This window comes from Lytechinus variegatus, chromosome 13 (genome assembly GCF_018143015.1).
Source record: "Lytechinus variegatus isolate NC3 chromosome 13, Lvar_3.0, whole genome shotgun sequence".
NCBI classification, from domain to species: domain Eukaryota; kingdom Metazoa; phylum Echinodermata; class Echinoidea; order Temnopleuroida; family Toxopneustidae; genus Lytechinus; species Lytechinus variegatus.
This window is the reverse complement of record NC_054752.1, coordinates 23,913,614-24,124,595: the sequence shown is the minus strand read 5'-3', so window position 1 is coordinate 24,124,595 and position 210,982 is coordinate 23,913,614. Positions and strand designations below refer to the sequence as shown.

The 210,982-nt window shown below is 36.1% G+C and overlaps 6 protein-coding genes and 1 non-coding gene across 13 annotated transcripts; 4 read left to right on the top strand and 3 right to left on the bottom strand.

Annotated features, from left to right (window-relative positions):
- Positions 1-4,413: 4,413 nt before the first annotated feature.
- On the bottom strand, positions 4,414-31,433 carry LOC121425975 (adhesion G-protein coupled receptor G6-like). The gene is made up of 17 exons (XM_041622105.1): positions 31,357-31,433; positions 30,967-31,044; positions 28,729-28,794; positions 27,432-27,564; positions 26,030-26,148; positions 25,009-25,191; positions 23,167-23,349; positions 21,724-21,840; positions 20,900-21,000; positions 19,821-19,946; positions 10,861-11,206; positions 9,584-9,774; positions 8,822-8,998; positions 7,822-7,931; positions 7,021-7,283; positions 6,314-6,380; positions 4,414-5,090 (listed from the first exon to the last, which is right to left on the bottom strand). The coding sequence occupies exons 2-17, from the start codon at positions 31,028-31,030 to the stop codon at positions 4,526-4,528; spliced, it is 2,811 nt and encodes a 936-aa protein (XP_041478039.1). The 5' UTR covers positions 31,031-31,044; positions 31,357-31,433; the 3' UTR covers positions 4,414-4,525.
- Positions 15,133-19,062, top strand: LOC121426953 (echinoidin-like). Its single transcript, XM_041623370.1, has 3 exons — positions 15,133-15,767; positions 17,278-17,452; positions 18,308-19,062. Exons 1-3 carry the CDS (start codon positions 15,622-15,624, stop codon positions 18,545-18,547), a joined length of 561 nt encoding a protein of 186 aa, XP_041479304.1. The 5' UTR covers positions 15,133-15,621; the 3' UTR covers positions 18,548-19,062.
- A 7,390-nt stretch (positions 31,434-38,823) lies between the features above and the next one.
- Positions 38,824-75,990, bottom strand: LOC121425974 (probable C-mannosyltransferase DPY19L1). Its single transcript, XM_041622104.1, has 22 exons — positions 75,983-75,990; positions 71,190-71,392; positions 69,742-69,766; positions 66,530-66,617; positions 65,244-65,381; positions 63,805-63,925; positions 62,655-62,806; positions 61,602-61,693; positions 60,852-60,951; positions 54,525-54,602; positions 53,861-53,947; positions 52,144-52,200; positions 51,512-51,592; positions 50,419-50,520; positions 49,356-49,427; positions 48,450-48,562; positions 45,396-45,423; positions 44,600-44,719; positions 43,701-43,875; positions 41,841-41,940; positions 40,858-40,983; positions 38,824-39,493 (listed from the first exon to the last, which is right to left on the bottom strand). Exons 1-22 carry the CDS (start codon positions 75,988-75,990, stop codon positions 39,346-39,348), a joined length of 2,214 nt encoding a protein of 737 aa, XP_041478038.1. The 3' UTR covers positions 38,824-39,345.
- Positions 54,145-54,216, top strand: TRNAL-UAA. Its single transcript has one exon. It is a non-coding gene; the product is annotated as a tRNA-Leu (tRNA).
- Positions 75,991-81,039: 5,049 nt separating the features above from the next.
- On the top strand, positions 81,040-152,395 carry LOC121425947 (ATP-citrate synthase-like). Of its 5 annotated transcripts, none has more exons than XM_041622070.1 (29): positions 81,040-81,119; positions 94,665-94,881; positions 101,974-102,096; positions 102,792-102,953; positions 107,178-107,269; positions 109,306-109,385; positions 110,422-110,549; positions 111,021-111,139; positions 111,659-111,857; positions 112,399-112,516; positions 113,009-113,154; positions 116,233-116,262; positions 118,870-118,920; positions 121,932-122,066; positions 122,867-122,973; positions 124,153-124,321; positions 125,083-125,187; positions 126,095-126,291; positions 126,754-126,835; positions 127,525-127,635; positions 128,482-128,609; positions 130,467-130,560; positions 131,256-131,410; positions 132,212-132,362; positions 136,381-136,524; positions 138,191-138,304; positions 147,190-147,272; positions 149,198-149,274; positions 151,264-152,395. In XM_041622070.1, the coding sequence occupies exons 2-29, from the start codon at positions 94,729-94,731 to the stop codon at positions 151,350-151,352; spliced, it is 3,342 nt and encodes a 1,113-aa protein (XP_041478004.1). In that variant the 5' UTR covers positions 81,040-81,119; positions 94,665-94,728; the 3' UTR covers positions 151,353-152,395. The 5 variants fall into 5 exon arrangements, with proteins under 5 accessions (XP_041478004.1, XP_041478003.1, XP_041478005.1 ...); XM_041622069.1 differs by having other exon boundaries at positions 81,044-81,123; XM_041622071.1 differs by lacking the exon at positions 116,233-116,262 and having other exon boundaries at positions 81,044-81,123.
- Positions 152,396-177,686: 25,291 nt separating this feature from the next.
- Positions 177,687-181,446, bottom strand: LOC121426877. Its single transcript, XM_041623280.1, has 2 exons — positions 181,016-181,446; positions 177,687-180,071 (listed from the first exon to the last, which is right to left on the bottom strand). The coding sequence occupies exon 2, from the start codon at positions 179,945-179,947 to the stop codon at positions 178,067-178,069; it is 1,881 nt and encodes a 626-aa protein (XP_041479214.1). The 5' UTR covers positions 179,948-180,071; positions 181,016-181,446; the 3' UTR covers positions 177,687-178,066.
- A 6,176-nt stretch (positions 181,447-187,622) lies between these two features.
- LOC121426325 (oxidoreductase NAD-binding domain-containing protein 1-like) lies at positions 187,623-206,380 on the top strand. Of its 3 annotated transcripts, none has more exons than XM_041622586.1 (7): positions 187,623-187,802; positions 192,204-192,262; positions 193,345-193,451; positions 201,326-201,467; positions 201,870-202,115; positions 204,577-204,670; positions 206,185-206,380. In XM_041622586.1, exons 2-7 carry the CDS (start codon positions 192,218-192,220, stop codon positions 206,349-206,351), a joined length of 801 nt encoding a protein of 266 aa, XP_041478520.1. In that variant the 5' UTR covers positions 187,623-187,802; positions 192,204-192,217; the 3' UTR covers positions 206,352-206,380. The 3 variants fall into 3 exon arrangements, with proteins under 3 accessions (XP_041478520.1, XP_041478518.1, XP_041478519.1); XM_041622584.1 differs by lacking the exon at positions 201,326-201,467 and adding an exon at positions 197,593-197,734 and having other exon boundaries at positions 192,199-192,262; XM_041622585.1 differs by having other exon boundaries at positions 187,624-187,802; positions 192,199-192,262.
- The last annotated feature ends 4,602 nt before the right edge of the window (positions 206,381-210,982 follow it).

The following is a 210,982-nucleotide window of genomic DNA, read 5'->3' as shown; positions in this document are numbered from 1 at the left end:
CGCCTGCATGTATGCTCACTCTCCACTACCTTTGGAGTATTCCAACAAGAGTTTCTGAATTCATCTAGGCATAAAACTTCCAAGTTGACGGGTAGAAAGTAACAAAATGTGGATTTACTATGATCATTATGGCACGAGGCCTACATGTTTAATAGTCGCTGTGTGTTTCAAGAGTTTAAAAGCGTGTGCTTTTCATGATTTAGCCATTTCCAGTTTTCATGCAAGTATTTTTTCTTGAACTCTTCGAAAATGAAGAAGTGCTCATACAAGCTGACACTTTTGTTGCCTGTAATATTGTCATTCACTTAAAAAGACTTGTACCAATATATAATTTTGCAAAAAAGCCTCAGGATAATACAGAAATGTAATTTTACAGGATTTATAAATTTATACCTTTCTGAAAAACTGTATATAATTTTTTTAATATTGATTGTAATTGTATATTTTCAAAATGAATTCATTTGTAGTAATCACAATATCAAGATTTGTATAAAATAATGATACGAGTCCTGATGAGATGATTGGCTGAAATCTACTATGTGACCAGTAATTTATAGCTTAGCATGAGTATTTTCTAAAGACAGCTACTTATGACTAGTTCTGTTGTCTGGACACGGTTTGAGTTAAGGATGTTTTATCAAATAATAATGATCCTCATCACTATCTTATAAAACTTATAATACAAATCATTTTCATCAGGCAGTATAAAATTACTTGATGATGTATATTATACAAATATACTAGGCTTTGAGTAAGTGTTGCAGGAATTATTCATCCGAGGTTGGACTGGCATTACTATTTTTTCCTGACGGGAAAAATAGTGATTTTGCCAGTACAACTGAGGATGAATAATTCCCTCTATACTTTCGAAATAAAGGCCTGGTATATTTGTTCTATATCCTACTTTCATAAGTTAGACCAATAGATCTTGATAAACTAGTTCTTGTACTCTTAGTTCATCCTTTTTTTAATTTGAACCAAACCAGCCACGCTGACTGACCTACTTTTCCTCAAATGCTAAGCTACACGCTCAGTGCGCGGAACGCGTATTAGTGCTTGCGTCGTCATGATCACGGGAATAGCACATTTTCTTCGGTGGGCATTTCATTTTTGACATCATTGCAAAGTAGTGAGAATGTTTGGTCACATGATGCTATTTAAACCAATCAGCATACAGGAATTAATTTATGTAGGATATAATATGAGTTACACCCTACACCCTGCTTGTTCACTTAATAGGGAAATACCTACGTTCTGGGTCTATATTCCAATGGGCCCGAGGATGGTGGGGTTAAAGGTCATCTAGGTGTCAAAAGGTCAAGTTTTGTTCAAATTGCTCTCATTTTTTTAATTTCTGCATCAATTATGGTCACACTTGATGCAAATGATCCTTGAGTAATACCACATGTGTGTTAATGAGAATGGTGGGGTCAAAGGTCATCTAGGGGTCAATTGATATGAGGTCATGTCCATTTTTTAAGTTTTTGTTCAACTTGCTCTCATTTCTTTATATCTGCATCAGTTGTGTTTATATATATTCAGTACAAGTGATTTTGGGGTATTACCACACGTGTGTTCTTGAGGATGATAAGGTCAAAGGTCATCTAGAGGTCAAAAGATCATATTCCATATTTCATTGATCACAAAATCAGGCGAGACTCATGGTTGGCAAACCACCTTGTTGAAAGGTAATCATTTTACGTCACAATCATCACAGTAAAAATGTGATTTTGTCACTGAAATTGATGGGCAAATAGTAGTGTGGAGTATTATGCATGAATACGCACGTCATACGGCCTCATACATGTATTACATGGTTGAAATCAGCACTGGGCATGCACATAAGAATAAAAAAAACAACAACAGCTGAACACATCAAACAGGTGATACAGGCTCATATTACCTGTTTGATCTTTGTGAATAAGTTCAATCGGTAGAATTTGTCCAACAAATTGATCAATCAGATTACAAAATCCATGAAAAAAAAAGGCCCACTAAGAGAAACTGTTACATGTATATCACATTCTCAAATTTAGGTGGCACAGTAAAATTATCTCTCTGCGTTGTGGTAAATTTACATTAAGCTCTTAATTTGTGCAAACAACTTCAACACATGGAATCATATCATTTATAATTTGAAGAAGTGTCTTTCCAAATCATTTATTGTAAAGAACCAAACATTCAGCTGACGATTTTGATGTGTTTTGTCGCTGTGAAATTCTGTATTTGCAACATTTTTTACTGATTACATCTGCATGAAGTACTATTCTTATAAATAAACATGAACTTTTGTATTAAATGTTATTGATTCAATCTCATGAATTTTATTAAAGGGGTTTTCATATATTGTGAAGAGAAGAAAAAGAATTAACAAAATAGAGAGGAAATGAGTTTTATTAAGTTATATAAATACCCTAAAATCTTACAAAAAGCTGATTGTGCATTCATTCATTAATTGAAGCTTAACCCTAAAAAGACTGGGGGGGCTGATTCAGCCCCCCCCTCGACATTTTTCGTGATAAATCCGCCGCGCGAAATTTTTTGACCGCGTCGCTCGCTGACTTTTTACTTTCAAGTCTCGTGCAACTTTTGAGACCAAAATTGTGACCCCCGGGTACGCGGTTCCAAAATTACGCAACATTTCGTAAGTGCATGCAGACCCCAAATTACTCAAAAACGTGAATTTGTGTACAAATCCAATGCAAATAGTGTTCTTAACCAAAATTCATAAATGTATCATTATTTTTCCTTTTACTGCTTAAAATCAATTAATTTTATCTTTTTTATGGTCAAAATAAAGTCCCCGACAATTTCCATTGAAAAAACAATAAAAAACAAAAAGTCGAAAAACAATGAAATACATAAGAAATTTAGAAAACAATAGAATACATAAGAAAATAAAAGTGATTTTGAATTTTTTTTAAAATCAATTTGATCAGATGCCTATCTAGAGTGTGTGAAACAAAAATTAGCATTTCAGGGGCATTATTTTATTAATTAGAGCAAACTTATGATTTTACACATAAATTAGCATAATTAATGAGACATGAGATTTTTTGCAGAATTTGATGTTATAGTTTTGTAGATAATGCCATGGGTAACGCGTGTGCCAATTTTCGTCGCGATCGCGCGATCGACGGCCGAGATCATAGGGGGGGGGCTGAATCAGCCCCCCCCCCCCCCAGTCTTCTTAGGCGTCGAAATAGCCCAGTCTATTTAGGGTTAATATATCACAAAAAGATGAGTTTCCTAATATGGCCCTTATAACAACATCAAACATCTAGCATAATAAGAAAACATTAATAATACAAAAAATAAGAAAATTAAAAAGCTCAATTTAATATTAATATTTGACAGTTTGCACTTATTTGAAAGTGTTACTTTAATTTAACAAATAAAGACTTTTTTAATGTTTCTCTACAAATCGTATATAATCTATTACAAAATGCGCATGTGATACATAACATACAATGTTTTGCATGTATAGGAAAACAAAGTTTAAACAGATTTGATTTGCCTCAATCCATCAAAGCCTACCATAAATGTAATCTTTGCATACTCATAGTGCCTTTTAACTGGTGCTGATATTTAAAAAATTGAAATGATGAAATCGAAAAATGGCCTCTTAAACATCTACTTGAAAATAGATAAAATATTCAGCATACAAAATTTCAAAATAAAAAGAATAATTTTTATCCGGTATGCCCAATACAAAATTGTTAAGTTGATATGACTATCAGGACTACGCTTTTTTGCTTCTGTTTCAACTAGGTTCATATCTACTGCAGATAGCTTCTGTAAGAGGATTTTTTTCAGAAACGGGTCCTGTTTGCTATTTCCTAGCTGAAGATGCAATTATTCTTAGGGACATGGGCCTTGGGAATTTGAAGCGGGGGTTCTGAAGCACCCCTAAGATTTTCCTTGGGAATGCTGCATATATTATTTCCCATAGGCATCACCCCCTAGAATTCTGGAAGGTGTGGAAAATCGATTAAATATAGCCAAAATGACCTTCATCTTGTATTGAAACCCTTTTTTAATTGGTTTTCAAAGTTCTCGGAACCTAAATTACCTCCATTTTGTAGTAAATAAACCCCATTTTTTCTTATCAATTTACATCAGCACCCCATCTAGAAAAAAGTTCGCAGGGCCCTAGACTAGGGGCTCTGCTCCCCTCCCAGGAAGGTTAAAAAATACGGAGGCCCGAGACATGTATTATATATATAAATATTATATATATATATAAATATTTATATATATAAATATATATATATATATATATATATATATATATATATATATATATATATATATAGGCATATCCCTAATATTCAAATGGAAAAATGACGTCAGCTTCAGTCAGATCGCCTTGTATCTGCTTTGTTCAGATTTAATCATATTTTGCTGTAGGTAAAGTTACTCTTTAAGGCTAGTCAAATTCTCTTGTTTTTAAGTAATCAATGACTAATTATTTGTCCTTTTGCAATTTTTTCTTGTACTTTATTGTGGACTCTGTGCTGATCGGTCACTTTTTAGTATGGAAAGATGTGTAAGCATTTGGGATCGCAGCACTCTTGGCATCAAAGACGGTATCTTGCGTTCCAGTAGAGTACGAAATGGTGGCATTTGATGGTCGTGAAGACGTGGAGCTTGTGCTCTTTCCACGTGATCCACCCAATCTTCTGCCCGTCAGTAGCCGGATGACACGGGATGATATACGGATCAACTGTTGCCGAACCTCCGGAAGACGAATGCAGAAAAGAATGAAGATGAAAACGCCTTGCAGAGAGGTGAAAATGACGAAGAGAACGGCGAAGAAGAACCGAGCGCCACCGATCGCCATGAATCCACACACCCAGCTTAGACCGACCAACGTCCCGATGGCAACCGCGTTCTGCAATCGGCGAAGTAGCTCAGCACGCCGACCCGCGGCATTCGAGTCTTCCATCGTGTTGGTAAGCGACGTCATTTTCCTTCCACATGTCACTTTGTAGATGACGATGGTGAAGATGATTGTGTTGATGGTGAGGATAAGGGCGATGGGAAGCAACTGGGCAAAATAGAATGACTCCAATGGAATCATGAAGCAGCTGAAAAGACACAACAGAAATTATGACTATATACAATCGCACGGTTTTAATTCGTTTATCGGTGTGACTAATCATCCTATTAATACTAAAATGCTGGTTTTATGCAGATGTTTATTTTCATTTTTTTAAATGTCTCAGATCACTAGTCTCTGATTTCTTTAAGGCCAAAAATCTATCAACGAGGGAACAATACTGCCCTAATCACATATGATGGGGTGTCCAAACTTCGCGCACTTTTCAAAAATATTCAACAGGCTTAATTTTGTCCACAAATTATTCATAATTTATACAAAACCAATTCAAGAAATAGTTACCACATTGACGGCAAGATCGTAAACTATAAAATCATGGACGAAAATGTAAAGTAGGTCACGCGGTTTCGCCGGTATTGCGATCTCAAAATTCTATTCCGATCGGCGAATGCGGGCTGTGCTGGAAAACCGTTCAGAAAAAGTGTGACCTAACTTCGCGCACCAAAGCTTTTGTGGAGATTTAAACAAAGACTCAAGCTCAAAAAGTGAAATATTTATATCAGATTGATGGCAAAATGCTATGGAATCGGTTAGTACCACATTTAACTCACATTTTTTATGATTTCTGCTTGTAAAATGGTGATATCGTGATGCTTGTTGCTTTCTTCAAAACGGGCGCTAACGGTGACAAATTTGCCGATCTTTTGCCAATATTTTCATGAATACTGGACTAATCCTAAAGAAACTTTCAGCGAAGGGTAATTTTAGGTCGCTTTTCACATTGATGATGTCAGATTTTAAGGATATTGGCTAGTTTTGGAGATAATGACCGTCCGCGAAGTTTGGACACGCGCGAAGTTTGGACTCACTGCCATACATGGAACGCAAACATTTTTTTGGCGGCAATCGATCGCTAATTCCAATGGACATGATGGAGGTGCCGTATCTGTGTTCGATACCCGGCACGGTACAGTATTATGCCCATTTTTATAATATTGCATAAAAAAATGCTGTGTGTTATTAGTGACGTAAAAAGCTCTTCTTATACCGGGGGGGGGACATAAAATGGGCCAACTGTATGAGGTATACTTTTACGGTGCGTGGGTGTGCATGTGTGTGTGTTTTTTGTGTAGTGACGTAATAAGCCAAACATGTTTTACGGGTGCATAACATGATAAGCCTATATTGGGAGCAATATCTGACTTGAAAATGGTCGAGCATCGGAGTCAAATTGTTATCTTGTTAACTTACTAGTCTGGATTTCTGTAAGCGTTCAGGTCTACGGCAACGGTAATACAAACATTAACCAGTGGACAACCTGCAAGAACAAATAAAAATGATGTAGTCGCTTAAACGAAGCATAGGAGAACTGGAAAAGGGAGCACGAGATGTAAGGCTAAAAAAAACCTAACATGTTAGAGCTGTAAAGAGGTGACCTGTACCCATGCATATTCTATAATCATGATAAAGCGGCTTTCCTCTTTTCACGTCATGTCCTCATAGTCGACCAGGTAGACAGGTCTCACCCTTTACTTGATGAATATTTAAGTGACCCTTTTCAGCTACCAATGTATATTCATTCTTTATACATGTTACTAGAGTTCCCTTAACTTTCACTTTATTGCACAATCATCAATACCAGTCTCGCCTTGGATTTCCTCCATTTGATTCTATTGCATGCGATTCAGAGTTCCATGGGAAGATATATATTTGAGATATTTTATATTTTCTTTAGTAAAGTTAGTTTGCTTTGAACGTTCATGAGGAGGAAAATAGTTATTCACTCATCAAAAAATGTAATGCTTACAAGTGATATCTCGAGAATGTTCACGTGCTGAAACGTAAATAATTCCTTATTGTCTGAAATCACTAAAATGCCCATCTTTCTTTTTCTTTTATTTTGAATTCAATGATTACATTTTTACTTGAATTGAATGGTACAAGGTGTTCATTCTTACCCCATGCAAAGAAACATGATTTCAAAAGCATCTTGGGCATGTACGTGTTCACCACTCTAACGAACATTAGATACATGCTAAATGCCTCGACACCCATCCACGCTACTGCTGCTAGGCTGAAATAATGCAGCATGATTGCGATCACTGTGCAACCTAGTCCCCAGGACGGTTTGTCCACGCCAACGACAAAGACCAAGTAAAGACCGAGTAATGCGGAGCTGAGGTTGATCATTATCTGTTGGGGAAGCCTCCGACGTAAACTCCTGAGAATTTGAAAGCAATCGCATTAGAATTATTGAGAACGAGAATCAATGGACATAAGTTTCATCAAGCTTCTGCCCCCCCCCCCCCCCCCCCCCGCGATGTCCAAGTAGTACCAAATAAGACAGAAGAAAAATGATTTTTTTTTGAGAGAGAAAGAGAATTATGCGCAGTGTAGATATAATTTTCACCACTGACATTTTTTAGGTAGTTTTTTTTCTAAAGTATCAATATTAAGTGTATGATCAAGATGATTTATATTGCTTGAACCATTGTACCGACGATGAGTTAATAGGCTTTTCGGTTTGCACGTCAACTATTGGACTAGTACTTCTTACGCCACGTAAGCAGACGATAATATGTATTTACTTGCGCATGCGCTATGTATCGCTGAACTTAGTTCATTCTACCGAGTTCTTATCCATGCAAACAATGTAGACTATTAAGGCTTAACTACGTATTAGTGAAGAGAAGAAGTAAACGTCTAAGTCGAGAAACTAGACATAGATGCTGGAAAGATTTTAATTTTTTCAATCTCACCTTATGCCAGCAAGGACTCCGATCGTAATGATCAAACAGATAATGGAAACGCTGCATCCTAGTATACTAATGATATCAAGGGTCGTCGAACTGAACCCTCCTTTGGTATCCTTCAATAACAAATTAACAATAATAAATTCCGTTAATTGTCACCATTCACATATTTCAATGTACTGCAGTGGCGTACAGATGGGGGGGGGCTTGGATGCGCTTGCCCTCCCCTAATACTTTCATGACCAAGAAAAAAAGAGAAAAATTGAAAGAGAAGGGTGAGTTAAATTATTTTCTATATATGAAGTCAAAATCTATTACAAAATTGCATTTTTATAATTTAATGTCGATATTTTTTTATCTATCGCCTCGCTTTCTCTCATTTTTTATAAACTTTACCCGATACGTCACATCTGGTCCCCTGAAGATTTTTTGGCTCATTACACCATTTATGTACTTTGAAACAAAGGTAATTGCCACTTGGTTTACAAAAGCTTCAGAGACTGCACGCGGAACGATTTTGAAAGTGGAGTGGTGGGTTGAGCCAAGAGTGTTGAGGGCTGAATATGCTAAAAATCGCAATTCGATGCAATTTCACATTTTTTGTGCATGGTTGCTGAAAACGATGGGGGTACCTCCCTCCCCCACCTGGTTCCGCGGCCTCTGAGGTCGTCTTGTTTTCTCTAGGTCACATCCTATATGTTGTTATCTTATTCATTTACAACCAATTCGTCAGAAATTTGGTCTAATTCGCCATTTTGCCAATTTACGAAATCGTCTAGTTTCCTTTTAGGCTTTATCCAATCCGTCTAATATCAACTTGGTCAAACGCCAATTAGTAGATAAGATTACATGGGTTATTTAATGGCATGAAACAAAATTTCATTTATAATGGTCCAATTTGACAAGAAAATTAAAACAAGACAAAAAGGGGGTAATACACCAATTATTGTAGTGTAGACAATCATTCATCAATAGTTCTTGGTAATACTGAACAATAGACACAAACCAATAATACAGCAAAACTTGTTAGATGGGTACACTGGCATGATAACGATCCTCTATGAGAAAGTTGGCCAGTTTGGCACCCCTCTTGAGACCACACTCCTCCTGGCACACCCCTATAGCTTTTCCAGAAGACACATCGGGGGACAATCTCATCTTTTGTTCTGTCCGGTATAAGATCCTAATTTTTTAAAAGAAATGAAAAAGGCTTTGTGAGAGGGGGGTATGTGTATAGATATGTTTGTGCAAATACTAAACAAAATTGAGCTAGTTGAGCGGAATTATATATATAATCTGGAATTGACACGTCTTTTGATTTGAAGGCTGTGTCAAGAAAAAGGCGACAATTGCATGCAAGATTCCTGTTTCCATAGTGAAAGGGTTCGTGAAAATAGCAAAAATATTTCAGTTGCACAAATTGTTTGAAATCATCCCATTTGCTGAAACTCTTTAGTTAATGGGGGTTGTTTACTTAGTATTGTTATTTTATATAATAAATGATAGCAATATGCACAACTGTTGACAACATATACAGCAAAGGTAGCGACAAGTTTAAAGATGTATTTAAATAGGTAAACATTTTGAACTTTCTTACAATTTTCCATCGTTTGTCTGATGATTTTATACTTTTAATCGAAAATAGAATACAGCCGTGCACTGCTTGATTTGTCTCGAATTGTAAATTCTGATCAGTACAAAGATATTCTGCTTCTTAAAGCTCTAACAAATTTACTGCCTTAAAAAGTAGAAAAGCTGAAATTATTACCCTTTTGAGTTTGAAATTCAAAACCACTGCATCAGAGAGATTTTTAATATCAACTCCCTCTACGGTAATAGATAAGACGGATGAGGCTAAAATGGCGTCCTCCTTCAATCCCTCGTTGGTTGACGAGTTCGAATCAAATAATTTGAGAGAATCTAATACAAATACACTGACTGCTACGTGATTATTCCCATCTGAAGTTGAAGAAGAAAACAAATTCATGCACACTACAGCACGAAAAAAAATCTCTGGGGGTTTTACGACATATATCATTTAAAATTTGAATATTTCTTCATGGTTTACCATCTAATACACCTACAATTACTTTTCTTTCGATTAATCAATTGATGCAGATCTTAATCAAATATTCTTTCTTAATCGACATTTAATTTTATCTCTAAAACACCGAGTACATATATATCAAACGTTAAGGAGAAAAACATTGCCTCACAGGCCATTTATCCCCAAGGTTGATCTTATTTCGCATTTATATTAAAACTAATCAGCAAATATTGAAACGTAAGGAAAAACGCTCACAATATTACCTGGTGGGTGTTTCATAAAGCTGTTCGTAAAGTTACGTACAACTATACGCACGACTTCAACAAGTTCTTAGGTCATAGGTCACTTAGCACGGGAAAGGAGCACCCGTCGTGCGTAAAGTCATTCGTATCAGGCCCTATCTCACCAACGGAGACGTCGCCGCGACAGTCTCCAACTTATCAGTCGCTGCAGTCGCGGAGACGTCGGAGACAAAAATGGCTAGCGCTCTCACCAAGGAGACGTCTCGATGGAACGTTTGAAAGATCATACACCCGACTTGGAGCAGGAGGAGGGATATCAGCACGCGTTCAGTCACGTGGTTTCTGAAGTGGGTCAAACAGTGTGAAGAATTGTCGCGGAGACGTCTCCGCAATGTATTATAATTTTTTTTTGGTCTCCAGCAGGTCTTCGCGATGTCTCTGAGACGTCTCTGAGACATCGCTGAGACATCGCGGCGACGTCTCAGCAGTCGCGGATATCATTAAGTCTCCGAGACGTCGCAGCAACTGAGGGAGACTTCTCGGAGACGTCGCGGAGACTAGAAACAGTCTCCAAAAATATTAAACATGTTTAATCTTCTTGCGACTCCTCGGAGACTCTGTAATTTTCATCAGACGTCTCAGAGATGTCGCGGAGACGTCTCTGCAACTAGCAAAATTTGTAGTCGCGAACTAGTCGCGAACTAGTTTCAAGCCCAGTGAGATACCCCCTTACGAACGGCTTTATGAAACACACACCTGGTAAGAAATCCAGGATCTCTTCTGGCAAGAATACCGATGATAATCCCTCTTCTTTTCCGGTCTCCTCGCTCTCCTCATTGGATGAAAATGTGATGACGTCATCGTCCTCATTGCGACTAGGAGCACTAATACTTGCCGTAAGGGGGAACGCTGTTCTCTGTACCTTTACCGCCGCTACAACGACGTTCTCGCCGCGGAAAGTTAAGTTGCTGCTGACATTTGTTGCCTGCAATCGACCAATGAAAGCATTGACGGACGACAAGATCGAGTCCGTCGCTCCTTGGCTGTCTTCAAAGGTATTACTGTCTTTGTCAAGTATCGTATCTACCAGGGCCAAAACTTTCTGGAGGTCAATAAACAAGTTTTAAAAAATGATAATAATGACTCTTTAAAAAATTCAAGCATCGAAACACTGCTAATTACTGTCTATCAATGGCGTAAGGAGTCTAAGATTAAGAGGGAGTAGAACGTTAGTATACGGGGGTACTATCAGTAGGCGTAAGGAGTTCAGCAGTGGGCGTAATGAGTACACCTTTTTGATGGGCAGAACATTCGCATACGATGGTCGATTAGAAATACTACTTAAAACCAATTAAAAATGTAAAATATCGCAAATATTAGTTTTCAGTAGTGTAATGAGTCAAACATGTGAGGAGGGCAGAATTGAATACGTGGGCAGGGGATTTTCTAAATAGTCACTCGCAAAGCGCAAACAAGCGAGAAATAAATTATAATCTTTACATTTTTGTTTCACCTGCATAGCAGAGTGAGACTATAGGCGCCGCTTTTCCGACGGCGGCGTCAACATCAAATCTTAACAGAAGGTTAAGTCTTTGCAATGATAGCATAACTTAGAAAGTATATGGACCTAGTTCATGAAACTTAATCAAGAATCATTAAACATCCTGACTGAGTTTCAGGTCACATTACTGAGGTCAAAGGTCATTTAGGGTCAATGAACTTAGACCATGTTCGGAGAATCAGCATCAAAATCTTAGCCTAAGTTTAAGTTTTTGAGATTTTATCATAACTTCAAAAGTATGTAGACCTAGTTCATGAAACGTGGCCATAAGGGTAATCAGGAAGTACTTAACATCCTGCCTGACTTTCAAGTCACATTATCAAGGTTAAAGGTATTTAGGGTCAATGAACTTTGACCAAGTTGGGGGTATTTGTTGAATTACCATCATATCCTCCAAAGTTTATGGATCTGATTCATAAAACTTAGACATAAGAGTAATCATTTAAGTATCACTGAACATCTCGTGCGAGTTTCAGGTCACATGACAAAAGTCAAAGGTCATTTAAGGTCAATGAACTTTGGCCATGTTGGAGGTAATAATTAAATTGCTGTCATAACTTTCAAAGTTTTTGGATATAGTTTATGAAATGTGGACGTAAGGGTAATCAAGTATCACTGACAAGTCTTAGGTCACATGATCAAGGTCAAATATCATTACGGGTCAACGAACGTAGTATTGTATCATTATGCGAATGGTGTTTTCTATGAATAATTACTTTATAGTAGTTTTCAAAGGCAGCACTGCTGCTATATTGAATCGAGTAATGCAGATGAGACTGCTAGAGGTGTTCCACTTTTCTTTATAACCGGATCTTGAAAAACAAATTTGTAACCGGATCTTGAAAAACAAAATACTTGAACATGAAAATTAATTGGATCCACTGAAGAAAATCTAATCTCTTAGGAAATGTAAAACTTTATAAACAGAAAGAGTAGCTACTACCCTCGCCTTGAATTAAAATTTGTGGGCCCCCCCCAAAAAAAAAAAAAATGTTATTTTGGATATGATATTCATCGCGTCAGCTTAGTTTTCCCTCGGCTCAAACTAATCTAAGCCAATTAGGGATGGTGTTAAATTTCGTTGGTAAAGTGTATTCCTCCCTGGTGTCACAGAGATATTGCGGATGCAATGGATGATAATTTCCATGATATCAAGTATAAATAACACAATCATAACGCTGCGACAATTTTAGATAAGTTTCGCCAACGGCCTTCATCGAGTTATTCCCTCCAATAATCAGATAGTTATCGTCTGCGGTATCATCATGGAAGGACGCGGTAAGTTCGTCTCGGTTTGGGCGTTGATTCTCTTCGTCGGTCCGTCCGTCGTCAGGTTTTCTGGAGTGGATGCAACGATGTGTGGATGCCCACCGCTATGGACTGGCTTTGATAGCAATTGTTACCGGTTAGTTATTTTTCATTTTTCTCGACAGCGTATTTTCGCAATCTCTGCGTAGACGCTTAATTCAATTAACGCACTAAATAATGGACGGCCGAGAGGTTTTTGTCGAAAGTTGGTGGACCGGGACCAGGGGCGTCGATCCATTTTGCAGATTGGGGGGGGGGGCAAAATCATGAATCAACGTTGCAAAGGCGCTCGAACACACAACACATCCACGCACACACACACACAGGCCTTATATATATATATATATATATATATATATATATGACTCATGAGAAAGAGACACATATCTCGCCAACAAATTATAATGCGAGCGCGAAGCGCGAGTTTAAATTTGATATTGACCTGAAAACATGAAAAAGGTATATACCTGTTTAGGACTGTTTGTCGTAACTCATGAGGAGGATACATATCGCACTACCGTACCCAAATAGTCCGAGTGCGAGCTGAAATTTCTTTATATTCTGACATTAAAGCTTGATATTCTAAGCATTTTTCGTAACAATGATTAAGATGGGCAACTAAGACAACAATAGACGCAAGCGCGCGAGCTGAAAAATTTGCTATTTCGATCTGAAGAAAATTGAGTTTGATAAAAAAAAAACAAGATGTATATCCAACCAAATATCATTGCAAGTCGAAGCGTGAGTTCTTTTGAGGTATACCTGAAAACGAGACATTCTATTCACCAGGGGCGTCGATCCATTTTTCAGATGGGGGGGGGCAAAATCACGAACCAACTTTCCAAAGGCACTCGATCACACACACACATATCCTATATATATATATATACATATGCCTATATATATATATATATATATATATATATATATATATATATATATATATATGCATATATATTTATGTGTGTGTGTATACATATATATGACTCACGAAATAGAGACGCATATCTCAACAAATTAATGCGAGCGCGAAAAGCGAGCTGAAAATTTTTTGTATTCCAATCTGAAAAGCGGACCTTTGGAGCACGATTTTAGATAAAGAACGAGTTGTGTATCTCAATCTCACTTGCTGATTTCTGTGTAACATTACAATCTTATTTTATTTTTTGCACATGCAGAATTATTGGGGGGCAAAACGATGTGTTTGCCCCCAAATATTTTCATTGGTGGGGCGATCGCTGCCCCCCCCCCCCAGGATCGACGCCTCTGCTATTCACCTATTTAATCATGAAAAGTATGGGTTTATTGCTAAAGAAGTGATGCGAAGCGCGAGCTGAAAATTTTTATATTCTACTCTGAAAAACGGACATTTTGAGCACGATTTTAAATAAAGAACGAGTTGTGCATATCAATTTCGCTTGCGGATTTGTGTAACATTACAATCTTATTTAATTTTACACATCCGGAATTATTGGTGGGGCAAAACGATATGTTTGCCCCACTAAAATTTTCATTGGTGGGGCGATCTCCCCCCCCCCCTCCCCCCTGGATCGACGCCTCTGACCGGGACAGCAGATCGTCCGGTAATTTGGAGCGGACGAAAAATTGCAGATGATTATGTTGCGTGTCCACAGTCCAGGACGATACTTGTCTGTTTGTTCGTTTTTTTATTTCCGTCATAAAAATACATAACAATACATATATATATATATACATGTAAAGAGATACAAAGGAGTAACATATGCATTCATAATGAAATAAATTCTAAACATTGGTTTAAAACAAGATTAATGATTGAAATATGTTAAGGAAGTTAAAAGATGAAAAAATAAAAGATCAAACTTAAGACAAAAGACGGTTGGATAACCCATCGTCAGCTTCACCAATAATAATTATGTTCAGCTGGCCTTCCATGCGGACCAAATAAAAGAGAGAGAGTCGGAGAGGGACATGAGAACATAAAAGAAAAGACAAAAGAGGGAGAGGAAGGAAGAAAGAAAAGAAAGATGTTGTTGAAGGTTTGCATGGTGGCATGTACAATTGCTGATGTGGTTTACAGTACAGTTTAACTAAACTTAAGTGACAACTATATAGGTTATCTTCCTGGAAATGTTTTCTAAGTGTTCGATTTCAAATAATATTTATGTTTCAAAAAGTGCATTGTCAGAGACTGAAACCGGATCTTGACAAACAAAATACACGAACATGGAAACTAGAATCGGATCCACTGAAGGAAATCTAAAATTTACTTAATAAACAGAAAGGGTAGCTACTGCCCTCGACTTAAATGACAATTTTAGGCAGAAAACTGGTTGGTATTTGGGATATGATTTTCATCACGTCAGCTTAGTTTTCTTTCTTCAATTGAGGACTGTGAACTCGCACAGCCACATTGCAACCCAAATATAGCAACAAGATAAAAAAAAATGACGCAAATTATTCCGAGCCAATTTAAGGCGTTGTTAAATTCCGTTTGGGAAAGTACATTCCTCCCTGGTGTGGCAAAGATCCCGCAGATGCAACGGATGATAATTCCATGATATCAGTTATAAATAACACAATCACAATAACGCAGTGGCAGTTTACGTTTCACCGACGGTCTTCATTGAGTTATTCCCGCAAACAGTCAGATAACTATCGTCTGAGGTATGATCATGGAAGGACGCGGTAAGTTCGTCTCGGTTTGGGCGTTGATTCTCTTCGTCGGTCCGTCCGTCGTCAGGTTTTCTGGAGTGGATGCAGCGATGTGTGGATGCCCACCGCTATGGACTGGCTTTAATGACAATTGTTACAGGTTAGTGCTTCTGTCTTCGTAATTAGACCTTTCTCCATGTTGAATTACTTCTAAATTAGTATTTTATAAGGCGACGTTTACTACGTGTGTTTCTATACAGTGCGTATAAAAAAAAGTTTACACTTTGAAAAAGCCCTGTGAATTAAAAAATATACAACATGTGGTTAAGTTTCCCACATAATATTCTTGGATTCCTTGCGAAACATTTCTCATACATTTCCCTTGCACTTTGAATAATAAAATAAAACAGGTACATGAAAGCATTTTGTAACAATTAAAATTAAAATTTTAACACTTAGTAAGCACAACCTTTACCCTTTTTGTGCCGGCTGGATCTAAGGACATAACTAAATCTAAACAAAAGCTTATATCAGACATCTTCAACATTCTTTCACTATTTTTATATCACTAAAAGTGGATTTTTATTTCATTTTTCATTTAATACTTGTTTCTCCACACTTTTCCCAAGCATGACAATGATTAACAAAATGAAAATCAAGCCTAAGCCATTTCATGAAAATCACAGCTCAGTATAAAGCAAATATCGTCACGGTGGCCTAGGTGTGTGGGGGAGTGGGGTGGGGCACAATGGCATTCTTCGTAGTGTTTTGGGCAAGGAAACGAGTTTAGAAAGGTAAAACAATATCTTCAAATCAATTTAACTTGCTAAATTTCATTTGTTCTTCATGATTGATGTCTACTTTTATTTGCATAACTATAAGTTCTGCGCAAATCGTTGTTCACCAACTTTTTAAAAGTAGGTGGTGCTCCCCCTAGTGGAAATATTTTTCGACAGTTATATCGTCATTTGCTTTAATGGATCTGTAACAATGTTAAAATGCGGAAAATCTTCGGATATTACAAATGTACGATGATTTTACAGGACTTTTTCTAAGTGTAATTTTTTTATACGCATTGTATAAGCGCACTGTGTTCTGTTTATGGATTAAAGGCCTACTTGGCATGCTGGGAGGGGGGGAATTGTATATAGATTTTTGTCAGCTTGTGCACTAAACACCGCTGTAGTTCATTGGGGGTACCCCCTTGCCCTTTATACACAATTCATGGCATATGTAAGTGAGGTTTTATTTACTTGATTTGAGTACACCCTCCCTTTTACACCGAATCAGGTTCAGGCCGCTTTGCAATGATTCGGAACAAAACGTCGCTACAGAGAAAGTTAATTTACAAGAAATACAGTGAATGGGGTTATGCGTGGGTATGATTGCACGAGAGGGTGGGTGTCTGTGTCGGAGGTGTCGCTTCAGGGGAGGGGGGCAGAGCGACTGCCCCCCTTCCCCATGTTTTGGCAAGTAGTGGAAAAATCTGAGGGGTAAGTGTAAAAAAAGAAAGAATAAAGAAGAACATTTGCCGACCAAATTAAGTTTATTATTGAAATCGGACAAATTACACTTTTATAGACATTGTGATCTGTAAAAATGTATATACTTGTTGTATATTACACTGGGCTTCTATATATTCGTTATATGCCACCGTATCTTATGTTTAGATACTTTTCTTCAGAGAACATGACCCATTTTGATGCCGAGCTAGCCTGCCAAACTTTCACTACACCATGTGGCGAGGAAACCTCTTCAAGTTCTGTGGGTCACCTTGTTTCTATCCATTCCCAAGACGAGATGGACTTCATCTCTGTCATGTACGAGACACTAAGATCCAAAAGGGTATGTATCGCTAGCGTACCGTGATTTTGTTTTGGTCTATTTTTTTTTAGTTGGGTGAACGGTAAACATGATAAATAGGCAATTGCTTTCGGAGATAGAGATGAGCTTTACCAGTGTCATAATAAGACAACAAATTAGGGGTCAGACACATTGGCAGCGGAAGCCAAAAATTTTAGGCGGGAACACCAAAAATGTGTTGACAAGCAAAAAAAGGGAGGCTATCAAGCAAAAAATTTAGGGGGACGCAGGAAACAAAACTGAAACGAAAAAAAAAGGTTTTCAACTAGATATTTAGGGGGGACACGTCCTCCCCGCTTCCGCCGCCTATGGTCAGACATGGCGTATAAGGCAAAAATATCTTAAAGCTGCGAGCGAGCAAAAATTTAAGCCTTTAAATAGCTTTATACATAATATTGATAAAATAATTATATATTTCACCCCATTTCTTTCATTTTCTAATTTTTTTCTTAGTCACGAAACTTTTCGACGTTTACGATCCAAACCCCTCCCTCTTTTAGTTGTCAAAAAGTAATGGGAAAGTGCTTCCGGAAATGAAGGTCACCCTTTTTTCGTTTTAGTTAGAAGGCATTCTTCGTTTATAAAAACATTTTGCAAGAGTTTGGGCACAACAATGTAATTTACATAAAATGTACAATTAATTTACTTATGATAATAGAAAGATAAATGGATAAGTGGAGGTTTGCAAGGTGGGGGTGTCAGGCGAACCTTGGGCCCCTACACGCCAGTGTGACTAATCGTAGAAAATAGCCCCAATCTTTATGTTACGGGGGCACACATCCACATCTGACAGCAAGATCGAACAATTTTATTTTCTCTTTATTTGCTTTTGCGAAGCCGGGGCTAGGCACACGGGTGTGGATCGGCCTACACGATCGCGCTCTGGAAGATTCTCCGGATTGGACGGATGGAACGCAATACGATTATTCAAACTGGGCACCTGGCCAGCCTAACGATCAAAATGGAGCAAGTGATTGCGTCTTCTTTTCTAAACATCAACTTTACAAGTGGAATGACATTGCATGCGGCGTTTCTAGCCGTGTCGAAGCTTATATCTGTAAGATTCGACAGTGGTAATTTGTGTACCACAATGGCAGTAGACAGCGGGGGGGGGGTGGTCATACACGGTGACAACTACACTTTGAAAACTCTAATTTTTTACAGAATATTTGACAAGATTCACCGAGAGAGTTCACGGAATCCTTCAATTTCTCTTTACAATATTCGAAAGTGCCCCAATAAAAAACGCAGTCGCCTTGCTCCCTCGCTCTTGAGTTTCGTCAATACCATGATACGGGTACGTTCTGCCCCCCCCCCGCGGACAAAAAATGTGTGTACGGCCATATGTAGCAGTTTGGTTTATAGGCTATACTGAGGATTATACCCTGACTGTTGGTTAAAAGTGAGAAGGCCTACATGGAGATGAATTCATCACCTAGGTGTAATTGATATTCTAGTCATATTTTAATGTTTTCTTATATCGCATTTCTCAAAGAATACAATACATTAAAAAATTTGACTGATCTGGTCAATTTGACACATTTGTGTTTTAGAGTGTTTTGATGATGGTGACTGTCATAGGACGTGCTAAATGTGGATTAAAAGTAGGCGTAATATTATTCTGGAATCAGGAATCCGAATGTACAGAAACCCAGTAGGACTATATGATGTCTTATAACCTTTCCAATGGGCTCAGAATTCTTAGAAATGTCATATATTAATACATTTCATTCCTCATGAAACATTTTTTTATATCATGTTTGTTTCTTGATATTTTTGTAAGAAAAGAAATGTTTGATTTTGAATAAAATATTTCTATGGAAGAAAAAATAACATTTTAAAAGGCATTTTCTTGTTTTAAATGTTTTCAACTCTCAATACAAAACACCCACTTTGACTTTTACAAGATATAGTAAGAACGTCCCCCAACAAAAAAAACCCATACAAACAACATCTAAAAATATAATTGCTATGTATTATCTTTTAAAAGGCTCTTATAGTATCATCGGGGGAACGCCTGACGAAAGCATGAACATATGAGAGGAGAGCATCATACCTCTTAAATCTGATTTTTGCTCCAAGAAATTTTTTTAATAGAAATGCTTAAATCTCACTTAACCAATTTGTGCTAATTTATGAAAGAAATCGTTCTTTTTGTTTAAATCCGTAAGTAATGATCAAGGACATCAAAACAATTTCATCCAAGCATCATATCATCAATGATTATATTATATTTTTCTCTATCCTCTTTTTCAAGTAAAACGATAATAGAAAAGAACAATTAAAATATTTTTTAAAAATATTTATGCCTTTTTCGTGGAAAGGAATTATTCCGTTATTTTTGTTTTACCTTTGGCGTGAGACTGGTATCTTCAAGGAGTGAGGGAACGAAGTCGAGTTGGATGTTGTCGGGGTTCGAAATGAGAGCATCGATGGTAGAAGGCCGAGTTTTGTTGGAGTTGGCGTTAGATCCATTCTGGAATGTGTAAAATAGCAATAACATTTCTTACGGAACTACCCTTGTGAAAGAGTTCATGATCGTATGAAACTTAATAGGCAAAATCACTCTGTGTGAATAGACCAGTTCGTAGTTACTTCATGGGCAATTGTGGTCAAATGACCTTTCATTTCTTTCATCATGATAGGCAGATTTCAAAGCACGATATTACATAAGCTTGCCTTACATAGCAGGATGAAGAAATTGAATAGACCATGGTGACTAGAATAGCACACCAATGAACACTTAATGAAGGTATTTGTTGCATTCCTACTTTGAAACAATGTACTTGACAAACTGTGAAATACCAGTCGTTCGTGGAAGCATTGTTTTTTGTGGATGTAAATGAAAACGACAATCCAAAAGAATAATCAAGACATCAAAGTTGGTGCTTATCTAATTAGATTTTAAACCACCATGTCACTTTAGTACAAATGAGCTTCTTCTGATCATGTGTAGAATCTTTTGATCATGCGCAGAAAGGAACTACGAACTGGCTTATTCACACTAAGAACAAAATCGTTCAAGTTCGCCCCCTGAATGCCACACTACATGGCCGCACATGCAATCTTGGATTGCGATTCTTCCTGCGATGATCGCGTTACAACATCTACGATGAATGATTCTACGGGATTACAACTTCTTGTTTTTTTTCCAAATTCCACACTAATCAAAATCGTAGGGACTGCGATGCACGTAAAGGGGCTTTCACAATTGCTCGTGCGATCGTTTGCGATCATTTGGTCACAATATATGTTGCACACAATCGCAACGGTTGTAAGCAGTCGCGCCACCAATTGTGAAAGGGGCTTAAGAGAGCCCGTAAAATCGTACGATCATCGCACGGCAAAAGCTTGACCCTGGGAGCTTACGGGAGTCGAAGGTCATCGGGATCACCGAAAGGCAAATAAGACCGAATCTAAACTACTTACAGTTGGATTGTTGGTCAAGCATTGCTGATATAAAGGATCCCGCCATGAAGCCCCTGCTGTCTCGTTGTAATAACACAGACGGCTTACAGTGTGAAAGTGATCTGTTTGGAGAGTTTGAAAAGATCTATTGATTAAAAACCATTCACATCACGTTTTTAATGTAGACAAAAAAATAAGGCTGGAAAAATTCAAGACCCCTAACCTTTCGATTGATAATGGACGGCAGGTGTATCTTTACATTACTGTGATCGTACAGGGTCTTGTTTCATACTTGCCCCTCCCACTGAAATATTATGGGATGTATCATGAAGAGTACGTGGAGTTAATATCAGTTACGTGGCCTGCCTGCCCCTAAATTAAATAGGCTTTCCTATCTCATTCTTCATGAGGTTTATTGTCATCTTTCATGTGTTTGGACACGGAAGAAAAATACTCCATGATTTATTTTTATTCATTTGGATTATATATGTTATGGCTTTCCTCACAAAATATTTAGACCTACAGCTAAAAGTGTTGAAGGATGTTGTATCGTGCTAGGCGCCTTTATTCAAGGCATCTTTGGGAAGTTGATGCATGTAATTATAGATTCGAGGTTCGAGCACCGGTTAATTCTTTCCCGCCATGGTGACGTATTGATAAGGTCGGCCAAGATGCATATCTGACTAATTACACGTCATTCGGTAAAAACCCGACCATACACACACACACCCTCACGCACCCAGAACTCACCCACGTACACGTGATCACACACCCTTCGACCCATCCTCTCAAACGAACGCACACGCATGCACCCTCGCACAAATGTCTTTCATCATCTCACCAACCTGCGTTGCTTGTTGCGCAGATGATCGGGGCATTGGCGTGCTTTCCTACTTCCGTTTGGTTGAATATCAGCGTTTGACCGTTCGGGAGAAGCACTTCATCTTTTTCGCATTGTAAACCTAAAGCATCATTATATAAAATTTTAAAAATGATAATGGCAGGAAAAAATACTGATTGCTTGCCTGAAAAAATATTGAAATATGCGTGTATCCCTTTGATCATCTCTCGATCCAAATCTCGAAAAAGGCATAAAAAGTTTTGTCAAGGGTATAGAAGTTTATTGCGAAATACTAAATCTTGCCAAATCATCTTGATTCCTTATTATTATGTAGACTATTTAAGTCGACATGGCAAACCAAATATCTCGTCACGTAGATAGTCGGGTCCGCTGGATGCAACTGTTAGTCTAGTCATATTTGACTAACCTTTAGTCGTATTTTACGAGAAAAAAACTTATTTCTGACGAGAATATACGTCAGAAAAAAGACTAGATTTATCAGTTGCACCAAGCTGACTACAGATCTAATCAATTTGACTGATTGTTTTAAGAGTTTAGATGGCACTTTAAACTTCCTTACATGTCGACTAAAAACATGTAATTATGTAGTTATATGGCCAGTGTCGTTTTTACTACGTAGGCCTATTTCGAAAAGAAAATAAGATCTAATATCTCGTCACGTAAATGGCACTTTAGAGCTTCCGTACATAGAGGATATAAAACACTGTTTAATTTGTTTAAATAAATTTCTGTTTAATGTATGAATCTTATTGTAGTTGTGTGAAGGTTTAAATGGTTTGAAATCTGAAACAAAAAGTTTAAATATGTATTTCTGAATAAAGCATATTTATAACTGTTGAATAACTACTGTTGGGTTCATGTATACTAAACGGTGTTAGTATAGAATTTCAAACAGTGTTTTTACTGCTTACACAATCTTTATTTCTCTAAAGTTGTGTGCAAAGTAACCCGGCTGTATTCCTGTATATACTCTTTTAATTTTGTCCACTTTCTCCCCGTTTTCATCACACCAAATGTCAATGACTAGTAATTGCCCCACCCTGAGGCGAGTTCAGGGTATTTTGATAGGATCAGGGCAAGAATGCCAAATTTATTTGAAATTATTTTATATTTTGTTTGTAATCATTATCATGATCATTGTGTTCTGATTTTTTTATGTACGCTGGATTTCTTCAGTCTTGGGAATGTTTTTCTGGGCGGTTATTTCTCTCGATTCAATAAATACCAAATACTACTAGTACTACGAAACAAAACTACAGCAATGTCAATTTCCAGACCACTCTTTTTTATAATCTTCTATATTTTTCCTTTCTTTATTTCTTCCCCTTTTCTTTTCTCTCTCTTCTCTTCGGAAAAAATGGTCTTTCCCTGCCACCATGAGTTGCCGCCCCATCAAGGCTATAAAATTAATACTAATTATCAGTACCTATACATGAAGGAACAGGTCCATCCCATGATGCATCTGAATTCATGACAATGCAGAGTGGAGCATTGTGGGTAAGATTGAAACCTTGATCGCACTCAAAATCACATCTAGAATCATTGAGTCTCGAGCAAGTCCCTTTAATTCTACCGTTGTTAGGAGGAGTTAGAGGTGGGCATCGCAGAACTAGATTAAAAGAAAATAAAAAAAAAACTTATATATATATATATATATATATATATATATATATATATATATAAGAATAAATGCTTGTTAATATGGCTCTTAAATATGACGGGCCCAGTCAAATCTAATAAATTCAGATGAGTAATCCATGATACGTATGGACAATTGGTTAATGGGTCGTATCTCCTTCTGATTCAGCCACTACATCACCAAATTGATTGTTTCACAAATTTCAATGAAACATAATAAAATCTCAACCAAAGTCTTGTAGCCTATAATCCTAGATAATTTTGGTTTTCATCCAAGACGTGAATTCGAAATTGATAAAAGAGAATTACCACTTTCTAGTATCAAATATTACAGATGACGTTTTGAACTTAAAATTTACTATCTCGTAAATTGATTATTCTTTCGATTTCGAAAGGCAGGCAATCAATCGAAACGAAAAAACAACGAGGGTGCCTCACTGGTGGACCAGAAGGTGGGGGGGGTGGTGAAAAACCCAGGATATGCCTTCAAACATTTACCGGATGACCCTTGACCTCGGGTTACCAATTTACTCACCGCTTACCCACCGCAACTGTTATTCTAGTCATATATTTGACTAATTTTTAGTCGTATTTTACCAGAACAAACTTATTTCTGACGAGAATATACGTCAGAAATGTGACTAGATTTATCAGTTACACCCAGCTGACTACAGATCTAATCAATTTGACTGATTGTTTTAAGAGTTTAGATGGCACTTTAAACTTCCTTACATGTCGACTAAAAACATGTAATTATGTAGTTATATGGCCAGTGTCGTTTATACTACGTAGTCGTAGGCCTATTTCGAAAAGAAAATAGCAAGATCAAATATCTCGTCACGTAAATGGCCCTTTAAAGCCTCCGTACAAAGAGGATGTAAAACACTGTCTATTTTTTTTCAATAAATTTATGTTTAATATATGAATCTTATTGTAGTTGTGTGAAGGTTGAAAGGGTTCGAAATCTTAAACAAAAAGTTTTAATATGTATTTCTGAATAAATCAAGCATATTTTATTGTTTATAACTGTTAAACAAATACTGTTGGGTTCATGTATATTAAACGGTGTTGTATAGAATTTCAAACAGTGTTTTTGCTGCTTACAAATATCTTTATTTCTCGAGAGTTGTGTTCAAAGTAACCCAGCTGTATCCCTTTATACACTCTTTTAATTTTGTCCCCGTTTTCATCACACTAAATGTCAATGAGTATAGTGATCGCCCCACCCTGAGGTGATGTCAGGGTATTTTGATAGGGTGAGGGCAAGAATACAAATTTATTTGAATTTATTTTATATTTTGTTTGTAATTATTATAATGATCATTGTGTTCTGATTTTTTTTTATGTACACTGGATTTCTTCAGTCTTGGGACTGTTTTTCTGGGCGGTTATTTCTCTCGATTCAATAAATACCAAATACTACTGGTACTACGAAACAAAACTACAGGAATGTCAATTTCCAGACCACTCTTTTTTATACTCTTCTATATTTTCCTCTCTATATTTCTTCCCCTTTTCTTTTCTTTTCTCCTATTTCTCTCTCTCTTCTCTTCGAAAAAAAATGGTCTTTCCCTGCCACCATGAGTTGCCGCCCCATCAAGGCTATCAAATTAATACTAATTATCAGTACCTATACATGAAGGAACAGGTCCATCCCATGATGCATCTGAATTCATGACAATACAAAGTGGGGCATTGTGGGTAAGATTGAAACCTTGATCGCACTCAAAATCACATCTAGAATCCTTGAGTCTCGAGCAAGTCCCTTTAATTCTACCGTTGTTAGGAGGAGTTAGAAGTGGGCATCGCAGAACTAGATTAAAAGAAAATAAACAAAAAAAAAACTTATATATATATATATATATATAATAAGAATAAATGCTTGTTAATATGGCTCTTAAATATGACGGGCCCAGTCAAATCTAATAAATTCAGATGAGTAATCCATGATACGTATGTGCAATTGGTTAATGGGTCGTATCTCCTTCTGATTCAGCCACTACATCACCAAATTGATGGTTTCACAAATTCCAATGAAACATAATAAAATCTCAAACAAAGTCTTGTAGCCTATAATCCTAGATAATTTTGGTTTTCATCCAAGATGTGAATTCGAAATTAATAAAAGAGTATTACCACTTCTAGTATCAAATATTACAGATGACATTTTTAACTTTCGCTCTGAAATTAGGAAAATTTACTATCTCGTAAATTGATTAGTCTTCTTTCGATTTCCAAAGGCAGGCAATCAATCGAAACGAAAAAAAAAAACTTAAACTTAAGCACTAGGAGATTAGAAATAATAAAAATAATATAGGATATCTATATTGCGCACATATCCACCTTGTTAGGTGCTCAAGGCGCTCCTATATCCCGGCTAAGCTAGGCGTTCATAGCGCACACAGCTTCTTAAGGAATTACTTCCTACCGGTACCCATTTACCTCACCTGGGTTGCGTGCAGCACATTGTGGATCAGTTTCTTGCTGAAGGAAATTACGCCATGGCTGGGATTCGAACCCACGACCCTCTGTTTCAAAGTCCGAAGACTAATCCACTGGGCCACAACGCTCCACGAGGGGGTTGAAAACCCAGGAAATGTTTGCAAACATTTACCCGATGACCCTTGACCTCAGATTTCTAATTTACTCACCGCTTATAGTAAAGGTAACGATACATTCTGCCGTATTTCCCGATTCATCAGTGGCTGTATATACGATAGTGTGATTTCCTTCTGAAAATAGTGATCCGGACGAACCGCCCGATACTCCGCTAATAAAAATTAAATAAAACATATTGTATTCGTTGTAGCAACAGGATAACCGCAATAAAATAGGCCTACAAACAGTTCCTTACCAATATTATGCATGATCAGACTCGAGAATCCCCCCCCCCCCTTCTTCTCTCCCTCCCCCCCCCCCCCCCCTCTCTCACACCCCTCTTTATTTCCTCCCTTCTCTATCCATAAAGAGTAAAAATATGGTAGGGACACATCATGGCGTATGTGAGAAAATTTCTGAATAGTCGCGAGCTAGCGAAAAATTTTGTAATAGAATATTACATAAATGTACCACAAACCAGAAGCGAGGTAACAAAAGGTTCGCCCCTGTGATTTTGAATAATTGAAATATATATTATAGAGGAAGAAAAACATAGTTTTGAAATAAGAAAAGAGGAATAACAGGAAGAAAGAAGAATAGGTGTATAAAAAGAGATGCAGGGCTTGGTTGCATAAAAGTAAATATTATGGTAACTTTGCCATCCAATGGTAACTACGATGGTAACGCTAATCAACAGCCAATCAAAATCAAGGATTACATTCAAGTTACCATTGTGTCGCAAATTTACCATATTGGTAACTTTTACGCAACGGGGCCCAGATCTGGTTATCATGTATATATGACCCTTAAGTTTTATTCAATTTAGAAAAAATGTATTGCCACCCATCTACTGCATACACTGCCGTCTCCTAATTCACGTATAAAATATTTGTTAATGTTCCTATTTCCTATTGCCCTATAACGACTTCAGTTTTCTGTAATTTCATTTTTTTAATGTTTCCTTTTGAACTTTTTTCAAGTTGTAGTCTACATAGACCTCAGTTATTACTTGTTGACTCGTTTCTCACACGAATCACGGTAATGCCCCGTTTACATTGGGTTTACGATCATACAGGATGTCTGCCCTTACGATGACCGTATCTTGCTAATTAAAATGGCCCACGATGTTAGTATGATTTTCATGTTTCATCATCATCGTAGGATGATTAACCCGGAGATATATATTTTTTTCAAAATCTTAAAATCGTAGCACTTCAATAAATGTGAGGGACATCGTACGATCTCCATACAGTCTCTGTATGGCTTTGTCTTACAGTCATCTACGGTGCCCAGCACAAAAATCGCACAGTAGCCGTAAAATAAGGTTAAAAGAAAAATCGTAGCCAACTACGATGTCACAAAAATCTTAAACTAATCCATCGTACGATGATCGTAGCAAATGTAAGCGAGGCATTAGGCCTATTATACTGTGCACTAAAACACTTTACTGCTTACACGGTAACCGAAGTATCGAGGTCATCTGTTACCGTCGGAATCTCCCAAGATACAAATCTCGATGTGGTCGAGGTCGGAAAATCACCGATGTCATTCGGACAATAGGTAAAGGTCGGCGCCGTTGTATCTTGAACTAAATAGATGTTCACAATAACATGTCATTATATCATAGCAAAAATGAAATGCCATTGTATCACAAAAACCAAGACAAGATTCTTATTTTGGAAATTGCAATTAAGAATTATTTTCTTTTGACAGCGTAATTCTTTTATTTATGGATGCCCAGCACGTTCTGGCGAAAAATTTTGTTTAATGAAGCACGATTGTCTTCTTGTGAAATTACGTAGCATTATGTTGCTGTCTATGGGAATGTTATACTAAATGGTAAAATGAATAAAAACAAATTAACAAAGTCATACCCTTAAAAATGAAGTGTGGGCTAATATGACTTCAAGAATTAAGATTGAGATAAAATATTAATTACACCTGTGCAAATATCATGGTGTGTTTGTTCTGACTTTCGCATTGAAATCAGAGGTTCGAATCGCACCGGGACACTGCAACTTCCTTGAAGAGCATCCATCTAGACTTGGCCACTCTTTACCCGGTATAGGGTGTGATACAAAAGCCAATACAGTAGTTGGTCTATAGCAATTGCAATGTCCCAGGGAGTTGAGAATGTACATAACCTTTTGCGGGCAAGTTGGTGTCTGTAACACGACCTGCCGAAGTTAACAACGTTTGAAAATGTAAACAACGCTGATTATTGTATGAAATTTACACCAAATTGTTCAACGGTGTAAACACCTATGCTTGAATTATTGAAGATTATGTCCCTTATTCGGAAGTCAGGTTGACTAAATGCTAAAATTATTATTAGCCAAAAATCTCAAGATTTTGTGTGTATTATTTTCACATCACCATGTTGTGTTTTAGGAGTTTTTTTCCTCCATGCTTTAATGACAAAGAAAAATATTTTATTAATTTGATTGCCGTGAATATATAGTTGAAGTGCCAAATTCTGTCATAAACCAAACCTGTATCGTTAGAGTTTTGTGTCACAATTGGCTCTCCATAGTTTTACCACAACTTTAGACCAGAGTTTAATCCTGGGTTCAGAACCTGGGTTAAATTTAAACTTTAATTGTGTTTTAAAGATTTTAAACATTTGTTTAAACTGTTAAACAACTACTGTAAAATGCATTTAGTGAACAGCACTAGCTATATAACCATTTTAAACTGACCTTATACGGTGGCGAAATATTAGTATTACTATCATTATTAATTATTCACGAACCTGGTTCGTAATGTGGTAGCGGGTGACTTGGGACTGGTGCCCGGCGTCTTCTTCTCCTCCAAGCATCTGGAATTATTTAAGAATATGAAAAATACATGAATTTATCTGTTGAGGTTGCATGCAGCCCCAGTATGTAAATAAAAAAAAATATGATTTCTATGAAATGAAAATCACATATTCAGAAATTAATGTGATCTTAATAATACTTTTGATTTATTTTATATGAAATAAATCTTATTTTCCCTGACGACCCTCGCAACCATCCTATTTATTGTGTAATAGAGAATACCACTTATATATTTTTTTTTCATTTATGTAAGATATATTTGATGATTTATATACAAAACTATTGTCCATTATGTTGATGTCAAATTTCAGATATATATTTTCTTGTCCAGAATTTTGTTGTGAAAAATGTTGCAAAAACCAAGAAATGAAATGAAAATGAAAAATTTCAACGATGGGTGTTGAATATCTATTTCACATGGTTAATTAAAAAGAATGAAAAATGTAAAAACTTATACATAGTTATGTTAGGTCATTTCTAATTCAAATAAATGTATGGTCATGTGGTCGAGTAACCTAAGGTATAGGCCGACCTGATCAGGGTCAGATGTTCGATACCAAGCACGGCGCTTATGCCATCGAGCGTGATGTGGTTTTCGGTTTTGTTTATCAACTATAGTGAAATGCTGAAGATGCATAATAAAACTTGTGCATTCGTTATGTTAACCAGTCTTAATGAAAAGAAACCCTGGTATATTACAGCTGATCAAAGATAAATCAAAAGCCCTCTCTCATCAGGGGGTGTTTCGTCACGATTATTTTTCGCCGACAAATTTTGTGTTATGTTGTTTTTTGCTCTGAACTATCATTACCGGGCACTCACTTCCGAAATATGATGAGTTTCTTGTGACTCAGTTTCGTTCAAAGTTTTTATAACCCAATAAGCATTTCCTCATGATATAAAACTAACTCGTATAAAGGATTATGATATATTGTTACAACAGAATATAATACACCATTATAATTTATCATGCTCATCAATCTCAATGTGTAAACAATCAATTAAAGTGAGAGTAATGACAAGATTAAAGAAAAATGTCCCAGGGAGTTGAGAATGTACATAACCTTTTGCGGGCAAGTTGGTGTCTGTAACACGACCTGCCGAAGTTAACAACGTTTGAAAATGTAAACAACGCTGATTATTGATTAAAGAATGTGAAGATGAAGAGGAGGACTGAGAAAGAAGAAGAAAAACATGAAGTAGAAGAACATATTTCCGAGGTTTACTATATATTTAATTATAAAGATAAAATGATATTTTGCAAGCTGGAACCTCGTACTGTTTTATTGAATTTCCCCATATCAGCCGTAACTCGCCTTGTTTCTCATTCAATACGTGTCTGTCTGTACGAGAATGATTCAGAATTCATGATGATATGTCACCTTTAAACCACGGGACTCTTCATTACAAAACGAAAAGGACATAACCAACTTTCATTTTGATTCTGGAAAACAGGAAAGTAATCGCATATAATAGTTATTTAGTTACGGATGCCCTAAATGAAAAACAAGCCCGCCCAATGTTTTGTCTCGCCTGCTTTGCATAGCATAGCGAGACTTTAAGCGCCGCTTTTCTGAGGGTGACGGCGGCGTCGTCGAAATTGAAATCTTTACCGAAGTTAAGTTTTTTTTTTAAATGCCGTCATAAGTATATAGATTTAGTTAATGAAAATTTGACATAAGGATAGTCATTTATCACTGATCATTCTGCTTGGGTTTTTAGGTTACATGATTAAGGTCAAAGGTCATTAAGGGTCAATGAAGTTTGACCATGTTGGGGGTATCTCTGAAAATGTCATCATAACTTTGAAAGTTTATGGATCTAATTCATGGCACTTGGACATTAAGGGTAAGCAAGTATGATTGATCATTTTGCATGAGTTTCAGGACATAATCAAGGTCAAAGATCATAAGGGGTCAATGAACGTTGACGGTGTTGTGGTATCAACACTGAAATCTGAACCATTTTAAAAAAAGGGTTTTCACAGGGGTAATCAAGTTTAAAAGGGTAACTTCAATCTTACCCATTTAATTGGCTATAATGTATCTCAGAAATAGGTTCGAATAGGCATCTTTCTATATAAAATAAAGTAAGTAAATAGAATATATGGATGATTGCTTCATATAGTTGTGAAATGATTTTCTTAAAGGATTATTAATTATTTTTCTTACCAGTATCTCCGCAGAAGAGAAAGAAACACACAGTGAGCAAAACAAAGTTATCAAAGATCAACATCTCCAGGGTTATCGCTGAAGGAAAAAAAAGAAGAAGTTTGTGAATTTTAATCTAAATGGGGTTAAGGTCGTCTAAATTTATTGAAAATTAAAGGAAACAAACGTTTATACATTACTGCATTTCCAGTCATCTCCGACGAGAACTTGAATATTATAACTAATAGGCCTATAATGCAAATAGGTAGATCCCAAATAATAGGGGACACTCATCAGCACAGCCTATCGAACATTAAAACGATTATAACTGGTATACTTCTCATTAAATTTAAAATATTGAATAACATAATAATGTAGAAATTGATGTTCCTTTAACCTTAATCTATTTACCTTCTTATATATTCCGGATGAGCTCTGTACCGCATAATTTGATGGTCGATAGTGATTACTCCAGCACAGCACTCTTAAAGCCTGAAAGCTATAGCTAAGGAACAAGTCTGGTCATGCTATATAGTAGCAAAAATTCAAGCGACCATTAAGCTAGACAACCCCACCCCGACTAAGTTCAGGAAGTTATGCGAAATAAAAACTGGTGAAAGTGCGAACTCAATAGCGGAAACGATACATTTATTTTGGTTAACATAACGAGTTTGTTTTGTATATTAATACAAGAAATGACTTGCCAAATTTACCGCAAGTATCATAAGTTTTTGTTTTTGCTTATTTGAACGATAACTTGCTAACATACCGTGGTTGTTGTTTGATTTTTTAAACTGACTTCTCTTTCAAGCAAATGTCATGAACACTTGAAAATAATAGTGATACTGTTCACTCCTGCACCCAATCTTGAATTCTATTTTCTGAGTTCTGCTTCTCTTTGGGGTATAGCAAACAGCGAGTAACCATTATCTTCTTTGACCACCCCCCCCCCAAAAAAAAAATGAGTAGAGGGCGGGGTGTGTGGATACTGAAAGTTCTGAATTATGATGAATTTTAAACGTAAAATAATCTAGATCATTATAATGTGTAATTGAAAAACAAATCTTAATCAATTTTAAAACTTATATTTCTTTTTATATAGATGGCATTGTCAAATTAATTTTTTTTTACAAGTGGACTCATCACTGGCGTAACAGGCAGGGGCATAGGGCGGAATTCCCCCCCCCCCCTGGAAGATTTCGCAGGGACTGAATTAAAAATGAAAAGCAAAAGAAAAAAGAAAGAGAGAGAGAGGGGGGAAGAAAGAAAGACGAAAAAGGAAAGGGGGAATGAAAAGAAAGGGAAAGAAATAATACATAAAGAAGAAATCCCAAAGAATATGAAGATTTCAAATTGGCAAATCTTTAAAGGGATGCTCCAGGCTGAAAATTCTAAATTGATAAATTCACAGAGCAAAATGCTGAAAATTTCATCAAATAGTGAAGTTATTGAATTTTAAAGTTTAGCAATATATTGTGAAAACAGTTGTATGCACGTTGTCATGAATATTCATGAGATGGGCTAATGTCACATCCCCACTTTCCCTTTTTTGTTATTACATAAAATCATAATTGTTTCATTTTTTTCATACATGTGTGAATAATGTTTCCCTTGTAATGAAATAAGTTGCAGCAATCAATATCTGATGCACTTAATCAGTCTTTATTCCCATATTTGTTTTTCTTGAAGGAATAACTTGAATAAACCTAATTTCATATCCGGAAATAAAATACAAAAAGAACATCATCTGCTTGCTCACTGAATATTCATGAACACATTCCTAGAACTGTACCACCGGAATAATGCAAATCTTCAAATATGCTATAACTTTGTTATTCCTTGTCCGATTTTGATCAAATTTTCAGTGTTTTGTCTTATTTTTCTGAATCTGTGCAAATCATATATGTTTAGCCTGGAGTACCCCTGTAAGTAAATTATAACTAGGGTCAAGGACAACTTTCCCATAGGCCATATGTACATGTACTTAATTATCAGGGTTCTATGGTTTTCTCCTAAGTACCAATTCCCCTGGGGCAGTTAAGTAAATATGAGGTAGTATATTGTTTGAAATCCTCATGAAAAAATTATAATTTGAAGGAAAGCTCTTGAAAAAAAAGACATTTTATCCACTTTATGTATCGGAATACATGGAAGAGGAGTCCTTGCCTTTAATACATCACTATAGCATCACATATGCGCCCAATTTGAAGTCTCCAAAGGTACAGTGATTACCAATATTTACAACTTTTTAAAATTCATATCTTTTTTTTTGTTTTGTCCGATATTGTTTGAACTTTCACCAATCAACTTGTCTGATTTTTCTTTTTCTTCTGAAAACATTTTTTATTTGGGTTGGATTCACCTTAAACGTCATATGACAAGACATTTACTCTGTTCTTAAATAATCAATACATCACTAAATGAAGGAGTCCCTCATGGCAAATGCGAATGGGGTACTAAAATCATTAGAAAAAAAGTCAAAATAAAAAACAAGTATAGAATGACTTTTTTGCATAGTTAATCCATGGAGCTACTGTATTGATAGCTCCATGGTTAATCTATCACCGTCAATATTTTATTGAGTAATGAATATAACAAAAATACAACCAACCTCTTTCCTTCAGGCTATGGTTTTAAAAGAAAGATTCAGCCAGAGGGTTATTTAAACCTGGGTTAACTTAAACAACACTTTTATGGAGTGCCAGTTGACAAACTCATTCACAAATTAAAAGTTATTCTCATGGTGCAAAAAGTTTTTAACAAAATTAACTGAGTCGTAAAATTGGAATAGGAATACACAATAAATATAATTGATACATTGAAATTGCCATGGAAATGGAAGAAATATTATGAAGCCCAGCATTCCACAGAACTATGGTTTAAAAATTCTTGTTTAGATAAGGATTAAACGCAGGTTTCATTTACAAAATACCGAGCAAAGGGTTTCGAGCAGGACGGGTAGGCAATAATAAATGTTTGTGAGTGCAATGGACAGAATACTTCATGAGGTGAAAGATGAAATGATCCATTCAACGAGGCGTATGGATCGTACATTTCATCTTTCAACGAATGAAGCATTGTGTCCATTGCACGAATGATAAGAATATTCATTATTTGGTTTATATGACACCTAAAATGAATTTCGATGCAAAATGCTCATGCAGTGTGAGCTCGGTCTGTTCATTGTCGTGTACAGTATACAACAGTCTATCCCTGCTGCAGTCTAGATGCACGTGTGCAATGGACAAAATCGTATGGATCCAAAATTGCACAATGAATGTCATTGTCATTGTAAAATGGGCTGAATGATCAATATCAAACAACCAATCAAATGACAAGGATCTACCTAGGTGTCATATAATGGCATATCTTTTTATGAATATGCATGCGTACTCTATATAGAGTAGCATGGACGAAACTTGTCTATGGAGTCAACACACATCAATATAAGAAAAAAATAGCAAATAGTAAAACTATACATTTTATATGATACTTTTACCGTTTGCCCACTTGCCTGAACAGATAAAGAAATTTGCAGCTTGTTATGTTCCCTAACAAAACAAATAGCAATCGAGAATGACATAAATTATTACATAATTGCATGGATGAGATTAATCATAAGGTTAAAGGTCAAGTCCACCCCCAACAAAAAGTTGGTCTGAATAAATAGAAAAAAATCTGCTTTAAGTTATCGTGAGAACGAAAATATGACTGACGGACAATGGGATAGGGGCCCATAAATTGGATGCCTTTTGCAACAAGCTTTGGTAGGCTGAGGCAATCAAGCTCAAGGTGAATTATGCAAAGTAAAAGTAAATACATTAGTCAATCTGATAGTATACACATCATCATCAAGGACATAAGTAAGAAAACAACACACCAGGGAGCCATTTCATAATGCTGTTCGTAAGTTAAGAGCAACTTTACGAACGACTGGTGATCCTTTCTTGTGCGTTAAATCATTGCCAATAAATATACTATTTACCATGAGAAAGGATCACCAGTCGTTCTTAACTTAACAAACAGCTTTATGAAACTCCCACCAGGGCCAGGTAACAAATGCATGTAATTCTTCTAATGCCTGATCAAAATGATGTGCATCACACGTATTATAAGACACTGATGTGGATCCTTGGTATTTGGTATACCATCCTCACTAAAAAACTTGACTGGTCAAGAGAACCAGTCAGTCACACCTGTTGTTGCTAAATTTTGTGTAAGCCCTAAATCACAGACGCCGGACCAACCCGGATTAGATCCCGGGATGATCTGGGGAAAGGTTGTTGTAGATGCCTTGGGCATTAGGGGAAAAACTATCCTGGACCTCCCCGGATCATGCCGGCATGATCCGTTGATTGGCGTGTAAGTAGATCCTTGAGGATCCATGTGACTATGACAGGGGCGTCGGCTAAATTGAATGACTGTTTACAGGATACCTTTCAGCCAATCATTGATGAGGATATATATCACCATTTAATAATTGAAATTGTAATAACAATTTCTAATATTAACCCAAGGAAACCACTTCTCCAGCAAGCCCTTCATACATATTCACATAATGTAATCATATTTTTACAATATTTCATTACACAGTGCTATCACAATATGTACATAACGTTTCATGAAAGTGAATGCGAATTAAATACTTTCAGCCTCTTTTTAAGTAGCACAATTTTGTCAAAGATGTTAACTATTCATAGCAATGAACTACCCTGTGTCATACAATAGTTATAAAAGGAACCTTTAAGATTAACACATTAAACATAATTAGCTCCTACTTGAAAATATACGGCCCGAATTCATAAAGGTGGTTTTGAAAACCAACGGTTGATTCCATGGTTTATGTAGATTTCCTGTGTAAATTACGCTTATTTTAGCGCATATATTAAAATATGTCCAATGATGATGGGCGCTTTGTCACAGTGCGCCAACTTGACACCTGTTGCCGGTTTTGAATTAATGAGTCCACTCTCCAAACAGTGGACTCATGAAAAGAATATTGTATCTAACCATGGTAACGGTTCAATTTGGCGCACTTTGACAAAAGCATGCATCAGCATTGGACATTTTTTATACACACACCTGATACGCACAAAATTCATTGTTATTTATAAAGGAAATCTGCATAAACCATGGATTCAACTGTGGGTTTTCAAAACCACCTATGTGAATTCAGGCCATTGTGTCTGCATCGTGTGAATAATAATAACAGTTTCATTTAACTAGCGCTTTAAAAAACTTTGCATTTTAAGCGCTTTACATGTGAATGTTATTACCCCGGTCATCGGATCCAGGCATGCCTGCACACAAAGTATGCACTTTCACCACTCCCTGTGGAGCATACCAACAACTCAATTCCTATGCATACGACAAAGGCTTTCGCATACTACCGGGTTAACACCTGGGCCCTGTCTTACAAATAGTTATGATTGATTCGATCTGTCTCGAGTATATGGAAATCCATAAATGTCATAACATTTTCTTCCGGAATTTTGCTCAATATCCTTTAAAGACAGAGAGAAGCATACTGAACTTCTTTATTTTTATTTTTATATAATTTCTATGGGTCATATTTTTCATACATGTAATACAGCATAAATGGGGGGGGCCACACAAAATGTCCCAAGTTCTATGGAAGGGGCATTGAAACCACAGCATTGGATACCTTTACATGTAGGTAAGATTTAACCCTAATATCAAGAGAACCATCAAAAAGATTACTACATGTACTGCTAGATGTTGAAGAGATTTTTACTGAATAAGGTAATACCCTGTAGTAGACGTTAGCACACCTAAATATGATTCTTCATCTTAGGCCAAAATGTGAATTGCTTTATCAAATAAAACATTGAAACAATAGAACATTGATTGAATGGTGAATATTCACTTGGTCTACTGGTGGTACTTTTCAGATAGCCAAGTATCACATGGGCTAAACCCATTGGCCCGTATTCTGAAGTCAGGTTTAACTTAATAGACCACGGTATAACTGTATTAAAATTATGGGAAGCCAAGAAATCAAAAATTAAGTTTATATTTTGTATGTGTAGTATTTTGTTTCCTTTTGCTTTCAAAATAAAGAAAATACTTCAGTTATCATTCCCAGACAATCATGAACAATTTGGGTATCGTATGGGTTAATAAACTGAATGTTTACTGTTAGGGATTTATGCTCCAAATGGCTTTCCATACTTAAACCACAACTTCAAACCCGACTTCAGAATACGGGCCATTTGCTCTAACTGCTGTTTGGTCTTTGTCTAATGTTTTTTTGCTTCACAACCTGTCCATTTAGTTTATTTTCAATTGGTCTAATGCCAATTCGTCCAATTGCCAACTCGTCTAATATCGTTTGGTCTACCTTCAATTCGTCCACTATCCACATGGTCTAATTGCCATTTCGTCCACTCACCATTTTGAGTAATAAGCAGTTGGTCTAATAGCAATTTAGTCCATATACCGTTTGGTCTAATTAGAATAAGTGTTAGTTGGGCAAAATGAATGAAAATAAAATAGGTATTAGACCAAATGATTATGAGAAATGGTCATAGACGAACTGGTAAGTAGACGAAGTGATGATTGGACCAAATGGTTGATAGATAAAATGCTGATGGGCGGAATGGCATTAGACTAAATGAAGCTTGACCATATGATTAGTGGACGAGTTGGAAATAGATGAACTGGCAATTTACCGTCCATTCAACCATATAGACTAAGTGGTGTTAGTCCAAGTGAAAATTGGAAATTAAAAAAAATTGAAATGGCAGCAATAAGACCAACTGGTTGGAGACAAGGTAGGAATAGACCATGTGAAATAAGACAATATGGAAAGCAGAAGCTGGTGGGCGTTTCATTAAGCTATTCGTAGGTTAAGAGTGACTTTAAGAACGACTGGTGATCCTTTCTTCTGGACAATGGTATATTCATTGGCGATTCGGTTAAGCGCGTAAGAAAGGTTCACCAGTCGTTCTTAACCCTAAATAGACTGGGCTATTTCGACGCCTAAGAAGACTGGGGGGGGGGGCTGATTCTCTCGGCCGTCGATCGCACAATCGCGACGAAAATTGGCACACGCGTTACCCATGGCATTATCTACAAAACTATAACATCAAATTCTGCAAAAAATCTCATGTCTCATTAATTATGCTAATTTATGCGTAAAATCATAAGTTTGCTCTAATTAATAAAATAATGCCCCTGAAATGCTAATTTTTGTTTCACATACTCTAGATAGGCATCTGATCAAATTGATTTGAAAAAAAAATCAAAATCACATTCATTTTCTTATGTATTCTATTGTTTTTTAAATTTCTTATGTATTTCTTTGTTTTTCGACTTTTTGTTTTTTTATTGTTTTTTCAATGGTAATTGTCAGGGACTTTATTTTGACCATAAACAAGACAAAATTAATTGATTATAAGCTCTAAAAGGAAAAATAATGATACATTTATGAATTTTGGCCAAGAACACTATTTGCATTGGATTTGTACACAAATTCACATTTTTGAGTAATTTTGGGTCTGCATGCACTTACGAAATGTTGCGTAATTTGGGAACCGCGTACCTGGGGGTCATAATTGTGGTCTCAAAAGTTGCGCGAGACTTGAAAGTAAAAAGTCAGCGAGCGACGCAGTCAAAAAATTTTGCGCGGCAGATTTATCGCGAAAAATGTCGAGGGGGGCTGAATCAGCCCCCCCCAGTCTTTTTAGGGTTAAAGTTGCTCTTAACTTACGAACAGCTTTATGAAACACCCACCTGGTAGGTGTTTCATACAGCTGTTCGTAAGTTAAGAGCGACTTTAAGAACGACTGGTGATCCCATCTTGTGGTAAGTTGCAAATACATTGGCGATGGTTTAGCGCGTAAGAAAGGATCACCAGTCGTTCTTAAAGTCGCTCTTAACTTACGAACAGCTTTATGAAACGGGCCCCTGGTGTTAGTAGACCAAATCCATTCGCTGTTTGAATGAATGGTCAAGAAACACTGTAATGCCATTACTTGGTTGAACAGAACATGATAATTACGGCAAAAACCTAATACAGGTAGTTGGTAGCACTGGAAGCAGCATCAAGAATGTTGGTCGAAAACTTTGGTGTGAATGCCATTTGAATTATTGAGCAAAATGGTCTCGCATCTCATCACTTCCTTAAACCAGGCAAAGGGGGGGTGGGGTTTTACTTAAACATCAGTAGCGTGCAGTATACATTATAACGCGTCACCGCATTTGTCAGATCATGCGCACTACTGCATTATCCTTCCATCAGATTATGAGTTAAATAACATGTGAGCATCGGTGATTAAGCACGACTAAGTCTCTCTTAACTTCTTGTGAAATACCCCCCCCAGGTTCTTCAGGTTTATCGGTACAAACTATCCAACAGTCCATAGGAGTACCCCTTCATCAGACTCTAAGAACTGTATACACTCCATTGTTAAATACTGGTGAGAAATATGGTGTGGATCTTTCTGATATCTTCAAGCACAAAGGTTTCTTGTTAGCGTTGGCTGGATCCTCTACGTCCCATATCTCTGGCATACTGCATCCCAACCTGCAAATTGGACGATAGTAAATGTTATTTCACATTATTAATACAGGCAATATTCAATGTTATTCAACCTTGATAAAGGCAATAGTCAATATTATCCCATCTTAATACAGGATTCTATCTGAAGAAATAAATCAGTTTTTATTCTTCAAATTAGAAATATTAGTACAATAGATAAGATTTTATTTACTCAATTGACCCCCTCTAGTGGTTTGAGAGCACGTGTTTTATTTTCAATTTCTATTAAATCCATAACTTTTTTTTGGAGTACACAAGGGATCAATGGCTAATTGCTGATACCCCCCCCCCCCATTTCAAAACATTTGAGGAAATAGATACTGGCCCAAAATCACTAATTTTGAGGATAACGGAGACACGGAGTGAGATACGGGTGAAGAGTAAGAAATTAAGCTATTTTTCTTTCTCGTTAAATGTTTTTCTACAATTTTTACAATAAATAACATTTCCATCCCACTTTTGTCACTCGGAATATCTGATCGAGTTCACCATCCCGAAGTTCGGGTAGGTGGAGCGTAGTGTAGCGGTAGTGAAGTGGAGCCTGCACGAACTTCGCCCGAGGTAATGGGAACCATTCAATTCATGGTTTAATTGGAATCCTGAAGACTTGTTTTCAAATAGCAAAGCAGGATTGTATTGGGGGGCAGCGTACTCACAAAATAAGGTGGAATGGGCTGCTTTTTGGGAAGAAATCCCTAAACATGGGGTATGGTTTTATGCAGGAAAATCCCTAAACATGCCCCCAAATTTTAGATACTGGCCTTTATAAACATGAGTCCATATTCTCCTACATAATTTGGGGTGATAACCGTTTTTTTTTTTGCTTGTCAAATTTTAATAGATCCTTAATAATGGGTACCTTTTTAGCCAAAATGACCCCTAAATATGGGTATGGGTTTGAACCTTCCGCAACATACCCTTGTCCAAACCAAATCTAACTACCCCCCCCCCCCCATTGTAATCAAGTCATGATTCAAATCACCAACCAGTTACTCAAGCAGTATTCAATGACTCGTTCCCATTGATATTTGTACAGTGACACAACTGACTCGACTAGATTTAAACCATAAAATGATTCAACCCTAAATTTTGTGACTTGTTACGACCCTGTCAGGATTTGAAGCTAAATCCATAATGCATATCTATTCATTTTTTATACTCATGTTTTTTTCTTTAAAGTGCCCCTCCCCCCTCCTCCTTGGTAAATCTTGGATCCACCCCTGCCTATAGGTGTAATCAATGAAAAGCTGACACTAGATTGCAGGCCAAAAAAAAATTACCCCTAGCCTCTCCCCCCCCCCCCCGGTAATTTTTTGTTTTTGTTTGAGGACGACGTATAAAGAACTCACTTGGATCTGCGTGTGCACCAGGATAGTTCCAAGACAGCATACTGAACTCCTAGAGACTTGTAACCCTGATAAACCTCCTTGGCTGGTTTACGACTGTACATGGCATATACTAACTTGGTCCTTGCTCTGGATATGAAAGACAGAGAGGGAGAGATAGTAAGAGAGAGAGAGGGAGAGATAGTAAGAGAGAGAGAGGGGGAGGAGAAATAAGAAGTAGAGAGGAAGAGCAAGGGTGAGAGTAGGGTCCTGTCTAACAAAGAGTTGCGATTAATTCGATCAACCACAATTACAGAAAGCCAGCAACATCAACATCTAAAATACATGTTTGTTCAAAAATATTTTCTAGATATGATGTATATTCAATGTTTTCTTGAATACTATTATATTCAAGGATTTCCATACAGTTGATGTTGATCGGCTCAATCTTAATTCTTTGTAAGACGGGACCCTCGGCCCCATATTGCCAAGTCTTACGATTGATCCAATCAAACGTAACTCTATGGAAATCCGTCCTTGTCATAATTTTTTCCACAGAAAATTGGCAAAATGTTCTTTGCTATCAAAGGAGAACACATGACATTATTTAGCCAATCAAAATCAAGGATTCAATGCAAGTTACCAATGTATGACAAAGTTACCATAATGGTAACTGTTATGCAACAGGGTCCAGGTATATTAAATGTGAACTGTTAGAAATCAAGAAATCTTACCTAAAAACCAACACTGATGATCATAAACACAGAAAAGCAAATATGGGACAAAGTATTAATATTGTTAGGAAAAATATCTGACATTTTAATGGAGTTCTGTGCTTATTTTGCTCATTTCTCAGCAATTACGCATTTTACATGTATTCCAGAGTCATTTGGCATATATTTTTCAAATACATACATACAATTGGGTGGCAATTTTATTGGATTCTGTTCGAACTCATTTTTCGATCGTTACCACAACTGGCATTTATCTTTAACCCTGCTAAATACCTCAATCCAGCATCTTCATAATGTGGATGATTAACGATTCTCCTTTCTGTGGATAATTTGATAGATGCCATGGTTGGCATCGGTCCAGCAAATACAGCATCTGAAAAAGAACAGTAAGTAAAACAAACTAGTATCATACACACCAAATTATATGAGCCTAGGTTAAGTTAAAGAGAAATGCCAGTAGTTGCAGTAAACACTGATTTCATGAGAAAGTCTGTAAAACCAGGCTTAATTGTCAGTATATCATCGAGGATCTAGATCTGATACAGTTTATGCATAAACTGAACTTTGTGAAATCTTGAAATCTACGCTGAAAAATGTTCACACTGAAGATTACCAACACAGATAGGCACACATGGGACAGTGTATTATTATTGCTGGAATAAAGACCCAACTGAAGTGACCGAATCCGCGCTTATTTTGCTAATTTCTCAGCAATTACACAATTTCTTCCAGAATCCTTTTGCACATATTTTTTATTCATACAAACAGACACTTGGGTGGTCATTGTATTAGATTCTTTAAAAAGTCATTTGGAGATCGTTACCAGAACTGGAATTTATCTTTAAACTGAAGTTATCGCGTTTACAAGGACTGCAGAAGGATAAGATTAAAAACATGTCACTGTGACTTTGACCTTTTGACCTAAAAATCAATGGGCTTCCTGGGATTCATGCTAGTATCCTACACACCAAGTTATATGAGCCGAGGTTAAGTTAAACTGAAGTTATCGCATTTACAAGGAAAGGTTAACAGACGTACAGACAGACAGATGGGCGGACACCGAGCGTGATACCATAATATGTCCGTCTAGACGGGCAAATAAAAAATCTTATTCTGTGCTCCAATGATTTATTTGTACATTAAAAAAAAAAAAAAATTAATGATCCCAACCCAAATTAATTGAGTTGTCATATAAGTAGTAGCCTTCTTTCATGCAGCCTGAGTTATCCACAGGAACTTGGAGACCTTTTTTTTTCAGAAGACAAGACCTACGAAGTTGCTGCCATGGCCATGTTTCTGAAATGTTTTTTTTTTAGCTCCCCTTAAAATGTTCAGATATATTTAATTTTTTTATCCAAAATCGAAGATACGAAATTACCATGTATATTTTCAGCCCTTATTTGTACATTAAAAAAAAAAAAAATTTAATGATCCCAACCCAAATTAATTGAGTTGTGATATAAGTAGTAGCCTTCTTTCATGCAGAATGAGTTATCCACAGGAACTAGGAGACTTTTTTCAGAAGACAAGACCTGTGAAGTTGCCGCAATTGCCATGTTTCTGAAATGTTTTTTTGAGCTCCCCTTAAAATGTTCAGATATATTTATTTTTTTTATCTAAAATCCAAGTTACGAAATTACCATGTATATTTTCAGCCCTTTCCGTGAACATTGAAGAATAACTCATAAGAATAACTTAGATTCATTCATTTAGGCAGAAAGGAAATATACATATAATTGCAACCACTGCATAAAAGTCATTTACACACCTCCTATTGGTCATTCTTAAAGGTAAAACTAGACATAAGTTGCAGCAAACAATTATTTCATGAGAAAGTCTTTTAAATCAAAGTTAATTGTCAAAATATTATCATACATCTAGATCTGGTACATTATGAAATGTAAACTTATTTTCGTGAAATCATGAAATCTAAGCTCAAAATCGTTAATTCTGATAATCACTAACACAGAAAAGCATCTGTGAAACAGTGTGTTAATATTTCTTCAAAAAATATCTGACATTTAATGGAAATCTGTGCTTATTTTGCTCATTTCTCAGCAATTACGCATTTTCTTATCAAAATATCGAACAACCAATCAAATGACGAGGATCTATGAAGGTGTCATATAATACCTTTTGGTGTGTTTTGCATGATCCATTCCAGCATTTCTTCCTGAGGTTGATTTGAGAAGTCACCCTGTATACTCCATTGATGCTGTAGGTTCATGAAGCCCTGGATGGACATCATTGCTAGTAATACGAACACGGCTGCCTGGTGATGCATCTCAGAATTCACAAATTTAAATACCTGATCAGAAAAGGATAGCAGAACAAGGTTCATAAATGTTCTATAACTGACTAAAGACTACCTAACACTATGCAGTTGACTTTGACTGGGTACTTATCAAGAACTGTCATAAGACTGGACATGGATGGCAAGTTTATCTGACCGAGGTCCCCAATGGACATGAATATAAGAATTGCTTCCAATTAAAGACTTCAAGCCAGAGAGGCTCGAAATGGTGTCCAGCTGCAATCATGAAGGCCTCATTGCAATTCTGTCATTGTCTAAAATAAGATGGACTTTGCATTCTGCAATATTCCTGTTCATAAAGCAAACCCTAATATGAATTTTAATACTCTCACGTGTGCTGCATCGCTAGGAATTACCAGTGCATTGTTTTGTTTTTTTTTCTTGTGTCTTATCTGTCTTGAAGTCAGCACACATGAGAGGTGAATAGAAAAGAAGACCGAGTCTCATAACCAGGAGTGTAAATTACGAGAAAAGCCATTATCTGCAATAAATGGTGGGTGACAAACCTGTGCATTATTTGTTTTATACTGACTTGCCTGTCTCGAAGCCAGCATACATAAGAAAAGGCAAAATAAAAGTGAAAAGAATAACTGGAGTCTCATGACCAGAACTGCCATTACTAAGAAAACCACCAGATGCAATAGCTGGTGCACCAACTAAAATTTCCAAGGGCGCTACTCTGCCATAACACACCTGTACATTACTTGTTTTATATTACCTGTCTTGAAGCCAGCATACATGAGAAGAGACAAAGGTGAGGTGAAAAGAAGACTTTGAGTCTCATGACAAGGACTGCCATTACTAGGAAAGCCATGAGCTGCAATACATGGTACACCAACTATACAAATACAGAAGAAAGAGATAAAGCACATGAGAGTAAGGTAACTCAAACAAGTACAAAGTACGTCCGTCCTAAGAGGAATCTATCTACATGTAACTTTTCAAGTTCATATGAAATTCATTATACTCCACCAATTATGGATTGGGAAGTTTAAGAATGAAGTAAAATGGGGTTCAGACAAAAAAGGTTGATTATTTTGATATGGAATTGTCCATATGACAATTATGCTTTGACTGTGGGGTATGTAAATCAAAAGTTCTCCTCCATTGCTCCTAGGTTAAAGTCATGTAAGTTTAAATGTGCAGTTTAAGCATTGTGAGCATGTCTTTACTCAGCACCTTTTTTATATTTTTGAGGTCCCACAACAGCTTTTCATTATTTTACATGATTTTCCTACATACGTGTACATACTAATATTGTTGTATTTCAGATAAACATCAAACAGTCAATCAAAGAGAACATATTAGTTTGTCTTGCTGAAAACCTTTTCTTTTATTTGTAATGAATTTTAAAGAAATCTATACATCATACAAAAATCATTAGAAGCAGATACAAGTAATACACGTAGCCCACAAATAGATCTACAACCATAGGATGATCATTGAATAGAAAGCAGAATATATTACAGCATTATTATATTTATAAATTGTTGAAAATTCATTTATTATCTCACCTCTGCATTAGGAAGCTGTCTGGAATCTCTGAAAAACAAGAGGGAAAATCATTATTATCATCACTTTTTTTTAAATTCAAAACGTTATACCAGAAAAAGCTGCATAGAAGCAGAGGTCCCGATAAAAAATCTAAAAAATATTAAATAGTAAAATGAAATGAAGCACGATGGAGATGAAATTAAAATGATTTATCATAAAACTATCATGCGCCTTTGAATGTCTTTGACAGACATATGGTGCTATACAAATGCTGTGCATCATCATCATCAACTAGTAGTTAATAGAGAAGCACCATATTTGACAGAGCTACATTTTTAATCACGTTTTATTGATACAAAAGAAGAGGCATCGCTTTCGCATGGGTTAAATCTGGAGCAGATACATAATTAATATACAAATATACCAGGCTTTGAGCAAGTGTCGCAGGAATTATTTGTCCGAGGTTGGACTGGCATTACTATTTTTGTTGAGGGGTGAAGCCCCAAGGGAAAAATAGTAATTTTGCCAGTACAACTGAGGGTGAATAATTAATAATAATAATAATGTTTTATTTACCCAGGATAGCCACTTCAGTTAATTAAATGCTCTACCAGTGGGTCCTGCATAACATAATAATATTATTATTTCCGTTCTCTAATCTAAATGCTGAGCGCCTAGCAAGAAGGCAGAGGGTCCCATTTTTATAAAATCTTCGGTATGACTCGGCCGAGATTCGAACCCACGACCTCCCGTTCATTAGGCGGAGGCTCTACCAGTGAGCCACCATGCCCATTCCCTCTATACTTTTGAAATAAAGGCCTGGTATATTTGTTTCAAATCCTACATTTAATAAGTTAAAACAACAGATCTTGATAATCAAGGTTCTGGTACAGGTACTTCATCTTTTTAATCTGAACGAAAATATAGATAATGCTCTGCGCTGACTGACCTACTTTTCCTGAAGCTACATCTAGGTGCTAAGCAGATCACGCATTTGAGCCTGTGCCCAAATGTATCTGTGTAAATTATCTGTGACGTCAATGATGGTATAGTTCACTATTCCATCATTGTCATCACAGAATAGTAATTTTTCTTCAGTGGGCGTTTCATTTTCAACATCATCGCAAAATAGTGAGATTATGTTTGGTCACATGATGCTATTTAAACCAATCAGTATGATTTAATTCATGCAGGATATAAAAGGTACGATGATGGTAACTTTGCCATTCAACAGTAACTACCATGGTACAATGCTCATCAGCCAATCAAAATCAAGGATTCCATGAAAGATACCATTGGATTGCATGCAACGTGCACCCTTTTTTTATATACTTCTACTTTAATCATGTAGGATTTTGAAGGAGCAGCTAAAGGCCATGTTGCTGTGCTCCATCACTCACTGTTTTGCAGCTCACAATTGTTGTGTTTCTGCATCAGACCCTATTCTAGACAAAATCTTAAACACAAATTAAACAGCAGATGGCCTTGACAAAAGGCAAAGATTTACATACCAAGTGAAAAGTATGTGCCATCTTTTTTGCAAGAATTCCACTATAAAGGCACTTCGCATCTTTTCACATTGACTTTCCTGCATGCTCCATTATTTTTGTCCATGATGAATTTTGAGAATCTGAAATGAAAGGCCGCTAGCAGGATTCCAGTGGAATAGACGTGGCTCTGACTTCTAAGTATCTTAAAGGGGAATCCAACCCAAATAAAACTTGTTTTTACAAGGAAAAGAAAAATCAGACAAGATGATAGGCGAAAGTTTGAACAATATTGGACAAACGAAAAGAAAGATATGAATTTTTAAAAGTTGTAAATACTGGTAATCACTATACCCATGAAGATTTCAAATTGGCCGCATATGGGATGTCATAGTGATGTAAGGCAAGGACTACTCTTCCATGTACTCCAATACATATTATGGCTAAAATGTCATTTATCCCCAAAGTTTTATTTCAAATTATATTTTTCTTTCATGAGGATATAAAACAATATACTACATGGGTTATATTTAGATTACTGCCCCAGGGGAATGGGTACTTAGAAGAAAACCACAAATCCCTGATAATAAAGTACATGGCCTATGGGAAAGTTGTCCTTGCCTCTTGTCATAATTTACTTACCCAGTTGCCAATTTGAAATCTACATAGTATTACTGATCTCAATTTTAAAGCAGCTATAACTTTCTTATTGCTTGTCCAATTTCTTTCAAACTTTCACCATTCTGTTTAATCTATTTTTCTCCTTCCCAACACAACATTTTATGGCCAAGGCTGGATTCCCCTTTAACCCTAAATAGACTGGGCTATTTCAACGCCTAAGAAGACTGGGGGGGGCTGATTCAGTCCCCCACCTCCTTATGATCTCGGCCGTCGATCGCGCGATCACGACGAAAATTGGCACACGCGTTACCCATGGCATTATCTACAAAACTATAACATCAAATTCTGCAAAAATCTCATGTCTCATTAATTATGCTAATTTATGCGTAAAATCATAAGTTTGCTCTAATTAATAAAATAATGCCCCTGAAATGCTAATTTTTGTTTCACATACTCTAGATAGGCATGTGATCAAATTGATTTTAAAAAATTCAAAATCACATTTATTTTCTTATGTATTCTATTGTTTTCTAAATATCTTATGTATTTCTCTATTTTTCGACTTTTTTTTTTTTTTTCAATGGAAATTGTCGGGGACTTTATTTTGACCATACACAAGATAAAATTAATTGATTTTAAGCAGTAAAAGGAAAAATAATGATACATTTATGAATTTTGGCTAAGAATACTAATTGCATTGGATTTGTACAAAAATTCACGTTTTTGAGTAATTTTGGGTCTGCATGCACTTACGAAATGTTGCCTAATTTTGGAACCGTGTACACTGGGGGTCACAATTGTGGTCTCAAAAGTTGCGCGAGACTTGAAAGTAAAAAGTCAGAGAGCGGCGCGGTCAAAAAATTTTGAGCGGCAGATTTATCGCGAAAAATAACGAGGGGGGGCTGAATCAGCCCCCCAGTCTTTTTAGGGTTAAGCCACATGGAAATCAAGCGAAGTGTAACTTACAAGGTATCTTTGGAATGACTAACATCCTTCCCTTCCGAGGGCCTTTGGTTACTGCTCCCATTTTGATGTTTATGGTCCTCTTCTTTCTTTGGCTCTACGATTACCCTGAATAACTATAAAAAAATAGACAAAGATAATTTAAGATTCTAAGCCAAGTAATGGCACTGGTTGATGCTGATTTGACAGCTAAAATCTGAGCTGGTAGGTCAATAACATTACCTGGGTCTCTGATATACATCCATTACAAAAAATAAAACCCTGAAAAATTACACCTGAAAATCACTTAGTACGTCAAAAAGGAGCAAATGTCTCAATGATTGGAAATACCAATCCACATTTATTTTATGATGGTGGGCCCCAAGTTTGCGCACCTAACAATTTGAGTTAAGATTTAACATGAATTTCTTCTTATTTCACAAAATCATTTGGTTAATAGTGTTCCTTACATTATTAAGAGTAAGTGTACCAAATTTCTCATTAAATAATGAAAGAAAATATAAGATTTTCTTGAAAAAACCTCGGGCAGTCATTTTCAGATTGAAAAAAAAAATGGTACCCCATGTCTGCGCACTCATTCACTTTGCACACGATTCGGGGATTTTGATGACAAAGGCTGCGTTCTGAGGCCGTCACATGAAATGCCCTGAATTCATTATTTTTCCACCATTTTGAGTCGGATTTTTAATGAATACCTGCCTATGTATTGCATGTGTAAAGTTCGTGCCCGTTGCGTATCTTCTTTTACTAGAATCGCGCAGATACGCGGGTGCGCAGACTTTGGAGACCGCGCAGACATGGGGGAACTGACCATATACAGCACTTGTGTTCTAATTAATTAACTGACAAAAAAAAAAACATATTTACAGCAAATCATGATGGTTTGCAGCTCAGACAGAAGATACTCACATGAACTACTGTAAAAAGTATTGCAATTGCTGAACTAGGCAGGAGTAAAGTCTTCAGGAATTTTATGACTGTCTGCAAAACAAAGAACACAAAGAGAGGCACGATAACATTGAGAGTGTTTACAAAGTTTGGACCAAAACTACTATAACTTGTTGATCACTCCCTTTAATCATCTCTCAGAATTGATTTCCTTGAACATACAACCTCAAAATAATCCTAGGAAGTTCAAGAAGTAGATTCCATCTGAGATATCATATAATAATAAACATCAATTGTAAGACACGCCCCATGACCTATGGGAATAGTGAATCATTTGTCAAACGTGAGTCGGAATTTTATATACCATGATGCACCTTTGTGTCTCAACTAAGACAGACTTTTACTTACAATGACTGTGCCTCGACAAAAATATGTGATGCCCCAGTTCACAGTTACGATTGATCCAATCAATTGTAACTCTATGGAAATCCATCAGTGTCATAATTTTTTCTGCAGGAAATTTGCAAAATGTGCTTTGTAAACAAAGGAGAACACACAAAATTGTCAAGAAATCAATGAATTTATGGATATACATTCATATCTAGAAAATTTTTGGAACAAACATGCATTTTATATGTTGACTTTGCTGGCTTTCCATAGTTGCAATTGATCTGATCAATCGCAACTCTTTGTAAGACGGGGCCCTGGATTTTGAGGAACTGTGACTGTGTCCCTGATGCACCTTCGTCATTGTTGGATACAATTGAATAGCAGTGTTTTTAATAAAGAACAACAATACATATTTTGACTTTTTAAACTTTGACATTCCATGATCATTACAAACTCTAAATAGGCAGTGCAATGAGGAAATAAAAGAGCACTGTCTGAAATTTGCAAATTGGCAACCTATGTTAAAATTTTGCCATTCACACGATTTAACTCATGTCTATCAATGTTCACTTTCTGTCAAGGTACATAAATGAATACAAAAATTCAAAAATGTTGCCAATTTGAGGAGCCAAAAATAGCTTAATCTTTGACTTTTTGAAAGTTTTTTACTCGTAAGGGTTGATAGATGAATTACCTCTGTTGGCATAAAGTCAAACTCTGCTGCACACGTGTAGAGCATAGTGTGGAAGTCTTTGTAGCCTGAAAACTTGGATCTAAATAAGTTAGCAATATGAGCCTGAACAGGAGAAAGAGAAATAAAAAAATAATGTAAATAAAATTATACAAGAAAAATACAAAACATTTTTGAGGAGACTACTACAGGTGTTTTTTAAAAGGATGTTGCTTTATGTGGACAAACTATCACAAATTATAAAATATCGGCCAAGCAATGAAAAAATGTAGATTTGAACCTAAGTAATGAAAACCATGAATACTGGAAAGCAATTCTGGCATGCACCTCTGCACCAACCCATCTCTGGGTCATTCCCGAGTCATACATTGAAAAGCTACCGTACCGTACAGTGTAACCGAATGCATAATAAACCATATAATTATGTTAGAACCATAAAAACAAAAGTTCAGCATTTAATAAAAGATAATATATTCTTCCTTCCAAAAATGGCAGAATACAAACGAAGAAATAAACAGACCAACAAGTTGGTAATATAAATCCATGGGTTGTGGTGGTGATTTCTTAATCCCTGATTGCATGAAAGCATATCAATAGTATTGTCATGATGTGGTTTTGTGTGAAACTCTCTATTCTGAATTTAAAATTATGGGAAGCCAAACATGTCATTTTTTTATGAAGTTGTACATTTCTTATGTTTACTGTGCTCTTTCCTGATTCATCGATGGTGAAGACAATTATCTATTTATACTTCCTAGTAAATTATGAATGATTAGAGAGCCATATGAGATGAAATATGATATCTCTACTGTTAGTGAATTATGTAACAAATGGCAATCCATACTTAAATCACAACTTTAAACCCGAGTTCAGTATACGGGCCTCATTCAGGTAGCAATTACACTAGACATACTTCCTAGTAAATTATGAATGATTAGAGAGCCATATGAGATGAAATATGATATCTCTACTGTTAGTGAATTATGTAACAAATGGCAATCCATACTTAAATCACAACTTTAAACCCGAGTTCAGTATACGGGCCTAATTCAGGTAGCAATTTCACTAGCCATTAAAAAACGGTGATAACACTTACATCATCTTCCACTTGTAGAAGAGTTGAAATGACGAGTTTAACAACTAATGTCCCGCCACACAAAAGGTTTAGCTGACATATCTGAAAGAAAGAAATAATTATGTTGTGGTTTTATGGGTTGTAGGTTCATATCCTACTTCATTCAAGCAATTTTTTCAGGGAACAAAAGCTTGAAATATGAACATTCATAGAAATCAAAGCAAAATCCAATAACAGACAATACATGTATGAACAATATGATGATTATGGTAGCATACAATGTATCAATTATTTATATAGCGCTCTTCACAATGATTGTATCACAGCGCTTAGATCTGCAAAGTTACTACTCATAACTCATCTTTACATTTATTATATATATATATATCATTTATATTATGACTGTGACTGATAAAGCAACACACTAAAAATTGCCTATAAATTTTCTCTGTATATCTGCTATCACGCCTTAAACTTACCGGTAAATATCTTTAGAGCAAGGCCTCTTATTTATAGGGCACATTCATATACAAAAATACATTCATATCATGCATAATATAGGAAAGGTTAGACAGAGCATAAAGCCCTAGGCCACAACACCAGAAAAATATCTTTTATACTGTAAATATGCATCTACAAAACTTAATACTCACCCAAATAATTATCCTAAAAGGTAGTTTCTCCAATAACGGTTCCATAAAAAGAATGATCTATTTTCCAAAAAAAGACAAAGGAATAATCAACTACTTCGTTGTCATGAAACATTTTCAAACATATTTGTATACATGATGCTTTTGTACTGACTTAATTTGTGTAAGAAATGACACTATATGACTGTTGGGAACTCTTTGTAAGACAGGCCCCTGGAAATAAAATTTCAGGCAATGTTACACTGGTAATTCAAGTGATGTAAAAAAAAGTCTGATGCACTTGGTATAATCATGATTGCTTCATCTTTTTAACTTTCAATTTATTGGTAGGTACACTAGCCCAATAATTCAGATTTCACTTGTTGGCCCTTCAACTGTGGTTTAAGTTTAATTAAGCAATATTCATTGGTCTAAGTACCAAATGTGCTGATTAATTGAAACTAAAACCATTAAATATTATTCTCAGACTTGGCTACCGATATTAAAGATGGAATACTGATTTTCAACCATGTTGTGGGTAAATCCGGAGTACAGAATAGGGACCTGAGTTTTCTAATATGAAGGGGATTCATAAGTCGATGGTGACCACCCACGAGAAACACAAAATGTGGCCTATACAGAAAGGTAGTTGCTATAGACAGGTTCTTATAAACATAATTTACCTTCTTCAGAGCTGCCAAGTTGTACTTTGCATTTTCAGTATTCTTATCCCCCCAAATCAGTATTTTGACAATAAAATCTGTATTTTTACCGTGTGAGATAAATTTGCATGCATAATGGCAAAGTTCGATCACTCCTTACATTTGCGCCCCACACCCGACCGGGCCCACACGGTCGCACACGAGACCAAAATCGAAAATTCTAAATGGAAAGCCTTGATGAAAGCACAACTCACTGAACGTAGAGGGCAGCAACACACGGCTGCAATTTTTTTCATCTCCGCCCGTAAGCTCCTGGATGCTTAGCGGGGCGAGCAATACCTTTTCTTCTCTAATTTGTTTTTTCCTGTATTTTATCATGAAAAAGCGTACTGCCGAATTTTAAACTGATTTCCGTATGAAATACGGAAAAATCGTACTACTTGGCAGCTCTGCTTCTTGTTTTAGTGGTCACTATAAGCAGGTGGTTGTTGTAGAGAGGTTGCCACATAGGGGGTTTTGCAAGATATATTTGCAATCAAATGCAAACTTTAGTTGCACATTCATGAGTAATAGATTGATATCAAAAGCAAATAGATAGAATGATTTTAAAAGCAAATAAATTTCTAATTGGTGTAAGAAGCACACCAGGGATCAATTAAAAGTTGGAATTTGAGTATCTGAATATAAAAATGGCCCAAGTCCAATTTTTGGCAAAATTTAGTTAAATATATGGGAATTTTTCCACATACAATGACTTATCTTAAGTCCATATTGACCCAAGTCCACCACACAAAAGGCTCCACCCACAAGTAACATGAATATTAATGCTCATAAAAATGTACACTTAAATTTTTTTTATGATGTTCTCTGTTTTGGGGCTAAATATACTTTAATTGCCCAAATTAAAAAAAAATATCCAGTTTCATTCAATTTTCTCAAAATGACCTCCGATGGACTTGTGCCTTTTTTATATTCATATATACTCAATTGTGATTGATTTCCAGACTTAAAATTGACTTGAAATCGATTGCAAATTTCTTGCAACACCCAATAATAAGACTGGTTTTGACTGTACTTACCCAGACAGTTAGAAGACACGCAGCAAAGAATGAAGTCAGCAGCATCTCATTTCCAAAGAGCATGATGTAACTCACAAACAGACCAATCTATAGCAAAAATCATTAGAAATGGGTCATGATCACTTTTATGTGACCCTCCATACAATGGATGATTGGTTATTTGTCATGGCTTGTCATTGTTCTAAACGCACCTTCACCCGACAAAGGAAATTATAATTGGTATAGTGTCGAAAATCTGTCTATCTGACGGTCAATCGGATTGGGTTTGCCCTAGCCATTAACCCGTCTCTGTAGTCTAGTGGTTAAGGCACTGGCATTAAAAGCAGGGGGCCCGGGTTCGATTCCCGGCAGAGACATTTTTTTTCGGCATCACCAATTTTTCCAAAGGATAGATAGCTCAGGGGAACTTTGATTTAAGCTATGCCTACCATTGTTCTCTTCAACCATTTCTTTACAATATATATATACATATTTACTAGCATTAATTACAATACCTTATTAAAACAAGGTGGTCTGAGGTTACAGAATTTGGTAGTCAACAGGTTAACCCATTGTCAACTGGAAACAGGTGGTCCTGTACAAAAGCTTATGTGAATTACAGAATTCAGTAATCAACAGGTTAATATTTTTCAATCACACAACATACTGCTCAGATTAGACTTACACTTTGCCCCTGGAGAATGCACCTGACCTTTGAAGAACCAGTGAAACCCAGCATGTAGGTAGCAAACACAGCCAGGGTCTGGGCAGGAGAAAACAAAGCAAAGGTTATAAACAAAACATAGAAAGGCATGAGGTGGGACTACAAATTAGATTAGCCTCACAGTGGGGGTTGCCATTAAGGTGCCAACTCCAGCTAAAGTCATGCTTGATCATTGCAAATCAATAGGCCTGTACTCTGAGCTCGGGTTTGAATCAAACCCTGGTCTAAAATTGGTGACACAGCATTTGCTCTGGCGACAATTGCTCCGGGCTTTAAACAATTATTTTGTCTAAGATATGGGGATTGGGTAAGGGTTACGATAGGATTTTATGTTAGCTTTAGGGTTAGGTTTAGGATAGGGTGTGTAGACAGTGTATAATTATTTGTCAAACAATGAATCAAAAGATGACTATCGGCTATCATTATTATATTCAATTTTTTTTTTTTCAATTCAATTCATTTATTTTCTCTTTCAATCTTTTTACATTTACAATGATAGTTCAATATACATATTTACAAAATATAATATATAAATCATTTCTATAATACAATAATACTATGAAATCGAAAGAGAAGGAGACCAACTAAAAAGCAGAGCTTGTAGGGTGAAGGCCCCCTTTCATAAATACATTTATGAATAAAAATAAGATAAAATAAAGAAATAAACAATACATATATACAATGAATAAAAAATAAACAAGAATAGAAATAAATAAAAATAAAAATGAATGAATCAGTATACACTGTATACAGAAATCATAAAACGATTAAACATATATACAAAGAGAAATTAACAAACACATTTACATATTAAGTTCTGAGTTACATAACTTTGTGAAAAAAAACGATAATTTAATATGAATCCAGAAGATATTTTTTAAGTTTTCCTTTGAAATTTTGTATTGAATTACATTGTATAATTTCCTTTGAAAAAGAATTCCATAATTTTGGACCAGTAAAAACAAATGTCTTCTGTGCAAACGATGTTCTATTCAGAGGTAAATGAAAGGAACTCGCCTGGCGAGTGAAGTGCTTATGAATTGTATCATTTTTTACAAACATATTATCAAACGGTAACGGTAATTGTTTATTAATAAACTTGTACATTAACTGTCCGAGTTGAAAAGAATATAAATCTTTAACCTTCAAGACTTTATTTTTCAAAAACAGAATATTTGTATGTGCCCTGAAATCTGCATGACTAATAATACGAATCGCTCTTTTTTGTAATATATAGAGTCTATTAATTTGAGAATTCGCTGCGTTACCCCATGCAACAACTCCGTAATTCAGATTTATAAGGTAAAATTAACGTTGAATATAATGATAACAAAATATAATGGGGTAATGAAATACCTTTTGAAACTCATATCATTTTCCATTTCATACAGCTCTTTCCAATAAAAAAAATCAAGGGAAAATCAAAATCTTTAAAAAACAAGAGATCACGAAAAGACAAAGAGGGCATGGGGGACAGGAAAGGTACATGTGCACAAATTTTTTTTAAATGCAATACTTATATATGTATTGGCCTACATGTAAGAATGAGGAACATTTGAAATCCTGTTCTGAAAGAGCAAATAAAAATATTTAAAAAAAACTTGTCTGCTAGCATGAGAATAGGGGATTGGGTAAAAGAAAGGACATAAAGAGAAAGAAAGGACATAAAGAGCAAGAAAGAACAAGGCCAATTTGATAACTCTTGTTTAATATAAAAAAAAAAAATGCACTAACAGTTACTGAAATCATTCAATTTGATTGGCTGATAGAAAACTTGTAATAAATGTAGATATTGTTCACTTGTAATTATAACAAGTGTTTTATTTTTTTGAAACAGGAACCAGTAGAGATGGAAAAAAAAGGGAGAGAGGTTAAGAGAGATATGGGAGGGACAGATAGAGGAAATGAAACATAAGAGAGGGGTTAAAGATAGTCAAAAGAAACAGAAAAAGAGAGAGACCAAGGACCTTTTCACACGTGAATCTCTAATCATTATTGTATTTGTAATGATGACTGCTATTGTAATCGTGATTCTAATCATGTTCTAGTATGGTTTCACACGTGCTAAATATTTGTCAATAGCCTTTAATATTTTCACTGGAATCATCATTAAAACACTTTTCTTTTACCGTGTGAAAGGGCGGTATATATATATATATATATATATATATATATATATATATATATATATATATATATATATATATATATATAGCGCTAGAGCTAGAGTGTGAGTTTGTGTGTGAGAGGGAGATTTTACTGTAAGAGGAAGTGGGACCTAGGTACATAGACATAATTAACAGCCAAACAAAACAAAACAAAGAGAAGATCCAGTACAGTTACAATTGCATTTACAGTTACATTCCTAATACACAGTCTAGACATTCAACTAATGTTGTCAGCTGTGGCAATCCATTGAATACAGATGCCTATCACATACTGCTACACCACCTAATTCCAAGGTCATCTTCAGTCCAATTCAATGAACATTAGAGAAAACAGGTGCTTCTATTAGCACAGTAATCTGAGCGATACTGGCATGACAACTTTAAAGGCCAAGTCCACCCCAACAAAAATTTGTTATAAACAGAGACAAATCTAACAAGCACAACAATCGGGTACATCATCAACTTTCTAATTGGCATGTCACTGAGGTGTGTATTTACATGTAACTTGAAAATATCGCTGAACTTGGAAATGTCACAATTTTCTGAATAATTTACACCCGATTTTAATGAAATTTTCAGTGTTACGCTTGTTTGATTAGTCCCAATCGATTAAAATCAACATTTTCCTGGGGTGGACTTGACCTTTGAGGCAATTGCCATTCACTTTTTAATAGTCTGCATACACAGACCCTGATTTAAACTTTGATCAACACGTGGGACTTGACATAAACTAGCACAAACATAACTTCATGTTTTAAATGAGATGCACCAAGGAATTACTGCACCATCTGTGCCCAAGTCACAGCCAGGGATGTGCGCTTCATATTCAGACCACTTTCTGCAAGTGTAGGGTTTGCACAGCAAACTATACAAGAAGCAGGTGCTTCTATTAGCTCAGTAAACTGAGCGATACTGGCATGACAGCCTTGAGGCAATCATTACCATCCACTGACATGAACAAAAAGACTCACAGGGGGTGAAAGGTCAAATGTCATTCAGAGAGCAATCCAGAGAACACTCAATATACAGGGATGACAGTGAGTTTCATCATGGAGGTAGACGTTTTTTATTTCTGCTGTTTTATTCACTGGGCCTGAATAGATACACATACAATTCTTTTCTGGGGATTTTTTATGAATGGATTTCTGACATCAGAGATTGAAAGTTTCTATTGCGAGTGCCATTGACATGAGCAAAATGGTCAAATGAACACTGTCTATATGAACTTTTTTTTTGACAAAGTACTAAAAAATAACTACCGGTATATGAAGTGGACATGACCAACTAAGCATTAGACTAAATGCAAATTAAACTAAATATGTATTAGACCAAGTGTAGTGTACAGTCGGGGTTTAACTTAAAGGTAAATGCCAGTTTTGGTAAACGATATCAAAATGAGTTCGTACAGAATCCAATGAAATGACCACCAAAGTGTCTGTATAAATAAAGAATATGTGCCAAAGGATTCTGGAAGAAATTGCGTAATTGCTGAGAAATAAGCAAATAAGCACAGGATTCGGGTCAAGCGTCGGGCACGACATTCAAAGCAATAATAATACACTGTCCCACGTGCACTTTTCTCTGTTGGTGATCTTCAGTGTGAATATTTTTCAGCGTAGATTTCAAGATTTCACAAAGTTCAGTTTATGTGACTGTACCAGATCTAGATCCTCGATGATATACTGACAATTAAGCCTGGTTTTACAGACTTTCTCATGAAATCAGTGTTTACTGCAACTACTGGCATTTCTCTTTAAACTCAGGTTTAAAGTTGTGGTTTAAGTATGGATAGCCAATTTTTACATAAATCACTAATGGTAGAGATATCATATTTCAGCTCATTTGGCTGTCAAATCATTCATACATGTAATTGTTTAAGAAGTATAAATAGATGATTGTCTTCCCCATCGATGAATCAGGAAAGAGCACAGTAAACATAAGAAACATACAACTTAAAGGAGAAATGTATTGATTATGAATGTGGTCTTATTATATATCAATGGAAAGGTAATGATGTGGGGATTATCAGTGGGTCATTCAAAAATACCGAAAATAATACAAAAGGTGAAAATCGCCGATTAAAAAACGCTAAAATGCCTCTCCGAAATATGCCTCGCATCGGTCTCTGAATTGACTGGAATTTGATGACGTCACTGTCTGTACGAGAGGCGTGATTGGCTCTCCCACGTGAAGCTCCACTTGCATGCAAAACCTGTTGCGTGGGTACGTTTTCTCCACACTGTCACTGAATACTTCGATCACGAAATGAAAGAAAACCCAGAATTTTATCTAGATTTGGATTTTCAAATTGATGATTTTAAAGATGAAGAGAATGATGATGAAGTGAACAACAAAGTGACGTAGTTGGAGGTAAATTGGGGGAACTACGCCGATGATGATGAAAATTCAACTTGCATGACGATCACAAGTCATGTACATGCGGATTCGCTACCAACTCATGCAGCTGCTGCTACAAGTGCTAGCTACACCGCGCGGGCCAAATTAAATCCATGAAAATGAATAACCACATCCAGACAGAGTCTATCATAAGAAGAAAAATAATGATATAACTGTACTTACAAACAAGTGAATAATCCGAACCTGAAGGCAAATCAACTCAACGAATAGCAGCAGACGATATGCACCGACAATAAACTTCATGTGGCTGGGATAGATTGTCACTCGTTCTGTTAGATGTAATTTTTATCTCATTAATTTGACAAAATTACGAAACTCAGGGAATTATTTATATGTAGAAAATGTAGTAACATCTCTTATTATTTTTTGAATTACGAAAAAAACTTTTTTGAAGTAAAACGTTGAGGTAAACTAAAATTACATGTAAAAGATCATCGCCCAACATGCGTAGCTTGTATGTCATTGCAAACAAACCATCTCAAACATGCACCGTACCGGTATTCCTTCCTTGCTCGCCTTGAGCTTGCTGATTGAGAGCTGTGCAACACGTGCATAGATCTATTCTCTCAGTCAAGGTGAGCAAACAATGACCGCATGTCTTGTTGTGATGGTTTGTTTACGATATGATGGGGATGATCTTTTACATATAATTTTAGTTTACCTCAACGTTTTACTTCAAAAAAGGTTTTATTGTAATTTAAAAAAAGACACGAGATGTTACTATATTTTTATATAGATAAATAATTCCTGAGTTTCGTAATTTTGTCAAATTAATGAGATAAAAGTTACATCTAACAGAACGAGTGACAATCTATCCCAGCCACATGAAGTTTATCGTCGGTGCATATGCCATATCGTCTGCTGCTATTCGTTGAGTTGATTTGCCTTCAGGTTCGGATTATTCACTTGTTTGTAAGTACAGTTATATCATTATTTTCCTTCTTATGATAGACTCTGTCTGGATGTGGTTATTCATTTTCATGAATTCAATTTGGCCCGCGCTGTGTAGCTAGCACTTCCAGCTGCATGAATTGGTAGCGAATCGGCATGTACATGACTTGTGATCGTGTTGCAAGTTGAATTTTCATCATCATCGGCGTAATTCCCCCAATTTACCTCCAACTACGTCACTGACTGTGTTGTTCACTTCATCATCATTCTCTTCATCTCAAAATCATCAATTTGAAAATCCAAATCTAGATACTATGGGTTTTCTTTTATTTCGGGATCGAAGTATTCAGTGACAATGAGGAGAAAACGTACCCTCACAGGTTTTGCATGCAAGTGGAGCTTCACGTGGGAGAGCCAATCACGCCTCTCGTACAGACAGTGACGTCATAAAAAATCCCCAATTTCGCGGACGTAATTCTGCGTGTTTGAAGCATTCAGGGAGAGAACTTTAAACTATCAATTAACTGAGTTTCATCGGTCTCCATGATGAATGATGTACACCATCGTGTTCTCCTTATTTTCTCCTTTATTTTGATATATGATTCTCCATTTTTACGATTTTCAATATATTTCTACTTTAATAAAAATTTTGACACTTTTGGCTTCCCATTACTTTAGCACAGAGTTAGACCATGGTCTAAGTTAAACCTGACTTCAGAATACAAGCCAATAAGACCAAATGGGTTTAGCCCATGTGGTATACATGTAGTTGACTGAAGACCAAATGAATATACAAGTCATGTAAACCTACCTGAGTTAGTAATGCAAACTGAGCAAACTGCCAAGGTAACATGAAGGCTACCACCCCTGCACCAATGGCTAAACTGTGATACCACATCGGTCTTGAAATCCTGCAAGGTGAAATAAGATTAAGTCTGAGTTAAATCTAAGTGCCTGTATTTGCTGGGATTAAGCTGAATTGAATTGTTTTAGATTGGATATCAAACATTTACAAACAAAACAAAAAATATTATTGAGGAATTTGAGCACACAAACCAAAACAGATACAACCATGGGTAACAAGAACATATGTGAGAAACACAAAATTGCAAGTCACTGTCATCATTATCATCACCATCATCAGCCATTATTACTATCACCATCATCCATAATTATCATTATCATCACCATCATCTTCATCATCATCATTATCATCATCAGCATCATCACCATCATCATCACCATCATCATCATTGTCATCAACATCACCATCATCATCAGCCATTATAACTATCACCATCATCCATAATTATCATCATCACCATCACCACCATCATTATCATCATCACCACCATCACCACCATCACCATCATCATCATCAACATCATCATCACCATAATCATCAGTCATAAACATACATATTTCAGTTTGTTCAGTTCCCTCTTACCAAGAATCGCTGACTCACATGCCACAATCACATTACAACGTTAATATACGAAAAAAGTGAAAATGTTGAAAACAGGGTTGTTTATCAAATGATTTTGATCTTTAAGTGACTGACCTGAGAACATGTGTAACAAGGAACATTTGAAGTACAAAGATAGGGTAGGCAAAGCTCTCACGAAGTGGAGGTGTCCATTGCACTCTTGTACACTATTGTAATAAAATATTAAAGTATGATTATCAAAGGGTTAGACTATCACTGTCTTCAGACTATCTCCTGGATTGTTGGAAGAATAGGCAAAATTCCATCAAACTACATTCTGAAGGGGCACAGCTGTTTTGTCATATGTGCACACGCGCGAAATGCAGGGACAATAAAGAGACAATTATGACATCAAAATTAACATGGAATCAAACACACCTCTGCACAAGCAAACACCTAACAAACAAATATGCATGGTTATTTCAAACCATGACTCAACCATGATCTCACAGATCCATCTCAATGTTGATGTTAAGGTACATGAAAACAAAAGAAACCGCTGAGAAACTCACTCATCACCACAGAAAAAGTGAACAGTGACTTTCAATATTGTGTCATTTTTCAACTTTTGAATTTTAACCTTGCCCCACATATCAAGGCACCGCACCTCCATGAGAAACATAATCGTATCATGTAGGGTATAATTTTAAAGAGAATTAGATGATCTATTCATTGGTATCAATCACACATTAATATTCACTAAATCCGAGGAGGGATTATTGATCAAAGTCAGATTTCCAAACTTTTTTTGAGGAGTTTATAATAATTTACATGTTTTTTATGGTAAATCGTCTGAGGTATTAGAACTAAATATATAGAAAAAAACATACTACATGACATCTGATAGAATTTTTCTTATAAGATAATTTTTTAATTCTAAAATTATTGATTTTTCTACATTGTTTCTCATTCAGTACATCGTTAAGTATAGGTTCATTATTATCGATCAAAGTCAGATTTCCAAACTTTTTTGAGGGGTTTACACAGTCCTACGATACAGCTAACCTTATGGCAGTCACACCAGCGAAACTGACTCCAAACTGACCAGATCAAGAAACTTATTCCAATGGCATACCATCGGTCAGTTAGAAATTGGTTTTATTGGTGTGACTGTATCACTACCCATACCTCTCCATGGTTAAAGAAGAAAGTAGCGACGGTAATCAGACCACCGAGGATGCTTTCGCTGAGGTACGTCGCAAAGACAAACAGGAGCGACATCAAGAAACCGTTCTCTATGAAGATCCAATTCACATAGAAATAGGCTGGATCTCCCATTCCTAAGGGGATGAAAAAATGAGGGGGAAAAACATTTGAAAAATGGGGAGGGGGCGGTCACAAAGAGTATATGTCTGACTGAAAGTCATGCACAAATGTTAAAGTGCAAGTGATATATTACAACAGCAACAATAATACTAATATTAATTTCTTTTACAGCGCATGTTATGTCCAAAAGGAATTTAGAAATTCCTGCCAGGTACCCATTTACTTAACCTGGGTTGAGTGCAGCACAATGTGGATTAATTTTTAATGTGAGATTTGATTGTAGATTACACTGCAGCGGGAATCCTCTGAACACCAGGGAAGTGGGAATTCCCATTTCCCTGCTCTGACCAATACATTGATGTACATAATTATATATATCAATGTATTGGTCAGAGCAGGGAAATGGGAATTCCCACTTCCCTGCTCTGACCAATACATTGATGTACATATTATATATATCACATGCATCTTGGAATTCAAATGCAAATTGGTTCAGACTTAAATTTTTAGTGAATCATTCCCCAGATATGTTTAGCACACCGGCATTTGCAGATCCTGGTTCCTGAATACATGCTTAGAATTTCACAAATATAAATATTTGTAATAATGAAGTATTTTTCATGACAAAAACAAGTTGAAAGCTTAAAATGAGACTGAAATTAGAGCTTGAGTCATTAGCCCTTCATGCACGGACTGCATCACAGTATTTCAATGGGGGAAGTGGGGGGGGGGCAAAAGACCTACATTTTTTTCTCAATTAAATTACAGGGGTAACATCTTTTTCGCTTCCCTTCTTTCTTTTCTTTTCCATTTGCTTTCAGTTTCTTTTTTTTTCTCCTCTTTGTTTCTTCACTACTCGAAAAATCTAGGGAGGCAGTCAGCTCCTGCCCCCCCCGTTCCTGCCTTCATATATACCCAAGATAAATATACATGTAATTCTAGCTAGAGTCTAAGAAAATATAGTGCTATTCTGATATCAAATTGTATTCACAAGGATTTAAAGACCTCTTACCTTCACAATTAAGTACAGGACTGAGACCTCTTCCCCTGTTCACAGTGAAACACTCCTTAGTCTTGATATCCAGGAGTTTTGTCACCCCATCATAAAATCTAAAACCTGCAGCCAAAACAACCTGCCAAAAAAAGGAAACCAAGGTTCTGTAATACATGTACGAAGCTTTACTATAGCGATGATTTGTTATTGTACAACTTGTGTTACTCTTTCCCTGAATTTGGTAATTCGTAAGAACTTTATTTATTTTACATATTCTTAATTACTTGTAAACTTTGTGTCAATATCTAGACTGTTCATAATGATGTCTTTCATATACATGTAATAAACTGAATTGGATAGCAATTGCCGACAGGCTGATTTTCTATGATCAATTTCATTGACTAATATTGTGTATGGTCAATAACATCACTCCCATGATCAATTATTGCACTTTGTGTTAATATATGTAGGAGACTCAATCAAGCAACTGGATGCCACAGGCATATACAGTTGAGGCCAACAGTTTACACACATGTACACCCATGGAATTCAGTGATATTTGTAAACTTGCCAAAAATCATAAAATTTACTACATCTTCAGAAACATAAATACTACCATGACAAATTTGGTGCCAAATGAAAGAATGTATCAAGCTCTTTCGCATGATTGGGATGCTGTTGGGATTTACGCATATTTCAGGTGGAATTTTCTTTCAAGAAAAAAATATTTGTGCCAAATGTACAATATTCTATTGTTTATTATTATATTTTCAAACATCGTTTCATATACATGTAACAGTCAAATCTATGATTTATTATCATATTTTCTATCATTCATGATATGTCACCACTGAATAAAAAAGTGTGATCTGAAATGTTTGTGTTGAGATTTTTGTCAAGTCCAAATTTTTGATTTGTCTAAAATATGAAGATTTTTTTGAAAAATGACAGCTGAAATTTTTTTCAGCACCTGCTGACGAAGCAATGTGATGAAGAGCATGACATACTACTCACTTGTTTGACATCAAATTTCTCATGATAGCACAGATATTTTATAAGATACAGTAAATTTTACAATATTTGGCAAGTGTCAACTTTTCCTTGAATTTCTTGGATGGACACGTATGTACATGTAAACTTCTGTCCTCAACTGCATATTGGAAGCAAGATTATGAAAGATATTTGTAAATGACATCTTTGGGTTGTCTTTTATATGCCCCCCCCCCAAAAAAAATGTATAAATATTGAAATAAATAATTTGATAAATAATATAAATACATGAATGAATAAACAAATTTCATAAATAGATAAATAAATGAATAATTTAGTAAGCTAAACAAATAAAAAAATAATGAAAAATAAAATCAAACAACTGAAAAACAATAATAATAATAAAATAACATAAAAAAAAATAAAAACCTGACACTGACCCTAATCTATCATAATTTATCACAAACCTCTGGGTACAGATTGAATCTCTTCAAAGTGTTGATGGTACTGGGATACTCTGTTACATTATCATGCATGATAGAGTGAAGACCATCTCCAATGCTCGGGGCCTTTACCATCGTCTTGTAGTATGAATAATACAATCCCTAATACAAATGATGAAATTATGATTTATCATATTCATTTGGCACTTCAAAGCACATTCATAATGTATACTCTTGTATACTCTAAGTTTAAAAAAATCAATCTCAATAGAAATAACTGAGATCATATTACATACAAATGCACTTTTCGTAGTGCTCATCCATGTACATGTAGCATGAGAAGAATACAAATAGCAATTATAAATAATGACAAAGATATAAAAGGCAAATATATACATAATTATACACTGTATAATCATGTGTGAAATATAACTTCATAGAAAATATATATATTCTATATAGAAAATTTGAAAAATCATAAATCTGAAGATCAATGTCAAAGAAAAAATGTGATATTGTCTAGGAAACAGAAATACTACAGTACTTTAATAGTTTCAGGGTTCCTGATTATACAGAAGAAATTATAGGCCTAGATACATATCGATGGATTACTCATCATTCCATCTACCTGTAAAGTTTGTGCTTGAAATCTTTTTGAAGAATTGAAGAATTTTTTTTCTAAAGAAATTGTCAGAATTTTGTTTTTACAGGAAATGTTGTCTTTTCACTGTATACCTAAACCTACATGGATAGAGAGAGGTTGATGGTAACTTCCTTGTACATGTTTTGAAGGATGTGGAGACATTTTCTACTTCCCCCACATTCCCGAAAGACCTCCTGCACTAATTCAAAGTTATGCTCAAGTTATGCAACTCAAATTAGGCTTCTGACGTTGTCATCTTCTTAAATAATTGAGATAATGGCAAAATGGAATCAGCAGGCTTCCTGGTTATTTTTTTTTACCATTGTCTCTTCCTCTGTGCCTTTCTTTCTTTCTGTCTGCCTGTCTGTTTTTTCTCTCTCTATTCCCTTCTATTTTACTGTCCACAAAATCTCTCTCGTTCTCTTGTCCTTTTCTTCTGCCTCATTCCTTCTTTCTGTCTTAATTTATTTTAGTTCCAACATGTGTTTGAATGAAAGTCATCTCTCCCTCTCTTTATCACTTATCACCCCCCCCCCCTTATACATGTCTTTTGCATATTGCCCTTATTATTATGATATTGTTCTATTCATCAAAATTTTTAGTTCTCTTGTATTTTGACATTCAAATCAATTTGGGTGGACTTGGCCTTTAAATATTAAAATCTCACCATTTCTGTTCTGAATGTCATCTCTCTTTCCAGGTCTGATAAATGTGAGAAGAATCGATCATTCTCAAACATACTAGAGATGTGCCACCTGTTACAACAACAACAACAAAATCTTGATTAAAGGGGAAGTTCACCCTGAAGAAAAGTTTGTTGTAAAAATAGCAGAGAAAATAATAAAAAATATTAGTGAAGGTTTGAGGAAAATCCGTCAATGATTAAAGTTATTAGAATTCATAATTTTGAATTTGTGACGTCATATGTGAGCAGCATTCCTACAAAGCGAATGGTAAAAAATCTATGAAATGTCATATTCTCAGAAAATGAAAATTTTTCTGTGCCTTTTGTATATCAATAGACAAATCATTTCACATCCGATCATAAATAGAAAACAAAATAAAGTCATCAGGAACCATACAAAATTTGAAATTCATTGATTTTTTACCATTTGCTATGTAGGAATGCTGCTCGCATATGACGTCACAAATCCAAAACTTTGAATTCTAATAACTTTCTTAATCTTTAACGGAATTTCCTCAAACCTTCACCAATATTTTTTATTATTTTTTCTGCTATTTTTACAACAAACTTTTCTTCAGGGTGAACTTCCCCTTTAAATCTACATTGGGTGTTTCTAAAAAAAAAAAAGGGTAACTGAAGTTTAAAGGCCAGCTATATCAAGAATACATGATTTATTCTTGTGATATCTATTCTACATACATATAATATCTGAGTTAACTCGTCAACTTTAAGTCGACACCTTGTTTGCATCACAATTGTCACTGGTCACAGTGTAATATGGTCCTTCGAAGGCGAAGGACCATTATCAAAACCTACTTTTTTCAAGAACTTTTTTTTAACAAACATGCAAGAAACCCCCTTTGTTGTAAGGTTTCGATTTCATCAGAATTTTTTCCATGCACATTTCAGTTATCCCTTTTGCTATTTTCTTTTGGCAAGTGAATGTTACATAGCTGGTGTCTAGCTTCAATTTGGTTGAGCACATCATTGGTGACTTGCAAGTTTCCCACACATATCCACTGCTATTTCATTTTGATAGGGCTATCGCTATGGTTTAACCCACAGATAGCAATCAATTTGAATAATTTCAATTTCCATGGATTAGCTCCTTTTTGGAATTATGAAAGCTCTTTGTGGTGGAAGATGATATGGTGACATAAAAATGATGAATATTTAAAACAGTCTTTGAACTGGAATTTTCAATTTGTTTTCAAAATACATATATGTGTAAATTGATTATTAAACATAGATATTAAAATCAAAACTTGTGTACAGAATGTCACACTACAGTGCGAATCAAAACAAAGTTTAGAAAAAAATCCTGTAAAATGATATATTTGCAGTATCCTGAAGATTTTTCCACATTTTAACATTGGTACAGATCCATTTAAGCAAATGACGATATAATTGTCGAAAAATATTTCCGCTTGAGTGAGCAACACTTACGGTACTTTTGAAAAGTTAGTGAAAATTGATTTGCGCAGAACTTTGAAATAGTTATGCGAATAAAAGTAAACCTTAATCATGAAGAACACATGGAATTTAGCTAGTAAAATTGCTTTGATGATATCTTTTACCTTTTTTTAATTTGTTTCCTTGCCCAAAAAACTTTGAAGAGTGCATTGCGCCCCACCCCACTCCCCAACACACCGAGGCCATTGAGACGATATTTGCTTTACAATGAGCTGTGATTTACATGAAATGGCTTAGACTTCATTTTCATTTTGTTAATCATTGTCAAGCTTGGGAAAAGTGTGGAGAAACAAGTATTGAATTAAAAATGAAATGTAAACCCACTTTAAATGACACATTCTTAGTGAAAAAATGCCGGAGATGTCTGATATAAAGTTTTGTTCAGATTCAGTTATGTCCTCAGATCCAACTGGCACAAAAAAGGGTAAAGCTTGTGCTTACATGTACTAAGTGTTGAAATTTTAATTTGGGTGGCAAATTTGTTACAAAATGCTCAAATTTATCCGTTTTATTTCAATTGACTAAAAATGCAAGAGAAATGTATGAAAAATGTTTCACAAGGTAAGTTTAATTTCGTTCTTTCCCCTTGACACAGCGTGAAAACAAGCATTTCTGAGCAAACAGATTTCTGCGAGATTTACAAAAATGGAAAGTGCTCACTCAAGTATAACATTCTGTCAAAACTTTTGCTTTCATTAGATAAGATGAGACCCAAACCCTAAATTATATGTAAAAAAAATTACCCACATGTTGTATATTTATCAATTTCCACGGCTTTTTCAAAATGTAAACTTTTTTTGTTACGCACTGTATAATGGATTAATATGGTTAGCAATAGCATGCCGTTTGAACAATTTTGTCAGATCACATTTAAACTTTGCACCAAATCCAATATTTATTTACATAAGATAGCAACACATTGAGCCATTGTGTACTGAATGCTGCAATCAAGTGAGCTGTGGTTAATTGCTCAATATTTTGCCAACATCTGTTGCAAGTCCTTGAGAATTACAATAACTACTATGAGCATTAATCAAACTTTCAAATTCAAGGGCTACATTAATATCAATGTTTGTAATAACTTCACCATGCCATAGTAACTTTCATTGAATTCTTGATTTTGATTGAGTGTTGTTGAGCAATTGTTACCATGGTAGTTATACTGGATGGTAAAGTTACTGTAAATTTAATATACATTTATACATCAGGGCACAGATGGGTCCAAAATAAGAAATGGAACTATATTTATCTGCATGTACTTTAGTGAAAATCACTAAAACCAACAAATAATATTTAAAAAAGAAATGCATGAGCACTTTTCTTTTACCAGATGAAAAATGAAATATGGAATAGTTACACTAGTTAACACATAACACAACTTTCAACAGAATTTTAAATGACCATATAAAGAGAGAGAGAAAATGTGGATCAGAAAATGTGGATCAGACAATCTATAGCAGGGAAAAAAATCACACAGGGGCCAGGGGCGTTGCAACCCCTGAAATGCTCAAAAGAGCCCTGGAAACTAAAAAAAAAAGGAGCCCTGGACACCCCCATTCATCACAGTGTTAAAGCTTATCCAAACAGTAAGTTGTATAAAGTAGCCCCTAAAATAGAAAAATAATATTTTGCCTGATAGTATGACTGCATTTATGTTGCACTTCATGTAAAAGCATGAATACCAATAAACATAATGTTACAAAAATAATGGCAGAGCTTACCCATGTAACACCCCGAACATCAGAGCTGGAGATAACACAAAAAGGGAAGAAAAGGGGGAAAATTAAATTGTATAAAATGAATCGATGGAAATTCACTAACAAGTAACTGTGATGTTCGTCTGAACAACACTACTCTACTTTCATTTCGCCTAGTATGATCGCCACCATGAAAAGTTAGACTAGCAGTTCATGAAAAGAAAATGTGCAGAAGTAAATCAATTAAACTTTAAACGTTAGTTAAATTCTGGAAAATCAATGTGTAAATCTTGTTTAGCCTACCTTTGACTTTGTTCATCTTTTTCCATGTGTTAAACTTTTATTTCCGAAAATATAGACCAGGCAGGGGAGCATTTCATGAAAGGACTTGTCGGATAAAACATCTGTTTTAACTTTTATCTGACAGTTACTATTTAGGATTCTTAAGGCGACCATACACCTTACGATTGTTCTGCGACTCAATTTTGGAATAAAACGTAGTAGAATTTGATGCTAATATTGAGACTAGGAATCTCTTACTGTGTAATGTTTGAAATCATCGTACAAATACCTATGTTCAAATCTTTGACTATACTATCATCCTTCTTAAAATAAAAGCTAATTTAATATCAATTCGTAATGACATCATAGCAGTCGTGCGATTTGAAACTGATTTGGCCTTTACTCCAAAATAAAGGCTTACGATCTTACAAAATGGTTATTCTTTCAATTTTAGGTTAAATAAAATGATATGTTCCATTCACATTTTCAGAAAAAATGAGCAAAATGCGATTTGTTCCAAAATCGGATCGCGAACCGTTGTAAGGTGTGCAGCAGTGGCCTTAGCTTTAGACCTAACATCATAACAATGCTCCTCAGCCAATCAAAATCAATAAAAGTTATCAGATCTGACAACTTGTCGGATGAAAATTTTGATGAAATGCTCCTCTGGCTATGCACATTTAGAGATAAAGCCATTGTAATAGCCTAGCCCTACTAAATGTTGGGCTAGCCTGCCCTAAGTTACGCCATTTAAATCCCATTATTCAGTATTTTGGAGAGCCTCCATTTTTTCAAAGTTTTTCCCTGGACCCTGATCAATATCTAGACCGAGGCTAGGTCAGGCCTACCGCCTAGAATCTAGATAGATGATAGATCAAGACTTCAAGTAGGCGTAATATTCTGGATATTAATGGCATACCGTAACATTGCGAGGTTATCAGTAATATTACTAGTCTCTAGGCCTATATCATGTAGAGATCGTGTATCTCTCAATGTTATGAAGTCCTTATGATATTGATGTTGATACTCAGACAGTATTCGCCACTGGATATGAAGTGTAACCGTATTTGTGCCAATTCGCGCTGCAGCAACCGTTTAGTTAGACGGTTGGATCTGGACTGGACCTTCAGCCCGACAGCTTCGGCACAGCCGTCCATTGGAAACCCCTTGCTTTTATTGCGGCTACTTACCTAATAAAACCATGGCCATATTCCATGATGAAAACATCCATTTCATGCTTGATGGTTCCTTAGTACCTCCATTTTCCTTCCTTGGTCGATATTTTTTATTTGTCGTCGTTTTCTTCGTATCAAATCGTCCATTTTTCGTACCCATGCTTGTCGTCTGCTCAGGGAGTCTCCTCCGCCATTTGCTTGAATATCTTCCGATCGCGCTTTATGTATCGATTTCAAAGACGGGGGGGGGGGGCATAGGCGGCGGAAGCAGGGGGGACGTGTCCCCCCTAAATTTGAGGAGGGGGGGACAGTCCCCCCTAAATTTGAAGTTGATGACCTTTTTTTTTGGGGGGGGGGCTTGTCAAATATTTTTTGGGTTGTCCCCTCCTAAAATTTTTGGCTTCCGCCGCCAATGTAATGGGGGTGGGGTGGGGCGGGGCGCCGGGCCGGGCCGGGCCGGCCGGATCGGGGCTGACGGGAGATTAATTTGAATTGATTTTATCGCCGAATCTCACTGCTGCCTGTATAGTGAAATAGTTAAAATGATATTCGAGAAATAATGTCACCATATGAAGAATATTCCATGAGTAGGTCTAATAATATCCCCAGAAATATTTGGCTACTGAGTACTGTACATGGGTCAGGGGTGATTCCCAGTGATTCTAACATCATTTGCACATCCATTTAGGCCCTATTTATTTTTTTAAATGAATAAATTGAACTTTGGGCGCATGCATGACGTTTCACAACCCGGGCTAATATTACTTTCCTGCTATCTTGAAGTGCTGGGAACTGGGACTTGCACGTATACGTCCCCAATATTGTAGGCCTATGGTGGCACACACACAAAAAAGGAGCGGGGTCGAGAAGGGGGGGGAGAAAGGTGACTGAAATAAGAAGCGGGAAATTAAATTATTGGAAAAGGATAAATTCAGGTCATTCCAAATAGAAACTTTTTCTTCCCTGATTTCTCGATCCTCACAATATTCGTGAGTTGCTCCAGAGGAAATTTTTCAAGTCGCGCTATGCGCTCGAAAGTTTAACTATATCAGTATTCTCTTCATGACGTTCTAATACAAATTTCTACTTTTGTGATAAATTTTTACAATCATATCCAGATAATATGCATATTTTTAACTTTTCATTACCTTTCTTTTCTCCTTTCTTTCTTGGTCGTTAACTGTTTTTAATCAGTGGTGGGGGGTCGGGAGAACACTTGGCTCCCTGAACCCTCCCCTCTGCACGCCAGTGCCTTTATTAGTTCTTAATTTATAATTTTAAGAATGTCTTAATCCAACATCTCTAATTTTGCTTTGTTTAGCTCATTAATTTATCCTACTTATACTTTGTCTTCCATTCTCACTCTTTTTCTCTTCCTTTTTTCACTATTAAAAAAAAAATCATTGGTGGATTCTTGTCCCCCCCCCCCGTGATAATTATGAGGACCTGACCAGGCGCGTAGCCGGGGGGGGGGGGCTGTAGGGGCAGTCGCCCCCCCCCCCCAAAAAAAAAAGTCCCCAAAAAGAACAAAAAAAAGAAGGGAAGAGGAGAGCCTGGGGAAAAGGAAAAGGGAGGGGAAGAAAGGTAGCTTTGTTTTTTTTTTCTTATTATTCTTTTTTTTCTCAGAAGGGAATCTCCTTCACTCTTGCTCTATATGAATTTTGCTTCCGCGCTGCGCGCGGTTAAATGACAATAATGAAGTTCTCCATAATTGTTTTCCCCACCCTTTCTCTAACCCTGTTTTTCCACCTCAGCTGCATGTGTTTCTTGCCAGTTAATATTCAAATGTATACATACCGGATATACATAGGGGATTGAATTATTAGGCCGAAGTATATCAAATTATCTTTCTTTTTTTTTAATTGATCGCGCAACTTAATTCTGGTCGGGTCGGCTCCGGACGGGTCAAATCTTTATATCAATTTCTGTCGTCACCTCCACAAAGTCAACTTCTCCGGGAACTTCTCCCACTTTTCAGCTCATTATTAAACAACCATAATGTTGGAGCAAACTGCAAACAGGTTCCTAAGTTAAGAGGAAGGTATAAAATTCATGTCGTATTAAATAAAAAAAGTACAATATGTTTTATCAAATTTTATTAAACTTCATGTCATTTCCCTGCACATTCATCTCCTGCCCTGTTTTGCGCCCTCAGTTTGAAATTTTGAATGACACTTAAGTTTCTTCATAATTCAAAATGAAGCGCTTCAGGATAAGTCAAAGAAATAAGGCATTTCTTTGTTTTATATATAGTTTCAATAAATCACAGAAGTTTAAACTTTGTGGGCTCTATTTACCTTGTAATGAAGTTCAATATTCTTAGAAAATCAATTGAATGAGAGCCAATGGGGTATTAGAGATATCTGCATTTGATGAAACGTCCGCCCTTTGAACATTTGAAATTTCAGAGTTTCATTGCTCTGCGCGGTGATGAGTATTTTCCTCCCCGGCATTTACAGTTCTTCTCCTTTGTTTTGTGAGTTAAAGATATGCACTGTCGCTAAATTGTTTGTAATCAAATCTGATCTTTCCAAGGGAAGTATTTTGAGAATACGCCTTTCTCTGGACGCTTTTCATGGCAAGAAATGACAAAACGCTTTAGCTTCCGCGCTTCTTCCGGTGTTACCGGTGTTATTATTTTATTTTCCTCCATTCAATTCCTTTTTTTGTGCGTACTTGACAATCACTTTTGAAAACAAGGTTCAAAATCACAATATAGTCAACTGAACTGGAGCTGATATAGGTACTCGAGACAAGAGAGGCGGCTCCTTTTCGTTTTAATTTAAGAAACACCAAAAGCGGAGGGGAACCCCCCCCCCCTCCCTGCAGCCACCAGGCCCACAGGGAGGGCGCTTCGCGCTCTCTGTAAGTGTTGGCACGCTTCGCGTGTATTTATGCCACCTCCAATATGAAATCCTGTGTACGCGGTTGGACCTGACTGAAATTAATCATCACCAACTAATTCATTTTAGGTGAATGAGCCTTCTGAGGCAGATTTAAAAACCAGCCATGCAATGGAGGTGATGATTAGTGGATCATTGATGAAGAGCGCCATCACACATCTTGGTAATTATAATGTGTGCAATTTGTTTTTCAAAGCTCCTTGTAAATTTGATTGATTGAGTTTATTCGGCAAGTCTCCAGGGCTAGGGGTTGCGGACCGAAGTTGAAAGTGGGGGGGGGGGGGGGCACAGAGAAAAAGGAAGCATTTTCTTTCAATAAGGGCACTACCTTAAAACAAAGAAAAAATACTTAATTAACAAAAAAAAATCTACAGTCACAGTGGCGTAATCATGGGTCAAAATTTTGAGAGGGTTATAAGGACACAAAAACTGCGAGCAAGCGAAGCGCACGAGCAAAAATTTTGACATGTTTATGGAGAAATCAAATTTTGTGATAAATTTTGACAACTAATAAATGATATCTTTTTTTATCCTTCTCTCTTTCCTATTCTCTTTGGTATTCATTTTTTTGGGGGAGGGGGCAAATCTTTACGCCTCTGCTATACCCCACTCACATGACTCGCGAATCTTATGGATCCTAGGATCATCCTTACAAGTTTAGTAACATTAACCAATGGGAATATTGAAGGGGCACTCTCGATCGTTAACTCGTAAAATGAGTCCTTCTCAGGTCAAAGAAGCGCAGAACACGTTCGTGTGGGGGCACTTTTCTTGGGTAAAAAGGGGGACTGATATACCAGATAGGGCACTTATACAAGAAGGGAAGGAGGCACTTGCTTGCACCTTAAAACGGATCCTCCTCAGGTGATAGGGGCACGGTACAGTGAGGGGGCATTTTCCTTGCTTGACTAAAAACACTTTTTCAATGCTCAAAAAGTGGGGCCAAATGTGCCCCACGGCTCACAGGATCGCCGCCCCTGCAAGTCACCATAAAAACAACTTGCGTTAAAGAAATTATGCAACAGGCTTGCACAAGATTGAACCACAAAAAACTTTAATTCCAGATCATGTAGTCGCTAAGAATTTGTATGTTGATAATTTATTAATAAAAACATGAATTAAAAAGATTCATTATTTGGCCGTTCAGTTTTATCCTACCAATTTTAGCAATTTATATTGTCACTTTAGATGCTCAACTTGTCCAAAATATGAATTTCATTAAGCCCGTTTCACACAAAATTAATGTTTAGTAAAGGGAAATGGGTAATAGGCCCTATGGTTAATAATACTAGTCGAGTATCATAATCGCGATAGTGGCCATAAAAACAAAGATTTGTGTTTTTCAATCGTTATTCTTTGTGAATATTTGAATTGTGATTTTTTTACAGATATGTTCATTATATACTTTTATAATTTTCTCTCTTTCGTCACGCACTATAATGGCGGCACTAAGGGTGGAGCTGTCGGTGCATTGAATTTGTTGGACATATACCAAGTCTCGACTTGGTATATGTCGGTGCATTGAATTTGTTGGACATAATTATACCAAGTCGAGACTTGGAAAACTGTAGAAACTTATTGGTTTTGCGGTACTTACATTTTCTCTACGGTCCTCCTTTGCCCTATGATGACAGTTAAATTTTTCCCTCTAATTAAAAAAAAAACAAAAAACAAAACAAAAAAAAACGGTGTCGCCACTCTGCCAATTCAATGTTTGGGATGAGGATTGATGAACAGAAAAAATATTCCTTTATTTTGATTGGACAAACGATCAAAGTAAGGGAAGCGGCAGGGATGTGGTAAAAAAAATATTGCCAGTCCGGTGCCATATAATAAAGTCTGTCCCCGACAAAAAAAAATGATTTCAGATTGAGTGCATAACCGTTTCAGCCGATGCCATCTTACCTTTTCATCTTCAATAATTAAATATCTATAAAAAAACCCACACAATTCCCTTTCCTGAATATTGTTACTTCAATTTTATAAATATTTATCATTATTGTAATTGTTTTTAATTTTTATATTCTATTTATTTATTTATTTATTTATTTATTCATTTATCAATTTATTTGTTCATTCATTTATTTATATATCTATTTATTTATTTTCATTTTATTTACTTATCTATTTATCATTATTATTATTATTTATTATTTTTTTTTTGGGGGGGGGAGTGGGTGAGTTAAATTCGCCCAGTCATCTTCGTGATGGTGATTCAACTGTGGAAATTACCTATTCATGACATGTGGCCGGGCGGGGACGTACATGTGGGCTTTTACTGCTCCTTTCCGAGGGACAAATGTCACACCCCTGGTTGAGCTGATATGGTCACCTTGATTTTATAGTCTACATAAACATACATCTTTGAATGTTGTGAAGAAATTGAGATCATAATGTGATAGCATTGTAAGTAAAACTTTTTACATATCATAACATGAAATTTTATAAAGGTGATAAAAATCTAATTAGGTCCCTTTTTCCCATTTCATGCAAGTTTGCTCAACTTTGCTAGAGGATCTCCCCTTTGAGGACCATTTGAGGTCTGTATTACAGACTACATGAGGTCACCGATCATATCATTCGATGAATTGAGAATTCAACTCAGCTCACCGTACCGTACCGTACGCTGCCCAATCGTCGCTCAGTTTACGTATTTTCCTTTTCGTTTCATTCAGTTAGCTACGATACCCTTACTTATATATGTCATCTGAAAGAAAAAATACTGGAAAATCGTTTCATATGATAATAATTATATGTCTTCCAAGCACCGCTGTGTAATTCGCCGTTCTTGTCACCCCTTGCGCCTGCCCCATTGCCGCTCACCACTGCCCTAACCCCGCTCACTTAGCGCGCGCATTCATACATGTATATAAGGCCTGACTTATTCTTTTTTCTACCTTTTTTACTTGCACTTCTGAGTGAAAAAGTGTGTAAATTTGTTGTGATTGAATGTATTGTTGACAAGTTTTATAGTACAATACACTATAAAAAATGTTCCTTTCATCAAGTGCAATTATTTTTAGGGTTTTTGTTGCTTTTGTTACTGATCTACGCCTATATCATTTTTTTTATCCTTCAAACTATATTCCGTATTTTTTTATAAAATATATTTTTAAAAAACCTTTCCCGACAATATTTTCACCGATTACAAATTGTCTAATTATATGAATATGATTCTAACCGTCATGAATTTTATGAATGTATAATTATTATCTATCTATTTATTTCGGAAATGAAAAGTATATGAAATTCAGTGGAACATAATTGTAGGCTATATCAGAGTATAGATTGAGCACCCACTGGACTGACAGGATCAAATAAATTATTGTAGTGAATAAAGACCATTTGACCCTGTCCAGTTCTTACATGAAATCGGAAGCGGATAAAAAGAGTCAGCATAAACAAAAAGCTTTAAAGAACAATATATATAATAGAATATAGTCAAGTTAACTTAAATATCATTATTGATAATTTACATCTTATAAATAAAACGCTATAAAGCTCTTTTAGCACATTCACCATTCAAAGAAATCAACTTGAGTCCCCCCCTCCCCATTTCGTCCCTTCCGTTCATTGCCCCCTGATGCTATTTACCATTGATTTCCATTATTATATTTTACTATTAGAAATAATTATTATTTGCATTCTCCTTCAGGTTCTAATTCCACTTTGTTGCTTTTACACTGTCTATTGACTCATTATTTACAAGTATGTATTCGTGTATCCCCCTTTTTTGTTTACTTTTCGTTTACTCTTTTTTTATAATTATTTCCCTACTTTTTCTTGTGGTATTGATATTTTATGGGACTCTCACTGCATATTCTCAATTTAGAGCCTTCAACCAATAAGCTTTGCTTTTACGTTTATCTCCCTCATATCCACAACTCTCATTTTCTTTCTTTGTCATTATTTTAGAACCAATTACAAGAATACATTTAGTACTTTTTTATATTGTTGTATTATATATTTTTACGATATTTTGCTTATCTATGAAAACTTTTATTGTACAATATTATTGTTTGTATTGAATTGTTGATTTTTTTGAAAATGTGAAATGTTTATGTGAATAAACCTTGAACACTTAAGTCCGATAATAAATAAATATATATATTTTTTTTGGGGGGGGGATTTCCCTAATACTGACTTACATTAAAAAAAGCTCATCTGGAAAAACAACAATAAATATTTAATCAACTCGCTGGTTTAAGTTCACATTCGAACTCCCGTCAATGTAGATAATCGGAGAGAGAAAAAGACACTCTCGAAAATTCGATTTGTTCAAAATATATTGGTCAATTTAAATTTAAATAAAAGGAAATATCCAGAAATATGACAAAGTTTCATCTATTCAAATTAATCAGGAAACTACTGACCGAGTTGGCTTCTATAGGCCTATTAGCGGGAAACTTTTTCTTACATTCATTTAAATTCTTTATTTTATTTATATGAATCAAATAGGCCTACAGATAATGGGCATATAACATGATATATACGTATCATTAGGCTCATAAGCTATCACAAAGGCCTATTGCACATCTATTTGATGTCACCTGTATATCAAATCCTTGTTTAATTCCAATTAAATTATCCCTAAATTTCATACTCAGAGTAAGTAATCATAATCATCAAAATATGAATAGGCCACATAAAAACAGCATAACGATCGATCTATATATAGCCTTTTAGACTTGCAGGGGCCGCGGAACCAGGGAGGGGCTTCAGCCCGAACAAAACAAAACTATCCCTATCTGTTGTTTGTACGTCGGTATGCAGTCTTTAATAAGAGTTGAAATTGATATACATCGAAGTCTCATTTTTAGCATTGATGACCCTACGAATCGTTATAGAGCAAGATAATTTTTGTAAAACCTTTTCCAAAAAACTTTGGGCCCGGGCAATGATTACAATTAATATACCTCTGGTGAACAGTTGAAATAATTGACAAATTCTTTTGATTATCATTCAACATTTCTGTAAACGTCAGCTTATCTGCCTGCTCCTTGATAAATCGTTGACGACCGAGGGGCTTTTATTTGCCGTCACCCTCAGCTAAAGGAAAAGCGGAAGAGAGAGGGGGAGAAAAAAATTGAAGGAGAAGTGAGAGAGGAAAATGTAAGAGTATAAAGAAGACAAAATGGCCGCGTGGCAAAAAGACAACAACGGAAGGGATATCAATCGAGGCCGGAATAGGAAAATAATAAAATGAAAAAAAAAATAATAGGAAGGAAAATAAAAGGAAGAAGACAAGACGAAAATGAAAGTTGGGGGACCGACAAATACATTTCATTTAGAACTTAACTATTCAGCTCGCGCTTCGCGCCCGCATTGCCCGTTTGTTTCATTATTCATGTCTTGTTTTCAAGTCATTCTCGGTTTGGAAGTTAAAACATCATTACAAAAGTGCTTAAAATGTCTCGTTTTTTCTCTGAATATAATGCTCTCGTTGTGAATTTTGTTCATGACTGAATTTATATGAAACTCGATCTCTTTTTTTTTAAGACTTACTTTATTATTCACGTATATGCAGTTATAATCTGCCCTAGCTAGGCCTATACTGAATTATGACCTGAAATAAATTCAGACATTCCTACATTCATCTCATAATAGATTCACGAGTTGAATTAGTAGAGTAATCAGGTGTTACCATGGCAACTTACCATTACCATGCATTCAAATGAACTTATACATGCAGAACTCTCTGTTGTGTTCGAAATTTAATTTAAATGAGTTGGTCGATCGAATGTAGATTTTGGCATTTTCCACCATTCATCTTTTCCCACTATAATGTTGATTTATGATGACAATTCAATAAATGCCCCCAACGTATACAGGGCCAAAGTTCATTGACCTTAAATTACCTTTGACCGTGGCCGCATGACCGGAACTCGATCACTATAGGATTTTCACTGACTCCTTTCTAAGTTTCATGATAGCTATAGAAATCAATAGGCCTACTACAAACTCATGAATTTGAAAACCTTATCCTGTTTTGAGATTTCAATGTTTACGACGCCGCCCTCGCGTCGACGTCGGAAAAAGCGGCGCCCTGTCTCTGCAGACATTAAGACAATTGTATTTTTCTGCGAGAAAGATAAGCCGTTACCATGGCAATGGATCTTTTGCAACTAATACTTTGATGACTTGATAGGCATGTATCTAGAAATTTATTTTGGAAGGCTAAGAATGATGATTGGACCATTTAAATATTGACAGGGAATATACCATATAGGCTCAATATGTTATTTTTTAAACATATTAATCCGTTGCCATGGCAACGGCGGAAGGAGGCATGTATAAAACTGGCAACAAGCGGATTGGTTCAGCACCCTCAAAATAAAGGAAATGACACAAAAATATCAGATTCTAAAGAAATTTCTACTTGAAAAATATGACGATTCCGTTTATATAGGCCCTATACTCTAATAATGATTATCATATGCAATCAGGGTGAGCGGAGTTAGGGCAGGCTTCTATCTCAAGGTATGCCCTCGCTAATTCATTCACACAGCAAATATTCATTCCTTAGAATCTGTCATGTTGACATATCAGGACCTCCTTCACCTGCGACTCACACATTTTCATTCATCATATAAAAATATAACAATTTCACGTGTTTTTAGGAGTTTTTAAAGTGATTTAAAAAAACCTTAATCTGGTGCAGTTTCGGTGCAATTGATCGAAGTTCAAACAGTTATCGGGTTACTTTACACTTTAACGCAGTATTTCACGATGATTTATGACGGGATTAATTTTATTTTTCCACACCTTGTTTTTTCATGTATTTGGTCTCCTCTTGGGTGCTTAATTATGCGAGTATACAAAACAATAAGGAATTTGGGACGAATTTAAAATGATAATCAAAATAAGCAGCGTGCGCATCGCGCTTGTGAGGGTGAGCGAGAATTGGGCAGCGTACGGTACCGTAAGTATATATACATGTACACGTCGCGTGATACACACGCTACATGTCTTCTGCTAGTTCACTGAATGCCACTGGGCCTGGGATACTACCTTGTTTTCTGCAAATCTGCGAGTTTTGTCGATAGGTAAATAGATGAAATGTGTTATATGATATTTAGCAATGTGTGTGCATGAGCATGTATTTCAATGTGAAGTTTGAGATGATATTTCATAGTTATTTTGTCTTTTCTTTTGTTGAATGAATTTGTTCGTAACTTCAACAGATCGTCAACCCAGAGCTCAAGCGTGATCGGAGACTCGAGTCTCGGTGTACTAGCTGCCCCCTGCTAGCTGCTCGCGCTCAACCGGCCTCCTCCCCCTCCCCCCCCGTCCTCATTCACAGTTTGCGAAATTAAAGTGAACTTTATTAAACGAGATTTTATTAGCCGGAAAGTTTATTAATTTCATATTGTTCCATATGTTATGAAGATGGTAATATGTGCCAAAAAATCTTGTCAAAATTTATCACTAGCAAATACTCCTAGTAGGCTTAACGTTAAACGAAAAATCAGATTAAAAAAAAAAATTGAGTGAGGTCAATCAATTTGTCACATTTGACAAAAAGCCGTGGCTTGACGTTGTCATCAACAGACTAGTACTAACTTAGTAGTTAGTCCGGAAGATCGTGGTCGACTGGATAACGCATCTGCCTGGTAACGCTAGGGTCGGTGGTTCAAACCTCGCTTGACTCTCTTTTGGCAGACGACGAGCTAGCGCGCGGAAGAGGAAGGGTTCTCGCCGAGCTCTTCCTTTCCTTCCTTTTGGTTTTGGTTTTCTTTATCAGAATTGCTATTTTTCATCAAGCTGCATATTTTACGGATAATTTCGGACCAATATTTGGATTTCTTCTGCAAAGAGAAAGCAAAGGTAAGCAGGATTTGTTGGCCTTTAACTGTTTTCCATTCCGCACACACTAACGCATAGGCTAACACGTAATTTCAAAAAACCCCGCCCTGTAGCGGCGGATCAATCATGGCAGAGGGTCACGCTAAAACGGGACCGCCATTGCAAGATACCACTGACGATGAATTCCGGACTGTCACGTACGCACGATCACCTAAAATCAAATTTCGCGGCAAACGAAGACGTGAAGGAAGCTTGGACGTGGAAAATATCACGCCCAGGGCGGAATCTTCGTCAGATAGTACAAGCAACACAACTTTTACGATACATAGCACCCCATCCACAAACAGAAGGGCCAATTTTACTCTGTATATTAGCCCAATAGAAAAAAACAAGAATTTCAATAACGTAAATCCCATAGAAATAGCAAGAGCAATTAAAAGCACTTGTCCCAATCCAATTGACAATATTATCTCTCTCCCTCACAGCATTATTGTCAAGTGCAAAAACCAAAAGCAAATGACCGCTATTCAACAAATAACCCAAATTGGCAACATCCCAGTAAAAATAGAAGAAAAGCGAGCCGGTGTGAAGGGTGTTATTTATGGGGTTTCTACAGCTATCTCAGAAGAGGAAATCAAGCAGGAGCTAAAGACCCAAGGAGTTTCTTTTGCAAAGAGAATTACTAAGAAAGCAAAACAAAATGAAAATGGTCCCATCGAAGAGATACCCCTCAAAAGTGTAATTTTGACATTCAATAAAACAAATCTCCCCCAACAAGTAAACTTATGTTTTCAAATTTTCCCAGTTAAGGTCTTTGTACCCCGTGCTTCAAGATGCTTCAAATGTCAACGTTTTGGCCACGGCATAGCCCAATGCAGAGCAAAGATACGTTGTGTTAGGTGCGGAGAAGCACATACCTTTGAGGAATGTCAAAAGAAAGAAGATAGGAAGTGTATCAATTGCGGGGGTAGACATTCTGCAGCATACAACGGCTGTGCCGTGGCAAAAAAGGCACAGAAAATACAGCACATAAAAGTAACTAAGAACACAACTTATGCTAACGCCGCAAAAATGCTCGCTAATGAAGAAAAAACAACAGAAAATAACTTGACCACGCCTCATAATGTAGACTCAACCAACAAGCACCAAATTGATCCCCGTGTAGCTCAAACTAAATCCGCCCCTTCAGTGGTCCGTCCAAAAGAACCCCCTCCCCAAAAGACGGCACAACAAACAGAAGTACCAATGGATTTTAATTATGAACAAACAAGAAAAGAAGAACATAGATACGAGCCTCAAACGAAAAGTAATTTTTTAACAACAGCAGACAATGAACAGATTATAAATTTTATTACTTATCTTATATTCATTTTTGCGGAAGGAAAAACAAAGAATGAAATTTTAGCTCTGGTCGAATCGGTAACTGGACGATTGCTTAAAAGTGGATCCACCCCTACCCCACAGGCAGAAGGAGGTAGCTAGTTTTTTTCTTATTATGGCGTCCCTAGCAATATTGCAGTGGAACGCACAGGGCCTACACTGCCATGGCAGTGAACTTATAAGATACCTAAGTAACCCTCACAATTTATTCTATCACATTATTTGCATACAAGAAACTTGGTTTGGGGAAGATCATATTTTTAACATTCCCAATTATACATGTATACCCAGGAACCGTATAAATCAAAATAGAGGAGGGTGTGCATTTTACATCCACAACACAGTCCACTATTTAACCCCTCATTTTGATGAAGAACATGAAATCCAACATATTAAAGTGTATTTTGGCGAGTCCCATATTGGAATAGTCAACTTTTACAATCCATGTCAAAAATTAAATGAAAATATTTTAAATAAATTACTGAGTATAGCCTGTGATACTGATAGGTTTCTCATACTAGGAGACTTTAATTCCCACAACAGCCTTTGGGGCAGTGCAAAAAATGATCATAACGGTCTTATCATAGAAGATTTCATTAATAAACACAATTTAGTTATATTAAACGATCTTTCAGGAACAAGACTTGATCCTCTCTCTGGAAAATTGTCCAATTTGGATCTTACTTTAACTTCCCCAGCCTTATCAAACCGATGCTCCTGGGAGGTCCTCAATTATTCCTTTGGCAGTGATCATTTTCCTATATCGATAGAGCTTTTTATGGATATCTCTAAAGACACCGCTCCTCAAAAAGATGATTCTAGTCGTATGAAATTGTGGTCTTTCAAAAATACAAAATGGGCTGATTTCGCTAAGAAGTGTGAAGAATTGATGGATGAATTCATAAATTTTGAAAGTCCTCAAGAATTTTATACTTTTTTCATAAAAAGTCTTACAGATATTATTCTTAAGACAGTTCCTTCTAACACAAAAAGTCAGCATAACCCTATACCTTGGTGGACTCCCGAATGTACCAAAAGCATCAAAGCGAGGAATAGAGCTAAAAATAAATTAACAAGACATATATCTGTAGAAAATCTTGCCTCTTTTAAGGAAAAAAAGGCAGAAGCACAAAAAATTCTACGCAAAACGAAAAAGGAATATTGGGATTTATTCTGTAAGAAACTCAACCGTTTCGTCCCCGAAGGCAAAATATGGGCAACAATCAAACGGATGAACGGCTTAACTAGCAAGAAATCTAACAGAATGTCGGCACTTATTGAAAAGGATAAGGTAATAACAAAAGATCCAGACAAATCAGAATTATTAGGTACCCATTTTCAGGAAATAGGATCATCTACCTTTCCAACAAAAGACCTACTACCCAACCTTGAATTGGAGATACTTCAGGCACAATCTGAAGGTTTAGATCATGTAATAAATGAATCTTTTACAATTTTGGAACTAGAAAAGGTTCTCAAAACCTGCAAAAATTCAGCCCCAGGTAAAGACAACATACCTTATATTGTTTATCAAAATCTTCCTCTTAAATCTAAAAAAGTAATGTTGAAAATAATGAACAAAATTTGGGACTCGGGAAATATACCCCATGAAATGAAACATTCTACTCTCGTTCCGATTCTTAAGGAAAAGAAAGATCCTAAACTTGTCTCTTCATATAGACCAATAGCTCTTTCTTCGTGCTTTTCCAAAATATTTGAACGCATGGTTAAAGGAAGACTTGAATGGTACATTGAAAAACATAATGTTTTGCCTCCCATAATCAGCGGCTTCCGAAAAAACCATAACACCACTGATAGTATTGTTGATTTGGAAAACACTATTCAAAAAACTATTAATAATGGTGAACATACTTTGGCTCTATTTTTAGACGTCGAAAAGGCGTACGATAGATTGTGGATAAAAGGTCTAATTTACAAATTACTGCAGTGTGGTATAAAGGGTAAAATGCTAACTTTTCTCTACAACTACCTTTCAAATAGAACATTCCAAGTTACAATTGGAAAGAGTGAATCAAAAATTTATGTAATGCAAAACGGACTCCCACAAGGAAGTACTCTTAGTCCAATATTGTATAATATCATGATGAGGGACATCCCTATCATCAATCCAGTCACCACATCTATATATGCAGATGATATAGCAGTCTGGATGTCTGGTAATCAATTAGATGTAACCTCAAAAAATATTCAAGAATATCTTAATAATTTACACGAATGGTTTAATAAATGGGGCTTTCGTCTTTCCTCTCATAAAACCGCTCTGGTATTATTTACAAAAGCCTCCAAAAATAATTGCCCTGATATAAAACTAGGAGAAAATAGTTTAACTTTCAACTCTGTTAAAAAGTTTTTAGGTGTCACTTTTGATCACCGACTTACATGGCATACCCATATCGAGGATATAGTGACAAGGTGTAAAAGGAAACTTAACATTCTCAGAAGCCTTACTGGAACTTCATTTGGAAGCTCCTCCAAATCCCTCCTCATTGTTTATAGGGCAATAATAAGATCGCTAATGGATTATGGGTGCGAGGCCTATGATAGTGCATCCCAAACAATGAAAGCAAAATTAGATGCAATTCAATATCAAGCATTAAGGATATGTGTTGGAGGGCTCCCTCTTACCTCACTAGAAGCCCTGCAGGCTGAACTCGGGGAAATGCCCCTCGACCTGAGAAGAAGAGTACTCACAGATAAGTTCAGAACAAAGATTGAAACACATGAAGACCATCCAATTTTGCTTAATATAAAACCGTGCTGGCAATTCGATTTATCCAAAACTCAAAAAAATAATAAACCTTTTGGAATCAGAGCGGAAAAAATAAACTACTCTGTAGAATCATATAAATACGCTTTTCCTCCTTGGCTTTTTCAACGCCCGAAGGTTTCAGTAGAACTGAACAAGGAATTAAATAAACATGACCATCCTTTATACCAAAAACAAAAGAGCCTCGATCTTATTAACTCAAAATGGTCAAATCAACTCCATATTTACACAGATGGATCCAAAGAACCCGTCACTGGAGCCTGTGCTTCCTCCTTTTACGTTCCAGCTTTCCATTACTCCCAGTCTAAACGCCTCACTGATTATACTTCATCATATAGAGCTGAATTAGCAGCAATTATCTTAGCCCTCAACTGGTTAGAAAATATTGATGTATATGTAGGAGTAGTAATATTTAGTGACTCATTAAGCTCCCTCGTAGCAATATCAGAACAAAAAGAAGTACCTTTTGTCTCGGAAATTCTTACCCTATTAACAAATTTAACATATTTAGGCATAGATATAAACTTTGAATGGATCCCCAGCCACTGCGGTATTAGTGGAAATGAGATGGCGGACATGAAAGCAAAAAATGCATTGCAGAAAAAAATTGAAATCAACAACAAATTATCTTTAACAGAAATAAAACATCTCATTTTCAAAAGATACAATCTAGAATGGCAAAAAAGATGGAATGAATCCCACAGCCTCCTCAAATTATACCATCCCACTGTTAATTCTCCCTTTTTCTGTTCCCTAATTAGATTCCACGAAACCATTATCCACAGACTCCGTTTTGGTGTAATAGGATTGAACTACGATTTAAAAAGACTTAATATACACCCCACGGGACTTTGTGATACATGTAGGCCTAACAAATTTGAAACAGTTGAGCATTTCTTAATCGAATGTCCCAAATATATAATAGAGAGGGCCATGCTACTTACAGAAACAAATCTTTCAACCTCCCAAAAAATAATGGATCTCTTAAAGAGTACTAAAGTAGAAACCCAATCTGCACTAGTCCGTTTCGTTCTCAGAACGAAACGACTATATAAAGTCTGAATAAGGAGGAAGAAAGGAGACTTTTCTCCTTCTTTCTTACCCTTATTGGCTGATTATCCGAGTTTTTTTTTTTTTTTTTTTTTTTTTTTTTTTGGTGATTCGCCAGGGGGACAGAAAGGAGATAAGGATGAAGAGAAAATTTTCGTTGTTAATTTGTTGGTTTGTTTAGTTCTATTTTCATTTTTTTTTTGTTTGTTTTGTTTGTTTTTTGCACTTTGCACTTTCATCCAATACTTTAGTTTCGGTTTCCCGAAACCTGGAGTTTTATCAGGCCACAAATCCAGTTTACTTTTGCTTTTTCTGTTGCAGCTTACTGTAGCAGAAGAAAGAATCAGAACGTAATCAAAAGAAAAATAAATTAATCTTTTTAAAAAAGGAAGGGAAACAAAAAAGAAATAAAAGAAAAAAAGAGAAAAGAAAAGAAAAGAAAAGAGAAAAAGAATTCATGAAAAGAAAAAAAAGAAGAAATATAAGAAGAAAAGCAAAGAAAACAGAAGAAAGAAAAAAAGAAAAGAAAAGAAAAAAAAGAAGAAAAAAAAAAAAAAGAGGAGACAAAAAGAAAAGAAAAAAAAAATAAAATGAAAAAGAAAAGAAAAAAGAGAAAAAAGACAAAGAAAATAACAGAAAAGAAAAGGAAAAAAAAAAAAATTAGAGAGAGAAGGAAAAAAGGAATGGAAAAAAATATAATAAGCTACTGAAAATGAACAAAAGCTGTGGCAAAAATAGTCAATCCTGACTGGTTGCCAACCAAGGAAAGAAGAAGAAGAAGATAGAGGTCTAGCGGTTTACTGACGGTAGGCTTAGGCAGGGTCATGAGGGTGTTAGGCCTATTTTGATATCTAAAATCAAAAAATTTTATCGCCCAAGTTAAACCAAGCTGTTTCTACATACCGGTATACAGAGCGAATAATCAAACTCACGTTGTCAACAGGGCAATATATTATAACCACCTCCCAGAGCCAGAGGTAGCCTGGAGGCGTCTGGGGAGTAAAACTAATATTTATGATGGGGTGTCCAAACTTTGCGCACTTTTCAAAAATATTCATCAGGCAAATTTTTTTTTCACAAAATATTCATAATTTATACAAAACCAATTCAAGAAATAGTTACCACATTGACGGCAAGATCGTAAACTATAAAATCATGGATGAAAATGTAAGTAGGTCAAGGGGTTTCGCCGGTATCGCGATCTGAAAATTCTATTCTGATCAGTGAATGCTGGCTGTGCTGGAAAACCTTTCAGAAAAAGTGTGACCTAACTTTGCGCACCAAAGCTTTTGTGGAGATTTAAACAAAAACTCAATCTCAAAAAGAGAAATATTTACATCAGATTGATGGCAAAATGCTATAGAATCTGTTAGTACTACATTTAGTTCACATTTTTGATGATTTCTGCTTGCAAAAGGGTGATATTGTGGTGCATGTTGATTTCTTCAAAACGGGCGCTAGCGGTGACAAATTTGCTGATCTTTTGCCAATATTTTTATAAATACTGAACTCATCCTAAAGAAACTTTCACCAAAGGGTAATGTTAGGTCGCTTTTCACGTTGATGATAACAGATTTTAAGGATATTGGCTAGTTTTTGAGATAATGACCGTCCGCAAAGTATGGACACGCGCGAAGTTTGGACTCACTGCCATACTACGTAGGCTTACTCCCCAATGACGCCTGGTAGTGGATCCCATCATCCCATTTATTTTCTGTGTAGGGACGAGATTCCCATGGTCAAAGTAAGGCTAAATCAACAGTTGTCCGTTACGTTTGGAGCCCAAACTAATAACGTAAATAGGCCCAAACCATATTAACCCCCCCCGTTTATAATAAAGGTCCTTACAGTATATTTAGTAAATAAATAGTACTAAATTTGAAAAAAACATAAGAGCACGAGCGTTGACTTACCCAATCTGTTTACGTCGCCATTTGAATCTTTTGTTATCGATACCAAGATACCACACGCGTGTAGAGCTGCCAACTTAGATTTTAAAAAATACTTGAATCGGCCGATAATTATCATGAATCGTAACATACTATACTTGTTTCGGTCAATAAATATCATAACAAGTGCTAAATTATATTTTTTGATTGAAACAAATATTTTACAATTCGTAATATTTATAAGCCGATGCAAGTATTTTTAAAATCTTAGACTGCAGCTCTACACACGTGCACTGTGGTATCTTGGTATCGATAACAAAAGATTAAAAGATGGCGACGTAAACAGACTGGGTAAGTTAACGCTCATGCTCTTATGTTTTTTCAAATTTAGTACTATTTATTTAATGAATAAGGACCTTTATTATAAACGGAGGGGGGGGGGGGTTAATATGGTTTGGGCCCATTTACGTTAGTTTGGGCTCCCAACCTAACGGACAACTATTGATTTAGCCTTACTTTGACCGTGGGAATCTCATCCCTACACAGAAATAAATGGGATCCACCACCAGGCGTCATTGGGGAGTAAGCCTACGTAGTAAATATTTTTTACTCCCCAGACGCTTCCAGGCTACTCAGAGGTGAGTGTTAATGTAATACCTGAGGTGGTTATGAGAAACGATATTTTGTCTGTTTCTACAGGAAGTTCTGGATACGTTGTGGGTACATGTTACATGTATACAGCAGTACAGTGTAACGAATATTAGAAACCTGGGGGGGGGGGACTCATATTATGCATGGCAGGTATGTGCCACGGAGGGGACCCCCATTTTTACACGCAAATTTCTGTTCCCAGGCATAGCATTTTCATGGTATTGAGAAAAAGAACCAAGAAACCTGCTCCAAAGCTTAGCATTTTCTTCTTTAGTTATAAATCGATAAAAAGAAAAAAGAAATCCCCTCCAAAGCTTTGCATATTTTTCATTACGCCGCACAGTGGGCCAGAATGGGTTGAAAGTGCGCCAAAATTATATTCCGTGTTAGATTTTTACTTTAACATGTTGATTATGGGTAATTTTGGGCGTAGAATCGACTGAACATAATTTAAAGTCGATATGACGTCACCTTGACACCAAATTTTGATTGGCTACTTGAAATATCTGTGAAAACATAAATGACATAGTGTAGTATATAAACTTTGTGTTATGTGCTACTTTAAAGTTGGCCAGAGTGAATGTTAGTTTATGCCTAAAAAGTGTTTTAAGAGATGCCGAAAATAATTTTTACTGCATCAAAATGATTATTAATTACATTTATAAACAAAAAAACTTTAAAATCTGAAAAATATTAACCGTGCTTTATCAGGCTGTGTTGACTTGTGTAAAACGCAGAGTATATAACACCACGAATGTATCACTATTACCGTGGGTTTTGGGATGAAATTATTCTACAAATAAGTTTTTTCCCTGGAAGAGTTGTGGGTATAGCCCTTATTTGCTTTGGCAACATTTATTTTGTTTAAATTAAGCCAAGAATTCATGTCACTTTCATGGAATGGAAGGGGAATTGTCCTCGCCGTGCAAAAGTGAACGGCAATGTACCCCCATGCGGTGCGCTAAAGATGACTGCGCGGTATAAAAATGACCGTTTTTGAACAGGTTTTGGGGGTGTAATGTAATAAATCGGCTCTAATATAAAAACGGGCAAATACGGGCAGCTAACTTTGGTATCGACTTAAAGGTAAATGCTAGTTTTGGTAACGATATCAAAATGAGTTCGTACAGAATCCAATGAAATGACCACCAAAGTGTCTGTATAAATAAAACGCATGTACCAAAGGATTCTGGAAGAAATTGTGTAATTGCTGAGAAATCATCAAATAAGCACAGGATTCGGGTAGGGCGTTGGGCCCGACGCTCTAAGCAATAATTATACATTGTCCCACGTGCGCGTATCTGTGTTGGGGATCTTCGGTGTGAACATTTTTCAGCGTAGATTTCAAGATTTCACAAAGTTCAGTTAATGTAAATGTACTAGAACTAGATCCTCGATGATATACTGACAATTAAGCCTTGTTTTACAGACTTTCTCATGAAATCAGTGTTTACTGCAACTACTGGAATTTCTCTTTAAAGCTTAGACATCGGGAAAAATGATATTTATAGAATTTAGACGGAAATCCACGGAAGTCTAAACTATTCTATTGTAAATGCAAAAAACATGGATTTTTCAGCCTATTTCGAGGAAAAATCATCCCATAAACCTCTTAAAATGTGTCTTTTATCTACTTTGAACACTTTCGCACAAAAAAAGAATATATCAGGATTATGTGGGAGCCATTTCAGATTCCTACATGAAAAACCTCCTGTAAAATGGCCTGTTTTTCAACTAGGATGTCATATACGCGACATTTCGCAAAATGTCACATTTTACGATTTGAGGTAGGAAATTAACAACCTTTATGCAAATTCCGGAATGAAATATTTTGCTGAAATATTATTCAAAGTATTGTCTTTTAGCTGGGCATGACAAAAATTAAAAATCTGAAATTGCCCAAAATGACTTTTGGCGCACTTTTGTTTCGCCCCGGCCCACTGTGCGCCGTTCTGTCCGCATTGATCTGCTACAATAAGCTGCAATTTTGGTGAAAAGCGATCACAAAGGGCTGTTCGAAGATCGCCTCTGCGCGAGCGCACCCCCCGCCCTTGCCGCCACGCTAGCTGCATACATGTATGTATGCACGTTCCATAGGGATGCATACTCACTCACACGCAGGCGACCCGTTCCAAGGACCCCCGTTTTCACAAACATTTGTAGCACCGAAGCCCGTTCCGCGGACCCTCCTTTTTACAATAAGCCCGCTCCAGAGCCCCCCTTTTTTCTCTTGCCCGTGGCACATACCTACTGGCTACATGTACTCCCCCTCCCCTCCCCCCCCGGATAGAAACATGCCGTATGGCAATTTCTCATGAGCCATTCATGACTCATGTCAAGAATGTTGAGATTCAGCCTGGCCAGCCCATGTTAAACCGAGACTGAGTGATAGACTTGTCTTTATTTTCATCACAATTAGCATCTGTCATGTGGGGGCACCAGTGGTCGCGTAAAGGATCACAGCCACAGGATTGAAAAGGGGGCAAGTGCAAAACTGGCTCTCGAGAAGCCATCCAACCCCATATATGTTTTGTGTAGTGTCACTCAAAATTCAGGGGTTTTTTTTATATAAAGCCAAATTTATTTAAAAATTATGTTTTTGATACCTTGAATCTATAGAGCAGTATCATGATTGCACAGTAAACTTATGAACTGAAAGAGAATGCTCAAATTAGCTTTTTTTTAGAACTGAACTTGAGCAGTTTTTGTAGGAAAAGCGAGAATCTCTCGTCATCTTCAGTCGACCCCCAGCACTATGAAAAGGACATGTCGGCAAGGAAAACCTTACTTTCCCAATAAAGCCTTTTGATACGTAGAAAGTCATGGGGATACCATGATACATTGTTCGTAGCTAATGAATTAGTGACAGAAGTTATGTTATTTGGGGTGAGAAACAAAGAGAATGAAATACATGTACATAGTGTGCTGATATACCCAATAGAGAAGGAAAGTGAAATTGAAATAAATTTGACAAGATGTTTACAAGATGTATAAAAGGAAAAAGTTGAGTTCATGCAAGGATTGTTTTTCAAAATACTGTATTAATCGTACACGATATCATAGCGTTTGCATGGTCACATCCGGACAATAGCAGCGATATTCCCCCCTTTTCAATTCCATAATCCTTTGTGTGAAGCTAATTGTGATATATACATCATACTGTCCATGTAAAGGTCTGTCAAAGTTAGGCCCCCAATATTATTGTTTGTCGCAATGGGAAAAACATGGTCACGTGGTTTGATGACCAGTAGTCCAGTACCAGCTGCCTTAAAAGGACAAGTCCACCCCAACGAAAACTTGATTTGAATAAAAAGAGAAAAATTCAACAAGCATAACACTGAAAATTTCATCAAAATCGGATGTAAAATAAGAAAGTTATGGCATTTTCAAGTTTCGCTTCATTTCACAAAACAGTTATATGCACATCTCGGTCGGTATGCAAATGAGGAACTGATGACATCACTCACTCACTATTTCTTTTGTATTTTATTATATAAAATATGAAATATTTTTAGTTTCTCGTCATTGTCATACGAAATGAAGTTTCATTCCTCCCTGAACAAGTAGAATTCCATTATTGTAACATTTTGTGCTTCAGACAAGGAGGTCCTAATCGTCAAATTCGTAAAAATTGAAATATTGTATAATTCAAACAATAAAAACAAAAGAAATAGTGAGTGACATCATCAGGTCTCTCATTTGGATGTAACTGGCTCGTTCATATAACTATTTTGTTAAGAATAAGCAAAACTTTGAAATATCATAACTTTAATACTTTACATCAGATTTTAGTGAAATTTTCAGCATTGCGCTTGTCTGATTTTGCTCTATTGATTCCATTCAACATTTTTCTGAGGTGGACTTGACCTTTAAAGTTTAAATCTGCCTGGCTAGGTCCATGACCAAGTGAATATAGTCCATTTTCTTGTTTTCTTAGTTGGCACAATAATAAACAATGTTTTTCTTTTTTTTAAATATTAGTGTCATTTAATAGGCTTTGTCACTTTTTAGTGCCATTGGCAATGAGGGAGGAAGAGAAAAAAACCCTTTTTATATTTGTAGTGTGGAAAACCTGTAGACAATGTCTTCTAGACTCACATTGAGATGATTTTTGGTTATTCTTATTACCAAAAAGAAAACAAAGGCTCAAGTTTGTCACCAAAGTTTCCTCAACTGGATGGAAACAAAACAAACTCAATTATTGCTGGTATTTTTGGCAGTATATACAGGTACATGTACATGTAGCCAGTGGTATTCACGTACCTGTAGGCCTATACCACTATGCATTTTTTATACAAAAAACAGGAAATACCTTGAAATGCTTCACTATAAAGTTATTTCTTGAATAGAAATTATTATTAAGTGTGATTGAATGAAAGCACAGTACATGTAGGTATAATCTTTTATACAATTTTTTTCACCTGATAAAAAGAAATAGAAAATTATTGCTCACAGATGGGTATAAAGTGTTTTTTTTATACAGTCATTAGTAGGAATAAATTTCAATTCAATATCAAGCTGTTCTGAATTCCAGACTAATAATGCATACCCCTCAAACTCAAATGGAAAGCAGACAAAGTGGATGTAAATGTAAAACTGTAGTTTGTAGACCATGTGGCAATTTAACCCATGAAGGTACACTGTAGCCAGAGGCTTGTTGAACTGTAATTTGTTGATTTCTTTGCCCCCAATGACCAGATACATGTTCATGTTCTGCACTGAAAGCATAAACTTTGCTTTGCCTTGTGAATAGAGATCATGAATTGCAATTTCAGTTTCTTTTCATTTCTCTTATTTTGAGTATTCTCTTCATGTAATATGCAATATGCAGGTACCCACTATTACAGTGTCATCTCAAGAAGGATAAAAATACCTGTAACTTCTATTTGATGTGCCTGTAATCTTTTAAATGCATGCACACTGTGAGCGTGTTGTAGTTATCTCCTCATTCAAACTGTATACAGAGTCTTTACATGAAACTGCATGTGAGCTTCTTTCTCCATTTCATCTTTTTATTTTCCAGATACAGTCATATCTCTTTCCCCTCCTTTTGAAATCCACTTGTGAGAAACTTGATCCAACTCAGGATGTCAGCGAAAGCAATCCGCGAGGCCGGAGGCAAAGCCCTTCTTGGAAGGCATCTCAAATCAGCATCGGTAGCACCATTCCGTGGCGCCACGGTAACGGAGGATGTCAACTGGGATCAACTCACTGCTGAAAACCCTTGGCTTCTAACTGAGGTAAATCTACATTTAACACTGTTTTGCCTGATGTGTTGAAGTTTAATCAGAGTATGGCTTTTAACGTGATGGTTTTGATGAGTTTTGTGTTTTTACTGGTGTTGTCGAATGCAAACAAAGTTTGGATTATTAGTATGAGTCTTAAAATTGTTACCATTTCTGGCTAAACTTTTTTGACTGATCTTGTGAGAGAGCTGTTGTGTTTGAGAGATTAAAGGTAAATGCTAGTTTTGGTAACGATATCAAAATGAGTTCGTACAGAATCCAATGAAATGACCACTAAAGTGTCTGTTTGTATAAATAAAATGCATGTGCCAAAGGATTCTGGAAGAAATTTTGTAATTGCTGAGAAATCAGCAAATAAGCACGGGATTCGGGTAGGGCGTCGGGCCCGATGCCCTAAGCAATAATTATACATTGTCCCACGTGTGCTTATCTGTGTAGGGTATTTTCGGTGTGAACATTTTTCAGCGTAGATTTCAAGATTTCACAAAGTCCAGTTAATGTAACTGTACCAGATCTAGATCCTCGATGATACACTGACAATTAAGCTTTACAGACTTTCTCATGAAATCAGTGTTAACTGCAACTACTGGGATTTCCCTTTAAACAAGGGCATTTGGCTGTATGGAAAATTTCTTTTGAAACAAACATAATAGGGGAGAATAACAGCATAAACTTTATTGAAGTTGAAATGTAGAAAAAGAAATATATACTTTACATGTACATTGATGCACATGAAATCCATATGTATGTTGTGAGTGTGTGTGTGGAGGGGGGGGGGGGCTCTGTTAGGAAAGGACCAATTTCTCCTGGCCATTTTGACAGAAAATAGTACCCATCATTGAAGCTTTATTAGGATAAAATTGACTACATGTACTTTTTGCCCCCCCCCCCATAGAAAATGGTAAAATTTCAAATTTCATAGATCTCCTATCTATTTTGTTGTTAAGTCACCCAAATGTTAAGGGGGCAATGGAACAATCCCCCCCACACTGTCTATCCGCTGATCTTACAATGTACTACATTTTTGCGCAAGAAAAAAGTGTGAACATGTCAATCCCACATTTTGATTTTGCTCACCGGGCTCCCTTTCCTCACAGCAAATGGCTTAATTTCTATTTCAAAAGAATATCCAGTGTTTAGAGTAAGATACAATGGAAGGAACTTCACTTTATTTATAAGGATTAGTTATTCATTTCCCCAAGGTACATGTTTGTAGGCCTGTGTGTCTGTTAGCATAGTGGAATTGAGAGATGAAGTGTTACAGCCAATTAAGGATATTACCTGCTTGAAAGGATTTAATTTATGATAGTAGAGTCATCTTGGGTATGTCTCAAGACAACGTGTCATTTCTAAAAATAAGATTCATCAGCTCATCCTGCGTTCTCTTGATCAGCATGTTAGATTTTGTAATTTAATATCAATATTTAGGAATATAGTTTGAATGGTCCTTAGCAAGGTAGATTATAAATTATAGCAAGAGTAATTTGAGAGTGTGTGTTTTCTACCTTTTTCTTTGCATACATGCACAGGTATATAAAATTTGTACTTTTAAAAACCTATTATAGCTCTCTAACATACATGCAGTAAGTTCATTATTCAAAATGATTAAACAGAAAAACAAATGTTTTCACAAAATTTTCAAGAAAGAAATAACAAGATTCGGAGTGTCAGAGCCTGCTCTCAACGTTGAGTTTATATCATGATAGAAAATGAAGTGTACATGTATATAAAAGCAGCCATGTACTTCTCTGAAAAACCTCCCTGAGTGCACCCATCTCATGGTGCTTGGGTATGCGCATACAACCCTCCCAAATTGTATTGATGAATTCAATTCCCCAGCAAGTCACGTTAGTATCAGAGCCGCAGTGGCAATCTCGTTAGAAAACCTAATTGATTTTGCCAAGTACTGGTTGACATTTTGGATGTTTATATTGGGAATGCGATGAGAGGAGAGCCGGTGCAGCGAGGATAAGGTATCTCACTTTATCTGAAAGTCTGAGTGCTTTGAGTTTCTGAATCCCGAGCTAAACAGGTTGTTTGCTTGACGGTGATTATGAAAATGCTTTTTAGAGTTCACAAAGACATGCTTTCTTCGTGATGATAATGAAGAATGCATTAATAGGACAAGTGCACTTTACAATCAGGTACTCTTACGCTGCTAGTGCATCTACATATAGATATGTTGGTGAAATTATTTTAAAAAGGCATAAAAAATTATCTCAATGTAATTGAAATTTCATCTATTCCATCTTCACAATGAAAAAATTTTAGAGGTTTTGTTTTATTATTGCTTTCTGTTATTTGCTATCGGGAGAGCAAACAAAAATCATATGATTAAATCTATCATTGATATTTTTAAATCACACCAAATTACTGTCCATATCATTATACCCTTCAAATAATTTGTAGACTTTGTAATTACTGGACCAAACTACAAAATGTGCTCAATTTGTTTGTCATGAATGATATATCATTCAATGTACATGTAGAAAACTGTAAAATAACTGAAGAAAGATGGACTTGTCTGAATGAAAGATTTCCTGGAGAATAAAATGGAAAGTGTGCTGTACATGTACATGTGCAGTATACATGCAAGTTTCAGAACACTCAAAAAGGCGAATATGATGTAACGATATCCATGGAATCGCTGTGGGGTTATTCAGATTTTGAGGATTTTGAGGGGGACCTGCAAATATGGCAGGCCCTTTCGAGACAGGATGTGTGAATGCCACCAGTCATAGAAGTGCTGGTATCATAGGCTGCAATGGAATACATTTCTTTCTTCCTGCCTGATAAAAGTCTGGATATTATCTGCTGGTATTTGACCAAGTCAAGAAAAAACCTCTAGACATTGTATTGCATATACATGTAGTCATATCCATACAGTAGGAATGCCGATAAAGGTATTTCTCCATACCTGTACATATCTTTGATTGATAAAAAGCTTTTATAGTTTTGTTACAGTAAACCCCACCCCTCTCTGAAGTTAATGTCACTGTTCCAAAAAATAGAGTATCATACATGTACATGTATATTACTGTATACCGGTAGTATTGTATGAATGTATGCCCCGAAATAGTTTTGAATATTCTTCAAATTGATAAATTTTGTGTTCAGTCTTTACGTGTATTTAGAAGTATTTAGAATTACATGTATGTTGGATTAGTTGCCAGATCAAAATAACATGTTTATTTATAGTGTTTGCTTTCTGATATAAACCCAATTCTCAAGCATGGAAGGGTTAATAATATTTCAGGATATAATATTTAAACTGTGATTCAACCTATTGTAAAGCCTCAAACAGGCTTACATATTTTTGACCATTTACTATCATATTGAAAATAATGTGAACTAAAAAGAGTGTGAAAAGTTGGCGATTTGCAATGTGATAATTCCCCTGAATACTATTAAATGCTCATATAGATGGGAGAGAGTTTGAGATACATGTACATATTGTTCAAAGCACTTTTCATGTCTCCAAATATAACCTTGCCAGCTTATCCTTGATTGTCATCATTAAATAAAAAAATACATCAAAACTCCAAATTTAGTTTTTATTTACAGTGTAATTGAAATATCAATTGACATACATGTATTGACTACTGAATTAGCACTTTGTATTACCGGTAATCTGCATTGTACATTACTGTATCAGATGAAATATTTGAATTTTGTATTTTTATTGTATGTATAGGGACAGTGATTTTCCGCGATCGCGGAAAACGGACGGAATTCACGGAATCGGCTGTTTGAAACGGAAAGTGACTTTTCAAACGGAAAATCACGGAAAACACATTTTTTCTCAAAATGCACAAAAAAGTAACAGAAATTAATCCCAAATCCTCAACAAAATACTAATATCAACTGAAAAAACACGATCTCACTTTGCAACAACAATCATGACAATCAACACATCGTAACTACACTCGAGCCTCTCCATCACTCGATCGTATCCAAATTAGTTTACACTAACGTCCGCATAGAAGGCAGAATCCAGCCGTGTGTTGCTGCCCTCTACGTTCGGTCATAATGTAATGATCACGGTGATTCATCAAATCCAAAATGGCGGATATTCGGAAGTCGTCGACTGCTCAAAACGATGTCCGAAAAGTCCCCAAATCAGCGATAAAATCCCATTTAACAATAAAATAATGCTAATAATATGAAAGGTGAGAATATATTAATGTTGATTATGTTTCCCTAATTTCTTTTTTAGCTCGATTCTCTTCGATTAAAATGGATTTTAAAGCGATGTTAGTACATTGGTAGATGCAAATTTTGAGCAGCGCTAGCATTTTGACATCGCTACTCGTTGCGCATTGGTTTTCTACGTAAACGGAATTGTCAATTTTTCTTGTACACAAAGTCTATGGGGAAACGGAATTTCCGTTTCCAGACATGCTGAAACGGAATTTGAGATTTTCTGAAACGGAAAAGGCAATTTTTAGAAACGGAAAATCACTGTCCCTATATGTACATGTATGTAGACCACTGCTTGGGCAGCATAGATTTGTTTAGAATTAAAAAACAAACAAACATGGCAGCCACAACACAATCCCAAATTCTGCTCTCTTTAAATGGTAGTGGTTTTTGTCTCACCTGCGAAGCAAAGTGAGACTATAGGCGCCGCTTTTCCGACGGCGACGGCGGCGGCGTCAACATCAAATCTTAACCTGAGGTTAAGTTTTTGAAATGACATCATAACTTAGAAAGTATATGGACCTAGTTAATAAAACTTGGCCATAAGGTTAATCAAGTATTACTGAACATCCTTTTTAGAGTTTCATGTCACATGACCAAGGTCAAAGGTCATTTAGGGTCAATGAACTTAGACCATGTTGGAGGAATCAACATCGAAATCTTAACCTGAGGTTAAGTTTTTGAAATGTCATCATAACTTAGAAAATATATGGACCTAGTTCATGAAACTTGGACATAAGGTTAATCAAGTATCACTGAACATCCTGCATGAGTTTCACGTCACATGACCAAGGTCAAAGGTCATTTAGGGTCAATGAACTTTGGCCGAATTGGGGATATCTGTTGAATTCCCATCATAACTTTGAAAGTTTATGGATCTGATTTATGAAACTTAGACATGATAGTAATCAAGCATCACTGAAAATTTTGTGCAAGTTTCATGTCTCATGATTAAGGTCAAAGGTCATTTAGGGTCAATGAACTTTGGCCGAATCGGGGGTATCTGTTGAATTACCATCATAACTTTGAAAGTTTATTGGTCTAGTTCATTAAACTTGGACATTAGAGTACCTTAATCAAGTATCACTGAACATCCTGTGCACGTTTCAGGTCACATGACCAAGGTCAAAGGTCAATGAACTTTGGCCGAATTGGGTGTATCTGTTGAATTACCATCATAACTTTGAAAGTTTATGGATCTGATTCATGAAACTTGTACATAAGAGTAATCAAGTATCACTGAACATCCTGTTCGAGTTTCAGGTCACATGATCAAGGTCAAAGGTCATGTAAGGTCAATGAACTTTGGCCATGTTGGGGTTTTTTGTTGAATAACCATCATATCTCTGTAAGTTTATTGGTCTAGTTCATAAAAAGTGGACATAAGAGTAACCATGTACAGTATCACTGAACATCTTGTGCGAGTTAGAGTAGTATTCAAAGTCAGCACTGCTGCTATATTGAACCGCGTGATGCAGGTGAGACGGTCAGAGGCATTCCACTTGTATTCTTTTTCAAGCTACATGTACATGTAGAGAGACGGAATTCAGACAGCATCACATTGATTTGGTAGTCATTGAAATAAAATAAAATGTCCCTGACGGTCCGAGCCCATTAATTTGAGAATGTGAACAAGGTCTTGATAATACACAAAATAATCACTGTCTCCAATGAATCATATGCAGATCTGCTGTCTAGGGTAGATGTGAAATAATTGAAAAGTTTCATTATTAAAATGTTTTTCTTAGTACTTTTGTTGGATAAAAATGCTAGTTTTGATTTCAGTATATTAATTACCGGTGTTTATTTCTATGCATTCCTTTCTTCCCTACTTTCATTTTCTTTTTATTAATTTGGTATTTCTACTCATAAAAAATGCACATGAGCATGTAACCATACCAAGTAGGAAAAAATGGTGCAAATCTTGTTACTTCATGTACATGTAGGTGTTTGAACTCATTCAAAACTTTACGATCCAGATGCTTTATGTATGAAAAAACTAGGACTTGTACCAACTGATGCAAAATACATGATAGAAAAATGTATTCAGAAGTCCAGACATATACATGAACATGTATATCTATTCATGTCTGATAATACTGTACATGGGTACAGTCTGCAACCTGTATGCACAGAGCAAGGTCCCACTGATAAAGGTATTGATTGGTGATGATTGATTTATCATTGATAATCTAATTTAGAAGCTGTCACTCCCCGTAGGAATGGCAATTTACAGCCAGGGTGGAAGGATGCAGTCCCTTGGAACATGAGAGGATGAATTGAAATGAGGGAGGGAGGGAGAGTGAAGGAATAGGAGAGAAAGTCAGATGCAAAGAGAAAGTGGGAAGAGAGTAATATTGAAAGAGCTAGCTAACGGCCACAAAGTTTGTCTTTAAATTGTAACTTTTATTTTTTGATATTTTTTTTATGTTCTGTTTTGTCCTTCCCTTCTTTTGTGTTGTTTCAAGTTGCTTTAACTCGTACAGTACTCAAATCAAATACTTGTATATACATGTATATTTTTTTCTGATTATCTTTGCGAGGTTGGATGGAGTTTGCCTTTGACAGTACATGTACATGTATACTGATTAATCATATATTTTTGTATACTGTTCCGTCAAATTTATGATGTGAATCTTTTGACCTTGTACAAACGTTTGTAATTTAGCCTATGGCTGTCGAGAATATTTGATACTCTATAAAAAGACGATTATTTTTACTATGACCTATTTAGAAAATTTGAATAGCAGATACGCGTGTGCGCAAACAAGGGCTCTGCACCGACTTGGGGGACCTTTATACCATACCATTATTTCTTTTCCATCTGATGTACATTACTGAATGTACTGTACATGTTCATGTCTCTATCTGAATTAATTATTACAGCGTCTGGTTGTGAAACCTGATCAGCTTATCAAGCGTCGTGGTAAACTTGGTCTCATCAAAGTCAACGCCGACCTGCAAGGTGTCAAAGACTGGCTTTCTACAAGACTGGGACACAATATTGAGGTAGCATTCCATTTGAATTATTATATAAACAAGATTTGTTCCCAACTTCCTTCATGTATGTATGGAGATAATAAAATACAATGTAGTTTTGATAATTATGATACTGTAGTGATATTGATTATGATTACAGTTGTATGTTGACGGTTATAATGATGATGATATTAATTCGAATAATAATAGGAATATTAAGGATGATGATGATATTGATGGTATTTAAAGGATGATGATAATAACAATGATAATGATAATGACACTAATAATAGATATAATAATGATATTAATGATTGTAATAATGACACTAATGAAAATGATAATAGTTATATTGCTATTAATATTAGCAATGATAATGAAATTAAAACAGTAATAATACATGTAATGATAATAGTTATGAAGATGATCATAACAACATATCTTTTTTCAATTGAAACTTCTCCTCGGAAGTGTAAAAGTAGTTTTGTGCATGCAAGAGCATGAGAAAATACAAAATGTGTGATATTTTCAGAGAGAATAAACAGGAGAGTGCTTCATGAAGCATCTTGTACAGTGATTTTCACTGACAAATTTGCTCTCAGCCAATCAGATGCAAGGATTTCAGTAGCTTATAACAAAAACTCATCAAACATCACTGACCATTCTTTCCATGAAATGCTTCCTATACTACGACCTACTTTTCTTTCCATCGATATTACACGTAGGTTGGAGCTGCAACGGGTAAACTGAAGAACTTCTTGATCGAGCCCTTCGTTGCTCATAAACCAGAGGATGAGTTTTACGTGTGTATCTACTGCCAACGAGCTAGTGATGTCATCCTCTTTCATCATGAGGGCGGGGTCGATGTTGGTGACGTTGATGCTAAGGTAGCGTAAATGTACATTTTATACAAATAGTGAACATTGAAAAAATATCCATGTTTTATAGACATTAATGAAGTACTCCAAAAATTTGTTCTGCCTGATTGATTTTTGCTCAGCAGCATCTGTGCAGCGCCAGATCGACGAGGCTCTCTCCCTTTTAATAATCATTGAACACCAAACAGGGTAGCAGCACCTTCCATCTTTTAACGTCTTTTGGTCTGACGCGGCTTGGGTTTGAACTCCCAAACTCCTAGTTGTGAGGCGAACATTCTACCAACTGAGCAACACACTGGCCATTTTCTATGCCCGAGAAAAATAGTGTGTTTTTATGTTCTATAAATTAGGTTCCTTAATAGCTGATCTCTGAAAACCATGATCGGTCAATAGATCTAGTCATTGGTACCACTCTTATTAGGCATTTTGCATGTAATAAATGACTGGCAACTCACAGATTTTACCGAATCATCTGATTAGGGTCCATGTCACCATTTCATGATACTTTCAAGAAAGTAGTGAGATATAGTAGTCAAAACTTATCTTTTGTTGAGCTTCATAGCTGTTTGCAATATCCTCCCAAGGGAATTTGAAAAGAAAGATAAACAAAAGGGCAATTTACACTCTTTCTATAAAAGGCTCCATACTAGCTTTTTTTTCTTGGTAGCCCTAATGGTTCACAAAAATTATGAATTTCTCATTCTTTAATTTTTGTGGCCCTAATCTCATTTTTGGTTGCCCCAGGCCACAGCTAAAGTCGATTCCTGCTTTTTCTAATGGGATTATGTTAGAAATGGGTGAAAATGGTATTACTCAGGGCTCGACACTAGCGGCGGTCCGACGGTCCCAGACCGGTAAAAATCGCTGTCGGGCCAGTAGATTTTCAGAAATAGGAAGATTTACTGGTCCGACATGACCAGTAAAAAATATAATTGTCGGGCCAGTAATTTTTCCAAAAATAGCAAGATTTTAAGGGTCCGACATGACCAGTAATAAAAACCATTGTTGGGCTGATAACTTTTCCAGAAATGGTCAAATTCACTGCAAACCATTCCCCCTATAAATTCTGTCATTCACACACAGAATACACACAATGAATCGCACGTAATTGCTACTAGAGCAGATACAGTGTACATATGTAGCTAGCCAGCCACACAACTCACATGGTAAATTCTTTACTGGCTGCGCGAACGAAGCTTTACTGGCTGCGCGAACGAAGCTTGGCTAAACTCTGGCAGAAATCTCTCACAGAACTGTCAAAATTTGCATTTCATACTCATGGAAGGCCCTTGTAATGTCCATATTTCCTAAAAATTGGAGTAACTCTGTCATTTGTAAGCAGTAAAAGGATAAATTTTCACTTCTGTTTGGTTCAAACAGATAGGGTTTCGGATGATATCATCTGAATACAAGTTAGCCCCACATATGCATTTATGTGTGTGTTGATACACTTGGTTTCTAACTTTCTTTCGTAGCTATTTTAATTGAGCCAAAAAGAAATTGATAAATTATTTATGATGATAGTTTTAGCTTTCTTCCTCTGTTTTCTTCCTATCTTTCTTTCCTCCTTTCTTTTCAATCTTTGTTTCTTCCCTAATTTTTTTTGTTACTGTCTTTCTTTTTTATTTTCCCTTTTTTTTCTTTAATTCGTTCTTTCATTCTTTCTATCCTTTAAAAAAATATTTTTCTCTATTTCTTTTTTTCTCTCTCTCTCTTCCTTTCTTTCTTTCTTTCTTTCTTTCTTTCTTTCTTTCTTTCTTTCTTTCTTTCTTTCTTTCTTTCTTTCTTTCTTTCTTTCTTTCTTTCTTTCTTTCTTTCTTTCTTTCTTTCTTTCTTTCTTTCTTTCTTTCTTTCTTTCTTTCTTTCTTTCTTTCTTTCTTCCTCCCTCCCTCCCTCCCTTCCTTCTTCCCTTCCCTTTCTTTCTTTCTTATTTTCTTTCTTTGTGATATTTTTCTTTGTTTAATTCTTGAGTCCATCCATCCTATATTCTCATCTTCCTATTTTTTCCTTCCTTTTACCCTTTTCTTTCCTTCATTCTTTGTTACTTTCTTTGTTTCTTTCTTCCTTCCGCCCATCTTTTATTCACCCTTTTTTATTTCTCCTTTTCTTTGTCTCTCAGTCTTTCTTCTTTTCTTCCTTTCATCTATTCTTTTACCTTTTCTTTCTTTTATATTGCTTGCGTCTTTCCTTCCTTCCCTTCCTTCCTTTATTTCTTTCCTTCTATCTATCATTTTACCTTTCCTTTATTTCTTCCTTTCTTCCTTCTTTCAATCCTTCCTTCCTCTCTTCTTTCTTTTGTCCTTTCCATCTCTCCTTTAACCCTTTCTTTTTTATTGCTTCTTTCTTTCCTTTACTGCTTTCTGGATTTGTTCTTTCTTTCTGTATTGCTTGCTTCATTTCTTCCTTTCTTTCTTTCTTTCTTTCTTTCTTTCTTTCTTTCTTATTTTCATTCCTTCTTTATTCCTTCATTCCTTTCCTTCTTTAGTTCTTTTTTTTCCTTCCTTCACATCTATCCTTTCTTTACCTTTTCTTTTTTTTACTTCCTTCATTCCTTCCTTTTTTATTCTTTCTTTCTTTCTTTCTTTCTTTTCCTCCCTTTCCTTCCTTCCTTCCTTCCTTCCTTCCTTTCTTTCTTTCTTTCTTTTCCTCCCTTTCCTTCCTTCCTTCCTTCCTTCCTTCCTTTCCTTCCTTCCTTCCTTCCTTCCTTCCTTCCTTTCTTTCTTTCTTTCTTTCCTTCTTCGTTTCTGTCTTGCTTTCTTTTTTCCTTCGTTCCTTCATTTCATGGGGGGGGGATAACGAAAGTCTAGACAACTAAACTTGCGTCTTTTTTTAATGTTTTCTTTATTTTGGGGGACCAGTAGATTTCAGGTTGGGACCAGTAAAAATTTGAAAAACTGGGTATCTACTGGTCCGACATGAATAGGTTGGACCAGTAGAAAAAATGGGTTAGTGTGGAGTTCTGTATTACTACATGTAGATGATTATCGATTTAGTAGCTTTTTCAATTTTTCTCATTCCTGATCTTAAACAAATATGGAAACTGCTAACATACACTGTACTTCAGGGGGAATTTTTTAATTATTTCACAAATCTAAATAGAAAGATTGATTATCTTTAATGCCTCAAAATAGAAGAATATGATCCATTTATAGGTACATGTACACAATTAACTCTATTTTTATGTGTACATGTATACATGTGCTTTTGTATGATAAAATTTTTTGGTTGATTTTGTTTGCCAAACGATATTAATACTCACTTTATCAGTGTACAATGTTTATTTAACTATCTTTGTACAGAATTAAGTAAACTTTTGTTGAGCTTAATAGCTGTTTGCAATATCCTCCCAAGGGAATTTGGAAAGGAAGATATTTAAAACAAAAAGGGCAATTTACACTTTTTCTAATGGCATGGAATAGAAAGGGTGAAAATGGTATTACTAGATGATTATTGATTTAGCACAATAGCTCTTTCAATTTTTCTTGTTTCTAATCTTCTAACAAATGTGAAACTGCAAACATACATGTACATGTATTTCAGGGCTATTGTTTGGACTGTTTCACAAATCTAATCTTTAAATGATTATCTTTTATGCCTCAAAATAGAATAATATGATCCCTTTATAGGTACATTTCTATTTTTATGTGTAAGTGCTTTAAAGTGTTTGATAATTTTTTTTAGTACATTTTGTTTGCCAAACGATATTAATACTCAATTATCAGCGTACAATGTTTATTTAACTACATGTATGTTTGTACAGAATGAACAGCAAGTAAATTTTATGTACTAGCCTTTGAGGTTTTTACGATACTTAATGTACATGTATTCACAGATAATTTTATTTTCAAAATTATTTTGATTTTACTTTGATACATGTATTTACCTTTTATCATTTGTTCATATTTTGCTAGTGAGCATTAGATTTCTAATTCTAAATCCTATTTATAGAGTTAGATAATTGATAAATATTAAATTTAGGAATCATGATCAGTGTCATTTCCAAAGATCAAGAATGAATGTCTTTAAATGCTTTACATGTACAAAAGGAAATAAATATTAAAGATGATCTTTCACATTTCATTAGTTGCATTCCATATTTAAGTTTTTAAAAACAAACACTGAAATATTTTTGAATTTCATTCATTTAAAATGCAAAATCAATGAAATCAAGAATATGCCAATTTTTGCCAAGCAAAATTTTGATACAAAGATTGTGAATGTTTTTTTTTGCAGGCTGTCAAGATGGAGGTTGGACTCCAAGAAGAGGTTACAACTGAGGGTATCAGGGTTGCACTCCTCTCCAATGTAGCCGATGGGAAAAAGGAGTAAGTATTTCTTTATCCAACATATTATCAAGATGCTGCCTTTATTTTCATGGGTTGATATTATACCTGGAGGGGGGGGGGGTTCACAAACATTTAAGTATGACCTAATGTGATGCTTAGTGCTGACGTGCACATGATATGTAATGCACAATCTTATTGATTGATACTGAGTAGCGTGTCATTAGCATGATTTGACCCATGAAGGGATCCCTTTATCCACACGCAAGTTCTGCAAATTTAAGTGTGACTCTATTAAAGTCATACTTAACTACTTGTGATAGACCCCCCCCCCCCCCCGATATCTGATTGAAACACTTGTGTAAAAACTCATTCAGACTCATGCACCTCATCAAATACAGTTAATCTGATGAACATTATCATATACTAATAATAATAATATAGGGTATTTACATGTATATTGCACTCATATCCACCTTGTTAGGTGCTCAAGGCGCTCCTATATTACCCATCTAAGCTAGGCGTTCATAGCGCACACAGCTTCTTGAGGAATAACTTCCTACCAGTACCCATTTACCTCACCTGGGTTGAGTGCAGCACATTGTGGATCAGTTTCTTGCTGAAGGAAATTACGCCATTGCTGGGATTTGAACCCTTGACCCTCTGTTTCAAAGTCCGAAGACTAATCAACTGGGACACAATGCTCCACATGTCCATATACGTTAAGTCTGTAAATTGTATAAACTTGAGAGAGATTAGGTGGAAATGTATGAGATATTGTCCTGAAATAGCCCTTAAAATGACCTTTGTCCTCTTGCTGCAGTAGGAGAATATTAGCAATAGGTGTGATCCGATGATCAAGCCACGTCCAATGTGCCATTGCCTCAGACATCAAACATCCACTACCACTGTGTAAATTTACTCTTCCAGATATGTATTTTTGCTTAGGAGTGCAGATGGAATTTGGTTAGGAACACGTGTAGTGCTGAGCAAATACACCCTGCTCCCACAGGAATGCTGATAGTGCATTCGAGCTGGAATTATCAGAAATGCATTTATAGAACCACAGGACTCTATTATACATATATATTAACCTGTATATGTACACTATATAACAGATAAAATGAGCATTTATTTCCATGTATTCTCATACCACAGTATATAAATATGTTATTTTGTGAACTCATTGTTTGGAGGAGTATTTCATGAGAAAACCTGTCACTGGTTTTCACTGTCTATTTGTTATAAATTGCTAAAATCCTTCTGATTTATGGAGAACAAAAAATTGTCAATGAAAGTCACTGACTATTTTATTCCATACAATGTTCCCTTGTTCTGAATCATTACTTTAAAAATCCCAAAAAACTTTTGTTTCCTATATTTGCCTATATTTGTTTTATACTCAAGGGTGCATGTTTAATTATTTGCCCACGACATCATGACCAATTAACAGGGGACAGGTGTACATGTATGCTTTACATGGATAGGGACTAGGAGAGACAGTCTGACTTACAGTCTGATAGACAAACAGAAGGACAGATGGACTGACAATCAGACAGACAGAATTACAGACTGACAGACAGATAGAAATACTGACAGACAAATAGACCTACATGTCAATGTCAAAATGACTTCTGAGAACTGGCCATATCCTGAGATATTGACCACATGTACATAATTTATTTGTGAATTACAAATGAGAACATGATGGAAAGTTACATGCCAATATTAGTCATGCAAAGGCATCTGTAACTTATATTAAAATTTGTATTAAATTTCATTCCTTCCTGAAAAGACGCATGATCTTGTGTATGTAGATCTGTCAATATTGGAATTCCATGTGAAGCTGTTTAATATGGACCCAGCTGTGCACATATTTTGATTCCTAAAAAAATAAAATTGAAAAGTGTGTGATTTCTGTTCTTGGTAGTAAATTTTTAAAAAATCTTTTCATGAAATTGCTTGGTGTGCTTTTTCATACCGTGAAAAACCCCTTGAAAAAATTATTATACCATACGTGAAAATTTGAAAAAAAGAAAGTTATATTTTAAATGTATGCTTTGATTTCTCTTTTTCAGGATGGTTGCTGGATTCATCAAGGATCTTTATCAACAATTCCGTGATCTCTACTTCACCTACCTTGAGATAAACCCACTTGGTGAGTCGATTATAATAACAAGAATTATTAATTTCCCTATACATTGGATGGTTTAAAGTTCAGTGTTCATGGGTGGTGTTGGTGTAGGGCTATTTTGTACACCAGCCTTAGCACCAAACTTGAAATTAGGCTGGTGTTTGGACTGACAGCACTGGGTGTTCATATTGACATTGGGTGATTTCAAGTCCGGTGTTGGCCTTGGTGCTGGTGTTGGAATTTGGATTGCTTCCCCTAGCTCCAAATCTTATTCTGAGTTTGTATTAACTGATCCAGATCACATTATTGACATCTCATCAACTAGTGAGTGACTTTTCACGACCATCTTCATTTTATGTTTAGTGTTATAATCGTGTAGAAATTGACCTAACACTAACACCAAAAGGTCAACACTGAACTTGAAATCACCCATTGATAGTATTATCATATTGGTAAACCTGCATTCACTGTTGGAGCAAGGAAAGACAACCTGAGGGATGCTCTCAACATCAACATGAACACATACACCAGCACTTAAATTGGTGCTGAGACTGGTGCAATGAGGTGTTGAGCTACATGTATCATGTATCAATAATACGACAAGCATGGTTCTAGTGTAAACCTACATTAGGCGCCTGATTTACACTTGCAGTGCACCTAACACCAGCACTGAACTTGAAAACCCTCAGTGTATGCTTTTCTCCCAAAGTAACCATCTGAACCTGTTCGTAAAAAATGAATCCCGGTCATACTTAATTACTTTGTTTAGGACTAGGTGTCAAAGTAAAGTATATGCACTTCCTTTTAAAATCATTTGGCATATATATACCATGTACATGTATTTTTTGTCCATTTTAATTTCATTGGTTTCTATTTGAACTAATTTTGAGATCGTTATTGCAACTGGCATTTACATGTATGTTACTAGATACAATGAGAAGGCTCTTGCAAGTGCTTCTTGACTTTCTAAATATTCTTTCTCTCATTTGTTCTGACTGATAAAGTCTATGTGAGAGATCTTGCTGCTAATGTTTTATATTTCCTATATTCTCTCATCCAGTTGTAACTGATAAAGTCTATGTATTGGATCTTGCTGCTAAGATCGATGCCACTGCGGAGTACCTGTGTAAGCTACAGTGGGGAGATCTGGAGTTCCCTCCTACATTCGGAAGGGAAGCATTCCCTGAGGTAAAAAATTCTACTTAAAGAGCAAGTTCACCCTGATGATAGATTGGTTTGAGTAAAAGCAGAAAAAATATAAAAACTTTTTTGATGAAAATTTGGAGAAGAATCATTAAGCTATGTAATGAGGTTATGTATTTTCAAAATTTTGATTTGCAATGTCATAATTCCCCACCTCTCCTACATGTAGCTAGACCACAATTCTTTGAAGAAAAGTCTTCCAAAGAGAAGGGGAGTTTTTTTTCTGGGAAACTGATTGCTACTGACCAATCAAGATCATAGTTGCATGTTTACTTAATTTAAAACACTGACCAGGAACCAATCATAAGGGTTCTTTCATATTTGCAATTCATTGCAAACTTTTAGTGTACTTCTCCCTAAGTCGAACAGTTTTTTGTCATCCTAATAGTTTCAACTTTGACTTTGGCAAAGTTATATTTCATATTTGTAATGTTTTTTTGTGTTTACTCTCTGTAGGAAGCATATATTGCAGACCTGGACGCTAAGAGTGGTGCTTCGTTGAAACTGACGATCTTGAATCCAGCCGGGCGTATCTGGACCATGGTAGCAGGAGGCGGTGCTTCAGTCATCTACAGGTTGGTTTGGTTTGATGTGGTTTATACCGGATTAATTTACCTTTGACCAGTGTGAATTACGGTACAAGGACCTCAAATTCACAAAGGTGGTTTTGAAGCTGTAATTTGAAATCATGGTCTATGGAGATTTCAGCCTTAATTGTGGTAATTTCAGTGCTTGATTCATGTATTTACAAAATGTTCAGTGATGAATGCATGTTTTTTATCAGAGTGTGCTAAATTGAGGCTTGTTAGTACTTAGTAATTGTATAATGAGCCCATTGTTTTTGTAAATTAATCAAGACAAACAATGGACTCGGTAATTGACTTCATATTCTTTGTATACATCCTTTGTTTCAGATTTTGGCTGTAACGTATCTTTCCTCCCAACTTCTTTTGAATTGAAATTGGAATTGGAATTGAAATTAGAATTGGAATTCAAGTTTAAATTTTAACTAAAATCGAGTAAATTAAATTGAATTTAAAAGAAAGATTGAATATAAACACATTTGAAAGCAATTAATCTCTGTCTACCTCTAGTGACACCATCTGTGACCTCGGTGGTGCATCAGAGTTGGCCAACTACGGTGAGTACTCCGGAGCCCCCAGCGAGGGCCAGACCTACGAGTACGCCAAGACCATCCTTGGTCTGATGACAAGGGAACAGCATCCTAATGGCAAGGTTCTCATCATTGGAGGAGGAATCGCTAACTTCACCAATGTTGCATCTACATTCAAGGTGAGCGAAATGGTTCATTGACAGGATATCAGAGCAAATCTGACCATTTCAACCCAAACCAAAAATAAGTTGCCCAAACTGTCTTTTGAGTTTTTGCAATGCCATTACTGCATATACATTCAAGGTCAGTGTAGTGGATTAGCTGAAGGTCATTAAAGCAAATGTGCTCCTCCACCCTAAACCTGAAGTTAGCTGCCCCAACTTAATTTTGAGATTTCTTCTACATTCATTAATTTACTTGAAAAAGCAGATTCTAATATTAAAGGTTTAAATGATTTACAGCATCATTATCTTCACCATTACATCATCATCGTCGGCACCATAATCATCACCATCATCATCATCACCATCATTACCATCATCATCACCATCATCATCACCATCATCATCACCATCATCATCATCACCACCATCACCACCATCATCATTATCATCATCATCATCATAATCATCATCACCATCATCATCATCATCAACTTCATATTCCTTTAATATGATTGCATCATTCTCAATTATATGTTTTATAAATTGAATTTTTTAGGGTATTGTGAGAGCTTTGAAGCAGTTTCGTGAGAAGCTGATTGAGTTCAAGGTATCTATCTACGTCAGACGAGGAGGTCCTAACTACCAGGAAGGTTTGCGTGTCATGAGAGAACTTGGTAAGACTTGCGTGAAATTAAATAGTCTTCCAACTGATTGATATTCTTTTGATCTATAAAAGGCAGTCAGTATCCTCGTCAGAAGGTCTAATCTACATGGACTATACCCATTGGTCTATTGTCATTTTAAATTATTTAACTGGAAATAAGACAAAATACTTTGGCTAAATGGCAGTTGGACGAAATGGTTAGTAGAGGAACTAGGTTAGACCAATAAGAATGAGACCTAATGGAAATTACACAAAGAGGTAGTAGACCAAATGGCAATAAATATTGTAGTGTGTTTGAACTTTTGTTACAGGTTGAAACCTTGGTGTTCCTATGTATGGTGTAATGTGTTTTATGATGTTGTATTCTTTCATTACAGGTGGAAACCTTGGTGTCCCTATGTAAAGTGTTTGGTGTTTTATGATGATGTATTCTTTCATTACTGGTTGAAACCTTGACATTCCTATGTATGGTGTTTTATGATGTTGTATTCTCTCATTACAGGTGGAAACCTTGGTGTCCCTATGTATGTGTTTGGTACTGAGACTCACATGACTGCCATTGTAGGTATGGCCCTCGGTAAAAGAGAAGTACCGGAAACCCCTCCCACCGATTCTACCACAGCCAGTTTCTTGCTTTCGGGAAGTGCGGTAAGAAAAATCATCAAGATTTTAGAATACACTAAATCTACATTTAGAGTAGAGTCACATTCAAATACATTAAAACAAACAAGAAGTTGAGTCAAAATCACTATATGTTATATCTAAGAGTAATTTCCTTGGTATGGAAAAAGTTTAGTTTAGTGGTCCACAGATGATTATTAGGAATGAGGATTAGTTCTGACATTCACATTAGAGGCTGGTTATCTCCTAAAAAGAGTCCCTTTGGGGGCTGAAAATTCCATCTTAATAATCCTCACAATTTTTCCAAGATGGTGATGAATAGTAATTTCTGGGTGTATTACAAAGAGTTGCAACATATTTCATATCAAACTCAAACTGTGATGGATCTAAAATTTATGTCTCTCAACTACACAATATTTCAATTGATCAATCGCAACTCTTTGAGTTTGATTTGAATGTATCACAAATCTTTGAAAGACGGGGCCCTGTTATGCTCTAGCAGTAGGCTTTATTTATTTGCATGACAGTTGATCAATTTATTTTTCATGATTTTTTTCTTAATTTTTAATCAAATATTATTTGCAGGTGTAGTATTGTTCGATATCAAGATTAAATTAGATAATAGCATATTTTTTAGGGTAGATGCTCTAGTCTTAATAGAAGCTGGCTGGCAGCAAGCTAGTAAATAGCTTGTGGGTTGCTGGTGATAAGCTAGTGGACAGCTTAATAAGTTTGTAATAGGCATGTAAAGATTTACTCAAGCAATCTTAATAGCAAACATGTACTGTTTGCTAGCTTGCAATTGCTTTAATATTTTAATAAGTGGGCCACGGCGAGTCGCTCGCTAGTTTACTATCTTGCAGCACACTTAAATTTCTGCATGGGATAAAAATTAATGACTCACGGGGGCTCTTCATAACAATTTCCAGTCTGCTTGGTGTTCATGCTTGTTACATTATACACATCAGGCTCTACATAATGAATGCACATTAATGTTTGTTAGTTAGCAGCCAGAGGATCAAAGGCTGAAGGTCCTATCTGAGGGACCTAGTAATGAGGATTAATGCCTAATACCATGGGGCACAAGTGCTCCTACTGTAGATGGAATCAAACCTGGGTCACTGAATCATGAAACCACTGCTCTTCAGATTGAGTCATCATGACTTATACTAGGTGGGTGTTTCATGAATCTGTTCGTGAGTTAGGAGTGACTGGTGAAACTTTTTTATGCGCTAAACCTTCGCCAATTAACAATTTGGTGTATACCATTTACCACAAGAAAGGATCACCAGTTGTTCTTAAGAACAGTTTTATAAAAGACCCACCTGTTTGGCAAGTGTCATCAGAAGTGTTTGCCCAGAACAAATTTTTATTCAATTTTTTTTTCTTGAAAAAATGAATGAACTTGCTCATTTTCTAGCAATATACATTTTGAATCAATTTAGTAGCAATGATGTTTATACCTAAGTATGACCCAGTGCTGAAGATTCAAAAGGGCATCTTGTTCTTTCATTGCCCCTGTCAAGCAGTTGAGTAAAATGTTTGGCGATTAAAATATACTGTATATGTCATGAATATATGCATGATGAGTTCATTCTCTTTTTAATAAAGTCACACAAAAAATGTTTTTATCATTGTGACGAACAAAGTATAGATTAATTTAGAAACCATTCTCCATACCTTTTTGTTCAGAAAAATTTGCCGTTCATGACACAGCATCTTCATTGTAGCAAATTATTTGCATTTTCATTTGGAATGAAACTTGATCATCATTAATATCTGCTGTGACTCATTACATGATAAATTTTGTGAAAATTTCAAAACATTGCCCTTCATTAATGTGCAATTGTAAATTAATAAATTGTATATTCATATTTCCTTAACATTAATTAAAACATAAGAATTTTCTTTCTAATGCAAATGTTTAACTAATTAATTAAAGGTCAAAATAAAGGCCAGTTGAAAAAACTACCACAAAAAAAGAATGTGTAGACGTAATTAATAATATCCCCAATATTTTCTTATGCAGGTGTTTCCAAAGGTGAGCTTTATGAGTGCTAATGTTAAGTTGCCTATCATTGGTGAATATATTGCACAAGCTGATGATGCTCATTGCACGAAACAAAGATGAGTGTAATGTTTCATAGCAAGTGCAATGTATTCCCGTACCACACCATAATGTTTCAATACATCTACCATATTCATTATTTATAATCAGTCCCCTCATTCTCTCAAATATACAAACATTGTGACCACCAATCACACATGTATGCAATTCACATACAATACCTTCCACAATGGAAACAAAAATTCACTTAAAGGACATGTCAGTCCTTGCTTTTGTACTGTTAATACTCTTGATTTATTACATCACTAGTAAATTTGAACATTATGTACATGTATTGTACAGATTGTACGTGAGTGAGTATTAAAGAAAACAAGCATACTGTATTCAATACATGTTTGGTCACACTGTATCATAGCCATGGTGGTGGTATCAAGCGAAAATGGGGGGATGGGGAAAAAATAGGCTTTAAATTTGGATACTTTTAGGGGCAGGAGTCGTTCCTTGAAACGCTGAGCATGTGCTCTTTAATGTCCAACAGCTCTGCTATAGGCAGGGTAATTATCCAGCATTTACAGGCCTGCCGATATTTGAAAATGAAAAAAAGGAGTTGAATAGTGTGACGCAAACTTTTCTGCTCAATGTCAGATGCATTTCCCTCACTATTTTTTTATTAAGATGTGTTTAGCATTCTAAATCAACATTGAGAAATAAGTGTTGAAAAACTATAATTACTCTTACACCCATACCCCACCACACAAATATATATTGTATATGGGCTGTTTTATTTTTACTTTAAATACATGGAAAAACTGAGTGCTCCTTTTTTGGTGGATAAAAAATCCTTAAAATGGGGTAACTCCTGGAAAAAAAAGTAGTAGTTGGCAGTGCCTGCATTTATTGGACAGTAAAGAGCTAAAAAGGAATTTTGATACATGTAGGTAGTGCTATACAGATACAAGTACACAAATGATATTTTTCACAAATATGTCTTGCCTTGTTTTGATTTAATGTTCGTAAGTCCGCATTTTTTCCTACAGTTTTTACCCAAACCTGCCGATGCTCGAGGTGTAAGTAGATAGAATGCACAAATATAGCTAGCTTGCATTTTGGTGTACTGATTTCTAAGCAATTTACATGTATATTCCTTTTTCTCAAAATCTCAGTTAACTTCTTGAATTAACATACATTTAGAGGCTATCGTGTCACTATTTTCTTGCCAAAATTATGTATATTTTTACTCTAATCTTACTCTCTTACTAGAACCCTTCTATAAAATCAATGCATTAATAAACAGTGTGGTAAAACTTCTGATATTGACTGATAATAGCTAGAATTTACAATTGAAGTGTTTACAATGCAATTAATCCATATTTGATCGCACTTCATGACTGTTTAAAAACATTTTTAAATGTCTGTTTTGTCCTTACACCATGAGGTCCATTGTAAAAACCCGCATACATTCGTAATTCCGGAGCTTCGTTATTCGGATATTCCGAAGGTTCGTTCTTCCGAAGGTTCGTTATTCCGAAGGTTCTTATTTCCGAAGGTTCGTAATTCCGAAGGTTCGTTAGTCCGAAAACGAAATGAGGTTCATAATTCCAAAGGTTCGTTAGCCTGAAAACTAAGTGATTAACTAACGTTATTTCATTTTCAAACTATTAACGAACCTTCGGAACAATGAACCTTATTTCGTTTTCGGATTAACGAACCTTTGGAACATCGAACCTTATTTCATTTTTCGGATTATCGAACCTTCGGAATAAAAAACCTTCAGAATAACGCCACAAATGTTCGGATTAACAAACCCTTTTACGTTTTTGGATTAACGAACATCGAGGTATAGGCAATATACGTGTTTCGTAATTACGAACCTTCGGATTCAAGAACTTTCGGAATTACGAATTGTAATCGTAGAAAGCATGCCTTCTTGTGAAATACATGTACAGTCGCATTGACATGTATCACCAAATACATGTATACTGACATACATGTACAGTACATATTTTTTTTCTAATATTCAAAGTTAAAGTTATTTTGCAAGTGTAAAAAGTTAATGCAAATGAATCTGCTTTATATATGTGTTGGCTGTAGACTGAAATTAAATATTGCAGCATGAAATATTTACTGATGTACAGTAGATGAAACAAGCTATTTTGTCATTAGTTATATTGTAGCCCCTGAGAAAGGGTTAGTTGCCAGTCATATGTAAAATTTGTTTGTAATAATAATACATAACATTTAAAGGTGCTTACTACTGGTGTTTCTATTGCGCACTGTGTTCTGTTTATAGTTTGTACTTGGGTAAAAAAAAAGTGGCAGGGGATAATGAAACGGGTAATTTGTAACTTTAATACTTGAACAGATTTGTGAAACACTCCCTGGACCGGAGTCCTAGTGCTTTCAATGTATAATTTGATTTCAATTCATCGTTACTCTTTGTCCAAAACACCCACTGATTAGATCTGCTGTTGGATCATCCCATGCTTGTTATGTACGTGTAGTTATCGTACTGGAATCTGTACACCATTTTCATCTTGAAAACACATTCTATATTACATGTACATGCACCTGTACAATCACTAGTTCTGTACAATTTTCTACTTTTTGATACCATTAGCCTTTTGTTTTTTTATGTACATGTACATCCATTTCTTTACAGAATCACCAAGATTTCCATGCATTCTTTTATTTAAAACATTATACATGTACTGTACATGTAGGCATGGCGTTGTAGCTGGGCTACTTTTTTGTATTTCCTTATTTCACAAAATCTTTAGATTTTTGTTCACTTTTCTCAAAATATATCGGCAGCAATTTACTTTTTAACTAAATAGTTAAATGGTCATGATAAGAAATATATTCATACATTTGTCATTCACAATATATATGCAGTGAAACCTTTCTTTATGTACACATGGGAAAACTTGTTTTGATTCAGAATACAAACTGCACATTCCAGGTAAAATTTGTTTAATATGGGGTTTGCACTGTGTAGAGTACATGTTCTCATATTTATCACTATTTTTACAAATCACTGTATAATGCTTTGTATGTACAAAGTGTATTTGAAAATTAATGTAGCTAATCACTTTAATCAAGCTGGGGAAGACTATATGTATATTATAAGTCTTTTTAAAATGGTTATTGAATATGGGTCAGCTTCCTGTATCTATAAATTGGATGTCTGTGTGACAGTGAGCTAGGGTCCGTTAAAGATACATGTAGAGCTAAACCGTATGTGACATGCATGACTGGTGAACTTTTCTTGTTGTAAATTATGTACACCACATTTTCATTCAACTCTCAAGAAAGGATCACCAGTCATATTTTAAAGTTGTGTTACAATTTATATGTACATGTACTTACATGTACATGTGTAATGTAGCTGTATGAAATGGACAAATCTGTACCATGCTTGTGAATGGCCAGTGTGGGATTTTGTTGCCCCAAACTTTATCAGCAAGCATACCCTTTTGTGATTGTTATAATATTGTAACCACAAAATTGAGCCTAATTCATAATTTGCTATCAGTTAGAGCCTTTTACAATATGACTACCTTCATTTCTTGTGATAATTTTGATACTGGCTCATTATTCGTAATGTTTTTTTTTATTATTATTATTTTGTTTTGCCATACAATGAGTACATAGGATGGTTTATTATTTCCTGACAGGTCCCCGCAGGTGCCAGCAAGAGTGCGCCAGAGCTCGGAGCTACTGCCAAAGTCAGTATTCTACTCTAGAGCCTACAGTAAATGTAGTTCAAATATGACATGTAAAGCATTTTGATAGAGCTGCCTGCACAATCACCTTCCCCCTTGGCTTACTGGTAGAATGAGCCCAACCCTTCCTGCTCCCTTCCCTTACCTTATTTTCTTCTTAATGAATTTTGCAGTCTCATCTTTCCCCCTACTTCCCTAATGGCCAATACAATTTATTGATGTATCATATTTGTGGAAAATAAATATATCCCATACAAATGTGGGAGCTGTCACGACTGGACGTTCTCAGCCAGTGTGTGACCAGCCGCTTCCTCCTTTTAATCCCTTTTGTTGCAATGGATTCAAATTCGCAATCAGCTCCCTGTTGGATCTGTGCTTTTAAAATAACTATAAATCCATCTGTCAGATGAAATAAGAAATACCCTAGCGCTATTCAGATGATATGTTTTCTAGATTTTTTTTGAAAATGCCCATGGGAAAGGAGGTATCTTGAGGGGGATGGAAAGCAGGGAAGGGGAGGTTCTCATTCTACCCTCAGCACTCCTGTTGAAACGTTTGAATGGCATTTAGTTTCTTTTGTGTTAATAGTTGCATTGTTTTTCTCCTCGTATAGAAAATGTGTTACTCATTTTTTTATTTTACATGTACATGTAGCTTATTAGATCTTTATTTCATGTTCTTGTTACCTACCTCAAAGTGAAAGCACACATTCAAACTGCAATATGCGATTCAATTTGAAATATTCTAATACATGTATTAGACAGTGCTGTTGTGTCATTAAAAATGGAATAGAAAAATATGTAAAATATATACATAAAAGAAAACCCCTTCTCTTCAGTTGCATTGTAAGAATTTGTATATATTGCAATGTACTTTTTCCCCTGGGATCCTGCACTAAATTTGCCTACAGGTATATTGATTTCTAAAACTCCTTGAATATTATTTAAAAAAGAATATTGATGATTTCTGGTCACTTTAGTTTCATAGACTTTTATGCCTACAGTACTATGATTTCCAAGGCAAGAACAAATTAACTAATTCTTCCCCTTGAAAGAAACAAAAAGTCTGATTGAAAGTTTTTTATCATTGTACATTGTACATGTACATGTACAAACAAACACAAAAATATATCACATTCTGATTTATATTGAAACTGAATTTACAATGCATAATTTTTTTTTCCTGCAATTTAATCAAAGGAAAATGCATGTATTTTTATCTGTCTTTCGGCCCCAAAGTGCTTCATTAGAGCATGTAGAGATGCGTATGTTAACGTGAGTATTTGAAAAATTTCATAATTAGACTTTTTGTCCATACATAATAGGTGTATGTGATCTCAAAATTAAAATTGTTCCTAAAATTTTTCTAGATTTATAGTTATCAATAAAATTTTAAAATTTTCTTTTCATTAAAGAAACAGGCATATTGCCAATTGGACAAAGAAAAACTATAAAAAGTTCACAAAATATATTGTTTTAGATGTCAAACATATACATAGGTTTTTTATTGATTCTAATTTGATTCAATTAATTTTGAATTAGTTTGAAATTCTTGAATACAGTTTCCATGATTTTTTCTTTATAGATTTTCAATATTACTGCATCTTCCTTTATATTTTAGTTGTACATTTATTTTTCAAGAAATGTATTTTCATAAATAGTCAATATAGAAATTAGATCTCTTTTCACAAACCATGACAGACAGAAAGAGCATGATATCTGTCATGGTTTGTAAAAAGAAATCTAATTTCTGTATTGATTATCTATGAAAATACATGTTTAAAAATGTTTTTTTAATATTAATTTTATATTGTGTTGTTCTACACATACCTGCAGATATGAACAAAATTCTAAGACTTTAGTAGATGATTTTCTTTTGTGTTGTATGTTTCTAATATACATTTTTAAATAAATTAATTTTTTTTACTTCTTTTGCCTAAAAATGAGTGTTTCTGCATACATGTGATGTCCCTGCATATTTTTTCAAACAATTGTTTATATTTTATCTATGAATTTCTATTTTGTTGATTTCTGGTAATATTACTTTAATCCACATTTTGTGTGTAATTTTGCATTTTGCTCTTACATGTACCTTGCTTCTATAAACAATTATTTATATTTTGTAGATGTACATTTATATTGTTAAAACTTTGTATATAGTTTTCTTCTTTGCGTATATCTGGCAACATTTAATCCACCTTTTGTGTGTATTTTGCATTTAACACTATATTCCTTGCTTCACTCTTATTAACATTTGCCTCTGCATTATTTACTCTAGACTTGATTTCATTAACCCTAACATTTATTAAACAATTTCTCTCCTTATTACTATTTGCATGAAATCAATTTGTTTCTATTTAATTCATATTAGCCTGATTTCTATTGTGTGTAATATGTTAACATTTTCTTGATATTTCATTACTCATGTTATTTGAAAATAACAAAATTTTCTGCATTTAGTTTATTAGCCTTTATGATGTGCATGTATAAAATATCATTCAAGATTTAATTTGTCATACATGCATACGGTTCTTACCCTCGACTTCACGTAGGATTAAGAAACACATGTACGTGGAATCTTGTCAAGTGTATGTTTCTGTCCATATCAGAAAAAATTTAGACACAAATTGATAAACTTCCCTTTGAAAATTCAAAAGGTCCATTTAAAGTAACCAAATACATGTACATGTACTTTCTCACTTTGAAGAAATAATAGTGATTTTTAGAAATCTTGTTAAATTTCAAAGACACTGTTAATTCTATAGTATGATTGTAAATATAAGTGGAATAGCTAAGTTCAGATGCTTTTCTTAAGAGTGATACATGTAATGGAGCCGAATAGATTTAGCTGAAAGGGATCAAAATAAAGAAATAGAATTGAATTGACTTTCAATATAATTACTTAAATCATTCATGATATAGGGCACAGTACTGATTGTTTGCTGATCAAGCTATTTTTTTTTATTGAGTTAGATCTGAAATTGAATCTGAAACTGTATTTCTTCCATCTTGCAGGTATCACCAGTGGCCAACCGGAAGGAGAAGTCTGCCTCTGATGCAGATACTGTCAAGATCAGCCAGGCAGTCACAGGAGTAGATGGTTCCGGAGCTGCCTCAGGTTCCAGGACACTGTTCACCAAAACAACCAAGGTAAAAGCCCTGTCACACCTTTCCAAACAATTACCCTGCTTAATGCCCTACAGAGGCCTGAAAGTTCCCATAGGGTCCAATGTAAACTAATACAATGCAGCTAAATAGGGCTGTTGATCTGAAAAAATATCCCTTGGAAAAAAACATCATATTTCCCCTGCTTTCCATGAAGCCTTGCCAGGTACTACATGTAGCAGGTATTTTGTACCTAGTTTGCTTCCAGGGGCTCACACAAGACCAATTTTCTTGCAGCCAAATTTTGACCATTCTCAAAACTTGTTGAGGATGGGTTGTGGCTGATTTTCTTGGGAGGTCTGTGCAGAACACCATGCAGAACGCCTGTTGAATTGTTCAAGAACATTATCTTCAGCTCTAAAGGGGAGAGGATTGTAATTCACTGACTGATAAAAAAAAGTGAAAAGAAGTATATATCAATGGAGTATTAAAGCTGAACTTGCTGTCCCAGCAAATGCACTCTTCACTTCAGCTTCAGGCCATGGGCATTTTTATGAAAATATGTGTGATACGGTTCGTTATATGTTTGTTTGTTGCTGTCACACATAGAAATGATGAGGATCAGAATAATATCAAATTTCTATGAATGCTGATGAAAACATTTCTTTGAATTGACAGGGTAGTACAATGAGAACGCTGAAAGGCAACTCAAGCTAAAGCCGGTGTAATGATAGTAATAACAATGCGCCTTGGAATAGATTATTTCTAGATAAATGCCTATAATTATTGTAGAACTTCGTTATTGTTATTATTATTTTTGTTGCTTCTTTTGTATATTTCTTTAGTCATTCATCTTTGGAATGCAGCCCAGAGCTGTCCAGGGTATGTTGGACTTTGATCACTCCTGCAGACGGGATGAACCATCGGTCGTTGGCATGATCTACCCATTCAGGTGAGATATTGAACTTAAACTGCACTGACCCATGGTTAGGAGTCAAGTGTGAGGTGTAAGTGTCAATCAATGAACTCGACACTAGGCAAGCAGGAGCTGTCCAGTGTATGTTGGACTTTGAACACTCTTGCAGAAGGTATCAATTTCCAGTTGCATGATCTACCCATTCAGATGAGATATTGAACTTAAACTACACTACAACTAAGGTGTCAGGTGAGAGGTGTAAGTCTGTTAACTAATTGTTGATCAGTGATCTTTACTCTGGGTAAGCAAGACCTGTCCAGGCTTTGTTGGACTTTGATCACTCCAAGTAGGAGGGATGAACCATCGGTGGTTGGTATGATCTACTTGTTCAGGTGAGATATTGAACTTAAACTGCACTGACCCATGGTTAGGTGTCAAGTGTGAGGTGTAAGTGTAGAACAATAAACTCGACACTGGGCAAGCAGGAGCTGTCCAGTGTATGTTGGACTTTGATCACTCTTGCAGAAGATATTAACTTCCAGTTGCATGATCTACCCATTCAGGTGGGATATTAAACTTAAACTACACTAAAACTTACAAGGTGTCAAGTGTGAGGTGTAATTCAGTTAACTAATTGTAGATCTATGATCTCTACTCTTGGAAAGCAAGAGTGTATGGGGTATGTTGGACCCTGATCACTCCTGCAGAAGAGATGAACCGTCTTTTGTTAGCATGATCTACCCATCAGGTGAGAAACCATTTACAGGTTTGTGAGAGTTCAGATTTTTATCTGATTTTAGATGTTTTGGTTTGATTTTCAGCCTAATTTCATCTTATTTTAGGCTTTCCTTTGTACAAAAAGTATGGCAGCTCTTTCTATGTCAGACTTTTTCAACGCTCTTCAGCTTTTTTCAGATCTTTTTATTTGTGACCACTCACACCCCTGCATCTATCAAAGTTAAACTACTTTGAACTAATGTTAGGTGTCAAGTGTGTGGTGTAAGTGTGTTACATGTAGGTGTCAAGGTGTAAATGAGTGATTTTCATACAACTTGAATGCCACAATGAGCTGTCCATGTTACATGTACATGTATGTTGGAAACAATTGAAGCTATTCATGTACGTGTAATCATTCATAACTTATAAACAGCTTTATTACACAACAATCTGATAGATATCATTTTTTTGTTCTGTGCATTCTATTTCACTTTTCAGTGGCGACCACAAGCAGAAGTTTTACTGGGGTCATAAGGAGATCTTGATCCCTGTCTATAAATCCATGGCCAAAGCCATGAAGGCACATCCTGAAGTAGATGTCGTCATCAACTTCGCTTCTCTCCGATCTGCTTATGATAGCACGGTTGAAGTCATGACATATCCCCAGGTTCGTTTATTATTACTTCCTAAATTTATCTTTGATGATGGTGGTGATGATGATCATCACTGATGATGGTGATGATGATGATGATGATGGTGATGATGGTGGTGATGATAAAATTCTACAACATCTCAATAGTACATGTAAATTATCATTTGGAACTTCTCTATCCGCTTTTATACATACAGCTCTCCAATATTACCACACTTCACCAAAAATAAATGTATTAGGTATTTCCAATTTAACTGGTGTTCAAGACCGTAGATTTTCTGGCCTGTTTTTTGATTTCAGGCAGGAAATTCCACAATTTGGCAAAAGCCATCCAAATGAGCAAGCATCACATTGGGACTATTAAAGTCCCAATATTTTGAGTGACCTGGAGTGATGTCTCTCCATCTTACTCCTGTGTGGGGGTATCAGTCAGGGGTGTGAGAGTTCACATTTTTTTTGTTTTGATTTTCAGCTGAATTTCAGCTTATATTTGGCTTTCCTCTGTACAAAAAGTATGGGAGCTCTTTCTATTTCAGACTTTTTCAATACTCTTCAGCTTTTTTCAGATCTTTTTATTTGTGACCACTCACACCCCTGGGGTATACATGTACTATTCTATGCATTGCTGTAGATAGAAAGACCTGAATCCAGTATACATCGGTACGGCAGCAATTAGATCTGAAAGCAAGTTATAATCCAGTGTAATTCATGAATTATTGGATTTACAGGTGTTCAGTGATTAACACATTATGTAATGATGTTTGTCTTGTCAACAGATCCGTACCATTGCCATCATTGCTGAAGGCATTCCAGAGAACAAGACAAGGATCCTGATTGACATGGCCAACAAGAAGAATGTTACAATCATCGGTCCCGCTACGGTAAGATTATCATACCTCGGATGGACGTTATCTACATGATAGTATGGTGATATGGATCGTAATCAAATGATTGGCTGAAAACTATCATGTGACTAGACTTCTATTGTTGCTAACAGGCAAAAGTGCTAATGACTGCTACTAATGACTGGTTTTATTGACCGGTCAATTGATGAGGATGGTTTAGCACACAATAAAGATCCACATCACTATCATATACATGTACATGTTCAACATTATTTTGTTTGGGCATTAGAATAAATACACACACTTGTTACCGCTGAAACAGTCCAATCGCCCTTGGCATGTTAAAACTATTATAAACGTACCTCATGCGTATTGATGCCTTTTGTGTTGTACTGATGTAAAAATTGGCTTAACGACATTACCGGAAGGTAAATAACGAACTTGAAATCATCCATTGTTTATAGTGTGTATGTGATATATCTTCAGTGTCATAATTCAATTACACGTGGAATGTTAGCTAATATCCTCTTATACAAACTCTGTATTATGTCATTATTTTACATCCCTGAAATATTCCTCTCCTCCAAGCTCTGTAGTGTGTAATATACATGCTTGAAATATTACTGACAGTGCAATAAAATGTTCATTCCACCTCTATGCTGGCAATATCTGCATAATATGCCATTTATATCAAACATTCTTCCTATCAAATCCCAGCTGGGAGGTATCAAACAAGGATGTTTTAAGACCGATAACACCAATGGAATGTTATATGATATTCTTTTCTCCAAGCTCTGTAGTCTGAATTATGTCTTAGTGATACATGCATGAAATATAACTCAGGTGAGGAATTGAACATCATATTTCACCTCCAGATAGGCAATATCTGTGTGATAGCCCATCTCTAGTGTTTTATATTTCAAAACATTCCTATCTATCCCAGGTTGGAGGTATCAAACCAGGATGCTTTAAGATTGGTAACACCGGTGGAATGTTGGATAACATCCTCTCCTCCAGGCTGTACCGTCCAGGCAGCGTGTCTTACGTCTCAAGATCAGGAGGTATGTCCAACGAGCTCAACAACATCATCTCCAGGAATGCCGATGGTGTTTACGAAGGCGTAGCTATCGGAGGAGACAGGTAAGGAGACAAACTCTTTCATGTCATAATGATAAAATAACTATTGATTTGTGAAAGGCATGTAGTAGACAAGAATTGGAAACTTAATTCGTTATATTACTGTACAAACAGGGCTCTATATTAGCAGTGGCCCGGGGCAACCAAAAATGAGAGTAGGGCCACCAAAATTCTCCAAAAGCCCACACATGTTGGTCCTCTTGGGCTACCAAATTTTTGATAAATTATGTTTTTTATTGTTTTAGGACCACCAAATGTGCCTTGCGGGCCACCAAGAAGGTGAAATTGATAATTTTGGTGGATCATTCGGGCCATCAAGAAAAAAATTAGTGTGGAGCCTTGGTGTAAATGTATTAAATATATTTTGTTGGTTTTCTTGCCTTGACATAATTGGAGCCTTAAGACATGAAGTAGCAATCATCATTGGATAAATCTGATAGATCTTGATTACTTATTTTACTCCAGGTACCCAGGGACAACCTTCCTTGATCACATCCTCCGTTACCATGACGACCCAGAGGTTAAGATGCTGGTCATGCTTGGAGAGGTCAGTATTCTCATTAGGCGAAAGAGTCCAACATCTTTTAGTTTCTTTTTATCTTTTTTTATTTTGTCCTTTGTAGTGATGCAAACTGTTCGAAGTTTCCTTGCAATATTAAAAATGGTCAATGATCAAAGTAACAGGTTTATGGAAGACATTCTTTTTCATAAGATTATTTAAATTTGCATGTTTATTTGAAAAAGCTGGAAATGCTGTTTTCTCACCTACACGTATAGTGCTCCTGACATCCTACTCCACATCACCAAACTAACAAGAACCATTTCATACATGTAGTTATCTTCATAAGGTTACCATTTGACTCAAAATTTGTTTGTTTAATTGTCAGCTCTGGAGGGGGGGGTGTTTCACAAATATTTAAGTATGACTTAGAGTCGCACTTAAATGCTTCCTCGCATGCATTATAAAAGGCATGACCGCATTTGTCAGATCATGCCAAGAGGGGGTGCACTACTGCGTATTAATCGTAAGATTGCGCGTTGCATATCTTGTACGCATCGGCATTTAAGTGCAACTTAAGTCATACTTAAATCTTTGTGAAACATCCCCCTGCATACGCCATTGAAATGGGGTCCTGTTCCTCTTGTATTAATCCATTAGCAGCTATAGATATCTTCCATGTACAGCCATAGGCTTGAATTCCTATTTGATTTCATTTGTACTGTTTTTCTCCACAGGTTGGCGGTACAGAGGAGTATGAAGTATGCTCGGCCATCGAGTCAGGACGCATTGCAAAGCCCATGGTAGCATGGTGTATAGGTACATGCTCAACAATGTTCTCGTCGGAGGTAAGCAATCCCTTGATATAAATTCTTGTAAATTCTAAATTCTTCACAAACACTCAAGTTGAATCAGGATGCATTGTAAAGCATATGGGGGAGGGCGTCATGGTCTAGTGGTTAAGACTCTCGTCTTTCAATCTGAAGGGCGCGGGTTCGATTCCAAGCCATGGGGTGTTTTCCTTCAGCAAAAAATGTTCCCAAATTGTGCCGCACTCAACCCAGGTGAGGTAAATGGGTTCCGGCAGGAAGTAATTCCTCAAAAAGCTGTGCGCACCGGAATCGGTAGACTAGCTTATTCGGGGTAATATAGGAGTGCCTTGAGCACCTAGCATGGTGGATACGTGTGCTAAACAAATCCTATATTATTGTTATTTGTTAAAGCGTACGTTACCATTGTGTATCAGTACATGTTCTATAATGTTTTCATCAGGAGTAAGCAATCCCTTGACAGAAGCCCTTTGATTAACCAAATCTCAAGTTGAGTCTCAACACATTGATGAGCATATGGTACCATTGGTTTATAATGCTCTTCAATGTTTTCATAAGGAGTAAGCAATCCCTTAACAGAAGCCCTTTGGTTTATAAAAACTCAAGCTGTGACAATCAAGAAAAAAATTACCATCTGATATGAATGGAATATCAATGATAATGTGCATGGAGAATTTTATGGAATTTAGACAGTATGAAATCATTTTTTAATACTTTTATACACATTATTTTTGTAGCTACCAGTACTCAAAATTTTCTTTGATATGGGCTCATCAATTCATGAAAAAAGTAGAAGGACATGCCACTTTTTTGAGATAATTACTAAAGTATATTTTCTTGACTTTGTATTTTCATCTTGTCCAGGTTCAGTTTGGTCATGCTGGGGCATGTGCGAATGGTGAGAGGGAGACATCTAGTGCTAAGAACCAAGCCCTCAGGGTAGCGGGAGCCTATGTACCCAACAGCTTCGATGATCTTGGAGATAAGATTGCGTAAGTAGAGTATATTTAAAGCACAAGTCCACCCCAACAAAAAGTTGATTTTATTAAAAAGAGAAATATCCAACGAGCATAACACTGAAAATTTCATCAAAATCGGATGTAAAAAAAGAAAGTTATGATATTTTAAAGTTTCGCTTAATTTCACATAATAGTTATATGCACATCCTGGTCGGTATGCAAATGAGGGAACTGATGACATCACTCACTCACTTTTTCTTTTGTATTTTATTATTTGAAATATGAAATATTCTAATTTTCTCCTCATTGTCCTGTGAAATAGTTTTATTTCTCACTGAACATGTGGAGTTACCATGGCTTAACATTGTATGGTTCAGTCAAGTTGGTCCTTATTGTCAAATCTGTAAAAATTGAAATATTGTATAATTCAAACAATAAAAAACAGAAGAAATAGTGAGTGTGGGACATCATCGATTTTCTCATATGCATGTGGGTAAATTGTGCATATAACTATTTTGTGAAAAATAAGCGAAATTTCAAAATGTCAGAACTTTCTTATTTTACATCCGATTTTGATGAAATTTTCAGCATTATGCTTGTCTGATTTTTCTCTTTGAATTCCACACAACTTTTTCCTTTGGTGGACTTGACCTTTAAGAAATCACAGAGAAAAGGATGTACAGTACATGTCTAGTGAAAGACCGTGATTTATTATGCCGTTTGTAGAGTTGTGGTGCTATTAATCACCCAGCTCTTAGGGTAATTGGAGTTTATTTATGTAACAGCTCGGATAATCTGGGAGACAAGATTGTGTAAGAACAGTATTTCTAAGAAATCACAGAGAAAAGGTCATAGGGTGCACTAGGTAAAGAAAATGGATAGGTTTGTAGTGCTGAGAACAAAGCTCTTGGGGTAACTGGATCCTATGTTCCTACCAGCTCTGATGATCTAGGATGTAAGATTGCAGAAGCATGGAGAAAGAATGGGTACCCAGTAGAAAAAATAAGATTCTAATGCTTTTAGCGCTTCAATAAGCAGCCCAGCCAAAGCCGGGTTAATGTTAGTCCAGATTGGACCATGGTATATGGAAGTTCCCTTTCCCAAGGCTAACATAGAGGGCACATCTCTCCCGATCTCTAATCCAGTACCAATCCACTCATCTTCCTGTTGACTTTGGGAAAGGGAACTTCCATATACCAAGGTCCAATCTGGTCTAAGGTAATGTTAATGAGGGCCTACTGGGAGAAGTTTTCGGAACTGGAGTGGCTACCCTGGAAAGCCAGCCACACCAACATCTGAAATTCATATTTGTTCAAAATGGTTTCTAGCTATGATGATACATTCATCATTGTCTTGACAATTCAGTGTGTTCCTTTTTTGTTTACAAGGACCATTGCACAAATTCTCTATAGGAAATATGACAATGATGGAATTCTCAGGCATGACATTCTCTTAACTAAAATCGAAATTTCGATTTTAGTCGAGAGAATTATTTTTATCATTTTTTTTTACGTACATGTAAAATCCTTTGCCCAAGAACATTCACATGCTGTTTTTTACTGCTTTTTAGAGTCAAATGATAAAACTATCATGCAGACTCACCTTGAAAAATCACTTTCAAGTTCTTTACTATGCAAGAGCTTGTAACCTCTACCGGAATGCCTCAGACTTCGTTGGTGACTTAGTGACCCTTGGCTATTTTTCAGATTTTTTATCAGAGAGGAATATCATGCCTGATTTCTATACAGTTGTGATTAATCACATTGAACTCAAATCTTTGTGAGACCTGGCCCAGGTGTGGTAGCCTGTATAGAGACTATGTCAGTGTCAGAGGACAATGCTTGGGTACTTTCATCCCCTTATGCTTGGATGTTTTTATATCCTTTGCAGGGAGGTGTATCAACGTCTAGTATCTCAGGGTGTCATCACACCTAAAGAAGAACAACCACCACCGACCGTTCCTATGGATTATAACTGGGCAAGGGTAAGTGGATAAGAAATGTTAGTAACTCTTTGACCACCATAGGCATAATCCCTCTTTCACCACTTTTATTTTAGGATGCTACCTAAAGAGGGGTTTGCATGGACTATGCCAATACGACTCAACTTTTGATTGGTGGGTTGTAAAGAAAAGTGTTGTGTTTACACTGTAAAATGCGACGCACATATCACTATTGTGCATGTGTGTTCATACAATAGACTAAATGTACTAAATGTTCTGTGTGTGTATTGAGAATGAAACGTGACTCGAGTCAAAGTTAGCAGTTGGCTGTATAAACAAAAAAGGCAAAGGGTCAATAGCAGAAGAAAAATATGAGAAATGTGATTAACATGAATTGCAATTTGATAAAACCATGACCACTGCTATTTAGTGCGTTCCAAATGGAAAAAAAGAGAGAGATTAAAAGTAAAGGTAATGAAGGTTAGAGAATTTTATTTGAAAAATCAATTTTTCAATCATCAGTCATTTGAATTTGTTTGTTTTTGTTATATGTAGTTTCTATATTTTTTAGGTTACATTGTTTAGTTTTCTATATTTCTGTTATGAATTGTATTTTTAATCTTTTCAATCTAATTAAATAAATTTGAATCTTGAATCTTGAAAAGTGAAAGTAAAGAAACATAGCGAGTAAAACAAGAAGCAGTAGTAATAATGGAGAGTTTAATTTTGTTCCTTAGGAGCTGGGTTTGATCCGTAAGCCTGCATCATTCATGACCAGCATCGTCGACGAGAGAGGACAGGAGCTCATCTATGCTGGTATGCCCATCTCAGAGATCTTCGAGCAGAACATCGGCATCGGTGGAGTCCTATCACTTCTATGGTTCCAAAGAAGGTTTGTCCACAACGCTGAATATTTTCCTACAAACTTTCTTTTGAAAAAAAGGAAGAATGGGCAAACTGAAGCTATTCGACATGCAATCATTGGAGTAAAACCGCATGAATGAAGAAATTGCTAGAACGAAACATATAAAGAACTGAAAAGATTCAGTTTGTCTGTTTTTTAATGCTTTTTTTCTGATTTCACACGCGATCTTTCTTCTTGGGTGTCGTGATAAGATTTATTCCATCAAACTGCACATGTCATGAATATTCATAAACATGAACGGTAAAACTGTAGAGTAATTTGCAATGTTGAGCGTTTTGTGGCCCAGTGGATAAGTCTTCTGACTTTGAAACAGAGGGTCGTGGGTTTGAATCCCAGCCATGGCGTAATTTCCTTCAGCAAGAAATTTATCCACATTGTGCTTCACTCGACCCAGGTGAGGTGAATGGGTACCCGGCAGGATTAATTCCTTGAATGCATGAGCGCTGAGAGGCAGCTCGAGCTAAAGCCGGGGTAATAATAATAATAACAACGTGCCTCGGAATAGAATATTTCTAGATAGATGGCGCTATATGAATGCCTATTATTATTATTATTAATGGTTCATTTAACTTGGTCTTGTGGTGCAGTGGGATAATTCTTGTGCTTTTATTGACAAGCTTGCAGGTCCCTGTTTGCACAAAAATTCAATTTCTAGTTTTACTCTATTTTTTCTGTTTGAAATTGAAGCTAGACTTTTTAAATTAACATGTTCAAGACTTGTATCCTTGTAAGAAATGAGTGAATTTTTGTGTAAATGTTTTTGTGCAGATTACCACCATACGCAACCAAGTTCATTGAGATGTGCTTGATTGTAACTGCCGATCACGGTCCTGCGGTATCAGGAGCTCATAATACCATCGTCACTGCTAGGGCAGGCAAGGATCTCATCTCATCTCTGACATCAGGACTTCTTACAATTGTAAGTGATCCCCATTTCTTATCAAGTTTCTTCATTAACTGGTCAATTTAACGGTTCTATGACATTTGTTCTGGTGAAAATTGCTCTGCTATAAATTTCACACACTGATTGAATAACTAACTTTAATCCTGGATTAAACACTGTACCCTTCCCTTAAAGGGGAATGAAACCTTTGGAACAAATAGGCTTGTGTAGAAACAGAAAAATCAAAGAATAAGAATAAAGGAAGTTTGAGAAAAATCGGACAAATAATGAGAAAGTTATGAGCATTTGAATATTGCAATCACTAATGCTATGGAGATCCTCCCATTGGCAATGCGACAAGGATGTGTGATGTCACTGATGAACAACTTTCCCTTTGGTGGACTATAAAATACCCTCAAAATGTCTCTTTTTGCTTTTTCTTACGATGATACAAACTCTTGATCCATTATGTATTCTTAAAAAATATGTATTACATGCCCTCATGTAGAAAGAACACACGATCTATGGATAGATGTGATAAAAGAGGCAATTCAAGTGAAATATATACTAAAGTAATGGGGAGAGTTGTTCATCAGTGACATCACACATCTTTGTCGCATTGCCAATTTGCTATCTCCATAGCAATAGTGATCGCAATATTCAAATGCTCATAACTTTCTCATTATTTGTCCGATTTTTCTCAAACTTTTGTTGATCTGTTTCTTTGATTTTTCTGTTTTCACACAAGCTATCTTGTTCCAATGGTTTCATTCTCCTTTAAGGCCCGGTCACATATAGCCCGGCGTAAGACCCGTGCACTGAAAATTAGAAAATAGGAAGAGTGCGTCGTTGTGCGCTTAACTCCTGTCAGCATTTGTGAAAGGCTAGCGAACTTGCATCGAATACATAACATATTGCTAACGCGCTGCGCTTATACTGGGCGCATATTGACCGTACACACAGCGCATACACAAAACCTCCCAACGAATGCATCACGTATTGCGAGCGTGTTGAACGAATGGGTAGTGCATGCACTGCGCGTTCAACGCGCAGCCCGCGACAGAAAACTTCCAGTCACGTGACTGTGACTGCGTGTAGTGATAAGAGTCGGCCTACAACCCAATTTTTCATCTTTGCATCTTGGCAACAAAGACAATGATTACATATTAAAGAGAGGACATGAATAATGAGAAAAAGATAAAGAATAGGAATTGAAAGGAATATCAGGAAAATGGTAGCATAAATTAGAACACATTTGGTAAAAAAAATGAGGTGATATCCATTCAAAAAAACAAAAAAACCTAAAAACCAATATATATACATTTGTAGGAATAATAGTACATGTATGTTATTAAGAAAATATATTTTTTTACTTACACTACCAAATAAATAGTTTGAAAATATTTCATATTTGAATCAGTGTCAATTTATCAGGCAGGGAAAACACAAGTTATTTTTTGAAAAAAAAAGTTGCCGGCAGATTTCAATATTATCACTACACATAATATTTTTAATACTTTACAAAGAAGAGCCAAAAAGTAAAGAGAGGGGAAATATGAAAAAAAAGCTAAGAATAGACACATGTAGTAAAAAAGTTATGTGTGGATTTGTGTTCAAATCAAATGTATTTGCGTTGTTAGCGGATGTGTGTGTGCGTGTGTATAATTATGTATGTTTGCAAGTGCATGCTTGCCAAATAAACAGTATATAAAGAATGGAATGAAATAGTACAAAGCATTAATCAACCATAATCAAATCACATCTCTGTATAATCATAACTGTTCACATAAATGTTGTCTCTATCATTCTGTCCTGCCATCGAACGGTACTAGCTTCGGAGTTGACCAAGTGCTTGATTCCTATGCTGTTTTCCTTCCCTGCTGGAGGTTTGTTGCCAGTGACAGAGATTGTGTCTTGCGTGTTAAGGCCTGGGGAGTGTTTCATCAACATTTTTGTCCGACAAGTTGTCAGACCTGACAACTTTCCTTGCTGTTGATTGGCTGAGAAGCACAGTTACTATGGTAACTGTCGGATAAAATGGGACTTGTCGGATAAAACGTCTGACAAGTCCTTTCATGCAAGGCTCCCCTGATCTCCATGCTCCTGGGACGTAGTCATGACCAAGGTTCTCGGCACGGTCAAGCTGCTGGTTCTGCATGCCTGGGTACCTTGTCTTTATCAAGTTGTGGAGGATGATGCATGCCGTGACAATGAGCTTGACGGTAGCTGGCTGCTGCTGCATCGTGTCAGGAGAACTTGAAACCTGTTGGACAGAATGCCGAAGGGATTTTCGACAACCCTTCTGGCTTGGGAAAGCCGATAATTGAAGATGTGCTCCGACTTTCATGTTAGGGCGTAGAGCGAATGCATCGTTGCCGACGAAAAAGTATGGTACGTCGTTGGGAAGAGGATCTGGATCCGGGAGGCCTAAACTGCCATCTTCAACACATTCTCTCAGCTCAGAAGCATTGTAGATCGGAGCGTCTGATGCCGATCCCATGCCACTAATGTCTACCCAGATGAAGCAATAATCAGCATCCATGAGCGCCATGAGGACAACGGAGTAGAATCCTTTGTAGTTATAGTAAAGAGAACCATTTTTTGGAGGACATTTGCAGCTGACATGCTTTCCATTGAGTGCACCGCAGGTATGGGGGAAGTTCCACTTCTCCATGAACTGGTCAGATATGGCACGCCACTCATCGGGAGTGGTGGGGCACTTCATCATCTCACCCTTGTACTCTTCGATGATGGCCTGGCACACTTCTGGGATAAGCAGGGTTATGGTATTGTGCGGGATTCTCCATCCATAGGATATTGAGCGATACTTGGTCCCAGACCAAAGATGTCGAAGGGTGAGAGCAAGATTCAGGCCAGGATCGAGGGCATCTCTGAAGGTTGTATTCTGTTTGGTGACACTCGGGCCCTCTCTTGTTAGCAGTTCGTCGAACATCTCTGGTGGCATTGGCATGAAATTTCGAAGGCTGTCTGGTCTTCGTTACGGAGTTCTACTAGAAGTTGATCATACAAGCCAAACTGTCTTCTCCTTCCAATCCAGGGCTCGGACCCAGTATCTTCGTTGACTTTTTTCCTTGAGACTTGTAGTTGGTGAATATTCAGTGCCATTAAGTTATGCTGATGTTGGAGAACTGCAATTTTATATTTCAGTCGATTGTCAGGATCATCCATCTTCCGAGGTGGTTCTTTCGAGGTGTGGAAGGAGAAGTGATGAGGAGTTGGTGCCGGATCCACTTGTATGCCCTATGACTACATGCTAGGCACATGCCATGTATATGTTAGGAACATGCAGGATAAACGTTGTGTGCGTTAGAGACACGTTCAACACTCGTTCAGCTCGTTCATATTCATTGCGTGTTCGTTGTAAAGCACGTTGTGTGTTCGCCAGTTGTTCGTTCGAAATCAGCCGCCGAACTTGCGACGGATACTCAACGTAGGCTCAGCGTACGTCTAGTGTTGGACTAGCACGCTTTGCGAATGTTTGGCGACTTCATGGCGTATAGAGTCATGCGTCAAGCTCTGCGCATCGTTTTGAGCATGCTCAAAAAATCACGACGCACAAGTAAAGAGCGTCGAATACACAACTTTGGTAAAACGCGCTCGTCGAACGCTTAACGAACAATTGCGCAGATCTAGCGAGTAACAACGCATTGACCAAAACTGCCAAAATTCAACACGTGGGCCATGCGCCCCTCGTGCGTTGCCTATATGTGACCGGGCCTTTAAACTAATCCTAAACCAACCATAAACCCTATTCCAGTCCTAACGTTAACCATACAACTTAGACGAAATTAAGCCCGGAGCAATTGTTGCAAGAGCAAATGTTGATCCATATTGTGCTGCACTCACCTGAATTGAGGTATATGCAAGAGATTACAGGGCTGAAGCTGGGGTAATAATATCCAAGTCCTTTGGAAGTGCATAGGGACGTTATAATCATAATGAGATTTGTGTTATACAAGAGCTGTGATATATGTAGTGTGCAACACTTAGAAACATTATTGTATGTGTTATATAAATTTATATTCTTCTTCAGGGAGATCGTTTTGGAGGTGCATTGGATGCTGCCGCCAAACAGTTCAGTGAGGCATACGACTCCTCTCTCATCCCGATGGAGTTTGTCAACAAGATGAGAACGGAGCACAAGCTCATCATGGGAATCGGTCATCGGGTCAAATCGGTAGGTGTTCACCTCCATCCCCTTCATGCTTTAAAGGGATGCTTTGGGCTAAAGATATTTATATGTCAATAAATAGAGTAAAATTCACAGAACAAAATGCTGAAAATTTGATCAAAATCGGATAACAAATAAAGTTATTAAATTCTAAAGATTTGCGTAATTCCGATGAAACAGTTCTTTGCATGTCTTCATAGATATTCATTAGGTGGGCTGATGATGTCATATCACCACTTGTTCTTTTGTATTTTATTGTATGAAATTAGGTTTATTCAAAAATTTTCTACCAAGAACTTAAACAATTGGATTGATGACTGATTAAGTGCATTAGTTATTTCTTGCTACAACTTATTTCATAATAATGGAGACACATCATTTACACATTTATGAAAAAATGAAACAATTAAGGTTTCATGTAAAAACATGAGAAAAGGGAAAATGGTGATGTGACATCATCAGCCCTCCTACTGAATATTCATGAAGACAAAGACTTCCTTAGACCTGTTTCACTGGAATAAAATTCAATAAATTCATTCTTTGTTATCCGATTTTGATCAAATTGATCATGTTAAACCACATTGATGACCACATATTTGCGCACATCCTCTGACAGTGATCTAACCAATGGAGTGATGTGAAAAAAAAACACACATTAAATTTAGTAATATAAATGTGTTTATTGATCAGACTTAGGTCTTTGTGAAACACCCCCCAAACTCCTTTTTGCAAGGATAATCTACAGAAAATCAAAATAATTAAAAGAAAAATTGATGCCATTACATGTACAGGTGCCTGGTGCTGCATTTTGGGATTGATATAAAGTATGCATCACTTATTGAATGTTGGCTCAAGATATGATGTTTCATTTAAAATTTCAGATAATGAACCTGGGGATAGTATAATTACATCTAGGAAATACAAAAAATATGTGTTATTATATAGGACTTTGGATATTCCGGGTTCCATTTTGAGAGAGATTTCTTTTTACTTGGTCTTTCTGTGAATTTTCTTTTTCACATGGCACATGAGAAATGAAGCTTTTCTACATAATTATACATGTATATGTGCTTATTGTAAGTTAGAGATCAATATGGTAGAATGAATCATGGGCAAATATGGGACCAGCCAACCCGAAACCAACAATGATTTGCCAGAGAAGGTTTTCTGTAAATAACAGGCATCTTAATTTGATTTTTAAAAAGCAAAAAATAAAAAAAATGGCTTATCTGACAGGTTAATTCTTCTTATTCCTTCTATCAAATTTCAAGTAGTAAAGTTGAATAGAAAACAAGGTGCAAGAGTTTCTTTGACACACGCTTTTGTGGGCTGCTTGAAAATTTCACTGAGATTGCATAGTGTGCATATCTCGTCATTTAGTGAACCAAGAACTTCAAACATTGTTTTCTGCTTATCTTTTAAGCTCTCGCTTAGTTGCTCTTGCATTCAACGAAGTACTAGTTAGATGAGTTGTTGTAGATCAATTATGATATTTATGACTAGTCAAATATCATTCTAAAATTTAGGATGTACTTCAAAATTAAATGAAAATCTCAAAATTCATTTTGGGCGACTTATTGTTGGTTTTGATGTTGCCGGTCCCATATGTATTTTTTTTTCATGTGACAACAATAGATATTCAATATGCATTTTTTTCTATGTTTTTTTTCAGCTGAACAATCCTGACCAAAGAGTAGAAATCTTGAAGGACTTTGTAAAGAAGAACTTCCCGGTTTGTCCGCTTCTTACCTACGCACTAGAAGTCGAGAAGATCACTACAGCTAAGGTAAAGGAAATTCACAATTTAACATAATACCTTTGTATTTGTCATTTACATGTAGTTCTTTACAGTGAAACCAACCATTATTGATAATGTTAGGTAGTTGAATATTTACCCTTCTTTGCACATCTTGCAAATATTTTTATCAAGAGTAAAAAAAATGAATGACATTATTTGTGCATGTGTTGGAACAATTTACGTTGCAATTACATCGTCAGGATTACATGTACTTCATCGAGTTCATGAATAACCTGAAACCAGAAGTACCTACAGGCATATAAATGGTTAAAACATAGAGCTATTAACAGAAGGAGATCTGACTCTCTCAAACGCTTTGCCCCATTCGCGGCACCGCTAATCCCCTCTCAGCAGGGTCCCTCACGGCGCATTACACAGGTCGCTCGTAAATCAGATAAGGAAAGTTGATCGACGCAGTCGACAGGTCGGATTTGCGCTTGCGCAGTAGCGTTTTCACCCATAATGCATTTCACATCCGCTACACAAATTTATGCAAACATGGCGGCACACGATTTGTAGATGAAAATCTGGTTTTGGAACCAACTGAATGGGAAACGGACAATTCCAGCAAAGAGTTCTGTATATGTGGGACTCCGTCAACGGATGAGATGATCTCATGCTCAAGTCGCCGCATCGCATGCTTTCACAGAAAATGTGTTGGATTGGTCTGGATCTGTGAATTCTGCGATAGCGACTCGGCCTCGGTCTCCGCGCTTGGCTCTGGTCTCTGTTAATAGCTCCATAGTTAAAATGATTATTTGAATTACACATTACACAGCTGTACCCAGGTAATAATGATGATATTGAATGTTGATTTTTGGGAGATACCACACATGTATTTTTCCCTCAATAGACCCATATTACCCTTATAATGAGACCACTTTGGGAAGTATGTATGGTATCTCCCTCCTCAAAGCCAGTCAGAATATAAATATCTATTTTCTGATCATATTACTACTTTCTACATGTAGACGTGAAAAGAAATAAGAGGGAATCTCAACGATATCATAGTACTCTCCAATTAGTTTTGATGAATGTATGTAATGTCAGGTGCATTCTAGTAGCGTGATTTTATAACAAGTGAAACTAAACTACTCTTCAACAGGAAAACATTAAAAAAGCACCCTTCTAGGATATCATGAAAACAATAAAGGGGAAATGGGAAGAGAAGGGGGAAAAAAAAGAGCAGTTTGAAAGTCTTTTTATTTATTAAAGAATACTGTTTCTTTTCTCTGTATCATGAATGTTAGAAAGTGTCCATTCAAGATCCGGTGGCATGAATTGATTTATACACACAGTTATAAAGAAAGGGTAATACAAAAGAGAAACAAATCATCAGGCAATCAGGATCATTTACGTTGGAACCAGTTATAATAAAAAACCTTGATGAGGTGCCCCAGGATCTTCCCATTACATGTATGCCCTATTACCTTCCCCCGCCCACCACCCTTTTAACAATTACATGTACATTTACACAAAGTTTGACAATAACTTCATTATTACATTGGATATTGCCTGGCAAGGAAATGAATACACCTATGCCATGGTCATGATTGATTCATCAGCTGCTAATTTGCAATGGACATTTGCAATTGATCACAAAATATGGATTGGAACACACTCCCATGTGCTGTCACATGAAGTTGGAAAAAAGGCCCGTATTCTGAAGTCAGGTTTTACTTAGACCATGGTCTAACTCTGTGCTAAAATTATGGGAAGCCAAAAGTGTCAAATTTTTTAATTAAGTTGTATGTTTCTTTTGTTTACTGTGCTCTTTTCTGACTCATCGATGGTGAAGACAATCATCTATTTATACTTCCTAGACAATTATGAATGATTTGAGAGCCAAATGAGCTGAAATATATTTCTGATATTTCTACTGTTAGTGATTTATGCAACAATTGGCTATCCATACTTAAACCACAACTAACTGAGTTTAAGTTAAACCCGACTTCAGAATACGGGCCGTAGGGTTGAAGCCTTCTGACAAATATGACAAAATTTAGAATAAACAATTCACGGTAGTAGTCAAACCCCAAAGACATTTAACATATTTAGTAGTTGGCAAAGAGGATTAGACCATGTGAGACGAAACCCAGGGGGGGGTCACTCACCACATATTTTGCTTCCCACATACGTCCACACACTTGAACAATGAACCCTAAATGGCATAATCCTCCTGCAAACCTGGTTGAAAAGCATACCCTTAATGGTGTGAACTGGGTAAATATACCCTAAATGGCATAAACCCCGCATAAAAATGGTAAAAAGAATGTAACCTAAATGGCGTTATAAACCTAAGATTATATAAATGGTGTCAACATCATGCCCGGGACGCATGCCTACAACATTATAGTTGACTGCCGCCCCCCCCCTGGGCCCATGGCTACATGAGACAGAGACAAGGTGAGTGGAGAACGCTCAATAGTCGAACTTTGAAGACGGTCATAACTTGATACCTTAAGTGTCGAAAATAGATTCTGTAATTTAGTACTAATGTCGAAAACAGCTCTTGAAGCTGAAAAATACCCCCCCCCCCTTGTGAACACTTTTGCGGACGTGTGCATGTCGTCCATGATGGTGAGTGACCGCACCCTCCCCCCAGCCCCCCCCCCACCCCCCCCCCCCCCCCGCCTCAGAGGAGACCAAGTGGTATTAGACCAAATGGTACTTCATCCTCACACTGCACCACTTGATCCACACGTAGGTGAAAGTGGATATGAGGAAACGGCTTTGATTACCAAGAATTCACTTGAGAGAGCTACTTAAACTCCCATCCATTGGCAATTGGCCTGTCACATTGTGGAGGCAGGAAATGTACCTATTCTTGGCAAGATTCCAGTTATTATTAATGTTTTTGCACATCGTACTCTTAATTAAGACATTTTATACACATTGACATATATATAGGCATTGACGTACATGTATGCTCTTTGCATTGAAGGTACTCTATCGGGGTTTTTTTCCTTTTTCCTTTATCTTTTATATGGTTGAAGATGGCAGTGTTATTGAAGCATTATCAGTTCATCTTGTTCAAAAGTGGGGATTTCCCCCAAGGTTTTTATTCTATTTTTAGGGAATATATTTTTATTTTCTGAACCAGCTGCGTGGTACTTTGGTACCATTAAACTACAATTGGTATCAGATTTTAATTAAGTACTAAATATTAAGTTTTGATAATGAGTAATAGAATTGTTTTTTGTGGGATTTTTTTTATTCCTCCTGTTAATTATTAGCAAGTAATGTTAACGCTTGAAGATGAGTGTGACTATGATGATTTATTAGTTTATTTTCCTCGCAAATAGGGCTTCCCTAAAGTTTTTAATCAATTTAAGGGATACATGGTTTTGATGTTATAATTTTACATGTTTAAACTATCAACTCTTCATCTGAGCTCTTCCCCGTCTCACAGGAATGCTTTGTCATGTTGCGTTTGAGGACGCTTGCACAACAAAAATGCAAATTGCCACTTTAGTTTATTGAATATCTATATCTACAGTGCATCCCACAAAAAGGGAAACCTGGGGAGTGTTTCATCAACATTTTCATCCGACAAGTTGTCAGATCTGACATCTTTCCATGAATTTGATTGGCTGAAAGGCACTGTTCCTATGGTAACTGTCGGATTAAACGTCCGACAAGTCCTTTCATGAAACGCTCCGTTTTCAGAGAGAGGTTTCACATTTACGAACATATTTTTACTATGAATTTAATATTTATGGGTAGAGTGGAATCCCATCTTTAGTTTAATACCAACAGCTTAGTAAATCATTCACACATGGCAGATTACAAACAATAAATATTGAGGCCTATCAGAAATGATTTGTGCAGAAACTCATGTGTGAATCTGAATCCACTCTCATTTTAGGGTTCAGTGAAAAAAACTTAACAAAGAATAAAAAAGAAATGCTAAGGAGCCAAGCGTCAAATGAAGACTTCAAACTTGTCTTGCTCATTACTGCGTGAAGTGTTCTTCATATATTATGTATCAAAATGTAGAGGAATAATTGAATTGTATGATGATTTAAACGAAATATCAATTAATTTGCATTTGAAGAAAAAAGATGTGGGAATCCCTGTTTCCTTTTTCTGGGACGCACTGTATTCCCATTAAAGGACAAGTCCACCCCAACAAAAACTTGATTTGAATAAAAAGAGAAAAATTCAACAAGCATAATACTCAAAATTTCATCAAAATCGGATGTAAAACAAGAAAGTTATGACATTTTAAAGTTTCGCTTATTTTTAACAAAACAGTGATATGAACGAGCCAGTTGCATCCAAATGAGAGAGTTGATGATGTCACTCACTATTTCTTTTGTTTTTTATTGTTTGAAATATGAAATATTTTGATTTTCTCGTCATTGTCATGTGAAATGAAGTTTCATTCCTCCCTGAACTCGTGGAATTCCATTATTTGAACATTTTGTGCTTCAGGCAAGGAGGTCCTAATCGTCAAATTGGTAAAAATTGAAATATTGTATAATTCAAACAATAAAAAACAAAAGAAATAGTGAGTGAGTGACATCATCAACTCTCTCATTTGGATGTAACTGGCTCGTTCATATAACTATTTTGTTAAAAATAAGCGAAACTTTGAAAAGTCATAACTTTCTTATTTTACATCCGATTTTGATGAAATCTTCAGCATTGAGCTTGTCTGATTTTTCTCTATTGATTCAAATCAACATTTTTCTGAGGTGGACTTGACCTTTAAGTTTAATAGAAATGCTCAAAATAGCTTAAGTAAGATAATGCTTACAAAGGAAACATAATATTTTTTCCTTGCTGTGGTTTAGCTTGCATGAGAAGAGATCTGATCAGGATGAGCTATGTTATTAATGTGCCCGTGGTTAAAAAAAAGAAAGATAACAAAAAATGTGTTGGTAATGTAGAAGGAACAGTTGGCAAGGGGAATGAAAGGGAAATTCTCAAAGCAAAATGCTTCTTCAAAATCATGATAGCAATGTAAGGAGCGATAGGCTATGGAGGGGGTAAGAAATGGATATTTCAGAATCAATTTTCATTTGAAGCAGAATGTCCTGATTGATATAACACCATTTTAAAGAAACACGGTTGAAAAATGGGCCAGTGTACCCCCCCCCAAAAAAAAAAAATTGAGGGGAAGTGGCCTAAAAGTGCCGAGTCATAGACATAGACATTCTGAACTGGATCTTTTTAATATACATATTGTTTGGTTAGTTGTCTTTAACATAAGATGGAATTAACAAATGAATCTGATGCTGGTGAAGAGTTATGCTTGATTAAAGTTGACATGCATTCAGACAGTGTACGTCCGACCCCCATACTGATTTTCTTACAGTCAAGCAAAATGCTCCTCATATCTATTACAAATGAGTCAGTGGGGTTAAACTCTTTCCATTTTGATATCTACATTTTTAGATCACATCAACAATGAAACAACACAACTATTTACACAATGCAGGATATTTTTTTACTGTTAAACTTCAAGTAAAATGTATCTTTTTTAATGGTTTGCAAAAGATATGACAAAGAATTTCTTCAACATTAAAAAAGTTGTCCTGTTACAAACTTTGTTTAAACAAGGTGGGTTACGAACCATGAGTCTTCCCTGATGTTGCAATCGATAAAACATGCAATATGACCTTTTGACCCCTAGATGACTTTTGATCTCTCCATCCTCAATAACTTTTTCCACTAGGTGGTTTCAGACCGCCTCGAAGTTCGCCAGTTCCAGGTATTCTCTGATCGGGAAATTTACCCCGATCAGAAAATACCAGGTATTTTGGTAATGTGAAAGCAAACTACGCGTAATTTCCCCGAATGAAAATACCCGCTAAATAGTAGGTACTTGGCGAAATTATGAGAACTTTCGTGGGGATTTTTCCAAGGTCGCAGGTATTTTGGCAATGTGAAAGCAAATTATGGGAACTTTTATCCCAGCGTGTCGTTGGGCGCAGCGGCGTGGGTGGCTGCTGGGCTTGTGATTTTGAATCTCCCTCCTTGCCTGCTTATCAGACCACACTGCGCATGCTCGTAACTTCGGGTACTTATCCTGAAGGATGTGTTTCGGGGCGGTGTGAATGCAGGAATAATTAACGGGTATTTTTTAGCCTTAAAAAGTTCTCGTAATTTAACAGGGATTCTTGTGATCGAGGCGGTTTGAAACCACCTACTGATCATTTTGTTCCATGATTTGGCAAAGTTAATGCAGAAATATGTCATTTGACATTTTTACCCCTAGATGACATTTGACCTCTCAATCCTCTTTAACAAATATGTGGTACTACCCACTGATAATTTGTTCCAAGTTTTAATACATTTGAATACAATACACATAAAAGTATCGAAAGTTAACTTTTGACCCCTAGAAAGCTTGAACAATTGACCTTGAAATAACAAAATGACATTTTTACCCCTAGATGACATTTGACCTCTCAATCCTCTTTAACAAATATGTGATACTACCCACTGATAATTTGTTCCAAGTTTTAATACATTTGAATACAATACACATAAAGTATCGAAAGTTAACTTTTGACCCCTAGAAAGCTTGAACAATTGACCTTGAAATAACAAAATGAGCAAAAGTGACCTTTGACCCCTAAATAACCTTAGAAATTATCATCTTCTTCAACAAAAAAATTGTATTACCCACTGATTTTGTGTTTGAAGTTTGAACAATATTGATGCAAACAAAAAAAATAATTGAAACAAAATGTGTCAAAAAATGACTGAATGGCCTCTTATCTATTGACGTTTTGACCCTTAGATGACCTTTGACCTCATCAACACACACATGGTATCAACCAAGGATCATTTGTACCAAGTTTGAACAAGGTTGATGCAGAAATAAAGAAATGAGAACAAGTCAAAATTAAATGAATAACCCTTCACATTTTCATAACTTACACCCCTATAGGCAAAAGTAGAATAGTCTAGACATCCATGTATCATTATAGCAAATGGGCAGATCTATTTCCCATAGAGGGGCAATCGCTGTACCTGAGATTGAGGGGAAGAGGCAATTTCTTCTTTTATATAGAACTTCTTTGTTTATTAAATTTCTCATGTATTTGTAGGTTTTTAATTTTGATTTTCTTTTTTAATTTCGATTTTCTTTTTTAATTTCCTGCAGGCTATTATTCAGTCATAATTACCACTAAATTCATTAAGTTATGTGATAATTTGAGATGAAGGAAGGTAGTTTCTATTGAATATGCACACAAAACACAAATAAATCACCATTTCTTGAAGATGATATCATCATATAAAAATCTACATATTGCCAAAAATGTGTGGTATTCTTTGTGAAATTGTCTCAAAACTTGTGCAAGACTTCAAAGAAAAAACCAATAAAACTATACAGCGATATCAAGGTGTATTAAAGAACTATCATGCAAAATGTTAAAGATGGAAGGTGAATTTTGCCCCCGGTATTTGTTGGGTAAAGAAAATACAAAAAAGGTCATTTTAAACTAGGTTGAAATTGAAATTTGTATTCAATTTTGAAAGATTGATATGAGTAAAAGATGTTATGATATTAAACTTTTGCAAAAAACATCTAAGCAGTGCAAGATAAGAACATTAAAAAAGTTTCAAAGGGGTCGGACATACAAAAAAGTTGTACGTCCGACCCCCACTTAACTTGAAATCCCAGACTAGTGGTGAGCTACCTTCTGGTGTATATATTAAACAAACAAAGCTTGCTTTGCATCTGACTTTGGGAAAATTTACCTGCTTTTGTTTTGCTTGTAAGAAAAAAAGTGTATGTGAAAAGGGGTCGGACGTACATTTGAAAGTGCCTGCTTTTAATATATTTGGTTTAAAAAATATAACAAAAATAGAAAAAACCTAACTTGTTTTTTAGAAACCTGACATAATAACAACTTGGGCAACATCCAACTTTGATTATTTCAAAGCTTGTAAAAGATTTAAAATTTGTTGGAAACATGACCTTTTAAAATCAGTAAAATTCTATTTTGTTGCTATGGTGACTTCAATGCCTTGCCAAAATGAAACGATACATTGTTTGAAATTATTTCTTTCAGATTTATACATTTCAGTGTCTTAGCTTTCAAGTGATACCTAATTTGTTCTGTTTGTAGGATTTTGAAATTTTGACCAAAAGGTTTACTATTTTATGGAACAGCCCATTAGAGGACGGGGCATTGTGGCCCCCACCTCATCAAGTTCTGCGGTTGAATTGAAACCACTGCGTTATATGCCGGGCCCATTCCTGAATTTTGTTTTATACAGACTTTCGCATCTTTTGACACCAAATATATGATTTATAGCCCACCTCTAATGTACACTATAAGGATCGAGAGAAAAAGAGCATCGTTTAGGGTATCTTCAAAATGTCACCAGGGTTTAATTGCATGCATGATTTAAAAACAGCTTTCCCAATCTTCATCTGTTTGTTGTCCTGATAGGAATCAGAAGATTGTGATGGAAAAGATGCTGAGTGGAATTCCGCCTAAACCATACATGTATGTAGCTAATTCTGGCTCGGAATTTAGTAAAGGTTCATTTTTTTAGCAGGAAAAAAAAGGAAAAGATGCTGAGTGGAATTCCGTCTAAAACGTGTGGCTGATTCTGGCTCAGAATTTTGTCAGCATTGTACATTTTTTATACACGCGCCGATACGCGCTAAATTTGGCGTAATTTATATCGGAAATCTGCATAAATCATGGACTCAACCGTAGGTTTTCAAAACCACCTTTGTGAATGAGTGTGAGAATTATAATATGTAAAGGCCCTTGCCAGATTCCTGTTGAGGACACAACTCTTTGACTGTTGATTTGGAATTCTCAATGTGACTGTCTCAACCTGCAATTTATTGGTCCTTTACATTATTTCCTTATTCATTTTTTGTTTTATTTTGCTAGAAACCCAACCTCATCTTGAATGTTGATGGTGTTATTGGTGTTGCTATGGTTGACCTCTTCAGGAACTGCGGAGCTTTCACAGCGTAAGTAATCATATTACACAATCAGTGTCCGTAATGTGTGTTATAAAATTGGCAACAACTTTTGATATTTATTTGACTTGATAAAAATTGATACTACATAATATTAGTAATATAACACAATAAATCTGGAAGCATTTTCTGTACCATTTTTTTGCTACAACTACTTGCAAATACAGTTTTCCCTTCTAAGAATGAGTAATCCTAAAAAGTATGCTAATTAGGAGATGTCTTCTGTACCAATTATTTTCTACAAGGAACTGCAAATACAGTTTTTCCCTTTAAAAATTATTGGTAATCTGTAAAATTATACTAATTTGAAAGCATTTTCTATAACAGTTATTTTCTACAAGAACCTGCAATAGTTTTTCCCTCTTTAATTGATGAGTAATTTGAATAATGTATACATGCTATTAAGAAACATTTTGCTACCAGTCATTTTCTATAAGGACCTGCAAATAGGGTATTCCTTTCTTGAAGTGATTGCTACAGAGTTTCATTTCCAATGCACCATGACTTGCTCATTTTGAAAAATTAGCATGAATGTACATGTAGAGAATGGTATCTATTATCTGTTTTTATCAACCAAAGGCTTCCACGAATACAACATGCATCATATGGACAAATTTGATAGAAAGTGATTCATCTATTTCATGATATGAGGTTGTGTGAACAAGGACCTTCACCTATGATACTATATCAAGTGTTTTAAGTCTATAAAGTAAACGTCTGTATCGGTTGTATGATTTACTGATACATGCGACCTGCCAACCTCAAACCAATAAAAGCTTGCTCAAAATGAATTCTTTGATTTTTATTGAGCATGAAAAATACACCTCCTCAGCTTAATGGCACTTAAATTGTCCAAAATTTACCAACAATAAATGATACAAGTACATGTACTTGATTGAATGTATAAGAAATTCAGAGAGGGCTTAATAGAGGAGAGAAGAAAATATTTAAAAGTGCAAATTACATCTACTAAACCTAAACCTGCCAACTGTCCTGATTTTCATTTTTTTCAAAATGGCAAAAATCAGGATGTTCTGATTTCTGAAATTTAATGTGTGAAAAAAAAGATATGTGGGGAAAAATTGCCAGACACTTTCAAGCCCCCCCCCCGGCCTGTCCTCGATACATCTCAAATAGCCCAGTCCTTTAACGGTTAAAGTTGCTAAAATCCAGGAGTTTCTGGGGGCACTGCCTTCTTGACCCCTGCATGGGGCTCTGCACCTGGACCCCCACTTGGGGCTTCGTCGCCCCCTGGACATTGTCTGTCCAGATTTTGTATTTCTTTTTAAATGTTGGCATATGATCTGTAAACTCATGTTTATTTTACGTCATCACACCAAAATAGGCTTTGGTCATACAAACTGGGATCATGTATATGTAGCAATGAAACTGAGATAGTGACAGATACTTTTAGAGGAATTAAACCAAAACTTTAGAGGGCTTTAAGATCAGATGTGCAATTACATCTTCAAGCCTAGAAGGTTATTCTTCCCATTTGGCTACTCTCACTTCTTGTAAATGAAAAAAAAAATGCAATGTCATTTCAATATGAAAAGAAAAAGATACAACTGGATCAAGGCTAATTAAACTTCAAATCAAATATTCACATGTTTAATAAAGAGATTTTCTTTAGTTGCTAGTGCAATGCTAATTGTGTACATTATTACTTGTATTATCGTACGCTAGAGTCCCCAGTTTTCTGCGATACAGGAAACAGAAAAAAAATCATGGATATATGAATATCATGGAAAACGCTTTTCTCCTGACCGAAATATATTATTTTGCTAAAATATGTTTCATTAAAGAAAATGTAGTATTTGAAATAAAATAGGGAACCTTTTTGTTGTGTTTAGTTCATATTTTGCAAAGTTAACAAAAACTAGAATTGATTGTTGATATTAATTGATTTTTTGCAGTGAGGAAGCAAACGAGTATGTTGAAATTGGAGTCTTGAATGGTCTTTTTGTTCTCGGCCGTAGCATGGGCTTCATCGGTGAGTCATACTTTTATGATCATTTAAAAGAATTCCCAAGAACATTTTATCACGCTCATTTATCATACAATTGTCTTATTTCCTGGTCCATCCCTGTAACATTGCATTGTTTAAGAAATAATGAATGAAGATTAAGATGCATATTTCATTGTCCGATATTGAATTAGTCATTGTTTCATGAAATATATTGCATGGAGATTGTGTAAGTTGAAATAGAAAGAGAAATTATTAGATATAAATATGAAAATTACAAGTGCAGTCAACCGTTAACTACATGTACTTAACAAAGCATATGGCCTTTTTCTTTTGATCCCGGTGAAGTAGATTAATCATATAATGGAGGTTATATCTGGGTTTATGGTTTGGCTCCACTTTCTTGTCCGAAACCTGTGGAAACCTCCTTTTATTTGATATTGTCCATCCATTTGAAGATTCAAACTTCACAGTATTTTGATATTGTCATCATATATAATTCTGTAGAGGCCTATCGAGTTATACACAGTGGTATGTGTACATGAATCACAGCCAAACCTTGTTTAGTGATAAAAGGACAGCTTCTCAATAATGGCTTTTCGGTTGATTTCCCGCGAATGGTGATCCCCATGGAAACATGTACATGTAAAGAATTTGTTGCTGTAGATATTGTGCATGTTATTATAACATGTATTCATAAAATAGGACCCTGATGACCATTTCTTGTGCTGTGAGATATATCCTCCTCCCGGGGGGGCCACTTACATTGACGAGTGGATATCATGCGCGACCAAAAAAACACATAAAAAGGATGTCCTTTTCACGATAGGGCACGTTACGTACGTAACGTGATAAGGGTGTCAAAAACACAAAAATAAGGGAAAAAGGGTATCTATTTCGCTAGGAAAATTACGTGTTTAGGGTCTAATTTGCGGGGATGATAAAACAAAATTAAAATGTTTTATAAAGGATGTCCTTTTTGACCCAACACTTCGTGTTTAGAGTCCGATTTGCGCGAGGTGTAGAAGGTGGGGTCGCCGTATACTAAACCAAATAAGGTAAAGCCGATGACCAAAGGACCCGTAACAATAAAACATTCCTGTACTTGTTTAGGGGTTCATTTCAGGGAATATTTGCCAAGAGTATCGTTTTGTTTCTAATACTTGTTAAGGGTAGGGTTTCACACGCCAATACTTGTTAAGGGGTGCATTTTCAGAATATGGTAATTACGTGTTTAGGGTGCTTTTCGAGACCCCATGGTCGCGCATGGTATCCACTCGTGAATGGAAGTGGCTCCCCCCCCCCCCGGATCCTGTAGCTGATCACCTAAGAACATGTTCTAGTTAAATGCATATAGTCGTGTTAATCTTAACGTGCAGTTTTCCGAAACACCAACCTGTCCTTAACTCTGTCCACTTTGTTCGACTAGAGTCACATACCGCAGGCTGCCAAGTTCGACTCGAGTCACATATCACCCACATTAGACTCTGAGCGCATGATCTGGACATCACATTGTATTGTTTACACACAAAGCTTTTCTTTACAATAAACCAATCAAAAGCTGTTGTAAGCTGAATTAGCATAGTCAGTGCAAAACTCCTCTTAAGGTTGCACCTTGAGATTAATGTGGCAAAGGAGTGATCCTGTCCGAGGCAGGCAAAGAGTTAAAGACATCTTGATTATTATTTTGCCTCTCTCCCTTGGCCTTGAGTGGTCTCTATTAAATTTGTGTACTATATTCAAGCAGCAAGTTTAATCATTGAACTATCATAACAGGGGCCTGTTGCAGAAAGTGTTACGTTTAAACGCAATTAAAAAAATCAATCGCAAGTCCAAAATGCGCGCTGTTGATTGGTTGAAAATCAAGTTGCGCATGATTTTTAGAGTTGCGATCGATTGCAACTCTTTCTGCAACGGGCCCCTGGTTAAAGATACATCTGATTATTGACATAATTAACTTTCAGTTTATCATGCATGTGCCTAATAGGTAATTCATTATGTTTTATCCAACATTAGGTCATTATCTGGATCAGAAGCGACTGAGGCAAGGGCTGTACCGCCATCCATGGGACGATATCTCTTACGTTCTCCCTGAGGCTCACTGAGTCCACAGCATCCAGGGGTCGGTTTCACAAATGGCTAAGTCTGATTAAAAAGTCATGTTTAATTGCCATATGTTCGCATTATATGCATCACATGATGTCACTGATTGATAGCATTAGCGCATGTCCCTTGAACATACCTGTATAACGTGGTGATGTAACATATATCAATGGCAAAGGGGAAATTAGGTGTGACTCTGAATCAAACTTAGATGTTTGTGAAACATCCCCTGATGTCATCTGAAGACCAAAGTATCATGTGCATCTCCTCCATCATACATGTCAATGTTCCAGATTGTGGATTATTATTTCATGTGTTTTAACTTGTATTGCAGGATATTGTGAGCCTGTCGTGCAAGAATATTTGCAATCAATTGCAAATACATGTATCTGATACACATTTACAATTGAAAGATTAATTTTATTTGTCGCAAATCATTTCACACTTCTTGTTGCAAGAATGCAGATCAGCAATCAAATGGAAATTTGTAATTAATTGCAAGGTATGTGATTGAATTGGGAATCCCAAATAGATTTGCGATCGATTGCAAGGTTTATGATTTGCCATTCCTCTTTCCTGAGTTTGTGAATTATGTTGTGAAACTTGAATTATATTTACATGTATATCAGTACACATCATGACAGTAATGCATTAGATGATTACAAGATGTGGTGAGAGATGTTTTAAAACGTATTGGAAATGAAGTTTTTGTTTTATAGTAATATGTATTATTATTGTTTGCCATGTGACATAGCTATCTTAAAATAAATGTTTTCTCCTCTGAAGTCTTAAGATAAAAGTTGTATTCTGTGAACCTGCTGATAGAGATATGAAAATATGATTTACCTTGTCGCTCATTCTTACCAAACTTTGCTAATGATAATAATAATAAGATATCACTTAATACAATAATATTTCTAAGCACTGCATATTATTATCCCGTCCATAGCAGAGCTACCAGCAATGCGTTTCAGCATTTCAAGGAATGAATTCCTGGGCCCCGTCTTAGAAAGAATTACAATTGATCCAATCAATCATAACTCTATGGAAATCCATCAGTGTCATAATTTTTTGGTACAAAAAACTTGCACAATGTCATCTGTATGCAAAGAGAAGTGCAGTGCATTTTCAAGAAAACAATGAATGCATGAATATACATCATAGCTAGAAAATACTTTGAACAAACATGCATATTAGATGTTGATGTTGCTGGCCGTCCATAGTTACGATCGATCGGATCAATCGTGACTCTTTGTACAACAGGACCCTGCTGTTTAGCCATTCATTTCACCCAGGTAGAGTGCAGTGATTATAGATCAAAGAGTCCCCTGAACTACCCTACATTGAGCTTAATGTATATGGCAATGAAATAAATTGTGTAAACATGTACATGTAGATGCTTAAGATTCATAGTTTTAAGTGGTAATTAAAACAATATTTATTATCACTTTCTGTGCTTAAAAGCTTTCATTAGTATGTAGTATGTATTGAATCATATGAATGTATAATTTTCATGATTTGATGTTGGAAGGGTATCTAACTGTAAGCTTTTTGTTTCTTTATGTTGAATAATTACTTTGTTACTTTTTTTAGTTCTTGTATGGATATTGCTACAGAATGTCAATGTTGGAATAGCCATTTGTTGTTTTGGTGTATGAAAGCATTGTTAGTTTTCCAGATTGTTTTGCCATTTTTGTTCTTCATCAATGTATGATGAAAGATAGATCAGGATAGTGATGTATAACTCTGGTTATGTGTAAAGATCGATATTGGAAACTCAACTCTAACTTATTTGAATTATTGTATTTACATTATGTGAGAAGTTTTCATATTGATGGGGGAATTAATCAAATAAACTAACTTTTGAACTCATTGTCTTGGGGGAATCATATTTACAATTGAATGTGTCATAATACTCTGCATTTGGTATCATATTTCTTTGGTGTCCTAATGGTAAATTAATGTTAATATCATGAAATTCTGTTTTCTAGATAATACTCGCGTTGACCCCTAGATTCAAAGTAAAAAAGAAAATCATTTTTTAATGTTAGGATTAAAGATGTTCATTCTAGAAGCTTTCTATTGGTGTTAGATTTACACATTTACAGATGATAATGAAGCCTCAAAATTAATAATGCCCCATAGATTTCAAACAGGAAACATAAGGGAAATACTTTAACATTTTGTGTTCTAAACTATTGAGAGTACTGTGTGTTATTTAGTGTAAATTTTAACTGAATCTTCCTTCATGTGCAATGGAAACCATGAATTAATGTTTAGATACATATACATTCATGCTTTAGAAATGTTTATTACTTCTGTTCTAAACTTGATTATACAGCTCAAAGCTTTGAATGGTCCTCTTTATTTATTTTGCATTTGATTAGCATATGGAAGAATGTTCACTCTCATTGCAAACATTGAAGTTTCAAATAGAGTGGATGTTACGTGGAGGAGGTTTACGGTTCACCATAAAAGGACTGTAAACCAGATGAGATGAGCTGAATATGGCTTGAGCACTGATGGTTTGATCGATAGGAGCAGGATGAATCTGGTTTACTGTCCTTTTCAGGACTTCACTCACTTTCAAGAAAAGAATACTTCTAATATCCTCTTTTCATCCTTTCTCATCTTTCCATTTTGATCTTTCTGCCTGTATTTCCTTTCTTCATATTAAGGCCACCGCACACTTCACGACCCGATTGGTCTCCGACTGGCTTGCAACTGGGTGAGGGGAGATGTGACGTCACAGCTCTTGTTAGCTTGAGAGTCCCAGACCGGTCAGAGACAATTCGCAAGGAAAATTGTAAGGAATTGACATGTCGAATTCTTATGACTGGATTGCAAGCTCAATCCAACTTCCAGCCAATCAGAGTTGCACAACGCATATATGATAAACAATGTGCATACGCAGTAGTAAGTGCTCTTTCTCAGTTGCTATGACAAAAAGCAAAAAGCGCATGCATGAGTCGGAGAGAGCATTCTAGTCGGATCGCAAGGTGTGCGATGTTGAGGCTTATGACTACCTTTTGAATTCATCTCAGTCGCAAGCCAGTCGCAGACCAGTTAGGTGGTAGGTGTGCGGTGGCCTTCACACACGGTGAACCGTAAACATCCACTTTATAAACTTCACCTTGCAAACCTACAAAGATCAGAGTGGGTGTTGTTACAAAGGAGCCCCCAAGTTTGCCATGTAGAATAAATTATTAGTGGTTATCCCAATACTTTCTTCATCACAGACAGTTACTTGAGAATTTGCTGATATCTTTGTAAAAATATAAATGCTTTATTATGGCAGGAAAATGACATGTATATGTATACAATGATTGCCAAAGCAATGTATTTGAACAGCGGCTCTGAGGATGGCAAAAACGTACTTGTCTAAACGTGAAGTTTGGGTTGTACATTTAAGGACCTATCATTCACCTGCAGAAGAATACGTGGTGTACTGCCAAACCTCAGAATTGGAATAGCAGTGCCCAGCCATGGCGTAATTTCCTTCAGCAAGAAACTGATCCACAGTGTGCTGCACTCAACCCAGGTGAGGTAAATGGGTACTGGTAGGAAGTAATTCCTTAAAAAGCTGTGTGCGCTATGAACGCCTAGCTTAGCCGGGTAATATAGGAGCGCCTTGAGCACCTAACAAGGTGGATATGTGCGCAATATAAATATTATTATTATTATTGAAGTAAAAAATGAATAGCTTCTCAGGCAAAGATACTGTACATGACAATGCCATGCTACTAAAGTTCGAAGTGGGGAAGGGGTGACATATACAACCCCCCCCCTGAATAATAAGCTGCTTGAAACTACGCCAGTGAATAGTGTTTTATTAGGTATTTTGATTGGAAATTTGACATTTTTGGCAAAGCCAGGTTTTGGTCAAACATGTATTCATTCTTGCTATTGGTATATTTGTCATGTAAGTGAAAATGATGCACAAAATCATTGTGGTATATTTATATAATATTGACTGGCCTTGAGGGGAACATCAAATATATTGCCAGCAAATGAATCATATTGGCCCGAGTCTTTAAACGAGGGCAATATGGGTCATTTAAGGGCAATATATTTGATGTTCCCCGAAAGAAGAGCCAGTCAATATTTTTATTATCATCCAAATCAGATATCTAGAGCAAAAATCATGATAATGGGGATATTTCTTTTAAAAATAGAGTTCTATTGTGTCATGTTAATATCGGTCTAGGCTCTGCACTTAACCATTATGACGTACTTGCAAGCGCTCGGATTCAGCGTTGTCTTTATTATGACGTATATTGTTGGTGGGCGGATCCTTATGAAGCGTATCTCTTTATACGCATCCACAAATGCCCGGATGTGAGACCAGGGAAAATACAAAGGTATATTTTGCTTCGTCTCTGCATGCAAAGTAAATACGCGCATTGAGACCGAGGAAAATACAAACAATATACCTACACTTCCCGATATTCAGAAAATGTAGGGCAATACGGTTTTGTAAATGACCTGCTCAGATGTCTGTTACGGGTGATAATTAATGACTATCCCACCTCATCCATTCTTAAAGGGGAAGTTCACCCTGAAGAAAACTGTTGTAAAAATAGCGGAAAAAAATATTAGATCCGTTAAAGAGTAAGAAAGTTATTAGAGTTCAAAGTTTCGGATTTGTGACGTCATAAATGAGCAGCTGCCCCATGTGTTATGTAATATAAAATGCATGAATTTCAAATTTTGTATGGTTCCTGATGACTTAATTTTGTTTTCTATTCATGATCGGGTGTGAAATGATTTGTCTATGGATATACAAAAGGTACAGTGAAAACCATTTTCAATTTTCTGAGAAAATGACATTTCATTGATTTTTTACCATTCGCTATGTAGGAATGCTGCTCACATATGATGTCGCAAATCAATTAATTGAAATTCTAATAACTTTTTAATTATTTGATGAATTTTTTTTCAAATATTCGGCAATATTTTTAATTATTTTTCTGCTTTTTTTCAATAAACTTTTTGTCAGGGTGAACTTCCCCTTTAATGAAGAATTGATTTATGAAAATGCAGTCAAAATACATGTAGGCTACAATATGGAGACACCAAGTCGCAGGATATGATAAAATGTAGCTTAAAGCTTCTCCAGTTTTCTTTGAAAAGTTTGATTATATATGTCACCAAATCATAAATACATGTACATGTATGTAGATGCATTTTATGTACTTCATACAATTGATTAGAAATTGCCTATCCTTCTTGGTACTTATAAACCATAATCAGGTTTTGAAGTCAAATTAATTACAGCTTGGCATTTTTTTTTTTTGCATATTTTTTTATCGCAAAATCAGGCGAGACTTGTGGTTCACGAACCACCTTGTTCATTGTAGCAGCCGTACATATATCATGTACTGCACAAATTTTATTTTTATTCTTTTTATTTTTATTCTGATGGATATTTTATTTGGTGCAAGGTGTACTTGTGGACAAATTGTAATAAAGCAATAACATTCCCTTGTTATTATGTATTAAGCATATCAGCAGTGGCTTTTGATTTGATTTTGTATGTGTATTTTGACTCTAATCAAAGAGCTATGAAATTGGTCTCTCTTAATGAGCAAATGAGCTAAATTCAGTTTCATGGTCAGATAATCTGAGATTGTATCTGGTCTTGATAAAGACTAATGATGAATTTTTCTGGTTGTAGTTTCACCATTAGTTTGTTCAAGTTCAAGACATTGATAATGTCAAACAAATATATGTACATAAAGATACAATTTCATACAAAATGAATGGCAGGTCAAAGTATTTATGTTGGTTACAAAAAAAATACAAACTGAATTAACACAAAGGATGATTACGATGATAGTAGCTGCGATTAAATCTGGAATTGGGGCAAACATTTGCAGCGGTGAAAAACCTTTCTGAGATTGCTGTTGTGCCCTCACTTATTGTAGTAGAATATGTTTATGAATATTCAAGTTGTGGAGTTGATTGATAATATCACGTAACTCAATTTCTTCAATATTCATACATGTTTGTGGGATTCATATTAATAAATTTTGATCTTTACCTCCACACTTCAATGCACATCAGAAAAGGGGCTCAGTGATGCTGATGATGGTGGTGGTAGTGGTGATGATGATGGTGGTGGTAGTGGTGATAGTGATAATGGTGGTGGTGGTGATAGGTATGATGATGGTGGTGCTGGCGGTGATGGTGATGATGTTGATGATGATGGTGGTGGTGGTAGTGGTGATAGTGATGTTGGTGGTGATGGAGCTGTTGGTGATGTTGGTGGTGATGGAGCTGGTGGTGATGGTGATGATGATGGCGGTGATGATGGCGGTGGTGATGGTGGTGTTGATGATGCAGATGCTGAAAATAGTGGTCACATGATTTTGATGATGAGATAAAGAAAGAAAAGGGGGGAGAGGAGAAGAATAAAAATAAAAAGGAGGAGAACAGGGAGGGGGGGGGGGAAACATAAGAAGAACGAAGACGGGAAGGTGCGGAGAATGAGAATTTAATGTTATTCATACATTCATATTGCAAATTACTGCTATCATTACAATTCTTATCTCATCGGTAGATATCTTTTATATGATAATACTCAATAGATATTTTATCATTTCGTCACCACCATTTAAACTTGCTTTTTAAAATTACAAGTCAAAGATATAAAGCAAAGATCTAATATCTAGTATGGAATATATTATACAAATATACCAGGCTTTGAGTAAGTATAGCGGGAATTATTTGTCCGAGGTTGGACAGGTATTACTAATTTTCCCCGAGTAATCAGAATCAATGCACTTTAGATTTAACACTTAAATTCGTAGTTAAAAATAATCGTCAATTGTCACTATGTATACCATTTTTAGGCTTCTGTTAATTTAGTATGATTTCGAAAATGAAAGTGAGGAAATAATACCGGTGATATAAAAAACCTCTTGACATGATATTTGAGAGCGGTGGGTTTTTTTTCATTATAAAGGGCAGAACTCTATTACACTCTGTAATTCTACTTTGTCTTTTTGACATTAAAAATACGAGTACAGGAAGCAACCGTCCTCAAGCTAATGTAGCCGGGCAAACCAACGAAACCGACTCCATGTACGTGTGTATGCCTACAGTGAAAATGGTGTCAAATTAAAGATTTACTTTTCACTCTTTTCATGAAAATAGAATATATAAGGCATTATTTAGGGTAAGAAACCATGACAAATACTTGTTGTTTAGGGTACTCTGAGATCATGGAGATCGGTGGATGCTTTTTTTTTTTGGGGGGGGGGGTCCATTTTGGAAGTCCAAGCATGCAGGCCACCTTACAGTGCCCCCGGAATAAATGCACCACATCACTATCAACGTATAGAGTTATACAAAGGAAAGAGCGTCTTAGTAATATTGATAGTCAGAATATGTAATAAATAGAAACAATATTCATTTTCTAATAAAATCCAAACGAAAACAATTTGCTATTATGTTATGAAGATATTACCAATGCTATTACATTTCTACTCAAGAGGAAAAGAAAATCCCCGAGAATTTTCGAATCTATATTTAATTACTCTCACCATGCAGGAAAGGTATACAAGTATACAACTTAAGTAATAATATACATATTGAATTTTAAAAACGTTGTGAATATATCCTTTCATCAAAATGAAGTACCATATTTTTTTAATGATTCATTTAGCATTAAACATTTTTTTAGATTATCAATTATACAGACACACATCGAAGGAACATTTTGTTATCTTCATTGTCACTCTGTAAAAAATGAACAAAAAATCTAAGACAAACAAGTAAGAAGATTGATCAATTGAATAATATTGTTTTCGTATCTACATATAATCCGAATAATGGAGACTTTTCAAATTCTATAAAACGGTCAATGTCCCTTTTTAATAATGATGCTCACCTTAAAAGGGTTTTTGATAAAACTAATTATGTTGCAAGCAAAAGACAAGCTCCTAATTTGAAGAAAATTTTGACAAAAGCATTGTTAGACAAATCACGAGGGACGAAAAAAATGTGATAATAAACGATGTAAAACGTGCACATATATGCCTACTACGGATAGGTTAGAATTTAAAAACAATGATAATAAAAAATGTTCAAATTGAAAGATTCTTTTTCATGCATATCTCGGAATTTGATTTATTGCATGACCTGCAACGGATGTGGAAAACAATATATTGGAGAAACAGGAGGTATTTTGAGGAATAGAATGAGCCTCCACCGTCAACACATAAGAGAGAAAAAATATCAAATTCTAAATGTAAGTTAACACATATCAATATGTGCAAAAGGAATAACTCCAGAATTTCATGTTATACATACATTTAAAAAAATTAAAAACAGACAACGAAAACGAACGTAAAATAAAAGAGAAACATTTCATTGACATATTTCAGCCGGAGTTGAATAGACCTTATCATCATATTATTCATAAAGAATAAAAATGGAAATGGACTAACCATTGATTCTTTTAATGGGTGTAAATAATAATGAAATATCTTTTGATCATAGCGCTTCACATTATGATGTAAATTATGTCTTTTGATCATAGCGTTTTAGATTATGACGTAAATTACGTAATGATGATAACATAATGATTCCGTTGCTACGCAACGCATCTCATCAGCGAATACATACTTGATATATGGCGCTAGAGCGCAATTTTTGTATGAATTTGTTGTTAATCAATATTTCACTTTCTGAAGAATTAAAGACGAAACTAGTTAAAGTGAAATAATTGAGCATTTTTTTTACTATTCTTCATTTGGTTTGATTATTATTTTTTTTCCGTGACGGGTGACATACTTCGTTGTTTCATCGTGTTTATATATATATATATATACACATATGTTCATTTCAAAAATAAGTTCTCAATATCGTGATAATCATGTAATATCTTTCATAAAAAATATTAGAGAATGTAGATCTAATGTATTTTGAGGGAGAAAATAGATATCTATACATGCACAATATGATTATACATACAAAATTGCTTCGACTTACTAAGAACTGGTAGCATTTATGAAAACTGTATTATTTCATATTATAATAATTCTGATAACTCGAGTTAGGTTAAATCCGCTCTTCATGCCACAATGGCACCACATTTTGGTGTGATATCGTGCAACCACTTGAAAAGAAAATTGAAAATATGCATCTTTTTTTTTTGTATTGTTTGCACTCTAAATGCTGCAACTCTGCAGAGTTTAATGGAGTAGATGGTGCAGATTTTGACTTTTTGTAGACGGTTCAACTCTTTTTGAACCCTTCATGGTGTAGCCGCCTACACAACTCATGAAGGTGGAAAAGGCTTATTTTGAGTGAAAAGTTTAGACTTTGAAAGAGCTTCCAGTGTGACAGTTAAAGGATGAAATATTCAACCCATTCGTGTGGATTAATTACGGATTTTTCGCACCCTCGACACAGAACGCTTTTAAGAACATAGAGAATCTATTGTCAAATATCATTCATGACAATGAGGTCTTTGTCGAGGGTTGGTGGATCGAAACAGCAGATTCATCCTGGACTGTGGACAAACTACATTATGTGCAATTTTTCGTCAGCTCCCAAACGTAGAGCGAAACTGTTCTTCCGATTCACCATTTTTCGACAAAGACCTCCCAGTTTGTCATTGTGATTTGAATTGCATTTTCAATGCATTTGCTGTGTTCTAGGATTCGTTATGAGTAGCGACGTGAATTAAAACTCCATATTAATAGATGGAATGCTCACTGTTAATGTCAATCAGAGCTAACGGACCGTTCTGCCTATATCACGTACACATTGTAGGTCTACCCTTTACTGCTTTATGCAATCAATGGTGTATCCGGAAAAGCAACTCGGATAGGGGCTATCAGAATCAAATATAATTATGAAGGGGGGAGGGGGTTATAAGCTGCTTAAGCTCCTTGCAAATTTCGGACAGTCAAAATGAAAATAATTTCTCTCCAAATTCAGATAGCCGAATTACTAAGTACCTCCATTCATACAGGGTGTGTGTGTGTTTTCGAATGCATTTTAAACTAGATTTTAATTCGTCATGAGGACGAATTAGGTGGTCTGTCATGAATTTTCAGTCAGTGTAGGCTAATGTTGTATGAAATGAATTACTTAGATATGATTGATAATCTTGATCATACACATCATAGGACTAAATTTAGACCATTCTTATATGTGATTATTAATGTGGGGATGACAATCGTGATGAGTATAATGATGGTGGTGATAATACAATACGGTAAATATGAAATGAAGTTTGGAGCACGTAAAACGCCTTAAAAACTCCTCAAAAATTTCAGACGATTTTTACCAAAATTGGCATTCTAAAATTGTGCAACGAAAGGCGCCTTAATCTTAATTTCCACAGCAGCTAATTTTTAATCAACAGTTTTATGTTTTTTGTGCAAAATCTTTTTAAAAACCCTTTGTACTGTTAGCACTTTTTTTCAAGATTTCAAGCAAGAATTTTTACAATTTTAGTGGGTATAAATTTCACAGAATACATGAAAATTCATAGGTGATACTTTTTTAAAACTAAAATATGTTAAAAACTTTTGTTCAAAATTTCTTCAAAATTTCTATCATTTTAATTAGAAATTTCTGAATCACAATGCTTCAGTTTCCCAGCATTCACTTAAAAACTGATCAGCGATGTTTTCTATGAAAGAATGACGTAGAATTTTGTTGTAAAAGTTTGCACAATTCTGAAAATTTCTGAAAAATTTCACATTTTTACCATCAAGAATTTTCAATATCCATTGCTTTAATTGAGTATGACTAAAATTTACTTGAAAATTCTTTCGTGATGATTTTTAGTGAAAAAAGGTAAGGTAAAAGATTAAAATACAAGCAATTTTCCCGTAAAATTAACGAATTTGCACAATTTTTTTAAATTTCATATAAGGTACCTGCAAATTTGTTATACATTATATTCAATAGAAATGACCACAACAAAAAAATCTGGGAATTTCGACAAAATGTCTGGAATGAAATTTTTCCACCAAATAGCGTTTCAATATTGTAGCGTTTACTCAGAAAATACATAAATGATGTTTTACAATGTTAAAATTACCTCTTAAAGAGTTCCGGAAAAAATACGAAAAATGTCGTACATGAAAAAGTGCAAAACCAGTGGGCTTGAAACTTACAGGAAGACCGTAAAATTGATTAACAAAACATTTTCTCTAAAAAATTCTAAAAAATTAGGCCGAGAAAAATTTTGCAAATACTTAAACAGGTCACAAAACATTGATGCTGCGGTCGAAAGTGAAAATTATTCACACGTTATTTGTAGAGAAATGTTTCGACTACATCATATCAAAATTTGAGAGAAAACTGACCACTAATAAAAAAGATACTGTCAAATATCTATAAATACGTTGACGTATATTGCGAAAATGTGTAATTTTCATTTTTAACGTAATTTTGTAGTAATAACGCAGTCTCCCTATGAGATATTCACTATATCCAAGAGTTAGGAAAAATTGGGGGTCAACGGACTCCTTGAAGAGCTACAGTGAATTTTATATAGGCATATTTTTGGCCACTTTTGACTTATTTTGCGAGTTTGCACGCGCGTGTAAGGCACATTTGAATTGACGCGCATTTGCGTATTATTGGTCGTAAGAGGCTGAATGAGGTATCAAATTAATCAGAAGATCATGGACGATAGACAGACACAAAATAAATGACAACTCGAAGAGGCATAGCGATGGTAGGAGCAAGAACGCGCACGCATACCTGTGCGCGCGCAAATTTTTGACATGCTCAAAATGGCCTGAAACGTACCCAAACTTGACCACGGTTGATTTGGAAAATTTTAAAATTTTGACGCGCGCGTACGTGCGCGTCGTGACCTTTGCATGACCTCTGTTGACATGTCCTGATGACCTGTCATCTGAACTTAATATGGTGCAAATATGAATGATTTATGATGATTAGTTGCGATGATATGATCAATAATTTAATTTTACAAAATGGCGCCTAGATGACGTCATCACGATTTGATGACCTTGAAAAGTTTCGTTTCGCGATTCCACAATAATATCCATACATGACATGAAAATCAAGAAATTTGACAGGCCCGATTTTGAGATAACCTGGCGACAAAATTTGGCAATAAAAATAAATAAAGTAAAATCTGACGAATATAATAGGTGATCTGTCATATTCATGACAGACCACCTAATAATAAAGGAAAAAAAAAAAAAAAAAAAAAAAGAGAGTCAAGCGAGGTTTGAACCACCGACCCTAGGGTTACCAGGCAGATGCGTTATCCAGTCGACCACGATCTTCCGGACAGACAGGGAGCGCAGAACAGGAAACATATTGTCAATGTAAATTGTTGCAAGTAGAAAAATGTCATGATGACAAACCTAGTACAAATTCCAGTTTTGAGAATAGTACAAGCTTTAAAATGAAACAGTGGACATATTGTCTAAAGGGTACATTCTAAGGTAAAACATATTTAAAATTTGGCGAGAAAAGACCAATATTTACGTAATTAGAATCAATTTACATGAGTGTTGTGACATCATGAAACAGAAAACACTAATTTTTAGTTCCGACGCCATGTTGATGACGTCACGATGTTTTTAAGGGTCAAATGTGGCATAAAATCATATCTCCAATTCATACTCTATTCGAATAGGAAAAATAAATTGTGGGTCAACGGACTCCTTGAAGAGCTACAGTGAATTTTATATAGGCATATTTTTGGCCACTTTTGACTTATTTTGCGAGTTTGCACGCGCGTGTAAGGCACATTTGAATTGACGCGCATTTGCGTATTATTGGTCGTAAGAGGCTGAATGAGGTATCAAATTAATCAGAAGATCATGGACGATAGACAGACACAAAATAAATGACAACTCGAAGAGGCATAGCGATGGTAGGAGCAAGAACGCGCACGCATACCTGTGCGCGCGCAAATTTTTGACATGCTCAAAATGGCCTGAAACGTACCCAAACTTGACCACGGTTGATTTGGAAAATTTTAAAATTTTGACGCGCGCGTACGTGCGCGTCGTGACCTTTGCATGACCTCTGTTGACATGTCCTGATGACCTGTCATCTGAACTTAATATGGTGCAAATATGAATGATTTATGATGATTAGTTGCGATGATATGATCAATAATTTAATTTTACAAAATGGCGCCTAGATGACGTCATCACGATTTGATGACCTTGAAAAGTTTCGTTTCGCGATTCCACAATAATATCCATACATGACATGAAAATCAAGAAATTTGACAGGCCCGATTTTGAGATAACCTGGCGACAAAATTTGGCAATAAAAATAAATAAAGTAAAATCTGACGAATATAATAGGTGATCTGTCATATTCATGACAGACCACCTAATAATAAAGGAAAAAAAAAAAAAAAAAAAAAAAAGAGAGTCAAGCGAGGTTTGAACCACCGACCCTAGGGTTACCAGGCAGATGCGTTATCCAGTCGACCACGATCTTCCGGACAGACAGGGAGCGCAGAACAGGAAACATATTGTCAATGTAAATTGTTGCAAGTAGAAAAATGTCATGATGACAAACCTAGTACAAATTCCAGTTTTGAGAATAGTACAAGCTTTAAAATGAAACAGTGGACATATTGTCTAAAGGGTACATTCTAAGGTAAAACATATTTAAAATTTGGCGAGAAAAGACCAATATTTACGTAATTAGAATCAATTTACATGAGTGTTGTGACATCATGAAACAGAAAACACTAATTTTTAGTTCCGACGCCATGTTGATGACGTCACGATGTTTTTAAGGGTCAAATGTGGCATAAAATCATATCTCCAATTCATACTCTATTCGAATAGGAAAAATAAATTGTGGGTCAACGGACTCCTTGAAGAGCTACAGTGAATTTTATATAGGCATATTTTTGGCCACTTTTGACTTATTTTGCGAGTTTGCACGCGCGTGTAAGGCACATTTGAATTGACGCGCATTTGCGTATTATTGGTCGTAAGAGGCTGAATGAGGTATCAAATTAATCAGAAGATCATGGACGATAGACAGACACAAAATAAATGACAACTCGAAGAGGCATAGCGATGGTAGGAGCAAGAACGCGCACGCATACCTGTGCGCGCGCAAATTTTTGACATGCTCAAAATGGCCTGAAACGTACCCAAACTTGACCACGGTTGATTTGGAAAATTTTAAAATTTTGACGCGCGCGTACGTGCGCGTCGTGACCTTTGCATGACCTCTGTTGACATGTCCTGATGACCTGTCATCTGAACTTAATATGGTGCAAATATGAATGATTTATGATGATTAGTTGCGATGATATGATCAATAATTTAATTTTACAAAATGGCGCCTAGATGACGTCATCACGATTTGATGACCTTGAAAAGTTTCGTTTCGCGATTCCACAATAATATCCATACATGACATGAAAATCAAGAAATTTGACAGGCCCGATTTTGAGATAACCTGGCGACAAAATTTGGCAATAAAAATAAATAAAGTAAAATCTGACGAATATAATAGGTGATCTGTCATATTCATGACAGACCACCTAATAATAAAGGAAAAAAAAAAAAAAAAAAAAAAAGAGAGTCAAGCGAGGTTTGAACCACCGACCCTAGGGTTACCAGGCAGATGCGTTATCCAGTCGACCACGATCTTCCGGACAGACAGGGAGCGCAGAACAGGAAACATATTGTCAATGTAAATTGTTGCAAGTAGAAAAATGTCATGATGACAAACCTAGTACAAATTCCAGTTTTGAGAATAGTACAAGCTTTAAAATGAAACAGTGGACATATTGTCTAAAGGGTACATTCTAAGGTAAAACATATTTAAAATTTGGCGAGAAAAGACCAATATTTACGTAATTAGAATCAATTTACATGAGTGTTGTGACATCATGAAACAGAAAACACTAATTTTTAGTTCCGACGCCATGTTGATGACGTCACGATGTTTTTAAGGGTCAAATGTGGCATAAAATCATATCTCCAATTCATACTCTATTCGAATAGGAAAAATAAATTGGGGGTCAACGGACTCCTTGAAGAGCTACAGTGAATTTTATATAGGCATATTTTTGGCCACTTTTGACTTATTTTGCGAGTTTGCACGCGCGTGTAAGGCACATTTGAATTGACGCGCATTTGCGTATTATTGGTCGTAAGAGGCTGAATGAGGTATCAAATTAATCAGAAGATCATGGACGATAGACAGACACAAAATAAATGACAACTCGAAGAGGCATAGCGATGGTAGGAGCAAGAACGCGCACGCATACCTGTGCGCGCGCAAATTTTTGACATGCTCAAAATGGCCTGAAACGTACCCAAACTTGACCACGGTTGATTTGGAAAATTTTAAAATTTTGACGCGCGCGTACGTGCGCGTCGTGACCTTTGCATGACCTCTGTTGACATGTCCTGATGACCTGTCATCTGAACTTAATATGGTGCAAATATGAATGATTTATGATGATTAGTTGCGATGATATGATCAATAATTTAATTTTACAAAATGGCGCCTAGATGACGTCATCACGATTTGATGACCTTGAAAAGTTTCGTTTCGCGATTCCACAATAATATCCATACATGACATGAAAATCAAGAAATTTGACAGGCCCGATTTTGAGATAACCTGGCGACAAAATTTGGCAATAAAAATAAATAAAGTAAAATCTGACGAATATAATAGGTGATCTGTCATATTCATGACAGACCACCTAATAATAAAGGAAAAAAAAAAAAAAAAAAAAAAAGAGAGTCAAGCGAGGTTTGAACCACCGACCCTAGGGTTACCAGGCAGATGCGTTATCCAGTCGACCACGATCTTCCGGACAGACAGGGAGCGCAGAACAGGAAACATATTGTCAATGTAAATTGTTGCAAGTAGAAAAATGTCATGATGACAAACCTAGTACAAATTCCAGTTTTGAGAATAGTACAAGCTTTAAAATGAAACAGTGGACATATTGTCTAAAGGGTACATTCTAAGGTAAAACATATTTAAAATTTGGCGAGAAAAGACCAATATTTACGTAATTAGAATCAATTTACATGAGTGTTGTGACATCATGAAACAGAAAACACTAATTTTTAGTTCCGACGCCATGTTGATGACGTCACGATGTTTTTAAGGGTCAAATGTGGCATAAAATCATATCTCCAATTCATACTCTATTCGAATAGGAAAAATAAATTGGGGGTCAACGGACTCCTTGAAGAGCTACAGTGAATTTTATATAGGCATATTTTTGGCCACTTTTGACTTATTTTGCGAGTTTGCACGCGCGTGTAAGGCACATTTGAATTGACGCGCATTTGCGTATTATTGGTCGTAAGAGGCTGAATGAGGTATCAAATTAATCAGAAGATCATGGACGATAGACAGACACAAAATAAATGACAACTCGAAGAGGCATAGCGATGGTAGGAGCAAGAACGCGCACGCATACCTGTGCGCGCGCAAATTTTTGACATGCTCAAAATGGCCTGAAACGTACCCAAACTTGACCACGGTTGATTTGGAAAATTTTAAAATTTTGACGCGCGCGTACGTGCGCGTCGTGACCTTTGCATGACCTCTGTTGACATGTCCTGATGACCTGTCATCTGAACTTAATATGGTGCAAATATGAATGATTTATGATGATTAGTTGCGATGATATGATCAATAATTTAATTTTACAAAATGGCGCCTAGATGACGTCATCACGATTTGATGACCTTGAAAAGTTTCGTTTCGCGATTCCACAATAATATCCATACATGACATGAAAATCAAGAAATTTGACAGGCCCGATTTTGAGATAACCTGGCGACAAAATTTGGCAATAAAAATAAATAAAGTAAAATCTGACGAATATAATAGGTGATCTGTCATATTCATGACAGACCACCTAATAATAAAGGAAAAAAAAAAAAAAAAAAAAAAAAGAGAGTCAAGCGAGGTTTGAACCACCGACCCTAGGGTTACCAGGCAGATGCGTTATCCAGTCGACCACGATCTTCCGGACAGACAGGGAGCGCAGAACAGGAAACATATTGTCAATGTAAATTGTTGCAAGTAGAAAAATGTCATGATGACAAACCTAGTACAAATTCCAGTTTTGAGAATAGTACAAGCTTTAAAATGAAACAATGGACATATTGTCTAAAGGGTACATTCTAAGGTAAAACATATTTAAAATTTGGCGAGAAAAGACCAATATTTACGTAATTAGAATCAATTTACATGAGTGTTGTGACATCATGAAACAGAAAACACTAATTTTTAGTTCCGACGCCATGTTGATGACGTCACGATGTTTTTAAGGGTCAAATGTGGCATAAAATCATATCTCCAATTCATACTCTATTCGAATAGGAAAAATAAATTGGGGGTCAACGGACTCCTTGAAGAGCTACAGTGAATTTTAGGCATATTTTTGGCCACTTTTGACTTATTTTGCGAGTTTGCACGCGCGTGTAAGGCACATTTGAATTGACGCGCATTTGCGTATTATTGGTCGTAAGAGGCTGAATGAGGTATCAAATTAATCAGAAGATCATGGACGATAGACAGACACAAAATAAATGACAACTCGAAGAGGCATAGCGATGGTAGGAGCAAGAACGCGCACGCATACCTGTGCGCGCGCAAATTTTTGACATGCTCAAAATGGCCTGAAACGTACCCAAACTTGACCACGGTTGATTTGGAAAATTTTAAAATTTTGACGCGCGCGTACGTGCGCGTCGTGACCTTTGCATGACCTCTGTTGACATGTCCTGATGACCTGTCATCTGAACTTAATATGGTGCAAATATGAATGATTTATGATGATTAGTTGCGATGATATGATCAATAATTTAATTTTACAAAATGGCGCCTAGATGACGTCATCACGATTTGATGACCTTGAAAAGTTTCGTTTCGCGATTCCACAATAATATCCATACATGACATGAAAATCAAGAAATTTGACAGGCCCGATTTTGAGATAACCTGGCGACAAAATTTGGCAATAAAAATAAATAAAGTAAAATCTGACGAATATAATAGGTGATCTGTCATATTCATGACAGACCACCTAATAATAAAGGAAAAAAAAAAAAAAAAAAAAAAAAGAGAGTCAAGCGAGGTTTGAACCACCGACCCTAGGGTTACCAGGCAGATGCGTTATCCAGTCGACCACGATCTTCCGGACAGACAGGGAGCGCAGAACAGGAAACATATTGTCAATGTAAATTGTTGCAAGTAGAAAAATGTCATGATGACAAACCTAGTACAAATTCCAGTTTTGAGAATAGTACAAGCTTTAAAATGAAACAATGGACATATTGTCTAAAGGGTACATTCTAAGGTAAAACATATTTAAAATTTGGCGAGAAAAGACCAATATTTACGTAATTAGAATCAATTTACATGAGTGTTGTGACATCATGAAACAGAAAACACTAATTTTTAGTTCCGACGCCATGTTGATGACGTCACGATGTTTTTAAGGGTCAAATGTGGCATAAAATCATATCTCCAATTCATACTCTATTCGAATAGGAAAAATAAATTGGGGGTCAACGGACTCCTTGAAGAGCTACAGTGAATTTTATATAGGCATATTTTTGGCCACTTTTGACTTATTTTGCGAGTTTGCACGCGCGTGTAAGGCACATTTGAATTGACGCGCATTTGCGTATTATTGGTCGTAAGAGGCTGAATGAGGTATCAAATTAATCAGAAGATCATGGACGATAGACAGACACAAAATAAATGACAACTCGAAGAGGCATAGCGATGGTAGGAGCAAGAACGCGCACGCATACCTGTGCGCGCGCAAATTTTTGACATGCTCAAAATGGCCTGAAACGTACCCAAACTTGACCACGGTTGATTTGGAAAATTTTAAAATTTTGACGCGCGCGTACGTGCGCGTCGTGACCTTTGCATGACCTCTGTTGACATGTCCTGATGACCTGTCATCTGAACTTAATATGGTGCAAATATGAATGATTTATGATGATTAGTTGCGATGATATGATCAATAATTTAATTTTACAAAATGGCGCCTAGATGACGTCATCACGATTTGATGACCTTGAAAAGTTTCGTTTCGCGATTCCACAATAATATCCATACATGACATGAAAATCAAGAAATTTGACAGGCCCGATTTTGAGATAACCTGGCGACAAAATTTGGCAATAAAAATAAATAAAGTAAAATCTGACGAATATAATAGGTGATCTGTCATATTCATGACAGACCACCTAATAATAAAGGAAAAAAAAAAAAAAAAAAAAAAAGAGAGTCAAGCGAGGTTTGAACCACCGACCCTAGGGTTACCAGGCAGATGCGTTATCCAGTCGACCACGATCTTCCGGACAGACAGGGAGCGCAGAACAGGAAACATATTGTCAATGTAAATTGTTGCAAGTAGAAAAATGTCATGATGACAAACCTAGTACAAATTCCAGTTTTGAGAATAGTACAAGCTTTAAAATGAAACAGTGGACATATTGTCTAAAGGGTACATTCTAAGGTAAAACATATTTAAAATTTGGCGAGAAAAGACCAATATTTACGTAATTAGAATCAATTTACATGAGTGTTGTGACATCATGAAACAGAAAACACTAATTTTTAGTTCCGACGCCATGTTGATGACGTCACGATGTTTTTAAGGGTCAAATGTGGCATAAAATCATATCTCCAATTCATACTCTATTCGAATAGGAAAAATAAATTGGGGGTCAACGGACTCCTTGAAGAGCTACAGTGAATTTTATATAGGCATATTTTTGGCCACTTTTGACTTATTTTGCGAGTTTGCACGCGCGTGTAAGGCACATTTGAATTGACGCGCATTTGCGTATTATTGGTCGTAAGAGGCTGAATGAGGTATCAAATTAATCAGAAGATCATGGACGATAGACAGACACAAAATAAATGACAACTCGAAGAGGCATAGCGATGGTAGGAGCAAGAACGCGCACGCATACCTGTGCGCGCGCAAATTTTTGACATGCTCAAAATGGCCTGAAACGTACCCAAACTTGACCACGGTTGATTTGGAAAATTTTAAAATTTTGACGCGCGCGTACGTGCGCGTCGTGACCTTTGCATGACCTCTGTTGACATGTCCTGATGACCTGTCATCTGAACTTAATATGGTGCAAATATGAATGATTTATGATGATTAGTTGCGATGATATGATCAATAATTTAATTTTACAAAATGGCGCCTAGATGACGTCATCACGATTTGATGACCTTGAAAAGTTTCGTTTCGCGATTCCACAATAATATCCATACATGACATGAAAATCAAGAAATTTGACAGGCCCGATTTTGAGATAACCTGGCGACAAAATTTGGCAATAAAAATAAATAAAGTAAAATCTGACGAATATAATAGGTGATCTGTCATATTCATGACAGACCACCTAATAATAAAGGAAAAAAAAAAAAAAAAAAAAAAAGAGAGTCAAGCGAGGTTTGAACCACCGACCCTAGGGTTACCAGGCAGATGCGTTATCCAGTCGACCACGATCTTCCGGACAGACAGGGAGCGCAGAACAGGAAACATATTGTCAATGTAAATTGTTGCAAGTAGAAAAATGTCATGATGACAAACCTAGTACAAATTCCAGTTTTGAGAATAGTACAAGCTTTAAAATGAAACAGTGGACATATTGTCTAAAGGGTACATTCTAAGGTAAAACATATTTAAAATTTGGCGAGAAAAGACCAATATTTACGTAATTAGAATCAATTTACATGAGTGTTGTGACATCATGAAACAGAAAACACTAATTTTTAGTTCCGACGCCATGTTGATGACGTCACGATGTTTTTAAGGGTCAAATGTGGCATAAAATCATATCTCCAATTCATACTCTATTCGAATAGGAAAAATAAATTGGGGGTCAACGGACTCCTTGAAGAGCTACAGTGAATTTTATATAGGCATATTTTTGGCCACTTTTGACTTATTTTGCGAGTTTGCACGCGCGTGTAAGGCACATTTGAATTGACGCGCATTTGCGTATTATTGGTCGTAAGAGGCTGAATGAGGTATCAAATTAATCAGAAGATCATGGACGATAGACAGACACAAAATAAATGACAACTCGAAGAGGCATAGCGATGGTAGGAGCAAGAACGCGCACGCATACCTGTGCGCGCGCAAATTTTTGACATGCTCAAAATGGCCTGAAACGTACCCAAACTTGACCACGGTTGATTTGGAAAATTTTAAAATTTTGACGCGCGCGTACGTGCGCGTCGTGACCTTTGCATGACCTCTGTTGACATGTCCTGATGACCTGTCATCTGAACTTAATATGGTGCAAATATGAATGATTTATGATGATTAGTTGTGATGATATGATCAATAATTTAATTTTACAAAATGGCGCCTAGATGACGTCATCACGATTTGATGACCTTGAAAAGTTTCGTTTCGCGATTCCACAATAATATCCATACATGACATGAAAATCAAGAAATTTGACAGGCCCGATTTTGAGATAACCTGGCGACAAAATTTGGCAATAAAAATAAATAAAGTAAAATCTGACGAATATAATAGGTGATCTGTCATATTCATGACAGACCACCTAATTACTACGAGTCGAATAGAGATTGATTTTGAATTTTGTATTTGAATTTGATTGTGGTGCGGAGGCCGGGCAAAATTATTCCACGACTTGGATGAACATGCCGGACCTGGTGGCTCAGTGGTAGAGCGCCCGGCCCGCCTCATGGACGGGAGGTCGTGGGTTCGATCCCCGGCCGAGTCATACCAAAGACTGATAAAAATGGGACCTTCTGCTTTCTTGTTAGGCGCTCGACGTGTGAGAATGGAGAAGGGTTATGCAGGGCCCGCTGGAAGAACAGCTTACAGCTGAGAGTGGCTACCCTGGGTAAATAAGAGTTATTATTAGGTGGTCTGTCATGAATATGACAGATCACCTATTATATTCGTCAGATTTTACTTTATTTATTTTTATTGCCAAATTTTGACGCCAGGTTATCTCAAAATCGGGCCTGTCAAATTTCTTGATTTTCATGTCATGTATGGATATTATTGTGGAATCGCGAAACGAAACTTTTCAAGGTCATCAAATCCTGATGACGTCATCTAGGCGCCATTTTGTAAAATTAAATTATTGATCATATCATCGCAACTAATCATCATAAATCATTCATATTTGCATCATATCAAGTTCAGATGACAGGTCATCAGGACATGTCAACAGAGGTCATGCAAAGGTCACGACGCGCACGTACGCGCGCGTCAAAATTTTAAAATTCCCCAAATCAATCGTGGTCAAATTTGGGTACGTTTCAGGCCATTTTGAGCATGTCAAAAATTTGCGCGCGCACAGGTATGCGTGCGCGTTTTTGCTCCTACCATCGGTATGCATCTTCGAGTCGTCATTTATTTTATGTCTGTTCACTGTCCATGATCTTCTGATTAATTTGATACCTCATTCAGCCTCTTACGACCAATAATACCCAAATGCGCGTCAATTCAAATGTGCATTACAAGCGCGTGCAAACTCGCAAAACAAGTCAAAAGTGGGCAAAAATATGCCTATATAAAATTCACTGTAGCTCTTCAAGGAGTCCGTTGACCCCCAATTTTTTTTTCCTATTCGAATAGAGTATGAATTGGAGATATGATTTTATGCCACATTTGACCCTTAAAAACATCGTGACGTCATCAACATGGCGTCGGAACTAAAAATTAGTGTTTTCTGTTTCATGATGTCACAACACTCATGTAAATTGATTCTAATTACGTAAATATTGGTCTTTTCTCGCCAACTTTTAAATATGTTTTACCTTAGAATGTACCCTTTAGACAATATGTCCATTGTTTCATTTTAAAGCTTGTACTATTCTCAAAACTGGAATTTGTACTAGGTTTGTCATCATGACATTTTTGTACTTGCAACAATTTACATTGACAATATGTTTCCTGTTTTGCGCTCCCTGTCTGTCCGGAAGATCGTGGTCGACTGGATAACGCACCTGCCTGGTAACGCTAGGGTCGGTGGTTCAAACCTGGCTTGACTCTCTTTTTTTTTTTTTTTTCCTTTATTATTAGGTGGTCTGTCATGAATATGACAGATCACCTATTATATTCGTCAGATTTTACTTTATTTATTTTTATTGCCAAATTTTGACGCCAGGTTATCTCAAAATCGGGCCTGTCAAATTTCTTGATTTTCATGTCATGTATGGATATTATTGTGGAATCGCGAAACGAAACTTTTCAAGGTCATCAAATCCTGATGACGTCATCTAGGCGCCATTTTGTAAAATTAAATTATTGATCATATCATCGCAACTAATCATCATAAATCATTCATATTTGCATCATATCAAGTTCAGATGACAGGTCATCAGGACATGTCAACAGAGGTCATGCAAAGGTCACGACGCGCACGTACGCGCGCGTCAAAATTTTAAAATTCCCCAAATCAATCGTGGTCAAATTTGGGTACGTTTCAGGCCATTTTGAGCATGTCAAAAATTTGCGCGCGCACAGGTATGCGTGCGCGTTTTTGCTCCTACCATCGGTATGCATCTTCGAGTCGTCATTTATTTTATGTCTGTTCACTGTCCATGATCTTCTGATTAATTTGATACCTCATTCAGCCTCTTACGACCAATAATACCCAAATGCGCGTCAATTCAAATGTGCATTACAAGCGCGTGCAAACTCGCAAAACAAGTCAAAAGTGGGCAAAAATATGCCTATATAAAATTCACTGTAGCTCTTCAAGGAGTCCGTTGACCCCCAATTTTTTTTTCCTATTCGAATAGAGTATGAATTGGAGATATGATTTTATGCCACATTTGACCCTTAAAAACATCGTGACGTCATCAACATGGCGTCGGAACTAAAAATTAGTGTTTTCTGTTTCATGATGTCACAACACTCATGTAAATTGATTCTAATTACGTAAATATTGGTCTTTTCTCGCCAACTTTTAAATATGTTTTACCTTAGAATGTACCCTTTAGACAATATGTCCATTGTTTCATTTTAAAGCTTGTACTATTCTCAAAACTGGAATTTGTACTAGGTTTGTCATCATGACATTTTTGTACTTGCAACAATTTACATTGACAATATGTTTCCTGTTTTGCGCTCCCTGTCTGTCCGGAAGATCGTGGTCGACTGGATAACGCACCTGCCTGGTAACGCTAGGGTCGGTGGTTCAAACCTGGCTTGACTCTCTTTTTTTTTTTTTTTTTCCTTTATTATTAGGTGGTCTGTCATGAATATGACAGATCACCTATTATATTCGTCAGATTTTACTTTATTTATTTTTATTGCCAAATTTTGACGCCAGGTTATCTCAAAATCGGGCCTGTCAAATTTCTTGATTTTCATGTCATGTATGGATATTATTGTGGAATCGCGAAACGAAACTTTTCAAGGTCATCAAATCCTGATGACGTCATCTAGGCGCCATTTTGTAAAATTAAATTATTGATCATATCATCGCAACTAATCATCATAAATCATTCATATTTGCATCATATCAAGTTCAGATGACAGGTCATCAGGACATGTCAACAGAGGTCATGCAAAGGTCACGACGCGCACGTACGCGCGCGTCAAAATTTTAAAATTCCCCAAATCAATCGTGGTCAAATTTGGGTACGTTTCAGGCCATTTTGAGCATGTCAAAAATTTGCGCGCGCACAGGTATGCGTGCGCGTTTTTGCTCCTACCATCGGTATGCATCTTCGAGTCGTCATTTATTTTATGTCTGTTCACTGTCCATGATCTTCTGATTAATTTGATACCTCATTCAGCCTCTTACGACCAATAATACCCAAATGCGCGTCAATTCAAATGTGCATTACAAGCGCGTGCAAACTCGCAAAACAAGTCAAAAGTGGGCAAAAATATGCCTATATAAAATTCACTGTAGCTCTTCAAGGAGTCCGTTGACCCCCAATTTTTCCTCACTCTTGGATAGAGTAAATATCTCATTTGGAGATTGTGTAAATACCACAAAATTATGTTAGAAATAAAAATTACATATTTTCGCAATATACGTCAACGTATTTATGCATATTTGACCGTATCTTTTTTATTAGTGGTTAGTTTTTTCTCAAATTTTGATATGATGTAGTCAAAAAAATTCTCTACAAATAACGTGCGAATAATTTTCACTTTTGACCACAGCATCAATGTGTTGTGAGCTGTTTAAATTTTCGACAAATTTTTCTTGGCCTAATTTTTGCGAATTTTTTAAAGAAAATGTTTTATTAATCAAGTTTACGGTCTTCCTGTAAATTTTAAGCCCACTGGTTTTGCGGTTTTTCATGTAGGACATTTTTCGTAGTTTTTCCGGAACTTTTTAAGAGCTAATTTTAACATTGTAAAACATCATTTATCCATTTTCTTAGTAAACGCTACAATATTGAGAAGCTATTGTGTTGAAAAATTTCATTCCGGACATTTTGTGGAAATTTCCAGATTTTTTTTTATTTGGTTATTTTCACTAAATATAACATATAACAGATTTTCAGATACCTTCTGTGAAATAAAAAAAATGCAATATACTTAAATAAATATTTTCTTGAAATTTTGCGGGAAAATTGCCTGTATTTGAATCTTTCACCTAACTTTTTTTTGTAAAGTCATCAAGAAAAAATTTTCAAGTTAATGCTAAAGTCATACACAATTAATAAATCGATATTGAAAATTCTTGACGGAAAATATAATGTGAAATGTTTAGGAATTTCAGAAATTTTGCAAACATTCCCCCCCCAAAAAAAAAAATCTACTTAATTCTTTCATCAGATACATCATTAGTGAGTTTTGAAGTGAATGCTGTGAAATTGTAGCATTGCAAAATTTCTCATTAAAAATAAATCAAATTTACCAGACGTTTTGAACATTGTGAAAATTCTGGTTTGAAAGCTTAAAAGAAAAATTGTTGACAGAATAAACAATTTTTAAAAAGATTTTCCATACAAAACATGAAACTGTAGATTAAAAATTTGCTGCTCTGAAATAGAAGGCTCCTTTCATAGCGCAATTTTGGAAAGCCAAATTCGGTAAATCGTATCAAATTTTTGAGGAGTTTTAAGGCATTTTACGTGCTCCAAACTTCATGTCGTATTTACCGTATTGCATTATCATTGTAATCATGACGGTTGTTATCACCACATTAATAATCAAATTTAGCAATGGTAAAAATTTATTCCTAGAATGTCTATGATCAAGATTATGAATCATATCTAAAAAATCATTTCATACAACATCAGCCGATACTGAATGAAAAATCATGACAGACCACCTAATTCGTCCTAATGACGAATTAAAATCTAGTTATTATTATTATTATTGTGCTAAAAGTAGTGGCAAAGTAAAGTGACGCTTCATTCAATGGTGGATTGGAAACTATTATTTGTGTGGGTTTTTTTTTTTGCCTATATCTGTGAACTGGTTATGAGGCGTTGGCAAGCGATTCTTGCGCAACCGCAGTCAAAATATGGGAAAATGGATTATTATTGTTGTCATGGTTATCTGATTACAAGAATGCCATTTTTTTCTAATTATTGTTCTTTAACCTATACGACAAAGAAATTGAGAAAGTTACCAACATTATTGCATAACAAATCTGCGCAACGTCCTTTTCAATTTGACAGGAATTTGTTTAATACCAGATTGTATTTCTGATCCCATCTCAGTATGAGATGCTGGTACAGATAGTCAACTGTCCAAGTTCATCTTGGTCTTCTTCTCGTCTTGTCGAAGAGTTTCTCGAAGCCGATACCAGTCCTCCAATGCAAACTGGCCCCGGTTACACTTGATGTGCGTGAGATTCTCCACTTCTCGGGGGAGTTTGCACGTCCGCAACAGTACAGGTACGATGCATCTTCTCTTCAGGGTTTCGATGTGCGCTCTCTGAAGCTCATAACGGCACCAGTGATCCCTGAGCGAATCGGGACTCAAGATCAAAATTATCCGATATGATTCGTCGATGTTCTCAGCGATGTTTTCTGCGATGGTCGCACCGTACGCGTAATCACGGTAGCGAATGCAACCTCGGACGTCGAAATCCTTTTCCAGTCTCTTCACGAACGAGACTGTCCATTTGTGGTCGATGTGGGTGAAGCTGACGAAGAAATCAAACTTGTACGAGCTGGGTTGACGGTGCAGAAGAGGTGAAAGAGGATTGATGTAAGCACATTGATTCTCGGATAAAATGTTCACGAATCCTTGTCGCTCAGAAGAGCAGTAGTCAAATCGTGATAAGTCGCATTCAAAACCACAACAGTTGATTCCGTGATTGTGCGTAAAGATATTTTGTAAGATCTCAACCTGCTTTTGCAGTCTCTTCTGGGCTTTCTGAACTTCTGAAAGCTGCAGAAGTGCGCCCTCTTCTTCGCCCATTTTCTTGAGGCACCGTGCCCACCTTGAGTGTGTTTCGGCGATGTCGAAATTGTCGTCATGGCTAGACCGCACTGCAAGACTGAATTCTTGAACGGCTGTGTCGTAATCACCTCTGAGAAAGGCTATGTAACCTAGATCAGAATGATCTGCGTGGACCTGCTTGAATTGCAGTGCTGTCTGAAATTGCTCTTGAGCCTTCGCTAGTAGACTGAGTTGTTGTTCCGATGTTACTTTCGAATCCTTACCATAATCATCCTCGTACATAGCTAGGTACAGCAAACCTAAGTGGCGATGTCCGAACCACGAAGCTTCCTTTTCAATTGACTTTTGGAACATTTTCTCTGCACGGTCGAACTGCTTCATCAAGGTTAGTTCAGAGGCAACTCGTCGTAGCACAATGTGATGATCAGGCTGCAGTGACAGTGCCTGCTCATAACAGTCCATTGACGTATATGAATGGAGGTGAGTAGTATCGAGTAAGGCCTGTCCAAGGGATCTTGAAGTCTTGGTCCGTAAGAGAATTCCCATAAACACCCAAGAGAGGGCGCGATAAGCCGGCGGAGCATCCACCATTTCTGTGACCGAGGCAAAGCACACGATGGCTTCCTTGAAGCTGGGTTCTGTCACTGCCATTGCTGCTTGTCCTGCAACTAGCTGACTGTCTCTGCGGTAAAGAGCGAGGCCATAGTCGAAAATCCATTCAGCCTTTTCTGGAACGTCGGTCTCAGCTCCGATCTCGACTGCCTTCTTGATGAAGGCAGTGTAACTGAAAGGACGAACGTCCTGTTCAAAGTGGCGAATCGCATGGGCGCGATCAGCATACGCCCGAGCAAGATATACAGGGTCTCGATCAGACAGTAGCTTCTGCAACTTCTGTATGAATTCATGGAAAAGTTTCAATTTGGACTGGCGCCTATAGAGAACTGCCAGGTTTCCAGTTGCAATGATGTTGTTAGGGTCCAACTCCATGACTTCATCAAACTTTTCTTCAGCTGTTTTCTGATCATTCAGTGAATACAAGATGAATCCCTGAAGGTTTTTGATCGAGCAATAATATGTCGGCAGCTCAGAAAATTCTACCTTCCGCGTTTCAAGTGAGTTCCAGGACCGTTCAAGCTGTTCCTGGGTTATTTTAAGAAGTTCTGGCCATGTTAGATGACACCCAACTTCTCCTATCGCATCGTTTTCTATTTCCATGTTGATAATTCGTCGGGATTTCCAAAAAGTCAAGTTTACACAAGATCCAAAAAGAGGAAGATTGTACAAAGGAAGCTTCAGACACAAAAGTGTTTCAACAACCACGTCCTTCCTCCATCCCAACCTGTAAAGAAGAACCAAAGGAATATTGGTAAATTCGATTTAGATCCCCACAAGGAATATTGAGTTACATTGTGTCAATTCAAACAGCATTAAGGGCAATTTCTCTATCCTAAGTAAACTGGTCTTAACTTACCTTAAACATGTTAAAAATAGGGGGTTTGTCGCGAAGATATGTATCAATAGATAATTACTAAACATCCTATTCCAGAAAACATTTACCTTATACTCTGTTTTTTATTGCAGTTTAAGAGGAGTGAGTTAGTTTTAAAATTTCAGGAGACCAGACATGGCATAAAGGGTTTTGGCATGATTTTCATATTCAGTATTCTTTTCTTTCTTGGTCGTAAAGATTTTGGCGGTCATGCCATGGCCCCAAGCCCTATGTCTGGGCGGGGGGGGGGGGTGGAGGAAGCATATCATCCTTAAGACCGAAACTTTTAAGTATGTTAGCTTTATTTCTACAAGACTAGGTACTTCGTAAGACCTGAATAGATAAAGCTAGCGCGAAGCGCAAGCTGAAATTTCTTTTAAATTTTCCTTAAAATCGCGAGGAATATTGAGGATTTTAATCAGTTTTCATAACTATTTTCCCCCTATAATACACTTTAATTTCAATTCTCATCTCTTTGGGCTGTTCTTAACTACATTCATGAAGCTGCGTGAATAAAGGAAATTAGTTACAGAAACTGACATAAGTGATATTCACTAGGGTAATAAAATAAATGGGACACATAATAATTTGAATTCATGTGCATCAGACAATTAAGGAGGCTATCATTGATGCATATGTCGTGTGATTAAAGTTAAGTACGTTCTATATCTCATCGTAAGAAGCGGACTTAATACCAGAAATTCTATGTATATCGTTCAATCTATGAAATCTATGGTTCATACAACAATGTTATGAAATGAAAAATAATAGTAATTGCACCTTTATATACTTACTATTCGGATGTTACAGGTTCAATTCCAAAATATTCCGATTTTGAAGGGAGAACGTGTCAAGTAAATCCAGGGTAGATACGGAGATATGAATCACCCACCAAGTCTGATCTGACTGATAGTAAAATGAGGTTGTCAAAATTCCGCTCGAGAAATAAAAGAAAATTGTCCGAATACTGTGATGAGGATCGATGAAGATCATTCCTTGTTCAAAGTCCACGGAGAGTGGTGGCTGTACTTTGGGTCGATTGATTCCGCCAAACATACACGGGCAGTCCTGAAATGGTGGTAGACATGCTTGTCTAGGGGTCTCGCTTGGTTGGGTTATGATAGAATCTGGGATAATTTCTCGCCATTAATATTGGCGTTCACTTCCTTCTAGAACCCCATTGTGTATGTGAGAGATTCTAAAAATAAACCAAAGCGAACTGGGCTTGCTATACGACAGGCATCCGAGAAGGGACTTTCCAGAACTACCTCATATAATACTTGAGCAATTATAATTGCAAAGGCTTCCCCAAGTGGATGTGAGCGGGGATGTTTTGATTATTTTAACATGAGGAAATGGATTCTAAACAAATCACAGAAATATGTGACAGTGAGAAGGTAAATGAATGTAGTCATTAAAGCAGGAGATACAAAAAAAAATGACCGAGTCATACCGGGATGTGATGAGGATATGTATCGGTCATCGAATGGTGGGCGGGGGGGGATGTTTTGATGATTGATCCTGAATCGAGGTCCGTGCGCCCCGCCCCTCGAATCACAATTTTGTTGGAATATGAAGGAGTGGGGTAAATGATGAATACAAGGATTGTGATTGTTGGATAAAGGAAGGAATAGAATGGAGATGGGTAGGGAGTCTGAACTATGGCAGCAGGAGAATAAGGATGGCAGCAGCAGCAGTAGTAGTAGTAGTAGTAGTAGAAGTAGTAGAAGTAGTAGTAATATAGTAGTACAACATGTAGTAGTAGTAGTAGTAGTAGTACAACATGTAGTAGTAGTCTTAGTACAACATGTAGTAGTAGTAGTAGTACAACATGTAGTAGTAGTAGTAATAGTAGTAGTAGTAGTAGTAGTAGTAGTAGTAGTACAACATGTAGTAGTATTAGTAGTAGTGGTAGCAGTAGAAGTAGTAGGAATAGTAGTAGAAGTAGTAGTAGTAGTAGTACAACATGTAGTAGTAATAGTAGTAGTAGTAGTAGTAGTAGTAGTAGTAGTAGTAGTAGTAGTGGTGGTGGTAGTAGTAGTAGTAGTAGTAGTAGTAGTAGTAGTAGTGGTAGTGGTGGTGGTAGTAGTAGTAGTAGTAGTAGTAGTAGTAGAAGAAGTATATAGTAGTACAACATGTAGTAGTAGTAGTACAACATGTAGTAGTAGTAGTAATAGTAGTAGTAGTAGTAGTAGTAGTAGTAGTAGTAGTAGTAGTAGTAGTAGTAGTAGTACAACATGTAGTAGTAGTAGTAGTAGTAGTAGTAGTAGTAGTAGTAGTAGTATACCCAGTTGTTGTGTGTCCGGACAGGTTGTGTGTCCTGACTATCAATTTTAGGAAGTCATTTGAAAAAAATTTACAGGCAAAGTTTCATCAATTTTTAGTACAAAATGTAGGAAATATTATAGAGAACAAAATAGAAGATGATTACAACTATTGAATTCATATTTTTAGGGTATTCCAAAGACAAAAAAGAAGGCTTTAAAAATATAAAGTGTCCGGACACCCGACCCCTCCCCCATCCTGTAAGTAGTAGTAGTAATAATAGTAGTTAGTAGCAGTAGCAGTAATAGTTACATCACCTATGTAGTGATTTGTGAAGTACTTAAATTTCTTTTAAAAATAATGGCCGTGTCTGCCTATAGGGTATGGAAATGTTTTTTTATAATTTATATTTTTATAGGGTATGGAAATGTTAGCTTTCGGGGAGGGGGAGGGCGTTCTGTTACACTAGAAAATGTGTTACTGCGTGCTTTTAGAACTAATTTGCACATTTTACGGTTTTTAGTTAAAATTGCCGAAACATTTTTTTAAATGTTTCTTTTCTTTTTACATGTTTGATTTTTTTATCATGCCAATCTATTGTAACGTTAAATATCTTATTTTTTTATGTTTTCTAATAGAAATATAAACATGACGGAAATAAATACCTCCTCCGAATTCGGTAGCCTTGGATTATTTGTATTCTGGCAATAATGTCAATAGAATCATAAGTACCTCAAAGACCTGTGTTTGTAATCCTATTTCTGAATAGTCGAAGGAATCGATGTTGCTGACGTTCTAAGATAAGTTTCGTAAAGGAGGGATTCTTTATGAGAATGATATATGATGTAAAATTAAACAAAGAGGGCGGTGTGAACACGCACTCTCACCATTCCCTTGGTTACTGCACCCCGATTGGATAAAAGTTGTTACTCCCAATAGAAATCATTGTGACGTCACATCAAAGTTCGTAAAGGTCAGAGACGTAGACTGAAGGTTCTCCACAAGCAACCGGCCATGGCATTGATAGCAGATTTTATGTTCTTCTGTTGGCATTATTATGTTTTTTTTTTTGGGGGGGGTAGAGGGTGGGGAGTGCTGCTTAATTAATATGGTACTGTTGTATTTTCCTCCTTCCCTGTTCATTCTTTTCATTATGTATGGCTTGCAATCCCGAATGAATGGTAAGTCGCCAAAAATGAACTTTGATAATTTCAATGAGTTTGAAACAAATGAAAAGCTTTAATGATTATTACGACCCACACTTATACGTGATTGAATATAGAAAAAAAAAGTGATTTTCGAGTTAAAGGTGAATCCAACCAAAAAAAATTGTTTTTAGAGGAAAACGAAAAAAAATCAGACTTTTCAAACAATAAGAAGTTATGATTATTTACAAGTTGTAAATACTGGTAATCAGTATAGCCATGGATACTTCAAATTTGCCACATATGTGATGTCATAGTGATGTAAGACAGGACTACTCTTCCAAGTACTCCAATTTTTTTTTCAAAAGTTTTACTATAAATACATGGTCTATGGAAAAGTTGTCCTTGTCACTTGTCATAATCATGGAGATATATTCCCAGTTTTATTAGTAAATATCTCTATATTCATAATTTAATCACCCAGTTGCCAATTTGAAATGTACATAGTCTTAGGGATCTCAATTTTAAAGCAGCCTAACTTTCTTATTGCTTCTCCGATTTCTTTTAAACTTTCACCATTCCGTTTTTTTTTCTCCTTTCAAACACAACGTGTTATGACCAAGGATGGATTTTTCCTTTAAGACAACCAAGGGGGGGGGGGGGGTCATTGGTTCCGAGTGTTGCACAGGCTAAATATAAAGTTGATCATATTCGTTCTGACCCAACCACTGATCTGATCAGTGGACACAGCACTAGTTCGTTTGTAGAGCGCCATCTTTAGATAAGATCGTTATATTCAAACAGTATACTCCATTATGCATGCCAACTTTTTGCAAAAAAAAAATGTGTTTTCAGATGGAAAAGTTAAAAACGTGAATTTGAAAGTGAAGTGCGGGCAGCCATGTCATGTGAACCACAGTTCCGTGCAGATATCATCATGATGGCCTCAGTGTGTGGGAGGAGGGTGGGGCGCAATAGTACTCTATGAAGTGTTTTGGGCAGGGAACCGGTATAAGATATCTTCAAATCAATCTTCCTAGCTTAAGTCCATGTGCTCTTCGTGGTTAACGTCCACTTGTATTCACATAACTATTTCCCAGTTCTATGCAAATCATTTTTACGAACTTTTCAAAAGCGGGTGGTGCTCACTCAAGCGGAAAGATTTTTTGACAGTTATATCGTCATTTGCTTAAAGAAATCTATACCTATGTTTAAATGTGGAAAAATCTTCAGGATATTGCAAGTACCGTATTTTACAGCATTATTTGTAAGTGTAAACTTTTTCTTTTGAGCTATTAGCTCCATGGATAGGCCCTATTTGAAATTGCACAAGCAGCATAATTAATTTTATTACCTTTTGCTTGCACTCATTGAAAAAAATTAGCTCCTCACTGCCTAGCGCTATAACTTTTTTTATTTTAATCTTATTTCATCTGGAAATAATTTTTAATGACTGTAAAAAAAACCTCCTCCGAATCGACGGATGAATCCAAGTTTCCTAGTGGAGTAATTTATGCCCTATGTCTGTGCATCGGGAGCTCTATGTATGGTCTGTATGAACGAAGGAACGGGGGGGGGGGGGGTCGTTGAATGAAGCATAATTATGCACACATTTATGATGCAAAAATTGTTCCATGACATTTGCTCCAATTGCTCCGATGTAACACGTTGAGCCAGACATAAAATGTAACCTCGAAAACTAAATAAACCCTACTTATTACTTTTACATTATTCTGAACTAAAAAAATGCCCTGTGAGATAGTAAGACCGTGCAAACGTCGCAGGTTTATGTGTCCCGCATCGCAAAGGTTTCATAATAAACAGCTGCGTAGATTATATACTAGTAGCCAGGGGCGGATCCAGGATTTTGAAATAGGGGGGCGCCAGCGGCGAGGGAGCGAAGCGACCGAGCGGGGGGAGGGTGTGGGAGGGGGGATACCCCCAAGGACTTTTTCAAAAAATCATGTCCAAAAGTCGTATTTTGAGAGCACCTTTAGAAGAAAACTGCACACTTAAATCACTGTAACTTCATGAATAAAAGACACATACTGACTCATTTAGGAGCTGGTTTCCAGTCACACACCGTATAAGCGGTCATTCAAAACATACATTTGGCAACATTTGGCAAAGGCTCTTCACTTGCTTGTATCGTGTGATTGAAACGTCAAATTTAAATGATACGAAACTGAGACTTGTAATCGATAAGTTCCGAATAATCCATTCTGTTTATTGTCATTTGTGTATTTACATTGTGTGTTTCAAACGAGAATTGTTTAGTCGTATGGCAACATGCATAAAATTTGGTTCTTTTTTCCCCAAAATGCACAGTAAATTGTTACAAACTACAGAAAAAAACGACATCATCTTCTGGTAATCATCGGCAGCGATCGGGGGGGGGGGGTGCGGGGGACGTGTTCTCCCTCAAATATTTCGGGGGAGGTCGTCCCCCCTAGATTTTTAAAACTATTTTTTTTTCGATTTTGCTGGCAATTTTTTTTTAAAGATATATTGTAATCAGCAAACCTATAGATTATCAAACATTAAAAATGGGGTAAGGGGGGGGGGGGGTTAATGTCACAATTTCTACTTTTTAACAATACACAATGTGTCCTCGGGACGTTTTTCCCCAGCACGAAAGTATTTTTATTCTCCCCCCCCCCCCCCCCCCCGTCACATAAAATCTTCGCTCCTTACGCTGACATATAGCTGCCTATACACAGCAAACGCGGAGTGGGGTCGACTGGTGATTGAGAATATACAATTTTGCTCCTTGATAATTCGTTGGAATGATTGCTTCGGCGAAACTTAGTTGGGGCGCCCTGGATAATATGCCTCTGAATCTACCAGAAAGTGTAAAAGTTAGTTTACATTAAATACAAATATGTCTGACCTATATATTTCAGTGAAAACGTACATGACCAAGGCAGAATGATAATGCTGCGCACGTGGCGCCCCGATATAGGGCTTCATCTTTGAGTGAAGAATAATCTCGGGGATAGACATTATCATTCGCATCGTTGACACTTTCTCTCGCGATCTGTTACTTACAATTTACATGTATTTGCCATAAAGACGGACAAACGCATGTTACGAAAAACACAAAATTTCGAGAAAAAATGATATCCAATCCAACATCTTCACACTGGTCACTGCACTGCAACTCCCGATTACAAGTGGTGCAACTTTCCAACCAATCGACTTGCGCGCCCTGGAATTCCGGAATTTACATATTGCAAACAGTATGACAGAGGTGCATTTGTGCGAACACAAAGGCCATGAGCGTAAGTTAAAATATAGTTTTGACTAGATCTAGCCCTTGAAATTGACTACATTGTACCAATCCAGTAAATATAACCATTAAAAAAAAAAAAATCCGGCGAAAATAGGGGGGGGGGGGCGCCCGGGTGCCCCCCTCTGGATCCGCCACTGGTAGCTTACTTTATCATCCACATTATTTTTATGGCTGCATGTGTACGGTCAGTGTGCTTTCAGCATTGGTTTACCGCGCGCTGATTGGATAAAAGTTTTTACTCTGCTCGAGCTCAGCTGTTATCGTGATGTCACATCCAAAAGTTCGTAGACTCAGGATTAGCCCATTTTTGGCATTACCTTTCTATTAAAAAAAAATATATATATTTAGTATATTGCGGATATTCTTTCCCTTTTATCATATCGAGTTTACCAACAAGATACACTGGAATAGTATACCAAAAATCAATTTTAAAGTAGAAGTGGCCCTCGTCACGAGAAAAAGGCTTGTTTTGTGGTAGGCCCTATTTACTTTACGATATGTTATTGATTAAAACGCGTTAAGACAGTGAACGAAAAATAATCTTAAATTTTGACCAAATTAATAATTCTAACCTCACTTAAAGATTGAAATGCGTCAACTTAATTAAAAAAAGAAAGAAATTCAGCTATGTCGGCAAAATCAAACAGATGAATTATTATCGTATTATCTTTTGTTATGGCGTGTCTGAATTGAGACTACCGTTATTTGCGTAATTTTCTCCGACTCGACTCTGGCTGCTGCTGAGTGCTGGATTGGTTTAAATGACATCCTCTTTCTCCTGACAGACAAATAGGAAATGATACTAAGTACAACCTTTCGATGTATGCAGTCAGCTGCTCCTTTGCATAACTTCACAATCGGGACATTTTCTGGTCTTTGGTAAGTATTGAATCAATGTTTTTTTCTGTACCGTACTGTTCGGGATGTTGTTAAATTGTGCGGGAGCTCTCGTTTCGCGTCCAGGGAGATGCGGCTGTAAAGACGAGTAGCAGCCGCTAACTTAGACCAAAAGCTTCAGTCTCTGTATTTTGGTTGTTCCGCTGAACTACGATGGCTCCACTCCCCGGGGGGGGGGGGGGGGTGGATACCATGCGCGACCAAAAAACACGTAAAAAGGATGTCTTTGTCACGATAGGGCACGTTACGTACGTAATGTGATAAGGGTGTCAAAAACACAAAAATAATGAAAAAAGGGTATCTATTTCGCTAGGAGAATTACGTGTTTAGGCAAATTAGGGTCGAATTTGCGGGGATGATAAAACAAAATTAAATGTTTTATAAAAGATGTCCTTTTTGCCCAACACTACGTGTTTAGAGTCCGATTTGCGCGAGGTGTAGAAGGTGGGGTCGTACTACATGTGTAAACCAAATAAGGTAAAGCCGACGACCGAAGGACCCGTAACAATAAAACATTCCTGTACTTGTTTAGGGGTTCATTTCAGGGAATATTTGCCAAGAGTATCGTTTTGTTTCCAAGACTTGTTAAGGGTAGGGTTTCACACGCCAATACTTGTTAAGGGGTGCATTTTCAGAATGTGGAAATTACGTGTTTAGGTAGACAGGAATAACCGTCGTTTCTGGGGATTTATTCAACAATTTCTGACATTTTACTACAATCCCCATTCACCGACGGCAATGTGTCAGTACGAGCCTTCATGTGTAATCTGGTCCGACAATTCGGCGGACGGGTTTTGTCCAGATTTGTTACTTCTTTTAGATTCTAAATGACATTATATTATCTTGGACGAAGGTCCACTATTTTCGTTAGACTCTAATCTTTCTATTGATACCTTATACATTTTATAATATTTTGAAAATATACGTTACCGATGAGTTATTCCCCGGGTTATTCCTTATTTTTTGACATTCTGCCGGAGAGGAAAATATGGCTTTTCTTTCTTCTTCTTCTTTCCTTGGTTGGCAACCAGTCAGGATTGACAGCCGTCAACGAGTTGTGCTTTTATCAAGGCTTTCCGATTAAATTTTCGATATCTTGGCCAATCAATGCGAGCGACAAGTTCCGAACGCACGCACATCAATATGTCCAAGCGCAGCGCAAAGCAGCGGCACAAATCGCGATAGGTAGCGACTGGTAAATACGTCTGTAATGATGATGACGTCATCCAAGATGGCAACTTACGTTGACCAACGAAAGGATCGAAGATGACGATGTTTCGATCATCATTTCAAAAGAATTAGCGGTAACTGAGGTCTAAGGTACGATATTTCTGAATTTTAAACATTTTTTCGTAAATATGGATGTGATTTCTTTTTCATAATATGACATTTTATGTACAAAAAAACGATCGGAAAATCGGGTTCCCGCTGTTAGATCTAACGTTACTGCTAAAATACGTTGTCTGTACGTACGGGCCTCCAAGCTTTTCAGTCTATGTATTGGTGAGTGAGCCAACTCAGTTCAGCGGAACAACCAAAATAAAGAGACTGAAGCTTTTGGTCTAGTGTTTAAGGTGCTTTTCGAGACCCCATGGTCGCGCATGGTATCCACTCTTGAATGGAAGTGGCCCCCCCGGGCTCCACTCACCATACATAGACTGAAAAGCTGCGGGGTCCGTGGCTACAGACAACGTATAGTGAACTAGCGTTTTATAGATCGCGATTTAAAACTGTTTTTTGAGCGAAATTTACAGTTTAATTATCAGGGAAATATAAATAACTTAAGTAATTGCATACCTTGGACCGGAGTTATTAAAAAAATCCACTGGATGATTGAGAAATCTGTCATCTAAGACATTTTCTCCCGACCTTAACGGTTTTCCCTGCAAGTTGCCATCTTGAATGACGTCATTATCGTTAATGTCTCGATATATCGCGATTATAACTATTAATGTTTGTCTTCGTGAGTGTATCGTATCGTATTATTGCCTTGTAGGTGTGCTGGTGGAATGCAATATCGATATCACATTCGTAAATTGTTGACGCCCTCTCCGTTCATTTGTAAATATTTCATAGTTTGGCTGCCATTTTGACCTGTTTTCCTGTGTCGTACCCAACTAAACATCGGTAAAGTATAATTTTCATGCATTTTCATCTATATCGTTTAAAGTATTTTAAAATTGAATAATTAAATATTTTTAATTTGTAGTTTACATATCCTTAGATTGTAACCTCGATGTGTTATAGAACCTCAAACTTTGGACTCTGGTCGGACAAAGGTGCTGGTGTTATAACAAATGGGAGCCCACACGGACACTTTACCGTCGGTGAATGGGGATTACAGTAAAATGTCAGAAATTGTTGAATAAATCCCCAGAAACGACGGTTATTCCTGTCTACCGCTAACTAAGCGGTGCTCAAGCGAAGCAGCTGCCGCTCTAACGAATACTAACGTAAGTCTAAGACTAAACTTTCTAAAGTAAGTTAGTCTGATAAATCCGCTGTTTGGGAAGAGTTTTTCAACATTTTCTGATTTTTTGGGGCATCCTCCTACACAGACAGATGATGGGCATTAGGCTCATATTAATGGTGCATGGCCAGGGGTGCAAACAAAATTAACCGCCGCTTAGCCTTAGCTTAATAGCTACACTGACGACACCTAACTTACACAGCGCGCAGCACTAAGTCTAGACAAGATCTACATGTATGTCTATGGAAAAATGGGTGCATACTAGACAGGGATAACCATCGTTTCTAGGGATTTATTTAACAATTTCTGACATTTTACCATAATGCTCAGTTGAGTTGAGATACATAAAAATGATGAAGACTTTCTTGACTTTATGATAAAGTCAAGAAAGTCTTCATCATTTTTATCTTCCCTTTTCTGAATTCTTTCTTGTCTAAACTACTCTGTCTTTTTCTTATCTGGTTCTCATACTGGTCATTTTTTGGCTTCTTTTAGTGTTACTTCTCCTCGGTTTTATGCATGGAAGTACAGATTTTACTTGCAGTATTAAAAGATTTTACTTGATTTTACTTGAAGTACAGTTTTTACTTGCACAAGGATCGCGAGCACTTTTACCTAATATGTACATACACCTTTTACCTCATAAGCATATTACTGAGGTTTGGCAATGCAGCATGGCACACTAGTTTTTCAGCACTGCACAAAGTACGAAAATACTCTACCCAGAGGTCTGTACTACACACGGAAGAAGAAGAAGATGACGGGAGGCGCTCTCCCCCAAATAATTTTCATGCCTAAGAAAAAAAAAAGAGAAAATGAAAGGGATAAGGGTGGAATATGACATTTTTTCTGAATCTTATGTGAAATTCTATCACAAACTAGGAGTTTTTTGAGTACATGTTCAAAGAACATGAAAAAAAATCTTTTTAAGCGGAATATCTATGCCGCGGAATATCTATGCCATGGATATTCTGCTTAAAAAGATTATCTATGGCAAAATGCTAATCCAGATATTTATTAAAGCACTATACCTTGATATTCAAGTTCTGTACAGTATACAAATAATGCATGCCGCCGAGTGCATTAGTGGAAATGCAGAGCATGTGAGGTTTCTTTGATAGGTGAGGCACTGCGCACGAGCCGCTGGCGGCGAGTGCCCAGTGTGCAACATCTGAAGAAACCGAGCTTTCTCTGCATTTACTTTTATGCACGGCAGAGCAAGTGCATTATTTTATATAAAATAGCAATACAGAAACAAATTCTTAAAAAGTTGCAGTACAGTTTTGTTAGACTTCTCCCGGGACTTCTAATGCACTGGTTTGCTTGAGCGTGCAATGTCAATTTTCGTTGCACACCTTTTGCACTGCCGTGCAGTGCACCAAAACAGTTGGATGTCATGTGATGCGTACTGGCCAATCGCGATGCTTGAAATAATATACCTATTTTATGTGTATAAATGAATGTGCATAAATGAATGAATGAATTTATTGAATTTCCATAATCAAAATAAAAGTGTACAAAGTGAGCATATTATAATGCAGTGCATGATCATGTGTGCAATATAAAACAACTTGTTTTCATCTTGAGGGAAATGTAATCTCATGGATCAGTCAGTATTGCTCCATTTTTTTGCAAAATCATAAATTCTACAAAATACTGACCTCTATTAAAGCATTAGATTTGCTGTTTTTATGATCATTGAAATCCCTGATAAACATAGTGCAGGCAATCTTTAATACCTGTATTTTATTTTATATTACACACATTTATTTTGAAATAGTATGACCCTTTGCACACATTTTAAAAATCATCATGAAGTTGATATTCAATAAAAAAATTTGAATAGGGTAACATGCAGATTAAGGTCACACACCATACTATTATTGCTACTTTTCACTTTTTTGTCAGTTCAGTTGCTGTGAGAACAATGAGTGACCATATGGACAAAACTGCCCAAAGCTTCAGAGAACCGGTGAGTTTGTGAGTAAATGTGTATGATACTTTCACCTGTAAATGTTTGAAAACAGGGCAGGCAGAGAACCACTAATAAAATGCACCAGTTGACCAGACATATGTAGCTTTACTGGCCTTAAAAATAAATTCCAGTTCTGGTAACAATCTCAAAATGACTTTTTACAGAATCTAATGTAATGACCACAAAAGTGTCTGTATGAATAAAAAATATGTACCAAAGGATTCTAGAAGAAATTGTGTGATTGCTGAGAAATAAGCAAAATAAGCACGGATTCGGTCACTTCCGCCGGTCTTTATTCCAGCAATAATAATACACTGTCCCATGTGTGCCTATTTGTGTTGGCGATCTTCAGTGCGATCATATTTCAGCTTAGATTTTATGATTTCACAAAGTTCAGTTTATGTAACTTTACCAGATCTAGATCCACGATGATATAGTCATACTTAATCTTGGTTTTACAGACTTTCTCACGAAATTAATGTTTTACTGCAACCACTATCATTAAGCTTTAAATGTTTCGATCTCACAGCACGATATAACATTTTAAAGAAAAAAAATGTTGAGGATTTGATTGCTAGAAAATGAATTGGACGTCATAAACCTTGCTAGATCCTCTTCATGAGTCACTACACAAGTCCTGTCCAGTAGAGAATGATCTCAATTTAGTGTTGAAAGTTGAAATGGAGGTGTCATAGTGTAGTGAGTTGTACGTGGAAGATTTCGGATTGACTCTAGAGTAGAATAATCACCCTGATTACTTCCACAAACAATATAGGAAGAATAAAAATAATATTTAGAAAATCATTATTCTCCAAACATAACACAGAAGAATGACACATACCACAGTATTGCTTGTTACACACAAAAAAAGGAAAGAAAAATAGCCTTTGAAGTGAAAGAAATAACCCCCCAAATTTAACAATTTCTATAATTAATGTGAAAAAATAGATTCCTTAAAAATGAAAATTATTGCCTACCATGCTGTACTGAATACTGAAAATGTATCTACATGCACAATGTTTGTAATTACTGTATTGTTGATATTGATTCTTATATGGCTTCTCTTTTTCCTATTTTAGGGCATAAGTGAAGCAGAAGTAGTGTCCATTGATCAGGCATCAGAGACGGTCAAAGTACTAAAACTTAAGGTCGATGACCCCTCGTTCACGTTCAAGGCCGGCCAATGGTGAGATTCTACTTATTAAAATCTACCAGAGAAACTGCCTAAAGTTGGAATTTGTGTATTGGGGTTAGGTAAAGGGCAAGTCCAAGAAAAGGTCACCCTAGAAGGCAAAATTTCATCTTTAATTTAAGAAGTTATCTTTGGTGGGGTAGATCAGAAAGCCCAAATGTTGAATTTTAAAATTTCATTAAGAAAAATTTGATAATATGCATATTTATGCTAATTTGGGGCACCTAATTTGCATAATTGGTAAAATGGGCGTTACGTATGGGACAATTATAAAAACTCATAGAAAATGAAAAGAAAACTTGTGAGATTTAGTCATCATAGGTGGGACATGGACTCCCTAACATCTTATTAATTTTGGGGAAAAAAAGTGGTGTCATCTAATTAATTATGCAAATTAGGTCTTGTCCAACGATGGAATGTCCCATACGTAACATTTTGAGGACGTTTTTTTAAGTTATTTCTCATAATACAATACTTGTATTGTTGCATCTCTGGGAAGTTCTAATTTATAAAGTATGAAAATGTTATACCCAAAAAAGTTTCAAAAATAGAGTTCACCTTTTAATTAAAAGTTAATTAAAAAATTGTTACGTATGGGAAAACATGTTACGTATGGGAAAACATGTTACGTATGGGACATTTACACACAATGTCAATGAGGAGATTTGTGTACAAAGTGAATGGAGAAAAACAAATTTCAAGAGTGCTCTAAAAAGTGATTATTTACCTTTTCTTTAGTTTTTAAAGACTGATTTGTTATGAATACTGATTAATGAAAGCAATTGAAACAAAAAATTTGTGAAAATGGAGAAATATGAAAAAAAATAAAAACAATAGAAATACATAAGAAATTCATGAAACCATGAAAAAACAAGAAAAAAATGTTGAAATGGCTAATTTCCTCTTCAGTCATATCAAATATGTCTCAATAGAACATTTTAAAAGACTGAAACTCTTTTGTTATTTCCATATTTTAAATTATTTCAATTTTTTGAATTATGGGGAAAATTGTGTACGTTCTCTATGGGGACAAAATGTCCCATACGTAACTGTCCCATACGTAACATGTCATTAATTTGTTTAATTAGAATCTGTAATTAGAGGGATTTGGCTTATGACATGAAACTTGCCTTAGATATACTAGAGTATTGTGACTTTTATCACAGTAAGTTACAAGTTGTCAAATGAAATACTTTTAGAGAATTCTCAACTTGAAAAAAATGTTTCAAAAATTGTCTTTTTTCTGCGTCCCATACGTAACGGCCCATCTTTTCCCCTCTAAAAGGTCAAGGTCAAGGTCAAATGTCACCATTTTTTGCATGATTATTCTTTTCCTAGATGTCTACTGATCATCATGAGGGTATTCAATCTAATCAAAGTCATTTAACACTATTTTTCAGGTCATTAAAGCCTCTAAAATGTCCCATACGTAACACGCGCGAATTCTTGGACTTGCCCTAAAAAAAATTCAACAAATTTCCATGTTGAAAAAAGACATTTTGATATATATACCCGGTATATGAAATAATTTAGTAGTTCCAGATCTCCAGTTCTTGATGGAAAATCTCCTACTGAGAGGGCATTTTTGCAAAATCTTCCACTCCTCAGCTCCAGTCATCGATTTGTGTCTCTAAAATGTTTCTCCTGTCAAACACCCTTTTTTTTTAAACTGGAAATTAATTTTCATATCCATTGACCTGTATTCTGAAGTCGGGTTTAACTTAAACTTGGGTATTTAACTTAAACTTGGGTATAAAGTTGTGGTTTAAGTATGGATAGCCAATTGTTACATAAATCACTAACATTAGAGATATTATATCTAAGCTTGTTTGGCTCTCAAATCATTCATAACTGTCTAGGAAGTATGAATAGATGATTGTCTTTACCATCAATATGAGGAAAGAGCACAGTAAACATAAACATACAACTTTATAAAAATTTTGACACTTCTGGCTTCCCATAATTTTAGCACAGAGTTAGACCATGGTCTAATAAAGTTAAGCCTGACTTCAGAATAAGGGCCATAGTGTCTAGATAACCTAACCAAGTGTGCTCTGGTGATAGTCTCGTGCAAAACTTCAAATGTGGTCTCCCCCTCCCTCTGAACCTCCCCCCCCCACGTGCAGATGTATTGGGCAGCTTTTTCCACTTTGCTAGGGCCCTCACCTCCTCGGCAAGAATCTCCTGCTTAAGAGGTGCTGGTGTTAAAGGGATGGTCCAGGCTGAAAGTATGAAGCTTAATAATTAGAATACAATTCACTGAGCAAAATGCCGAAAATTTCATCAAAATCGGATAACAAATAACAAAGTTATTGAATTTTAAATTTTAGCAATATTTTGTGAAAACAGTCGTCATGAATATTCATTAGGTGCGCTGATGATGTCACATCTCCACTTCTTTTGTATTTTATTATCTGAAATTAAGTTTATTCAAATTTTTTCCTCCAAGAACTAGAAAAATTGGACTGCCAACTGATTTAGTGCATTAGATATTTATTGCTCCAACTTGTTTCATTATAAGGGAGACATATTATTCACACAAGTATTACATAATGAAAAAAAATGATTTTATGTAATAACACAAGAAAAAGGAAAGTGGAGATATGACATCATCAGCCTACCTAATGAATATAAATGACGACTGTTTTCACAAAATATTGCTAAATTTTAAACTTTAATATAAACTTTACCATTTGTTATCCGATTTTGATGAAATTTTTGGCAATTTGCTCAGGGAATTCTACTCCATGTATTAAGATATAAATATTTTCGGCCTGGACCATCCCCTTAAAGAGTCTCTGATAACATGCACATCTCTGAGATTAATCCATTGGTAGAAGTAGTATGTCTGGAAACATGTGTACACATGGGCCCAAATTCACAAAGACGGTAAAAACCCACAATTGAGTCCCATGGTTTATGCAGATCTCCTGTATAAATTACATGTATGCTTAATTTAGCACGTAGCAGGCGCGTGTATAAAAAATTCCAATGCTACTGCACGCTTTTGTCACAGAGCGCCAAATTGATGCCTGTTACCATGGTTAGATATGCTATTTTATTCATGAGTCCACTGTTTGAAGAGTAGACTCATGAATAAAAACAGTGGACTCATGAATAAAGTAGCGTGGATAACCATGACAACAGGCGTCAATTTTGTGCACTGTGACAAAAGCGCGCATCAGCATTGGACATTTTCTTATACATGCGCCCGATACGCACTAAATAAAGCGTAATTTATACAGGAAATCGACATAAACCATGGATTCAACCTTGGGTTTTCAAAACCATTTTTGTGAATTTGGGCCATGATGTTTCCAGACATGATTGAGTTAACAAAGATTAGGCTCTGAAAGTTCCACAGATGGATCTTTCAGAGTCAAGAAAGAAGGAAATATTTCTCTCTCCTTGAAATTATACAACAAGACAAAACTAATTTCCAGCCTAATATGAATTATTTGATGCCATACAAAATGAGACCTACATGTATTGTACATCTATAGTTTTAGGCTAGCTTCCCACTTTAAGAAAAAAGGAAGATCATACTGTAATCAAGAATTCATGCTTTGTCTTGTACTCTGTGAGTTTGTGATATTGCTTTATAGGGACATGTATTTCTATTTCCTTGAAAGATCAAAATAATTTTCAGCCTAATATTCATAAATTATCTGGTGCCATTTGAAATTATACCTACATTAGGAGTGGGCTATAAGGCTACATACTGAATTGTTTTAGGCTAGCTTCCCATTTTAAGAAAATAGTAAGATCATAGTCAAGAATTCAATATGTTTTGTCTTGTACTTTGTGAGTTTGTGGTATTGCTTCATATTCGAGGTGTGATTATTAAACTACATGTACTTTAGTAGTCAAAATTACCTGTAGATATAGTTGTAATGTACTGTAACCATCTTGCAGTGTTGATACCCTTTTGTATTATTACATTGTCTACTATTTTGTTTGTTGCAGTGTTTGTACATGTACCCTCTTTTAATACCTCTTGATACAAGACAAAGGCCTTTGATGGCCTTTAGTTAAGCCATGACTCGTTGATACATGTAACTTCAGCAACTGGTCTTATTCAAGAATTCAGAAAGCTTTGAAAGCGGTTTTTCTCTTTGAAATTCTTGCATTGTAGGGTTGACTTTTTCGTAGAGGGGTTAGATATCTTCACTGGGTATTCCATGTACTCTGGTCCTACTCAGCTCAAAGAAGATTCCACAATAGACTTGGCTGTTAAATTCAGTGACTACCCTCCCACTGTATGGGTGCATAATCAGGTAAATCATATCATATGATTTAAAACTCTTTTAAGGGGGGGGGGGGTAGGAAACGATGGAGAGAGATTATGCTTGGCTGATTTCTTCAAACACAATTCGTTTATACATGTACTTTTGAAAATAAGTCCTTAAGATGACTGAAGTCTAATTTTTTGGAGTACAGACTACAGACACTTGTTTGTTATTAATATCTTGCTACTTTCCTGGGGGGGGAATTTACCCTGTACTCTACCCAAAATTCAATCAACTATAAATTGTTTTTGTTTTTAATGCTCATGATTTAAGGTAGTCATTACACAATTTACATTAAAGAAATATGTGGCACACACCAGGAATGCTCAAAAGAGCCCTGGAAAATAAAATAGAACCCCCCAAATTCCCCATTCACTGCGATGTGGATGTTAATGCTTATATCTTGCTGGATTGTGAAAAGTAGTGTCTGAAAATAAAGTGAAAATATTTGATTTTGCCTTTTTTGTGTTTAAAACCCATCAGATTCACTCTGGTCAGTATTAAAGCAAAATGATGTGCATGTACATGACAAAAAATAACATAAGCGAAACAATCCCTCTATTGAAGATAGGGAAATTAAGTGTAACATTATGCATTACCCCTGTCCCATGGTGTCTTGGATGCTTACATAAGCAGACAAATTAGCATGCTCAACCCTGCTCATTACACACTCACAACTTACATGTATATAAGAATTGCAAAATTGCCTTGTTTGTCTTTGTACTAACTGCTAAAAACACCCTGTGTGTTTCACCCTGTTGCTTTGTGACAATTATTTAGTATGCAAACGTGTGTTGCCATCATTTTATCTGGGCATCGTATGAAATTTGTCAGCACAAACTGAAATTGTAAATTGTCAGTTCTGCCAAGGTTTAAGATACATGGTCTTTATAGAACGAAACACTGATATTCCACAATTACCTTTATTGATATTATACTTTCTGAGAATGACAACATGTCTGTGCTGGCAAGCTTTATAATGAAGTGGTCAAAATATTCATTATGTGCATGTTAGATCATATCACAATGAAAATACCGGTACTTAAAATCATCACTGACATCAAAGAGTAAATAACTTTGACAGGAGAACCCCTACCCTGTCAGTTTTCATAAAATTCATTACACACAAATACCTGTACAGTATGTGTATTTGCAGATCAAGGGGGGGGGATTCCTCCTGTTAATGAGTTTTCCTTTTCGCCTGTCAATTTTATTTATACAGGGAAATCCCCCCCCCTTCCTCCCATGAGTGCTTGTAACTTTTTTTTTGTTTAACATTTTAAATTGGGCCCCCTTTTGTAAAAACCTGGATAAGCCCCATCTTGTATCCAAGGTCATGAATTATACCATGATATTCCTGGATACACATATATCCATTTCTGTTTTAGTTGAACATGATCGGGTGATCTCTGTAAATGTCTGTTCTTAAAGTTCTTTTCTCTTGTCCTTACTAAATGTATATTATAAAGCCTAGTACGCCCAATGGCAATGAATATTTGCTAGGTCTATTTATATGTTCTTTGTCTGGATTTTTGTTTCTATCTCATATGGTGAAAAGGCCAACATTCAGAGCTTTTTAATTATTATTTAAGAACTTTAAAATGTCCACTGTGTTATATGCAGATGCTGTCACATTCAAATTTGAGGCCTGGGAAACAAAGTTGATATTAGGGCTGAGCATTTTTTTTTGTGCTTGTTCCTTTTAATGCATTTCTATTCTGCACATGCAAAATATATTCTGGTCTTTCATTTTTATTCGATTTTTGTCTCACCTGCGAAGCAAAGTGAGACTATAGGCGCCGCTTTTCCGACGGCGGCGGCGGCGTCAACATCAAATCTTAACCTGAGGTTAAGTTTTTGAAATGACATCATAACTTAGAAAGTATATGGATCTAGTTCATGAAACTTGGCCATAAGGTTAATCAAGTATTACTGAACATCCTATTAGAGTTTCATGTCACATGACCAAGGTCAAAGGTCATTTAGGGTCAATGAACTTAGACCATGTTGGAGGAACCAACATTGAAATCTTAACCTGAGGTTAAGTTTTTGAAATGTCATAACTTAGAAAATATATGGACCTAGTTCATGAAACTTGGACATAAGGTTAATCAAGTATCAATGAACATCCTGCATGAGTTTCACGTCACATGACCAAGGTCAAAGGTCATTTAGGGTCAATGAACTTTGGACGAATTGGGGATATCTGTTGAATTCCCATCATAACTTTGAAAGTTTATGGATCTGATTCATGAAACTTGGACATAATAGTAATCAAGCATCACTGAACATTTTGTGCAAGTTTCAGGTCACATGATCAAGGTCAAAGGTCATTTAGGGTCAATGAACTTTGGCCGAATTGGGGATATCTGTTGAATTCCCATCATAACTTTGAAAGTTTATGGATCTGATTCATGAAACTTGGACATAATAGTAATCAAGCATCACTGAACATTTTGTGCAAGTTTCAGGTCTCATGATTAAGGTCAAAGGTCATTTAGGGTCAATGAACTTTGGCCGAATCGGGGGTATCTGTTGAATTACCATCATAACTTTGAAAGTTTATTGGTCTAGTTCGTTAAACTTGGACATTAGAGTAACCAAGTATCACTGAACATCCTGTGCGTGTTTCAGGTCACATGTCCAAGGTCAAAGGTCAATGAACTTTAGCTGAATTCGGTGTATCTGTTGAATTACCATCATAACTTTGAAAGTTTATGGATCTGATTCATGAAACTTGTACATAAGAGTAATCAAGTATCACTGAACATCCTGTTCCAGTTTCAGGTCACATGATCAAGGTCAAAGGTCATGTAAGGTCAATGAACTTTGGCCATGTTGGGGTTTTTTGTTGAATAACCATCATATCTCTGTAAGTTTATTGGTCTAGTTCATAAAAAGAGGACATAAGAGTAACCATGTATCACTGAACATCTTGTGCGAGTTAGAGTAGTATGCAAAGTCAGCACTGCTGCTATATTGAACCGCGTGATGCAGGTGAGACGGCCAGAGGCATTCCACTTGTTTAATATTGATCTTGTATTTTTTTATGAAATTTGGTTATATGCTAATGCCCACATCTGCCATCAACATTTGTGTGTGTGTGTGTGGGGGGGGTACAGTTGAAAGTGGGACTGAACATTTGAGTGTAGTATGTGCAGTGCATAACTTATGGGTGATCAATGGTTCAATTACTTATATGTCATCTTTTCATCTTTTAAATTTGGTAATTCTAGCATGACACTAATTATATTTTGTGTAATTTGCAGCATTTCATACATTTCCCAATAAATAAAATGATTAATTCCATGATTCTTTCTCATTGACCTAAAAAAAGATTTTAATGAGAACACTCATGTCATTTTTATCCATTGATTTTCTGCTTTAGACTATTTGATAATTTTATGACATATTGGCAGCATATGTCTTCATGCAATAAAAGTGCATCAATTAATTTTAGCCTCATGAAAACTTTCTTCTTTTAGTCAAAACTAACTTTATATCAGAATTAACTCTAGTCTTTACGCACTAACTCATGTTATTTTTATGTTTATGCATCTTTTCAAACTGTTACATCAGGGTTGATATGTTCATCCCAGGGGTACCAACAGTGGGTGGGTTTTCTATGAGTTCGTCACCAAAGCCCTTGCGTGAAAACAAGCATGTGGGACTAGCAGTGAAATTCAGCACACACCCCCCTGCATATTGGGTCCACAAACAGGTACGGTAAATATTTGTTTAAATTTAGAATTTAGATGCACATGTCAACCCCTGAAGAAATTTTTCCTGCCAATCGTTAATATCTCTTTACATGTATATTACGGTATTCATCAAAAAGTTTTAACTCATTCTGCAAATGCACTCAACTATAAAACGCAGGAAACCTATTGCTTGTGGCGTTTCATAAAAGCTGTTTTGTTCATGATAATACTGTATGCTCACAAATTTCAGTTTTATTTCCACTCATTCACCTTGATCACAATCACATTCTTTCAAAATAAATGCAAACTTCATTAAAACACCATAAAGGTTGTCATGACTCTCATAATAAATGCTGGTGGCTCATGTGTTTCAGAAACTGTTGGCCGTGATTAAAGTTGCCTTTGTCATTTCTGTCCTTCAGTGTGCTGTCGGGTCAAAGGTCAAAGTGAGAACAGGAGGGGACAAGCTGGTCTTTGACCCCAAACCTGGTGACCCATCCTGGAATGTTCTACTAATCGGAGGGGGGATCGGTATCAATCCCCTCATTTCATTGATGCACCATGCAGCAGATCTCCATGATCAGAAGAAAGCTAATCCTCAGGGATACACCCCTGGAAAAATGGAACTGCTCTTCAGTGCTTCAACCAAGAATGAACTTATATTCAAGGTATGTAGAAAAGTGTGTAAACCTTAATAGTAAGATGATTATTGATATTACTTCATCAACCACAAGGTGATGAAAATTATTATTTAATAAAAAAGCATAATAAAAAAAAACAGGGAACCAATGGCTTAAGGTCCTCTCCGAGGACTTGGTAGTGAGGATTAATGCCTCACCAAATGTGCGCCCCTATCATGAATGCACGCTCAAATAGTCAGTAAAGATTGCATTCCTGACTTCAGAAACAGTCTGCATTATTTTTTACAAGCACAGCGAGGAAAGAGTGGCCAATTTTTGTCAAAGGTCAGTGCAGAATAAAAGCTGAAGTATTTAAGAAATCCTGTTCATGAATTCAAAGATAAAATTGGATATTGATTGAATGCATATTAAAGTTGAGTCCTAAAAGCAGAACTCAAATATTCCTGGTGGGTGTTTCATAAAGCTGTTCTTAAGTTAAGAGCAACTTAAAGATCGATTGATGAACCTTTCTTATGCGCTATTAAATAATAACCAATGAACATTGAATGGTGATTATCATTTACCACAAGAAAAGAGTACCAGTCGTTCTTAAAGTCGCTCTTAACTTACGAACAGCTTTATGAAACGGCCCCCGGATTATGCAACTTTTACGAATAGAAATAAGGGGCATTCATGTAAGGGATACCAGTGGGAATTGAACGTGGGTTTATACTGGATTGCGAGACCACCACTCTACCAACTACATGTAAGCTATGATGCCTCCTTGTTCTATTCCAGTCTTTTGTGGTCAAAGCTTTCCGTCTCTATCTGTCTTCTGTCAAGTCAAACAGATGTGAGAACACAAACTAGGATTCCCACGGAGACAGAAGACAGATCACTTGTCAGTATTCAAACAGGAAGAAATGAATCAAGTTGTACAGTATCTGAATGTGTGGGATAGATAGGGTGGAACAACCAGTCTGAATTCAAAGAACCGTTTGACTTTGGGCATTGATTGCTTTTAAATTCAGGATTATTTTAAATCCAGGATTGTTATAAATCCAAAGTAAAGGAATTGTTCCATCAAAGTTTGCTAGTATGTGACAATTCAATATATTAAAGTGAAATCTCAATATGCAGTCAATTTTAATACATTAATGATATGCTTGAGTTTGCTTAAATTAGTTTATAAAATTTTGAAAAAAAATTAAAGATGTTTTTTTAATTAAAAATTTTCCCTACATTTGGATTAATTGGGTTGTGTACAGTGTACTACTGCTATTGTTTTATATCATAACAATCTATAACAAAATGTATATTATGAGGGCTTTATAGTCGATACAGCTTTGTTAATTATCAATCCTAAAAATGAGCCGAACTATCAAGCATGAAGTTTTGTATTATGGTAATGACTTTAGTATGGCTAAAATAAAGGGAGGGAAATAAAGATTTTTGGAAGCACCAGCATTGTTATAGGACAAGTCCACCCCAACAAAGAGTTTATTTGAATAAAAAGAGAAAAATCCAACAAACATAACTCTGAAAATTCCATCAAAATTGGATGTAAAATAAGAAAGTTATGACATTTTAAATTTTCGCTTCATTTCACAAAAAAAGTTATATGAACGAGCCAGTTATATCCAAATGAGAGAGTCGATGATGTCACTCACTATTTCTTGTGTTTTTTATTGTTTGAAATATGAAGTATTTTGATTTTTTCGTCATTGTCATGTGAAATGAAGTTTCTTTCCTCCCTGAACACGTGGAATTCCATTATTTTAACATTTTGTGCTTCAGGCAAGGAGGTCCTAATCATCAAATTCGTAAATATTGAAATATTGTATAATTCAAACAATAAAAAACAAGAAATAGTGAGTGAGTGACATCATCGACTCTCTCATTTGGATGTAACTGGCTCGTTCATATAACTATCTTTTTAAAAATAAGCAAAACAAAGTTACGACATTTTAAAATTTCGTTTAATTTCACAAAACAGAACTATGCACATCCCGATCAGCATGCAAATGAGGATACTGATGACATCACTCACTATTTCTATTGTATTTTATTATATGAAATAGGAAATATTCTAATTTTCTCATTGTCCTGTGAAACAAAGTTTTATTTCTCGCCGAACTTGTAGAATTACCATTTTTTAACATTTTATGGTTCAGTCAAGTTGGTCCTTACTGTCAAATCTGTAAAAATAGAATTAGTGTATAATTCAAATAAAAAACAAAATAGTGAGCAAGGGATATCATTGATTCTCTCATTTGCATGTGACTGAATTGTGCATATAACTACTTTGTGAAAAATAAGTGAAACTTTAAAATATCATAACTTTTTTATTTTACATCCGATTTTCGCATTTTGCGGGTTTGATTTTTCTCTATTCAAATCAACATTTTTCTGGGGTGAACTTGATGTTTAAATGTGATTATCTCTTCATATTTTCTTCCCATTAAAATTGCAATGAAAAACTTAGTTAGTCATTTGTCTGTATTTTAAGGACACCATTGATGAGTTGATCTCAAAGCATTCCCCAGATATTGCTGCTAGGTTTTATGTGACCAAAGACTCGGACGTCGATTCACCAATATCAAGTAAGTCTTATTGGGCATCTTAAGAAACTTGTGATATCGATTGCAAATCCATTTGGGGTCCTCAATTCAATTAATTATTGATGTACATGTATATGTATGTCTTGCAGTGGATTACTGATCTGTTTCCTGCTGCAAGGAGTGTAAAACTGGGCCCCGTCTTACAAAGTGTTACGATTGATCCAATCAATTGTAACTATGGAAATCCACCAGGGTCATAATTTTTTCTACAGGATATTTGCACAATGTCCTTTGTAACCAAAGAGAAGCACAGTGAAATTTCAAGAAAACGATGAATGCATGAATATTACATCATAGCTAGAAAATATTTTGAACCAACATGTATAATAAATGACGTTGCTGGCCATTCGTACATGTAGTTGCCATTAATCAGATCAATCGCAATTCTTTGTAAGATGGGGCCCAGATCTGCTAACCTGCTGAAATTGATCTATTGATTTTATAATTGCACATTGAGTACATAATCAATGTGGATTTGGCACTTTAGAAATAAGCTAAATTATCATTATTATTCAAATGAATTTGCAATCGCTTATAATTCTGTGCCCCCCCAAATAAAAAAAAAAAACAGCATAAAGTTATAAAGCAAATTTTGAGATGTTTACTGAGCTTGAAAAAAAACAGACTGAGCTATGGAATGAATAACTCATTAAAGGGTTGAGCATGTATGAGCCAATGTCATAGGGGTACAGTGGTTCTATGGTTGAGCACATCAGAAGACCCATCACCATATTTTTTTTCCTATTTTTTTCTCACTTAGAAAAAGTGAATCTATACCTTACCATTTAAAGTGGATTCCCTCTCATTTATAGCCCATCTTATCATGAGATCCATGTGATATATTTTCCAGGATTCACTTCAAATCCCGGAATGAGACTTTATCCCAGAATAATTGATTGGGATTGGAGCAAATTGGATGGCGTATCTCTACAATCCCCTAAAATTGGCATTCTGGATCCTTTACCTCTATTTCATCTGTTCAAGCCCCTCCCCTCCATCCCCCTTCTCTCTGTCTATCTCTCCTTTTCTTTCTGAACTTTCTCCTTATTTCATTTAAGGTGAATACATGTACTTTAGGGTCCAGCCGATATGCTAATGGTTAAAAAAGGCAGTTCCTATTTTCAAGTTCTTTGTAAAAAAAAAACAGTTTAAAAAAAAATCAATAGTGTAGAGAAATTTTGTTGAAATTTGCTGATTAACAAATTCAAAATTTGTATTAAAACAAAATCAGAGTGACTTGATTTACAAGTATTTTACCATCATAAATGTGATTGTAGTAAATGTTTCAATGGGGAATCCAATGTGACCTTTTATATAGATGAATGATCATTTTTTTAATGTTATACCATTTATTGTGCATTGTATGAAGATTTTTTTTCATTTTTTATATTGACCAAAGCAGGTTTGACATTGTACTGACTATTAAATGTTCCCTTTTTAGCCATGGGAAAGAAACCAAAACCTATATTCAATTTAATATGTCGTCCTTCATGCAGATCGTAGGATAGATGCGAGTGACATCAAGTCATCTGTGGAGAGATTAAGAGACGGTCCTCTAAGATGCTTTGTATGCGGTCCTCCTACCATGATAGCGGATATGGAAGGGTTGCTTAGCAATGAGGGTATCCCTGCATCAGATATTTTTTGTGAGAAGTGGTGGTAAAGATTGAAGATTATTCATGCAATAATTGGATAGGTATGATTAGGTGCTGTTGTAAGCAAATCATTCCATTATTATATCATGTGATAATGTGTCATTGAAGAAAAAGGGATGGTCCGGGCTGAAAATATATCTAACTAAATAGAGGAAAATTCACATATTTTGCTCAACCAGGGGCGGATCCAGGATTTTGAAATAGGGGGGGCGCCAGCGGCGAGGGAGCGAAGCGACCGAGCGGGGGAGGGGATACCCCCCTCCCACGGCAAGGACTTTTTCAAAAAATCATGTCCAAAAGTCGTATTTTGAGAGCACCTTTAGAAGAAAAATGCACACTTAAATCACTGTAACTTCATGAATAAAAGACACATACTGACTCATTTAGGAGCTGGTTTCCAGTCACACACCGTATAAGCGGTCATTCAAAACATACATTTGGCAAAGGCTCTTCACTTGCTTGCATCGTGTGATTGAAACGTCAAATTTAAATGATACGAAACTGAGACTTGTAATCGATAAGTTCCGAATAATCCATTCTGTTTATTGTCATTTGTGTATTTACATTGTGTGTTTCAAACGAGAATTGTTTAGTCGTATGGCAACATGCATAAAATTTGGTTCTTTTTAGTAAATTGTAAATTGTTACAAACTACAGAAAAAAACGACATCATCTTCTGGTAATCAACCTTTTCCCTCTTATTATTTCAGGGAGGGGGAAATCTGTCTTCCACCAACCTCCTTGGTCAAATGGATTTGGGTTTACGCGCATATCATCGGCAGCGATCGGGGGGGGGGGGGGACTGGGGACGTGTTCTCCCTCAAATATTTCGGGGGAGGTCGTCCCCCCCTAGATTTTTAAAACTATTTTTTTTTCGATTTTGCTGGCAATTTTTTTTTAAAGATATATTGTAATCAGCAAACCTATAGATTATCAAACATTAAAAATGGGGTAGGGGGGGGTTAATGTCACAATTTCTACTTTTTAACAATACACAATGTGTCCTCGGGACGTTTTTCCCCAGCACGAAAGTATTTTTATTCTCCCCCCAACCCCCACCCCCCCCCCCGTCACATAAAATATTCGCTCCTTACGCTGACATATAGCTGCCTATGCAGCAAACGCGGAGTGGGGTCGACTGGTGATTGAGAATATACAATTTTGCTCCTTGATAATTCGTTGGAATGATTGCTTCGGCGAAACTTAGTTGGGGCGCCCTGGATAATATGCCTTGAATCTACCAGAAAGTGTAAAAGTTAGTTTACATTAAATACAAATATGTCTGACCTATACATTTCAGTGAAAACGTACATGACCAAGGCAGAATGATAATGCTGCGCACGTGGCGCCCGATATAGGGCTTCATCTTTGAGTGAAGAATAATCTCGTGGATAGACATTATCATTCGCATCGTTGACACTTTCTCTCGCGATCTGTTACAATTTACATGTATTTGCCATAAAGACGGACAAACGCATGTTACAAAAAACACAAAATTTCGGGAAAAAATGATATCCAATCCAACATCTTCACACTGGTCACTGCACTGCAACTCCCGATTACAAGTGGTGCAACTTTCCAACCAATCGACTTGCGCGCCCTGGAATTCCGGAATTTACATATTGCAATACAGTATGACAGAGGTGCATTTGTGCGAACACAAAGGCCATGAGCGTAAGTTAAAATATAGTTTTGACTAGATCTAGCCCTTGAAATTGACTACATTGTACCAATCTAGTAAATATAACCATCCAAAAAAAAAAAAAAAATCCGGCGAAAATAGGGGGGGGCGCGCGCCCGGGGCGCCCCCCTCTGGATCCGCCACTGTCAACTGTTGCCATGGTATTGGCGTAGGGGGGGGGGTATTTATCACCTTCAGTGCTAGTTCTAGTTAGTTTCGGGGGGGGGATGAGGAGACCGTGTTTTATGGGGTGCTGTTCAAAATCCTAGGGGGTACATGCCCTTGCCACCTACATATTGTTCAAGTGCTCTTCAAAATAAACTACTGTAGTGAACTAGAGTCATTTCAGACATTCCAATTGCATCTTACCGTTCTGAAACGGGTATTCTGCTAGATGAATGTCACAAATAATATATATTTTTCAAACATCAAACCACGTGCAGACGTGATGCAAACATCCCTGTTCTTTATTGAAATTAATTATATGTACAGTATAAGCAAGATTTTTTCAAAAGGCTGTAGAAAGGTGTTGCTTTGTTTTGTATCGGAGTATAAACCATGCTCTTGCCAAATGATTTTGATAGTTATCTTGTTGTCGGGGGCGGATCTAGCTTTTTGCCACGGAGGGGGTTTGATGGAGAAATTTGACCAGGAAAGAAGAAAGAAAAGGTTTTCACTACCAAATGAAGGTCATTTTACTTCCAAGAAACTTTTTTAGATGCAAAATGCCAAGGGGTCCACTATAAAATGTAGATAATTTGGGTTTGGCTCCAAATTCTAAAATTGTCGGTCATTACTTTTGTTTTACTTGGCAGCCCAGTGGGGGGGGGGGGGGTGGATAGACCCCCTTCCCCCCCCCCCTGGTAGATCCGCCACTGATTGTTATAATTATCATATATCATTAAAATACTGTTGAGTAAGGATATACTAAAAATATTTTATTTTGAATAGATTCCTACCGAGCATTAGCCATTTCAAACGGGATGAAACCTGGCAAGAACTGTTTTTTTTTCATGTTATTATTTTTTTTAGAACACTGCTTATTAACTGTTGTTGGAACCTATGCAGATAATATTTCAGGTATTGAATTCGTATGTGCGGTCAGATATCTGTATTATACTACATGTATGTAAAGTCGTGTGTGTGAATGTTCTATAATAATTCTGATCTAGATACACGTATGGTATATTATAGTTTATACAAGGGGCTGACATATGCTGATGTGGGTATGGCAAGCTCTTTTATCATTTAGTGCAACTTTCAAAAATTATTTCCTTGATATCAAGAATATTTTGGGGGTGTCAGCATTGATCATTCTTTCTATGAAAGAATATGATATAGAAAAATCAGGAAAGGTTTATGTTAAAATGGCTTTCTCTTATGTTGGTTTATGCTGGCCTGGGCCCCATCTTACAAAGAGCTATGATTGATCCAATCAACCGTAACTCTATGGAAATCCAACAGTGTCCTAATTTTTCTTCAGGAAATTTGCAAAATGTCCTTTGTAAATAAAGGAGAACACACCTTATTGTCAAGAAATAAATGAATTTATGGATAAACATATCTAGAATTTTTTTTAAAACAAACATGAATTTTATATGTTTACTTTGCTGGCTTTCCATAGTTGCGATTGATCGGATCAATCACAACTCTTTGTAAGACGGGCCCCAAGCAGGTGTGACAATAAATAGTTATATACATGTATTATCCTTCTTTCTCTTTCTGTCCCTCCCTCGCTCAATCTCTCTCTCTCTCTCTTCATCTTTCCATCACCCCCCCCCTGTCTCTTGCTATCAATCTTATTTCCCCCTCTCCTGCATATTATCTTTATTTACAAAAATATATTATAGGATTTCGTGTAAAGAAGAGATATAAAATATTAAATATCAAGTGTTCTCAAATTATTAAGGTAATTTAGACAATAAATCTAATATCTTCATTGTGATCATCCAACTTGTTTGAAAATGTTCATCATTGAGTTTCACACCTGACCTAGACTAAAACAACTACATTACATATGTTTGCATAAATTCTTAAAGTGCTCTGTTGATTTCAATATAGGTGTATCCCTACTCAAGCATCGAGGATTATCTGGACAAGTTGTTTTTTTAGATACCTGAAATATATGTTGATTTAAAACAAATTCTTCACCATTGTAGAAGAGATTTGGAATTTTGGATGCATCTTGTCTGCTTAATAATTATATATGAAATAACAGTATTACTGTAATAGGATGCTAATGAACAAGCAATTGTCTTTATTTTCTTTTTAAATCCAGCTCAGCATTTTAATATGTTAAGGCAAGGGTCAGACTTTTTATCATGCAAATTTTACTTACATTGCAAATTCTTTTGGAGAGCTGCAGAAAAAGAGGAAGATATTTCATAATAACTATGCCCTCAAAGACACTTTTAGAACTATTTCCTATTGTCTCATGACTATTAAACTCATTTTTGAAATCACATTTCACGCCACAAATAGTGAATAACTAGTATAACATCAAATTACAATTTACAAATTACACAAGCAAAGTACAATGATTTAAAAAAAAAATCATTGCATCATCAGATTACAAAACCCCAATTGTATAATGCAAATTTGATGAGGTTTTAAGTGAAGTAATTGAATTTGGTAAGGTATCTGGTTTAGGCGACACAGGAAGCATTAAGAGATAGTTGAGCATTAAACAAGGAAATGAACAGGAAACAGCTGTGATAGTACGGCCAATTAATATAGATTATGCTGCAGATGATGAAGGGACATATTAGGGAGAGAGAAAAGCAAAAAGGAAAGCAAAGAGAAAGGGAGAAAGAGAGAGAGAAGGAGAGATTAAGATGCAAGAAGGGTAGCTGAAGTAGGAGATTGTGTACTGAGCAATTAATTGGTTTGTAATGGAAAATCATGAAATATACAATTTAACCATTCAAGTGAATTTGAAAAATTAATAAAAAACAAAGT

Bases quoted from the DNA above. Each gene is read 5' to 3' on its own strand.
- LOC121425947 (XM_041622070.1), top strand. From the start codon at position 94,729: ATGTCAGCGAAAGCAATCCGCGAGGCCGGAGGCAAAGCCCTTCTTGGA. The intron at 113,155-116,232 runs GTAAGAAAAATC...TTTTTCCTACAG, and splicing joins TCTTGCTTTCGGGAAGTGCG to TTTTTACCCAAACCTGCCGA. The intron at 125,188-126,094 runs GTAAGATTATCA...TATCTATCCCAG, and splicing joins CAATCATCGGTCCCGCTACG to GTTGGAGGTATCAAACCAGG.
- LOC121426877 (XM_041623280.1), bottom strand. From the start codon at position 179,947: ATGGAAATAGAAAACGATGCGATAGGAGAAGTTGGGTGTCATCTAACA.
- LOC121426953 (XM_041623370.1), top strand. From the start codon at position 15,622: ATGATCATGGAAGGACGCGGTAAGTTCGTCTCGGTTTGGGCGTTGATT. The intron at 15,768-17,277 runs GTTAGTGCTTCT...TCTTATGTTTAG, and splicing joins TTTAATGACAATTGTTACAG to ATACTTTTCTTCAGAGAACA. The intron at 17,453-18,307 runs GTATGTATCGCT...GCTTTTGCGAAG, and splicing joins AGACACTAAGATCCAAAAGG to CCGGGGCTAGGCACACGGGT.
- LOC121425975 (XM_041622105.1), bottom strand. From the start codon at position 31,030: ATGTTGATCTTTGATAACTTTGTTTTGCTCACTGTGTGTTTCTTTCTC. The intron at 26,149-27,431 runs GTAAGCAGTAAA...AATTTTTATTAG, and splicing joins CTCGATACTTCGGTTACCGT to CGGAGTATCGGGCGGTTCGT. The intron at 19,947-20,899 runs GTAAGTAGTTTA...TACACATTCCAG, and splicing joins GCTTGACCAACAATCCAACT to AATGGATCTAACGCCAACTC.
- LOC121425974 (XM_041622104.1), bottom strand. The intron at 69,767-71,189 runs GTAAGTAGCCGC...TGTTATCTCCAG, and splicing joins TATGGCCATGGTTTTATTAG to CTCTGATGTTCGGGGTGTTA. The intron at 52,201-53,860 runs GTAAGTACAGTC...TTTGGAAAATAG, and splicing joins CGTGTCTTCTAACTGTCTGG to ATCATTCTTTTTATGGAACC.
- LOC121426325 (XM_041622584.1), top strand. From the start codon at position 187,720: ATGATACTAAGTACAACCTTTCGATGTATGCAGTCAGCTGCTCCTTTG. The intron at 193,452-197,592 runs GTGAGATTCTAC...CTTGCATTGTAG, and splicing joins ACGTTCAAGGCCGGCCAATG to GGTTGACTTTTTCGTAGAGG. The intron at 202,116-204,576 runs GTATGTAGAAAA...CTGTATTTTAAG, and splicing joins AGAATGAACTTATATTCAAG to GACACCATTGATGAGTTGAT.